Source organism: Zootoca vivipara, chromosome 1 (genome assembly GCF_965207765.1).
Source record: "Zootoca vivipara chromosome 1, rZooViv2.hap1.1, whole genome shotgun sequence".
In the NCBI taxonomy this organism is placed as follows: Eukaryota; Metazoa; Chordata; class Lepidosauria; order Squamata; family Lacertidae; genus Zootoca; species Zootoca vivipara.
The window spans coordinates 6,329,383-6,584,764 of record NC_142582.1 but is presented as its reverse complement, the minus strand read 5'-3'; the positions used below and the strand labels follow the sequence as shown (position 1 = coordinate 6,584,764).

Here is a 255,382-nt window from a genome sequence, read left to right as displayed (position 1 = left end):
TTTAGTAAGGTCAGGCCTAACAGTCATTTCAACTTTAGCAAAGAGAAACATAAAATCGCCTTCTGTGGGCTGGGATTCCTCCTTCCCCTTTCCCTTTTTTTCAAAAAAGAAGAAGAAGGAAACAACAGTAGGTTATTACAAAGCCCATGTGGCCATTTCTTTTCCTGGCAATTCTAGATCCTGTTATCATAAAAGAGGCATTTCATGAATGGCTGGTGGTAGGTAGTTCATGTTTTTCAATCCAATTTGCAATTGTATTTGTTGCTGTATAGTGATTGTTTTGCAAAATAAAATCGCTTGTCATCTAATTGCTTGCACCCCGTCTTCTTTCTTTGCATTTCTCCTCTCAGCCCCAGCCCCCCCCCCCAAAGTAGGGCCTCTTAATATATCGGCATCCTCACCTGATTTGCCTTTGTAAGTTTTCTCCTTTCAATAATGACTCTCATCAGTGGTGCAGGTGGGCAGTTTGGCCCTCTAGACCTAATGGCCTAAGGGGTCAATTCAGGGCCCTGGCCTGCACCTTTTTTTTACTTCAGCACAGCGTTTCCTCAGAAGTAAACCCCCTTGCCTGCAGTGCAGTGCGGCTGGCTCCCAGGTAGGTGGGTTTAGGATTGCGGCCTGTGTGTTCCTGGTCGAAATGGAGGCCTGCTTCTTTCTGAACTAGGAAAGCTGCTGCCCGGCTGTACCAATTCCAACAGAAACTTGACGTTTGCAAGACTGAACAGAAGGAAACAGGTAACTGGGGGGACGGGGACCTTCTAGTTTAGACTTCTCTCTAGTTTTCTATGTGTTGAAGCGAGTATTCCCTTATGCGAGCACTCGGCCTACAGACAGAAGCGGATAGTGATGTTGGCAAGCCTAGTATTTGGGGTAGCATGTGATGTTCGCCTCAAGCATGAGGTGAGCATTAGGAGCTAGCTATTGCTGTCTGGCTCAGGTTTTAATCGGTCAGAGTCGTGCTTTTCTTGCCCTCTTCCCAGCTTCCAATATCTCTCCCTCCCTCCTTTTCCCATCCAACCCAATGAACAGTGCTGCTACTTCACAGAGAGAAAAATTTATTTGCAGCAGCCACTGGCCTTCACAATTGGAGCAGGAGGTAAAAAAGTGTGTACGCAGCTAATATTAACCACCAAACTAAATCAGAGCACCAGCCATTGTGGTTTATACATGGAATATAAACACTAAGCAGGTAGAATTGCCTTTCTTTTTTTCCAGCTGGAACTTTCCGGAACTCCATTCTGAACTACAAGGAGAAAAGTCAAATAATAAGTGTGCAAATGTTCAGATTGAGATGGCAATAATGGGCCGATAAACTCTTTACACTAAGCTGTGTACAAAGAGCAAACCAACAGCACATGAACCACCTCTCTGCAAAGGTGTGCATTGGCAGGACACCATGGAAAGGAGGAAGGGTGGGGAGGCATTTCCCTAACCCTTCTCTGGCCTTGGGGAAATGTAGTTTTCTTTGACGGCTGGGAAATGTCATTTGGGTGGCTGGGAAATGCCTGGCAGCAGACCAAGGGCCCATGATGGGAGCGAGGAGAGACTTCTCTCCCACCTGCCATGGTAAGTCAGGGAAGGAGGCCTAAAGGGTCTGGAAGGGCTGGGCACTTGCTGCCCTGGGCACCGTTGGGAGGAAGAGCGGGATGTAAATTTAATAATAAGCCAAAGTATTTCCTGAATGGGGGGGGGGTGTGTGTGTAAGTTGATTCTAAGGCAGTCTAAGCTACCAGGCACTCGCCCTTAAATCAAATTCCTACTGTACTGACACAAGTTTCTGCCTCAGTACACAAGATACATTTTTTAAAAAATTGATCCTGGGAACTAGTTTACCCTTAACAGCTACAGTTCTCAATACCCTTAACAAACTACACTTCCCATGATGCTTTAGGGGAAGCTGTGTGTGCTCTTTTATATGTATTACCCTTCTATTGTCCCTATCGGCCTAGTCACAAGTTGAATAACCAACAAAGTGCTACCAGGATGAGAGGAGGCTGCTGCTAAGTTGTGCAAGAACTACCTATTTATAGGAAATGACCGCATAGAATCAGGATCCTATACCGTATTTTTCTGTGTTTTCTATGTATAAAACGACGCTTATTTTTTTGAACCCCAAATTAAGAAATCAACATTTTATGATTATGATGAAATGATTGGCAGTTCCGACAGCTTCTTCATGGCAGCCGTGGGAAGGTAAGTAGTGTTTTTGTAAACCCTGTCTGTGTATAAGACAACCCCCAATTTTTGGAAGATTTTTTAAAACAAAAAACATCGACTTATATATGGAAAAATATGGCAATTGTAAAGTTGGTAGGGATCCCAATGTCAGGAATCTCAACACATGGTCCCCTTCCCAATTTGAAACCATACCGGATACTGCTCAGCTTTGCAAATGTGCTAGCAGTTTTACTGCCACACCACTAGGATTGTTTCTAAAGGGAAGTGACAAGGCCCAGTTTTCACTGAGCACCCTCTGGCACACAGCCCTTGTGAATGCAAAATGTTGGAAGGAAAACAGCAGCTGTGGTTAAACACTGCTGCTAAGCAAACCACATTCCACACAGGTTCATAGGACTCGTCTTTATTCATTGTTGTGATGCTGCTTCCTGCGTGAAAGCCCTGATAACAATGTTGTGCATTTTTAAAATACTTGTGCCTGCACAGAAACACACACACACAGATATACAGAGCATACTGTCCGTAATATTTTTTCCTCAAACAACAATTTGGCTGAAGGTTCTATATCCTTGCAGTCTAGACAGAGTGAGGCAGGTTGTTGTTGAAGTAAACAAGCCACCAGGGGGCGCTTTAATAAGCATTTAGAAGGCTACTCTAAAAAGCCAACCCTTCAAAGCTGAGGACAGAACAGTGTGTGACATTACTTAAGCAAATACATGTATTCACAGTAACTAGGTAGTAGGATGGTTGGTTTGATGCTTAGGGGAGAATTAGCAGGGGCAGGTTCCTGCACCTGCCATTCCTGCCCTGTAAAGTTCCCCCCGTCCCCCCCGCGCAGGACTTAATTCCAGTCTTGGAGCCAAATGTGGAAAAATGGGTTAGAAACAACTGATGAGGCATCTACAAGAAACAATAGATAGAAGTGGAGAGGATTAATCATCCCAGCTCTGCCTGCCAGTTTTCCCTTCCAAATACCCGCTGCCCCCACATCAGTGTTAGGAGGCAAACACAGTTAAGTGAAATCCATAAGGGCTGAGTGGGTTTCAGAACTACTTGCGTTGTAATACTCCTTTCAGAGTCCTGTCCCTTGGGCTTCTACTTGAAATTTAGAAATAAAACAGCTGCAAACAAGTAGGGGAAAATGAGACAGGCCTCCCCACAGAGCAGTAAAAGGTACTGTAGAAATATATTTTGGTGCAGTTTTCTCAACATCAAAGACTTTGATCTAGTTCTACTTTGGTTTATATGCCCTAAAACTGATCCACCTCAACAAGACTACTATTTTTGCACAGATATTTTTTATTTGTTTGCTTGTTTGTACCCCACCCATCTGACAGGGATGCCCCAGCCACTCTGGGTGGCTTCCAACATATATAAAAACATAATAAAACTTTAAAAAGCTTCCTTATAGATATACAATATACAGAAGATATTGGTGCTTTTTGGTCTATAGAAAGGAATTGGTTGGCTTAAAAAAATTAGGATGGACATACTGTAATAATAAAAAGAGAAGCCAATTATTGGCAAGGCGTGTGTGCGGAAACTGAAATCTTGGTACAGTCATCTCCCAGTTATTAAGACTTCAGAAAATACTTCTGGGTGGAGCAGGATGGAAGGAATGGGGAGCTTTTGGTTATTGCAACCATAGGTCATGCTGTATCTTGAAAGGAGGCTTTCAGCTTTTCCACGAACTCTTCAGAGCAATAAAGTTGTTGCTTTGTTCAGCATTCATTTTGACTTGGCCCTGTACTAACCTTACAGTAGCAATGGAAAATATTGCCTTAGAATTGTTCAACACATTTTAGCAGAATGATTAAACTTGCCACATTTTCTGCAGTCCTTCCCACATGCTGGGCAGGGATTTCCACTTTGGCTGATGTCACACACACAGCATGCTGTTGTGCCACATCTTTCAGGGGTGTTTGCCAGTGCTCTCTCCTTTATTTGAGGCTGAATAGCCTTGATTTTGTTAGAAGTGCTTTTTCACTGTATGATGTCCTGTGTGTGCGCGTGCTGCCCCTCAGAGCACTCTTAAAGAGTTGTAGCTGCTTACTCTGCCTTGCATATACCCCTGCACACTCCATGGTTAAATGAGTCATTCTCAGTAAACTGATACGGCTTTATGTCATGTAGAGTTATCTAATACATGATACACGCCATGAAAGCTTATGGTTTTAAACAGAAATAAACCAGTCATCCATGTATGGCATCTATGCTCTTCTTCACTCTGAGCTGGTGTAGACTTTGTGCCTTTCAGACTTATTCATTCTGGGTGCTTCACATTCATTTTTCAGAAAATATTTCCTCTACATTGCCATCAAAATGGAAATGGAAAAAATAAAAGAAATAAATGCCATATTACAAAAATATCTAAAGCCAACTATTGGTCCCAGAACCTGCCATGTTCCAGCAAATTTGAAGGGGGAGTGGATTCCAGAAGCAGAAAGTTGGCAAAAGTTCCAAATGAAGGAGCCAAGTCCACAAAACCATTTTGGGGAGCAAAATAGATGGTTCAAATTATCTCTACAAATGAGATACCAGTTGAGTGCAAAAATGTGCAATGAGGTTTTTCAAAAGGTTGTTTAGCTCCTAAACTAATGTCATATTCTCTGCCCAGAAGCATCAGTGTGAGCTGAGTTGTTTTCAGAACCTTCTATAGCAATTGCTCAGTAAGACAAATTTGGCACCAGTCTCTCTTGGAAACACTGCCTTAAGTGTTTGTTAAAATTGGAATGTCTTTGCGGGCACAGCTGCTGCAACAGATAACTGGGAAATTGTAAGCTTTGAATCCATACATGGGTGTGTGGTGTGTGTGTGCGCGCGCGAGAGCACACAATGACCCTATAATCATCACAGTGTATTATGCTTTCCCACCACTTTCATATCTTTATTTGCGTAATCTGGGCCTTCTTTTCTAATTCTTTATCTACTCCATATGTCTGGCTTCATGTTGTGCTAAATGATGGATCCTGATTATTTACTGAGTGGGGGCAAGAAAGCAGTCTCAAAATCCAGCATGACATGAGTATCATAGCAACTGCTTGCCACTCTGTTCTGATTCTGCTGTAACAGAAGCAACAGAGAGGAATATCTGCTGGCATGTAAACAGCTCTGCTGCAATCCCCCTTTCCATCTAAAAGAGAAATATTTCCCCCGATGATCTGTTATGTGAGTATTGGACTGAATCCTTGCTCTGTCTGGTTTTTTTAATGATCTCTGAAGAACAGGCCATGGTGAGCAAGCTGCCGGCATGAGCCTGGACCATTTCTTATAGCCAGCACCATTTTCTTTCTGTTATATTGAGTGTACTCAAATGGTGGCTGCAGCTTCCTTGGAATCCTCTTCTCTTTGCATCGCCAGGGTTCGGTTTAAGAGCCAGTCTGCATGTTGCCATGGGATTAGCATCCCCATAGCAACTCTACCCCACTGCTTGGATAATACATTTAGAACATATCAATGTATGAGTTGAGGCCATCACACTGAGTTTTCCCCAGCCCTGACAGGGGAAAACCACTGATGAAGACACAACTGTCTCCCACACCTTTTTACCTCCCACTGTCACAAACATTTTATGCTTCCCCTTCCTCCTGCAAAGGGAAAGCTCTTCCTCATCAGTGTTCAAATGTATCTCCTTATCTGAATAAAAATGCTAGTCCTAAAAGAAAAGGGAAGCCTAGGACAGTTGTGGCTGATGACGAATGGGACCACTGGCACAGGAGGCAGGGAGACCAACTGTAGAGCCAATATCAAAGGAGTGGTCAGTAATCACACAGTTCAAAGATGGAGCCAACTCTTTATTAGCAGAAACACGACCTCCATAGACTTGGTTGAGTGTCAGGCCTAATGAGCACAACAGCTCATTCCCAGAGGTCTTTCTCCATAAAATTCAATTGCAGAGACTGAAAGACCCTCACCTCCTCACAGTCATCTAAGCCCCCTCCACTCCAGGGCTTTTTCCAAGCAGAGAATGTGTGTCTGTGCAGTCAACCTTCCCTCCACCCTTTTCATGCCTCTTCTGGTTCTGGAGCAGGTGAGGGGGAAGGGAGCTGGTCAAGGGGGGAGACATTAGTAACCTTTTACCAGCCTGTCTCATCTCTACCTCTTGGTCTCCCTCCTCCCTCTCACCGGCTTCAGCTTCAGTTTCTGCCTCTGATTCTTGACTTCTCTTTGCCACAGACTCACCCGACTCACTAAGCCTGTTACCTCTTCAGCTTCTTACGCCTCTTCTTCCCAGCCTTCTCCCTGTGACCAGTCATCATTGTCCCACCACCACTCCCCGGACTCTGAGCCTTCATCCCCTGGGGGTTCTCCAGCTGGTTCCTCCCACCATTCCTCTGCATCCAACCAATCCATAATAGCCAAAGGCAGGTGGAGTCAGCTAATTCTAGTTTTATCCCATCCTGTGTCAGAGAACGGGACTCTCTGACAGGCAGAGACAAGACAGATACAGTAGAAGGAGGGGGGTAATTCCTAAGAGAGGGGGGAGAAGCAGTGAGACACAGAGAGCAGAAATGCAGCTGCAAAGCTCAGATAGCGACACAGACACAGAAATAGTGGGAGTGCAATCTCCCTGATCTCGTAGACACACGAGATTAAACGAGAAGCACAAAACTAACAGGAAGGTGGTGCTTTTCTTGTTGGGGGGAAAGGGGGCGGATCTTAGTTCCGGCAACTGTGCTATCGGAGGAAAGTATGAAATAATTAACTGCCGGAGTCGTCTCGTGTGTGTGTGTGTAGGAGAGACCCAAGCCTGACATCCTGCTCCTTGGTGAATTTAGCAAGGGCAACACTAAGACAAAGGAACAGGAATCTGACATGCAGTTCTATCTCTGGATTGGATATCAGCAAGAAGGCAGGCAGGTGGTGAAGGCTGAGATTAGTGGGGCAGTGCCCCAATTGCCCAAATGGAACAGCCTCCCTGGGACTCAACTCCTTCTTCAAGCCCTGGGAACAGGAGATACCTCTTGATGCAACTATCATAGAATCATAGAATTGTAGAGTTCGAGGGACCCCGAGGGTCATCTAGTCCAACCCCCTGCAATGCAGGAATCTCAACTAGATCATACATGACAGGTAGCCATCCAGCCTATGCTTTAAAGACTCCAAGGAAGGAGAGCCCACCACCCCTCTTGGGAGTCTGTTCCATTGTCAAAAAGCTCTTACCACCAGAAGGTTCTTGATGTTTAGTTAGAATCCCCTTCCTTATAACATGAATCCATTGGGTCAAGTCCTACCATCCAGAGGAGCAGAAAACAAGTTTGCTCCATCTTCCAAGTGAAAGCCCTTTAGAAAGCCCTTTAGAAGTGGGCTATCATATCACCTCTCAGTCTCCTCTTTACAAGGCTAAACATACCCAATTCCCTCAACTGTTCCTCATAAGGGTTGATTTCCAGACCCTCTTCTGCACACTTTCCAACTTGTCAATATCGTTCTTAAATTGTGGTGCCCAGAACTGAACTACAGGGGTGGTCTGATCTAGGGGAGAATAAAGTGGGACCATTACTATAAAGGATAATTCTTCTTTGAGACTTCCGCTTAGATCGCCGTAGAAGATGGCTGAAAATACCATCTCTCCGGCCCCCATGGGGTAATTTACGAGGATGTAAAGGGGAGTATGCAGCCTCTCAAAGTTTTCCCAGGGTACGGGAAAATGCAGTCTCATCCGCAGTTGCCCACTACCAGCTTCGACTTCAGAAGGAGGGAAAGCCTGGGGGTACTGGATGGAAAGCCCCCGAGGAAGTCGATCCCCTGGACGCTGTCTCTATGAGCGAAAACAGGCTCCATGAGAAGAGAAAGATTGGATATAAGTCGTGGACATGCTTCAGACAAGGAAAGAAGATATATATTGCTACTAGCTGGCCCTGCCACACATTGCTGTGGGTTATTTGTGTGATTTCCTCCACCCTGTGCCGGTCCATGACATATCCAAGTGATTCCCCCCACTCCTCCCCTTACCCCCGGCTTATCCTTGTGATTCCCCTCTCATTCCCCGGAGAAAGGGCTGTGACCTCTGCGCACACAATGCCTACATTTTTATATATATAGAAGCTCAGCCACTGAGAAAACAAAAGATAACAGAGGAATGTAACCAAGAAGAAATGGTATGTGACGGAGCTGAAGAGGGGAGCGAGAACTTTATAATTTTGTTTTACTGTGTTTTACAATTACTTAACAAAACTCCTGCCTGAAGAACCGTAAACAACATTTATAAAGCAAGCAAGATTGGAAAGTGGGAAATTTATTGAATTAATATGGTTTTTAAAAAATATGTAAACTGTGTGAATTGAAAATATAAATAATCAAAGTATGTACTCTTGGATTCGCTTGGAATGTGGTTAAAGATTTCTCAAAATATGGGCATCAAAGAGAAGCAATCTCATTAGCAGCCAGAAACCTGTCAAGAAACGTTTGAGTTATGACGCAGCTATAATTTAGATTCCGCCATACTGGAGACAAAGCCGGCTATGATATTAGTCAAAGGGGGAGAGAGCCATAAATAAGACATTAGATGTGTGTTTATAGTTCTGATCTGGCAAATCTCCCCTGAAAAGGCTATATTGAGTTGCAATCTGGAGCGATCTGGAGAAAACATCACAGAGGATTAAAGATTTGATGTATGGGGACTGCTCGAAGATGGCTGCTGCTGGCTGTGAGAAGGATTTCTGGATTTCTGGACAGACTTGGCAAGATACCAGCGTGTGAAGAGATAGTGCTAATTTATAGAGGAATCATAGGCATAAATTCACACAGAAATATATATGGTCTGCTCAAACTTGCTTGCTCAAAAAACTCAGGGGCTTGAAAGAAGATAAAAGGGTTTTAATAGACTATTGGATAAGATCTGGATTTTATTGATTAGAAAGCAGTGACTACGGTATAAGAAGACTAGGCTTTCTGAGTCTGAAGCATGGGAAGTCAAATTTAAATTTGTATAATTTGGCAGAAGATTTGGATTAATTGTTTAATTGATATTTGTATAATTTGTATAATTTGAAAATGGATTAGATATTTAAATTGGAAAATCTAATAAAAATGTTTATTTTTTTAAAAAAAGGATAATTCTTATTTGAAAAACAAAGTCCAAATCATAACTTTTTAGGCAAGAAGATATTATTTATTGTGAAATATACCTTCATCAGATGCCACATAAAAACATTTACCGAAATAAAAAGTTGATTCACAACAAGTGGTTTAAGTGATATAGAATATGCTATGAAGAGTAAGTACCAGATACTCAGTTCTTATAAGCCCTGTTCAGAAGACATAGCTTGTCCAGTGAATGCATTGGATGAGGCAGAGAAGCAGGATTGTGCCTCCTGACCCCTGTATGTTCAACTCAGCCTGTTTATAGAACCTTTGCATAAACAAACTGTATGCAGGTAGGAACTGTTTGCATAAGCAAGACCCTAGATTTTGTAGGACATCCAGGTCACACTGAGAGAGTCTAAGAGCATATAATTTGTGTACACACAGGTTCAGGTTTAGCTGAATTCACATCTTGTTTTAGCACACCTTTAATTCAATTTAATGGGACATGGGTGGCACTGTGGGTTAAACCACAGACCAATCAGAAGGTTGGCGATTTGAATCCCCACGACAGGGTGAGCTCCCGTTGCTCGGTCCCAGCTCCTGCCAACCTAGCAGTTCAAAAGCACGTCAAAGTGCAAGTAGATAAATAGGTACCGCTACAGTGGGAAGGTAAACGGCGTTTGCGTGTGCTGCTCTGGTTCGCCAGAAGTGGCTTTGTCATGCTGGCCACATGATCTGGAAGCTGTACGCCAGCTCCCTCGGCCAATAATGCGAGATGAGTGCCGCAACCCCAGAGTTGGTCACGACTGGACCTAATGGTCAGGGGTCCCTTTACCTTTACCTTTAATTCAATTTTAGGGATGTGGGTGGCACTGTGGTCTAAACCACAGAGCCCCGCAATGGGGTGAGCTTCAGTTGCTCAGTCCCAGCTTCTGCCAACCTAGCAGTTCGAAAGCATGTCCAAGTGTAAGTACAGACTTCCCCAAACTTCGGCCCTCCAGATGTTTTGGCCTACAACTCCCATGATCCCTAGCTAAGAGGACCAGTGGTCAGGGATGATGGGAATTGTAGTCCAAAACATCTGGAGGGCCGAAGTTTGGGGATGCCTGTGTAAGTAGATAAATAGGTACTGCTCCGATGGGAAGCGGCTTAGTCATGCTGGCCACATGACCCGGAAAAACTGTCTGCGGACAAACGTCAGCTTCCTCGGCCTGTAAAGCAAGATGAGCTCCGCAACCCCAGAGTCATCCGCGACTGGACTTAACTGTCAGGGGTCCTTTGCTTTTACCTTTAATTCAATTTCACACGGCGAAGTTTGCCTTCTGAAATGGGTGCTAAATGCAGTGAAGTGCAGCAGCACAGAGGACTGTGGCTGGCTTTGTAGCATTCTGTCTGTTGTTGCTGCCCCACCCCTAGTTACTGACTTGTTCCGTTGCTATGGAGGGAAGAGTTGAGCTATCCCTAAATGCAGGGATGCAGCGTTTTGTGAGAACTTCTTGGTCCCTCGTTGAGGAAAGCAGATGGTTAATCTGGGCTCACAGTCTTGACAGTTTATTCATCCTGATAATTGTGTTGCTTCAATGAAGTCAATAAATTATTTTGCCCTGTCTTTGGAGTAATTCTGTTTCTCTAAAGAAAAAAATGCCCAGCTGTTTAAAAAGAAAACTGTGTTGCTTTTAAGCTGAGACACCCTCTAGTGTGTGTAACTTCACACAGGAAAATAAAGATAAATCACATGTGAGTAAGACCTGCAACAAAATGTTGCAGTGTATGCTTCTTCCCTAATGCTCCTGTTCAGGATTCTAGCCAGCCATGTGCTTCTTCCTATACTTCTTCTTTGGCGATCACTCATAGCTGAGTAAGATTGTCTTCCATAAAAACGGTTTTAACAATGAGTCCGTAAATGACTGTGGAGGCCAATTCTGGATATACACGTCCTTCCACAGTGGGGACATTGGTTTCCAGGCAGGGGGTCACGCAAGGCGGGGCTCAAAAAGACCAATCCTTTCTCTCTGAATCCCCACCCCACCATTCCAGTTTTTCTCTCCAAGTGATGCAACTTCCATGGCCAGTGTGGTGTAGTGGTTAAGAGCATAGACTCGTAATCTGGGGAACTGGGTTCCCGTCTCCGCTCCTCCACATGCAGCTGCTGGGTGACCTTGGGCTAGTCACACTTCTTTGAAGTCTCTCAGCCCCACCCACCTCACAGGGTGTCTGTTGTGCGGGAGGAAGGGAAAGGAGAATGTTAGCCGCTTTGAGACTCCTTCGGGTAGTGATAAAGCCGGATATCAAATCCAAACTCTTCTTACTCTTCTTCTTCTTGTCAGGACTCAACAATTTATTAGCTTTAATCCAGCCTATGATTGCATTCAGGCACCAGTTTATTGACATGTGCAGCTGCTCTTGATTCAGTAATAATATAGTAATAATATTCATTCCATATTACAAATAATTCAACTGTGCTTTTTAGTTGGATGGGAAATTCCTTAAGCAGCCCTATAATGTGATCCAAACAGCGAAATGAGGTGATTGCCCAATGAAGTCATTATAAACATCTTGACCTAGAGAAAGTTGGAATCAATGGGACCTAAGTTAGGGCAAATCCAATTCTGTGTTTGAAGGATCTGAAACAGGATAATGTCCCCACCCTTCATGAACACCCTCTTTCTTTACCCTAGCTAGCTATTAAGTAGACCCATTCTAAAAAAGTAAAAAAGTGACACTGCGACCCTGAAGGTAGTGAAGTCCTCCTTTGGAAACAAACACCTCAGATTACTTGACTTTTCTAGCTTTCTGCATCTGATTTATTTCTCCTCTTTCCAAAAAAATATATGGTCGGATCGGCAGGTAGACGATTACCCTGCGACAGTCTAGCGAAGGCTGGGAAATATTACTCACTGGAAATAAAGCGCGGGGGGTGGGGGCCCCCAACCTTTGGGTCATGACGTGTTGGGTCTCTTTGCGGGATGAACTTAACAGTTTGTGGCTATAAGTAGGTGAGGGGGCGCCCAGACTTTCTGTCCTCGGGGTCAGCTGTGTGCATTGTGGCGTTGGGAGGCTGGCATCCGTGGGGGTCGGCGCCTGGCGCCCCCACCCCCCCACCTCGCCCGCCTGGCAGCTTCGCCTTGTCCCCTTGACACATCAGGCTCACGTCGCTCCGCGCCGGTCGCTGTCCACAGGGGGAGGTGCTGAAAGGCGAGAGACACGCCAGGCGCGCTGCGGGCATCCTCTTGTCCTTGGCTGCCGCCGCCTCCCGGCAAGCTGCGCTGATTTTTCTCCCCCCTTTGCTTGGCTGCTTCGGCAGCTTCTGCCGCTTCTGCAGCCATTTTGCAACCAGCAGAGCCGGAGGCAGGGGCAGGCTGCCGGCGGAGCCGAGCGATGGGCTAGCAGCAGCTGTTACGGGCAGGCGAGCCAGCACCATGGTGAAGAGGAAGAGCTCGGAAGGCCATGACCAGGAGAGCGGCCGAGGGGTCCCGCTGCCCATCCAGACCTTCCTATGGAGGCAAACCAGGTAAGGGAGAGTAGGGGGCGCTACCTGCGAAGTCTCGCTGGGGATGGAACGGCTGAGAACCCCTAAGCAAGTGCCTCCTCCTGCTGCTGCTGCTAGTCCTGCAACAGCAAAAGGGAGCCGTGTGTGCGTCTGGCTGTATGGCGCTTGTTTCCAAGGGATCGCCCTCAGATCAAGACGGTTGAGGCTTTTTCCGTTTCTGATGAGAGTGCTGCGTGCTATAAGGGGTACTTCGCTCTTGTTTTTTAGAATTAAGGTGCTTCCACGTTTTCTCCCCCTCCCTTGGCGCCTGATGCCATCCTCCAGCTGCAGTCAGACCCAAAAACTGCACAGCAGCTCTGCCAGTTCCCTCGGTGAGCCACAGTTGTCTGTAGAACCGGTTACATCAGTCCTCACTGTGAGCAACACAATCCAGGAGAAGAAACCCCTGAAGCAAGCTATCAAACGTCAGAATGCATCTGCCTTTGAGCCGTGCTGCTTACCCACTGCCACCATGGCACAGCAACAAGCTTTTGCTTCAGAGTGTGGTGAATAGGCTTGTGGAATAGGCTGGTTCACCAGCTTTGACTGTTCCTGTATAGAAATAAGCCTGGCTACAGTAAACCCTGCTGTAGCAACCTCCACGTTAGATGCACTGTATGTGGGGCTGCCCTTGAAGACTGTTCAGAAGCTGCAGTTGTTGCAAAGGCAATAGTCAGTGTGTTGACCCCTGCAGCTGCTTGGAACCAGAGAACACTTCTGAAGAGTTTTTCACTGGCTGCCTGCATGCTTCTGAGCCCAATTGAGGTTTTAGTGTTTATGTACAAAGTCCAGAATGACTTAGGACCCAGTTCTATGAAAGAATGCCTCTCAACATTTTCCTGCTCAAGATTTAAAACCTACTAGCAAGGCTCTTCTTGCCATTCCATCACCAAGTGACACCTGTGATGCTTTAGCTCAATGAGGAGCCTTTTTGGTGCTTGTACCCTTGGGGTGGAGTGCTATTCCCCCTGAAGTTCAGCATTATTTAGCTGCTTCTGCCAGATGTGAACCCATTTCTTCCTCCAGGCCTTTAGTGGAGCTGTGTGTTGACATACTGAGCTACCTGGCATTGTTAGAGGAAGCAAATTAAGTTATTCAGGTTGAGGTAGTTTTATTGTTTTATTGTCTGATTTTATTGTTTGTGTTTGTATTGGGTTGTAAAACCAATGGCACTTCTACTCAAAAGAGACCCAATGAAATTAATAAGTATTAATGATTAGACTTAGATTTAATAACTTCAGTGGGCTTACTCTCAGTACAACTAGCATTGGATACAACTCATTGTTTTTATTTGAACGTGACTCATCATGAGTTTTCTTACAGTGAAGGGAGGGGTATAAACATTATAATGAATTATTTCAATTTATAGCATGTTTAAGGCACTTTGCACAATTATCTCAGTAATACTTACAATAGCAACCCTATATGGTTAGTTGTTATCATTACCCCAATACAGCACATTATTGACTAAGGTCACCTAAGAATTCATGGTTAAAGCAAGATATGAACCAGGGACCTCCTGGCTCATACCTGCCCCACTTAGACTGTTTGAAAAGTGGTGGGATACTGCCATACTTCACAGTACTTCACCTTACATTGAAATGGAATCCTGAAGACCTTCTGAGATAAAGCATTGAAATGGAATCCTGAAGACTTTCTGAGATAAAGCATAGAAAATGTCAGTATGATTTACACACAAGCTAAATTATAATTTTTAAAGTACAAATTTTTTTAAAGCCATGCAACATCAGGTGTAAATATATAAATATATAACTACAATTGGTATCACTTATACATCCCATTGCTTCCAATCAGATAAATCTGATTCTGAACACATCATTAAATAATCCATTAAAATCAATAAGATTGAAAAGTTTTTCACTTTGACTGGATAATGTTTAATATATTTATGAATATAGTATAGAATATTTATTAACTTCAAAAAAATATTGTTCATCGTTTCATTTGCTCCACACCTTTAGTGGAGCTGGGAGTTGATATACTGAGCCATCTGGACTATATAATTATAGTCCATCAAAGGCCTTCATAAATGGAATTGTTTGTACCTGGTGCTTAAATAAAATATAGTGAAGGAGACTGGGGAACATCCCTAGAGAGAGTGTTATACAGACAGGGGCACCCCCCCAACTGGCCCCAGGAGAACCCCCTCACCACCTCTGAAAAAGGAGGCACCCATCGCAAGACTTCAGAAAATGAAATTAACCAATAGGCAAGTTCATGTTCAAGACGCTGGTGCTTCAGCTACCTGGGCCCCAGGCATTAAATGAAGCAGGGGACTGTATTGTGTGAGTTTGGAAAGGGGACATTTTTGGTATCATCTGACCCTATAACTCTTGACATTTTTTCAGTTAAGTTTGTTCAAGTGTTGCATTATCTTCTTCTCGCATGAATACAATCATGGCTTTTTTTATTATTGGACTCACCCTACAGAGCAGGCCATGCCTTAGGCATGGAGAGGAGACTTTACAATGGCTTCCACCTCACATTAGATCCCAGAACTAGTCACCTTTCCTTGCACCCACATTGCTACAGCATCCTAAACCAGCCTTCTGCAGACTGGTGCCCTCCATATGCTGGCTGGGGCTGACGGGAGTTGTAGTCCAAAAACTTAAAGAAGATGGCAGCTTGGGGAAGGCTGTCATAAACTTTTTTCAGGCCTCCCAATGATGCTGGATGACTGTTATGAGGGAGTTACTGCTGCTGTCCACTCACCTACACTGCACATATTTACCCTGAGACTCCAAAAATTGAAGCCTCTGATTGAATGGGTGTCCCTTGCTTTTCTTTAGCCCACCCCACCCTGACATATACCATGTACTGTTGGGAAAGGGAAATCCCTCCATCTCTAGTATTTACTGTTGGAAAGGGAAATCCCTCCATCTCTAGTATTTACTGTAGCCCCTGCAGAAATCTCTCAGATGCAGCCACATGGGGCTATTTGCCAGCTTTGTAACATGCAGTTTCCTTGGGACCTTGGCATGTGATTTATTTATATAGCCACAATGTCATAAGTAATTCTACCATTGTAACCTTCATTGTAATTCAGCATGTTTAATTGTGTTACGTACCTATGACCATTCCTTTGACAAGCTTCTTTGTCTCCCCTCAGTGCATTTTTGAGGCCCAAACTGGGAAAACAGTATGAAGCTTCATGTGTGGTATGTGACTTTCAATTTTATATGTATATATATATATATACAGATTTGCATGCATTTCTTTAATTTTAGTAAAGGAAACTGGCAGATGTTTGTTAAGCTCAATGGCCCAAATGTAGCACTTGCCTTACCATGGCAAAAGTAGCTAAGTACAAACCAATATTACTATATACAGTAAATTTATTATCATGATTTACACTGTTAGTTGTTTTATACAAAAAAGTTTCAATTATTATGTACTGGCAAAATCAATATAATTCTGACAGATGAGATTCTTTTTTTAATCTACTTTTTATTCATTTTCATATATTTACATCTTCACGTCATACAGACATTACAACGTAATATATTATATTGAGTTCTGTTACATTCAAATTTTCTGATGGGAAAGAGTGCACTTTTAATATATTCAGAAGAAACCATTCACTCAAACTTATTTTACTCTTTCCTTCATAAGATATAAAGAAAAGAAAAGAAAGGAACTTGTTTACATATATTCGTTGACCTCCCTAACCCAACTCTTCCTTGAAGAGAAAACATAAAATAAGAAATATGTTAATAATAATCATAGAATAAATTGAATAATAATAATAATAATAATAATACAATAAAAGCAACCAAAAGCTGTAAAACTAACACTTATTCTGGGATAATTTATCATAATTTTTCCCCTTAAAGGAAAAAGGGGAAAAAAGAAGAAGAAAAAAGTAGAAAGAAAAGTGAGAAAAGAAAATTCTTTCCCACTTATTCTGCAAAAGTTACTCCAATACGTAAACCGTGTTGTGATCGCACCTCATTGTTGATTATCATAGAAAGCTATTCCATTGTTTTGTGTATTTGCTTCTCGTGCTTTTCTTTATTTGTGATGTGAGCTGATTCAGTATTTATCTTTGAATTTATGAAACCATTTTTTAAAATTAATTATTACATTGTTCCCTCCCCCCCAGTTCATTGAGAAATATCTATATATATAATTCTGACATATGAGATTCTCAGTGTGAAGATGCATTGCAGAGGGTGTGTGCTCATATCCATTGCAGAATCCCTGTCAGTAAGGCTGGTAGGCACGTTTTATAACATCAGGAAGAACTTTCTGGCAGTAAAAGCAGTTTGACAGTGGAACAGCCCCCTAGGAATGTGGTGGACTCTCCTTCAGTGGAGGTTTTAAAACAGAGGTTGGATGGCCATCGGTCAGGGATGCTATGGTTGAGATTCCTGCAGTGCAGCAGGTTGCACTAGAAGACCCTTGAGGTCCCTCCTAACTCTACCATTTTATGATTTAATGAACTCAGTCGTTCTTGAAGCCTTTTGGTTCTGGCTTTTGCTAATATAGGATATCAGCACCTCATGTCAATCACATTGGCACTGATGCAGATGGTGATGCCTTGTTGTGTTTGCTGGACCTCATCAGACATAGCTTGATGCACGAGTTTTGACTCCCTATGCTCTTCTATTCAGTTGGCACAGCTACAAATGCTACCTCAAAGAAATATGACCCATTTCTTTTCTTCTAGCATATGACCTTGATTTACTGAATCACTCCTGCAGAGCAAATAAATCATTTACTGCTCATGCTGTATATATCATGCGAAGAAAACACTATTTCCCCCACTTTCTCAAAGTTCTTGAATTCTGACAGGTACAAGCAGAAAATTCACAACTGTTGCTATGCTATACTGTTTCACATGGCTGAAATGTGGGGTTGTGGGAATTAATGTTTCAGTGCCCTCTTCCACATCAAACACTCCTCCCCAAGCATGTCAGCACAAAGCATCCCAGTTAGCTTCCACAGCAGAGGATTTTGTTTCAATCTGCATTTTTGAGCAAACCGACCTGATTCACACACCCTGGACTGATTAGTGAATTGAAATGAAGTTATCCTTTGGTATTCACACTTCTCCACATATAAAAACAAAATCAGACAGACACTCCTACAGGAGGCAGTCAATCTGCTGATCATGTTTCAGAGTTCTGGGGAGAACCATTGCAACTCAAGGTGCTTCACTTTCAAACAACCCAGACTCTTACTCTCTGAATTTTTCTCTCTTCCTGTCCATTCAAGTTGCAGACTGGCTCCCAAACATCCTGCTTCCAGTCACCACCTGGATGACATAATCTTCTCAAACACATTGTACTGTACTCCAAATGTTGGAGAGAGGGTCCCAGCTATCAGGAGAACAACTCCTGTGATTTGCTCTCATAATTTGCTCCCATTATGTTCTTATTAGTAAGCCATTAGCTTAACTAAATATGGTCTCCCCTCGTTCATAATGCCACTGAAACACAATCATAATTTCCTTTTAGGGAGTTCATTTGCTGGCTTGCTTTTTACAGTCACAATCCATTACCCTACTCCAAGTATACAGATGAGGAGAGGGAGCAGTGGGAGTATTATTCATGCAGTCCTCCATTATGCTAATATTGCTTTGATACTACACAGTATGTAGGAGATGGGGTGGGAAGGTGAGGACTCTGGCACAGACCACTTGGACCTAGACTTTTAACTTTCTACAAAATGTGTCAAAGCGTTTCTAGAGCACAGATAGTCGATGTTGTGTCCTCTTCTCTCGTGCTTTTGACTTACCAGTGTATTGCAGAAGCAAGCCCTCTACTAACAAGCCTTGCTGTAGCCTTTTCTTTTAATCAATCAGAACATAACTAAATCCAAAACATGCTTCCCAAGCTAGATATTGGAGCTCTTTGCTGTATATCATCATGTGGAAATGTTCTTCCTGGCTCTGTCAGTGCTTTCTGCCCTGCTCTCCAGTCTTTTGTTCTTTTGACACTGTAATTTCCTAAATGTCAAGGAAACAAAGTCCATTTCTTTTACCATTTAAGATTGTAACAGTCTTATAAAATTCAATAGTGTCCCGTGTATTTTTAGAATCTGAGTTGCCAAGTTGAAGCCATTGAAGTGTGTAATGGTGCACTATTTTTAGACACATCCCTTTTGTATTTGCTGAATTTGTTGATGTATTGTGCTGTATTTGAAGGTCACTTTTAATGCTGTACTGTCCAACCCAACCCAATGCAAAAATATATAGATATTTTTTCTCACTTTGTCTCATTGGCCACCATATAACTCAATATCTTCCTGTTTTCCTATAATAGTTAAACTTTCAGTAGCTGTGGATGAATGTGGGACAAAACCAACCACAGTAATCTGTTTAAAACAATACATTACAACTTTATTGACGCTTACTTGCAATATTAATACTGTGAAGTTTATTTAAAGGATTACTTATAATGCTTGTGGTTTCACTTAGTTACTCTTTCATTAAATAGTGCCCACATACACAATAGGGTTACTGTCCCTTTAAGAAGCTGCCTATGTAAGGTTGCTTTTTCACCCCCAATCAAACCGTTGGCAATTACCCTATAGTGCTCCCTTGCCAGTTAATGCACAACTCACTGTACCCAGAGGACTTCACAAACAGTCTGTCCAGGCCCCCATAAGCATTTACTTGTAAACTATGCTTTCAATGGACATACAGTTAAGTGTTGTTGCTACGTTGAAGATGAGTGAAAGTGAGCAACATGATCTCCACCCCTAAACCCCAGATTAAGCACATTGAAATCAGCTGGAGTGATAAACACCTAACTAATTTAGTCCCCTTGGAATCAACTGGAAAACCACTTTCAATTTGGGCTTGATTGTTTCCATTGACTGGGTGAGGCACTCTCGGGCTATACCAGTGAGCTGCAGGCAAACATTTAGAACAGGCATCCCCAAACTCGGCCCTCCAGATGTTTTGAGTCTACAGTTCCCACCATCCCTGACCACTGGTCCTGTTAGCTAGGGATGATGGGAGTTACAGTCCCAAAACATCTAGAGGGCCAAGTTTGGGGATGCCTGATTTAGGACCAGGGCACTTCATTGTTACCTTAAAAAGTGGCACAGGTGGTTTGAAAGGACAAAATAAGTCTTTCATAGAATGATAGAGGATCATCTAGTCCAACCCCCTGTAATAGGGAGCTGTCCTTTATGAGGATCAAACCTGCAACCTTGGCATTATCAACAACATGCTCCAACCAACTGAGCTATCCATGGTGACATTGCACAGTTTTAAAATGTCCTGCAAATTTCTTAACCAAGTACTGTTTCTTTTCCCTGCTGATTATTATATGAGAGCCTTGCATGAATGAAAGGCCTTGTTCAAACACGCTATCATGTGTTTAAAAAGCAAACAAAGGGCTTGTCCACACTTACTTTCCCCCACTCTTTCCAGGCACAATCCATGATTTAAAGCTCTGAGTCCGAGCACCCTGATTATTTTTACCCCAGAGTTTTTCCTGCAAAAACCTGCTCTTTAAGGCTCAATCAGAGCAAACAACAAACCCTGGAAAACGAAAATTGATGTTTGCTCCAAATCAGCTTTCAAGAGCAGGGTTTTATGGGGAAAGGTCTGGGACAAAAAAAATGTTAGGTCATGAAGTGTTAAAAGAAATTGCTGAACAAAAGGTAAGTGTGGGTAAGCTCAAAATGTTCTTTTCTATTACACCTTACGAATTTGTTCCTAAAGGAAATAAGGCGAGGCTCAGGGGTGCCAACTTGAATAAAAGATTGGAGGGGCAGGTAAGTCCCACTCCACATAATTGATCACATGACACGGTGCGCACACACAATTTGAATGGCAATGCCCATCAATCTTGGGGGGGTAGCCCCCTCAAATATTGGTGGGGCAAAGCCCCCTCAGCCCCTAGGAGTTGGTGCCTGTGGAGACCGTTGATTTATGTTAATTTATTCATTTATGCTGGGACACAGGTCCAGCTCTTGCGTTGGTGTAAAGCTGCACATCGCCAAGCCTGAAAGCTCTGTTCCTATCCCGCAGCAGGCACTGGACCTCTCTGTTCATCCAGGGTTTCTGATTGGGATAAAGCCGGGTGTATTTATTTACTGCGACAGTATCTGTGCAGTGATTGATATAGCCCAGAACTGCCACCGTATGCTCCTCTAGGTCTGGATGATAAAAAATAAGCTGCCTTTTGTGAAGTTGCCCACACAAGACAGCTTTACATATCAATGAACACAATACCATTGAAAATGAAACTAGGCAGTTTTAATGGCGGCAGTACAAAATAATTTAAAAACATAGCCTGGTTAAAAATAAATAAAACAGCAGGCAGAACAGATTCAGCACTTTAGAATGCTACACATTCTAAAACAGCTCTCACACATTAAATAAAGGCATAGATTAGGAAAAAGCTACCCCCCAAAAAAAGGTTTAAAACACCCGCTTTAAAATTTGCAGAGTTGAGGGGGGGGCCCTCCACAGTTATGTAATCTGGGACCTCTACAGAAAAGCCTGTTTCTTGTGCCAGTCAACAAAACTGGCCTTATAGACAGGCCTTGAAGAAGGGTATACGTGGTTCTTCAAAATCACTGAGGGGAGGGGGTTATTGGTTAGTTTTTGTCTTTTTAGGTATTTTGTATTCTCATTTTGTATTTTTATGTTGTGAACTGCCCTGTGATTTTTGGATGAAGGGTGGTATGCAATTTTAATAAATAAGTAAACATAAGTTGGAACTTTAAAGGTCAAAACCAGCACTTTGAATGGTTGGGCATTTGTTGTTGTTGTTTAGTCGTTTAGTCGTGTCCGACTCTTCGTGACCCCATGGACCATAGCACGCCAGGCACTCCTGTCTTGCACTGCCTCCCGCAGTTTGGTCAAACTCATGTTCGTAGCTTCGAGAACACTGTCCAACCATCTTGTCCTCTGTCGTCCCCTTCTCCTAGTGCCCTCAATCTTTCCCAACATCAGGGTCTTTTCCAAGGATTCTTCTCTTCTCATGAGGTGGCCAAAGTATTGGAGCCTCAGCTTCACGATCTGTCCTTCCAGGGAGCACTCAGGGCTGATTTCCTTAAGAATGCATAGGTTTGATCTTCTTGCAGTCCATGGGACTCTCAAGAGTCTCCTCCAGCACCATAATTCAAAAGCATCAATTCTTCGGCGATCAGCCTCCTTTATGGTCCAGCTCTCACTTCCATACATCGCTACTGGGAAAACCATAGCTTTAACTATACGGACCTTTGTCGGCAAGGTGATGTCTCTGCTTTTTAAGATGCTGTCTAGGTTTGTCATTGCTTTTCTCCCAAGAAGCAGGCGTCTTTTAATTTCGTGACTGCTGTCACCATCTGCAGTGATCAAGGAGCCCAAGAAAGTAAAATCTCTCACTGCCTCCATTTCTTCCCCTTCTATTTGCCAGGAGGTGATGGGACCAGTGGCCATGATCTTGTTTTTTTTGATGTTGAGCTTCAGACCATATTTTGCGCTCTCCTCTTTCACCCTCATTAAAAGGTTCTTTAATTCCTCTTCGCTTTCTGCCATCAAGGTTGTGTCATCTGCATATCTGAGGTTGTTGATATTTCTTCCGGCAATCTTAATTCCGGCTTGGGATTCATCTAGTCCAGCCTTCCGCATGATGAATTCTGCATATAAGTTAAATAAGCAGGGAGACAATATACAACCTTGTCGTACTCCTTTCCCAATTTTGAACCACTCAGTTGTTCCATATCCAGTTCTAACTGTAGCTTCTTGTCCCACATAGAGATTTCTCAGGAGACAGATGAGGTGATCAGGCACTCCCATTTCTTTAAGAACTTGCCATAGTTTGCTGTGGTCGACACAGTCAAAGGCTTTTGCATAGTCAATGAAGCAGAAGTAGACGTTTCTCTGGAACTCTCTAGCTTTCTCCATTATCCAGCGCATGTTTGCTATTTGGTCTCTGGTTCCTCTGCCCTTTTGAAATCCAGCTTGCACTTCTGGGAGTTCTCGGTCCATATACTGCCTAAGCCTGCCTTGTAGAATTTTAAGCATAACCTTGCTAGCATGCGAAATGAGCGCAATTGTGCGGTAGTTGGAGTTTAAGCTGGAATTTTGCTATAAGAAGCTGATGATCTGAGTTACAGTCAGCTCCAGGTCTTGTTTTTGCTGACTGTATAGAGCTTCTCCATCTTTGGCTGCAGAGAATATAATCAATCTGATTTCGATGGTGCCCATTTGGTGATATCCATGTGTAGAGTCGTCTCTTGTGTTGTTGGAAGAGAGTGTTTGTGAGACCAGCTTGTTCTCTTGACAGAACTCTATTAGCCTTTGCCCTGCTTCATTTTGAACTCCAAGGCCAAACTTGCCAGTTGTTCCTTTTATCTCTTGATTCCCTACTTTAGCATTCCAATCCCCTGTAATGAGAAGAACATCCTTCTTTGGTGTCATTTCTAGAAGGTGTTGTAGGTCTTCATAGAATTGGTCAATTTCACTTTCTTCAGCACCGGTAGTTGGTGCATAAACTTGGGCATTATCCTTTCACAAAAACATGTGAAGCAAATGAAAATGTTTTGACAGCTTTCCTGAAGCAAGCACTTCTGCTACTGCTGTTGATGTTAATTAAATTTATATACCACCCTTCACCCAAGAATCATAGGGTGGTTTACAGTATGAAAACACAAAATGCATGAAATAATAAAAAACAAAAGTACACCCCCTTACAACTTTCATCAGCTATGACCATTAGCCATGACCTGGCTGCTCATGGGAGTCCAACAAGGGCCCAGAGGTTCCTAAAATATTGATAGGTGTGTGCCTTTAAAGCCCTCTGTACTTTACATCTAGGAGCAATGGGCCAAATAGGGTTTCCATGCATGTGCACATGGTTTCCAGAGATAATGTGCCTGCTGTCCACCATTGCAACGTGGGCCAATCAGACTTCCTGTGTGAAGAATGGAACTGTACTCATTAAATTTACCTATGGTACTATTTTCATATGAAGCAGAAATGTGCAATCTTCAAGAACGTGTACTAGGATTGTTGTTGTTTTTTTCTCCTCCATTTTAGTCCTTTGAAAGAGTTTTGGTTGAGAATAAGTTGCACGGTCTTTCACCGGCCCTTTCTGAAGCCATCCAGAGCATTTCTCGCTGGGAACTGGTCCAAGCTGCCTTACCACATGTTCTTCACTGCACGGCGACACTGCTTTCCAATCGGAACAAGTTAGGTCAGTGTGCATGTTAGAATGCTATTATGCTAAAAACCTAATTATGTTCCGTCTGGCTTAAACTGATGGTTCTCAAAGCAGGATAAGCTGTGGCTAAGGGATGCATGATACTTCCCCTTCCCCTTTTGGTTTCAGTTGGTTGTGATTGAGCTAGATGGCAGAATGACTTCTGGTACACCCTGTTCATTTCTCAGCTACGTGCGTTTGGGAGATCTATCCTGAGAAGGGCCCATGAAATCCTGTTTTCTTTCTCTGGCACCACTAGGTAAACAAATTGTCTTAGGGCAATCTGGACATTACATTAAGGTCCCCGGATTCATTAAAAAAAAATCTGGTAACCTTACATTACATGCCTAGGTCCCTTTGCTGCTTCTGGGTGGATGACTGTGAGTGAAGAATCAAGGGTGGAAGAAAAGAATGTGTCACTCTGCCTTTATCTGCTATTCAAAAGCCTAGGCTATTTCCAGTAGGAAACACACACACACACACACACACACACACACACACCCCATCAAATTATGAAAGAAAAAAAAGCTAGAGAGAACTACGGTACTAGATAAAGACTGAACATTGTAACAGCCCATGGCCTTGGTCTGGAGAAGAACATTTAAATTTTCAATTAATTATATTGCAGTAGTAGTTTTAGTAGCGTAGCAGTAAAATAAGTGTTGCTCGGCCATAGGCCATAACAAAACTAATATATCAACAGAAGACAAAATCCAACAACAGTGCATAGGAAGACCCAGAACGTCTTGCTGTATTTTCTCATCTAGGACATCAGGATAAACTTGGTGTTGCAGAAACGAAGCTCCTTCATACTCTGCACTGGATGTTGCTAGAAGCTCCTCAAGACTGCAGCAATGACCGTTTTGGAGGAGGAGGAGGAGGAGGAGGAGGAGGAGGAGGAGGAGGAGGAGGAGGAGACAGGGCATCGAGCTGGAGAGGGAGCAGCAGCGCTTTCATCCACCAGATTGAAAACCAGGGATCTCCAGGGCATCCAAGGCATGACAGCACCAATGAAGAGGAGGAGAACAACAGAAGGAAGTTCTTTCAGAATTCAATGGCCACAGTGGAGCTCTTTGTGTTCTTGTTTGCTCCGTTAGTTCATAGGATCAAAGTAAGTGCTTAAAGTAAAGGCTCATCAACATTTCTGCTTGTCCCATGCCTAGAAAGTGGCTACTGTTTCTCCTTCCTTATCTCTAGTGTTGTGGGACACTCTGATTCCACCACCACTTCCAGAGTCCCCCTCCCCGCTTGTCCCTGCTTTATTTCCCTTAGGTTCACTCATACTTATACATACAGAAGCATGAAAGCTCAAGTCAGACAACCCTCCAAATCTTGCTCTGGAGGATTCTGGACTCACAAGGGGCAACCATTCTGTCTTTCATGTCTGACATTCCTATGGTATCTCACAGAAACTTTTCTTTTAGGATATCAAATGGAGGGTGTTGCAGAGTCCTTGTAAGCAACCCATTTTCTTATGCTTTTTGCTGTATAAAACGTTTATTCGGTGCATGTGATGATTCTTAAAATTTCTACCACCTTCATCACAGGTAGAATTGCATTACATTTTTGGAGAGTGAAATTGGAACCACCAATAAGAACTTCAGATACTCTTCCCCAACTACAGCAACACAGAGCCAATGACTGCTCCCACTGCCTGCATCCCAAACCCAGTCACAAGACACTTTGTGCACAGCATACCACCCCCATGATTGTCCACACACTTTTGTGGATAAACCATGTGTAAAATGGAATAAGAGAGTGGTTTATAGGACAGAAGGACTCTACCTATGAGATTTTGGAACAAGGAATCTCTCGGTTTAAATAAAAAATGCCAATGCTCTTCTCCATTAGATCAGTCCAACAGATCCACAGGTGCCCCCATGTTCTTGTGTCCTTTTAGGAATCTGATCTGACTTTTCGTCTGGCCAGTGGCCTTGTTATTTGGCAGCCGATGTGGGAGCACAGGCAACCTGAAGTTTCCGCCTTTACTGCACTGGTTAAACCCATCAGGAATATAATCACAGGTGTGTGGTTGTGTTAATGCATGCAAAAGTACTTAGAAACTGAAAGTCATAGAGAAGTAGCTGGTAAGTGTCTGTTATAGAGTTTCAGAGGCTTCCTCAAACTTCCACCAAAGAACAGATGGCAGATTCTTTTGAAGAGAACCACCTTTTAATAGTAGGTGTAGTATCTAACAGGGTTCCAAGTCCCTAACACAGAGCTGGGGAACCTTTTCCAGACCAAGGGCCACAATGTCATATGGGCAACATTCCAGGGGCCACATGACAGTGGTGGGTGGCCACTGGCCATATGTCCAGAATTTCCTGGACATACCTGGAACACTGTGGTTGAAAGCAGTGTCCGGGCAGAAATCAGCAAGACTTCCCAGAAATCCCAGAAAATCCAGATGTATGGCATGCTATGTCAATTTGGGCCCTCCCAAAAACTTTTGTGTCTGGATTTTTACTTTTTGAAATATGGCAACTCTAGCGGCCAGAGGCAAAGTAGGGGCAGCAGTGCATGTGAATGTAATCTTTGTTCAGTAGGCTACTATCTACAGACACTCAAACACCCCTCTCTGTCCATCAAGAGGCATTGGGTGGTATTCATCGCTGCACTATTACAAAAGTGCCATCTATGCAAGCATATCAGCTTGCCAAATGGAATGACACTCCCCCCCCCCCATATACAGTTTTGGGGGTTCACACACCCACACCCACCCAGCTATTTTCAGAGGTGCAAGGAGGAGAGGGGAGAAGCCCCATTGCACAAGCAGAAGCCCTTCCACGGGGCTTTCACTTACAGAGTTAATCAGGTGAATCCTGTCTATTATCAGATTTCAATGACACCTCCCACCCAGGTGAAAGCACTCAAAGAGGGTGTGAAGTAAGGTTGGTGAGAGTTTGAGCCTGGGGAAAGCCTTAAGGGATTGATAGAGAAGCCTGGAAGGCTGCATTTGCATGATTCAAGAGGTTTTTGTTTGTTTTATTTAAATATGCATGCACTTCTTAGCCAATTCCAGTGTTTCTGTGCTTTGAGCCACGCAGCTTGCCTACTAACAAGTTCTTCATTTGCCAGCAAAGAGGAGTTCCCCAATGAAAAACCAGACTCTGACATGTGAATCTCCTAATGTGGATGCTGGACGTACAGAGGTAATATCTGAGGCTGTACAATCTTTATTGGAATCACAGGGAGAGGAGGGGCAGAGGGGTGAGCCAAGGAACTGGGCTGAGGAAAGCATTTTTCTGCAGGGAGGAAGCCATAGCTGCCAAGTTATCCCTTTTTACAGGAATTTTCCCTTATGCTGAATAGGCTTCCTCGCGAGAAAAGAGAAAACTTGGCAGCTATGGAGGAAGCGATCCTGGAAAGGAATGGGTTGTCCTTCTCACTTGCTCCTCTAGGCAGGTGAATGTGCAAATAGCAACCACAGTCCCTTTGGGAATTCAAGAGAAGTGGAATAACTTTAAACAAACATTTGCTGTATAATGCAAAATAAATCCTAGCAGAACCTGATATAACAAAAGCTAAAAGCACCCATATCCACTTAACCTCAGCCATCAAAGGTTGGCTTTAAATGATTGCCCTCTGTAAGAGGTTCAGGCCTTTATTTGGGATTTCAGGGAAAGAAAGTTGCATAAGCGGCCACTGTGAGAACAGAATGATGAACTAGATAGGAGCCTTCTTGGATCAGATCTATGCTAGGTGTGGGAGAGCTGCCAACCATCCCTTTTGATTTTGACAGTTCCCATCTGCAGTATCATTCCACTTTAAACAGCCATGGCTTCCCCCACAAAAACCTGGGGACAACAGTTTGTTAAGGGTGCTGTGAGTTGTTAGGAGGCCGCTATATACCTCACAATTCCCAAAGTTCCATGGGAAGAGGGATTGATTGTTTAACCATTCTAAGAATTGTTGCTCTGCACCTAGAAAGTTAACACATCAGAGAGCTAGAACAAGTTTTACATGAACACTGTTGTTTCAAAGAACAGGATGTGATGAACTAGGTTTGAACTGTGTTGACATGGGCTGTGTTTCTTATAAAGCCAATTCCTTTCCCTTTAATTGCACTCTAGAGTTACACCACCACACATTTTGCAAATAGTGTAGCAGAGTGAAGGAGAAAACATGGGAGTAGATCCTTACAGTGCAGTCTTTTATATGTGTGCTTCATTCAAAGCAAGTGCAGTTTCCTTCAGTGGGTTTTACCCTCAAGAAACTATGCAAAGGATTGCAGTTTCAGTGTGTTGCCTAATTATGCAAACTTCAACCATTATTCCTGCGGTGAAGCTTTCAAGGAGGACATCTGAATTTTCACTTCCTACAATTAACAGCAAGGGTAATTTGGGTTACATGTTAGGCAGAACAGCAAACTGCACATTTTAATTGCATTTCTCTCTGTGAAATATTTTTGCACCCACAGGGGCTCCAGGTAGTGTGTGAAACACCCCAGCCAGATGCAGTGCCCCCCAGGCCTGCTTTCTCAGGCTGCCACCGCGGGAATTCTATTGATGGAAGTGTGTCATCCCAAGCCTCCCAGGAGAAAGGACCCCCGTTTCCTAGGTAAAAGCTGAATCTTCTAGAAGGCTGATGTTCTTCAGGGGTCCTCTCTGTCTCTCTTTTCTCCCCATCCCTGTCCCCTTCTTCTATGATCATAGGATACTTCCCACAGTTAGAAAAGATGGAGAAAGATTATTTCTGTTCTAAATGTTAAAGTGGGAGTCTTCCAGTTGTGTGATTCTGTTTGAAATGTACCGGTATTTGGACTATAAAATGTGTGTTGAATAGCATATAACACTGATTAACACCCACTGTCCTCATTGGTGGTCTTGATATCTTCCAGGACTTCACTTCACATACAGCTCTGGAGGAGACTGTGGGATGCCTTCTATATGCCATAGCAGTGTTGTGGGATCTGCTTTTCCTTCCTCACACAGTACTGCTGCGAACGGGACAAGCACCTTTCTCTCAGTTTGTCCCCTTCAAAGCTTCCTGAGGTGTTACATTGTGGCCACTAAGGGGCATTATTTATTTGCCCGTTTAAGTTTTGACCCTGGGTTGTTGGTCTCTTGTAGGATACCGTGTTTTAAGCTGAAGCCATTACCAAGCAGATTGAAACACAAATTGTTGTTTAGACATTCAAAGACACTTTCTCTTGCAAGAATCTCTGGCAAGCATTTTAATTTTTCAGAAAAATGTTTGAAGCATAGTGTCTGAAACAAGGTGTTCATGTTTACTGGCCTGGTCCTGACCTCTTGCCAAGTATATTGAAAGGGCACAGCTGACTGCCCCCACCCAGGGACCTTATTTTCTGTGAGAAAAGCATTGAAAAGCAACTTCTGTGATGTAGGAAAGTTACCAGTGCCATGCTCACGGAGAGTGGGAATGAAGACTTTCCCCAAATATATACACAGAAAGGGGGGGGCACAAACACACTCTCTTAAAAATATATCAAATATTCCTTTTCCTGCTGAGCTACAGTTATTGGGCAGCTCTCTTTTCTTGATTGTTTTTAGGCTAGTTCAGAGTGCCCAAAGGAGGAAGTAACTGGTTTTTAGACAGCAAAAATGAGGCAGTCGGTGTCTGAAACTGAGCTGGGCGGTTGCTATGGCAATGAAGCTGCAGGCAGGCTCTCTATTCTGCGTCATTAATTTCTCCTCATTTGCTGAACTCATTGATCACTACAAAGTCAACTGGATGGGGGGGGTAGTTGTTGCCTAGCAACATGCAGTGAAGAAATAAATGTTGTTTGCTCCAGTTACTAACACAGCATCCATGGAATTATTTTGTCCTTGAGGACCAAATTCAACCAAATTGCTACACCCAGTGCCCCACAGCCTTTGGGGGTCGTGGTAACTGAGTTGAGTCAGCACAGAGTTGAAATTAAAATTCAGAAGACATGAAAATGTCTAGATTTTTTTAAAAGCAGGTTTATTCAACAGAACTCAGATTGGCTTTTGGGTAAATATCCTGAGTTTGTTTGTTTGTTTTTAACTTCGGCATTCTGTTTCTGAATATATTATATGCAGTCTACTGTTTGTCCCTAATGTAGTCCCCAGTCCAAAAGAAGGAGTCACCCTCAGAGTTCATAGCCACAGTCTGAGTGACATGTACAAAACTGGGAGGCGGGTCTTTGATGACACTAGGGTTCAAGTAGATTGGGAATTTCAGCAAGGGCACTTCTGCCCCAGCAAAAATTAAAAAGTTCCATCCTAGTGTTCTTTAATAGGGAAGAATCAGCTGTAAGATGCACAATCTGTTTCTCAGCAAGGATTTAACACTCTTAGGTTTTGGGATTCGCACCAACTCCAGTGTTTATTGTTTCTCTACTGATGCAGCTTTATCGGCACAAATTCTCAAAGCAATTCACAAAGCCATAAAATAACCGAGCATTAAAAAACAATTTACAAACAAGATTAAAGAGCAACTAAAAATAGATCACAGTATACTAGCGGATTAATCACTGGAGGCGGAACATAACAAAACACACATCAATTCCTTTTTTAAAAAAACCAAAAACTGTATGAAAGTATCACCCTTACATTGATTTCAGACCCTCCAAGTGTCCCTATTTTCCAGGGACACCCCTGATTTAGAGAAGCTGTCCCAGTTTCTGATTTGATCCCAGAATATCCCACTTTTCTTTACAATGTCCCTACTTTCATTGGAGAAATGTTGGAGGATATGGAGTTATTCAACCCCTGAGCCATCTGAAGGCATAAGGAAGTGTTCTTAATGTTTAATGTCTTATTACAGTCATACCTTGGGTTACAGACGCTTCAGGTTGCATCTTTTCAGCTTGCATCCCGCACCAAACCGGAATGGGTTACTTCCAGGTTTCGGTGCTCACGCATGCGCAGAAGCACCAAATCATGACCTGCGTGTGTGCAGACGCGGGTTGCAAACGCTGCAGGTTGCGAACGTGACTCCTGCACGGATCACGTTCACAACCCAAGCGTCCACTGTATGTTGGAAGCTGGTCAGAGTGCCTGGGGCAACCCAGTAAGATGTGTGGGGTATAAATAGTAAATAGTAAAATTATTATCATGGAATGAGACGTCCCTATTTTCATCAGAGAAATATTGGAGGGTATGCAATTTTGGTGTTTTCCTTATGAGCCAACATGACTACCATCCATATTTTTTTAAAAGGACAGCAGTTTATCCTCTTCCATAACATTCCCAGACAACAGAAGGTGTAGCTACTTCTGCTATGGGGCAAGGTGAGGCAGCCACCTCAGGTGTCAGGATCCACAGTAGCAGCAGATCTGGCCTCTAAGGAATGCATCGCCTACTGCTGCCACCGCTGCACTGCCCTTAACCCTAACCCTTCCCCAAAGTAGATATTCACGCACACACACCCTTGTTCCTGATGTAGGTCTTCACTCGCCCCTTTTCCCCTAATTGGTGGGGCGGCACCATTTTGTGGTTCACCTCAGGTGCCAAAATGTCAGGCCTCACGTTGCATTATTCTCCAGCAGCCTTTGGCATTGGTGTACAACCTCGACTGCAACAGACCCTGGGGAAAAGGGAGGTGATTCTGGCAGCAATCTGGGGCCCCGCTTTAGAACAGGCAGACGAGTGCTCTTGAAAGGGCTCAGCACTTGGGGGAAATTCATTGAAAGCGTAACATCTAGGGTTCACCTAAGCTGGGCTAGAAGCACTAATCAATTAACTGGTGTGACTTGTTCATTAGGAGAGGGTGCTTTGGGTTGATTGGCACTGATGCAAATGCACGTAGTTCATTGTTGTTCATTGTTGTTGTTGTTTAGTCGTTTAGTCATGTCTGACTCTTTGTGACCCCATGGACCAGAGCACGCCAGACACTCCTGTCTTCCACCGCAGTTTGGTCAAACTCATGTTCGTAGCTTCGAGAACACTGTCCAACCATCTCGTCCTCTGTCATCCCCTTCTCCTAGTACCCTCCATCTTTCCCAACATCAGGGTCTTTTCCAGGGAGTCTTCTCTTCTCATGAGGTGGCCAAAGTATTGGAGCCTCAGCTTCACGATCTGTCCTTCCAGGGAGCACTCAGGGCTGATTTCCTTAAGAATGGATAGGTTTGATCTTCTTGCAGTCCATGGGACTCTCAAGAGTCTCCTCCAGCACCATAATTCAAAAGCATCAATTCTTTGGTAATCATCCTTCTTTATGGTCCAGCTCTCACTTCCATACATCACTACTGGGAAAACCATAACTTTAACTATACGGACCTTTGTCGGCAAGGTGATGTCTCTGCTTTTTAAGATGCTGTATAGGTTTGTCATTGCTTTTCTCCCAAGAAGCAGGAGTCTTTTAATTTCATGACTGCTGTCACCATCTGCAGTGATCATGGAACCCAAGAAAGTAAAATCTCTCACTGCCTCCATTTCTTCCCCTTCTATTTGCCAGGAGGTGATGTTCATAGTTCATAGTAGTAGTTTTTAACCTGTAAGCTGCCTTGAGTCCTATCAGGGTATACAGAAAATAATAATAATAATAATAATAATAATAATAATAATAATAATAATAAATAATAAACAACCTTCCTTGGAATCACAATTAGTCACATTCTTTATTCTTCTCCTTGAGGCTTAAGCTTTGATAGAAAAGCTATATTTCAAGAGAGCTTGAATACTGAATAGTTTGTGCCATTTTCCTTATATGAATTATATGTTTAGATTGCAGAGTTAAGCTTTTCTGGTCAGAATTTGATATCTTCTGCTAATAAGGTCACTATTAACTTGAGCAGCTTTCTCCAGACTGAAGTAAGCCGCTTGTCCTTTGACTGGCCCTGTGATAAGATGTACTTGGGAGCCCTTGGGGGTCTGGTTGCTTCTATAGTTCAAAGCATTTGTTTCTTTATCCCTTGTGACAGGGTGTCTTTGGTGATCCCACCATGCCAAAAGTCTCGGTATGCTACCTATTTTGACGTGGCCGTATTACGCTGCCTACTTCAGCCACATTGGTCCGAGGAAGGCACTCAGTGGTCCCTGATGTATTACCTCCAGAGGCTGCGGCATATGCTGGAGGAAAGGCCTGAGAAATCTCCTGAGCCAGAGGTCCCACCATTGCCCAGGCCTCGCAGCAGTTCCATGGTAGCAGCAGCTCCATCACTGGTGAACACTCACAAAACACAGGTGAGGACAACGTGGCAGCCCACAAAGGTTTGGGGACGGTGTGGCTAACATGTCTAGAGTTTTAGGTCTTATGGCCTGGTTAGAAACCGGGCTTTTCAGGTTTTTTCAGACCAACCAGGGAAGAAGTACACATATAATTTAGCTGTCTTTCTAGGTTGCTGCTCTTTTGTTCGTTTGGAAATAAACAAAATATCCCTTTGATTTTTAGGATTTATTTATTTAAAATATTTTTACACTGTTCTATTGACAATTTCAGTGCAGTGCACAATAAAATACAACAGTAACAACAGTAAATAAAACAAAAACCACCATTAAGAACCACTCAATTTTTGAAGCATACACAGTCTTCCTATACATGGTTGTATGTTTCTTGTCTCTCTGGGGACATATAGGATCTCACAATGAAATGCAACGAGGAGGAAAAATCGTTAAGCACTGAAGCTTTTGCCAAAGTGTCGCTAACCAACCTGCGAAGGGCAGCTGTTCCAGACCTCTCCTCTGATTTGGGAATGAATATTTTTAAGAAGGTAAATGAATCACACCTTAAACTAACATACTGGATCTCTTCCCTTAATGTACTTAATGCTGTTATTTGCTAAAGGTGTGGACTGCATAAACTACATGAAGGCCAACTCTCACTGAACTAAAGCAATCTAACTAGGAAAATTCAGGCAGAATGATGAATATAAATGTTACCTTTGTGCAGTAGGCTAATAACTACACACTCCTTCATACCCCTGTAATGATGCTGGTTGCTTCTTCATGAGTAAGCGGCTCCAAACTCTGTGGCTGGTTTTTACAGAGTTTTATTATATACATATGTACAAGACAGAGCATCAAAATCCATGACTGTCCTATTCCGAATCAGAATCCGGAAGCACCGACCGTCGGGAATTTTGCCAACAGAACGCCCTTGGCACCTTGAATCTCCTCCTCTGCTCCCACCTCTTCCCCACCCCCACCCCCGCTGTTGCTCAGTTGAGCTGCTCAGTTGAGGAGCCGGTGCTGTCTTCTCTGGAGCTTCCCGTATCTGAGTGCTCTGGTCCGCCCCTTCAAACCTTCCCTCTGGGAATCTTGCCCTCTCGTCATCCCCAAAGGTCTGCACTGCCTCCTGAGCCTCAGCACCATCTTCCGAAGGATGCTGCGAAACGCTAGCATCCCAGGCTCCGTCTTATCAGAGAGCCCTGGTCCCAACTTCCTGGACTCTCCGCTGGTGGTCCCCTGACAACCCCTCTATCTGCCAGCCAGGCAGGCAAGAGGTTCAAGGACACATTCCAAACGCACAAAGAAACTCAAGGAGGGTTGCAGATGGGAAGTCTAGAAAGACAGAGTGGCCTCAGAGGGAGACACATTCATCACCTGGGATAGCTCAGTTGGTAGAGCATGAGACTCTTAATCTTGGGATTGTGGGTTCCAACCTCATATTGGCCAAAAGATTCCTGCATTGCCGGGGGTTGGACTAAATGACCCGTGTGGTCCCAGCCAACTCTACCGTTCTTTGATTCTATGATTCAGGCCCTGGAACCTGAGGTTCCCCACCTGAGTCTTATGAGTGTCTTATGAGTTCTGCTGCTAAGATTTCTTCCTGTCTTCTTCCTGCAGTTCAAGAGCCGCAAAGAAGATCGTGAGCGCAAGGGCTCCATTCCTTACCACCACACAGGGAAAAAGCGGCAGCGAAGGATGGGGGTGCCCTTCTTGCTCCACGAAGACCATTTGGACGTGTCACCTACTCGGAGCACCTTCTCTTTTGGCAGCTTCTCGGGGATTGGAGAAGACAGGCGTGGCATTGAGAGAGGAGGGTGGCAAACGACCATCCTAGGTGAATGAAAACATGGCCTTCAGAATAGATAGCTCTCCTGACCCTGAATGCACTAGAATGTCCCGTTGCTTTTATGGACTACAGGATATTGTTTGATTATGTCTTAACAATCTAATCTGATAGAACATTATAGAAATTGCAGTGAAATTTGTGCCAGCTTTATAGTTGAACCACGCATTTCTCTTGTTTGTCTGGGCTTAATAACTATAGTAATATGAATAACTATGTTTTAATATTTAATGATTTCAACAAACTGGGGGCAGAACATTTCCAGACATGCTCATTGATCCTGTCTTCACAGTCCAAATCCTACAGCTTTTATAGCACCCATTTACTGTGCCCAGTCCCCAGAAAATGTTTCCTTGGTGCATTTCTATCCCATCTATTTTCAGCCAGCAAACCCAAATGTGGCTTGATCGCTGCAGCTTGCAAACATGATCATTTTGCAAAGCATCCTCATTAATGACATTGCACTTTGAGCATAACTGTGTGCTTCTTTCCCACGCTCTAGGGAGGTTTACCAGGCGAGGTAGTTCCGATACAGCTACAGAGATGGAGAGCTTGAGTGCTAGGCATTCCCATTCCCATCATACCCTGGTTACTGACCTGCCAGACCACTCCAACAGCCATGGTGAGATTCTATTCCAATAATATAATTGAATATTATACCTGTTGTTGGCATGCGTCTGTCTCAAGAGACAATGGAGTGCAGCACCTCATGGGTGAAGTCAAACACCTGTGTTCGCAGCACTGAAGTGACCTCCTCGGGGTGCAAGTTGATCCGGAAGCTGCAGTTAGTGCAGAATTCTGCAGCATGATTGCTGACAGAAGTGATGCCTTATCAGCATATAACACCTGTGGCCAGAGATCTGCATTGGTTGCCAATTTGTTCGTGGGCCAAGTTCGAGGTATTGCTATGAGTAAATATTACTATTAAAGCCCTTAAGAACTTTGGACCAGTTTACCTACGAGATCGCCTTACCCTGCATGCACTCACTAGACTGCTTTGATTGGAGGGACTGACACTACTACAAGTGCCACATGATACCTATTCCACATTTGTTGGAACTCGATTGTTTAGTGTGGCAGTGCCTGCATTTTGAAACTCCCTGCCTATTGAGAGCAAGCAAGAGCCTTCAGTGTACCCTTTTCGGAGCCTGCTAAAAACATTCCTGTTTAGACAAGCCCACCCAGATGCTTAGAAAGCTGAGGTAATTCTGTTTTGGTATTTAAACTTTTCTATGTTTTAAAGTAGGGTTGTAAAATTTTCTTGATTTTCTTGTTTTATCTTTTGTAAACCACTTTGAGGGTTTTTGAGTTTTTTTTCAAGCAAGCGATGAATAAATTTTATGAAAAAAACAAAAGACATAATATAAATAAATTCTTCCCCTTGTGAAGCTAACAGTATCTGTTGTACTTCTGCCTAGTACGTTCCCAAATTTCCACCATCACAGTGGCAACATTCAACACCACTCTGGCCTCTTTCAATGTGGGGTATGCAGACTTCTTCAGTGAGCACATGCGCAAGCTCTGTAACCAGGTGCCCATTCCAGAGATGCCTCATGAGCCCCTGGCATGCGCCAATCTCCCTCGGAGTTTGACAGATTCCTGCATCAACTATAGCTGCCTGGAGGATACAGACCACATCGATGGGACCAGCAACTTTGTCCACAAGAACGGCATGCTAGATCTTTCGGTAAATATTTATGGCAATACTCATTGTGACATTAGCTATTCCATTTTTAATTTTCTAAATATATGTAACCCACTTGGATGAATATTTATTTCATGAGGAATAAAAATAAGAAATAAGAATAAACAAATAAATAGCAATTTGAAGGACTGTCCAGTTTTGTGCATTGACTTCCACTGCAATCTCATTATGAATCAGGTTCCTCTCACCTGCAATTTGCACTTGATAGAAACTCCCTCTAAATTGAACCTGTGAGGTGAAAACTAATGACTGTCCGATTGCGAAACACTCTCAGTTTCTTATCCCAAATAACTTTTTCAATGACTGCTGTGGCTGATGCATTTCTCTCTCACCTCTTATGACAAGTTCATTATGGTTTCGCTAAAAGGCAACTCTGTTAGAAATGTGACCTAGATCAATTCTGGCCGAAGAGTAAAGACAGCGACTTGTTTTGGTAAGCTTCTATAAATGGCATACACCTCAGTGCAAAGCATATCACGCCACAACCAAGCTCACCTTGAAGTGGCGTACCAACCATGCTTTGTAAATGACCACATAAAAGTTTGGCAAAATCTGTCTTTGCTGCCAGCTCAGCCGGGATTTTGAATGCTGTCTTTAAGAACAAAACTGTTTGTAACATCTTGCTTTTCATCCTCCAAGGTGGTTCTCAAGGCTGTTTTCCTGGTCCTGAATCATGACATCAGCTCCCGAATCTGTGATGTGGCCCTCAATATTGTGGAATGCCTGCTTCAGCTTGGTGTGGTGCCCTGTGTGGAGAAGATCAGAAGGAAAAGTGACAACAAAGAGAATGAACCCAGCGAGAAGAGACAAAGCGAGACCTCCTTCCATCTCAAGGGGGCTCTGAGTAGTTCAGCCTCTGGATTTGGGGCTGCCCCAGCCAGCGCAGCTGGAGATGGCGGTGGAGAAGAAGGAGGAGGAGGAAGTGGTGGAGGAGATGGAGGAGGAGGTGACGGAGGAGGAGAAGGTGGAGGAAGGCCTTATGAGAAGAATGATAAAAAGGAAGAGAAGGTACATGTTGGTTATATGAGGCTGATTAACCCACCATTCATTGTCTGTTAGATTGGATTGTCTGGGAGCACAAAAACAACCTGGAATGTTACATACATCTGCTTCGTGCAATAAAATGGGCTATTGTTGTCTCTTTCCCCCTGTTGCTAAGGAGGAAAGCACTCCAGCAAGCACACACAGGCTGGCTCTGACAATGCTGATAAAAATTGTGAAGTCTCTGGGCTGTGCATATGGCTGTGGAGAAGGTCACCGTGGGCTCTCTGGAGACCGCCTGAGACATCAGGTATGCCATGGCAGAACAAGGGATGGAGGCAGAATTCTTAAACCATTTTGTAGAGTTCCTGGTCTGAGCAGTTCACAGCATTCATCTTGGTCTGGAATTGTATGCGGAAGGCAAGACCTTCGTTTCTTAACTGTGAAGCCCGTGATGTAGCACCAGAGGACAGGAGTGAGTAAGGGCATTGTGCTGTATGTGAGTGCTCCAGCTAGAAATAGATGAATCCCTCCTAATCGGCCCCATCTTGCTTTCACATGTAGACCTTTAAAAACACACCCCAGCCCATTTCTGTATAGATCTTTTAGGATAATTCCAGGGAAATTCTAAAAAGTCCACACACAAACTTTTACACACACACACACACACACTTTAATATTTGTGAGTACCAATGGCATCCTGTCATTTTTCTTGCTTATTTGCAATCTGGTCAGTGACCGAATTAAATCAATTCATTCTTGCTTATAACAGTATAAAGCTGGTTGGAACAGCTTCAAAACATGGCACCTCTGCCACACCAGGTAAATATGCTTTTAAAAATGATGCAGGAAGTGACCACACACTACTTCCTGTGTAATTCTGTGCACAAAAGACCACCGTCCAGTCAAAAGAACGGCTGCCCCCATGTTGTACTGTTGGGCAACCTTTTCTTTTTTTAAAAAAACAGTTACATCAATGCCCACTTGATGGGGCTGCATCATGGTCAGCTTTGGTTGAGCTGCTCTGATTTTTCAGTCTGTGTGTATGTGTGCATGCATTTGCGTGTCTGGAGAACTGAAAGAGTTGGCCAAATGGAATCCAAGATTAACCAGCCATTCCTAAGACATAGGGGAAGACTTGCCAAGACTGTACCCCTTGCTGGCACTGCATGGGAACCAAAGTTTGGTGTAGGAGTTCAACGAAGGGCAGAAATGCATGTTCTGGGTGACGCACGGCTCCCCTATGAAAATAGCAACCCTGTGTCTCCATTCATCTCTCCTATCATGTGTTGTAATAGATAACCCATGACCAAATGTTATCAACTACTTTTTTGTCCCTTCACATAGAAGCTCTGTCAATGGGAGCATTTTGTACGGCTTCTCGTTTAGTACACATGGCCAATGAAGAGGAGACGCAGAGCTGCAGGGCTGTCCCATGCTTAATTTCTTTCTTTGTTCTCCAAATAATACATGGTTGCTATCACCAGAACCTAAGTGCCTGATATTCTCTCCATAGGCTCAGAATTGCCTCACAAAGTTGTACAAGCTGGATAAGATGCAATTCCGGCAAACCATGAGGGATTATGTAAACAAGGATTCACTCAACAATGTGGTGGATTTTTTACATGCTTTGCTAGGTTTCTGCATGGAGCCAGTCACTGACAGTAAGTATAAGCTGTTGTTAGAAAGCCTCCCCCCAGCTTCATCCCCCCCCCATTTCCTTGGTTTTTTTAAATCTCCCTCCCCTCCCCACCCCTCTCTTTCTTTCTGTTTTTCCTTTGGTGTCCTCTGCTCTGGGCTGTTGTTGGGGCCCAAGGATTGCACATGCATGAAACTGGTAGGTGGTTGGTGGAAGGACCCTGAGTGAGATGCAGGGAGGGGAAGATCTCCCAAGGTGAGAGACTGGGAGAAGAAAGGAAAGCTCTCAGGTGAGAGCTGGGAGGGTCCACCACTTTCTGAGTGCAATAAGGGTAAAGAGCTACTGTTGAGAGAGGAATCTGTGTTTTCTTTTCTCTTTCTTTCTCTGTTTTCGTTTTTTATTTAGATTAGCTTCTTTTATCTTATTGGGTGGTGATGTGGTCTAAACCACAGAGCCTAGGGCTTCCGATCAGAAGGTTGTTGTCATTTCGAATCCCCGCAACAGGGTGAGCTCCCGTTGCTCGGTCCCAGCTCCTGCCAACCTAGCAGTTCGAAAGCACGTTGAAGTGCAAGTAGATAAATAGGTACTGCTCTGGCAGGAAGGTAAACGACATTTCCGTGCGCTGCTCTTGCTTCACCAGAAGCGGCTTAGTCATGCTGGCCACATGACCTGTAAAAACTGTCTGCAGACAAACGTCGGCTCCCTCGGCCAGTAAAGCGAGATGAGTGACGCAACCGCAGAGTCATTCGCGACCAGACTTAACTGTCAGGGGTCCTTTACCTTTTTTATTATGGAAAAGCTTTAATAAAATCTTACGTTATCATAAGATTCCTTAAGAGAAATGACACTGCTGCGAAACATAGGAGTTGAGGATGTCAAGAGTATTATTGATTCAGGTTTTGCCATTTTTTGTGAAAACCGAACAGTTCAACTTGACTATTTAATGCTTGCGTTTTGCAGACAAGGCTGGTTTTGGAAATAATTTCACAACAGTGGACAACAAGTCTACTGCCCAAAGTGTGGAAGGTATTATTGTCAGTGCCATGTTCAAATCACTTATCACCCGCTGTGCCTCTACTACACATGAGCTTCATAGCCCCGAGAACCTGGTAAGGAACACTTGCATCCTTTAATAGCAGTTATGCCCTGAAATCCTAGCATGATTAATTTCAGTCAATACTATTTTAGCAGCCTAAGCATTGATACTATTGTTAACCTGAGAGAGCACCAGACAGAGTTTATCCATAAGGAAAAGGTTGACTGTGTGCACTTCTTTTGCCTCCAGTTTTGACAAAGATTTCCAATTAACACAAATTTAAATCCTCTGCATACTAGAGCTGTGCCACTTCTCTCAGTGGAAAATCATGTTGGGAAATGCCTTCCAGAATCTGCTCTGCAGTTTTCAAAATCTTCATGTAAAATGTCCACATTTGTTTCCAATCCAATCACCGTTAATTTACCTGAATGAGTTTTTCCCATGTTGGGTGAGATGATGGTAACTCTTGAAAAACCCAAACATTGGTTAAATTTACTTCATATTTTTGAGACACTTAGTCACGGCTCCTTGAAAATGAAAGGACCGAAGCTTGGGCCAATATTGCTTCAAAGCCACGACTCAGGGGAAATGATTCTGATGTTTGCTTTAATTGGCTTCCAAACACATCAAATCTTTCATTCTTTTTCCTTTTCACTTATCCTGCACTCCATAGGGATTGTATTGTGACATCCGACAACTGGTTCAGTTTATCAAGGAAGCTCATGGGAATGTCTTTAGAAGAGTAGCCCTTAGTGCCCTTTTGGATAGTGCTGAGAAGTTGATACCAGGAAGAAGAGCAGAGGAAACAGCTGAACAGGAGCCCAAACCATCAGGCAGTAAAAGGTTTGTAACTGAAGTGCAAAATGCACAGAGATGTTTGAGTGATGCCCCGCCCTACCTTTCCCCTAATGCAAATGTGCAGAACCAAGCACCCCAGCATAAGGAGTATCCTGGAGTAAGGAGATAAATGATATTCACACAATTTTGCTAAGGCTTAAAAACATTTATAACACAATCCTTGCTCCTTCAAACCTTGTTGATATTGATGCAACAGAGAGCACAGTTTAATGTGCTTGAAGTCCAATGAAATCCATGGCCCTGAAGCACACTTAAGGGCTGCACACAGTTTATTCATCATCTCAAAGACTGCCCCATTAGATATCCACAAAGCAGGATTGAAGGACTCTTGACTTAAGCAGACACCTCAAGTTTGATCATAATTTGTACCTGTGAGATCCAGACTTAAAGCTCACTTTGCAGGCATGTTTCTTTCTAGAGAGTGTTTGAAAAGTGGAGTGTGGTCCTATCCACGTTTATGTTGCAATTCGATGCATATTTACTAGGGAGTTAGTCTTCTTGAGCACAGCGGGACTTACACCTGAGTATGTATCGAGCTGTGAGTCTTAAAAAGTGAATAGTCAATGATTTATTGCACATTTTGTGCACCTCGATGCTTGTTGCCTGTCATGACAGATTTGTGATGGCAGTGCATACAGATGAGGCATGGGAACATGGACCTCCAACTTCTTATTACAGGAATACAAGGTAGGGGTTTGAAAAAAAAATATTACTATACTTGTGGCTGTTTTGTCTGCATAGATCTGAAGTGGGAAGTGTTGTCATTGACAAAGGACAACCGCCTTCAGCTCCCGATGAATGCCGCAGTTACATCTCAAGCCGCCCAATGCAGACTCCAGAGCAGTAAGTAAATATTTTGGAGCTCAAAGGTATATTCAGGCTTCCCAAGAAATCTGGTAAGCATTCTAGTCACTACCTTTAGATATTCTAGCCTTAATTTATGTAAGCCACAAATGTTCGCCCTTCTGAGCGTGAATTGTGCTGACGCTTTAAATTTAAGTGTAAGAACAGCAACAGACAGGCTACCATCATGAATTGTTCAAACCATGGATAAGTATGGAATGTGGGACTGGGTCATCTGTGAATCCATTTGTGAAATAATATAATAATATTTTGTTCCTGGCCCCTGCATGTGTTGGCAAATCGTGTATAAGCGACCCTCCCACCCCATAATGCCCTGCCCCACCGTGTTACACCCTTTTTGTGACACATTTAGTAATGTTTCCAGTCACTTCTGGGTTCGGTGCTGTGCGTGTGTGCATTATTACACGTTTTTCAGAGACACATTAATCCAGGGATTGGCAAATTAAGGCCCGTGGGCCGGATCAGGCCCAATTGCCTTCAGGATCTGGCCCGCGGACTGTCCGTGGATTGGCATGGGGATTCTATTCATTTGGGCTGCACCATTCCCCCCCTCCCTCACACACACCGTAGCAGTGCCTCCTCCCTCCCTCCTCCGGGCTTCTCCCCACCCTGCCTAGAGGAGGAAGGGAGCTGGCTGAGTGCCATTTTAAGCAGCCCCTCTCCAGAGCCAGCCCTTTCGCGCCACTCATCTTCCCTCCACCTGGTGCTCCTGTGGGCCAGAGAGTGGAACGGATGAACTCGCTCTGCCTACCCATGCGAAGCAGCAGCAGTAGCAGCAGCAGCGGTGGCAGCCCCTGGGAAGGTAAGTGCAGGGGCTGGGGGGTGGGGAGGAGGACTACTTGCCCCCCTAGCCTCTTCTTCCAGCCCCCCCCCCCGTGCTGCTTCTCTGGCCCGCCACAAGGTCTGAGTGACAGTGGACCAGCCCGCGGCTAAAAAATGTTGCCGACCCCTGCATGAATCAGTCATTGCCTGTAGTTCAAGTAACGAAAGATGAGGCTATCAATGTCTAATAGACACAAGGGGCGGAATTGAACTAAGTTGTTGCATGCATGGACTGAGGTCTACTTATGCAATGGAGTTTCCCCCTCTCCTCCCCCTGTACCCCATCCCCCTAAATCTGCCCTGGAGGATTAGGTGAACCCCCAGAACATGTTTAGGATGTGTGCAAGGGGTCCTCTTTCTCCCATCCGCACACCCCATCTAGTGCTACACTCAGTTCCACCCACTGGCTATGATGTTTCCTCCAGAATCAGATGCAGCCTTTACTCACTAAAAGCTGCAGCAGTAACTGGGCAAGGCACGGCAAGTAAGGTAGACCTGGGCCACATTATTTCCCAATGTTTCTATAAAAGGTGTGAGGATCTTGAGTCCCTGTCAGGGGAAAATGGTGCAGTATGTATGCACAAACAAACAAACAGTTTCCAATAAGCACCTGTCCACCTCCCATTATATCTTGAGTGCCTGGGAATGGAGGAAACTGCTGTCACTACTTTTTCTATGTTGCTCTTTTGTGAGTTTGTCAGTGAATTTCTAAAATGCCTGTCAGGGTGCGACTCCACATTTTCCCCCAAACATGGAAGATATTCTTTAAAAAACTCAGACATAACAGAGGTTGATAATTATTAATCTGGTGTGATGAGCAGAAATTGTTATTTCACATTTTCAGGACTGAACCATGCATTGCAAACATGTTCTGGCCCAAATGAAACAACATTTTTTGGTCTGTTGGTTGGAATACCTTGTTTAGAGAAAATAGTGTTTTGGATAATGGATAAATGTTTTTTTAGGGGGGAACTGCATGCAATGGAAATCAAATTTCCCTCCCACTTTTTGTGTGTTTAGGGTTTTTTTGCAACAGAAGTGTATGTGTAAATAATACATGAAGTCAAAAACTTACATCTTGTGGTATGTCTTAATTTGTAAATAAGAGGTATGAAGTCAATCTCATCTGAAAATTAATTTAAATGGAAGCTCTTTCTCTGTCCATAAATGTGCAGAGAAATTTATTATTATTATTATTATTATTATTATTATTATTATTATTATTATTATTATTGAGAGAGGAGACAGTGGCTCTCTGCACCTGTGTAACACCACACTTTCCTAAGTGCTATATAATACCTATTGCAATGAAAACAGCAAAGTTAAAAATTGCAGCCTACCAAATCAAAACATTGCCATCTGCTGCTGCCTCCACTTCATTCTTCCAGCCTTCTCTCTGCCTTTCCCCTCCCTCTAATGACTTCTTTGTGCATAGTATTCAGTGCTGCAGTAGAAAATATCTAAGACTGTAGAAATAATTGCATTGGATTGAACTGAAGAGTGATTGTACAATTAGCAAAGGCACAAAAGATAATTACTCAGAACAATCTTGATTTATGTATGGTGTGTTTATTTGGACATTTTGTTTCATAAAGCTCAATCTTTAATTTAATATTGCCTGAACAGTTAATGGCCAGCTTGGAGACTTAACTCAAGTTCTCATGCAGTCTGTGGTTGAAACATGGCCCCACAGAGGATTTCCTGTTTACCTATAGCTTCATTGCTATGATTATCCCATCTGCTAGGGAGATGAAATGAATCACGTTTTTAAAGATATGGATATGATTACATTATTGTACATCTAATCCTTACATTAAAAGTGTGGGCTGAGAACAATGGTATGAAAATGACACATCCCTACATCAAGTGCTTTTTTGTTGAAGAATGTGTGTGAAATAATTATCATGAGCATTAGAGAGGATTCTTTCCAAAAGGTGATCAATTGGTCCGTGGGCTGCTACTTCTAGTGCCTCACTGTTTTGGCATAGCTCTTTATACCAGAGGTGGGCAGACGTTGGGTTAGGTTCCACTGGGAGATCTTGAAGTGATTTACAGTAGATTGATAAGGATTTCTGACTTCCAATAGCCTGACAGTTGCTCGGTCCCAGCTCCTGCCAACCAAGCAGTTCAAAAGCACGTCAAAGTGCAAGTAGATAAATAGATACCGCTACAGCGGGAAGGTAAACAGCGTTTCCATGTGCTGCTCTGGTTCGCCAGAAGCAGCTTTGTCATGCTGGCCAGATTACCCGGAAGCTGTACGCCGACTCCCTCGGCCAATAATGCGAGATGAGCGTCGCAACCCCAGAGTCGGTCACGGCTGGACCTAATGGTCAGGGGTCCTGTTACCTTTACCTTAACCATAAGCCTTGGGCTGTGTACATACCATACATTTAAAGTGCACCCCACCCCTAAAGAATCCTGATGCTGGGAATTGTAGTTCTGGGAGGAAAACATCTACAGCATGCTGTGTATGCAGCCTCTTACTATATCAAGGTGGCTTTGGAAAACCTCTCTCTCAGACTTGGCGTTGCCCGCCATTTGCAGTACAGGGATAGTAACACTGGCCTACCTTACAGGGTTGTTGTAATGATCACAGGACCATGTACTGAGTGTTTATGAGAATCCAGAACACTAAGCAAATGTTAAGTAGCCTATTCTTGACAAAGTTGAGCACCAAAGAAAGCTAACAAAATGTCACGCAATCTCTGACCACTAGAGCAGAGTAGAAAAGGTAAGGTGCTCCCATTCTTTGTGCATTCCTGGGTACATTTGGCTAAGCTTTACGAACCATGCAATTTGATCCCTTGCAGTGATGAGCAGATGCAAGGAGCAGCCCTAGGCCGCAAAGATTTCTGGCGAAAGATGTTCAAATCTCAGAGTGCAGCGAGTGATACTAGTAGCCAGTCGGAGCAGGATACCTCAGAATGCACAACTGCACACTCTGGGGCAACCACCGAGAGACGATCCCGCTCTCGCTCAAGGAGGATTTCACTCCGAAAGAAACTCAAACTCCCCTTAGGTAAATGTATGCCTCTTCACATGATATTATCTTATAACTTTTAATATGTTTTCTATTTTTCCATGTATCAGTGCACAGACATTTTCAGAGAAATGTTCTGTTCACATTTTAGCAGCACCTGGAGAATATATATATTATTCAGTCTTCCTCCATATTTATTACCATCCATTTCTATACAAAACCTCTTTCATATAAAACATGTGTGCCAACCTTTTGTCATGTGATGTTGCTTCCTTGGTACCCACATTTACTGCTGGTAGATGCAAACACATGCTCACATTTTTCTATGTTCTCTGTAAAACAGGGAATTGGCTGAAACGCTCATCCCTTTCTGGTCTGGCAGATGGTGTGGAAGACCTTCTGGACATCAGCTCTGTAGACCGGCTCTCTTTCATCCGGCAGAGTTCCAGGGTAAATAAGTTTCCTTGAACTCATAGAGATATGCATAGTGCACTTGTTTTTTGTCATGTCTCACTCCTTATAGATGACTAGTAACAGTTGAAGACGGGACGCAGGTGGCGCTGTGGGTTAAACCACAGAGACTAGGGCTTGCCGATCAGAAGGTCGGCGATTCGAATCCCTGCAACGGGGTAAGCTCCCGTTGCTTAGTCCCAGTTCCTGCCAACCTAGCAGTTCGAAAGCATGTCCAGGGCCGGCTCTAGGTAGAGCCCCGGTGGCGCGGTGCGCCGGGCGGGTAGGCAGGGCACCGTGCAGAAACCATGCTGCGCCCTGCGAGGGCGGGGGCGCCGGAGTGATCTCCGCCCCTCAGCGCCAGGGCGCCCAACCTGCTCGAGACTGCCCTGAGCACGTCAAAGTGCAAGTAGTGGGAAGGTAAACGGCATTTCCGTGTGCTGCTCTGGTTCACCAGAAGTGACTTTGTCATGCTGGCCACATGACCTGGAAGCTGAACACCAGCTCTCTCGGCCAATAATGCGAGATGAGTGCCGCAACCCCAGAGTCGGTCACGACTGGACCTAATGGTCAGGGGTCCCTTTACCTTTTAATAGTTGAATAAGACTGAGGATGGAAAATGTGCACTTCGCATTACAGATGACAGTCTCTTAATTTGTTCTGCAACACAAAGCCTAGGAGCAACCCTACTGGAAGCTCATATTTGATTGTTCTTAAAACCACCTTTTTTCTGGGAAGGAGCCATGTTCTATGTGTTCTAAGTTAGCATAGTGAAGATGACTGCATCATTTACACTTGTTAATGCTTGTGGGTGGTTTTAAGTATCTAAATGTTATTCATTTCTTTTATCCACAGATGTGTTAGGTAGGTTGCTATTTCCCATTACGCACAGTCATAATCCATTATGGCTTTTCTGTGTGCATATTGGGACACTGACAAGAAGAAAGCACAAAATCAATTCCCTTAGGCCATGAAGCAGAGGTGCTCAAAGAGCAAGTCTTTCCTCGTAGGATTCCAGCTGCCCACATTTAGCAGCAAGACAAGGCCAAGGCACATGAATTTTTGTCTTGCAGTAGACCCTAGTGGTGTTTCATTCTTCAACTTATGCCACAGCACTTAGCAGTAAGTCTTGTGGGAGCATCCCTCAAGGTATTATGCCTTCAAAATGTTGCATGTAGAAGAATGGGAATGAGGGACTATTACATCAGAAGAAGTTGAAAGAAGGGGCATTAACGATGAACGGCACACCTTCTCTTTTTTTAGGTGAAATTCACTAGTGCCGTGAAGCTGTCTGAAGGAGGGCCAGGAAGTGGCTTAGAGAATGGACGAGATGAAGAGGAGAATTTCTTCAAGCGTCTTGGTAAATGGCGCACCTGCCGAAGACATCCATCCAAGCTTCATCACACAGAAGAAAAAGATGGTTAGAAATCAGGGTTCTGTTTCTTCAGTCCTTTTTTGCTCCCCCTCCCCCGCTCCATTCTTTGGTTACTTTTCTTCTTCAATTTATCCTTTATCTTTTTTTAAACATGGTTTTTGCACTCATTCTGCTTTTCTCTCTGGCTCTACATACTTTGTAGCCATTTTTGTTCTCTTTTTCTTCTTACGCCATTTTGATTTCAATGTAACTCTAGCCAAGAAGGAAAAGCAAATATGGGCCAATAAATTAAACTAAAGTAACATTTGGACTGCCAAAAAATCAAGCCCTCTAACTTTAGGGGGGAAATTTGGAAATCATTTGAAAGCAGGGGTCTGATTTCAAACATATTATGCTAAAATTTAATTTCACTCTTTGATGTGAAATTATGAATGCGCCCATCAGCTTTTATCTCCCATTATTGATCATCTACCATTTTCTGTAAAGCTCAGCACTGATGAAATGGAAAACCCTGTACAAAATGTGTTTTAATTATCTCTTTTCTTCTGTGTTTGCATGTCCTGTGTCTTCATACCATTTCTTAGAGAGATGCTGTCCTGCATTCTCAACAAAATTACTATTCTTTGAGACAAGCAATTAATTGCTTTGTTATTTTTAAGCAGTGGCATCTGAAAAAAGCACTTTCTTTCCTATTTTGAAAAAAAAACGATAGGAATTGTATGCTTCCAAGTACTTCACTGCCATCCAGTTGCAAATGTGAGCTTGTTACCAAGGAAACAACCTTGCATCTTGACATTCTTCTATTTTTGTATTGGAAAAAGAACACACACAGCATCCCATCTCAATGAGTTTTGTTCTCTGTATTTTTCATAGTACTCAACATAACCTGACGTTACATATTGCATTGTCAAACATGAAAGTTACATTACTACATCAGTGTATGTATCCTTTGGCCATTGCTCCATCACACAATGCATTTCTATACAAAGAGGGGTACTGTACCAAATAAAGTGGCTATTGCTATTAGATGCTGTCCAAATGGAAGAAGTGTTTGGGCTCTTCCTGACTGTACTTAAGCCAGGAGGACTTTGGCCCAGAAGACTCTTTGAATCCTCCCCTTTGAACAGACCCCAGTGCCATGTCATCAACTGGTTTGAAAGTCCCCTCAGTTTCAAAAGATGCATTTTCCAATATGCTAAGGGGGGGGGGGTTGTTTGAGAAGTACAAGCTCTGTGGCTGCAAATAGGTTTATTGTCTTAAATTATCTGAACTGAGAGTATAGTGCCTGGACCCAGGTCATTGTATAACAGATTTCAGTGCCAAAGCTGAAATGTTTGTGTTTAACTGTGAGCTGGAGACAAGTAGCATGGATTTCAAAATCCAGGTGCTAGCATTCCTCTTTGGAAATTCAGCTTTTAAAACTGAATGGGAAGTTCATTTTTAATTTTGAGACATTCATGCAAACAGAATTGTAATTTAAGCCCTTACGGCAGGCATCCCCAAACTGTGGCCCTCCAGATGTTTTGGCCTACAACTCCCATGATCCCTAGCTAACAGGACCAGTGGTCGGAGAAGATGGGGATTGTAGTCCAAAACATCTGGAGGGCCGAAGTTTGGGGATGCCTGCCTTACGGCTATTACTGTATATTAAAGTAGGGATAATGGGTGGTTCTACCGTCTCCAGTTCAAGTCTACTGAGCCTCATCAGTCTGGCAGTACCTGGCCCTGCTTTGTGAAGTAGTGTTGCTGTTTTTAGTAAGTCCTTGTATTCAGTGACCACCCATCAATATACATTATGTAAACCTTGAAATTTTCCTCCCTCTACTACCCCATTGTAGTGAATGGAAGTGGGCACTCAGGAACTCACCTTGCCCAATATAGGAGGGGAGAGCAAGCTAAACAAAGGATTTACAACCCAGTTCCACCTTTACATGTGCCAGTAATACAGTCACATTATTATTCAGAGTGTGACAGGATGGTGGGAGAGGAGGATATAATATAGGCTTTGGTAGATAGAATCATAGAATTGGAAGGGGATTTGAACATCATTTTCCACCAGGCTACCTGGAAAGACTAGCTCATTGAAGAGAGAGGAATATCTTTAGCCCTCTAGCAGTAAGTATGTTCCTAAAAGGGAATCAATTGGTTAATAGATACTATGCTTTAATCTAGGCTAGTTCCACCCCATTCTTCATCTCTTTGCTGCCCCTTGGGAAAATTCCAAACACCCATTGTTTGCAGCAGTTTGCCACCTAACACTGAGTCAGGCCCCAAAGGCCCAATATAGTTGACATTGACTGGCAGCAACACTCAGATGCAGGTCTCTGTTAGCCCTATTGAACCTGAGACATATTTTATGCAGAGCACATGCTCCACCAGTGATTTACAGCCCTTCCCAATTAATATAATCACTACTTCAGCATTGCTTCTCCTCTCCCTGGTTTTGAGAGGAATTTGGTTGGTGTTATTCAGCCCCCACCCTGGTATATTGCAGCCAGCCATTCACACTATATGACCTTCCAGCTTCTGCAATTCACTTACAATGAAATTCTGGGACTGAAAGCTTTGCATGCCATATCTGAGTGGAGGAGGTCTGACTAAAAAGAGACTCAAGGAAGAATAAGTGAGGGAGATATGTGGTGTTGTGGAGAACAAAGAGATAGCATTTTGAGGTGCAGAGAAAGCTGTAATGGGATGCAGAGAGACCTGTGTGGCAAAGAAAGCATGAAAAGGGGGAGAGGGAAACAGAAGTGCCCAGATGACGGTGGAGAGACAGAGAAAAAGGGTGAAGGAAATAGAGATGGTTCCATGTTACAGAGACCCGTAGTGATGCAGAGAGAAGAGTGCTATGGATTGCAAAGAAAAAGAGGTTGAGAAGAAGCGGTTGCAAAGATGGGGGAACAGATAAAAAGAGAGGAATAATAACAAAGGTGGAAACCCCAACCTGTGGTGGTGGTGCAGAGAAAGAAAGTAGAGCATGTGCTAGGGAAAGCACTAAAGGATAGATAACAAATTGGAGAAAGAAAAGGAGTTAGCAAAAGGGTGATGTGGTTCTTAGAATGACATTTGTGCATTTCTGCTCTGAAGTGCTGCCACATTACTGTGCATTACAGCAACTGCAGGCATTGTTCTACCACAGCAGTCATTTTCTACTACGGTAGTATTGGCTTAGTATGTGGACAGTTACATGCATTTTGCCCCACGTTTTACTAGAGCTTAAATATGAATTACTCCTGTACTGCAACCTTAACTGTGTGGCCAGGCACTGTGCCCCCCCCCCAACTTTATAATTAAGATCCAGACAAGACACAATACTTTTGGGCCAAATAAGGCCATAGCTTTATTGATTCCAGATGTAAGAAGTTTAGCATAGGCATTAGGTATTACCAATAACTACTAGCCCATGTGCTGGCAGTTTTACCGAAGCAGGGAGGACCTATGACTTATATCAAATAGGATTCTCTCAGCAGAATTGCTGTCTTGACGGGTGCTATGGCCCCCGACCCCACTTGGGCATCCAGACAAAAGCTCATCCTGCCAGATCCCTTTACTGGGATACACCCTTTTATTGGAGGAGCAGGCAGAGTTCCAACCAAGACTGAGGCCAATCTACAACCAAAGTTGTGATGATTGTTATGAGGTAGGCAAAAACCCCTGACTGAGCCAATCTGCCTGAAGGAAAATTCCTGCCCAGCCCCGAATCAGTGAGCAACAATGTCCATAGCAAGGTAAAGTAGATAGCCAACAGTAGGCTAAAATAAGGGATGGGGGGAGGGGGATCTGATGAGGAACTGTGTGTGGAGTGGGGAGGTGGGTCTCTTTAAATAGTTGAGGATCAGACCAAGATGAAACCTGCTGGTTCAGTTGGGCCTCCCCCCGCCCCCAATCAAGAGCCTGCCTCTTAGCCTGCCGGCTATTGCAATTCAGCCAGTAGGCTTGAAACTGCTTCCAGGCCATCAAGGTGAATGGTTTTGACTCCCCACCAGCTGGAAAACCTCCATTAAAAGCAGTTATGTATTGAATAGCATGGGGGAGAAGCAGGGCTGGCCTGCAATGCTGCCACAACTAGAAGTAAGGTAAGCAGACTTCTCTCTGTGTGATTACTTTCTATTTATTTTATTTTTAAAGTAGGTGGGCCAATGCTTTAAAGTTAGTGCACCCTTTTGAGAGAAGTGTTCTGTGAAACCCAGAATCTTGCATCACCTTCAAAAACCACCCATTGACAACAATACATGTGTCTTTGAGAGAGATCTATATGTCCATTCTTACTTCTATGAAAGGGGGGGACTTGGTGTTGTTTAATAATAATAATTATAATTAATAATACAACCCAAATTACAACAACATGAGGACCTGAGGTCAGACAATGCACCCATGCCCTTTACTTTAGTTCTTTGCTTTCATCCTTCAGTGGTGCTTCAGGGACAACTTTCCCAACCTTTTACTTCTCTTGCACTGTTTCATGGCACCTACCACCTGATCAGTGGGGCCGGCATTCCTTTTTTGGCTTGATTTTGCCTTGGTTGTAGAGGGCAGCTACACTTAAGAGCTCCACCTTCTCATTCAGGTAGCCCAGATAATAGCCCCAGATGACTTAAAGTAATAGGATTTAACTTAGTCATGTCTTATCCCTTTGATTCAGTCTGACTTGGTCATAGCTAACTTTAGGAGGCAAAATTTCTACAGGTGTTTAGTAATCTGCACGCTGAAAGTAGGCTCTGAAAGCCTCTTCTTGGTTTTGAAAATTGTGTTCCCATATTGCCTTACGACTGCCGCATTTAAGCAGCAGCCACTGCAGATAATGTGCTTTCAAGTTGTGGATCAATGGGTCTCAAACTCCAATGGAACCGAGAACGCTTGTGATAAATCAGTATGTATTTTCCCATTTTCCACATTGCTAGCTAAGATGAATTTTTTTTCTGAGAGACTTCAAATATATCACTGCAGTGATGGATAATCCTCATGCACATCTCAATCCTTATGTTAGGGTCTGATGGTCATCCATAGGGGCAAATAGATAAGACTCACGTGTTCCAATATCATTTGCAAGACCATTTTATGTTTAAACTTCTGTGGGGCCTTCCTTTCCCCCTCTCTCCCACAACCCCCTTTTGTACTCTCTTTGAAGGTTGTCAGACCTATGAAGACCACTTGGCTTCCAACCAAGAGGGAAGCAAATCCAAGAACGTGGTGAACTTAGGCGCAATAAGACAAGGCATGAAGCGCTTTCAGTTTCTCTTAAACTGCTGTGAGCCAGGAACAATCCCTGATGCCTCTATCCTGGCAGCTGCCCTCGATCTTGTAAGTAACTGCATGATTTTTCTTGAACACTCTTCACAACCAATAATTCAATAATGCGTAAGCTGCGATGTGAGGTGGGAAGATATTTTTAAAAACACACAAGGAAAGTAAATGCTAAGTACAAACAAGGAATGTGTGTGTGTGTGTGTGTGTGTGTGTGTGTGTGTGTGTATCTGTGAATATATACCTGCATAGGATATTTGATTTACTAGATTTGTGCTGTACCTAAAGAAAACAGCTCTTTTAATATTCAGATTTCTTTAAGGGCCCACATTTCACAACTATTACTGAGCCTCTACAAATGTCTTATAAACAGAAGTGGTATATAGGGCTCCAACTACTTTAACTCCACAGAGATGTTAAGCTGATGCTATAAATAATTGAAGTAAGCCATAGATGTGAGTCTCAAGTAATTCGCTGTGGGGAGGCAGAAGGGTAGGGGAGTCTTCAAAGCTTTCTGGTATATGACTTATTCATCGAATGGTGATTTGTGGATCCAAGGCCTAGATGATCCAAGCCCAGCATAGATGATGATTTTCCAATCTTGCAGTTGCTTCAGCTACTTTGTTCTTGCTTTCCTTGCAACTCATTCACCCTCTGTGCCTTTGGTTGGTTTTACAGCGATTGTGATTCAAAGTACTGCTTTTGTATTTTAAATCCCTTGTGTTGCATGGCATGTATTTCTGCACATGCACACATGTTTACAATTCACTAGCATTATCATGTCAGTTCAGCTCCTTCTGGGCAGCTTTCTACATGCATCAGTTATTAGACAGCAGCTAGATTCAGGGCTCATCCACACTTACCTTTGCAGACAAATGTATGGGCATTTTTTATTTATATTTTTGCCCGGCGCTTCTTTTCTCACTTCAACCAATATTATTTCTCACCATACAGTATTTTTTAAAAATCAATTAAACCATTTAAAGGGGGGCTCTGTTCCTGGAATCCTTTTTTAAGTCTTTGCTGAGCCTCATTTTTAAGGGCCTACATACCATCGCAACTTCAAAGCTACAAATCTTCTTCCATATATAAAGTGGGGAGTGAGGTGAGAGGGGCTGCAGAATCAGTAAAATGACTTTCATCCATCCAAATAGCCTCACTGCCCCAGAGCCCAAGCACTATTTGTTTGGACCTGGTACAAATAGGTCACATATCACCCCCGCTCCCCTTGCCAAATAAAAGATATTGTCTGTTTTGAAAATTGATTAGTGCCCTTCTTATTCTTTGTTTAAGCTCCATAGTTATTATTGTGGCTTGGTTTACAGCCAGATATGGCAGTATATTGCATGCATACACAAATGACAACTAGCATTTATGCACCCATTCCCATTTTGTCTGGAGCCTGGCTCATGCCTGTTTAGGAAACTTGTGAACTGTACAGGCTCCCACTATCCCGTCTATCCGATGGATTCTGTGTCATGTGATTTTCCTTGCCCGGGGATAGACAATGCCAGCACGGGACTAAGGGATGATGAGATTTGTAGTTCTCATGCAAGCATGTTGCATGGGTAGGCAAACATCCCTGTTTCTCAAATTGCAAGTACTGTATTAAGAGTTTCAAATTACAAGCACCCTCTCTGGGCCTGGGCGAGTGGCAGGTAACTGTTCAGAACATTGCTTCTTCTCCGGCAATTGCCACAAATCGCACATGGGCACCCCAAAAAGATACAGGGAAATAAGTTTGTATAGACACCTTCAAGCACATTCTTCAAATTCAACCTCAGTTTTCACCTTATGGGCTGCTTCCCTCTCCCTAACCTCTAGGGCTGAGTAAACTGCTGTCCCCCCCCCTCCCTCCCACCACCAGTGCTTAGGCCTGCCCTGCACCTAGACTCATAGAATGGTAGAGTTGGAAGGGACCACTAGGGTCATCTAGTCCAACCCCTTGCAGTACAGGAATCTTTTGCCCAATGTGGTGCTCGAACCCATGATTCTGAGATTAAAGAGTCTCGTGCTCTACTGGATGATCTGTGTCAAAGGTGTTTAACTGGGAGTTTGGTTTTGTCTTTGTTTTATCTTGCCATATTTAAAAGCAGCGAAAGAACTGTAATGGAGGAAGTGGGGAGGCCATTTTGTAAGCAGAATTCCAAAGAAAGTGCCCATCTTGTTAGAACTTTGTGGCGATGTTTTGCTTTCTTCTGTTGACCATGAGTGGAGTGGTAACCTGTGGTTCTTTTCAGCTATGCATCTCCTGGCTGATTCATTTCTCCTCATTTGTGGTGTGTTTCTCTGTGGTGTGAATCCATCCTTACCCATTCTGTCACACATCTTCATCTTTCTCTCGCTGCTTCTTCAGATTGCTCTGGGTGTAAGGTAAGCTATTGCAGGGTATTTTCATAATACCTTGACATTCAGCATGCTAAATTTCTCTGAGGACAATGCTTATAACACTTGCTTTACGTGTAGGATGGGTCAACAGGAATTTGCATCAGACGTCCTTTTGGCTGAGAGACATCTTTAGGCATAAGATCCTGCAAGAATTAATTATGCAATCAGTAACTGAGGGCCTTGTTGCCAGGCAATGAACCCCTTTTGAGCAGACCAGGGACAAACCATAGCTTACAGTTTAAAGCATGTTCAACTTGGCATGCTTAGAACTGCACATACCTCTTTCTTTAGGAAAATGAACCATAGGAATTCGGATCAGGGGCAGGACATGGGAGTAGATGCCCCCCCTGCATTATGTCACCCCAAAACACCCCTCAAATGTGCTATTTGCTAGGCCAGTTCCAAGCACATTTATTAAAACACTTTGTCCAGTGGCTGGGAAAACCTGATCTAGAACCTGGGGAACCCGTGGCCATCCATATGTTGTTGGACTTCTCCTCCCATCAGCCCAAGCTTGCATGACCATGCCCAGGGATGATGGGTTTTGTAGTCCAACAACATTTGGAAGACCACAGGTTCCCTCGTCCCTCATGCTCTACAGTAGTTTTTCTCGGTTTTGAACTCAAGATTGCCTTCTAAGTATATTCTTCTGTTCCATGCCCCTCTCCCCCACTCAGCAACAGCAAACTGCTTGGCACATGAACACTCAGAATCTGACCAGGCGAGCCTGATGGCTCTCTGCAGTCTTATTGTTGCTGTTGCTGTTGCTATTTACTTAGTAAATTTGTATACTATCCTTCATCTGTAGATCTCAGGCTGTTTCACAGCATAAAAATACTATATATATATATATATATATATATATATATATATATATATATATATATATATATATATATAACAGAATAGAATATGGACTTGCTTCAGGACCTGTTTGCATTTGAGGCTGGTTTGGTGGGAATGTCTCTTAAGGCACCTTTTGCCATGAAGGAATGCCCTGCCCTGGAATATTCATTTGGCTTCTTCTATAGACTTTCCATTCCCAGCTGAAAACATTTTGGTCTGTTAGATACTTAAAGTTTGTTCTCTTGCCCTCCTCCACCCCCCTGCTCTTGTTCTCTCTTATTATTTGATTGGTGTTATATGCTGGTTTTTGTTTTTCATTATTATTAACATTTCTTATGTCTTATTGAATTCTGTTGGGTTGTTTTTTGTGGGTTGTTGTTGTTGTTTTGCATTTTGCATTGGATCTCATTGTGAACTGCCTTGAGTGTCGCATATTGGGACAGAAAGACAGGATAATTTCAAAAAAGGAATATATGCATTTTTACCCACAGCTGCTAGGTAAGGTTCTGTGGGCTGGGGGAAGTAATCCTACATAGGTGCTAGAAGACAATCAGAATCCTATTCATGTGCTACTTACATGTGTATGAATCTGGAGTGAGTGGGGCTGCACTTTTAGCCCCACCCTTGATGTTGATGGTCATGGTTGTCTGTAGAGAGACCCCCAGCATGCAAGTTCCTGCCTGCAATGGAGGAAGAAGATGTAACCCCAGGGTCATCAGAATCAAGACAGTAACATTTTAATAGAACTAGGCTCCCTCCCAGATACACACACACTCGTTTTATAATCAGACCGACAAGTGTGTGTTTAAAAAACACACAAGAAGATCTTGTTGCACCTTAAGAACTAATAAATACACCATAACATAATCTCTTCTGGGCCATAGCTGTTTCATCAAATATGGATTTGCAGCAGAATTAAGGGCGGATGGAGCCAATATCTGTGGAATGGTCTCTCTACTTTAAATTTTTAATTAATGGACTTTGGGGGTGTATCACATTAAGAAATTAAATATGTAGTCTTTGCAAGTGAGAGGTTCAGCTGGAGAGATTCTGGAGAGGTTATTATTACTCGTGTTGTGGACTTGCCACAAACCATAGGGCAGTAGTCAAGTAAGTTTCAAGTAGAACCACTGAAATTAATGGGTATGGCTATGTTAGTAACATTAATTTCACTGGGTCTACTCTGAGTAAAACTTAGTTTAGTACAACCCATAGATCTTACTGCAAAGTGTCCTGTCATATTTGAAGAACACAATCCAGCAGTTAGCACAAAATTGAATTAAAATGTGCATCAGATAAGAGGAACGATAAACAAGGTGAGTATTATTTCAAAATGGGCTTGCGATTGTGACACCAGTAACTATGGTTTGCCATAAATCAGGAAGTTGCTAATTGAATGGAGACGGGGAACATGAAAAGAAGGGGGGAATGTGAGCACATGGTTTGTTCTTATAGTGCCAAACCAAGGTTTTTGTAACAGGTGAACTGGCCTAATGTTTTATGAACTAGGAACTGCTCCAGTTATGAGTCTGAATCGCTTACTATATTGGATCCAAATGTCTGCAGCATTCGGGTCAACCTAGATGAAAAAGTCTTTGAACCTTTTATTACTGAAGGCTCTAGACCAGGGATTTTCAATCTGATGCCTTTGGGTGCCATGACACCCATCAAGGCTTCCAGTGGTAGCCCTAGACAGGTATCATGGAGTCTGACTTTCATTGTTGTTGTTGTATAAGTACTGTAAGTGTGTAGCCCTTCTAGAAAGTAAGGTATGGGGCAAAATGTGCAGGTACCTTCTAAGTGATTTCTGTGCAATGAGAGTGGTGTGGCTACCTTGTATATTTTTCCTACTACTGAGGAATGCTACCTGTTTTTTATCAGAAGCAACAGCATCTCTCTCTGTGTGTGTGTGATCTCCACAATTAGGACCAGCAGCAAATAACTGGCTTCCCATAGCAAGCATAAAGTTGTCAGGGGTGGTTGTCTCTCTTATATTGTGTTATGCCATGCTTCCCATTGCAGCCACTTTGTTTTGTGGCACCCACCTTCTACTGCAGCCATAGGAACCAATTCCTAGGGGCTGATGTCCCTTCGCTCCCCCCCAATAAAGTATTTGAGGGGGCTGCATCTCAAAAGTTGATGGGCATTGCCATTCAAATGGTGTGTGTGCACCACATCATGTGATTGATTATGTGGAGTAGTACTTTCTATCCCCATCCCCAATATTTTATTCACGTTGGCACACCTGATGGCAGCCATTTTGTGACTAGCACCCCCAGCACTGGTCAAAAAAGAGTAATGACTGCTCTAGAATCATGGAAACTGCATTGCCTGAAGATGAGGGGCATGCCGTTTAAAGGTTTTATATAAAAAAGCAGTCTTGTCTTCAGAACTTTCATTGGGAATATCAGCACCTGGCTGTGGGTGTTGCAATTTAATTCAGTGGATACTTGCTCCAAAGAAAGCAAAATCATTATATTTAATAATAGCACTTAACATTTCTTCTCTAAATAAATGAATAGAAACTGTAACTATTGCATTGCTTGTTTGGTTGAAGCCATCACCAATTTGATATTATAGACTACTTCTATCCTTTTCATCTGATGAATTGGCATGACCACACGAGCGATCTATCATATTTGACTCAATAAACTACCTTGTAGCTGAATTATGAAATCTAAATCCTGTCTGATTGAGTATATAAAATGGCACTGCACTCTTTTAGAAATGTTTGGGTTTTTAAAAACTGTTAATGATATTTTCATAATACATTCTAGGAGGCACCAGTGGTGGCGAGAGCAGCCCTTTTCCTGGAATGTGCTCGCTTCGTTCACCGCTGCAACCGTGGCAACTGGCCAGAGTGGATGAAGGGACACCATGTGAACATCACTAAAAAGGGTCTTTCCCGTGGACGCTCCCCAATAGTGGGGAACAAACGTAACCAGAAGTTACAGTGGAATGCGGCCAAGCTCTTCTATCAATGGGGAGATGTAAGTTCAACCTCTCTCTCTCTCTCTCTCTCTCTCTCTCTCTCTCTCTCTCTCTCTCTCTCTCTCTCTCTCTCTCTCTCTCTCTCAACATTATTCAGAAACATTTGTGTTTACTTCTGAACATTCCATATTGCTTTCTAGACCAGTCTGTAGCTTAATCAGGAAACAGGTACATGCTAGAAACCTGGAAGTCAGAATAGCCACCTTGAGAAGTTATCCTCCACCAGCCTGCATCACATGAGCAGAGCAGTACCATGTGCAATGCCTTCTGGTGCATATGACCTGGATGGCTGCCACTTTGCCTCTCGAGGGCCTTTCTCAGTGGTGTTGTATGAGATGCTTTGGGAGAAGGCAAGTAAGTGAGAGAGCCAGCCAGTCCAGCCCAGCAAGTGTCTGGTTTCAGCTGGTGAGGATGGTAACGGTGAGCTGAGAGCTGTCATTGGGAATGACTGGGTGGGGGAGCTGTCACCACTTCTTTCTTCATCTACAGCCTGAGACAGTCTCCTGATTCTGCCTGATTCTGATAGAAATGGCCAATGAAGGAAGGGGAGGGGGAAGCTGAGATAAGGATGCAGGGTAGGGAGAGAATATTCATTCAGTTCAGTTACATGTACTTTTAAGTTTATGTTGGGTGAGAAAGGACTAAAGGGATTGCACAGTTGAACTCCATCTTCCTTATTAATTTCTTTTTTTAAAATCCCCTGCACATATAAAGCTTTTCTGGAGAGGAGGATTCCAGCTTTCTCTTCTTGGTACAGTTTCATTTGACTCTATTCAGTTCTTTTCATTTTAGCTTCTAATTTTTCATTTTACTTTCTCATTTTTCAGCTTGCAGTATTTCTGCATCAGTTTGCAGTTTTTTTAAATGTCCTCATGAAAATTTGTGTAAGACTTTGTTTTCTGTGATATAATGATTACATAGAATATGATTTGAATTTGTTATATGATCCATTCCGGGATTTCTGTGTGCTGCAGAGGGAGGTAGAAATCTAATAAATAAAAAAAGAGTTCCTTGTTTGACTGTTGTTTCACTTAAGGCAAATCACTCTCTATTTCTTTTCAAATTTTGAAACATGTTAAAAAAATGGAAGCTATTGGAGGTCGAACCATTTGGAGTGCTTAAATTAGAGGTGTGCCCTGGCCACCAGATTTGGTTCAGACCAAATATTTTAGAAGCTACATCTTTCTCTTTTGACAGAACCGGATGGAATTTGGAGTCCTACCAGCCCTTCCAGAGTGGATAAAGCTTGCCAATTTATGGGCAAATCAGCCCAGATGCTAGGCACTGTTTGAAGCTTAATTTTGTTTAAAAAGCAGGGGGGATCCCTGAATTTCCCTAAGAGTTTTGTGGGCAAATTGGTCTGAAAATTGCAGGCATGAGAGAGATGCCCCTGGGTAAGAAACCTGCCAAATTGTAGATAAATAAGTAAAGGAGATTTGGAGCCAAACTTGACTTTAGTTTGAGAAGAACTAAAATAGTTTTGCTTTCTGTGTAAAATATTCTCTTATTGCAAGCTTAACCTGAGGCATAACAGAGCTCCCCTCTCTGCCCTCTCACCTCTTGTTATCTTCCTTAAGCTTAGAGACATATGCTCAGCTCTGAAAAACTCCTCCTTCCCCCATAGCACTGGAATTAAAGAGCATTGTCATAACTACTCCATCTGATACAAGTCACAAAGGAGCTCCCACTACCATCTTCTGAACCTGCTGTTTGCTGGTGGCAAGGAAAAAATAGGTATAAAAAGGAGAATTCCCTGGGTGCCAAGATCCAGGTTTGGAGCAAGTACTCAAAATATGCAGCAAAGTATGGCATGGAAATATAGGCTGTCAGACCTTTAAAATATGCCCTTCCAAGCTGCTTTCAAAGTTTCCAACTTCCACTAGCACAGAAAAAGACCATTTGGTAAGTTAAAAAAGGTTTACTTGCAAACTCTCCAAAGGTCAGATTGATGTGCTTTTCCATACAGCATTCAGAAAAGTTGCACAGGCAGTAAAAGGCAATGAGAGCCATGTTGAGTTTTTCTGGTAGACGAGAAGGTATTGATTACCTTCTTCCCAAGGTGAGAGTGAATGACCTAGCTAAGCCTGGTGTTTTCCCTATGTAGTAAGCTTAGAGACATAGTTTTTCTTTTAGTAGATGGTTGTCTGCAATGTTTTAATGCCAGGGTCACTGAGGCACCTCTAAGTGGTTTACAGTTCCCTGTTTCAATTTATGCAGCCTCTCACAGATCCCTTCTTTACATTGGACAAGCCGCAGAACAATCAAGGCATCCTACCTGATAAATTTGCAAACACCCCTAATCTCAGTTTTTAACTCTTTCAAGCACACTGGCCATGTTCTTTATTTGAGACCGCCAGCTCTCTGGTGAAGCTTTGCTACCCTAAGTTACCTTTGTAACACTTTGTTGTTTTCCTTCTTTTGTTTCTCTTGGCAGGCAATTGGCATCCGTCTCAATGAACTCTGCCATAGTGAGAGTGAGAGCCCAGCCAATCTGCTGGGCCTCATTTATGATGAGGAGACCAAGCGAAGACTGAGAAAGGAGGATGAGGAAGAAGACTTTTTAGATGACAGTAAGGAGACTCCCTTTACTACAAGAACCCCCGCTTGTAAGAATCTCTGCTTTAGGAACACTTAATTCTTTTTTATTTTCCTCTTTCATTCCCTTTCCACGCAATTGTATTCCACACTTACCTTCCTTTCCCTCTCTTATCTGTGCCAAGATGTAACATGTCATGTAGTGGTAGCAGCAGCAAAAAGGAATTGGATCCACAGAACAAGGAGAATAAAACTTTAGTTCAGTGCAGCTAGTCATGTTCAACAGATAGTGGGACTCACCTTTCCATCTGCACTCAAATATTACTTCCAGCAGGTTCAGAGGGGTCTGGATGAGCATTACAATGCAGATACAGGCATGCACCTGAACCCTCATTGGCTCTATGTGCCACAGACCATATATCCTGGGTAGTTAGAGATGAAAGACAAATTCGGTTCTTTTTGCATGTAAAGGTAAAGGGACCCCTGACCGTTAAGTTCAGTCGTGAACGACTCTGGGATTGTGGCGCTCATCTCGTTTCATTGGCCGGGGGAGCTGGCATTTGTCCGCAGACAGCTTCCGGGTCATGTGGCCAGCATGACTAAGCCGCTTCTGGCGAACCAGAGCAGCGCACGGAAACACCATTTACCTACTTGCACTTGACGTGCTTTTGAACTGCTAGGTCGGCAGGAGCAGGGACCAAGCAACGGGAGCTCGCCCATTGCAGGGATTCGAACCGCTGACCTTCTGATCAGCAAGCCCTAGGCTCTGTGGTTTAGACCACATTTAAAGGTTATTTTCCTTAATTTGTAGTTCCCAAAATAATATGTGAACCAAAACACAGGCAACTTCCAAGATTCGCACTTCTCTTAATTTCGCAATAAAAAGCCAAGTTGTCAGTACAGAAATACATATGCCAGGGTAAAGTGTGCCTAAAAATGCATATAACATAAAAAGTATTATTTATGGGGAAGTTGCATAGAAATATGTGTGTGCTTGGAGAAATTTGCACTAATGTGCTGGTGCAGTTTCATGAGGACTTTGGGGGGAGGATCCACAAACTGCAGTGGAATTAAGATGAACCGAGCTTGTTACTGGAAAAGTGAGAAAAAGAGAGACAGATTTTCCCATCTCTGATGGTGCTACACATTAGTTGCATGAAGAAGGTCTGATGTTCCTTTCTGGCATCAACATTTACAATAATTTCATATGGCAATGCTTGGAAATGCATTTTTTATGCCTGAGAACTTGGAGAGCTGCTGCCAATCAGAGTACATCAGGGATGGGAGACCAGCTTCCATCAGCCCCATTTTGCATGGCAATGGCCAGGGATGGTGGGAGATGCAGTTCAACAATATCTGGAGGATCTTAGATTCCCGACCCCTCAGGGGACCAGTTGGACAGTAGTGGTCTAGATAGACCAATGACCTTACTCAATAGGAGGCAGCTTCATATGTCCAACTCTGCTTCTGGATGTGGTTCTCCTTGAACTGAATTGACCAACCATGAATAAAATTGTTTGAACTCTGTTAGCTTTTGGGTGACTGTTTGCCAGGTTGTTTTAATGGTCCTCCATTCAAAAACACTGGTCATGTTTTATGTATGTAGTCCAGGCATCCCCAAACTTTGGCCCTCCAGATGTTTTGGATTACAATTCCCATCTTCCCTGACCACTGATCCTGTTAGCTAGGGTTCATGGGAGTTGTAGGCCAAAACATCTGAAGGGCCGCAGTTTGGGGATGCCTGATGAAGTCCATAGATAGTGAAAGTGGGCAAATAAGTATTTATTTAATTAATTACATACAAAGATCCTGATCCTGAAGGGAACCTGCTGAGATTTTTAGTCAGTTTCTTCTGTTGTGTCCAAATCATTACAAGTGCTCCCTTAGAAGCCACGACTATCACAAACTTATGACAGATCTGCAGAAACTATTAGTTCTTAACTGAGACAATAAGTCATTTTAATAACTATAAGTGGAGCCTTAATGCTATAAATTATGTGGATGAGATAGCCTTCCAGATATAAGATAGTATTCATCTCCATTCCCGTAATATTTACACACCAGAACCAAAGCTAACTGGAAATTAGGTTAGTGTAATCTAATCAAATGTTCATGTGTCCGTTGCATTAAAAACTGGGAATCAGTATACTAGGACATTGTACAATGCAGTGTTACAATAGTACATATTCTTTATGAAGGCAGGAAGTTTTTAAAAGCAAAATGGATATGCAGAACATGACAAGACCTCATGCCAATATAGAGTGCAGTTTACACTGATGCTCAGTACAATATCCTCTCCAAACATCCTGTGTGTGTGTGTGTGCGCGCTACTGTTTTCCAAAAAGCATGTAATCCGTTAGAGCTTTTTGTAAGTTTGTTGGCTTTGTTCTACAATTGCAATGTTCTAAGAACAGATTAGTAAAAAGCTATGGAGGAACGCTAGTATAAATATTTGGGTTAGAATCCTAGTTAAAATATGTAATTAATGGAGCCAGGTGCTGTCTTCACTCTTTACATAGACATAGTTTGAAGCTTAGAGCAGGAGGATATGTAGAGGGGTCTTTATCTTCACCCTCACATTGCAAACATTGTTCAGGTTGCTGTCTACATGGAGTAAAATTGGAGGTATTTAATGGGAATAGGTACGTTTAGCTGCATGACCGCTTCTTTATGAGTGAACATAGAGAACAAAGTGGGATATCTAAGTCAGAGAGGTGTGGGCCTCCAGAATTTGACATCCCTTCCTCAATACTTCTAATTCTTTCCTCCCCAAGTGCCGCAATGCATGACATAATTTGATTATGATAGCTGTGTGTAGAGAATTGCCCCTCCCTCTCTCTGCAAATGCCTGTTGTGTCTTCATGTTCTATTAGACTTTCTAGAGAGACAATGGGATTATTAGTTTCACAGTGACAGTTTGAGAAAAAAATATTTATAGACATACTTTCATGTTTATAAATTGTCCCTCGGAAGAACTACTGTTTAGAGAAGGCAGCAACAATGGAGGGGTGTAGAAGGACTGTAGCTCTATGGTGTCTCTCTTGTGTGTGAGCATGCATTCCTGCATATTTCAAGCTTCATGAAAAAGGGCTGAAGAAGTTAGTGGCTCTGTAGTTGCATATGCTAAGGAAGGGAAAGGTTTCCTTTTGGTGGAAAGATCGTTTGAGCAGTAGCTGCTTTTCCATGCATCCTCCAGCTGGCCCCAGAATTTCAATTATAGTAGAAGAGAGTTGTGTGGCAAGAGAGCTGGAAAGCAGGGGGGAAATTGGCATTTAGAGGCATTTTAGAGGGTGCTCCCCACATGCGATTTTCGCTTATGTGTGCAGGGGCCCAGAACGCAACCCCTGCATAAGTAGAGGGACACCTGTATATAAATCTGAAGGCAGGCAGGTGGAGAAGCCAGAGCAGAAGAAGCCAGTGTTAGATACAAAACTGGAAGAATAGGTCAGCCTAAACTGGGAGGAAGCTCACAAAATGCCCATGGATAATATCAGCTGTGTGCAAAGTGGTCCTCTCAGGACCTGGACCTAGAAACCCTAAAAGGCACTGAGATCTAATTTGGGGGTTGGAGCTTAATTTCATCGATTGAGTTGAACTAACTGGCTAAATCTGTCATGGACAGAGGTGAGACAAACCTGAAGCTTGACTTGAAGGTCCTATGGTGACGTGCTAGAGCCCACTCTCATGTATGGCCCATGGTGTGACAGTTGTGACAGTCCTCTGCTCAAACTGTGAGTCTCCAAATGATATTTTTGGTTAAAATAAGCAAAAGAACAGCTCTGAGAAAAATGTGCAACAAGTGTAACATTTCTAGGCCTGACCTGAAAGTAGAGGTGAGCAGGGTCTAAGACTAAGTGTATGCATTTCAACATCAGTATTCATAAAACAGTTTGATTTTGAGACCACTGAAATCCTGTTGTTGAATGGCCAATGCTACCTGGCAATAACTGCAAATGAGATTGTTAGTAAAAATAGAAAAATAGTGCAAGGAGGCCATAGGGTTCCATATGCAGCTTGTATTGTGTACCATGTGTGGTGATGTCCATCTGTTTTTAGATCTGTATTTTTCCTAGTGCTATTTTTTAATAAAAATCAATCTATATATAAATGTCACTTCTTAGGTACTGTGAACCCCACCAAATGTTGCTGTCCTTTTGCACTGAAGATGGCAGCATGTCAACTCCTCCTGGAGATCACCACATTCCTTCGAGAGACCTTTCCCTACATGCCCAGGCCGCGGCCGGAGCCTCTTGTGGTGAGCAAAAGGCAGGAATTTAATTTGGAGACAATCTGGGAAGAAGCCCCGCCCCCTCAGACCATGTGCTCAGGGAGAGCATACTTCCAAGGTCACCTGCAAGGTCACCGGCCAGAAACAAACATACACACAAGCCTGGACAGTCACAGAAATCCAAGAGGCAGAAGCCCTTGTGCTCCCTCCTCAGTCGCTGAACTCCAGGCACAAGGAGTTAGCACCCAGCACTTCCATCAGATAAACAGATCAGTTGCAGAAGCTAAAGTTCCTGCCCCTTCCGTCCCCTATTCATCCTCCCTCCATGCATTTTTCCTTGTGACTCAGCTTTTCTTAACTGTTTCAGCTTTTTCTGGACTCTTCATTCTTGTGCTGAGAGTGGGGGAGGGGAATGAGGTGAGTCAGTACAGTACATACTGTACTGCAGAGCAAGAGACACAGCTCCTTCTCCTTTTCTATCAGTGCCTGTGGCTACCTACCTCAAGACTCTCCCCTTCACCATCACACACTGCTGATGATTCCTCTCTGTCACCAGTCTGAACCTAGCTCAAAGTCCCCTTACCCCACAGGTGCCTCTTGGACCACTGGCTGCCCCCACTTTTCCTCATCCAGCCAATCCCTGACAATTCATGACATGGGAACGGACTCTCTCACCCACATGGCGGGTGGGTGGTTCAGCGGAAGCGGAGGAAGCAGAGGACTGGAGGGGCAGCATTTTCTTCTTTGCCTCTAGCAGCAAAATGTCCTGGGCCAGCCCTGATTAGTGTGGTGTAGGAGACCTGTATGTACTTGGAGCTAGGGAAACCTGGATTCAAATCTCTGCCACGATGTAAAACTCACTGGCTAACACTGGCCAGCCATCATCACCATCATTATTATCATCATTTTGTTAGTTTCTACTCTGACTTGCGGGGCAAGTGATCACAACAGCGACTTACAATAAACATGTGAAAAGCAATGCAACGTTGCATAAGCAACATTTAATAAAAACAGTATCAAGTAAAATTATATGTAGGTGGCAATAGAATACATTGTCAACTTAACCTATTTTTTGTGGTTACTACCAGGGTAAAATTGAGATGTCCCTATGTGCACTGCTCTAAGCTCCTTGATGAAACAAGTGAGGGGTTAGAGGACACAAATGGAGAAAACAACCTTTCTGATTGAGTTTAATGGTCTTTTCCTTAATGTTAAAATAAAACTTGGTACCCATGATATTCACGTGCTTCTGTGGTTCATGTGATGTTTTAGGACCTGGAGAGTTGCAGGTTGCGTTTGGACCCTGAGATGGATCGGCACAGGTATGAGAGGAAGATCAGCTTTGCTGGGGTTCTGGATGAAAATGAAGATTCAAAAGATTCCTTGCACAGCAGCAGTCATACCCTGAAATCTGACACAGGTTGTGAAGAGAAGAAAGGTTTGTTGCTTACTAAAGCTTCAAAATTTTCTTCAGGCCTATTGTTTAGCGCTGGATTTCTATGTCCTAACTTTCGAAATTGTTTTAAGAAGCAGGAAGCTATGGCGCCACAAGGCTGAACCATCACTAGCCCCAAAATATGTGTGATGTGTGAAGGCATAACTCACTGTGGTTGCTAAAGGCAGCAGAGTGTTTATCATTGTAATGCCATTTCATGCACATGTGCGCGCACACACAAAAACAGCCTCTTGGTTCAAGTGTTGCAATACAAAATACAATTAACAGTTACTTATACAACACTATTTTGGACAATAGGTAATAGTTCAGGGTATGAGATGTAGCATAGAATATTGAGACAGCAAGCTGTTTTCTTTTTTGAAGTTCCACAATGTAGAAATTAGGGATTTCAAAGGAGCAGCAGGCTTTGCTGTATGATGCCATGAAGAACTCGTAAGTCTTTGGAGACTCTGACTATATTATTTGGCTGCTTTCTTGAGCCTCCAGCAAGTACCTGGCAAATCACCCTTCCTAGCTAAAATCTGTTTGAAAACCTGGTTTCCAAACATCCTGTCTCTTCCATAAACTTCTGTATATGACAGATGTCTGGTGCACAAGATAACGAGGCAGCTATAATTTGTTCCTACCTATTGCTTCCAGTCATCCCTGCCATGATTTCTGTCCTTCCAAGATAGCAGAACCCCACTTAGAAGTATATAACTCAGTCCTAAACCCCTCAGCACAGGACTTCACAATGCATGAAACCAGATGCAGCCCTTGAACTATATATGGTGACACTGCCCCTGCCCCTACCCAAGGGCTTGATAAACCTGCCTTGGGAATTGCAGAAACAGGAGTTTATCAAACCCCTGTGGACCTCCACATAAGGTGTGTAGGGTTTGCTCAGCTTATTAACTCACAAGTTGTACAATCCCACCCTACAGTTCTCAACGTATTTAGGTGGAAGTAAGTACTTAAGTGGGACGCGGGTGGCGCTGTGGGTTAAACCACTGAGCCTAGGGCTTGCCGATCAGAAGGTTGGCAGTTCAAATCCCCGTGACGGGGTGAACTCCCGTTGCTCGGTCCCAGCTCCTGCCCACCTAGCAGTTCGAAAGCACGTCAAAGTGCAAGTAAATAAATAGGTACCACTCCAAGCAGGAAGGTAAACAGCGTTTCCATGTTCTGCTCTGGTTCGCCAGAAGCGGCTTAGTCATGCTGGCCACATGACCCGGAAACTGTACGCCGGCTGCCTCGGCCAATAATGCAAGACGAGCGCCGCAACCCCAGAGTCGGTCACGACTGGACCTAATGGTCAGGGGTCCCTTTACCTAAGTACTTAAGTAGTGTACACTTTCAAGTTAATGCTTAATACCATCACTAGGGCAGGTTCAAATATTCTAAAACTCTCCACGAGTGTGGTTGCCTGGAGTAGTAACACCAGACTCAGCACTACCATGCTGATGAAGCACCATTGCCTAATAGTGGTTTGTGTAAACACGGAAACCCATTTAATACCTGTTGCATTTGGGCAGATCACCAGGAAGCAGTGCTTGACGAGCATGGTCATCCTGGTCCAGACATTACTTCCTCCATACAACTGTGGCCATGGAGATGTGTCTCTGGTCTCTTTGCCTCTGAACTGGCACAGTTAAGCTGTTGGCTTTGCCAGAATAGCTTTTTTTAAACCAACAGAGAGATCCTGTTTTATGGCAGTGAGCAATGAATTTCTCTTATTTATTTGTTTTTTTGTCACAAGTCTGTTCATTGTAAATTGATTGAAAGCATCAATTTTCCTGTGATTCGCTTCTGATTTACATAGGAAATTGGATTCTAATCTCCGTGAAGTCATCTTCTCTCGGCAGAATTACATACTATATGTTTTATCTATCTTTCATGTTAGTAGATACTGTTGATATCCTATCATCATTACAGATCCCCAATCAAATCAAGTAAAAGAACCCCAGGTGCTTCTTGCATTATGGTATTTGCATACATTACAGGTTTTTCAGAATCTGCATAACACCAATTTATTTAAAGATATAATTAAATATTCTAAATATAGCTACATTGAGCTGCATCAGTGGTATAGTATCTCTGTGCTTTTTACATTATTATTTGCAAATTCCTATGAGTCTCTTTCATGTTTTCAGATGTACTTGAAGATGACTTGCATGGATGAGTAGCATACACACCTATCTTTCTAATAGTCTCTTTGAACAATAGGTGTGCTATGGAACCTTTTTGGTGTATTTATTATCCGTATCAGTGGTTCTCACGCGGCTCTCTATGAAGATACCATGTGTAAAGCCATATGGAGCAACAGTGCAAATTCAGTATGCAAATTATATGTGGCATGGCATAGCATTGCAGGTGTTTGGACATAGTCACATCATGTGAGTTCATATCGCAAAAGCAACACAGTTCAGTCCAAGATTATTTCTTTTACTAGCCTGAGAGAGGGGTGGGGAGATTTGTACCTAGTCAAATCATTTTTCCAGCCCAGACTTGTAATGGTTTTCTGAGGAGCCAGCCAGTTGTCTTTCATAATCAAGCTACTTGTGATTTTCTCCCACCCCCTTTCTTCTTCTTTTTTGTTAGAGAAGCCCATGCTTGAATTTGGGACCAGAGCATAGGCTAATTTGATGTCTTAGAGACTGTATCAGTAGTAGTGACTTGTATGAGTTTCTGGAGGTTTGCAATACTCTACTTTGAGATGAGTTTCATAGCCTCTGAATTTTTTTCCAGCTCAGGTTTTAATCTGAGCTGGAGAAAAAAATACATGGAAGGGAAGGAGCAGGATTTGGATTTCCTCAGAAATAAGTGGAACTTCTTCATGATTCTGGGGGAGTAGCTGATGTGAGCTAGGAGAAACTCATTCAGTTCAGTACTAGCCACTAATTCCCTTGAAGGCATCACAACACTTTCTGTGTATGTGATTCTGGAAATGCAGCCAGATTTTTAGAATCTACCTTTCCCATCATTTTAGTATTGAATTTTTCTCTTTCTAGCACAGCTGTTCACATTGTTTAGTTATGAATTTATTATTGATTGCCTTTTTTTTTTACTAAAATTACCCAACAAGGCAACATAAGAATAGACAGTAACAATAAAAATGTATATACAGTAATGTAAATTCAGTGAAATAGATCAGTTCAGTAAATACACATCAGAATGTAATACAATCATGCTCTCAATAAAAGGAGCTTTAATGTGTTGCTTAACAATTGCTAAAATGCAGCCCCGTATAAAAAACCTGTTCAGAATTGATTTTCTTGTGGCACAAGGGATTTCTGTCTGTAAGACTAGATTGCAGATGGTAGATTGTTACGTAGTAAGATGCTTTATGACACTTTGGAATGGACTATGATGAACATATTCAATTGTTAAATTATTCTTTTCTGAAACTTAAAGGTAACAACATTTGCAGATCTTGACAAAGGCATCTCTTGTTATTGTTCAGCTAAAATCTGTTATCTGATTTTTCTCATCTGCAGTGACAAGGACAGGCTTCAAATCACTTTGAAAACCATTAACCTGTTTCTTCCTTTCACACAACATTCACCCCACTTGTGTGATAATAACTTTTCATTGATTGGGCAACCAAGGTGTGTTTTTAAAACTATGTAAAAGCTATGTTTATACAGTCACTGAAAGGTGGGTCTTGATGTAGATATACTAGTTTTGGCGAATTAGTAGTATTGAAAATATATATTTTTATTGTGAACTAAGCCGTGTACTTTACTACCACTGTGTTGTCTATTGTAGATTATTTGGGGGAAGTCATGACCATTAAGCTAGTATAAATCTTGCACAGCTTCGCAGGACTGAGTCAATAGATGACATTGCATGTCATACTCTCGCTCCCATTTTTTAAATTGTTATTGTTTTGGTCTGGATAAATAGGAGTAACAGTGACATATTTTGTAAGGTTGTTAGTGAGTGCAATGCAAATTATAAAGCCATTGGAGCATTTTACATTCCAATCAGGATACAGAGGAATATAAGTTTTACTCAGTTTGTTTTGCATTCCTCATATTAGTGTCTGCAGGATGCTGCTGTTGTTCTTGTTGTTAACATGTGTCCTAGAAATAGTTTTTCATTACAGGAGATCTTAACCAGCACTAACCATCAAGCAAACTGGATTTTAGCCTCCAGTCCGTCACAAAACAATAAAGACTTCTGCCTTATAGTTTCTTAAAGCCTAACAAAGTCATTGGTACAAAAACCTTATCAACCAGACATGACATTTTTAGGAGTATCAAGTCCTCTTTACTTCATGCATCAGATGAGGACTATGGTCCATAATAAATATTTTAGTTTTTTAAGGCACTGCTCAAAATTCTTTGTTGTTTTGACTGCAGCAGACAAATGTGATTATCTCTTTGGCAGTGTATCACATGACCTGTTTCCAAGTCATTCAAAAATACTCCCCTAATTGTGGTAGCTCTAAAATGTAAACACAGTTAAGTGCAAAACATAACTAAGACCAATAATGCTAGAGTCTGGAACGCCTCTGAACAGAACTGTGCATTCAACATGGCAAAGTGTCAGTGTGTCTAGAAATCAGAAGGTTACTCCCAAACCCAATTTTGGTTGAATTTAGACATATCTCTTCTCACCACTGCACATTTCTATGGCCTGCCCCTGCTCAAAAAGTGACAGCTATCATTTATCTGCATTGCACCTGTGCAGTATGTTCATCTTAAGTAGATGTTCAGTTAAGTGTTGCAACATTTGGACTTGCGTAATGTCATGTACTGCCTTAAAGCTGAGTGGAAAACAATGTGTAAATGACTGGTGCTTCAAACCATTCCATATCTTCGTGCTCATTTAAAAAACAAAACCTCAGCATCCACAGATGTATTTAATGCCTGAAAGCTGCTGAAAGGAGCTGGACTACATGTTATTGCTTTTTCTGTAGAATTCTGATGAAGTTTATGGTGAAGTTTAATATACAAAAACAGCGATCTGTTTAAAGGTAATACCCAAACTGGGCAAGCAAAGTAGGCTTTTAGCTTCAGAAAGCAGGCTGCCTATTTACAATCATGAATGCTGCATGATTGAACACTGATTCTATAACAAGGTTTAAACAACCTTCTGCTAGCAGGAGGATAGGTTTGCCCCTGGCACCTTGCCTACAACTCAGTCATTGGTAGCCAGCAATGGATGTAGATGCAATGGTGTAGATCAGGCATCCCCAAACTGTGGCCCTCCAGATGTTTTGGCCTACAACTCCCATGATCCCTAGCTAACAGGACTAGTGGTTGGGGAAGATGGGAATTGTTGTCCAAAACATCTGGAGGGCCAAAGTTTGGGGATGCCTGGTGTAGATCAGGCATGGCCAAACTTGGCCCTCCAGCTGTTTTGGGACTACAATTCCCATCACCCCTGACCACTGGTCCAGTTAGCTAGGGATGAAGGGAGTTGTAGTCCCAAAACAGCTGGAGGGCCAAGTTTGGCCATGCCCGGTGTAGATCCTGGCAAACACAGGAGGATAGAAGTTGTGTCTCGTCATATTATTCTGGAATAAAACTTGGCTTTTTTGAGGGAGGGGGGGGCAGAGCACAAATTGTACCTTTGGTTGTTTGGCTATGGCATTTCCAAGTGCCTCTTACACAGCATTTGCATGATACTAATGGCTGAATTGATGGATAATAATTAATAACAGGCAAGAAATATGTCACATCTTTGCCAAGGTATCCCTTACTGGATGATTAATAGAGCTGCATTGGCCTTGGCTTTGGAGGGAGCCTCTTGCCGGTCTTCCTTGAGAGAAGGAAAGGCTCTGCAATGCAGGATGGGGAGGGATGGAGGGGTAGGAATATAACTATCTCTCTCTATATATATTTAAAATACAATTATAATTTTTAAATGGGGAAACCTAAGGGGGAAAAAGTCCTTTCTTATTCTTTTAATACAGTTCCCAGCAGGAAGATCAGGATAGGAGGCTCCCGCTTGCTCCAGATTAAAGGAACCCGCAGTTTCCGGGTGAAGAAAGGGGGTTCCCTGTCCAGCATTCGCCGGGCCGGCAGCCTAAAGAGCACCAAGTTATCACGTCAGGACTCAGAGTCTGAGAATGAGGAGCTGCAGCTGTCCCACAGCAGGGACACTGTCACTGACATAGGTAACATAGATGAGCTGGGCTAAAAAGGGAGCGGGATGATGAGGCAGCGTCTTGAGCCTGGAAGCAACTCAAGCAGGTCTAGGGAAGTAGGGAAAGGGCTTGTAGGCTAGGCAGACCCTCCAGTTATCTCAGCTGAAGTAAGGAGAAGTTCACACTTTTTGCATGATTTAAATACATGGCATGAGTTCTGCCATTGGTACACTAGGTAGTCAGATCTGTTCCACTCAAAGGATGCTAAGTTTTAAAAATCTAAATGTTTGGTGCATGGGCTCACTATACAGGCATTTTCCTGACTGCCAACCCAATGCATGCCATGCTTAGAAAGGTATATATATAAATACCATATATTATATATCTATATGGCATATATAATAGCTGTGGTATTTTATATATATATATACATATATATACATATCTCAATATTATGTACTGTGCATATAGCTATATATACAATATGTATATATTATGCTGCGTATGAGATATAAATATATGTGTGGTCGTGAATCTCCAAAATATTAGTTCCCAAAGATTTCACATACAGAAAAGTCAGGAACAGATAAATCCTGCACCTGAACCTCCTTTACCCTTCTGGTCTCAGTGGCATTGCCCATGCTCTTTTCTTCCACGGGGAAATTTGAGTTCAGCCAGCTACATATTCATTTAAAGAAAGGGCAGGGAAGAGTCAATCCTAATGTTACAATCTCCAATACTCAGATTTTGTGCTAAAGGTCTGGCAAATTGGAAGGCCCATTTGGCAATAAATACATCCAGGAAACTCTGGGGTCAGAGAGAGCCCTCCCCCTGCCTTTGTCCTCTAGCTTTTGTCAGGATTTTTCCCCCTTTCATTCCCAGGCATTTTAGAGTCCTTTGATGGGACCTCACAGGGCTTCTAGCCTGTATGCGGCAGCAGTAGCTATAGCAAAAGTGCTGCCGCTACAGGACTGTACATTTGGTGTTGTTTTTTTAACCACAGAGCCCAGTCAATGCAGATCACTGAAACCAACGATTTTGCAGCATCTTGACGATGCAAGAATTCTCCTTCTCTTTACTTAACCCTCCCCTCTTCCAGAAAAGTTGTTCTTTTAATGGCTGTTATGAATTATGCTTGTAATTTCCAGCCCAGGGGATAATCGGGGCCATAGGAGAAGGTTGGGTTGGGAGTGAGAGTAAGGGGAAATGTCTGCCATTTCTTGAGAATAGCCAATGTTACTTCCTCAGTGTTCAGCTCATTAGGCTGGTATGCTAATGGCATGTCATTTCGGGGACCCTTTAGGACATGTAACATTAAGAAACTGGCCTGGATTACAAGCATATACCGTAGATTTAAAAAACAACAACACGGGAAGTATGGAAAAAACCAAACTACTTGTGTGTGTCTTTTTTCTTTTGAAGAAGGAAGCCCTTGGAGTGCAAGCGAACCCAGTATAGAACCTGAAGTGCTAAGCAGCACAGGCACCGAAGAGAACTATCACCGGAATATGTCTTGGCTGCATGTAAGTAGGGATCACTGGCGAAGTTCTAGAATCTCAGCTTGTTGCACACAGAACTCACAGCTGATCATCAGGGCAGAGTTCTATGTTTTTAATCTGAATGGTGTCTTAGAATTTTGAAGTGTCAGGCATAGCTCTAGTGGCTTTAGCCCAAACGTAGCAGAGTTTTCCTGTACAGCACAGAAGCTAGTTGAGGTGGAAATGACTAGTCGGCTAGACGCAGAATAACTATTTACAGGATTTATTAAAAGAAAATAAAAGCAGCAGAGTTTCTGCATACAAAGCAAAGCAAAATAAATCCTTTCTGTCTCTCTCTCTCCAACCATATACACAGCACTTCTACTCCTAACACCTAACAAGAATCAACTGTGCTAGCATTCCTAGATAACAGAGTTCAGTGCTGGTCGTTAACCAATCAGAGCGTAGTTTCCAGGTCAGGCAGACCTTGTCTTTCTGCCAAGAGTAAATTGATACTGCTTTGAATTAATTGTGTGAAGCAAGAATCTGTAAGTTTCCCATGAGAACCAATTAACCAATTAACAGAAACTGAACATGGTGACCCCCTCCCCCAGCTACTCCAGTGTTTGCTCCCCACTCCGCTGCCCAAATTCCCATTAAGACAAGTTAAGGCATCACTTTAGGAAAGTGTAAACCAGGCTTCCTCAACCTCGGCTCTCCAGATGTTTTGAGTCTACAGTTCCCAGCATCCCTTACCACTGGCCTGCTAGCTAGGGATCATGGGAGTTGTAGTGTAGGCCAAAAACATCTGGAGGGCCGAGGTTGAGGAAGCCCAAAGTGAAAAAAGGTAAAATTAAGTCATTCCAGACCTCATGACCAGATGTAAGTCCGCAACAAATCAAAGTCCCATAAGTTTTTCATTCATTAAATAATAGTGTTTTACCCACACATTGAATTCTAAGCTGAGCTTATTTTGCTTTTCACTGATAAATTAATTTATAGCTAGAGATATTCAGTATTTTCTTTGTGGTCTTTTCTTGATACAAACATAGCCCTGTATCTCTACTGAAATCTCTGGGCATACTTTTTGTTCCAGGTGATGATACTGCTATGCAACCAGCAGAGTTTCATTTGCACCCACATTGACTACTGCCACCCTCACTGTTACCTCCATCATAGTCGCTCTTGTGCACGCCTTGTCCGAGCCATCAAACTCCTGTATGGAGACACTGTGGATTCACTCAAAGAGAATAACTTACTAAACAATGTGGCTAGGAGCAAAAAACAGAAAGAGGTAAGCAAGCTGACAAAATACTTCTTGGTTACACAAACATTTATTTCAGTTAACTCAGCTACCTAATGCATATTGAACTATTGCATGGGCATTTCTCAGCTTTTCTTAACATGCTGGCCTATTTGTAGTAGCATGATATTTGGATGTGAGATCAGGTTGCAGAAAAGGGAGGGTATTTCAGCTTATCTCATTCTCAGAAGTCATGTCACTCATGTTCTGAGAACCAAAGGGAAAGCTTCATAATATGTGTGTGTGTTAGTAATAGGCACCTTGTGAGATCAATTTTCCCCCACAAGTAAGGTGGCCTCTAAAAACATTTTTAGAGCATTTTCCCCCTCCAATTCTCTTTCAGTGTTCAGACAAGTCATGCCTGAGAACACCCTCCTTGAAGAAGAGAGTGACAGATTCCAACCTTGAAGGAAAAAAGGACTCTGTAATGCTGAAATACATCAGGCATCAGGTAATGAGTGTGTCACCTACAGGACTGACAGACTAGCTAATGGAACATCATTATTTTTTGTCTTTAATACTGTATGTGCCCCCTTGATTTGGGTGGCCCACGTCATGTCTGTGAGGAACCCTTCAGAAATTAAATTTTATGGAATTAAATTTGTGATGCAATGAAATACAATATAAGAAATGAAAGAAGCAATTAAAATACAATTTAAAACACACAGTGCATTATAATTTTTACAACAGACAGGCTGGGGGCAGAATCATTAAATGGTCCACCAAGATCTTCAGCAGTTTTCAAGTGGTCCATGGTTGGTAAAATTTGGGAACTGCTAGCTTAGGTCATTCTTGCAAGACTAAAAAATGCAAGTATTTTCTTCCTGTGCTGGTGTACTGGAACCAGGTAGATTTAGCTGGGCGGGGTATAAATAATAAATTATTATAATATAGGTATGCACATGTTTCTTTGTTCTTTATAAACTACTGTATATTCCTGCGTATAAGACTACTTATTAACTCAGGAAAATCTTCTCAAAAGTCGGGGGTCGTCTTATACGCCGGGTCGTATTTCTTATACAGCGAGTATATCCCAAACTCTATATATTAACTGGAAAAGTTGGGGGTCGTCTTATACGCCCAGTCGTCTTATAAAGAACAAAGAAACATGTGCATACCTCTATCCCTGGTCCTCTGGACAAGAAATACACTCAAAATTGTTTAATGTAATATTCTTGAATTAGGCAATGGATTTTATATATTTATTACCCACCCTTTGCCATGAGGCCCAAGGGCAGCTTATAATGATAAAATGTTATTGGTATCCATCTCACGAGAGACAATGGAGTGTGCTCAAGTGTGTATTGAGATCCTGGGCTGCTCAGACAACAAGACCCTTCCTCTCTGGCTCGCTGATGTGGTCCATAGGAAAGCAGAGCAAAATCTTTGGCATCAGCTTGGCTACAGGAGTTCCTGGAAGGAGGTGTACAAAGCGCCATCCAACCGGCTTAGGGACTCCACTCCAGATTTGTGTAGGGTTTACTCCTTAGCCTTTTCTTCCCCAAAGATGTCCCGCAAGGCAGTGGAGGTTTAGGATCAGAGTTTCACTTTTCCTAGATGGAATAACTTCCCAGGTTGGCAAGCCCCATCTACCCCTCACTTCCCTCTATAGAAACCACCTTCTTGACCGTTGGACCCACTCTTGGTCACTTCCGCTCAATCTGCCAGAGCTTGTCTTCACATGCAGCAGAAGCCCCTAACTTACCAAGGGCTTGAAACCCATCAGCTACCTTCACCTGGTTTAGCCAACCAGTTGAAGCCATTCCCAGGGTGTGGCCGCTGTCACATGATGACAGCTTCTAGGAGCTACAGGTGAGAGCTGAGTGTAGGGTGGGACCCCAGGGGGAGGCATGACACGTTCTCCGCTAGAGATACTACCCTAACATCCCATACCCTCAACAATAAAATGCACAGTTATAGAACAGATAAAGCTGTTAACAACCACAGAGAAGGAAAATGTAAAACACCATCACATGATTTCATCTATAAAAACAATTAAAAATAGTTCCAGTACAAATGCAGATGGGATAAAAATCTCCACTCATAAGTCTTGTTGAACAAGGTTGATGAGGTGCAAGCAGGGCTTTTGGAGAATGCTGTATTCTTAAACACTAGTACATAGTCAACGCAGAACTCAGCAGAATTTTCTTCGGATCAAGCAAGTTTGGGGGCTATAAATGTCCTACTACTTTTAATTGCTCTTTGGCCCTGCTGTACAACATGATCTCCTTTTCTGTAGGTGATGAGTTTGTCTCCAGCACCTTTGTCACTGTTAATTAAGGCAGCGCCCATCCTCACAGAAGAGATGTATGGGGACATCCAGCCTGCAGCATGGGAACTGCTGCTCAGTATGGATGAGCACATGGCTGGGGCAGCAGGTAAGAGTGTCCTCTTCCTCTGGCACTCAAGCCATTTTAAGTGGGCAGAACATAATTTTTGTAAAATTCTTCAGTGACAAGTCTTAAAAAATATGTTTTTGGATGTGAGGAATTCTGCTATAATGTTTGTGACTGGACAACATAGTAAGTCTACATTTGATCAAGAAGCAACATAAACTGCTTTTGGAAAACCAAACAATTTTATTTTATATTCTGAAAATGCCAGGTAATGCTAAATAATAATTATATAGTATATCTCTTATCTGTTATATAACTGCAAGTACTTGCCAAACATTTTGAATGATTTCTTTGCAGTTTTACACACTTTTTACTTGCCAAGCAAATTGTATTAATTTATTCAAAATATCTTTTGAATTCTCAAGTAATGTTAAAACCTTTTAGCATCCCTCATTTTTGGAATTTGCAAGATGAAAAATTCAACTTGCCTTACCAAGTATGCAATATTTGTGATCCGGGTTTGGCAGTGGTACAGAGTCCCATAGTAGTTATCCCCCCCCCATAACAGTTGTGTTATTCTGATATTCTGCTACTACATGTACTAAGACAGCACACACACACACACACACACACTTTCTCTTCTTGCTGCAATGAAAGGCATAGATCCTATTCACATCCTCCAGCGCTGCTTTTTAAAATTAAGGTGTTTCCCAGGTTTGCTTGTTTCTTTTTGAGTATGTCATTTACCGGTAAAAACAAATAATTTTACACCAATACACACACACACACACACACACACACACACACACACACACGAAGTTAAAAACAGATACGCACCATTCATGAAATATTTGCTTCCTGCAGCTGCCATGTTCCTTCTATGTGCTGTGAAAGTGCCAGAGGCAGTATCGGATATGCTGATGTCTGAATTTCATCACCCTGAGGCAGTGCAAAGGTTGAATGCCATTCTTAAATTCCACACCCTCTGGAGATTTAGGTATCAGGTCTGGCCCCGGATGGAGGAAGGAGCTCAGCAAATCTTTAAGGTAAATTGTGACACTGTCTGGTATAATTAAGTGTTCGAGTTGTGGCACCAGAGTACACCTTCAAAATCCTGTTATTTGTTGTTGTTGGTTTTGTTTAAACTTTCCATACAACATACAGTAAAATAAAATAGAAATTAAAATGTATGAAGATGCCATGGGGAGAATATGAGACTCCTTTTATAATATAACTATAATTAACACTGCTGACGTCTTTAAGGAGTCTGAAACATTCTGCAGCAATAAATTGACCATGGATTAAGGTCATGTGACAGCACAAGTTATCCCATTCCTTGTACCACATCTGATTTATTGGGAGTAGCAGACAAATGTAAGAAGATATGAAACATACTCACATCTTATATCCAGCTTTCTGGGAGCTAGGAGGTTATTAAGCCATGTTAACTTCTGTGAAAACAGAATGCTAGACTAGATAGGCCTTTGGTGTGATACTAGAGTGGATCTTCCCCCCTAAAGCTTTCCCCCCTATTGTTGTAGGTATAGGTGGCTTTGACACTGCGCTGGCCCCACAGAGTGACAGAATATGCTTTGTAACCCTTCCTCCCAAGGTGAGGGAGTGTGACCTAGCTAAACCTGGCAGGACGGCTAGCTCTATGGGTCTTAATCCATTCATGCATTAATTCGAGTTAAACATGTTGCTTATGTGAGGCTGACATCCTACGCAGGGAAAAATATGGGATTATTTTCTTCTAAAAATTAATAAATCAAATACCTTTCATAACAATAGGTTACTTTAAAGAATCATTAGTTTTCGCTTCTTGTTTTCATAATGAAACTTATAATTCCATCTTTATCCCATGGATGGAATTAAATGGCCTATCATATTTGGACTCTGGAACATTTCCTCATTCCTGAAACAGGAAATATTTAGTATAGATAGAAGGGATTTGTTTCTAAGGAAGCACAGCTTTTGGTTATGTGAGTCTCTTTCTCCCCCATTTTGATGTCTTAATCTGTTTTTCTAGATTCCTCCACCTAGCATTAACTTCACACTCCCATCCCCAGTTCTGGGAATGCCATCCGTCCCCATGTTCGACCCTCCATGGGTTCCACAGTGTAGTGGGAGCGTACAAGACCCAATTAACGAAGATCAATCCGTAAGTAAAAAATCTTCTTGAAGTCGGCCTTATTTTTTGAATGAGATGCTGCTTGTGGGAAGAGTGAGACGGTCGCAAAACAAGAGATAAAAGGCACCCAAATAACTCCTTAGGAAGTGTCTTTGATATATATTTTTGGTACATTTCATAACACATGAAAAATAATATGGTGGGATGTGGGTTTTTAAAATCATTTTAATGATGCTCTCAAGACATGAATTATTATTATTAATAATATTATTGTATCAACAATATTAATAGTGTTGGAGAAAAGCAAACAAATAGCTCTAGGGATCTTATATTAGTAACACAGCCATAAATACATATTATAGCAGCTTTTTTATCCTGGATAAAAAGACCAAGTCAAGGACAAAATACAAATACATTGAATTCAAGAAATGCTTTTACTAAAAAGGGATGGAGCTCATCAATAAAAATTTGTCTAAATAAAAATATTTTACGTTTACAGCAGTCTCCAGATGTCCAATTCCATACAATTCTCTCTCCATGAGAAAGTTCCACTCCAAGCGGGGTGTCTATATATGTAAAGTATTGCACAAGCAGCATTGAAAAAGCAGAGGCCACATCTGCATCAGAATGCACATCTTTGTGGGTGTCTGTTAACCCAGATAGACCCATGTAATATACCCATGTACATGGTAAACCACTTGAGGTAGCCTGCTGCTATAATGTTCATTAGTTTGCAAAACTACTTTTTCATGAGGATAAACACCCAAAATCTTCTGATGTTGTTCAGAAAAGCAAAGGTATTTGAGAAAATCTGTGGTCTTCCCATGAATATCCGAGAGTGAGGGGAGACAAAGCAATTATCATATTTTTCCGTGTATTAGATGTCCCCATGTATAAGACAACCCCTATTTTTTGAGCCCAAAATTAAGAAATAAATAATTGCAACATTCCATGTATAAGATGACCCTCAATTTTAAACATAAAATATTGTGGGGAAATATAGTCTTATACACAGAAAAATACAGTACTCAGTGAGGGAAAGTGGACGGGTTTGACATGTTCTCATTTTTTTTATTAAAAAAAACATATTTTAGGCTTAGTCTGTATCAGACCTCACTTCAAACTGAATTCCAAGGGACTAGAACCTTCCTCTGTTTTGACAACCATTTGGGGGGCTTCCCATTTGGGGGGGGGGATTCCTTGGTGATTTCAGTCAGTGTGTGGTCTCATATGGAGATAAAATGCTCTAGAGGGCTTTATAGGAGGAAGTACCTTCACCTTGAATTGAGCCTGGAACCTCTCTTTGACAGCAAGCGCCATTCACAAGTACTAGTTGAACCACCCCATAACAAACAATCACTGAAGACAATACAGTGGTACCTCTACTTATGAATAACTCTACTTACGAATGTTTCTACTTACGAATGGAGCTCCGTCCGCCATCTTGGATGCGGTTTAGATAGGATTTTTTCTACTTACGAATTTTTAGATAGGGTTGCTTCTACTTACAAATTTTTTCTCTCAATGCATTCCTATGGGATTCGACTTCCAATTTTTTTTAACTTACGAATGTACGTTCGGAACGCATTAAATTCGTAAGTAGAGGTACCACTGTACAGAGTTTCTGCGTGCAATGCAGGCACCAGTGTTGTGATTTATAAACCAACTAGTTGACCCTCCCACGCGTTTCTGTGGGTTATCCCTGTGGCTGCCCCCACCCTGTGACGATCCATGACGCGCTGCTGTGCCTGACTCAGGGTCATAGCTGTCAAGTTCTCCCTTTTTAAAAAAGGTAAATTCCCTTATGCTGAATAGGCTTCCTCACAAGAAAATGGAAAACTTGACAGCTATGCTCAGGGTTAATGTTTCCCAGGAAAGGGGGAGGATGTGTCTGTTTCCCCCTGGACTATGTGTTCCCCCGCCCCCGTGGTTGTGTCTCAACCCTGTGTTTACTCCCATCCTGTAGCGACCCATGAGGTAGCTCGCCCCCCCACCTTGTGGCTCCCCCCACCCTACATCAGCCCATGACCTATTTGGGCCCCTCCTCCCCCAACCCGCCCACCCAGGGCTCCATTTGGGATAGTATTTAAAGGGTTGTAGAGCTGAGGCCTAGTCTGTAAAGTGGAGCCGAGGCCTAGTCTGTAGGCTGTAAAGTAGAAGCGAGGCCTACTCTGTGAAGTAGAGTCGAGGCCTAGTCTGTAGGCTGTAAATTAGAGCCAAGGCCTAGTCTGTGGGCTGTAAAGTAGAGCCAAGGCCTAGTTTGTAAAGTAGAGCAGAGGCTTAGTTTGTAGGCTTTAAAGTAGAGGCAAGGCCTAGTCTGTCGGCCTTGGCTTGGGCTAGTATTTAAATGCGAGCCGAGGCCTCCACCCGGTATCTCAATTCCTTGGCCCCGGCCTGACTCTGTGGGTTGTCTGGTAATGGCCGCCTTGGTGGTTTCAGTTGCTCGGTTGATGACATCATTATTTGGCACCACCCTTAAGAGCTTTTGCTGGTGACAGCGCGTGATCTGCCTTTCTATTGGATGCTGCTGGAGTCTTCAGAGCTTCTGCTGGTGGTGTGTAATTTGGGTGCCACTTTTGTGTGTGTGTAATCATTATTTTAGGTATGAAAGGTGTGCTTTTTTGGAAAAAAAATTATGCCAGATCCCTCCCTGATGGGCAAGGTACGCTTTGTCCTAATTTGATGCAATTTGGTTCAGCAGTTACAGTGGAAGGGTGTTACATCCATGCACGCAGTGGGAACATTTTTATATATGTAGATACAGTGGTACCTCGGGTTACAAATGCTTCAGGCTACAAACGCTTCAGGTTTCAAACTCTGCTAACCCAGAAATAGTACCTCAGGTTACGAACTTTGCTTCAGGATGAGAACAGAAATTGTGCTCCGGCAGCGCGGCAGCAGCAGGAGGCCCCATTAGCTAAAGTGGTGCTTCAGGTTAAGAAAAAGTTTCAGGTTAAGAACGGACCTCCGGAACGAATTAAGTTCTTAACCAGAGGTACCACTGTACCATGGTGCCTACTTCCATGTAAAGTTGCATTAGATTGTAGTAATACACCACATGTAGTGGACATAGTGTGAACTGGCTACATTTCTGATTTACGCAGTCTCTATTAATAAATCCCTTAGGATGTTTCCATAGTTTATTTAGGTTGTTAGTAAATTATGTCCATGTTGAATTCTGTTGATTATAAACTTAATCAGAATACTCATAAACTGCAGAATGTGGGTGGATGGATGGATGATAGATAGATAGAAAATGTGCTGAATAAAACCCAAGCAAACTAATTCACATATCCTGCCCCCTGCCCAATTGTTTGCTTACAGAAGTCATTTTCAGCCCGGGCAGTGTCACGTTCTCATCAGCGAGCAGAACATATTCTCAAGAATCTGCAGCAGGAAGAAGAGAAAAAACGTCTGGGCCGAGAAGCTAGTCTGATCACGGCCATCCCCATCACCCAGGAAGCTTGCTATGAGCCCAGCTGTTCCTCAAACGTGGAGCAGGAAGAGGAAGGTGCGCTCTAGACAAAGGAGTGATAAGTCTGATGAGACTTGGAGCCTGATAAGGCAGATGTACTGGGGATGTAATATAATCTTCATAAATTGCTCATGATTTTATTGCAGTAGAGATAACTCGAGGTTACAAGGGAGCGAGTGTTGATTTAGTTGGTGATTAACAGCAGCAGCACTTAGTTGCTTTGAGCACAATTTATTAACATTGTCACCTGTTGAAGTAACCACAAAAGACTGAGGGCTTTTTCAAGGTTTGTTGTGAAATGAGCACAAGAAGACTTGAACAGTCCTCATTTCCTTATATTAATTTAAACAGGATTGATGTAGCTATTCTTGGTATTTCTCTCTCTCTTAATTTAGTCAATAACAGCCCTTGCTGATTAAAAATGGGGCGGGGAAAGTGTTTGTCAGTAACTAGCATATGACAATAGTCTTTAAATATTCAGGGTTGGCAGCAAGGTCCTCTGGCAGCCTTGGCAGGATTTACACTCCAACAAACTGCATAACCCCAAAAGATGAAAGGAGAAGCTCAGATTTAGTTGTTTGGGGACTGAGGGGGTGTTATATGGAAGATTGTGACAATGGGAGTTTCCTCCTGAAGCAGATAGAAGCCACGCCCAACCCCCAATCTGGATCAGAACTGTCCTCCACAGCACAATCTTCATCTGGATTGGGAACCACCTGGCTGTTGTTGCCAGCTGGCATCCATTTATCTCCGGGGTTGAAGTCAAACCTTTGGAGAGTTACAGTGCCTGCTTTGGAGACTGATACGAAATGAAGATGAAGGCAGATGAATGCATCTGGTTTTGCTGCTATAGGTGGACCATGGTGTTTCTTCTCTCTGTGCTCCTCCCAGCAGTCTGGTTGTTTAAAAAGCATTCAGTTAGCTACCAATTGTTAACAACTTGGAATAAAAATCTGACTTGAGTTTTTCACTGCTGTGATAGCTCATTACAGTAGACCAGCATAGGACTTGAGATTTAGAAACCAAAATTTACATCTTCTATTTGTTTTGTCAGTAGAAGAAGTTTCCAACCTGGCGTCCCGCCGTCTCTCTGTGAGTCCATCCTGCACCTCCAGCACATCTCACAGGAACTACTCCTTCCGCCGTGGATCAGTTTGGTCGGTGCGTTCAGCAGTCAGTGCTGAAGGTAATGCAGTTTAAGACTGGATATTGACCTTCTTGATGGAATGGCTGCTGTCAGGTGACAGTTGATGGGAGAGAAGAGCCTGGTGGAGCTGCTTTGTCTATTTGGCTTTGCTTATAGCTTGAATCAGGGATTTCATTTATTTTTATTTAATTTAAAACCCATTGTGTATTGTGATAACAGTCTCAGGGTGGCTTACATAAAATGTAGTACGGTATGTAATACGGCAGGAGGAATCAATATATTACATTACTCTCAACAGTCGGGGGGAAACTAAAATAATAAAAACAAACAAGCCCAAATATCCTGCAAATGCCAAAGCAAAAGAGTGATTCTTTAACTGGTGCCTAAGCCTCACAGGAGTCAGAACCAGCTGCATTTCAGAGGGAAGGGAATTCCATAATTGATGCACCATCACCGAGAAGGCCCTCCCTCAGTTTACTATGTAGTAGGGTATCTTACCATGAGGGCTTCTCTCATGGATCTTAACACAATGGCAGGTCTGTATAGCAGATCATGCTCCTCCAGGTATCTAAGGTACTGTATATAATTTCAGTTGAAGGAGTGACAAGCTTCAATTATATTTATGTATAACTAGCTGGCCCTGCCACGCGTTGCTGTGGCTTTTTGTGTTAAATGGACCTTTTTCTATTAAATGGACCTTCAGAGTCCTCCTTCAGAGTCCCCTCACCTTCAGAGTCCCCCTTCATTTTGCATATAATCATTCCCCCCAATACGCGTGTTCTGTAAAATTTTGCCCTGTCCCAACCCAGACTCCCCTACCCACGCATGTTATGTGAAACCCCCCTACCCCGCCCCGACACATTTATCTTACCCAAAGGCACAGCCCTGTAAAAGGCCCATATTTAGTTTGTTGTTGCCTGCTGCCCAGTCAGTTTTCCCGGCTGGGCAATGGTGCGGCCTAGTCAGTTTTCCCGGCTAGGCAATGGTGCGGCCTAGTCAGTTCTCCCGGCTGGGCAATGCTGCAGCCTTGTCAGTTTTCCCGGCTGGGCAATGGTGCGGCCTAGTCAGTTCTCTCAGCTGGGCAGTGCTGCAGCCTATTCAGTCTGCGGGGCAATGCTGGGCCTTGTTGCTGCAAAAGGCCTGTTTTCAGATGGTTACTGTGGAATTTTGCGATGTCACCGATTGTCTGCAGTCAATGGAGACGCTGCTTCTCCATTCTTTTCCCCAACATGCACTTTTGGGTGAGTTTTGTGTTCTGGAACACATTGTTTGTTTTACCTGGCGCAGGTGTGACATCTGTCTTAGGTAACTTTCTAAGGTCCTTTGGACATTCGCATGTGATGTTGTGTCCAAATTTCAGTGCTATTGGCCAAGCGGTTTCGGTGAAAAGTGGATTCCCACCCACATGCCCTTTTTACATTTTTTTAAAATATAGATTTATTACATATGTATGTGGGGGTTCTCCATGCTTTCAAACTCCCTTCTCCTTTTTGAATTAACTTGCAGTCAGCACTGGATTAGATTGCAGTTTAGGAATGTGTTTCTATTTCCATATTTGCAATGTTTTCTTATGGTAAGCAGACTCATTATTAAGGTGGACTCCATTTACACTACTGTGTATCTGTTTGGTTTTTTCCTAGATGAGGAACACACGACAGAGCACACACCAAATCATCATGTGCCCCAACCCCCACAGGCAGTCTTCCCGGCATGTATTTGTGCAGCTGTGCTCCCTATTGTCCACTTAATGGAAGACGGAGAAGTCCGGGAGGATGGAGTAGCAGGTGTTTTAAGGATTTTTCGAATAATTAAAATGAATGTGACAGTGCAGTAATTTGGGCTGTGCGATAAATTGCCATATGGTTGAATACCGGTATTGAAACAACATTGTGATAAGTGTTTCAACAAGGCAACATACTGGTGAACAAAAGGTGGAGACTTAACAGCTTCCCAGGGGGCACTTTGCAGATAATTTTCAGGCACCTTGTCTCCTGCTTTGTTTGCTCTCTCCCTCCTAACCAATAAGAAATGAAGACAAGCCCTCACACAAACCAGCAAACTCTTTTCAGCTTCACTGGTATCTTTACACTTAAAGGTAAAGGGACCCCTAACCATTAGGTCCAGTCGTGACCGACTCTGGGGTTGCGCGCTCATCTCGCATTATTGGCTGAGGGAGCCAGCGTATAGCTTCCAGGTCATGTGGCCAGCATGACTAAGCCGCTTCTGGTGAACCAGAGCAGCACACGGAAACGCTGTTTACCTTCCCGCTTGGAGCGGTACCTATTTATCTACTTGCACTTTGACGTGCTTTCGAACTGCTAGGTTGGCAAGAGCAGGGACCAAGCAATGGGAGCTGACCCCGTCACAGGGATTCGAACCGCCGACCTTCTGATCAGCAAGCCCTAGGCTCAGTGGTTTAACCACAGTGCCACCTGGGTCTTTACACTTAGAGCTCAGCTATTTTTTCAGAGCCTGCTAACAATCCAGGAGGAACCCCCCACAAAAAAACAAACAATTGAAAAGCTCTTCTTTCTTCCCTCACACTCACCCCCACCAGTGAAAAAAAAGAGGGGGAAGGGTTTTTTTTTAAAAAAAATATCTGGTTGTTGTTGTTGTTGTTGTTTAGTCGTGTCCGACTCTTCGTGACCCCATGGATCACAGCACAAATGTTGTTTTCCTCTAAGTAGCTTTCCTCTATATAAAAAAAGAAGGGGTGTTTTTTTAAGGAGACTATGCTCCTGCCCACCTAGCAGTTCAAAAGCACATCAAAGTGCAAGTAGATAAATAGGGACCGCTCCGGTGGGAAGGTAAACGGCGTTTCCGTGCGCTGCTCTGGTTCGCCAGAAGCAGCTTTGTCATGCTGGCCACATGACCCAGAAGCTGTCTGCGGACAAACGCTGGCTCCCTCGGCCTATAGAGCGAGATGAGCGCTGCAACCCCAGATTCGGACACGACTGGACCTGATGGTCAGGGGCCCCTTTACCTTTACCTTTATCTGAAAAGTAGGATTGCAGCCTAAAACTCTTAAAGCATTCACACTACTTTTCACACACTTAAAATCAGTATCTAGCTGGTAGAGAAATCCTTACCTTTCTGTTATAGGCAGAGGGGTTTGTTTTATTGCCTGAATTAGGTCAATTGATTTGTTGCATTCTACAAAATAATTGAAGCAATTTACAGAAATAAATTTTATATAATCCCATGGTTGGTTCCATAATGGATTGTTAGGACATAACATCCATTTAAGGTATCATTTTCTCATGTTGGAACTGGAACATGCATTTGCCTCCTTGATTCCTAGCACTTAGTGTGCTTTTGAAGTTTTTAGGACTACTGTTCCTGTATTCAAAAGTTTCCTATTTCCAGGTTCCATATTTCACTAAATAAGCAGCAATTAAGTAAAAGTAAAATATTGTAGAAGGATCATTGCCAAGACATCACTCTATAATGTATATAGTATTAGGCTGCAGTCCTCAGCACACTTACCTGGAAGTAAATTAAGTTATATTTAGTGGGACTTATTTCCAAGTAGACCTGTATAGAATTGCACTGTGAATGTGAAACTTCCACTTCAGGCTAGTTGTAGAATAGCAATGCCTCAGCTGTTCTAAAGAGCTCTATTGGGAAGCAACTTAAGTTTTGCATGGAAAGGTGAAAACGCAGTTGCCATCAGATGGCTCATAATTTAAAATAAACACAAAGAATTGGTTATGTGCAGAAGAGAGAAGTAAACTCAAAAATCAAGTTGATTTTAGACTCACGAGGCTAGGTGGGACCTGGCCTAGCTAAAAGAAATGTGAACCATTAGTTATTGCCCTGTGACATTTACGGTACTTTTTCCTGAAATGGGGCCCAAACTAGCCCTCTCCTTTTATCTTGTGCAGTGAGTGCCGTGGCTCAGCAAGTCCTGTGGAACTGTCTCATTGAAGATCCTTCTACAGTTCTTCGACATTTTCTGGAGAAACTTACGATCAGCAATCGACAGGTATAGGCTCTGTTTTCTAGTATATGATTAAAATTAATGTACCAGTGGAACTTCTTGTATGTCTTTATAATGTTATATTGTCTTTGGGTACATACGAAGATACCTTTGAAGCAAGGATGGCTGGGGAACTTCTGGGGAAAAAAATTATTGGTGAAACTCACAACTTTCAGGTTTATTTGAACATGTTAATGAAATATGGAGCTCAGTGGCTGTTTTATTGGCTATATGACCAATTTGAATGGTTAAACCCAGTGCTATTTTTCTAGAAAAAGAGGTGCTGGAACTAACCATGAACACCACCCTTGTTCTCTTAGAATGGCAATGGTGCCCACCTGAGAGGGGCCAGAACTGAGTTCTGGCTGGAAAAAAAGCCCTTGTCAAACCTCATATTCTGCCTTTTGAAAACATGTTTATCTTAGAGAAATGTTACCTTCATATGAAGTTTTTAACTTTTATATGTGTTGATACTAGTATCAAATTTATTTATTTATTTATTTATTTATGCATGCCCTGAACATTTTGAGACGAGAAGGCATCAGTAGATTTCATTCCAGGTTTTAGGGATTTTCAGTTTAGTTAACATGAAAGTGAATGACTGGGAAGCCAGTTCAGCTGGCAGTGGTGGAAGCCGGGTACAATAATTTATCCTAGTAGAAGCTGTGAAGTTAACCAATGCATTTGTGGACTGGATCCTTTTGATGAAAAGAGTAAAAGTGAGTTAAATTTTGAGAAGAAAGTATTATAGCTGAAAAGCAAATTCTGCTCTTATTCTAGGATGAGTTGATGTATATGCTAAGGAAACTTCTGCTCAACATTGGAGACTTCCCAGCCCAGACATCCCATATTCTGTTTAATTACTTGGTAAGCTGTTCTGAGTCCCATACAGAACCAAAACTGTAGCCATTATTTACACATTTCTCCAAAATATAAGCACTGGTCTGATTTGCACCTCCCTAAAACCAAGAAAAGACTTGCTGGGTGTTCCCAAAGTGTAATAAAGGCAAAATACAGTTGGCTGATATTGTGGTGTTGGTTCTGATGCCCATAGTCCTGTGACTAAGAAACAGAAATACAGGAATCAAAATAAAGTGGACCTGAAATAGGATTTAACATTACTGAGAGATGATCACTAAAGTTTCAAAAGTTAGTGAAAGAATAGGATCGCTGCCATTGCTAGTCAGACAAAGCCGCCTTCATAGCTACAGGAATCTCATTCATCATGCTAGGGGCAAGTTAGAACTCTTGACAGAATCACAGCATACAGAAAACTGGGATGGGAAAACTCAGTCAAGAGGTTCTTTCAAGCAGCAGCATGTGTTCCCTGAGGGGACTTCACATTTATTATTATTATTATTATTATTATTATTATTATTATTATTATTATTATTATTATGAAAATCCTCAGTTTACGAAAAGATAAAATAATAAAAATGAGAAAAATAATAAAACTGAGAAAACAAGTTAAAATACTAAAAGAGATAAAATTATCTCAGCTTTCTAAGCATCTGGTAGGCCTGCTATAAAATAATAATGTTTTACAGCAGGCACCAAGAAGAGTACAGTGAAGGGCCTGCTTGATCTCAATAGGCAGGGAGTTCCAAAGTGCAGTGCATTACACTTTGGAAGTGAGGATCTCTAGGGCAGGGCTAATATGTGCCTAAGTGATGCTCTTTGCAGAACTAAGCCAAATGCAGTCTGTATCTTTGTGATTCATAGGTGGGACTGATCATGTATTTTGTGCGCACGCCATGTGAATGGGGCATGGATGCCATTTCAGCGACTCTGACTTTCCTGTGGGAAGTTGTAGGATATGTAGAAGGACTATTCTTCAAGGATCTCAAACAGACTATGAAGAAGGAACAATGCGAAGTGAAGCTTCTGGTTACTGCCTCAATGCCTGGTATGGAATTCGCTATGTACAGACAGAATTTGCTTCTTATATTTACTTTTTGCTGCTGCAGCACTGCTGTGTCTGATTATTTTTGATGCTCTCATTTTAATTAAACATTTCAAAGTCAATTCTCTTAAAAAATTTCCAGTTTTAAAATTTAAAGTTGGGTTTTAAAATACAATTATTATTATTATTATTATTATTATTATTATTATTATTATTATTATTTTAAAAGCTAAACTAAACTAAATATGCCCCCACAAAGGACTTGGTAGATCAGTGATGGCCACCCTCTTTGGCTGATCAGGCCAGTTCCCCACACTCTTCCTACTCCACTGGGGGAATTGACCAGAGTCGGTGTATCAGCCATAACATTTGGAGAACTGGTATCCATCTGCAGAAACAACATTTTATTGCAATGTCCTGCATGACACACAGTGAGCCACAAAGACACACCAACCTTCAAAGCTTCAGGAAAGTGCCTTGAGCCCAAAGTAGCAATGTTGTGTGCTGGATTCCTGCCAGAAATAACCATGGGTTGCAATATATGTCCTTGCGAGTTCTGTGTTAGCCGCATCTGCTGCAGTGTGAACAACTGATCTAACAATCATCATTTTTAACAACCCCCCCCCCCCGAGTTCTCAAATATTATTATTTTTCTTAAATAGTTTTCTTCAGAATCCCCTGAGGGTGCATAAAATATTAACCGTAAACACTTCCTAGCTGGTGATGTCTCTGAACAAAAGATTGCTGTCTGCACAATAGAGGCAGCATTGTGTAGTGATTGGATGAAGACTGAGGAGACTCATGTTCAAATTCACAGTTAGCCACGAAGCACACTGTGTGACATGGAGCCAATCACTCTCTCTGAGCCTGACCTACCTATAGAACCATAGAATTGTAGAGTTGGAAGAGACCCTGAGGGTCATCTAGTCGAACTCCCTGCAATGCAAGAATCGCAACTAAAGCATCTATATTTCACAGGGTTCTTGTGAGAATAACATGGGGGCATGTACAGTTCCATGGGTTCTGTGGAGGAAGGGCAGGATATAAATATAAACTGAAATATAGACACTGAACAGTGGCTTTGAAATAGTACTTTATTTTTTTCCCTTTTTCTAATAACCATGTAGGGTTAATATTTCCAGTAGTGTTGGTCTTTTGTAGTCTGGTATAGTATATTAGGACATTAAATTATACTAATTACATTGGACGTTGTATTATACTAATTATATTAAGACAATATTATATTATATTTTTGTAGGCACCAAGACCCTTGTAGTTCATGGGCAAAATGAATGTGATATCCCAACTCAGTTACCAGTCCATGAGGACACTCAGTTTGAAGCTCTGTTAAAGGTCTGAATACTATTTTATTAAAACAATTCAGAACAATGTTTTGATGCCTATATTTTCAAATCCACCAGTATAATGGAAGTAATGAAATATGAAGCTTCATTTTTCTGTGAGTGATTTGTCCCGGTATCTACTTAGATGTATAATCAGCAACTGTACATTGATTAGATCATCTTTATTTAATTTTAAAAGGGTTGGTTCAAACACTTACCAAATGAGACAATATTTATTTCGCATTAAATAAAGCCAGTCTGACCAATGTTGATATTAGACCAAATCACTTCCTCTCACAGAAAAATGAAGATTCATATTATTTTAGTTCTGAAATACTGGTGGGTTTGGTGGGAAACAGGAATTTTCTTGCCATAAATGGGCTATTATGGGGAGGGTAAGGAGGACAGTTCAGTTTATTTGTGATTTCCCCTTCCAATAGAACAAGGCCAGGGTTGGCTTGAGCATCAACACCTCTGCTATGGAAGAGTTCCCAATTACCCAGACCAGACTTGTAAAAGCATGAATTTCCTCCAGTATATGGGGCAAAGAAATACAATAAATAAAAGAAAATTGTATTCAACATTAACATGCCAACATGGCTGAAACCAGGCAGCTCTTATCCTAAGCAGAAGGAATTGTTTAAGGACATGAAGGGATTCCCAGCTACCACCCTACTTGTGCCTTATATCCACAAGGATGACCAATAATACTTGCAGGATTACATCAGTTAATATAACTTTTTTTAAAAGAATCTCCAGTACAGTATTTCAGATCAGAAGCAAATACTTTCATCCTCTTGAAAAACTATGCAGTTTTTAAAATCCCCCCTTTCTACAGGCAGTGGTTTATAGAGATGAGATGTAATCATAGTCCTGCAGGAGGAATTTAGAGTCTAAAATAGATAGATTTCTTGAATGAAAAAGTATTCTGGAACCCAAATAAGATATTTTAAATTATGTCCTATATGATTTGCTCAAAAGATAACAGCTGTTGCTTATTTCTTTCCATTTCAGGAGTGTTTGGAATTTTTTAACATATCTGAATCCCAATCTTCCAACTATTTCTTAATGGATAAACGATGGAATCTTATTCATTATAATAAGGTGAGATAATGTTTTGTGAGTTGATTTCATGTCATCATTGCTATTGACAACTGTGTTTTCCTATGTAGATTGCACCATCTTGGAAAAAGATGTGTTACAAGAAATATTTTGTCTTGCAGTTTTAAAATTTTGGAGTAAAAAGCATTCATCCAGTTTTAGAGTCAGAAGCAAGGATGATTCATCGGTGGTTTTTTTAAAGGCACAGACATCAGATGAAGAACCACAGATAGCACAGCATTTAGCTACTACTAAGGAACATTCATTATTACTGCTGCGATTAAAATTGCATTATTTTATTGGTAAAATATATTTCTTTTCTTTTTTTCATTCCACTTCAGACCTATGTCCGTGATATTTATCCATTTCGAAGATCAGTATCTCCCCAGTTGAATTTGGTACACATGAACCCAGAAAGGGGCCAAGAACTCATTCAGAAACAGGTATTCTGTCCCCCTGCCAATAGCTGTGCATCTATTATTACTGTACTTGCTTTAGTGTGGGTTATCTGTAGGAGGTTTAGTAGCGCGGTCATACCCCATTTATGTATCCCTCTGATGCCTTCAGTTTTATATTTTTTATATTTTATGTATCCCTCTGATGCCTTCAGTTTTATATGTTTATCTTTGTATTGAGAAATGTTTTTGTTTCTGACTATCGGTCGAATAAAGTATATTGTGGTACTTGCTTTAGGTTAGTGGAGCAAAGCATCTGTTAAATAGGTGTCAGATTCAAGACCTAATTGTGGGTGTTTTTTTGGACACTAGTGTTCCTGTGTCAATGTATGCATTTTATGTGTGCATACACAATTTCAGACTCTTTCTTTGGCTGTTTTACCAGGTGTTCACACGCAAGCTTGAAGAAGTGGGTAGGGTTCTGTTCCTCATTTCTCTGACCCAGAAGATCCCCGTTGCTCACAAGCAGTCTCATGTGTCTCTGTTGCAAGAAGACCTCCTCCGCTTGCCCTCTTTTCCTCGCAGCGCCATTGATGCTGAGTTCTCACTCTTCAGTGATCCACAAGGTACTACAAGGAGAAAGCCTTTGGCTGCAACTCCAGTAGCTCTGATTTGCTGACTGAGTAGACTAAAATGCCAATTGATAACATTAATATTTATTATAATATAACAAGGTTATTTTCAGATCAGAAAAATGTAAGATAAAGGTTCTAGTGGTGTGTTTGATTATATAATATGTAAACAAAGCAGCCACTACATTTCCCCACCTGCCGTCAGCATATCTGCAGAGGCGATGGCTCACAGTGGAGATTTTCCTTGGAACGTAAGGTATTTATTCATCTTTAAAGCAAGCTGCTGTGTTTGAAACTCATGTTGCTCACCTTGTTCTTATAGCTGGAAAGGAGCTATTTGGCCTTGACACCCTTCAGAAAAGCCTCTGGATTAAACTGCTGGAGGAGATGTTTCTCGGGATGCCTAGTGAATATCCCTGGGGGGATGAAATCATGCTCTTCCTCAATGTATTCAATGGAGCCCTGATCCTGCACCCTGAGGACAGTGCCCTCTTGAGGCAATATGCTGCCACTGTCATCAACACAGCTGTACATTTCAACCACCTCTTCTCTCTCAGTGGGTACCAGTGGATCCTCCCCACTATGCTCCAGGTGAGTCTCTCACCAGAGAGAAATGAACAGGCCTGAACTAGCCATGAAGTCAATTCTGCTACTGTGAAGGCTGGAAAGTCCTATTATCTTAAACTTGCCTTGGAGCTCCTTGATGTGGAGAGAGGGTGCTGATTTTGCTTCTTGCACTGGCCTTATCTGCTCCTTGCACATGGTCACTTCAGAACATAGCGTTTCAGTTCTTTCCTTCACATGATTTAAGGACACAAGCCACATTGTCGCTTTGTAGAGAAATATTAAATCCAAATTGTCCATCCATCTATCTAATGAACAGGAGGTACAGTGAAATGTGGAACTTTAGATTGTGACTTTGCAATGGGTCATCATGCCTACCAATCAAATAGTACCTTTAGTGTTTTCTCTCTGCCCAGGTATATGCTGACTACGAGAGCAACCCACAACTCCGTCAAGCAATTGAGTTTGCCTGCCGTCAATTTTACATTCTACATCGTAAGCCCTTTGTACTACAATTGTTTGCCAGTGTGGCTCCTCTCTTGGAGTTTCCTGTGAGTACAAATGGATTCCCAACAACTTTCCCCTCCCTCCAAGATTTTAAAGATGACTCATGGTGCACTCCCTTGCAAAACTCATCTCATTTTGTGGGAATGTCAAGCTTGCAAGCGCATGTTTCATTGTGGGGTGGGGTGGGGGGGAGGGGTGCCTGCTCCCCTATACAAATGCAGCACCTAATTCTAGGTGACAGGGCTGCCTCTTCCTGCTCAGTCTCCTGTTCGGTTGCTGCCACCTCCTGTTCAGCACCCCATATTGGCTGATCAAAGCACTCCCCAACTTCCATTGAGGCTCTCTGCAAAGCAGGATCTGGCATCCCTGTGTGGTGTAGTGGTTAAGAGCGGTAGACTCGTAATCTGGGGAACCGGGTTCGCGTCTCCACTCCTCCACATGCAGCTGCTGGGTGACCTTGGGCTAGCCACACTTCTCTGAAGTCTCTCAGCCCCACTCACCTCACAGAGTGTTTGTTGTGGGGGAGGAAGGGAAAGGAGATTGTTAGCCACTTTGAGACTCCTTCGGGTAGTGATAAAGCGGGATATCAAATCCAAACTCTTCTTCCTCTGAAATGGCTGAAGTTGGGGCGGAAAAGGTAATCTGCCCTTCACCAACCCAGGTTCCCACAGTTTAGCCATCTCTGTCTGTTCTTCGTCCTCCTCTGCTTGGGCCTACCAATCCCAGGCTGATCCTGACTGTGCTGTGGGGCTCATGGAACTGATTTCCTGATCATTCACAGGAAAGTGCAGATCAGTATCTCTCTCAGAAATTTAGACTACCTTGGAGGGATTTCCATTTTCCACATGTAACATACAACCACCCTGTAGTACTGGATTCAAGTTAGTAGAAATTATGTAAAACATGTCACTATATACATATGATGCTACTTACATCTGTAAGTGTAACAAAATGTAAATGGAACGTGGAAATCAGAATTACATTTATTTTTTTAAATACAGGATGCAACAAACAATGCGCCCAGCAAAGGTGTATCAGCTCAGTGCCTGTTTGATCTGCTGCAGTCCTTAGAAGGAGACACTCCTGACAATCTGGACATTCTGGAACTAGTGAAAGCAGAAAAGCCTCTAAAATCATTAGGTATTCCAAAGTTACTTTGAATTAGCTTTTTTAATGAAATAAATACGTCTTTTCTGTTAACCTTTGAACATACTTCAGCTTCAACTCTTATTATTTATTTAGGTTTAAAATGTCATTGTGTTCACCCCACTTTATCAGCATGGAGGACATTATTTATATAATTCTTTATAGATGGCCTTTTGGCAGTCCAAGGCAGTACACAAAATTGTTTACAAAACATTAAAAATACAATAGTTATTGTCAGCCATGATTTGTCCATCAATCCAACCTTTGTCTTGGACAGACTCCCAAGACCTGCCCATTGCAATACACACAAACTCTCCCACAATTACAAACACCTGCCTGTCCTCCTGAAGCACAGTGAAGCTTCTTTCAAGCCTCTACATTCTCAGCCGCCTGCCTCCTTAACTCTCTAACAGTAAGCATCATTGCCACAGTGGCACAGGTGATTTCATAGTCACCCCAGGAAAATGTTTTGTTCTGAGGGCCTACTCAGAGCAAGGCAGGAGCTGGATACAAGAGGTCTTGCTGTTATGTGGGCAGCAGCAGCAGGACTTGTTGGCAAGCAGTGGTGTGCCCAAGGGCTCAATATGCCACTGTGCCTGCCCACTTCCTGAGGCAGTTGCTTCAGTTTGCCTAGTGGAAGGGCTGACATTTTCCTTGTGAGAACTGTTGTTCAGCAGCTGAAATGCTTCTGACATGCACGGTTTCAGCTGCCATGACGATTCTGACTGACAAACCTTTTCCAAACTGTTTTGCACAGGGATGGAGAACTCGTGACCCTCCATATGTTGTTGGGCTCCAGCTGCTATCATGCCTGACCATTAGCACTGCTTGCTGGGGCTGATGGGAGAGTCCAACAATGTTTGAACGGGAGCCAGCTAACTTGCACCAAAGTGCAGAAGCCAAAATAGGACAACCCGGGATCCAATCAGAAGTCTGGATAGCTTCTGTAATTATGGGATGTCCTGCTCAAAGTAGGATAGTTGAGAAGTCTGGTGTCTAGGACAGCGTTTCTCAACCACTGTTCCGTGGCACACTTGTGTGCCGCGAGACGCTGGCTGGTGTGCCGCGACGTGCGGCGACTGGAAGGGCGATTTGCATTGTCACGTGCCTGGCGGCCGCCAATATACAGCACTGACCTGCCGGAAAGCAATATTTGGCAAGTGTTTCTTACAGTCATAATTATAATATAGGGCGGCACAGAGTTAAATTTTTTAACTTTTTTAATGGTGGTGTGCCTCGGGATTTTTTTCACGGAACAAGTGTGCCATGGCACAAAAAAGGTTGAGAAACACTGGTCTAGGAGCAGGCACTGTTAGCAGGAAGGAAGTGAGGATTTGTTTGCTCTCATGTCACTGCAGCAGCATCTTGCCTTGGCAGTGCTAAGGAGATTGCTATGGCCAAAAATCTGTTGTGATTGGGTGTATTTAATTTTGCTAAGTTATGTGCTAACTAACTAGCCAATACCAGCTGCAATATATTTAGGTTAATAACCAAACCTATTGCTAAAGTTCAGTGTAGGTCAGATTTACTCTTGTGCCATTATTCTTATCATAAAAAACACCTTCAGGGATAAATCCTATTATACAAATCAGGATCTGCAATAGAAAGAGAATTACTTGCCTAAGAAATCATAGCGAGCGGGTGGCTAAATCCACAGGAATATCGGATTACAGTTAGCTAATCAATTTACTGGGCTGCGGTTATCTGTTGAATAGATTTCTCCTCCTGATTGTGTCACCCCCATTTCCACAGAATTTATAATCTACTTCCTCCCACCCCTTTTCAGATTTCTGCTATGGCAACGAGGACCTGACTTTTTCCATCAGCGAGGCCATAAAGTTATGTGTAACAGTTGTTGCATATGCCCCTGAGTCATTCAGAAGGTAATCTATGTTTTGGAGTTGGAGTTTCTGAGTGCATTTGCAGATAAAACTATGATGGCATGAGCCTAGCAGAAAGAGATAGAGTGGTACCTTGGTTCCCAAACTTAATCCGTTCTGGAAGTCCATTCCAATACCAAAGCATTCCAAAACCAAGGCGTACTTTCCCATAGAAAGTAATGCAAAATGGATTAATCCATTCCAGACTTTCTTTTTTAAAAAAAACAACAACCCCTAAAACAGCAATTTAACATGACTTTTACTATCTAATGAGACCATTGATCCATAAAATGAAAGCAATAAACCAGGCTGCAATTTACTACCCAGTATCAAAAACTGCCAGTAATCTACCCATTGTCATTGGACGGATGAGGAGTGCATGCCAGGTGCATGAAAGGGGGGGAGAGAAAAGGGAGCAAAAGTTTTTTCTCTGAGGAGCCAATCGGGTTCTCTCTCTCTCCCCCCTCCTCAGCCAGCTCTTCTGGATCCCTCACACACACACTCAACTCCCCCTCCTCACCTACAGGGCTGGCACAAGCAGCCCCCGCCACTTGGGCACCTTCTCCTTGCTGCAGAACTCGTACTGCAGCAGCAGTGCCTGCATCCTGCCCATGCCATCTCACAGCCTGTGAGGTGAAGCAGTCACTGCTGGGGCTGAGCCACTCGCCGTTGCTCTGGGGCCTGGAGCGGTGGCCGTGGGTAACACCTGGTACCGAAGGAAGGAGTGGTTGATGCTGCAGTGGTGATGGTGGCGGAGGGACCCAGCGCTGGCGGTGGGGGGGGGGCGGTGGCAATGACATCTTTTGCCCGCTCACTTGCCGCCCAGTGCTGGGTCCCTCTGCCACCTTTGCCGGCACTACAGCATCAACCACTCCCACCTCCGATTCTGGGTGTTCCCTGCGGCCGCCGTGGCCCCAGCACTGAGTCAGGGAAGGCCAGGCCAGGCGGAAAGCGAGCAGGCAACAGAAGTGTGGCACTCAAAAAGGAAGTGCAACTCTCAGAACAGAGCATGTTTGGATCCAAGAAATGTTTGCAAATCAGAACACCTACTACCAGGTTTGCAGCGTACGAATTCCAAGTTGTTTGTAAACTAAGCTGTTCAATAACTGAAGTACCACTGTATGTCTCCCTTTTAAAAAAGTATAATATGGGCAAATTATGGCCCTGTTTATGATTTAAACCTTTTCCAAAGTTGCCTTTTAAAAAGGTTTTTAAATGGTGTGCATATTTCTAGGGAAGAGAAGAGCTGTTCGGGAGCTGGAGTTGTGCTTGCTTCTCAGACTGTCAGTTGCTTTGAAGACCATATGCCTAGGATTGCACATGTGCACTGCTAGCTTCACTTCAGTAAACATGCGCATAGCACCCAAAAATATGCACATGGCTCCTCTTGTTGGATCGTGAAATGTATTTTAGAGCTGTCATTTTACTCTTAGCACCTACCCTGATTGTTTCAAGTAGGCTGCCTGATTTTTAACAGTGCAGTGCATTTTTATTCAATTAAACATTCGTTTAGTAATTATTAATACTATAATAATAATTTCTTTAATTATTAAACTGTTAAACTCAAAATATTTCTCCAAGGAAGCTATCTAAGCCCATCAGTGCTGTGTGAAGAAGCAGGGAGCAAGTTATATGCCTGTTCAAAATATTAGAATTTTGTATGCTTGGGTGCACCTTTGGTTTGATTGATTTCATCCTGACATGACATGACATGACATGGGTTCAGTCTTCAGATGCTGATGGTCCTTGAAGCCCTGGTTCCCTGTTACCTGCAGAGGCTTAAGAGGCAAACTTCCCAATTGGAGACTGTGACTGCGGCTCGAGAGGAGATTGCTGCTACAGCTGCTCTTGCTACATCCTTACAAGCCCTCTTGTACAGCGTGGAAGTTCTTACCAGGTGAGCTGCTCCACTTCTGTGACTGTGACCATGGAGAACGTGGAAGTGAAGAACACAAGAACATTATTTCATGTTAGACCCTGTTGTAAAAGTTGATAGTGTTCTTTCATGAGGACTGATTTGAATTGTCAAATGAGAATTCAGATCAGCACAATCTTCAAATATGATTTTTTATTAGCAAAATCTGTTTAGGTGAGAAACTTGGGGTCAAAAGCAAATACTGGACCTTGATCACAGCATTTGGATGATAAAAAATCACATTTCTGTGGTAAATGCAAAAATTGTCACCAGGATATTAGTTTTTGACCCTGCCTTTTTTTCCATTAAACAGGCCAATGACTGCCCCTCAGATGAGTCGCTGTGATCAAGGCCATAAAGGAACCACTACTGCTAACCATACTATGTCGTCTGGAACTAATACTAGGTAATTAACTGGGGCTGTCCTATGACTTGCTAATCCAAGCTCCAGTTCCTAATGTTCCTGATGATATTGTATGCGTGTGCACATAGTTTCACGGGGAAACATGGAGTTTGGGACGATGGCTTTGGGAGAAGAACGAAAGAATTGCCTTGGTGGATTAAGCCAAAGGTCCATCTTTGCCAATATCTTTTGTTTCCAGCAGTAGCCTGCCCAATACTCACAGGAAACTTGCAAGCACAACATGAAAGAGAAGATAATAATATGTTGTTATCTGTTTACAGCATCTGGAGAGCAGAGCTAGAATGCATGTGGGTGTAGAGGAGGTTCCTTGTTTCCCCATGAAACTGTATACACACACAACATACACAGGGTCCAGTAATCCTACCCACCCCACGTCCCTCCCCATGGCAAGAGGGGATCTAAGTTCTACTGAGCAAGATGAACCTCAGGCTGGAGCTACAGGCAGAGGCAAGCCAATGTGTCTCTCCCCTTCTGCATTGAGCTGAAGACAGGAGGCTGAGTCATGTGGGCTTCCCTCTGTGCCTAAGGCCATTCCAAGCTCAGAGCATCCATTGGGTGCAGATGCAATCTTCCATGCCTCTGCCACCCTCCTCTGCTCTTGGCTGAAGGCTGGCTGCTTTGCCTGAGCATGGTTCAGAAACAACCACTTCAGATGCTCAGAGCACCTGTTGGGCACTGAACCAAAGCAACCCAATACCTCTCCACCTGCCCCATCGCTTCTAAGGTGAAGGTTTGCCTCCGCACCTGATAGGGTATTCTGAGTTTAGAGCTTTAATAGATTGGAGTTCATGCACAGACAACTCCATTGAAGTGTTACACCCATGCATGGATGTCAAGTGGTGTCAGAAGCAGAATAACTGTGTTGGGAGGGAAGGCATGCTCACCACATGACGTGGGAGCACTGTCTGAAGGGGTCCAAAGTGTATTTCAGGTCCTCGGTCTTTTCCCTTATACCATTCTCCCGTATATTTTTCTAGATACCCAGATCAAGGAGCTAAACTGCACTTTATCAGGTACTGTAAGATTGCCACCCGGTCTCCTTAGCATTTCTGATCAACGCCTCTGCGGTTTTCTCTCTCCCTGGGTTCCAATGTCAACAATTTGCTACAAGGGGAAACCGACAATAGACCTTTTTATCTCTTTCTAGTCTTTCTAGCTGCTCACTCTTCATTTTCTGTCAATTGCCAAGCCATGATTTTCATGGGTAGATCCCTACCTGTTCAAAAGGAGGAGTTTGTTACAATCTTTTATTTTATCAGTGCATTTTCTCTGTTTGCACCTTCACATTCTGCATCTTTCCCTTCAGGGAAAACCTTCACTTGCTGGAGGAAGGCCAAGGCATTCAGCGTGAGGAGCTGGATGAACGCATTGCTAGGGAGGAGTTCAGGAGACCCCGTGAGTCCCTGTTGAATATCTGTACTGAGTTCTATAAACACTGTGGCCCCAGACTGAAGATTTTGCAGAACCTAGCTGGAGAGCCCAGAGTGACTTCCTTAGAGCTGCTGGATGTAAAGTCTCATATGAGGTATTATTTTAATAATACATTAAGTATATATCTGAAATATGTATGGTATGTATATGAAATATATAGAAGTATATATTCAAGTATATATATGAAATATGTAAAACATATATCAAACTGTTGAAGCCTATATGGTAATATATTGCAGGAACTTTATTTAATGTTATCACAACACCTTTATGGAGAATCCTAAAGCTTTTGACAATAGACTAACAGCATAACACTAAACCAAACCATGGCTAAGCATAAACGTGTGTGTGTGCGTTGCTCATCCCTTGGTCCTGCCGCTGCTGCACAACCTGGAGCTAGGCCATAGTTTGGCTTTGTGTTACACCCAGACTTGTTAAATTGCAAGCTCCTTGTATTGTTTTAGCTGAAACCTTTAGCCCCACCTAAAGTATGATGTTGAGCTCTGGGTTAGCCTAGAGAAGGGAAGATTAAAGGGAGGCAGTATAGGCATGCAGAAGAAGGAGCAGGCTTGTCCTCTGTTGTTCTGGGGGCAGGATTTGAACCTGTGGGTTGAAATTTACAAGAAACATTTAGCATTAAAAGCTCAGCTAGAGTTGGTAGTTCATAAGGGAAAACCATGTGGAATTAGTAAGATGTATTTATCAAAAATAACAGGTTATCACAGCTCAGTTTATTAAGCCTAAGTATGTACACAAGCCTCCTGCTTGTGCATAGAGCCTATTTGCCCCTTCTGTCATGTGACCCATAATAAAACAAGGAAACTACTAATTAACCTTCGTGTCCGCTGTTGTCTGAAGTAGGAAATTGTATACTATCGTTGCAACAAGCCAGGTGGTTAATACATCAAGTGCAAACTATTTTAATATCCTGGCTTTTACTGACGCTGTTAACCATAGTTTTCCATTTTGGAAACTATGATTATTTAGAGGCTTCCTGTTTTAATTGCAGCTCATGGCAAAGGGCTTACAAGTTCAGGCAAACAGCTGGTGCATATCTTAGCTTATATAGCTATCTTATATAGCTATCTATATCTCCATCAAATCTGGCATCCATGTTTAGCACTTATTTGTTATTTCAGGGGAAGAGAGCCTTTGGCTTTGTTACTTGTAATCCTTGGGTAGTTGATCTGTGCATTTTTGGATCCTACATGTGGTTGCTTTATAGCTGTTTTTACATCTACAGGATGGAGTTGAAGAGGTTTCTCACTTTCTTCATGACCTGCTGATACATTGTTCCTCAATATATGCTATTGATTTATGAGTTTTTAAGTTGTGTCTCCAGTTGAATTAGTGTAATACTGTACTTACCTTGGTTGTGGAAACAAAGAGCTGCTTCTATTGTGGTTGAGGTTCCTCATGTAAACATTTTAAAAGCAAGTTCTCTCAGTGATTGCAGCTTCATGAAAGTTTGGTCTGTGTATTTTAACAGCTTCACTTAGTTTTTTATGAATATAAAGAACTAAAACCGAAGAAAATGGTTTTGAAAAATAATACAAAGACATGCATAAGACATTTTCTTGCTGAGCCACTCAGACAGTGTCTGGAGCAAAGCGAAACTGATGGCACACTCATAGGTTTAAGTCTCTTAAATTTTTCTGTTCCTTTAGTTTTGCCATGGAGTGTTGCAGTGGTGGCCAGCCCATTGCCCAAAGCCATTCTCTGCAGCCCACCAAACGTCAGAGAGTTCTACTCACCTTTCACTACTGCCCATCAACTGGGCTCTGGGGGGTAGGTAGCATGGGGGAAGGTAGTGATCTTCTGTGCATTGGCAAGGATCACTGTCCCGTGCTTTTATCTCCCCACCTCGATTGTGCCCCCCAACCACAAACAGCTAGGCTTGGGAAAAGCACAATTAAATGGGGCGATGTGTCCTCAGGGAGGCATCTCCCTGTGTTTCTATCCATCCATGTGCTGTATGTGCACGCATGTGTAACTGAGTGCTGATGTCTCTGTGTTAATCTGTATTGGCACGGCAGGTTCTGGTCATGCCTATGGGCTTGTGCCCCTCCACTTCCACCCCATCCCCACCTGTAACCCACAGGGCCAAAATGGTGACTCACTTCTGGCTCACTGTGAGCCTCAAGTGTGCTGGAAGTTGAGTTCTTGGATCACTTAACATTCTTTTGAATGGGGTGTATTTTCCCACTGTGCAGTGGTTGTGGCTCTCTACAAAGGGGCTCACTTGGTGGAATCTGAGATTTCCCTCTTAACGAGCAGTAATTTTAGGTTGGCAGAAATTGCACATTCCCTTCTGAAGCTGGCACCTTACGACACCCAGACGATGGAGAGCCGTGGGCTCCGGCGATACATCATGGAGATGCTGCCCATCACTGACTGGACAGCCGAGGCAGTGAGGCCGGCCTTAATCCTCATCTTAAAGCGATTGGATCGTATGTTCAATAAAATTCACAAGATGCCTACTTTGAGGTGAGCATGTGTGACGGAAACCTACTGGGGTCCGTTTCTGTTGTTGCAAGCCTTGAAGGAAGGGTATGTCATTTTATTGACAGTGTTTTGCTGCACTGAACTCTCACAGCAAAAAATAAATAAATGTATTTCTCCTGTTGTTGTATAGGCATGTGGCCACATTTTTGAGACAACAATAGAGGAAATGCATCTTTTATGGCGAACCATAGCAGAACTGGTAAAAATAGGGCATCCGCCACAAAACAGGTGCCCAGGAATAATAATTTTGTTGGTTTTGTCATTTCTAAAATCTCATGAGATTATCCTCAGAGATTTTAAGAATGACGCATGTGTAATATAAATGCTATAGGACTGTGAATGTGTTTTGTTGTAACCCTGTCTGTAACTGTATTAAAATGAACTTAAATGGAGGATTCTAAACTTTCTGGAGCTTAAAAAGCCATACGAAAAGTCTTATTTTGCATAGTCAAAGAAAAATGAGGTCGTTTCAGAAGTCATTGAGACAGGGCCGGTGCACACTTCCTCTAGTCCTACTCCTTTCCCCCGGGAAAAATAACTCTTTAGCACTCAGATGGAGCAAACGGCAATCATGGTTTTCTCCAGATTGATGTTTGCACTGATTTAGCGCTAAAGAGCGGTTTTTCCCTGGGAAAGGAGTGGGGCAAGGCGGAAACTGCTCAGCCCCATGCTTTCTAGGCATGGGACAGGCAGAAGTGTGGATGAGCTCCCTCAGTGCTGTTTTTCCTGCATGGTATTCTAGCATGTTTTAGCTACATCAGCAAACATATGGCTCAGATTAGTCATTTGAGTGTGAGAACATATTGGATCTTGAAACATGTTGCCTGGATATCTATTTAGGTAAAAGACTTGTGTGAGAAAAGGCATGGAAAAGACATGGAAAAGCTATGGGGATGTCCCAAAAAAATATTTAACAAAGTGGGATCCAGTCCACAAAGTTGTATGCCCCAATACATTTGCTAGTCTTTAACGTATCATGCAACGAGTTTCTTCCCAGAAAAAGTAATTTGAAACTAGGCTAAGGTTGTATAAATTTGATTTAATGTTTCTTATCTGCATGGGCAAATATCCATATCAAGACTGTCCAAATTCATCTTCCCAATGAGATGAAATAAACTAAGTTAAACATTATTTTCCTCCATATTCCTGTAACCATTGTGTATCAAAAAGATGTTGTTAATGGAAACTGAATTGTATTTTTATGTGTGCTCCATCCCAAACTATTATTTTGTTTTCCAAATATTACCAGTTTTTTTTATAAAAAAAATATTGTTTCTTCATTTTTTAAGCACTAAGGAGTACCCTAGGGACTTGAATGTTGAATTCCCTTCCTGCTCTCCGAGAGCGACATTGTGTCAGGAAGACAAGCTAATTCTGCTTGTGAAGTTTTTCTGATTGGAACCTTGGAAAGTCCACTTGTTATAATTATACCTTGTCATAGGAAAAGTCAGGATGCAAAGGAGTTTGGCCACTACTTCCCAACTTTATAAACCATGGTTGGGGTTGAGCATTCCTCTCTTACCCGCCTCCCCCTCGGTCATCTGCCATCTTTGATGCTTCATTCTTGTCTTGTGTTAAGCCATAGTTGTCCGCTACATCTGAACTGGAGAACTCTGGTTTAATCACAGAATCAAGTCCTTATCATAGTTCCTGGTCACTACTATTCTCCATGGTTTTCTTCCAGTTGCTTCCGTGATGCACACAATTGCATCTTGGGAGATTCTACTTTTCCAGTTTAGTCCATTGGCAAATATCTCTGTTTTACATTTCCTGAAATCATCTTGATGTGGAAATGGCACCTACGTTATTGAATTCCTAAATAAATATGAAGATTCCAAGTCTGCTGATGTCATTTTCAAGACATGGACATGATAGTGAATCTAGCTACTGGTGAATGAAGATTAGGGTTGCGATATATAACAGCTTAGAAAGGTTGATGGTGCTAATCTTTTAATGTCATTGGAACGTTCATCAGATACAGATTTGTTTTTGAATTTAGAATAGTGCAAATTTTAAATACACCTATAAAATTTAGCCAGTCTTACTAAAATCCACCTTGTTTTCAGGAAGTGTGCTACATTGCTCATCCATGAAGAAACCACAAATACTTCCCAAAATGCTTTTCCATATTGTAATCACTGTGACTATTCATAATTAAATACACATGAGCAACAATTGTTGTTTAGGTATTCATTAAGTAGTGGAAATTCCATGCTGCTCTTTGATCTTATAGAATCATAGAATTGTAGAGTTGGAAGGGACCCTCAGGATCATCTAGTCCTGTGGTTCCCAACGTGGGCACACGTCCCACAGGGGGGCAATTTGATTTTTAAGGGGGGCAATTCAAGAATAAGTTGTTAACAGTGAATGGTCTCTTAGGCTTCCTCTACATGAATAGGAGTTCACTTTTTGAATAATAAGAATTATATGTCAATTGGGGGGATCAGGATTTTAGAGATGCTTAGGTGCCGCATGGCCAGAAAAGGTTGGGAATCACTGATCGAGTCTACCCCCCCCCCCCTTCAATGCAGGATTATGCAGCTGTCCCATATAAGGATGAAACATGAAACCTTGGCATTATCAGCACCATGCTGAAACCAACTGAGCTATCTTACATTCATGTGCAACAGAACATGGATGTTCAGAGCACAGTCGTACCTTGGTTTTTGAACAGCTTAGTTCTCGAACATTCTGGCTCCTGAACGCCGCAAACCCAGAAGTGACTGTTTTGGTTTGTGAACTATTTTTGGAAGCCGAAAGTCTGATGGGGCTTCAGTGGCTTCTGATTGGCTGCAGGAGCTTCCTGCAGCCAATCTGAAGCCACGCTTTGGTCTCCAAACGTTTTGGAAGTCAAACAAACTTCTGGAACAGATTCCGTTTGACTTTCAAGGTATGACTGTACTAGAACTGTTGGATTCTACTTCAGATTTCAAAACACCCATCTGGTGTTTTATTCCTGATGGGCAAATTCAGAATACGCTTCTCCATAGAGATTTGAAGCAGCAATCAGTCTACATTTTGGGAGAATATATATCCTTTGAAATCAGTGGAGGAGAAGCATACTATTGCCATTTGTAGCATGTCTATTTAAAACAAATTCACAGGACACCATGTCGTTAGTTTATTGGATATATTGTTTCACTGCAAACTTGTCTAAGTGGTTTACAGTAAAGGTTTAAAACCAACTTTACTCATCATACACACCAATTCTCACCCCTTTCGTTTGTTGATCTGAATATTTTTCTATCGTTTGTTGAGTCTCATGGCAACACCTCTTTGCTGTAGGTCCAGTTTCTTCTGCAGTACTTTCTGTGCTTCCCTGATTTCTGACTAGTGTAGATAAAATGCACATGTGGTAATGCAAATTTTCGCCATCTGAGATGCCCTTGTCTTAAACATCCCTCAGAGTCCCTTTTTCTCAGTCACCTTGTGCAGGGTTTCTGGGTGGAGCCAGATGCCTAACGCCACCTACTGTTGTGTTCCAGGCGACAGGTTGAGTGGGAGCCTGCCAGCAGTTTGATTGAAGGGGTTTGTTTGACACTTCAGAGGCAGCCAATCATATCGTTCCTGCCTCACCTTAGGTCACTGATCAATGTCTGTGTCAATCTGGTGAGTAACCAACATTCCAATCTCCTGCACATCTGCCAGACTTCCTTCTGTGGTAGAGATTCCCCGTTTCCTGTCCCAGTCCTACTCATGGAAATAAGTTATTTAACTGACACTAGAAATAGTGGAGTTCATTTTTAAAGTGGTGCATGGGGAGCTAATGGGGAGGAAGCCCATAGCCTAAGCCCAGTGACTGGTTTTTGCTGCTTTCCATGCACCATTTTGAAAATCCATTCCTGCATGTTGCGCCGAGAGCTGAGGGCTGCAAGTTGGAGAGTGGTGGATACTGCACACACCTGGTAGAGGAGTTGGAAGGGGATGGGGGAAGCTGGAAACATACTCAGTCTCAAGTTGTTGAAAGACAACATTTTTTATTGCTCTGCAAAAGGGCATAAGCAATTGACTAGATGAATTACTAAACTAAATTTGCTTTGCCATTTGTAATGTCCCTGGTCTAAAGTAACTTCTAGATTTTCTTGTGCAATGTTCAGATCCTTCTGCCCCTTTATCAGGATGAAAGAGAAATTCAGTTTGGTTCACATTTTAATGCAAGCCTACCTAATTTGCACTTCCTGAAATAATCAAAACAAAACACAACTATCCCTCAAAGTATTCCCTACTCCGAATTTTGCATTGCAGTTCTCCAAATAAAATGCATACAAAATACATCTATTGGGGAGAAATGTGCATTAAAATGCATTTAGCGGTGAAAATAACCTACAAAGATGCTTTATATTGGGGAAAATGCTTGCAAAAATGTGCATAATAGCAGAAATGTATACAGAAATGGTGAATAAATATTTGTGATGACGTTTTTAAAAGCCAAGTCAGAAACTGAAGCAGAAATCTGCCAAACTGAATTTAAGAGTAGAAAAATTAGAACCTGGGAGAAACTAAAATGGACATTTTTATCCATTTCTACTTCGGAATATGGTGTTGCTGTGTGTTTTGTATATTTAGATTGCATTAGGGAACACCTAAATAGAAGGATTTGAGATGAGGAAGTTAACGTGCATAGAGCCACTGGAACAAGTCTGTGGACTTTGCAATAACAGACAATTCTATTTCAGATCTTGACAGTTCCTATACTTAGTTCTTTGAACTAAACTGGAATTAAACTATCACAAGGTTTCATTCAAGTTAAGAATTTATGCAAATCCTGGACTTCTGCCATGTTAATGGGGATCATTGCTCCAGACAAGCATTCACAAACAATGCTTGATCCATCAATGATGTAAAGAAAACTATAATTTGAAATATATAACTTGTAACACAGGAAACACTTTAGAGAGTGGAGTATGTTAGCATTTATCTGCCTGTTTATCTGGTACTGCAAAGCATTTTGCACCAAACCTTCCTTCTCCATACAGCACAATAAAAGTAGACTTAGGGAATCATATCCGCAAGATATATGGATAGAGAGTTTCAAAAGGGAAATAGATGCATTGTTGTTGTTTAGTCGTGTCCGACTCTTCGTGACCCCATGGACCATAGCACGCCAGGCACTCCTGTCTTCCACTGCCTCCCGTAGTTTGGTCAAACTCATGTTCGTAGCTTCGAGAACACTGTCCAACCATCTTGTCCTCTGTCGTCCCCTTCTCCTAGTGCCCTCCATCTTTCCCAACATCAGGGTCTTTTCCAAGGATTCTTCTCTTCTCATGAGGTGGCCAAAGTATTGGAGCCTCAGCTTCACGATCTGTCCTTCCAGGGAGCACTCAGGGCTGATTTCCTTAAGAATGGATAGGTTTGATCTTCTAGCAGTCCATGGGACTCTCAAGAGTCTCCTCCAGCACCATAATTCAAAAGCATCAATTCTTCGGCGATCAGCCTTCTTTATGGTCCAGCTCTCACTTCCATACATCACTACTGGGAAAACCATAGCTTTAACTATACGGACCTTTGTCGGCAAGGTGATGTCTCTGCTTTTTAAGATGCTGTCTAGGTTTGTCATTGCTTTTCTCCCAAGAAGCAGGCGTCTTTTAATTTCGTGACTGCTGTCACCATCTGCAGTGATCAAGGAGCCCAAGAAAGTAAAATCTCTCACTGCCTCCATTTCTTCCCCTTCTATTTGCCAGGAGGTGATGGGACCAGTGGCCATGATCTTGGTTTTTTTGATGTTGAGCTTCAGACCATATTTTGCGCTCTCCTCTTTCACCCTCATTAAAAGGTTCTTTAATTCCTCCTCACTTTCTGCCATCAAGGTTGTGTCATCTGCATATCTGAGGTTGTTGATATTTCTTCCGGCAATCTTAATTCCTGCTTGGGATTCATCTAGTCCAGCCTTTCGCATGATGAATTCTGCATATAAGTTAAATAAGCAGGGAGACAATATACAACCTTGTCGTACTCCTTTCCCAATTTTGAACCAATCAGTTGTTCCATATCCAGTTCTAACTGTAGCTTCTTGTCCCACATAGAGATTTCTCAGGAGACAGATGAGGTGATCAGGCACTCCCATTTCTTTAAGAACTTGCCATAGTTTGCTGTGGTCAACACAGTCAAAGGCTTTTGCATAGTCAATGAAGCAGAAGTAGACGTTTTTCTGGAACTCTCTAGCTTTCTCCATAATCCAGCGCATGTTTGCTATTTGGTCTCTGGTTCCTCTGCCCTTTCGAAATCCAGCTTGCACTTCTGGGAGTTCTCGGTCCACATACTGCCTAAGCCTGCCTTGTAGAATTTTAAGCATAACCTTGCTAGCGTGTGAAATGAGGGCAATTGTGCGGTAGTTGGAGCATTCTTTGGCACTGCCCTTCTTTGGAATTGGGATGTAGACTGATCTTCTCCAATCCTCTGGCCATTGCTGAGTTTTCCAAACTTGCTGGCATATTGGGTGTAGCACCTTAACAACATCATCTTTTAAAATTTTAAAATTTTAAATAGTTCAGCTGGAAAATAGATGCATTAATGGAGGACATTTATGGATATTAGTAATAATGGCGAAATTGAACTTCCATGTTCAGAGATAATGATACAGTTGTTGAAGGACACACAGTGGAAAGGACTGTTGCCTTTGTGCACTGTCTGTGAGTTGGCTGGGCAACTGTTGTAAACAGATTACTGGACTAAATGGACCCTTGGTTTGATCCAGCCTTTGACTGGACTTAACCATTCAGGGTTCCTTTACCTAATCCTGAATGGTCCTGTTATGTCCCACATTGCTTGGAAGTTATCAGAGCTTATTTGATCAGCCACTGGAATTTCTACTTTCCCAAGTGGTTGGAAATACCGCTTTTATTTCTGAACAGTGGGTGCTGGAGACATTTGCAATCTTTTCTATAATCTGTTTACTTACAAGTTTACAAGTTGAAGTAGAGCCAAGCAAGGTGACTATTAGTCCTTCAAGCAATATTTATCCAGCATCACAACATATTAGCAAGAATCCTGTGTCAGCCATAAACTTCTTAGGGAACTTCTAGCAAGAACTCAGGACACCTTCAAATTGCTTAGAACAAATGTTTAACTGCATCTAGAGAGATAGCTTGGAGTAGCCACTGGATGCAAGTGTAATAAGTATTGTATTCTTAACTAACAGACGCAAAGCTGAACAAAACCCTCTGAGAGGGGTTCGGTTTTTTTAACCTCAAACCATGCTAGCAACATTATTCATTCTAAATAAAAATATTTTGCAGGCATAGATTTTAAACAGTTCAACCCCCCTCAAGATTTAACCTTTGAAGTAATAGGTTACAGGAGAGTCTGAACATTGTATAAAAACCAGTCTAGGTCAGACTCAGGACATTACCATGACATAATAAGGGAACAGCTCAAGCCAACTAGAAACACTGTGATTTCAGTACCTTTTGCTATTGAGTACGGTTAGCTACATGGCATACCCTCCAACCCCTCCTCCTTCTACCAGTACAGTGCTGGTTTTTCAGGGCTAGTACTGGGTACATTCTTAAATGTACTGGTTTCCCCTGTGCCTTCTGACCAAACCCTCTGGTTAACCCTGTAGCAGTCCCTGTTCCTCCCCACCCACTTCCTGCTAGAACCACTCCTTTTCCTTACTGGCCCCAGCTACCGCAAGACACTGTGGCGGACTCATAATCACAGAGCAACCCCAGTCTTGCGCTACCTGAAGTGTTTACCTCACCAACATTGGAGGGTATGGCATGGATGGAATTGCAATAGTTGGTCATGGTGCTGTGCTGTGTTTGTATTGCAGGTGATGGGAGTAGTAGGACCTTCCAGTGTGGCCGATGGATTGCCCCTTCTTCATCTCAGCCCTTATCTCTCGCCACCTCTACCCTTCAGCACAGCTGTTGTCCGGCTTGTAGCATTGCAGATTCAGGTGTGACTGCCTTGCCTGTTCATCAGGCTTTGCTTATCATGTGGTTGAGACACCAACTCATTGGTGCTCTTGTTTTCTGCGAAAGCTGGGCAAAAACTGTGAAGCAAAACGAGAATTTCCCACCCAACAAATATGTTAAAAGTTTGGAATGCCACGGCATTTAGCAATTGTCCAGATCCTCGGTGGGTACCAGTTTAGCACAGCCCCATTGAAGTCACATTGGGACTATGCAGGTTTAAACCAACCGAAGAGCTGACACAAATGGTAGTTGTACTTCTCATGACGGATAGATAGATAACCATTGTTACTTTTTAGGCTTAGAATAAGAACAAAAGAGGTGAAGAAGTTCAGGACTTGTATAGGTCATGGGTATGTAAGCTTTGAAATTTAAAAAATCTCTCGCACTATCTGAAATGACTAAATCAATGTACGCTGATGATGTCTTTTTTTTTTTTGCAATACGAGGACCAGCTATTTTGCCACTGAAAATTCCTGCGTAATTTCAAACTTTGCATTGACACCTCACAAACTGTTATTAGTTGAATGAAAGATTGGTTATGACTTTTTTGAAGTTCACATAAGGCATTCCTTTCTTTTCCAAAGTGTAGATTCTTAGATTAATTATTTCTGTCCAACTGTATTGCACTATTTTTGTTGTTATAGGACATTTGGGTAAACTGAACCTTAATTCAAATAACAGTGTGATGAGACTACAGAAAGTATAAATGCATAGAGTAATTTTTATACTAATCATCAAATACTATATTTAACTATCCTTAATATTGGAAATGTAATAGTTGTGTGCAGTGTGTTGTCTCACAAAATGCAAGCTGTGTGCTCAGGCTAGATGAGAGTGTCATGATAAAAGGGGTGGGGTGGGAGGAAAAAAGAACCGAAGCACAGACTTAGAGAAATTGAAGCATATGTGTGACTAAAGAAAGATGTCAGTAGTGTATTTTGATTGAGAGTGGGGTCAGCTTTGGAAAAGTCGTGTATAGTGTTTTAAATAAATACATTAACAGACTGGAGGGGGGAGAGCTAATATAATACATTCAGTTTAGCTAGAAGTAGTCATGTCAGTCTGTGGCAGCAGATGTATGCACCTTCAAACATGTTTCTTGTTTTAGCCACGTACTCTTAGGAAATAATTTTGTAGTTCTAAGATTATATAGATATTGAATTTTCAAACACACACACACAGCCATTTCACAGTTAATATGTTTCAGATGGAGTTGGTACCTGTTTATCTATTACTATTAAGTTGCAGCCGTGTTGGAAATCCATCATTTTAAGATTCAAGTTGTTTAGAGAGTCCTTTCATTTCACATTCAAATACTATGTGTGTATAGGCTCCAAGATTTGCCTTGTATCTGTGCATTTTTTTTAAATTCCAAACTCTCTCTGAGTCACTGTGTTCACTCCACTTTGATCTGTGTTTTGGGTTCTGAGCTGCTCTGTGTGCAATAAAGGTCTGTGGTTCCCCTGTTCTCTGTAATGGGAAACCTAACAATGGGCATACCTTTCCCCCCTCTTGGCCAAAGTAGATTAAATTGACAGGCACAGGACCCTCCAGAGTAGATTAAGCCTGACAAATTGCAGGCAAATAAGTCCAGGTGCTTTTTATGAGGAAAATTAAAGGGATTCATTTTCCTCCATAATCCCTTAATTGGGAGTGTGATATTGTTTCTGTCTTAGCTTAAAAGAATTAGGAAGTGTGTATTCTTGCTCACACATATTTAAAAACTTTAAAGTCATACACCAGCTTCTCTTTGGGGTGGTGGTTTTTTGTCTTCTGATAGGCCTTTACAGGTCTCCAATGTCTTACAATTCTGCCTGTGAAGTCCTGAAGAGCTCTGTTGTAGTGCTGAAGCAGAGCAATGGACTTTTTTTAAAAAAGTGTTTAAATAAAAAAAAAATCCTCCACTGCTGTGCTTCAACAACATCAAAATTCAGACCTCTATAGTGCGCTGCAGACAACATTCCAGAAGGCCTCACTTATTGCAAAGCCCATGAACCTAGAAAAAAAGAAATACATTATAGGCAATACAGCACAGAAGAGCGCAGAAGCAGAATAACAGAGTGACATGACTTTGTGGGGGCTCCTCTCTGACTCAGGGAGGTGTTGACATCATGCTTTGACTTTGAAGGGGGGAGATCCCTGAAACACCCTAATTCACCTCATCATTCAGCTCTCACACAAAGCCTCTGCACACCCCTAAGTACAATTCACACCTAAGATGTAAGTATTGAAGAACTTAAAGTTTCAAACCTTCCTCAAATTGTGCTCTCAATATGCTTTGGACTGTAACTCCCATCACTGCAGGAAGCACAGACTCCATTCACCACAGCAGCATTCAGCTGTGCTGGCTGGGACGAATGGGAGTTGTAGTCCTCCTAATATTTATTTATTTATTTATTTATTCATTCATTCATTCATTCATTCATTCATACCCCAGATTGGACAAAGCTGCTTCAGCTTCATGTAGTTTTTGTCACTGGCTAAGCCTTCCTGTTTCCAGAGTGTCAGGACACAATTACTGCTGTTCATCTTTGGCATTTGGCAGATCAAGCCTCAGGATCAAGCAAAACAATATGGGGCTAAACTCCAGATTTAAATTCAAGAGATTATGCTGAAACTGGAATTTGAGCCTTTCGTAGATGTCATCCAAGCTGGTGAACTCACCCAGATGTGGACACACAGGGCATTGTGTAAACAAAGTGTTGATGGATCCTTTTTTTTTTTTTACTATACTTCAACCCCTATAATCTACCAGTACGGTATTTTAATTCTTTTTTATTATTACTGCACAGGCTTTGAAAGAAGATTTCCCCCTAAGCCACGTGATCTCTCCATTCACCAATCAGGAGAGAAGGGAAGGAATGCTTTTAAATCTACTGATTCCATTTGTGCTCACAGTAGGATCAGGAAGCAAAGGTCTGATTAACAGAAAGATTCTTCTGTTTCCCCCTCCCTGCTGCCTCTCCGAACCAGCAAATGTCTGTGCATCCGTCCACCTCTCTGTTTCTTCTTCTGCTATGAGTGTCCTTTCAGTGGTGTGTTGTCAGTTGGGCTTGTAGGGGATAAACAAAAGGAAAGGGGTGTTTTGTCCTTTCATTTCAGCTGTGTTTTCTGAATTCACTCTTTGACAGAGGAGCTCCTCTTTTTGAGATCAATGAATGACAGAGTATCCTGGCAGAGCAAAAGCAAAAACCAAACACCCCACTTATGTGTAAGAAAGAAATGGAACCAAACTAGAAAGCCCACACAGCTTCCACTTAAGCTACTCTTCACTGAATTCCATGCCACTTGAGTGGTTCAAACTCTGCTTTTCAGATTATAGTTAATTCAGTATGACTGATTATTTTCCAAAGGACTCATTCACCTGAGCAAATTGTTCTGCCACACAATCTCAGCTTGGGGGCAACAACTGTTCAATCTTGAGCTTATCAAGGGTTGCTGTCCTTGCCTTGGGGCAGTGGTTCTCAAAGGGTGTGGCAGGAAGACAATCAAACAAATATTTAAACATATCAGTGTAGTATAGTACAGTATCAAAATAATATTTTTTATTTGCAGAATATGGCTAGATATATTTTCAGAATGAGAGCAAGAGCAACAAGTGATACTACAAGCTCCCACCTCTCATAGAGTTTGTATGCATACTTAAGGTACATATGTAAGAGGCTCATATTTTGGGAATGATTCATGTTCTTACGTAGCTGCATTGTTTTATACTTTCTGGATGTCCCGTGACTGTATTATAAAGTAGTTGTGCTCTTTGTTATCAATCAAGCCCTGCTAGGAGTCATTTCTTTTTGTTTTCCAATATTCAGTGTGGCATGAGCATATTTTTATCCTGAAAGTGTAGCCCAGAAAAAAAATGTTGAGAACCACTGCCTTGGGGTTAGTAATGAAACAGGGAGAATGTCCCTTCCCCTGGTCATATCAACCCTAGTGGGAACCTGTCCTTAAATGTCAAAGGACAGTGAGAGGGTGGGGAAAGTGCAAGTAAGCATAAACATCATGTTGGTTAAAATTAGGTGCTGTGTTGTAGAATAACTCTGACTTTTGCTTGCAGGAGGAGAAGGTAGAGGGGGACCAGTTGGGTGTGCGGAATGTTCATATTGCATCAATGGTGCTGAACCTGTTTGGTGAGTCAGCTCCTGACCTGCTCTATGTCTTTTCCCTTTGGTGTCATGCAGACAGCCCTTGGCTGGAGCAGCCAGAGGTCCTCCTCCTGCTCCAGACAGTCATTAACATTTTGCTGCCACCTCGCATCATCAGCACTTCCCGCAGTAAGAACTTTATGCTGGAGAGCTCTCCTGCCCACTGCTCCACCCCTGGGGACGCAGGGAAGGACTTGCGCAAGGAAGGGCTAGCCGAATCCACTAGCCAGGCAGCCTACCTGGGTGAGTGAAAGCTTCTGCCTGCCAGAGCCGAAACGAAAAGAAAGAAAGAAAATAAAGGAAACCAAGAGTTGGTGCATGCATGCTTTTCTATCGTGTCATCAATATCTCTATTGATTTTATGTGAGATTTCATCATTTGACATCTTAACACTTGATGACTCACAGCTGAACATGTAAACTGCTTCCACTGAAGAGCATCATGTTTGAGGTGACATTTGAATGATCTAAAACAGGAACGTCCAACTCCCAATAGACTGCGATCTACTAACAGTATTAAAAAACTAGCAGTGATCTACCCAAAGTTTTTGAGCTTTTTTTTGGAAAGCCCAAGTTGTGGAGCTTTTTGGAGAAAGCCAATGTTGTTGTTTTTGGTTTTTTTGCTTTTGTCTAAGGAGATCACTAGGAGGGGCAGAGATCAACCAGGATCTATCAGGAACACCCTGTGATCTACCAGTAGATCACGATCTACCTGTTGGACATGCCTGATCTAAAAGCTCTGGCTTGGATCCTAAGTAAAGTCAAACTAAGGAGGTTCATGGGAGAAAAGTTTACTTTCTCTGGTTGGCTTGCAGGAGGTCTGCAGAACACAGTAGGTAACCCCACTCCCTAACAGCTAAGGGGAGCCAGGGGCATGTGGCCTAAACTGCAGTTACTTACAGGCAGCTCCCAAGTTTGGGTGCCTGGTAAGCTGCTCATTCTCCTTGTTTCTAGCACACATTACTTTCTGCAGTTTATTTTGTACTCGTCTCTTCACCACACCCTTTCCCTTAATTTATATTGTTTCTTTTCTGATATTTTGGGAGAACAGGAAGGGCTCTACCTCATTTGTCTTCTCTGCTTCTCTCTTTTCTATCCCATTCTGTTGTTATAATTTTTCAAACAGTGCAGATGTAAGCATGTAAATCTTCAGAGCCTGGAAACAGGAGACATTTGGAGACTCCTGCAGGTTGTGCTGGCATGGGCGGGTTCAAACCAAACACCCTAAAAAGGGAAACCACAGCCTTTTTCATCTCCCCTGGGAGAGGGACCACTGGACCAAAGGTTCATGTAGCCTGTGTGTGGTGCTGCAAGCACCAATGTAATCTCCATTTGAGTCTCTTAGGACTATTTCATTAAGACTGTCCTCACTTGAGGTACTCTCTCTTGTGGTTATTAATGCCAGTCTGAAGAGATTTCCAGATTGGAGGCCCTGTCTATCAAGTCCAACATGGTGCCTTTGAGGAAGACAGAGTAGTACTAGGGCCTAAACCTTCCTAATACCAATCCTCTTTTTCACAAATCTCAAGAGCTTGCCCTACCTTCTTTCTGTCCTAATTCTTCTCCCAACCCTCTCAGTGGGCCTGACACAAGCTGGACATCAGAGATGTCTTAAAGATTTACATCCAAAGAACCTGCCAATTCAGCAGAGCAGAATGTCTGTTTGCACCTTCTAGCCCCTTGACCTTGACAAGGTGGGTTCAGGCCATGGCTGCTTAATGTTATAGCCCATCCTACCAGGACCAGCTAGCATTTTCCACTAATGCTCTGTTGGACGAGATTTGCAGTGGACTTCTGCTAGACACTGTGAGATTGATAAGCAGAAGTAACTTTTGTCAGTAGGGTGCTCAGCCACCTGAACCTCCTGATTGGCCTTGCAGTCCTGTATGCCAGTCACAGGTAAGAACGCTGGGCCAGTCATGTTCCTTCTGGTGAGGCTCAGAAGGTCTCCAGCCCCTCCCTCTTATTTTGATCAGGAGGATGTTTCTCATAGAGGGGCTTCTGCACATTTACCTCAGTTTGGCTGACATATTGCACCTTCCAGGCCACAGAGGGTGTTTTTTTCTTCTTGGTTTGTCTTCATATTCTCTCCTCCTTCTTCCTTTCTGCTTCCTTCTACCTGCTTCGTCTTAAGCTCAGCCACAGAGGGAAATCTGGAAGAGGATCCTTGGAAGCTGCTATGACTGCAATATAAATCACATGCCATCTTCTGGGTGGTGTGGATGTGTGTTCAACCTGTTATATTCTGGAGGCCTTTTGCATGCCCACCAGAAAGGACAAAAGAAGAGCACTGCTTGATCAGGTCCAGCATCCAGTTCTTAGTGCCCAGCCAGACAACTGTGGGGAGCTCACAAGTGGGGCCTGTTTGCACTCCCCCCCCCTCTCTGGGGGCATCAGGAGCTCTGCTGAACAAAGTAGAAGGCTGCAGCTGGTGGAGGAGGGAAGAGGAAACAAATTATTTTTTCTGAATTTATGACTAGGCTAAAAGTCAGAGTAAGAATTATAATCAATAAACAACATTTTGTCTGCTTTCTGGTGAAGAGCTTGAAGCTGATGAAGAAAAGGCTTTGGGCACACTAACGTTTATGCATGTATTGTCACCACATAGAACTTTAATTCTTCTGACATTTGTTTTGCTTTTAGCTTTGAAGGTGATCCTTGTCTGTTTTGAGCGTCAGCTTGGCAGCCAATGGTATTGGCTAAGCCTGCAGGTCAAAGAGATGGCTTTGCGAAAAGTAGGAGGGCTTGCCCTGTGGGATTTCATAGATTTTATTGTTCGAACCCGAATTCCCATCTTTGTGCTTCTTCGACCCTTCATTCAGTGCAAGGTAAAGCTATTTCTAATGTTAATCACCATTTCCTTGTGAAATGACATTGATAAACCAGATCTTTTGGGGGGGGGCGGGGAGAGGAGAGAGGAATGCTTTGTTGTAGTAGCACTCTCAAAAGTGAGAGTGTATTCTTTGGAAACAAAACAGCCTTGAGTACACCTGTTGTTTGCCTCAAAGGAAGAACAGGAAACATTTCAAAGGTGTTAGAATCATAGAATCATAGAGTTGGAAGAGACCACAAGGGCCATCCAGTCCAACCCCCTGCCAAGCAGGAAACACCATCAAAGCATTCTTGACATATGCCTGTCAAGCCTCTGCTTAAAGACCTCCAAAGAAGGAGACTCCACCACACTCCTTGGTAGCAAATTCCACTGCCGAACAGCTCTTACTGTCAGGAAGTTCTTCCTAATGTTTAGGTGGAATCTTCTTTCTTGAAGTTTGAATCCATTGCTCCGTGTCCGCTTCTCTGGAGCATTGCTCTGTGTCCGCTTCTCTGGAGCAGCAGAAAACAATCTTTCTCCCTCCTCCATATGACATCCTTTCATATATTTGAACATGGCTATCATATCACCCCTTAACCTTCTCTTCTCCAGGTGTTGATTCTCTAGACCAGGCATCCCCAAACTTTGGCCCTCCAGATGTTTTGGACTACAATTCCCATCATCCCTGACCACTAGTCCTGTTAGCTAGGGATCATGGGAGTTATAGGCCAAAACATTTGGAGGGCCACAGTTTGGGGATGCCTGCTCTAGACCAAGGGCAGTCAACCTTTTTATACCTACTACCCACTAATGCATCTTTCTTGATGGTAAAATTTCCTTACCGCCCACCAGTGCTAGATGGAAGGAGGATTCAGCTTGTGCCGTAGAACCCCCTACTGCCCACCTAGAATCCTGAAACGCCCACTAGTTGGCGATAGGGACCAGGTTGACAACCCCTGCTCTAGACCAAGGGTTTTCAACCAGTGTGCCATGGCACCCTAGGGTGCCTTGAATGATGGTCAGAGATGCAGCAGGCAACACTGGCCTCTGTCCCTCTTTCCTTCCCTCCGTCTTCTGATGCCCTCTTGCATCTCTGCCTCCCCAAGGCTTGCACAGCTGTTTGTTGTAGCAGCCCTGGCTACAAGCTTTCCAGGCAAATGGTGCCTCTGGGGCTGGCCAGATGGTGCCTCTGGGGCTGGTTGTTAGGAGCTGAGGCGGTGTTAGAGTAAGCAAGCAAGTGAGGGAGCCCAGTCAGCCAGTCCACCAGACCTTGCTGCTGGGAATGGATGGACAAGTGGGAGGCCAGGCAGTGACCCCTGTATGGTCTCAAGCAGAGGGCTAATAAGCCCTGTTACCTAAGATCCTTTCAAGTGACAAGCTTAGAATTGAAACTGAGGCTTATGCAGGCAAAGTGGGCATTCTGCCCTTGAGCTATGGCTCCTCTAAATTTTGAAACAGTATTTTGATGGTGTTTCTTATTTTTATAAATATAAACTTTATAAACTTATAAATATAAACAAAACCAAAAGGTATTACAAAAAACAGAACTGGCGTTACAAAACCGAACCGATATCTTTGTTTAGTGTTATGAGGGTCACTTGCAGAATCACTGAGAGTGTTGACTTAAAACTAACTGGTTTGGTTTTTGTTCTTCCTGACCACCCTCACCCCCAGTTGCTAGCCCAGCCAGCTGAGAATCATGAAGAAATGACTGCTCGACAGCACATTGCTGACCAGTTGGAGCGGCGCTTCATCCCACGCCCTCTCTGCAAGAGCTCTCTCATTGCGGAATTCAACAATGAGCTAAAGATCCTCAAGGAGGCTGTGCATAGTGGGTCAGGTGAGGAGATTGATGAATAAAAGCCAGTTGAGGAAAGATGCACCTCAGATAAGAACATAGTACACTAATCATCACTTAACCAACAGCACAATGCTTTAAACCACCTATCACTTCTAAAACTGAAATTGGAAAGGATCAATAATTTAACTTTTTAAAGCTTTTGTAAAATGTTACATTGGCATCCCTTAAGGTTGAAGTCCTGCAAAGAAATACCGGTAATTGCCACCTGAATGGTGGTGAGACAATATCTTCTAAATATATAAGGTAAAGGTAAAGGGACCCCTGACCATTAGGTCCAGTCGTGACCGACTCTGGGGTTGCGCGCTCATCTCGCATTATTGGCCGAGGGAGCCGGCGTATAGCTTCCAGGTCATGTGACCAGCATGACAAAGCCGCTTCTGGCAAACCAGAGCAGCGCACGGAAACGCCGTTTACCTTCCCGCTGTAGCGGTTCCTATTTATCTACTTGCATTTTGACGTGCTTTCGAACTGCTAGGTTGGCAGGAGCTGGGACCAAGCAACGGGAGCTCACCCCGTCACAGGGATTCAAACCGCCAACCTTCTGATCAGCAAGCCCTAGGCTCAGTGGTTTAACCACAGCGCCACCTGGGTATATACTGTAGTGTAATTGAAAACCAGTGACTACCACTGGTGCCCATCAAATATGGTGAGATAAATGTCTTACATGACGTTTATTCAATCAGTCTCAGGGAAGTGCTTCTTGTAACTTAATAGTATCATGGAATTAAAGTAAGTACTTTAGGAAAGCTTCTCTTTACATTGCCTGAACTTCCAATGGCTCAGAATCTGCAGATCACTGACCCTCCTCCTTTCGTTCCTGCTGTGGAAAAGAATTAAGTCTTGCCAACTTTCATTTTAATGAACATAAGCTTCATTTCCCTGCCTCTTTTCCCCCACCTTAATTTGTTCAGCCTACCAAGGTAAGACTTCTATCAGCACTGCAGGCACCTCTACCTCTGCATACCGACTGAGTCTCGCCACGATGTCGCGCTCCAACACTGGCACTGGAACTGTCTGGGAACAGGATAGTGAGCCTTCCCAACAAGCTTCCCAGGATACTTTAAGCCGGACAGATGAGGAAGATGAAGAAAGTAAGTACCCACCGTTGTAGAGGTGATGTGGCAGCAGGTCTGTTTCTTTAAATCCGGATCCACTGCAGTCATCTAAAAAGCCAGGGGCAGAGGGAGATACACTGGGAGGTGTGCACAATCCTTCCCCTGAGTTGAAGCATTTTTACTCCCAGAGCAGTTTATATAAGATCAAGAAAAAGAAGTCATTACAGTGGTACCTCGGTTTACAAACAGTCCCGTTTACGAATGCCTCCGTTTACATCCGGGTTCCGCGGCTTCGGATGCGCAGACATGATCTGCGCAGCGCATGCGCAGAAGCGCTCTATTGGTGCTTCGCGCACACGCAGAAGCATGCCTTTGGGGAGCGAATGCCTCCATTTACGAACGCCTCCGTGGAACGGATTACGTTTGTAAACCGAGGTTCCACTGTATCTGCCCATAGGTTTATAATCTAAGATACGTCTTATATAGGGCTTTTTTTCAGCCAGAACTTGCCAGAACTGTTCCAGCCCTTCTCAGGTGGGCGCCATTGCCATTCTAAGAGAACAAGGGAGGTGCTCGTGGTGAGTTCCAGCACCTCTTTTTCTAGAAAAATAGCACTGATCTCATAAAAGCGGGGCGGGGGGGGGGGGAAGGAGAAGAGGGAAACAAGCAAAAGCAGGCAGGCAGGCAGCTGTTCTTAAAGTTACATAGTACTTATAATAGCCAACTGGAATGGAAACAGTTCAGGGAAAGGAGAGGGATGGAGCTGATATCTCAGCAGAGCAAGTGGAAATACCCTGCTCCCCTTGCCTTCCTCAGATGCAATGGCTGTGGCCAGGTGACAGTGGAGGGAAGAAAGAGCCTGGGGGGCCTTTCAGCAGAGCAGATGGGGTGGCCGTATCCCATCTCTTGCTCTGCTGCAACCTCCCCGCTTCATACCTGCCAAGTTCCGACCTGAGAAATAAGGGACTGGACCGGAAGTAGCAGACCGGAAGTAGCGCTGCCGCCATTTTGGAACTGGGCAGAGCATGCTCAGAAGCGACTTTTGATTCTGCTCTGCCCTGTTCCAAAATGGCTGCTGCACCAGAAGTCGCGCTACAGCCATTTTGGAACTGGGCAAAGCAGCATCAAAAGTCGCTTCTGAACCCAGTTCCAAAACGGCCGCCACGCCAGAATAAACCGGGGGAAAACAAAAAAATCCGTTTTTTCGGCTGGGGACAGCTGGAAAAACGGGGGTTTCCCGGGGAATACGGGAGACTTGGCAGCTAAGCCCCGCTTACCTGTCTACAGTCTTCTTCTGGCATGGCTTTTTCCCCTTGCTGTGCTCTAATACTAGAAATAATATTAGGAAGACTCGCCTGGCACCTTCATATACACCTTTAGGTACCAGGTGAAAACGTTCCTCTTCAACCAGGCCTTGTTCTTTTAAATGTGTTTGTGGGAGGGGGTTATGGGTTTTGTTCTGTTCTTGTTTTCATTGTGTATTTTGTGATTTATGCTGTGAACCACCCTGTGATCTTTTGGTGAAAGGTGGTATACAGATTTATTAAATAAATTTATTTATTCATTCATCTCTAGGAGAAAAGCACTAGGCAGAGGGGCTACAGGGAGGTAAACTGCCATCCTGACCCCTCCCTTTATTGCTGAAAGTGAAATTTGTCCCTCTATTTTCTGTATGGCTGCTACAGATACAAACACAGATTTAAACACATGGCTGTTGCGCTGAGTTTTGCCCATATAGACAATTAAATGGTGGTCACACATTAATTTAAATTATACAGACTAAAAAAGCAATTAAAAAAGCAGAGTAATCTTTTTCTTAACAAATATTGCCTTTATGTAGATTATTTTGAACTTAGATTTTTATATTTACACTTATTATATTTGAAAGGGTTTACAAAAACATTTTGATTATTTTTATCATGGGGCTGACACTTCTGTATATTTGTAGGATTTTGCTGCCATTTTTACAGTTATATTAGGAAGGGAAGACTCATCCTGTTACAACTGCTACAAACCCTCTGCTGAAGTTCGAACTAAGGTGGCATGCTTTAATTTATTTCATTTTTAGCTGATTATTATCAAAAGTAGATTTAAATTACTCAATCTGAGGCTGAAAAGCAAAGCAAACCAAACAACCAAACTGGTTTTTACTTCTTGAAGCCGTTTTCATTCTGGTATTTAACTAAGCTCTGCAATCCAGTACACACATAACCTGGGACTCAGTCCCATTGAAGCCAGTAGGGCTTTCTCCCAGAGGGCTTCATTATATGGGGTAAAGCTTTTCCCTGGTTTTTTTTTTTTACATTATTAATTTGTATGTGTTAAATTTCTTTTTTTTTTTAAAAAAAAAAAGAGTCTTTATTGGTTTTTACAAATCGTTTCACAAAATCTACAAATATACAAAAAAAAGCAAAACAGAAGAAACAAACAGAAAAAACAATACGGTAAAAAAAACAAAAAACAAGAAAAAAACCTAAAACAACAACCACAACAACCAAAAAAAACCAAAATGCACACATATATCCATTCAGTTAATCAGTGTTTAAAATACATCAACTCCTTTTATTAATTTCATTACTTTCCCCCCTCCCCCCACCCCTTCCCCTTCTTCTCAACCTTCGCTAAACTGTCTTATCAGTTTTCCTTCTTAACTATATCTGCACCTTTTCTAACAACGTACCATTTGTTTTATTATTCTTTTAACATCTTCTTGTACATTCTTTCTATCCTATTTTCCTATTTCTTTCCTTTTATGTCCTGTTCCTTTCACTTCTCTTTTCTCTCTTCCTCTTACCATGTTATCATTTGAGCGTTTAACAATCCTGTAATAGATTTGGTTTTTCTGCCTGGCACTTAATATAATCCGTGAATAATTTCCAATTTTTCGCACTATCCTCTTTCTTTATTCCCTTTACTTCCTCATATTTCTTAGCCAAATTGCAATAACTCATTACCTTGATTTGCCATTCTTCTTTTGTTGGTACCTTTTGAGACTTCCAATCTTTTGCGATCAATAATCTTGCTGCTGCCGTGGCGTAGCTTATCAGGCATCTATCCTGTGGCCTAATATCTTCCCCTAACATACCTAGCTTTTCCCTGTTTTGACAGCTTGAATTTTGACAGCCATGAAACTATTAACCCCAAAAGCTATATGTGAAACAATCCACCGTCTCTTCTTCTTCTTCTTCTTCTTCTTCTTCTTCTTCTTCTTCTTCTTCTTCTTCTTCTTCTTCTTCTTCTTCTTCTCCTTCTCCTTCTCCTTCTCCTTCTCCTTCTCCTTCTCCTCCTCCTCCTCCTCCTCCTCCTCCTCCTCCTCCTTGTACCGCAGCCACTCTGCGTGGCTTACAGCAGGTATTAAAACATAATGTGAGAGATTCTTCATCCTATTCCCTCTAGATGATTCCGTGAGCATGCCCAGTGTGGTAAGTGAACAAGAAGCATACCTCATGGGTGCCATTGGGAGGAGGAGATTCTCCAGCCATCTCTCCAGCATGTCTGCACCTCAGGCTGAGGTGGGCATGTTACCCAGCCAAAGGTAACAAAACAGGCTATTTCACATTTCCTGACATCTCTCACAAGAGCAGAAATTATGAAGGTATAACATAGTGTTCAACACATGGGTGTTTGGAGAAGAAGAGTTGTCACAAGGTCAAATAAAATAAGAAATGAGGCAATGCAACGTTGTCTTTATGTTAAAATTTGTATGGTGTAGGAACTACTGTTTTAATCCTACATATTAGAAACTTTTTCATGTTTTTCTTGACACTTATTAGTGAGTAATAGGTAATTTGAAGAAAGATTGTTGTTCTTGTTAACTTTCCATTCCATGACCTACCGTAGTCTAAGTTACAAATATATTCTGCTAGATCAGAGCCTCAACTGAAGGTGCTTGTGAATGCAACATTTTTTAAAAATAAAAGCATACGGATCACTATCTTGGACAGATCTTTCCATCTAGCTGGGAAGTAGCTGAGCTACTTCTATGGTCCTACAGCTAAGTGGTCCTACTTTTTGAACTCATTGTTCTTCTGTTGCATTTGCACAGAACTTTAGGCACTATAGTGTGTGGCATATTGAGAACATTAGGGTGACTTTAAAATGTAAAGTGAGATTTTCCTCTGATTTAGACAGTAAGAATGTGCATGAAATGTCCCATACCTGCTGACATACAAAAAGCTAACTGTGCTCATGGTGCATGTGTGTGTGTGTGTGTGTGTGTGTGTGTGTGTGTGTGTGTTGAAGAGAGAGAATTTGGGGTTTTTAAATCTAGCAATAGCCCAACTTTTATATTCACTTGGCAAGCATTGGAAAATAAATTGACATTGATCCCCAGTATTCCCCCTCCACAGCCCAGTCTTGTTTTCTTACAGTGGATTTAGAGAACCAGTTGACATGGTGATAAATTGACACAGTAATTAGCCAGGTTTTTTCTCTCTCTCAACTGCTTATGCATAGTGAAAAAGTAAGGCAGAAAGATGCAACATGAAATGGAAACTTTTTGCAACCATGCTGCCATCACGTGAAATTCATACCAATTTGCAGTCACTCTTGGGCCACTTAATCCACGTGTTGAGCATTGTTGCCTATATGTTTTCCCTTAAGAGAGAGGAAAAACCCCAGCTTTGTGAAGTTTATTTTCATTGGGAAAACATCACCGGGGAAAGGAGTTAGGGCTTTCCCGGACTTACCTTTCTTCTGCGCTTTCTGGGCATGATCCATGCTCCGGAGCTTTCCCCATGAAAACTCGCTCTTTCAAGGTGAATCGGAGCACATGGCATTCTGCAGAAAAGCTGATTTGCTGTTTGTTGTACTTCAGCATGAAAGAGTGGGTTTTCATGGTGAAAGCCCCAATGCAGAGCTTTAAAGTGCTGGCCTGTTTGGTGTGAGCGGGGCAAAAGGTCAGGGTGGATAAACTCTTAGAGAAACCTCCCCCTAGTGCCATGGACCTGATTCAGTTCATGTTCTCCCCCTGGTGGTTGCACAAGAAATGCTTATCACAGTTCTCCTGTGTCTCATCTAGTTTGATCATCAGAAACAATCCTTGATGGCTGACAACTGCGAAAGAAAGAGCATTTATTGTCTATTGACAGGGCTATAAGCTTCCCCCCCTAAGAACTTGCCTAAATTAAGTTCAGCTGTAAAGCTATTTGTAACATTTCTACTAATGTTTTGCTGTAAATCATAGTTGTATGCTATGACATCATTAGCCTGGTAGTGTTTGAAAATATTTACTAAAACTGCAAAGTTTAATTGGTGGATTGCTCAAAAAATAATTGATTGACTGGTGAGAAAGTAAAAGCACACTAATATTTGCGACTGTTTTGGTCATGGTGCATTACTGTAATGCAAAGTGAACAGGAGAGTCCTCGTCCCCTGGAGAGTGTTCAGGGTTCCAAAGGAGGAGGAGATTCTGAAGCAGGCTGAGCCTTCCTCCTGGGGGAAAAAAATCAGGTTTGATATTGCAGACAGCACTCCCTCTAGTTAAGAGATAACACATCCCTTGGGGCAGAGACACTTGGCAGAAGGTGGCAGGTGAGGCATAAAGTTTCATGGAAGCAGTCATGGGCGTAGCCAGGGGGCAGCTGCGCCACCTAAATCAAGTAAAATAAATAAAAACACTTAACTAACTGAGCAACTGCATTGCAGATAGCTTGCTTCTGCCCCGCCCCGCCCCCCCCCAAAAAAATCCTGACCTCCCTAACATAAATCCTGGCTATGCCCATTGTTATGTACTGAGCTGAATCATAGAACAATAGGATCCAGAATCAGCAGTTTGATTGGTCCACAGGAGCCACCCAATCCAACTCCAGGTGGAAGTGAACCCACAACCTGATTGGCCTGCAGGAGCAGCCAATCAGGCGGCTGGCAGAAGTGAATCCGCAACCTGATTGGCCTGCAGGAGCAGCCCTGAAGTAGCCAATCACGCAAAGCCCATTGTGTAAATAATGTATATAAGCAGATGGTTTTGGGAAAAGGGCATTATTCTCTTCTTCTCCTTGATGACTACGAGCTGAATAAAGAGCATGAAATTCACTCTCGACTCCGAGTATATTTCACCCATGGAAGCAGAGGATTTTGCAGCAGTGAAGCCTTGGTAGGAGAACTGTATGGGATGAACAGGCTCTGTGACAGAAGGTCTCACTGATCCACATTATATTTGTGCAGGTGGCTGCCCCATTGCCACATCCTGAGCTACAGAAAAAGGAGCTTAGTTGCTACCGGTGTTTAACTATCTTTTCCTATGCATGTTTTGGGAGGAGGCGGTGGGGGGCGGGGAAGCAAGGTTCTTTAGGTTCCAATATTACATCTCCCATTCCAAATACCCTTACCTACAGGAGCAGGTCAGCTGTGTGTGAGGCTCTTAGGGTTACTTCCTTGTGGGGGAAATAACGTTGCAATGAGTGGGCCTCATGGGTAAGTTTCAAATGAGAAGGGGATTGAGCCCAAAACATTTGAGAAGCTCTGGTGCCTATCTGGTCATGGCTGTCCAGAGGAATGATATTGAGGAGAAAGCGGTCTGAAAAGAAAGACAGTAAATAGAATAAAAACAGGGCACAAGGGTTTGAAGATCACTCCATCCTCCTCTCTTTTATTACAATGCCACCTAATTGTGATGTATTGTATAAATCAGGAGATTTCTTTGCATCATAATTTCTGTCTATAGGACACCTGTTAGAGTAAACAGCAAGTCTTCTGTCTAGGTTTTGGTTCTTGGGGTCAAACTGCACATTATGTTTAATGGATAGTCGGCAACTATATCTGGGTTTTAAAAAATAACGTAATGTAAAGCGTGGTGGGATCCCAATTTTCATCTGAACTATAGGGAATGGGGAGGTTTAACCCTTCTCTTTCCACTTATGATCCACATGAAAATTGCACCCTCCTTCTGCAGTTAGCAGTGGGGGAGGAGAAGATGCTGCTGGTGCCAATGGGAGCTTTTCCCAATGCTGATTTTAGCAGTTAAAAACAAACAAATAGCTAAGTAGGTAATGGATAACACTGTCCCAATGCACATATACAACATGTGTTGTATTACATTGTTAACCGCCATGATATAGTTGCTGTCTACAACATTAACCAAAACATCTAGTTTGACCCTAACTTCAGTGAGTCAGCTTTGAGACCAACTTTACTGTTATTTTTTCCCTTTACTATCCTTCTGATACTTCTTTTCTTTGAACACAGAGACGGTTGCATGCTTTAAAAACATATTTTCTTCCCTAAATGCTTTACCTCCCCGCCCCTCCTGCAGTGAACCTAATGTCCTCGATGACTCCCAAGGCCTGGCAGCTGAGGGCAGCCTCTCTAGGTACAGTGTTTACCCTACCTGTATGTCAGTGTCTGTGCTGGGAACAACCTGCTCCCTATATTCACTGTCTTTCCTTACTCATCCTCAGTTCTCTCTCCCTCCATTCCTGTTCCTTGTTCTTCATTGATTATCAGGCCTGCAAGTCAAAGGTGCAGCAACCCTAGTTCAGTTGAGACTTTTGATTGCTAGTAACCTTTATTGACACACAAAAAAAGGCGAAGGGGGGAGGGGTTCAGTGTGGAACTTGTCACACCAAACTCTGTCCTAGATTATCTGTTGCAGGACTTTGCCCATGTCTTTGTAGCTTTTACAAGATATCAGAGAGTCTTCTCTTCTCTTTTCTTCTCTTAACAAAGGGATCTGTTTCTATTTATACATAACACATCAGTGGAAATAGGAGACACTGATTTTTAAGAATTTTTGTTGCTATATATTAAACACCATGTACTGTAATGGTGGGGCGCAGGTGGCGCTGTGGGTTAAGCCACGGAGCCTAGGGCTTGCCGATTAGAAGGTCGGCGGTTTGAATCCCCGCGATGGGGTGAGCTCCCGTTGCTCGGTAGCACGTCAAAGTGCAAGTAGATAAATAGGCGGGAAGGTAAACAGCATTTCCGTGCGCTGCTCTGGTTCATCAGAAGCAGCTTAGTCATGCTGACCACATGACCTGGAAGCTGTACGCCGGCTCCCTCGGCCAGTAAAGCAAGATGAGCGCCACAACCCCAGAGTCGTCCACAACTGGACCTAACACTAACCATTCATCGTGCTGTGGAATTCAGATCATAATGCAGCTCATAATGACTGCTGCCACTATACCATAACTGTTGTAGGATCTCTTAAGATGAGTGACTGTTAGGACAAGAGAAGGACTATAATGAGTAAAGGACCATTTTAACTAAATGGAACTACAGAATTACTCATTGAATAGATTATAACAGTATTTTTTAAATGCTTTGAAGACTGTGTCAACAGTTCTCTCATCTTCTTTGATGCCAGGTAAGACAAAAGGAAAGGTTTTAAGCTGCAAGAAGATAGGTTTAGGGAAGATACTCAAAAACTTTTCACTAACCCCTTTAAATAAGCTATTGAATTTTATCCTTTGGAGCTTTTCATGTGGAAACTGAGGAAGAAATTCAGCATTGTGCTATTGCAAGCATTCCTTCTGTGCAAACACCTTCACTCCTGTGCCCTGTTCTGGGGGTTCCCCTAGCACACACACCCCAAGCTTATTTCAGAGGCACAGGAGTAGGAGAGAAGGGAAAGCCCCAATGTGCAAGCAGAAAGCCCTGCACAGGGCACTGCTTTGCCTTTCAGGGTTCATTAGGTGAATCCTGACCTGAATAACTATTTGTCAGGAACTGTTTAGCTATATTCATAGGAGCCAACTCCTAGGGGCCAAAGGGTCTTCAGCTCCCCAATAAAATATTTGACGGGGCCAGCCCCAAAAGTTAGTGGGCATTGCCTTTCAAATTGTGTTCATGCACCACGTCATGTGATGCATGACACACACACACCCGCCCCATATTTTACTCAAGTGGCATCCCTGGCTATAGTTATTACATAGTGAGTTCAAAATTTTAGTTTTTAGTTACACTTCCAGCAAACAAGTTGCTGCAATGCATTAATTAAACCTGTGCAGCATCTGTCGGGTTCCTATTAATCATTTTAGTCACATGTACTAATTTCAATAATATGGGAGGCCTTTTTTTAGCAGGCTACTACTAGATGGTTTCAAAATCTTTGGAAGTTCACTGAAGTGTTACTTAAAATTACTTACTTGCAACTTCTGAGGCAGGTCTTCCCTACCAAAGTAATCTGCTTGCAGCTTTGTACAGTAGCCATATCTGAGTGTTAAAGCCGTCGCATAATTAGAGTTGTATGTAGAAACTGTAGGGATCTGCTCGCTTATTCCACCACCCTTTGTGGGTTGGGGGGATCTGCTTCAGGGAGTCTGCTGCCCTGGTGCAATATAGATAGAACTCTGCATAATCAGGGAACACAACAGAGGGGTGGGACCTTCTCTTCTCTCAATATGCGAGCCCATAGGACAAATGCTCTGTAAGATAGTCTCCACACTTGGCTGGGAATTTCCTTAGTGATGCTCTTTACCTCTAGCAGGATCCATTGGGAGAGATGGGTTGTTGTTTTTTCATGCTGTCATACTAGACCCAGGGCCACACTCTATGTTGCTCATTTTGGCTACCTGCCTGAGCTACCTAAATTGGTTTGAAGTGCCTATATGCAGTGTGTGTGTGTGTGTGGCTGTTCTCTTTATGGGCCCTGTGTTTCTTTCCTTTATTTTGGCTTGCTTCCAGGGGCAAGCTGCAAAAAGGTTCCTGAGAAGGGATGACATTCCTTCCTTCACTAGGAGGAGCTGAGCCAACCTGGGTCCAGTATGACAGTACAGAGAGTCCAACGGATCTTTTCCTTGCCATCTTATTTACAACCCTTACATTTCAACTTGGCAAAAGAGATTCCCTGTTGGAAGGGTCAGCCACTCCATATTTAAGATTCTGCTCTGAAAATTCCAAACCCTCCCCCAAGATTAATTAATTTTCAAAGAGCATCTCCCCACCCCCAGCTTGCAAAAATAATTGGGCTGAATACTTCTGCCCAGCACTAGGTGAGGGATAGACCAAAGAACATACGTAGTACATAAATACGAAGCATTAATTCTCCCTCTGGCGTAAGATCAATAGCATTATTGATCTTATGCCAGAGGTAAGATGTGCTCCAAGACCATTAGAATTTTGATAACTTATAAACATTGCTTTATTTGGCTCAATTTCTTAAGCTGCAATAAACAAGAACCATAAGTATCCATCAAAGTTAGGGAAGATGGGAGGGGAGCCTTTTTCAGTCCAAATATCAGCAAAATCTATTGTAAAATCAAATACTGAATAATGCATGCCAACGTTTATTAAGGAGATGTACAAGGGACAGAATTAAAATGCACTGTGATTTTGAAAAGCGCCTCACCTATCAGACAATGGCAAAGTACTATCTACTACTGAAATTGTCTTCATATTGCTGTTCTTTCAACTAGAATACTGGCAGGCATTCCCTGTTATACGAACAGTTCTTATTGGATGGTATAAACTTTATACTATAAAGTAATGGAAACAGACTGGGGAACATTATTCTAGTTTGCAGATGAGTGCTGCAGTAGGGTGTTTGTGCCTGCTTAGTTATGGAACTATGTTTGTTCTCAATTCAGAAAATTTGCTTTCTGTGGAGTCTGTTAAATTCATTTTTTGAAGACCATGATCATGCTTTTTCTAGGACTAGTGCTTATGTTAATCACTATCCACAAAGAAACTTGAGCCTGCAAGTATGTGTTCAATGTGATAACCTTTTCCATTAAGTCTTGTGCCCATGACATGAATTAATACTTTGTCAACTGTGTTCATCATTCACCTTCTGAGCTAAAATTATAAATGATGAAGGGGTAAATTTAAAATCTAACAGGAAGGAAAATGTGTGTTTCCAACTGTTGCCTAGTGCCTGCAATTTTTTTAAAAAAAGACATTAGGACAATAAAATGAAATCCTTTTATTGACTTGCCTTCATCCTTCATGGCATGGGGAGCAGAATGGCCATTGTATAATGGAATGTATTATTGCATGATTAAGAGTTCAGTTTGTGAGACAATACTTTCCAGTATATGGCCTACTCTTGAATGTCATTACTCTTTCAATCCTAGTACTCTTAATACCCTAATTTCAAACCTAACAGATACTCTCCCGTTACCTTCAAAGGTGATGTGATCTTGGAAGCGATTTTATCAATATGTTTAGCAACATCTGCAATAAAACAAGTCTCTTGTATATGTCTTTCTACAGTAGTGAATGCTTTTAACACTTAACAGGGTAGCAAGCGTGCAGAGTGAACCTGGACACCACAATCTTCTTCTACAGCAACCATTAGGGAGAAAAAGAGGCTTGAGGCAGGTAAGTTCATAATACGTTGGCAGCCTATTGGATGAAATAATTGATTACATTTTGTTTTGTAGAATTTGCTTGAAAATTAAGTAGACCGTATCAATGTTAAGCATTGGATTTATGAAACTGATTGCGATGTATGCCTCTTTCTGTGTAGAGATTGCATTGTTCCAACAAGACGACAAGGAGGAGTGTACAGCCTTTAGGAGCACATGTTTGATCACTGCATTTTGTTTTCATTATCTGCATTAAAAATCTCAGACACTTTTTTTAAAATGCAGGACATGGTGAGAGATTATCTAATCTGTCTCACCAATAACAAGACCATATTAAATAGTGTCTCCCTTGTTCTCATATTATCAAGTAAAATTCTAAAAGGTACAATTTTGTTCACATGCCTTGTTAGATCAAATAGTGAAAACAAAATAAATGTACTTTTTAACCCAGGAAAATCATGTCTAGAGTCAGGGGCCGTCTTTTACGCCGGGTATAAGAATCTGCATGTGAAAGACAGAAGTTGCCAGACGCGTAAAAAGGGCCGTGCGCCCAGCAGCGCTCACTATCTACTGGAAAAAAAGGGCTAGACAGTAAGCCCGCATCTTATACACGTTTAACTTGTGAGCATTCAGCTTCATGTGCATGGCAAAAAATAAATAATAAATAAAAGGGGGAATGACTTTGGCAATCACAATTGCCATTGAACCTAAAAGGTTTTGACGATATGTGATTTAGGCTCTTTAGGCGCATTCCGCAGAACATAACTCCCATGTATGTTGTAGGCTTACTGTCAAGTGAGATGTATTGCAGAACCACATGGCCACAGTGATCCATACGATGGTCACCTCTAGGCTTGATTATTGTAACTCGCTCTACGCGGGGCTGCTCTTGAAACTGACCCAGAAACTCCAGCGGGTGCAGAATGTCGCGGTGAGACTTCTTATGGGGTCCTCGCCGCGGGATCACATTCATCCAGTGCTTTACCAGCTGCACTGGCTCCCGGTGGAGTACAGGGTCAGGTTTAAGGTGCTGGTTTTGACCTTTAAAGTCTTATGCGGCTTAGGACCCTCGTACCTGCGGGACCGCCTCGCAGAGGACATTAAGGTCCACAAATAATAACATACTGGAGATCCCGAGTCACAAGGTGCTTAGACTGGCCTCGACCAGGACCTTCTCAGTACTAGCCCCGACCTGGTGGAACGCTCTCTCTCAGGAGACTAGGGCCCAGCGGGAGTTGTCATCTTTTCGTAGGGCCTGCAAGACAGAGCTGTTCCTCTTAGCCTTTGGACTGAATCAGTCTGACCCTGGTGTTACCCTCCCCTAAGGTTTTATCCTACAGATATTTAAATGAGGTTCCACTTGTAGATTCTCATTTTAAAATTGAATTTTAACATTGTATTTAATCTGTATTTTAATTGAATTGTTTCTCTTATGCTTGTTTTGATATTTTTGTTGTTAGCCGCCCTGAGCCCGGTCTTGACTGGGAAGGGCAGGGTATAAAATTATTATTATTATTATTATTATTATTATTATTATTTATTATTATTATTATATTTCTAACTTTGTTCCTTCAATGCTTTCCAGCTAAGAAGGCCTCTTTTATCACGTCAGAAAACACAGACGGAACCTCGCAGCCGTCACGGTGCACGACTTTCTACCACACGTAGAAGCATACAGCCCAAAGCAAAACCAACTGGTAAGGAAACATTTTTCCAGTGCTGTGGTTTCATTTTTTAAAGCTCCTGGTGAGGAAAGCAGTGTTGAGCTAGTGAACTTCTGCACATGTAACAGGGTGCTACCTTCCTCACTGCCCGCTGCGCACCCGTAAAATCTGCTGAAGAGTCCTCCAACCCTCAAGAGCAAATTTTTAGCCTCTCCCACGTGCAATGCTATGTGCTCACCCCAAACTACTACCTACTTCCTCTCAGAAATAAAATGGTCTTTCCACCTGTATCAGAAAGTGATCCAGGTACACAACCACTTGTGTGCCTGTGTGGAGTAAATGTGGAGCTTAAGAATATGATTCAACACAAGATCATGTCTTATAAAAGATGGGATATTGTTTGCTGTGCTCATTGCGGAGATGGAATGTCATTGCTGCTGTAGGTCCAGAAATCCAAACTGCTATCTAGAATCATAGAATCATAGAGTTGGAAGAGACCACAAGGGCCATCCAGTCCAACCCCCTGCCAAGCAGGAAACACCATCAAAGCATTCTTGACATATGCCTGTCAAGCCTCTGCTTAAAGACCTCCAAAGAGGGAGACTCCACCACACCCATCTAAAGGTGGACTCCACCCATCTAAAGGTGGGCAGCGTGGGCCAACTATTTCTCTCCATTCATGTTGCGGTTTGGTGATACGCTTTGAAGGAAAGGCAGGGAAATTCTCTGCAATTTATCTGGGGTCAGTTGTAACGCAAGTTCCTCCTCCTATCGTGAAAGTTATCTCCATTAACATTGATTCTATAATTACTTGCAATAAACTTGTTTAGGATACGGATGCTAATTTATTGTTTCCTTCGGTATTTATTGTTTTTTTAATCTATATTGGGGATTTTCATTCTGGAGCAGGAACAAAGCATGATGATGTTTTCCTGTGTGCTACTGTACTAATTATCAAATTATGTATTATTTTATTTTGATTTGTTGTGAGCCACCTTGGCCTGTTCCATGAAAAGATGACATAAAAATAAATTGATTGATTTACTGATTGAAAATAAGGGGCTGGAAATAGGCATGTCAGAGGATTTCAATTCAGGCTAAATTTGGGTGTGAACACCACCTCATTCATTCCATAGGACAAGTCTCAGAATTGTGGTTTAGTCTGCAGATCGATGAACTTTTCCAATGGCCAGTTTAACCATTGCATTGAGGTGAAATGAGGGATTGCTCTCTCTCTTTTCTTAACACTAAAGTTGCGTTGACCAGCTTCAAAGTGCAGCACCTCTGCTGTACCAAGTCAAAACACTTTTTTAATGGTGCAAGAAGCAACTGCACATCGTTTCCTTAAAGGCACTGTACAGATAGATAGATAGATAGATAGATAGATAGATAGATAGATAGATAGATAGATAGCCAGAGATAGAGATATATAAATATATAGATATCTCTATATCTATCTATCTATCTATCTATCTATCTATCTATCTCCTGTTGCACCACCTGGAGAATAAGCCTTCAGTTCACCTTGTAAGCACTCCTCATTTTCATGTGTCTTTTCGTGAGTGTGTTTATTCAGGGTTTTTTAAAAGGATTTCCCTGGAAATATCCTTTAAAAAATCTGATCTGGAACAGGTGGGATATATTTTAAGACATCCATTTATGGAGCCAGGACAGGTCAGACTGGTATAGATTCATCCATCCCTAGGCAGAAGGTAGGCATTCAGGCCATAAAATGGTTCCAGAATTTAGTTTCAAATGCATGTGGTGGTACACCCACTGCTGCTTATGGTCTAATTCTGCAGTTGATCAAAAACGATCTGTAACCTTCACTGAAGCTAAATCCGAGGCATCGACATCAAAGCCGGATCCAGCACCAATTGCAGCCCAGCAGCAAAGCAGCAAAAAGAGCAGCCCTTCAGATGGTAGCAAGCAGGAAGCTACAAATAGATCCACTCTGCCTTCCTCACCTGCTGTTATTGTGGCAGATCTCCATAGTCAAGTCTCCTCTAGCCAGGTAAACTACTGGAAAAAGTGTGTTTGCTTGCTTGTCACAGTTTATTCTTCTGTTCCTCTTAGGGATGGTGGAAAATTTGATTCAATTTGCATTTAAAGGCTTACTTACCAAATTTACATTTTCTGAAATGCTATGCAAACTGAAACACAGCTATCCTTTGAAATCCACACTTGCAATTCAATTCTCCAGCCAAATAATGTATATTTGTACAAAAATGCATTTACAATGGCAAAGTGTGCATATAAATGCATATATGTGAGTGGACATTACACAAATGCATTAGGTTAGGGGAAACTGCTTTGCAAAAATGTTTATATTAGGCAAAATTGCATATAGGAGGAGAAATTGGCACAAAGATGCTGGCAAATTTTCATGAGGACTTTAAAAAAATGCAAACTGATATAGAAATGTGGGGAATTGAACATCATACTGGAAAAATTATAAACAGGGAGAAACTGAGATTGACATATTTGCCCACCCCTACTCTGCATACATGTTTGCCATTTATTTTCTCCTTGTATCTTAAGATAGTCCTATATTCCTTCTGTTGCTTTATGGCTTTCCTCTCTTTGTGCACATATTTGAATATATTTCCATAAATATACATATTATTATTATTCTAGTTACAGTAATGCATGGGAACCTATCAATTGTTAATTCCCCAGTTTCCTGTATTTCTAAAACATGTGCATGTGCAGCCTTGCCACCCACAAGGGCAGCTGGGTGTTGCAGCTATTGTCTCTTAGAATTTGACTGTTTTAAGGATAGTTGCAGGGTAATGTTTATCTGCAATAACCTTTCTTCATTTCAGAATGTGACAGCTTCTGCTGAGGATAAAAAAAAGGAAGAGAATGTGGAGCAAAAGCCAGCACAAGCTCACAGTACCCCTCCACCCACAGAACTTTCTGACACTGAGGATTTTGCAGGCCTTGAAACCACCAGCTTACTGCAGCATGAAGACACTGTCCTTCACATTAGTGAGGACAATGGGACAGAGAATCCCCTACTTTCCAGCCAGTTCAGCTACACGCAGGTTGAGGTGGGACAGACTGATATTGACCTGGATGAGTCTCATGTTTGACTTGGGAAGCAGATGGTAGTACACTAGAGGAATGAAGGATCTTCCTCTGGTCTTCCTATTCCTCTATAAGTATGTAAAGGAGCACTTTATCAACATGTGGAACACATCTAGTATCCTATTGGTAAAGTTGGGTCGATATATTTTAGATAATAAGCTGCAGCTTTGGACAGATCTAGTTGGAATAGATTAACACTGGAATCTTCCTAGGCACAGAACTGATTCACAACATCTTTTGCACTCTTTAGCTTCTCTTAAGTTACATTAAAAAATGCCAGGCAGAAATAGAAAACTATCTTTTTGAAGGTTATCCACCTTAATATAGTAATCTAAATCTAAAGTTTATTTTTATAATTTCAGAAGATAGAGAAAAATATATATACATATATATAGACACACAGTATACTCATCAGAGACATTACTAGCGATAGAACTGCAGAATGCTTTATTATGGTATTATTAATACCAGTTAGCATCAGAATATTAACCACCAAACAAAGTTCAGAGGAATATTTTGGGTGAACTCTGTTCCTTGTTTACACTTACAGTATCTGAAATATAAACTGTTTTCCCTCTCTTGAAAACTAAATGTGGACAATAAGGAATGGAAAAAAAATAATACTGCTGTACAGAGTTGTGAAACACTGTAGCAAGTGTTCTGTAAATTATACTAAATATCCTGCTTTGAATGTTTAAACAACCTGAATATAAAAACAACAGGAAAGTGTGTGGATATTTCTGCTATATTTATAGTTGCATCTATATTTCCATTAATATAATCTACATAAAAACCCAGGAGTTGATGTGTATGTAACAAGTATTTTTGCACACTGGGAGTGTGTGATATGAAGATTTATTTTCACATACACTTATATGAATCTGCAGGTATCTGTGATTCTCAGTGTGAAATGTATTGAATTATACCTCTCTTTGAAGCTTATTCACCTACAATCATGGATGATTTGCAATCTAGACTCAATGAATGAATGAATGTAAGCATTAATTTTAAAGTATAGGGGAATAACACTTTCTGATGTCATTAAGTTGATGTAAATTAATTTGTTTACAGGTTTCTAACATGGATTTATTGTGCCAGCCATATGTATGGTTACCAAAATACCTTGCTCCAGAAGGCTTAAGCTTAAACTATATATATTTCATAAATAGCTGGGAATGGTTTCTGAAACTATGCAGGAAAAAAGCGTTGCATCACTCCTGTCACTTTAAACCAAATCAATCCTCTGTACCAAGCCTTTTTTCACAGAGAATTTATGTGTCACTTTTTACATGTTATTAATTAAAGTGATAATTTGATTTACCGGTATTCATAGGGTGGCTTCCTCATTGGATTCAATGAGATTTGAATGGGAAAGTTCAGGAAGCAGCCCAGCTCGTATCCCTTCTAGTCAGGGAACATGTTTTTAAGAGCACGATCGTGGTCAACAGAGTTGTTTTATTCTACATGCATTATAAGAACTATAATGTAAAAACATATAGCAAAGTGTATGGACCTTTTAGCAGGCTGAGGCTGCAATCCTACCCCAACTTATTTGGGAGTAAGCAGCACTCAATTCAATAGGACTTCATTCTGAATAGAGATAGCCCTGCCCTGTGAAATAGGTTCTGCTACTTTTTCTTGTTGCAGCATCAGAGCAGCGGTACCGTCTGCCCTGCAGTAGAAGTACTGTATGCTGGATTTGCTTTTCCTTTGGAAATCATGTGTGGCTTTGCACAAATGACTCCTGCTTATGTGTTGGGACTCCTCATTCCTCTCCTTCCCCATGAATCAATCTACTCTGGATTTTTGGTGAACAAGGGTCTGCAGAGGGGAGGGGAGGAAAGTCCCTCACACTTTGTTAGATTCCATCCCATGTGTGGAAAACATTTTCTGAACTAAAAATGAAATATTTTAATTTAAATTTTTTTAATTGATACAGCAAACCTATAATTTCTGGTCCACTGAGGATTTCTTTATGGTTAAATTTATTCATTTAGATTTATTAGTGCACATTGTGTGACTACAGTATGGAAATGACAATGCAGGCAACAAGCATATACCTGTATTTTACAAAGATTTTTAGGGAAATGTTTTCAGTAATCACATATTAATTTAGGTAAAGAGACTATTTATCTGTATGTGTGATAAGTATTTCACCTGATCATAGTTTTAAGAATAGAAAATACTGTGATTCACTATATGAAAGCCAGTTCTCATAAAACTTAGTATCTTCATCATTACCAGTTGTACGGTATTGAATACATTTTAGCAAGCCATAATGAAAACTCATAAATATCCCTATTGTGGTGTTCTTGTTTTCATTTCTTTCTTTTTTAAGTTGCAATTTTAAAATTACATTAGTTACTTTAAAATAACATCAATCTTGTGGTTCAGCAAGGTTGCTGCTTAAGCAATTTATTGAAATCCTGAGCACGCCTGTTTTTCTAGTGTATTTCTATTTCATATTAGGCACACTGTACTGACTACAGGTGCATACAGATGTGCTCTTAACAGAAGTTGTGCTTTTTCCAGTATATTGATAAGTGACAAGTATATTCTGCTGTGAAGAAAAACTATGCTGCTTACTTAGTGTTAGAGGCCTTATGTGTACGTAATGTTCAAAAAATTATCTGTGTTGTAAAAAAACAACTGTTTGTCAGTGTTCAGTAAGGTTTGGTTGTTTCAAATTTTTACATTAACTTGCTGTCATTGATATTGTTACAAATCACAAAGTCCCCCCTTTCTAAAAGACTGTGATACCAAGTTATGAGATTACAGCCATGAAGTTTACTGTAAATTTCCTCTTCAACATGTGCCTCCTCATAGCTTTTCAAGCAGTGCCCAGTCCCAGTCCAGTTTAATAGAAAGGGAGCATTACTGTATTGGAAATATTCAGTATGATTATTGTTTTACAATTGTCTTTTCTACATGTGATTGTAGCTGTGCTGAATGTCAAAAATATTTGTATGTGTGTTTATGTGTACATCTAAATGTATAAAAATGTCAAGGGATGTATTTTTTAAGAATGCTGCTGCAAGATTTTAAAGAAAAAGCTGTTGAGACTTGAAATGGTTTTAATTTCTAGAGAATTTTGCCAGTATATTTTAGCAAAGAAAGAATTGGCATAAAAAAAATCAGAATTCCACTAGTGTTATAAGAACAAGTAAGCCGTTTCCCTCCAAATTTTTAAAACAGGGCATTCCCTGTAAATATTAATTAAAAATAGTTAAGCTTTAATACAATGTATTTTGACACTTGCATTGCCAAAGAGATACCCAGTACAGTGGAACCTCGGTTTATGAACACCTCGGTTTATGAATTTTCAGTTTATGAACGCCGCTGACCCATCTGGAACGGATTAATTCATTTTCCATTACTTTCAATGGAAAAGTTCGCTTCAGTTTATGAACGCTTCAGTTTATGAACAGACTTCCGGAACCAATTACACCCATGCTTCAGTTTATGAACGCTTCAGTTTAAGTTCTCCGCGGACCCGTCTGGAACGGATTAATCCACTTTCCATTACTTTCAATGGGAAAGTTCGCTTCAGTTTATGAACGCTTCAGTTTAAGTACTCCACGGACTGTCTGGAACGGATTAATCCACTTTCCATTACTTTCAATGGGAAAGTTTGCTTCAGTTTATGAACGCTTCAGTTTATGAACAGACTTCCGGAACCAATTGTGTTCATAAACCGAGGTACCACTGTATGTAAAAATATAAAGGGAAAGGAAAGTCGACTCCTATTAATAACACCAGATTATACTGTTAGTAAATGATCTCAGGGCAGTCAGGAGAATGTTACCTTATTGACAAATGTTACATATGGGAAGTGAAGGAAGGGCTATCTTGCCTTGTTAGATATTGGGGGAGAATATTTGAAATTCAGATACTTTTATTAAAATATTTGTTTGTACACACCATGAAGCCAACCATGAAATTAGGAATTTGTACCCAGTTAATATGAATTTTCAATGTTAACCAGAAAAATGAAGCCCACTGAGAAGATAGAATCATTTAAAACTATGGGATGTAAGGATACAGAGCTGAAATGTTCTAGATCTGCAATGTGTGCCAAATGACCAAAGATGAAGGATAAAATATAAAGATGTCTGAATTATGTTTATGAAAGATTACAGTAGTCTAATGTTTGAATATGAATAAATAATAAAAGTTCTCTACAAATATTTTTGTTTGAAGAAATTTCTGTTCATAATGGTATTTTTTTTCAGAGTTGATGTTTGCAATATTCATACCATTTGTTGACGGAGCCGATGTGGTGTAACAATTACAGAGTGTTGGACTATGACCTGGGTGACCAGGGTGCCAATCCCCATTCACCCATGAAGTTCACTGGGTGACCTTGGGCCAGTCACCATCTTAGCCTAACCCTACATCACAAGGTTGTTGTGTGGATGAAATGGGGAGGAAGAGAACCATGACCTTGAGCTCTTTAGAAGAAAAAGGTGGTCTATAAAAGTAAGTATAATAATTCCATTAGCAACTATGGCAACTAATTGGTTTCATTAGCAACTATGGCAGGTCTATACAACTTATGATCTAGCAAGTGAAATGTTGCCATGGTTATGAAATTATTTTGTGAATAATTTTTGGAGGGAGTTATTGCCTGTATTCTATTTCAGTATAAATGACTATGCAGACCTTCACAATTTATGATGCATTACACCAAACATACTGTGATCTGCTATATGCTTGATACGCCTTTCCCCTGCACTCTCCATTTTTATGATCCCAGGAAGGCACAAAGCCAAGTTTGTTGACCCTACAGTGAACAAGCACACCTGGCTGACAGGCTGCATTTGACTTTGTGCAGTTGTACATCTTCCAGTTCAGATATATGAAATTAGACTTTAACAAACAGATGGGGAAATAATCCAGGAAAAAATATATGCCGCTGGCCATGTGTCAACAACTTCGTGTGCCCAGTTAGTGTGCTGTGGCCTGTGCCAGTGTGCTACTAGTAAGATAAATGGGTGAGTGGAGTAACTCGCACAGCACTTGTAACATTGCTCAATTGAACAAGCTTGGAATTTACAGGATTTACCTGTAACAATAATCTAGTCTCATTTACTGGGAGGTCAGACAGGGATTGAGTCTTTATATTAGGGATAAACAAGCCAATTCCGAGTCTTTCCCCCTCCCCCAATGTCTGCTGCTTGGGGTGCTACAGTCGGTAAGAAGCATATATATCTGGCAAAGCAAACAAGGATAATCTGTAAAAATTATTCCCCCCCCCCTTAGGCCAGAAACGAGGACCCAAACTAATGGCTTCAAAGGACAAGAAAGATTCCAACTAAACATCAGGAATTTTTGACAGCAAGAGCTGTTCAACAGTGGAACAGACTCACTCGCCTTCCTTGGAAGTTTTTAAGCGGAGGTTGGATGGCCATCCGTCATGGATACTTTAGTTGCGATTCTTGCCTTGCAGGGAGTTGGACTAGATGATCCTTGGGGTCCATCTCAACTCTACGATTCTATGAAAACATCAGATTGAAGCCACTTGGGTGGCATGACATGGAGCAGACATTGGTGTTTACAAGGCAGGCAGGGGCAGAAATATGTCTCCCTTGCAACCCCCGACCCCTGTGTTCTCTCCACCACTTCTGCCACTGCTGGAAGCCCCCATGTTGCAGGAGCATGAGGCAGGAGGTCATTCCAGTAGAAACAGTGGGGTGCTGCCACTTGCTGCTTCACCCCATCTCATTGGCTGTGCCCAGGGGGCAGTGATCCCCATTTCAGATTAAGGCCCTTCTTCCTGTGCTCCTTCCATGAGGTCCAGAGATTGGCGACACGAGAAAGGGCCTTTTCTCCGGTGGCTTTCCATTTGGGGAATGCTCTCCTCAGAGAGGTTCACCTTCCACCTCCATGAAGGCAAAAATATTTCTCCAAAAGCAGGCCTTTGATTAACATTCCATGGCCTTTTAAATGTGCGGGTTGGGGGCATATGAGCTTTTATTCTTTTGTTTTATTGTGTAGTTTGTGTTTCACCCACTGATCTTGAGGTGGTGGGCGGCATTACAAAATTAACAAATAGTATGTAGTGACAGTAAACCCCACTGAGCGCAGCTAAGCTGTTCCCTACACTTTGAAGGAGAAAGCCATTGCCCAAACGCCGCACTTCAGGTAGCGCTATCTTCCACGACAGCGAATTAGGACCCAACCTACCAAACTGAGGTTATTCGATTGGAAGGGGACGATTGCGCGCTCGCATGCGGTTGGCTGGTCGCCCTCCCCCTCCAAGCCAGCCAATAGAATTCCGCCCACCATGAGGTGACTGAAAGGCGGGCGCTGAGTGGTTGGTTGGTTGGCTTCGACGCTCGCAGTTCTTCAGAGGCCAACCAAGAGCACCGGCAGCCAGCCCCGCCGAGTTTTACTGATCTCCTGGAATGATTTTTTTTATTTTGATTCATTGATTGTCTTGTCCTTAATAAACATTTCGTCCTTTATCGGTTATCTATTAGCAGGACTCCCTCTTCTGCCTCGCTCCACTTAGCGCGCGCGGGGCCTTTTTGGATGCGTATTTCCAACCCGTCTGCAGAGCTGAGGGAAAGATGAGCGGAGGAAAGAATAGTAGACGTGATTTGATGGGAGGTTTCCGGAGCTGATGAGGCGCAAGCGACGCTAACCCAAAAGCAGATGCGGGGCTTGCGGACTACATTTCCCATCAGGCGCGCGCTTCACGTGATGCAGGCCTCGCTTCCGCCCGACGCAGCCGTTTCCGGCCAGGCAAGGAGAGAGGGCGGAAGCGGGCGGCCGCCTCGCGACGAGGCTCTCCTGTCCAAGTCAGTCATGGCGTCCGGCTGCCGGGTAGGCCCGTCCATCCTCAACAGCGACCTGGCGGCCCTGGGCTCCGAGTGCAGCCGGATGGTGGACTGTGGAGCGGACTACCTGCACCTGGATGTAATGGACGGGTAACTCCACCGCGCTGGGCAGGGCAGGGAGAAAGGGAGGCCGCCGGTGGGGGGGGGGCGGAGGCACCGTGGTCGCCCTTCGTCGCGTTAGTCACGTCCGAAAGAGGTCTCAAAAACCATAGAGATGAAATACGGCCGTCGCGCGCAGCCCGCGCTTCCGGTTAAAATACGGAGCGCCCCTTGGGTCTCTGGTGACACTTCACACTCCCCTCCCCCGCGACAGTAATGTATATCTAATTTTTTTATTGGTTGGTTAAGACATACAGTATCTATTAAGAGAGTATGCGCATTCCAGTCTATCAAATCTAATGTAGTCAATCTGCCTCATAATCTTCTACTCCATTCAATCTAATCCAGATTCAGGTAGGTAGCTGTGTTGGTCTGACGCAGTCGAAATAAGCTTTCGTGTGTATAAGCTTTCGTGGGTATGTATAAGCTTTCGTGTGTATGCACACTTCTTCAGATATGAAAGTTTATATGTACCCAGAACAATTTAGTTGGTCTCTAAGGTGCTACTGGACTTTGTATTAAATTGAGTAGAGTAGATGAACAGGTGGATTGATTGACATTAGATAGATAGGCTAGATAGCTAGATTAGATATCAAATCGGTTGATTCTATTAAATACCAGATAGATAAACAGAATCAGATTAGATGGATAGGTAGAAAGATTAGATGGATTGGATTAGATTGAAACAAATAAAAATCTAATAATCTGTCATATTTATCTATGAATCCATTCCAATCTATTAATCTGATTTTATCAACCTAATCTATTAATGTTGTGAAACTATCAAATCTGTCTCCCCCAGTGGGCGCTTGTTGGGTTTGGTGAAATGGAGCAAGTCTTGTCTGAAATCTTGTGGCAGGTTAGACACAAGCAAGATTTATTGTGGCATAGGTTATCGTGGACCCTGTGACCTGAAAACGTCCCCCATGAAGAAACACACCTAAATGCAAATAGGCTACTTTCTTGCACAACTGCAGGATATTGTACCAAATAGACTCCAGTTCACGATTATGCCACAAAAGCTCATGCTGCAATACCTATGTTTAGTCTTTGATGCTGTAAGAGTTTTGTTTGCTGTAGGCAGTGTGTGTGGTGGTGGGGAGGGGGGACATTCAGCTGAGTTAACTTGCTGTTTAAAGGCAGCCCCACAGGAAAAAAAACTTATTTCCAGCACGTAACAGCAGGTGTCACAGTGGCTGTTTCCAGAAAACCACTTTTGTCTTTGGGTGCTTCTACAGTTTATTGTGGACTTGGTGCTGGTCATGCATGTAAGTTGTGTCCAGTGTTCAAACAATCCCAAAATGTAATTTTACATTAATTCCTGATTAATTTGGATTTGCCGTTTCCATAGGGCTTCAAATAAAGTTCTTTGATTTTTTGCGGAAATAGTTAATCCACATTAAATGAAAAATTCGTATAGGATAGCATTTTGATGAAACTGTTGTGTTAATGCTGCATAAAATCTGCATGCATGTACCAAATAAATAAACTGTTGTGTGGAAGCACCATATACATATTTGCTCCTTCCCTTCTTCCTTGCAGGACTGGGAACATTCTTGGTTATGTTAGTTGTGTCAAAAAAAGTGGTGACTTGTGTAGCTTTTTCCTTTAAAATTATAGAATCATAGAGTTGGAAGACACCACAAGGGCCATCCAGTCCAACCCCCTGCCAAGCACGAAACACCATCAAAGCATTCTTGACATATGCCTGTCAAGCCTCTGCTTAAAGACCTCCAAAGAAGGAGACTCCACCACACTCCTTGGTAGCAAATTCCACTGCCGAACAGCTCTTACTGTCAGGGAATTCTTCCTAATGTTTAGGTGGAATCTTCTTTCTTGTAGTTTGAATCCATTGCTGTGTGTCCGCTTCTCTGGAGCAGCAGAAAACAACCTTTCTCTCTCCTCTATATGACATCCTTTTATATATTTGAACATGGCTATCATATCACCCCTTAACCTTCTCTTCTCCAGGCTAAACATACCCAGCTCCCTAAGCCGTTCCTCATAAGGCATCGTTTCCAGGCCTTTGACCATTTTGGTTGCCCTCTTCTGGACACGTTCCAGCTTGTCAGTATCCTTCTAGAACTGTGGTGCTCATGACTGGACACAGTACTCCAGGTGAGGTAGGACCAGAGCAGAATACAGTGGTACTATTACTTCCCTTGATCTAGATCAGGCATCCCCAAACTTCGGCCCTCCAGGCATCCCCAAACTTCGGCCCTGTTTAGGGAAGCTTTTAATGTTTGATGGATTTCTGTATTTTAATATTTTGTTGGAAGCCGCCCAGAGTGGCTGGGGGAACCTGGCCAGATGGGCGGGGTATAAATAATAAATTATTATATTATTATTATTATATTTGGACTACAATTCCCATCTTCCCCAAACACTGGTCCTGTTAGCTAGGGATCATGGGAGTTGTAGGCCAAAACATCTGGAGGGCTGCAGTTTGGGGATGCCTGATCTAGATGCTATTTTCCTATTGATGCAGCCCAGAATTGCATTGGCTTTTTTAGCTGCTGCATCACACTGTTGACTCATGTCAAGTTTGTGGTCTACCAAGACTCCTAGATCCTTTTCACATGTACTGCTCTCAAGCCAGGTGTCTCCCATCCTGTATTTCTGCCTTTCATTTTTTTTGCCCAAGTGTAGTACTATACTAGCTGTATTAGGGACCCAGGTGGCGCTGTGGGTTAAACCACAGAATCTAGGGCTTGCTGATCAGAAGGTCGGCGGTTTGAATCCCTGCGACGGGGTGAGCTCCCGTTGCTCGGTCCCAGCTCCTGCCCACCTAGCAGTTCGAAAGCACATCAAAGTGCAAGTAGATAAATAGGGACCTCTCCGGCGGGAAGGTAAACGGCGTTTCCGTGCGCTGCTCTGGTTCGCCAGAAGCAGCTTTGTCATGCTGGCCACATGACCCGGAAGCTCTCTGCGGACAAACGCCGGCTCCCTCGGCCTATAGAGCGAGATGAGTGGCGCAACCCCATAGTTGGACACGGGGGACCTGATGGTCAGGGGCGCCTTTACCTTTATATGCTAGCTGTAGAACTAAAATTGAATACAGCATGTGAGCATAATACATTTTCTTACTATCCAATACACTTTATTGGAATGGCATAACTGGGCATCTCATAGGTAGAGTGGCATCTTGTGACTAGAAATATTTTCTTGTACTCTGCTTAATGCTACTTCTCGGCAAATATATATACATTGGCACATCAGTTGTCTTTTGCACTTCAGCAATGTTTTGAATTGCCATTCCAGTAAAAGGCAAATTTAATTACCCATCATACAGTCCACAATACAGTACTTTACTGAGTAAAGTTTGGTGTACCTATATTGGAGTGAAGGAAGAGATTGTATTTTCCGTTACAGCTTGGTTGACAATTTGCAGGCACTGTGCATGTTCTCCTCTGTTGCTTTTAAAGAAACTATTTCAGAATGTACAAGTACATTGTGGTTTCCTCTAGCAGCAACATCTAAATTTGTGCAAGTTTTATTGGCAAGGAACCTGTTTCAGCAGATGCATTTCTTCATGCGTGTATCTGGAGCAAAGCAACAAGTTTTGTTCTTTGTACATGGCTAGGTGTACAGTATTCTAAAACATAATTTTGTCTGAAAATGCAGTGCAAGAGTCATGCATTCTGTTTTCGCTTTTATCTGTCCCTTCAGTGCACGGTTGAGCAGGATCATGCTCCTAGTCTCCTCTAATATCTGTAGGTCCAGTGGAAAATGAGAGAGGGACTACATATGACTGGGTTGTGTAGGGTTCCCAGTATATAGAATAACCTATGTTCATAAAACGGTATATATGTAGAACACTTTTTCACTTGCTGAATGGCTAGCCCAAAGCATGTTGGCACCCAAGGTAGATCCCAAAATGGCACTCCACACCAAGGAAGAAGGGGCCAAGGAAGATCTGCATCAGAAACAAGGGTGTGGGGAGAAATATCAACACGGGGACCTTGAGGCCATTGACTCACTTTTCCTCATGGGTGGGGCATCCCTGTGGGGTTGTCTGCGGGAGGTAGACCAGGGCTATAGTGTAACCCTCTTCAAATAACCAGCAACAGGGTGGTGTGTGCGCACGCTAAAAGAAACAATACTGTCCTGGTTCTGTTCTTTTATTGTATAAACATGCTTCAGGGTGCAGACAAATATGCAAGCCCTATTGAAGTTTGAGAGGTGTGTTTGTTTGTGTGTATGTAGTCTGCAATTCTCTAGATGGGCTGTATAAATCCCTCAAGTGGGATATGAGGCAGCCTTATAGTGTGTTAAACTGCAGCCATAGGCCTGAATCCTAACATATATCAGCTTAAGGAAGTTCACAGAAGCAAAGTCACATTTTCCTCCCTCCTGCAGTAACCTGCAACTTGAAAGGCCTTTCTGGGATGCCAGTGAGATCTACCTGTACAATGTGAGGTGGGATTTAGGCTGTCAGCTGAAGAGGTGACAAGGAACATTTTTTTCTGTAAACTTCCTCAGGTTAACTTATCTCAGCAGCACCCACACCTCATCCTCCATTGTTCAGGGGACACAACAACCCTCCAAAGATGCTTTGCAGGAGTACAGGTGTCTGCAGTGGGAGGAAAGGGCAGAAACCTTTACCTGTGCAAACCTCCTTAAGTTGACTTATCTTAGGATCTCAGTAACAGCATTAAAAAGAGACATTATAAACAAGTGCATATAAGGGCAGATTCATTGCATCTGATGAGCTCCTTGCAACTGTCACATCAGGCATTTTGCTAATCATATTACAGACGCTCAATTTACAGAGGTTATGTTCCAGGGATCATGTGTGAAGCAAATATTGCAATACAGTCAAAATATATTGCAATATAGTCAAAATATTCTGGGTTGTGTGACAGGTGCGATTGCCAAAGTCATTTTTGCTGAAATCCAGCCCCCTTTCTATTTATCTACCCCCCCCCAGCATGTAAAGCTGAATGCGCACAAGTTAAATGTATCTAGATTCAGATAGATAGCTGTGGTGGTCTGACACAGTCAAAATAAATTAAAAATTGTCCAGTAGCACCTAAAGACCAACTAAGTTTGTTCTGGGTATAAGCTTTCATGTGCATGCATGGTATCTGAATAAGTGTGCATGCACATGAAAATCTATATCCAGAACAAACTTAGTTGGTCTCTAAGGTGCTACTGGACAATTTTTTAAGTTAAATGTATGTGAGCTGCAAGTCACCTGTACTGAATTGTGGGGCTTTTAAGATTTCTCGATAGCACTATAAAATCAAAGCCAAAAGCAATTTCCATTCTAAAATTGACTGACACTTATAGTAGTATAGAACTAAATAGAACTATTTTTTCAAAATCTTAAAATAAATTATCTATCTTATTCTCTCCCCCCCCCCCACACCCAATTGGGTAGGCATTTTGTACCAAACATCACTTTTGGCCACCCTGTTGTAGAGAGCCTTCGGAAGCAGCTGGGTCAACAGCCCTTCTTCGGTAAGCTTATTTTTTAAAAAAGTTTGAATGTAAATGGAGGTCATCTGCCTCAAGATTCTCAGAAGCAAAACTGGAATTTCATTTTACCTTCTTAGCAGCCAGCATTGGCAAGCTTTATCATGTACTAGAAGGCTTCAGCTAACATGTCTCCCACGAATTACATTTTTTTTTGTAATTTGATAATAATTTTCCTGCTAATGATTCTGTGATATTTTGAAATGAAAACAGCCAGCAAATATGATGAGATTTGTAGAATCAGTGCATTTAGCAATTGCTTTGAGACAGAACATTAAACACTGGCATCAACTATCATATTCTGCAACACACATTTTAAAAAGTACTCTTGGCCTATATATACAGGTAGCAACCATTTTAGGCACGTCCAATTGATGTGCTATCACAGTGTTTTGGATCTGGTGGGGCATGCTTATATTCACTTCACAGATATGCCAGGAATGGAACCCTGCACAAAATGCTCTCTGCCTATAATGATCTAAAGAATGCTTGTTCTTTGCCCCTGCATTGTTGGGCTTTTGAACAAATCTGAGAGCTGGCCATTGAAAAGCCTAAATTTTGAGAGGAGGGACCATGTGTGATTTCTGCTGCTTCCAACTCCCAAGAGGTTATATAGGGCGAGTCCTTTAAAAGAGGCCCTGTGGATACAGAGTACACATGTTCCACTTTTAAAAGATTCATCCTGTAGAAAGTAAGGCATCTCTCTTAATACCTAGCCATACACTGCAGCTTCCAACAAGATTTGGGTAGTTTAAGTGCAAGTGTTTTGCTGTATAAATTATGAGAGCATGCTTGAGGTAGCAATTCAGTAAATGTGCTGTTTTCATGTTTTTGATCTACTTGGTTCTTTCTAGATATGCATATGATGGTTGCTAAGCCAGAACAGTGGGTGAAGCCTATGGCTGTAGCAGGTGCCAATCAATATACCTTTCACATAGAAGCTACCAACAATCCAGGGGCACTCATTAAGGACATAAGAGAAAATGGGATGAAGGTGAGAAGTTTGGTGTACTAAACAGTTTAACAGCTTCTAGGGCTACTTTAAGTGTTTCCTTAAACCACTGAAAGATGAAGCACTTTGTCTGAATTACAGCTGTAAGCATACTTTACTCTTAAACAAAAAACACCCAACCCCTTTTAGTGTGTTTGGTTGGGTTTTTTTTGCAGCACCTTTAAAAAAAGGCTCTCAAGAGAGCATGTATATGAGGCACTGTTTGGGGGCATTTCTTCTAATTTGGAAGGAGACAAAGCTGAGATCATTCATTCATGTAGATACGTTGCAGGCAACCACCAGAAGATAGCCAGTTCCAGTTTTTTATATAGAGAGTGCTTGATGCAGAACTAGCTGATCCCAGCCAAATCTGCTTGGAAGGAGGCTTGGCAGAGCAGTGAGCTATACACTTCCATGGCTATACACTTTGGCTAGTGAGGACATTTAATTATCTGTTTTTCTTGTAGCAGGCTCAGTTCTTGCAACACGCAATTTAGGAACTCCTGCCTTAGATAGTAGACTGCAGCTAATTTCTTGAGGCCATGTGCAATTGGGCAACTGCCTGTCTACACCTGGAAAACAGCAAGCACATTTCTCCTAAAATGTCCATACAGTTCAAGAATTTTATAATGCTCTCATCATCTTTGTGTGGTAATGGTGGTACAGTTTTAACTGAATTGTATACAGTGGTACCTTGCAAGACGAATGCCTCGTGCAACGAAAAACTCTCAAGACGAAAGAGTTTTGCATTGCGCGAGGGACTTGCAAGACAAGGTTTTCTATGGCGCCACTTCGTCTTGCGAAATGCAGCCATAGAATGTAGCGCAGGAAGGCGGCAAAGGAAGATCAGCTTTCAGCGCGGGAAGCTTCTTTTGCCTTCTTCCCGCGCTACAGCTGATTTCCCGGGGCTTGCCAGGGGGAACAGAGCCGAAGTGTGGCGGTGCAGGGGCTGCCCCCGCCTGTCTTCCCTGAGCCAAGGGGAAGACAGGAGGCGGCAGCTCCAGCAAGCAGCGCCGCACTCGCCCTCAGGCCGACCCGGGATCGGCTGCCTTAGCGCCGCCGAGGCAGCGGGAGAAAGCATGCGGCGCTCGCCCTCAGGCTGGCCCGGATTGGCCCTCTCAGCGCTGCCGCCGCCTGGTTTCCCAGAGCCAAGCAAGCGCCACCGCCAGTCCCCCGGAGCCCATAGGAACACATTAATTAAATTTTAATGCATTCCTTTGGGAAACGGTGCTTCACAAGACGAATTTTTCGTAAAACGAATTGACCGGTGGAACGAATTAAATTCGTCTTGCGAGGCACCACTGTATCTGGAAAGAGGCATCTGATATTTTAGTAAGAGCTTGCCAGATACTATTTAATCACTGGAAATGTAAAATCAATGCTTACATTAGGTTTTGAAGAGCTTAGACAACTTTTATTAATATGCAGATATGGCAGAAAAATAAATTAATGACGACAACACTGGGTACTGATCTCCTTTGCCCCTTTTCTTTGCCCAGTAGGAAATGTTCACTGTTGAGTTAGTGGGAATCATGTCATAGCTTTCTTTTGTAAAAGTGATTTACTGCTAATCCAAGATGTAGGTTCGGTTAATATATAATAATCTATTGTGTTTCCATAGGTTGGTTTGGCTATCAAGCCAGGAACTACAGTAGAATATTTAGCACCATGGGCCAATCAGATAGACATGGCCTTAGTTATGACTGTGGAACCTGGATTTGGTGGACAGAAGTTCATGGAAGATATGATGCCAAAGGTACATCATTTGGACATTTATTATTTTGAGTACAGCAGCTGTGAATATACCGGTAGTAGGATTGTGGAAAATGTTTTGAATGTTTTCATAGTAGAGTGCTGTTATACTAAGGATTGATGCCTAGTTTTTGCACACATGGAGAGAGACCAGAGATTACAGCTCCTGTGACTTGGTAATAATATTATTTCTGTGCTGTTAACTAGGTTCATTGGCTGAGAACACAGTTTCCTTCCTTGGATATTGAAGTGGATGGTGGTGTAGGGCCAGATACCATTCATAAATGTGCAGAGGTAAGACAATAAAAGCAGTCTCTCTTAAGATTTAGGGTAGAGGTTATGCAGAACAGTTCCAGAAAGTAAATGTTATCAATTCTCATACTGTGCAAACAAAGTGCAGTAACTGGATTTTATTTTTTAAAAAACAATTTTGTCTAGCAGCTTTCAGAAACAGAATAGTTGAATATTCTTGCACGTTTGAGAAACTGAAGGCCCTTTCTCTACTGATGAGCAGCAAGGAGAATTTAAAGTTAGAATGGCAGATCTGACAAGTTATACGCCGGCTCCCTCGGCCAATAATGCGGAATGAGCGCGCAACCCCAGAGTCGGTCACGACTGGACCTAATGGTCAGGGGTCCCTTTACCTTTACCTTTAGGGCTCTACAGTTGTGATGGGGGTCCTTCAGCCAGGCAGGAAGGTTTTCCCACCCTGCCTGCTTCCTGCTTGGTGTCCCACAACCATGGCTCACTCTGAACCATCCAGTCCAAGTTGTTGCAATTCAAGGGTACCTGAACCTGACATGTCTGATGTCAAAGTCCCTCCAAATAGGCCGAAATTGTCATGAGTGTCAGTGCACAGCCCTAGAATGTATTTCCTTTACATCATCTCATGTTATATAAACATACAGTAAGTTCTTCTCTTAAAATATAACAGGCCTTTTCCTCTTTGCAGGCTGGAGCAAATATGATTGTGTCTGGGAGTGCTATAATGAAGAGTGATGATCCCAGAGCGGTGATTAATCTCCTGAGGAACGTATGTTGTGAAGCTGCTCAAAAGCGCTCCCTTGACCGATGAAATCAGGTTGCGACTTGGGAGGGCTGCTTTCTTGTATATTTGTGGGTGGGATGTTGTGGAATTATGGTGCTGCTAAAGGAAAACTGCAGGACTGTGCTGCAGAGAATATCATATTGACAGCTTGGAAGTATATTGGTCCAGTGCTATCCTTTGATTTCAGAAAACACCTTTGTAATGTGCATTACAAGATCAGGGTGCCTCTTGCTTGAAGGTTGTATGTATCAGCTTGCAATCTAAGACAAATGTATTTTGTTCTACATACAACACAGATTTTTAATTCCTTAACATCTTAAATGTTTTGAAAATAAACACTTGAGATGGAAAAGTTTAAAGAGTGATATTGATAACTAGTTTTTGGTACAGTTCACTTCAAGCTCTGTAAATTTAAGGATACAAAATGAAGGGAAGGGGATTTGCAGAAGCAGGAAGTCTGCTTGAAAAAATCTATATAGAAAACAAGAACTTGCAAATACAGGGATTTCTGAATATAAGCATATGAAAAAGTAATCAGTATTGCTCTAAAATCTTGATCTACAACCTGTTAAACTGAAGGTGCTTTTGTGAAAAAATATTACAATATAAGAATCTCTAAGAAAGTGATAGGGTTGTGAATTACTGACTCCCAAGTTAATCCTCTACAAATTTGAAACACTGAAGGGAGGTATAAAATACTTTAGGGGACAGGTACAGTAGCTGTATGCAGAGGTAAAGCAGGTGAATTATGATATGGCATACATTATTTTACAATAAATATAGAATGCGCTAGATATACAGCCATTTTTGTTGTGACCAATTGGATAAATGGAAGTTGCACACAACATAGACACACTAATTTGTAAGAAGAGTTCTTAGAGAGCTGTAGTCTTTCAAATTATTATAGCCAGAGGAACTTGACCAGTACAGTGAAGAGTTAAGAGTGGTTGCAGATCAGCTCTCCATTTATTATAGGGAGAAAATAAAGTTGGAATTAAGAGAGAACCAAATAAATGTATTTCATTTAAATACACACATAATACCCCTTTGCTACTCATGCTATTTTGGTCACATTTAAGAACAGAGTTCTGGCCAGCACCTAAGTGCACTATTTTCATGACAGTGTTGCAATTAAAACATTAGAAAAGATTTGGGAAACATACTATGCCCAGGAAGTGTCAGCTCTGCTGTTGGCTAGCAGGAGGACAGGTTCAAACACATGGTATACAGATTCTAAGGATACTCTTATCAGGCTGGGACACACACTGTGTGTGTGTGGGGGGGGTAAGAGTAAAGACAAGCTTGCTAATTTATTCTCCAGGGGGTTGTCTAAATACATTAATTCGATTATCTTGCAGTAATCATATTGCTTAAATAGTTTTGAAGGGCAAACCAAGTAGGAACTGCCACTCTTTAGTCATGGAGCTGCAAACTGCTACCCAGGCCTGGAAGAAATTCAGAAGAGATAGAAGAGGGAAAGACTGGCCAGCTCATTGTCTATTATACAAATATCTGGTGACAAGCCAACAATGTCATGCCGTAATCATGATTTGTGATATTACATACAAAATCTGAGATCCTAAAGGGGTACCCATTCACATAGTTCATCTTTCTGTTCAGCATCTCAATCCATCAACATCACACTGTAGTGTACAGAAATAATTTTTTAATTTTAAAAACTTGCATTGAAAATAGTTGTGTCAGAGACAAGATTAAAAATTTAATTAATTGGACAAAAAGTATTTTTAAAAGTTAAAAACCAAATTTGCAGTAAACTACAATCTTAACAGTCTGTACTGTAGAAATGCAACTGAACATTTTTACAATATCCAGCGTACTTCCAGTCTGGGGTGGGGTGGGGGAACTACAATTGGACATGGCATTGAAGAAAAGCTTGCTTAACAATTGGGCTTTTCTTAAAACCTTCAACAGTTCCTCACAGAAGAGCTATTTGGTTTCACAGCAGTATAGAGTCTTATTGCATTAGCATCATGAATGTATATGGCAAGCCTCTACTGCTTTTCAACACTTAGCATCACGGGAGCATGCAGGTAACATTCCACAAACTGCATTTTGGAATTTGAGTATGAAAATAATTTGGTTTTCCCTCAGTATCTAAAACATTGCTATTGCCTAGTTTTTGTAGGCTAGACAAAGTGTTTAAAATAAGTTGTAATAAAAAAGCTAAGTAGCTAAATTATAGTATTTCTAATTCTTAGTCTTTCCCTGGCACTCAAAAATGAAACAGATCCATTGTGAAATTAAGAAAATCAATTATTTCAACTGATTTTTCTTCATATAAAACTTTTTGTCTTTCTCCAGTAACCATTCATCACATTTACAATGCTTGATGTATCACTGGGCAAACCAGTTTCCTTACAAGGACAGAGGACGATTGTGCTCCTGCCACTTACAAAAACAACTTCTTGGGTAGCTTTTTCTGTGTTCAGTTAAAATTGTTGCATTGCTATGGAGAAAAAAACCTTATTCTGCTGCACAGCAACCATACGTACATTTAAAATAGGTCATCCTTTCAGATATGCAGGCAAAGGTGGTTGCAGTTTAAGAGCATTCAGTCTTTACATCTCTTGGGCACTTATCCTGCCTGTCAAAACTATATAAAAAAAGACAAAATCTGTGTTTTAATTTAAAATACTGTGAGTCAAAAGCTGTTAACACTTTTAGGAGCATTAAAATATTTTCACCTTACGCATTCTTTCACTTTGGTTAGCTTTCTTGATGAACCGCATTACTTTCTGTCACCTCTGTTTTTTCATGCAGCCAATTCCCAAGTCAACTTGGTTGTACTCTTCCAGCTCATTGGGAGAGCTTTTCTTTTGTGGCTGGTTATTTGGTAAACTGAAGGCAGCATGTGAGGTACAGTCAAAGTCACTGGGGATGGCCACCTCTGAATTCTCGTGCTGATCAGTTATCTGATCTTGGCATAGTAAAGCACCTGCTTCTTCAGCCTTTAGTGGAAAAGATCGACGTTCCCAAAGAACAGACTGAAAGGAATGAAAGAAAGAGGAAGAGGTGAATGCAACTGAAAATAAGCAGTGTTTTCTTAACATTGTTTATCTTCCACTTTATGAACAGTCTTTGAATTAACAAAAAAATAATGTTGATGTTCTTCACATATTCTCTCTGTAGTACAAACAACCTTTCTGCCTGCTCCAGACCTCCCAGACTAACATTATCTTGACGAAGGTTATGAAACGAAGAACTAGTGCCTCTCTCGAGGCCTTTTGCAATCCAATCCATGTCTTCTCAGAACAAAATTTACTATGTTTAATGGGACTTACTTAAAGGAAAGTGCATTTGATTTTAGTCATGCAGGGTAATTCTATACATGTCTACTCAGAAGCAAGCCCCACTGGGCTAGATGTGTAGTATTGCACCCCATAAGTGAGTTCAGGACTGAGGTAAGGGATGACCAGAGATTTTCTAGCTCACATTATTAGTGACTGCTACATAGCATAATTAAAAACAGTATATAATTCAACAAAAAAATATTAGCTTAAATTTGTTAATAATATTTCTTTTTTTAAAAAAAACCCATCACCACAATGTGGACCTTTAAAGTAATTTTACACTTTTAATGCATATAATGTTAAATAATTTAAAAACAAAAATGTTTATCGATAGCAGGTTTTTGTCCCTTCTGTCAGTGGGACTCAAATCAACACACCCAGCTATTACTAAATATATATATTTTACCTTTGTTTTTTGGTTTCTTTCTGAAGACTCTGACTCCCTCAAGCAGAGAGAACTGTGGATTTCTGAAGTAGTGTCAGCAATGCTTTCAGAAAAATCAGATATAAAATCAGAGTTGCCTTGTTTTTCTTTCAATGCTGGATCTTGTCCCTCAGAACTTCTGCTATATGTTCTATAATGAGACAAAATAAAGCTCCAGTTTTTTTTCCAAACAGAAACCATCTAATGGAAAATAAGATGCTGTCATATTAATATTCTGAAAAGAAACCCCAAATATTGAATGCAGACATCTGTATACAGACAATTCCCTATTTATGTGGGCTTTACATTCCAAGGCATCATACATTTTAAGTGAAATCACATCTATTGGGAATACCATTGAAAAAGCCTGCAAACCACCTCTAAACCTCTGGAAACCCTTGAAAATCCCTTTAAAAAGCCCAACTCCACTACAATCGCTCCCTCTAAACCTCCTTGCTAAAACTCCAACTTTCCACAGGCCTGAGGTTGGTGCAAAGGCTCGTGGAATTGCACTTGAAAAGGCTTGTAGGATTGCCAGGCATTATTTTCATTTTTGCACTCTTTTAGGGCAATTTTTGCCCTTTTTCATGCTACTTCTAGGTTTGCAGCAATGTGTGCAATCCTGCATGCCTTGAATGTGCATAAATGGGAAGTTGCCTGTATAAGAAATCTTGCTTATAAGAGTAGCAAAGTGTAGGACTCTCCTGTGGTGCTGTCTTACCACATCCTTTTCTTTAATCTTTACTGGGACAGGGCATTAAACAGCATTTAATAAACACTTTACTTAGTTATTCAAAGTTGTGTGTGAATCATGCAATATATTTTAGTGAAATTTTAATATTGCTATTTGAGCAATAATAGTTCCAGAAAAATATCATGTTGTGTACACTGATTGGTTTGGTTTGGTTACGTCCAGTCAAAGGTGACTATGGACCACAGCACTTATTTTGCTTCAGGCAGAGGGAGCCGGCATTTGTCCAAAGACAGCTTTCCAGATGATTTGGCCAACATGACTAAACCATTTCTCTTATATAGGTATCAACCTGCCTGTTCCTTCTTGGCCATCGGCACTGTTGCCACAGCGACCAGCGTGCTCTCTCTTTGTCTTCGTAGTTTGCATGACGCGAAGCATAGGCATCATCTGACAGATCTTCTGCCTAAATATTAAAGTGCCCAGATTATAAACATTGTTTATAAGGGGAAGAGGGGAAATGATGTATCAACTGTCGTGATGCTGGATCTTGCCCAGAGTCTTGTGGCACCTTAAAGCCTAGCAAAATTTATTGTAGCATAAACGTTTGTGGGGAAAAACAAAAGGAAATCAAACCCATCAACATAAACTGCAAAAAAGCAACAACCTAGATGTATGTCTATAAAACACATTTTATAGCAATACAAATTTAAACGGCACATCTCTAGAACATACGTTATTTTTTTTTGGTAAGAATAAAACACCAATGTTTCTTTCACAGGTTGTTTTACTATCTTGGGCACAGTAGAGCAGAAGGCAAGGCATTACTTTAAAATGTTTATATGTGAAACTGATACTGGTCAATTTCTGGTCAGAACATGTGTATTTTAGTGATACATGAAGCTGTTTGTACAGGCAACTCCCGGTTTAGGTGTGTTAGATGCACGATTGCACCAAACCTGAAGTAGCCCCAATACATCATAAAGACGTCATGAAATGGGGCAGAGCTGGGTGGAGTGGGCTTATTTCATCAGAGGCATGAAATACACTCACAGGCTGACATACACATAGCTCGGGTGCTGTTGGGAGAGGGGAGAAATCATGTCGGGGGGAAACCAAAAGCATAAAGAGCAGTGATAACTATAAAACCAAACTTAAAAGTAAATGATTTAGGTAAACCATTGTATCAGAGTTCTTGCCTGTGCCTACTGTAGGGTTGTTCAATGGACTGTATTTAGGACTTGCAGGACCTGCACCTTCCTGGCGTCCGTGAATATTTAAATCTAGGTTTGTTTCCCTGTGTGGCTTTATTATTATTTATTAAATGTGCATGCTGTACTCTACTTTTTGCATTGCCTAATTGTGAAATATGGCAGTGCATGTGATACAGCAGCCCTGTCTAAATAGATGTCAATCATTAAATTACTATTTTCAGCTGAAGGAGGAACATGATAACTCTGCAATACAGGCAAGCAAATTTTAAGAAATGGGTGACTGCTTACTTGATTCTGACTGGGTTTCCCACCTGAAAGACTGAAGCAGGAACATATGCTGTTCTCCAATAACCCATAAAAAAAACTTGTTCAGCAAAGATATTTCAGCCAGATTTTAACAGCAGATGTTACAAGTGAAATTGGCTTTGGGGTCATTCAAGGTGTACTTCTGCACAAGGTTGATGTAACTGATTTTTGTGAAGTTTCAAGCACTAGTTCGCCAATGCCTTAAGAAAACATTCATACAAAACATTCTGATCTTATTGTTTTCTTTCCTTGCTTGTACCATAAACATGCAAGTGTGTGTCGAGGATACTGTTTATTATTATTATTATTATTATTATTATTATTATTATTATTATTATTATTTTGGGGGGTAGTTTCCAGCTCTAAGAGATCTACAAAACTACTGGCTATAAAACAAAAGCAATATTATAAATTATCAGATTGATGGAAACACAACCGACCTTGTCTTCATCTTCATGCAGGCTTCCCAAAGGCTCAAGATTAACAATTCTCCAGCTGTTGATGAAAGAGATTCCTCAATGCACAATTCATCTCTTTCACATTGTGAAAAATAATTTTGCATAGTAAACAGTACAAATACACTAATTCAACAAATGAAATAATTGAATTTCTGTGTCTGGTTAGTGCTTGTCTAGTTTAAATCCATTGACTATAAGCTGATAGGAACTTCTCATTGGACCCTCTCTAGCTACTATTTTGCTCATCTGCCTCCTCTAAGTACTATAAAGTTGGTTGCTTTATGGGCAAAGTGAGCTACAATTGGTTAACTAAATGTGACAGTCAAAACTTACTGGTGTATACTTGAAAAGCAGAGAAATGCACATATTTAATCTAGTATTGACATGTACCTATGAATGATGATGATTTTCAACAAATTCTGGACATGGACCAAAGCAACTTCATCTAAACACATTTGAAGAAGCCTCATATGCAAAAATCAAGACTCTTTGCTTTCACTACTTAAAGAGCTTTTGATATCAGTGACACAATTACGTAATTTATCTGGCTCCAGCACGAGACTTTAAAATGTTTGTTCTAATCTAATGGCAAATAATATGCTTTCATGGCCTTTTGAACCCTACCTTCCAGTTTTTTAATACTGCTTTTCACTCTTGTTTGCAGGCGTAATTTCCTGATCTACTGATGCTTTGGCATCATTTTTAATGTAACAGAATAAAACAAAAACAGGTCAGCTCCTCATTGACTACAGTCCTGTCCAGTCAGGAATCATGACGATGTTATGGAACTAATCAAGATTTGGCTCTCTGGTGATGCCAGTTAAGGGCAAGCAAAGCCAGACTGCTTTCACAGAGAAATCCTGTAACAGCTACAGTTCTATCAGAATGTTTTGATGCATTCTTGAATGTGTATTCCAGAACATATCCCACTGGGAGGAATATAGTGCATGTACACTCAGACATGTATGCCAGCGTACACCTGGCCTGTTCTGATGCATTGTGGCAGTTTCATTGCTGCAGAAGAAAGTGGCAAAAGAAAGCTGTCCTCCTGAATACCACTTTGCCCTTTTGAGTTACCTCCTCTCCACATCATCAAAATATGTGTTTTTCTAGAAATAAGAAACATTTGCAATTTGGCCTCCTAGTCTGGCTCAAATGTACTTTCAACGTTGAGTATGGCCCTAGCAAAAAATAGCTTCACACTGTCTTATGAATGGACAAAAATTAATTGTACCTTGGAGTGAGAATTTCCTTATATTGTAGTTTCTCCAGCTTGGACGGTGCCACGAGTGACATAGGTATAACAATATTATCTATATCATAGGAGCTCTCACTTCTCAGTCTACGTCTTGAATTGAGCTGTGCAAAAATCATTTCATTATACATTGGATGGCATTAGACACACAAAGTCAAAAATAAACTTCAGTGCACAGAACTAGCTAGAAAACCATCTTTAATACTCAAGGAGAGCTTGAATATTTGAGTTTTTAAAAGCTGATCAGAAATTTTTGAAACTATATCCCAACAGATAAATGTCAGTATTGTAAACAAGCTCTGGTTTAAAACTAATATATAACCATCAATTCATGAAAATACAAACTGATGTAATAAATTATCAAAGCCAGAGGTAAAATGTTTTTTTATTGGCTTTGTTGTAAATCCATCGAGTGCCCTCCTGTGAGGAGTCTTAAAGCTAAAGGGACCCCTGACCATTAGGTCCAGTCGTGACCGACTCTGGGGTTGCGGCGCTCATTTCGCGTTACTGGCCGAGGGAGCCGCCGTACAGCTTCTGGGTCATGTGGTCAGCATGACAAAGCCGCTTCTGGCAAACCAGAGCAGCGCACGGAAACGCCGTTTACCTTCCCAATGGAGCGGTGCCTATTTATCTACTTGCACTTTGGCGTGCTTTCGAACTGCTAGGTGGGCAGGAGCTGGGACCGAGCAACGGGAGCTCACCCCGTCGCGGGGATTCAAACCGCCGACCTTCTGATCGGCAAGCCCTAGGCATAACTGCCATCAAGTCTGCTTTTCAAGAGAAGAACTGTGTGCCAGAGCTGCCATTTCCTCCTTACCTAGACATCACCAGCTTTGCTCCTAACATCTGGTCTAGTGGGAAGAGTGATTCACGGGAAGGATAGACAAGGACAAGACAGCCTGAAATGTCACTGATGTCAGCTATAACTAAGAATTAGTGCTGGAACTTGCTTCTTCCTCCTAGTCCTTTTCCTCTTCTATCAAGTCTTTTTAGCCTGTGAGCCTGAGGGCAATGACTGTCTTGGAGCTTGTTTTGGTAAGCCGCTCTGAGAGTTTTTGTTTTTTGTTTTACTAAAGGGTGAGGTATAAGTGCTGTACACAAATGAACAAGGGTCCTAACTTCTTTTTAGAACACAACTTTTATCCCTTATATTGTCCCTAATATCTCGAGTTATGGTAAAGAGAGACACTGAAGCCACCAAGGAAAGGATGGTGCTGAGACAGCAACAATCCTCAACTTGGCACCCTTGTTATCCATCGGACTTAGCCAACATGGCCTTATCAACTATGTATCATGGCTTTCATGCAAACAGGGACCATGCTGGAGCTGCAGCTGCCAGAGGGCACAGCTGTATTGTTCTCCAACTGTCAGGATTTGCATACTGATTTAGCTGTTGAAAGAGTAATTTATACTTTGCAACACATTATCTGAAGCAGATCAGCCCCTCTAGACTCACCCTACCTGACTCTCCTGAGACCCAGCCAGTATGGTCAATGGCCAGGATGATGGGAGCTTCAATAAAAAATATATATGAAGGGCACCAGGTGGGAGAAGGTTGGTTTAGACTGCTAATCTTCCAGTACAATAATTTTAGCATACCTGTGTTGATATACTATGACTTGATCTAGACATCATGTCTCCATTGGCTGCTCCTGTAAAAGGACTCTGGGATTCTGGCTCTGCACATTGAAAGGAAAATGCTTCACATCTCTTATTACTTTCTCCTGCCACACAAAAGAAAGAAAAGGAGAAGAGTCTGTTATCTTTTAGAAAATGAAGTTGTATGTAACGAATAAAATTTCTGAACAACTATTACAATTACGACTTAGCTGCTCCACATGCTGTTATAATAAAAGTATATGGAACATAACAAGGGGTGACAGTGAAGCTGTTAGTGAGTTCATCACCAGAATCTTATCTGTATAAATGCAAACATATGCCCACCTATTGCTGTATTAAAAGGAAGCTGATAAAAGTTATTCTCCACGGTACCACATGGTTTCTACAGCTGGAATGCAATCCTCAAGAATTTAACAAAACATTCATTTGAGGCTGTACAGTGGTACCTCTACGAATTTAATGCGTTCCAAACGCACATTCGTAAGTCGAAAAAATCGTAAGTCGAATCCCATAGGAATGCATTGGGCGAAAAAAATCGTAAGTCGAAGCAGCTCTATCTAAAAATTCGTAAGTAGAAAAAATCCTATCTAATCCGCATCCAAGATGGCGGACGGAGCTCCATTCGTAAGTAGAAACATTCGTAAGTAGAGGTACCACTGTAATCCTATACACTCTTCCCTCTGAGCAAGTCCGAGAGAACTTAATGGGACTTACTTCTGAATAGAGATGTACAGGATTGCACTGCAGACAGTTACTTTCTTCTTGTGGACAGAAGTGGACAGTATGGTGGGGACTTGTTGTTTACCTGACCTCCTGGCAGCTGAGGCAACTTACCAATCAATGTCTCACTTAAATGTCTTTTCTTTCTTCCCTCTAGCAGCTGTTCAGATATTTCTGACACAGTCTGATGTTTGGAACTGGATTCAAATCCACAGATCCACTGTTGAGGAGGACCTTTATAATGAAAATATTCTACAACAAAATAAGCACTATCTTACTATTGTTTCTTCTCAGTTTAAAGGAAGGCCATACATTCTGATAATACACCATTCATGTAAACTTCAAAATACAATGGATTTCGTCCATTCTTCCATGACTTACAGAGCAACCCAAACTATTGTTGGGAAGCGGTGCTGCTTAGCCAAGTACCACACTGTGCATGCCTTAAAGGGCAAAGGTTGGAGGGGAGGCAGAAAAACCCCTTTCTCATTTTCCTTTATCATTTCATGCTACACTAGCTCTAGGGTGGTTCAACAGAGAGCCCCAGATCATTGCCAGCAGCTGGCTCATACAGTATTAGGATCCAGTGGATCCACAACTAGCGCAGCTATGTTTGCTCCCCAGCCCATTTTGGGGTCATTCTCCAGTAGGTATACTGCCAACAGAAGGTTCTACCTGCCCATGGTCTACGCAGATGCCGCTGGAAAGTCCACAGCAGTGAAAAGCTCCCACCTCTACCTCAAAAAACCTGTTCTAGCATGATCAATTGAGGACTTGGATAGCTCTGCCTCATTGTGTGTCTACATTCCCAACATTTAGTCAGAAACATGTTCAATACACTATGAGCCAGAAATGCATTATGGGCTTGTTTTAGATGCCTACAATTAACATAAAATCAGCATGATTACTAGAAACACATCTTACAATGAAATTGGTTAACTGTAACTTTCATGAATGTTCAGGGGGCAGCAGCAGCAACTAACCCAGCCAGATTGGTGGGATATAAATAATAAAATTATTAATTATTATTATACAGTAATTAGAGCTTTAGGTGCTTCCCTGGTCACCATGGAACCAAAACTCACCAACCACCCCACTGAGGTATTTTTTTCCTTTTTATTTCTAATTCAGTTTTTGCATTCCTATTCCCATTTAGAAAATCTGGAACCCCTCTTTCGAAAAACATGTATTTTTTCTATTCGCACATTAAATTACAACGTGAAAATTCTTCACCATCAGTAAAAAAAGAAAAAGTACAGTGGAGAAAAATCAACAAAACCATGTCAAATAGTAAATTCTGAAACAAATACAGTCAAAATTATGTACTGCATACCATTTGATGGAGACATTTTAAACTCTAAACCATGGGCAGATTCACCTTTGACCTCATAATTCTTGAGCAGTGTTTTAAAGTGTACATGAAGAGAAGTATCTGAAAAATAGAGATTCAATCTATGTAAAGAAATATAAATCATCTAATTGCAATCTACTGGCAACCCACTCCAGTATTTTGCCATGAAAACTCCATGGAAATAAAAAAAAGGAGAAGCTTTGAGAAGGAAGTGAGAGTTTCCAAGGCATGCTCTGGTTCATGGGGTCACGGAGAGCCGAACACGACTAAGATGACTAAACAACAACAACCCCCAAAATCTATTCACTTACGTGTGCACTGCATGCCTATTTTCAAAGGCTAATTTATGAAGTCTGGCCTATTCTCCACTATGTAGGTACAGTGGTACCTCGGGTTAAGAACTTAATTCGTTCTGGGGTCCGTTCTTAACCTGAAACTGTTCTTAACCTGAGGTACCACTTTAGCTAATGGGGCCTCCCACTGCCGCCATGTGATTTCTGTTCTCATCCTGAAGTAAAGTTCTCAACCCAAGGTACAATTTGGGGTTAGCGGAGTGTCTGTAACCCGAGGTACCACTGTATTGCTAGTTTTGTGGAGAAAATGCCAAGTGGAGTGTACAAAGCCATGAAGCTCCCCTAGTAACAGTTACTATTTCTCTTAACTGCCTCAGAGAGTACTTACAATAACAAAATGGGGGCAGGGGGAGACTGACACTGCCTTGAAGGAATACAGAAAATACAGTATAATAAAAAATAGTCAAGAAAAGAGATATTCTGCTGTACATATGATAGGAAGCAACCACTTACCAGAAGGAAATGATAAGACAGGATGGAATGAGGTGTCCAATTCTAACATGAGTTGTTTTTGTGTCCTGGGCTTGGTGCTCAATTCATATGTACTCCACGTGGAGGCTGGGACCACCTCTTCTGTATTAAACAAGGTATCTCTCAGTTGCATAGCCTGCAAGGTGGCACACAGATTTAAAACTTTTTAAAGCTTGTTCACATTCTATAGCAAACCGTGTCAACAGATTGAAGTTCAAGCTGGACAAGACAGCGGGACTACTGGTCCAGAGATGGGTATTCTTCAGCCAGTTTTGGATAGGGTTTACAGCCAGTTTTGGATAGGCTGTGCACTAGCTATGCCTGTTCTACATATCCTACTTACATCTAGATCAGATAAACGTAACACAAATCATATGTGGCTGCCCTTAAAGAATATTTGGAAACAGGAGAAGGATGTGGGGAAATAGTAATAACAATTAGGCTGATGTTACAATCATGAGGTCATCTTGTAGACACAGTTTCATGATGTAGGTGACAGGCTGAGTAAGTCCCTCCCAGGTGTTAAGATACCACAGCACATACCTAGGATACTGGGGAAAAGAGGCAATTGCTGCTTCCCATCTCTCAGAAAAGGTAAAAGATGTGCCAAGTGCTCTATCCAAAATAACTTCCATTCTATTTACCCCAAAAATCCAATGAAAGCAATTGTCCCCTCCTGCTATTGCTCCCCCATCATGACTAATAATGACTGGTAGTTTTATCCTCCATGAATTTCTTAACTCCTTTAAAAGTCACCTAAGATCAACCTGCAGGCGAATATATTGGGCAGGCTCCAATTTATTCTACTTGTCATATGGAATGTCAAGTAGTGTCAAATTTTGAAGTTACATTTCACAAAGCCACAACCCACATCCTTAAATACTACGGTATGTGTGAGCTTGCACACTCACCAAAGAGCAGCACAATACCAAATTTATTAGGATCAGCATGACTGCTCAAGAAACTTTTGAAAGGAGAGTAGAACAAACAATATGTAAAGCTAGACAAAACATTGGGAATTGGCTGAATATGCATCAAATTACACACTTTTTGGCAAGTCCAACAGTTATCGCATATCCTTCTAGACCTCTGACTCCATTTGAAATTCTAATTATGAATACTAATGCAGAATCTGAACATGTATTATCAATAATCGACAAAATAGTACATGACATACAATTGGACCAAACAAATTTAATAAAACATACTTGGGAATCAGATTTAGAAACCGTAATTTGAAGAGGCAGACTGGCAAAGCTTGTGGGCTAAAAAAAATCAGTATCCACATGTGTAAAAGTAAACATTCTCAACTCTTACACAGACCCGTGCAACTACATCAATAAAACCATTTCTCCTCTCTGTTGGAGAAAGTGTAAGGAAAGGAGAACAACTATTCATAAGTGGTAGGCATATGATAAACTGCAACTATTTTGGAACAATTCTGTTAATGAAATAGGCCAGATTACAAACCAAAATGTTATTTGCACCACAACCTTGGTTCTGCTACCGTATCAATTTTTAAAGATGATACTGTTATCATCTTTAAATAAAGAACTAATCACCTTCCTTTTGATATACAGTGGAACCTCGGTTTATGAACACCTCGGTTTATGAATTTTCGGTTTATGAACGCCACGGACCCATCTGGAACAGATTAATTCACTTTCCATTACTTTTAATGGGAAAGTTCGCTTCAGTTTATGAACGCTTCAGTTTATGAACAGACTTCCGGAACCAATTACACCCATGCTTCAGTTTATGAACGCTTCAGTTTAAGTACTCCGTGGACCCGTCTGGAACGGATTAATCCACTTTCCATTACTTTCAATGGGAAAGTTCGCTTCAGTTTATGAACGGTTACTCCGCGGACCGTCTGGAACGGATTAATCCACTTTCCATTACTTTCAATGGGAAAGTTCGCTTCAGTTTATGAACGCTTCAGTTTATGAACAGACTTCCGGAACCAATTGTGTTCATAAACCGAGGTACCACTGTAGCTACTAGACATCCTATCGCTCAAAATTGAAAGTCCCTAGAACATTTGGAATTATCACAGTGGAAACAGAAAGCATGGACATTGGCAATCTCTAAAAAATTAACAAAGGAAGTCAAGGCATTAGCCAGAAAAGGAGCAGATACTAACTTTATAGTGATATGGCACCCTTTTACACAGATTATCACTCAAATTATTTTGAAAAAAATCAATAAAACAATTTTAAAAGAGGATCAACATGACTGCAAACTATATATAGTTTCCTGGATGCAAGGTTCGCTGAACTCAGTGGTGCTTGCTTCTGACTGCAATGAGAGATCTTCAGTCAGCTGCAATTGCAACCTTTAGCTTTTAATTAGAAATGCAAACAATATTGAAAAGGGATCCTTTGGAGTGCAAGGGAGATGGAACATGCAAAATTGCCTCTCTCTCCTGTCCTGCTAGTAAACAGCCAGCATTGGACACCATCCTGCTTGATTGTAAACAGGTGAAAATTACCCCCCCCTACTTTTAGGTGAAGACAAATGTTAAGTATAGGTCTGACCTTTTTTTCCCTTTCCTTTTTACTGAGAAAGCTATTCATTTATTTAAGATTATTTGCACCAAGAGCAGCAAAGCAGAATTTTCCAAATTAAATATTTATTTCAGTTATTTGCAGCTGTTTATGTTAGGTCGAATCTTAATTTAACACAGATCAGCTTAAGGCACTTCTGAGCCTATGAAGAAGAAAACTAAGCTGGAACAGCAAAAATCTTTTTTAAAAAAAGTAAAAAAGAAGATATAGCTTTTTAATTTCCTTTAAACTTGAGCACTGCCAGCTGTGTAAGCTTTTGTGAGTAAATAAATAGTCCAAAAAGAAACAGCATATTTAGATGGCAACATACTTCCTCAGAGGTAAGTGTTCTATTGGGGGGGGGAACCTTATGCTCTCATCACCTTTAAGAAACTCAAATATGAAATGTTTTGTTTTATTGTACAAACAAAATGCATTTTGTATGAAAATTATGCCATGTTTCTAAGAGCTTGGATGGCTTAAACAGTTACATTTACATACATACAAATACATCTATTAATGTCTACATATACGTAAATGTGTGTTTAACACACACAAACACATAACTCAATCTTCAATAAACTCCCAAATTACTAAAACCTTTGGCTATGACTCAGAAAATAGCTAGCAATTACAAGTTTTTGATGGCAGCAAGAGTAACTGTAGCTTATGGTCCCGACTTAGATCATGTGCTCCCACATTTCTGAAGCCCAAATGCAACTGAGAGTTGTCTTGGAATTTGCCTCTCTGTGTCCTCCAACAGCTCTTGTCATTGCTTCTGTAGCAAACAATATAGGATTCAATAGGGTTTACTTGCATGCCAAGTTCTGCTTTTCAAAGCATGCATTATATACAGCACTTTGATTTAGCAAAGTATGATAGTTTTCAGTTGCCGTTTTTGTCCAGACCTATATATTAGGTGGAAAGTGTGGACTACAATACTGCTGCTTCATGTACAAATTCTCAAGTTTGATGTCAAAAGTAACAAGGCAGTATAGTATTGTACAAATGATGCTGACAGTGTAGTAAAATCAGATTGCATTTCCTTGTTGGTGGGGGGGGGGCTATAATTTCATGTTAGCCTCACTTTCTTGGCTTCAGTAGAAGCTAAGTGAAGACACTGTTTTTATCTGCAGAGACGTATCATTTCCGCTAGCAAAAACCTTTCTTGATTAGTATCTTCAGCCTAGCTAACCTCTTAAACCCATTTCAGTGCTCAGACATGTTGTTTGAATGCAGCAAATAACACAGCTCAGTTACACTGCTTTCCTTCCTTGTACACTTCCACATTAACTCTCAAGTGTTAAACCATTTGTAAAAAATCTTTACCTAAATAACTAATATGAAGCAGAATGCGGCCTGCTAGCAGAGCCCAGCCCACTGGGCAAGTCAAAGTGACCTCACTGCCATACAGGGTGGGCTGTCACTGGGTAAGAATATGACCCAACAAGTGGAAAGATGCTTTCAGTTGTGGACTCATATAAACGGTCACATGAAAGAAACTCATTGTAATAATTTAATAATTAATCCATAATATATCTTGCTTCTCTCTCCTATTCTTTTGTCCCCCAAAGGGAAAACGCCGCTGACAATACAGGGTACCCTCTATGTGTGAGGCATAGGGTAACAAAGAAAAATAATTTAGAATCATCAAATTTGGCATTTGTTTCATTTTTAAGGATGAATATGTACAATGCTTCATCCAACATCACACCTAGTTAGAAAAAGGAAGTCGCAGTGGTCAACAAAGCCAACTTAGGAAATCCAGTTTAGCCTTATGTGTGGTCAACCTTGCATCTGACCTGCTTCTTGAAAATTTCCTCCCCTAATTTAGGATCTCACAGAACAAGAGCTGGAACATGTAGTAGATACACACCCATACTAATATGGCATACAAGGCTGGAACCTTAACATACTTTCTAAAAGAGATAGAAAAATGCATTTGTACCTGCTGGTTTGAACTGAAAGCAGTGCTCATTTTATACAGCTTTCTCCTCTGAAAACTCTGAAGTGGTCTAGTGCGAGCAGATGTGCATATCATGGCAACAGACGATGTTCTCAACTTCGCCTTTTCTTTCCTCCTCCTCTTCAGGTGTTGTTGATCAACCAACCAACTACTGGTGCATGATATCTCCTCATTGTTCTCTGAATCTCTGAAAAGCACAAAATAATTATCCTAGGTTGTCAGAAATAAGCTCTGCATATTATATAATATTTGAGTTCCATACACCAACTTCAAGATCAGAATGTGTACTCAGGATTAAGTGATATACTCTAGGCCAGCCCTTCTCAACTTTGGAGCCCCATATGCTATTGGACTACAACTCCCATCATCCCTAGCTGGCCAGACCAGTGGTCAGGGATGATGGGGGTTGTAGTTCAACGTCTGGGGACAACAAGGTTGAGAAAGGCTGCTCTAGGCAATGTACGTATATTGATTTGCTTGTCCATACATTCTTCTTCATATTGGTTTAATTAGATCTAGAATTCTAAAGCTGGGAGCCCAATTTCTAAACCTTCCAACATTGCTCCATAACTCCTCTATACTTTCACACAGGTACTTTCTGCAAGCAATAAACTGTGAATATGAATATTCACAAGAAAAACAGCATGGAGAAGTATCACTGGCAAAGAAATGAGACCTGACCCTTAGCGAAGTTGAACCTAAAGAGACAGTTACAGGTAGGTAGCCGTGTTGGTCTAAGTCGAAGCAAAATAAAAAAATTCCTTCAGTAGCACCTTAAAGACCAACTAAGTTTATATTTTGGTATGAGCTTTCGTGTGCATGCACACTTCTTCAGATACACAGCCTCAGTTTATTATTAAAGACAGACCATAATAGCTTTTTAAAACATGGGAAATCATCTTCTTAGTTGAGATTTCTTAATCTCATTAGAAAACTACCTAATCTCATTACTCCACTATCTAAATCCAATCATCTTTAATCAACAAAAAATAATTTATGTCTTATTTAAAACATTTTTATCCTACTTTTCAGCCAAAAAAGTTTCCAAAGCAGCTCATAAATATTAGGAAGAAAACATTCCTAAGGCTTACATTCCAGAAGACATGGCACAGAAGAAAAAGGACTTCATAGCAAGAAAACAAGCTCAAACATTAGTTCTTCCTTATGGTGTTCTGGTAATGATCAGCTGGAATGGAACAATTTGGAGAGGAGCCCAAACTTGCTGATCCTTCAGAACCAATGGAGAAGCACTGAAATCTCATCTCTCACCCTCTCCTATTGCATGATAGAATGGCTATTTGAATTTTAGAAGAATGAACAACCTTATTTTCTAAGTCTATTGTTTTAATTCATGCATATTTTGTTTTACTAACTTTATAAATATGCTTTATATTGTTGTATTAATGTGCTTTATATTATCATAAAGGTAAAGGTAAAGGACCCCTTATATCACCATTATTACAATAGAAGGAAACTATTAAGTTAAAATAATACATTTATTATCTTTACTCTTGGTAATTGCTCTTTGCAATTCATATATTTCAAAGCACATTCTGAACAGCAGCCTCATTATTATCAAACAGGGAGTTTTTAAAAACACACTGCAATCCTATACATATCTCCTCACAAGCAAACCCTACTGAGTTTAAAAGTATTTTAGCATGCAATTCTATGTCTACTCAGAATTAAGTTCCAGTGGGCTTACTCTCAGGTACCCGGTGTGTGTGTGTGTGCTAGGGTTGCAGCAATACTCCTAAGTGTGTATAGGATTGCAGCCTTGTAATACTAAACTGCTGCAAGTTTGTTTAAATTATAATATTGTGACAAAGTTGTAGTCATTTTATATTACATTCCCCCAAATGCTAAATGTCCAGTTATTATGAAATACATGAAAGTGTCACGTACCTTATAGAGATGCCATTGGCCAACTCTTTCTGCTTAGAGGGCTTTGAGGAAAGAGGAGATGATGTGGGAGACAGATTGAGAGGAGTAATCAGACTGCTGATTATTTCACTCAGTTGAGCACTCTGAAAGAAGAATCAAAGAGAAAACCTTGAATTGAATGCACAGCAAATAACAGTCTAAAGAACTCAGGGTTATATTCAAGGCACAGTGCTTCCAAAGCACCCGGCAATCAACTGGTGCTCAGGAAAGCACTGTGCAAGGGACTTTGCAGACACTCCCAATCAGCAACACTTGCAGACCCTCTTTTGACCCCACCCTTTCTTCCGCCCTGCCACCTGACATTATCATTTCAGATGATTTGACAGGTAGGTGGTCCCACTCGCCTGTCAAAGTTGGCCCATGGGGATAGAAGGAAGATAAAGTTCAGAACCACTGCACCAAATAAATTCCCCACCCCTGCACTAGAGAAACACAAAACACATTCATGCAATGGTCACATTAAACAATCTCTTTTGCAAATCACACAATATTTTAATATCACACTGTATTTTAATTGCTTTTTATGTTTTATTGTAATTTTATTGGTATTGGCCACCCTGAGCCCAGTGTTGACTGGGGAGGGCGGGGTATAAATAAAATTTATTATTATTATTATTAATAATAATAATAATACTAAGCTCAAGAGAAAGGGGGAGAGTCAGGAAGGGAAATGAAAGACCAAGACTTTTTTCCACAGCCCTCCTGCCTGAAACTGAAATGTTTGACTTTATCCTGCTGATGGATGAATTATATCTATGACATAAAAGGCGCTCAGGTAGCATACATAAAATATATCACATTTTATCCTCACAACAGATAGATGAAATGGGGACACTGTTACTGGACAATGTGAATTTCAAAAGTAAATTTCTGAATTCAGATCTGCCAAACCAAGTCTAACAAGATGCCTTCTCAGTGTACAAAAACCACTACACCATCTCCCACTTCCTGCAACTTATGCTGATCATGCTTACAGAAATATGGAACTTTGTTTTATTAATAAGCTATTACAGTGTACCTGTGTTTTGCTACAAATTATCTAATTCTATCTGATGCTCACTCTCACTTGAATACCTGTTTTTCTATGTTACGGAGAAGCAGAGTTGGACTGCTGGGTGACATTTCGAAATCATGTTCCGGCCAAGCATCCTGCCTCTCAAGGGAAGCATGTGAATTCCCTGTGGTGTTTAATAAAGCTTCATGGTCCATCAATTGTGTTCGTTTCTTCAAGAAGTCTTTTGGATTTGGAAATTCTTCTAGGATCACCATTCCCTAGACAACAGCAAATGAACACAATTGTGTAACAAATGTAATCTCTCAAACACACTGCTGCAGCTCCCTGAAACACTTTAATGATTTAGAGCTCAGAGTGTGATCTGTATACAGACAAGGTGAATAATCTCACATGACAAAAAAGCTGCAACTCCAGTTTTTGCAAGCAGCTAACATAGCGATTATCTGCTCCAGTTCAAAAATTCAGTTTACAAATCTATGTACTGATTGTTGTATCATTTTCTAGCTTCATCTACTAAATGAAACATCCTGAGGGCCAGTGTAGATGTGATACAAACACTAACTATAATTCAGCAATCAGACCTGCAAGTTGCTGTAAATCTCCCCACTCACTCAGACATTAAGCTCACAGGGTGTAACCTTGCAAGGCAGTCCCCTCCTCTCAGCCTAACCTACCTCACAGAGTAGTTGTGAGAATTAAATGAGGAGAACCATGGACACCGCCTTGAGCTCCTTGAAGAGGAGGATATAAATGCAATAAATCAGGCATCCCCATACTGTGGCCCTCCAGATGTTTTGGCCTACAACTCCCATGATCCCTAGCTAACAGGACCAGTGGTCAGGGATGATGGGAGTTGTAGTCAGTGACCCATCTTCTTTTTACAACTGAGACTGGATTACTGTCGTTTGCTCCACATGAAAATGCCTTTGAAGACAATTGGTACAAAAGGTGCAGCTAGAACGCTTATATGGTCAACAATTTGGAACACATTAAACTAATTCTATACTAGTCATATTGGCAACTTGTTTGTTTCTGGGACAGTGTTAGTTTGCAAAACAGATTATCTGCAGGCCTGCCTGCATACATATGAGCCTCCCCAGGTTTTACAATGTGCTGAGGTCTTGGATTTCCAGCTCTTTGATAAGAGACGCTGGATTGATGAGTACAGTCACTTGCCCAAGCCCCCCCCCCCCCCCGTAAACCACAAATCTTTCAAACAAAAACACTCAAACTCTCAGCCTACTATTTCATTCACCTTTGTAGATTTTACATAATGGCTTTTGCTTAGATACCAGAAATCACAGAACACAGAGAAAAAACATTTATCAATCTTTTATTTCAACCCATTTTTCTTCCTTACTGACAATACCTTGGTGGCACGAATCTGCCTGTGAAGGTCAGTGAGTTGCTGGATTTTGTATTCTAGCTCTGAAATCTGGGCTTGAAGCCATGTCCAGCGACAGCCAACATTAGCTCTGTCTACCAGCCATTTCGTGTCAGATCTATAGTTACTAGGAAGAACACAGAACATTGTTTAGAAGAGATAATCACTATTTTAGAAAGGTAACTGAAAAGAGTCCTTAGGATACCACAAATCTGATACTTTCCCCCCAGAAGCCTTTGGGGCTACAATAATTAGCAGGTAACAGGTTAAAACGGCATTTCTGTGCGCTGCTCTGGTTCGCCAGAAGCGGCTTAGTCATGCTGGCCACATGACCCGGAAGCTCCCTCGGCCAGTAAAGCAAGATGAGCGCCATAACCCCAGAGTCATTCATGACTAGACCTAATGGTCAGGAGTCCCTTTACCTTTACCAGGTTAAAACAGCAGTGAATATATCATAAAATACCTTTTAGAAGCATCTGCTAAAAACAGAAAGAGCAGAAGTGAGTCAGATTTCTGCACGGAGTTGAAAACATAGCATATAATAAGAGCCTGCTGAATCAATGGCCCACCTAGTCCAGCATCCTGTTAGCCAACAAGATGTGGATCAAATGCCTGAAAGCAGAACATGAGTGCAACAGCACTCTCCATAATTTTGGTACCACCAAGGAGAAGGCCTTGTTCCTGGTTCCCATAAATCAAATGCCTAGAGAACATAGGCCACTGATACCGATCCATTTACATGAACTTGGATGACCAGGCCCAAGTGGCATTTGTGGCATGAAGTGTGGCATAATTTGGCCAATAAAATCATAAAGAGAGAACCATCCATGCAACACTGGCAATCCAGACATATACACATGAAATATATATAAGGTAAAGCAGGCTTCCTCAACCTTGGCCCTCCAGATGTTTTTGGCCTACAACTCCCATGATCCCTAGCTAGCAGGACCAGTGGTCAGTGATGGTGGGGATTGTAGTATCAAAACATCTGGAGGGCCAAGGTTGAGGAAGCCTGAGGTAAAGGACCCCTGCAGGATTAAGTCCAGTTGAATTTGACTATGAGGTGTGGCACTCATCTCCACTTTCAGGCCGAGGGAGCCAGTGTTTGTCTGCAGACAGCTTTTCCAGGTCATGTGGCCAGCATAACTAAACTGCTTCTGGCGCAACAGGATACCGTAATGGAAGCCAGAGCACACAGAAATGTCGTTTACCTTCTCACTGCAGCAGTACCTATTTATCTACTCGCACTGGTATGTTTTCGAACTGCTAGGTTGCCAGGAGCTTGGACAGAGCAACGGGAGTTCACCCCATTACGCGGATTCAAACTGCCAACCTTGCCATTGGCAAGCCCAAGAGGCTCAGTGTTTTAAACCACAGCACCACCGTGTCCCATAAAACACATAAAAGACGCAGTAGCTGCATGAAGTGCCTTTCACCAGGTTAGCTTGGTGAGCCAACTATAGGCCCTCAAGCACAGAGATAGGCTGGCACCTTTGTCCACACTCCCAGATGATTTGCATTTAGACTACTGTAATGAGCTGCGTTTGGGAACACCTTGGAAAACTACTTCAATGGATGTAAAATATGACACAGCTGGTTGATTCCAGCCACAGGAAACACATCTCAATGGTGCTGAGATAGTGTCACTGATTTGCTGCTTGTACAGGCAACTCCCGACAGTGCCAAACCCAAAAGTGACCTGATCACTAAAAGGGCGGAATAGGGGCAGGGCAGAACACTTTACTCTGGCCCTGCCAACGCACATGGGGGTCTGGAACAGAACCCAGACACAAAGCAAGGATTGCCTGCACTGTAAAATTAGACTCGTATAACAAGCTATGATCAAAGAGCAGTTCCATTTACATCAGTAAACTTTATCAACATAGTGAAATTGACTCCAAAAATAAAGTATTTGGAGAACCTGTCATTAACATATTACATCTTCTGTCTTGTAGGTACACAGATATCAGAGATTTACATGGAACTTGAGTATGCAGGACTGTAGCACAGAAGTTCAGCAATTCTTTTAATACTTACATAGCTTTTCTGGAAATCTGCTCCTCATCATCTTCACTTGAGCTGCTACAAGTGGCATCAGAATCCAAACTCTCTTCCGCATGAAATAGGAGTCCAGCTGTTGAGCGAGCAAACACCTTGATTTCATCAGATGAAACATCAAAATCACGCTGTATATCTTTACTTGTATTAGCCTCTATGTTTTCCATTTTAATGTTGGTGCATCTATGATAGCTGCCACCCAAAACACCGGATGGATCATGAAAGGCTTTCATTCTCTGTAGTTGGCGTCTCACAAAGCATTTCATCTGCTGGTCACAGTGTTTGACAACATGCTTCGCCAAGAGTATTTGCAAACGTTTCTGAGTTCTTTTGGCCCGGCTGAGCAAAGCCTGTTGCTTGCTTACACACTGAAATAAATGAAAATTCAACTCCTGTTCTTTAGTATTGGGATTGTAGTTCATTTTTGGTTCCAGGGCATCATCACACACTTGATGGAGCAGGTCTCCTTTTTTTGTCTCAGGATTATTAAATAATGCCTTGCTCAAAAAGCCATTCTTCTGATACCCTTTACAGTTAGAAAGCTGCCTTTCTTCTACATTGTGGGATTCAGTTAAACATGAATCAAATAGTTTTCCTATTTCAGGTAAGTTCTTTGTTGATCCTAATAAAGTTTCCCCTCTGACCTGCTCCCCAGATTCTGAATTAATAATTTGACTGAAGTGTGTATTAGTGCTGTTACATAATGGATTTCTCACCTTGGAACAGCTATGCTCTTCTGAGTTCCTCTGCACACAATTTTTATTGCTTACATGGAAAGTAGAACTGGGGCTCATTAATACTGGATAGTGTTTAGAAGACTGAGAACCAAAGTACTTTAAGTTAAAGCAATCAGTGCTATGGTTGGCTTGAGGAATGGGGAACCCCAGCACAGAGCAAGTAATTTTTGTGACAGAACCATCTTTCATCTTCTCTTTTACTGGTCTGGTACTTCCCATGCCTAATGCATCATTGGACTCCATGACTCTTGAAGACAAGGAAGATGATAAGCAGATACTGTGCCCTTTCATTGCTTTCTCTTGAAGAGCAGGTGTCATAGCTGTTGTAAGCAGTTTACACCCAACCTGTAAGAAAAGCAAATACTGAATAAGACTATTGTTTTGATATCTACTGTTTATGGCACTGCAGAAGTGGAAATTAATTCCAGATATAATTTGCAGTTGCTTTTTAAGAAAATAAAATAATCTTATCAACTGTTCCATGATTATCTGCCTGGATAGCTCAGTTGGGAAAGCTGTGTTCGTGCATTGCAGGGGGTTGGACTAGATGATTCTCAGGGTCCCTTCCAATTCTATAGTTCTATGAATCTATGGAAACATCTAATTCAGAACATCTGCCACAACAACAAAGGCTGTAGTAATATTTTTAGGTGCACCAAAATACTGGCCATGTTGAAACCATCACTACCATATGTATGCTTTTGCTTGTTACTGTTTTAAATATATAAATCAGTTCTGTTTGCAGGTATTTTTCCCATCCCCCCCCATATTTGCATGATCAATTAGCAAGGACATACATGAGCCGCATGCCCATGCAATCCTTTTGCTGCCGATTCACTACTTACTTCATTTCATGAATGGCAAATTATGAATTACATTTAATGGCTTTCTAACAATTCGAGATTAGGAAGACAACTTTAAAGCATGATGAATGTGCACAAAGCTCATGCATACCCAGGCTTAATCAATCAGGATTGGATCATATGAACCAGATCAGTCTCAAAGCCAGGAGGATATCTATAATTTTTAATGTAAGCCTGGTTCCCATTATTCTCAATTTTATACAAAATAATTATTTGCAGTTTTCATATCCTAATTTCCCTCTCTTTAAAAAGTCATCCAATTAAAAATAGAAGTCCTATAAAAACACCCATTATATTTCTCTCTCCAATGTTTTTATTTTTAATGTTCCAGATTGAACAGGTTCCTATCCTCGTGTATAGGATATCACGTTTATCACTTTTTGTCTGTCTCTCCACAATTTCTTAATTCCTAAAATATAAACAGCATATGAAATTTCTTGCAATAGCAATTTGTTTACTTTCTGGCTGCTGTACTTCAAAGGCTGGGGGGGAGGGGAGAGCATTTTGCTTTGCTTTACAGTAAGAAAAAAAATTAAGGGAAAGTCTGGCATCTGTTAACTATCCACAGTGCACAATGCCTTTACTAGGACCAACCAGAAAGTCACAAAATACTGAGCAAAGTTTTCCTGATCTCCAGAATTCTTCATCAGGCTAGATGCTGAGCAGGGGGAAGGGGAAAGAGAGAGAAAAGGTGGTTTGATTTTGAAGTCACTAAATTCAGGCTTGTTAGTTTCAACATAAGCCTGCCTTTGTCTCCTCACTCCTACCATCCAAACTGATGTTTACGACATATTCATTTGTCCAAATAAAGGTGTTGCTCAAGTGTATTTTTGTTATGAACCAACACAGTTTCTTTTCCTTTTTGTATATTTTAATAAGCTGCATCACAGAACAATGTGTACAAAAAGGGAACAGAAGATAAACTATAGAGAAAACATTAAATAAAATGTGTTTTAATTGCTACTAAAATTTTACTATGGAAACCACTTTGAGAATTTTTGTTGAAAGACAGTATATAGTTTAAGTAAAAATTAAACTATTAAACATTTGAAAAGCAATCAATTAAATACAAGTCTATAATTAAAAGACTCAAAACCAGTTGTCAGCATCCCTAAAAATATATGTATTTTATGAATTAAGGGAAGATCTAAAAGTTTAAAATTAAAATGTGATGTCTGAAACGCTCTCTAGGAAGCTACCGAGACACTAATTCAGTTAAAGGTAATAGCTTCAGTGTCTGAAACGTAACTTCAGGTACAATAAAATATTATTTGCAAACTATTCTCTCTTCAGAATTAACTTTTTTTTACTATTTGATCCTGAAAAATCATTTAATTAGCAACTAATGGTGCAATCTTGTCTCCTTAGATCACAAGTCCTTTGAGCACAATGGGACTTATTCCCAGGTATGCACATACAGCAGGGGTTGGGAATAATTTACAGCTGGTTAAGACCTTAGGTCCTCAGTTTTCCACAAATCATTTTGACATGTGGGCGGAGGCCTATCCAACTTTATCATCTGACATAATTGTGATGTCAGATGAAACATCTTCCCATGTTTTTACGACACAGTAATTTGTAAGTGCCACCAATCAACTGGTTGTCAGTGTCTGCCAAACCCTCTGGCTTTACAAGTGCTGAAGACAGCACAATCTTCACTTTAGCAGGAAGCTACCAGTATGTCTTTGCGTGTCTCACACTGGACATAGGGCAGGTGGGTGTGGCTTGACCAAAGAGCTTCACAGGTCACATGGGGCGGGCGGGCTGCTGCACCTATTTAGGTCTGCAGGCTGGAGATTCTCCACTACTTATGTCCGGGATTCCTGAAAACAACTGCAGGGTTTCAAAACTAGGAAATACCTGCAAAACTCCAAGATGACTACTTTTGTTCATACCCAAAACATTTGCCAGCTGCAATGTATAAATATTTCACTATGTTGATCTGTTAACAATAAAGAGAAACAGAATAATGAAAATTTAACTTTGAACTCCTATCATTTTACACTAATAATCACAGTGAGTAAAACAAGAGACTACCAAAATACAGTACTGTAGTATCTCCGCTTACGTAGCCCTCTGGTTACGTAAACTTCGGCATACATAAGCAGCAAACCCGGAAGTATTTTACCGGGTTTTGCCGCATGCGAATGTGCAGAAGCGGTCCTCTGGTTGTGAAAACCTCGGGATCCAGCCAGACCTCCGGAATGGATCCTGTCCGCAACTGGAGATTAAAATGCATAAGGCAGACTATACTAGTTCAAATTCAAATCTAAATAAGTTTGTGACAATAGCATTCAAAAGAAATAAATGTACAGCTTCACACTAGAGCTCCACTAAGAGATATGAACACTTCAGATTTATCACACAGTTATTGACACAGCTCAGAGCCATCTTTATTTCAGTACTGTAACTAACATTTCATAGATACACTCAACAGATTAAAAACACTACTATAAATGCTTTGTAGAAAATGACTCCCTCAAGACTAGCAGTTTCTATGTGTTTCCATAAAAACGTTATTTTGTCCAATTAGCAGATACTGAAACAGCAAATATACCAGAACATCCCATCTGCATGCCTTCATAGACTTGTCTCTTACTAAAGAGAATATCTATATTCAAATACGACAATATTCAAATAGGACAAAAGTCCTACAACTCAACAATCAAAGAAAAAAATGCAATGTTGCAAAGAAATAGTTTATGCAATTTGTTAGTACAGTACAGAGCAAAGGGGATGGGGGTCTTCTCACTAGGCTACATTGTAAAGGTAAATGTGTGTGGAAATCCTGCAAGCAGCATCTGAGCACAAGACCACTCTTCCCTTCCTTGGCTTCCAGCAACGTGTATTCGGAAGCATTATTACCTCCGACCATGGAGACAGATCACTGCCATCAGAGCTACTAGTCATTGACAGCTCCCCTCTTCCACAATTTTGTCTAATCCTCTTTTTAAGCCATCCAAGTTGGTCTCCATCACTGCCTCATGGGGGAGCAAATGCTATACTTCAACTATGTGCTGCATGAACAAGTCCTGCCTTTTGTCTTACAATATTCAGCTTCACAAGTTCTAGTGTTATAAGCGAAGGAGAAAAACAAGTCTGAGTGGTTTTCTGTTTGCCCCACCACTTTCCCCGGGAAAACCCACCATTTACCGCTGAATCAGAATAAATGTCAATCCGCAGAAAACCTGATTGACATTTGTTACAATTCAGTGGTAAACAAGGGGGAAGAGGCAGGACAAGTGGAAGTGTGGACAAGACCTAATCTAAGCTAAGAAGTCTCAAACATTGCAACCTTTCAACAGTTCAAGGCAGCACCTTAAATACAGTTAGCTACCATGTTGGAAGGTATTAATAATTCATCTTATATCAGGAAATCTTGAGTGGCAAGTCCAGCAAGTTACCCACATGACTGTAGGAACTGTGCACGAGATTTCTATTCTGGTCTATTGTACCAATAAAGGTTTGCCAGCAAGCCAAGTTACATATGAAGCAGTAATTTCCATTCACTCAATAGCAGTCCATAAATAGTTACAGGTAGGTAGACGTGTTGGTCTGAGTCGAAGCAAAATAAAAAAAAATTCCTTCAGCAGCACCTTAAAGACCAACTAAGTTTTTATTTTGGTATGAGCTTTCGTGTGCATGCACACTTCTTCAGATACATAAATCCATAAATATTTATCAATAAATATTTATCAATGTGGCTTTCACAGGCATCACTGCGCCCTCATATCTAAAACAGCATTTAAGCGTGAGTAAAAAAGACAGACAAATGCGGTAGTTGCCCCCTCTCCCCCTCTAAATACCAATATTAGGCAAAAGTTCCCATTTCCGGTCTTTCGGGGCTTTGTCTCGCAGAGACACACAGCTGCTCCCCGACCCTCCTTATGGGCTTCATGAGAAACTTGTCCCATCCTTTCCCAATAAACACGGCTCGGGGTGGTGGCTCCGCCTCCACCACTCTCACGTCACCCCTCCCTCCCTCCCTCCCTCAGCCGGGGGCGCGCGAGCATAAACTTTCCTCTCCCCGCCGCGGACCCCACCCCTCCCCTCGCATTCCAACGCCACCGCCACGCCCCACCACCGCGCTCCTCCCCATTGGCCGGCACCCCATCACTCTTTCAAATCCCACCCCTCCTCTCCCCGCCACGCTGCTCCCGCTCCTCCCCATTGGCCTGCACCCTATCCCTCTCCCAAATCCCACCCCCGCTACAACACGACACGCCCCACCCCTTTCGCCGCTTCACTGCCGTTAAGTCGCTGTTGAGAACTCTGCCAGTTCGCCTGAGGGGAGCCGAGTCGCCCGCGCGCCACGAACCGGGGGGGGGGGAGGAGTCCCTGCTTCGGCAAGAAGCCAACCGTCTCTCCTGACGCCCTTCAGGGGAACCGTCGCAACCTCGCCCTCCCCCTCCCCCCCATCAGTCCTGACTTGCCTTCCAACTTCGGTTTGTTCCCTTGCTGGTTAGCTCGCTTGCTCCGTTCCTCCTCCTCCTCCTCCTCCCTCCTCTCCCCCCGCTGCGCAGCCCGGCTAACTTCTCCTCAGAGGTGATCGCGCTTTCCTTTCCCGCCGCCACTTCTCTTTCTCCCCGTCTCTCGCACTCACTGCGCCGTCTTTTCCAACAGCCGCCCCGGCGCTCCCGAGCGAAGCTGCCTCAGCAGCCCGAGCAGCCGGGAGCGGGCGGTAGTTTAGGCAGGGGTGGGCGGGGCCTCCCGCGGGGAGTCGGCCGCCGGGGCCAGCCAATCCAGAGCAGCCGGGGGCGGGGCCCTATGCAAATGAGCCTGTGCTGGCGGCGGGTCTATTTCCAGGAGGGAGGGGGACCACCTCGTTTCCTCCCTCCCCTCTACGTCACCTTCTGAACCTGCAACCCTAAAAGCCCCTGGACTATGTTCCAGCTCCTCTCGGAACCCCAAACACCGGTCGCTTCGTTTCCTGTGATGCGAGCCCACGTGCGGAGATCTGTTTACCCGCCAGAATTATGTGTGTGGGGGGGTCTCATCAGTGTAGGGATCGTTTTTTAAACCTTCCTGGATAAATTCTAGTTATATGTTTGTGTGGTTCAAACTGTTCTTGAAATAAATGATATAAATGTGTGTGTTATCAATAGCATTGTAGACTTGGAAGGGACCACGAATCTCCGGTTGTGGCGCTCATCTCACTTTACAGGCCGAGGGAGCTGGCGTTTGTCTGCAGACAGCTTCCAGGTCACGTGGCTAGCATGACTAATCCGCGTCTGGCGAACCAGAGCAGTGCACGGAAACGCTGTTTACCTTCCCACCGGAGGGGAACCTGTTAATCTACTTGCACTTGACGTGCTTTCAAACTGCTAGGTTGGCAGGAGCTGGGACCGAACAACAGGAGCTCACCCCGTCGCGGGGCTTCAAACCATCGACATTCTGATCGGCAAGCCCTAAGGGGAATCGTTCCATGGCACCCACTGAGTCCCTTTCATCCACTGAAATTCGACTTCAAAGAAGCATTCTGTTTTAACCAATCAAATAGGAGGTTTGCAAATGTGCCCAGGGGCCTCAAAAGGTTGGCAACCCCTGATTTAATTGTTAGCTAGGTACCAAGTCTCTTAAGTTATTTAAGCACTATTGCCACATTTAATAGGTGTCATGTTGCACATCCAGTATGTCACATCTTGCAGTGCCGTTTGGAGCACCTCGTGACACTTTGAAGCTGTTGACTCGAAAGATATCAAAGTTATTACTGGACTATGATAGTACTATTATTTAAGTTTTTTCTTTTATTGTTATATACAAAATACAGTTATACGTTGGAAGTCACTTTAGGCTGCATACAAATGTCACTCTTTTTGTGCAATCATCTGTTAACATTAGAATATTAACTGCCCACCTGTTGTCTTCTCTTGATTATAGAGAAGCATACCCATTCAGATCATTAGAAGAGGTATACTTTTTGAAAAAATGTCAGAAATGGGCCTACATTTATTTCCAAAGAGCTTTACAGTTTCTACAGTAGATATTTTTCACATCATCCTCCAACATATGTTCTATTTAGGACAGAAAAGAATTGCATTAGGTTTTAAATAATTCAACTTTAGATGACATCATGAATTTTGTGCTTGTAGCCCAAATACTTGTAACAGTTTTCTGCATTTGGGAAGTTATAAGAGAAACAAATCATTAACAGTTATTCTAAGTTAAACATTGGAGATAAACAAAAACAAACATTTTTATTCTCTAAACAGGCTTTTGCTGCTGTTTCTTCTTCAATTAGACCCATATTGTCACATTTCCTTATTTTTATTTTTGGCACAATGTAATCCCTTGTCAGCAGAAATGGGATCTGGAACTATCCATTAGTATAGATAGATGCCTATTTGTCGATCACGATATCTCTAGCAATGAGCTCTTTCATTATTTCATTAGTACCACCATAGATTGGCTGAACACGAGAATCTACAAAAGATCTAGAGAAAAATGTCAGTGAGCAGATTGCAAAACTTATTAGTACTTCTAAATAGAAACGTGTGTCATCAGGGACAGAAGCTTGGATCCTGGAGAAAACTGCTCTTAATCTTCAAGTGTGCACTGCTTAAATTAGTTTTTTACAGAGCAATTGTTTCATCAGAGTCTGTTACATTCTCCCTCACTATGCGAAGCTTTGGGGAGAAATTTGTTTTTATTCTGTTTATTTATTTATAAAGATAAATATTTAAAAATAACAACAAGGAGAAAGTAAGATCCAAAGCTAATTCTCATATTGATGATTACAACAGCACACTGTCTAACATTTATATTTTTGTTAATAATAACCATTTTTTATTTATTTTAAAGATGCTTCAGTCATTTCAAAATACGTTCTGGTCTGTCCATAAAAGACCATGTGCGTTTAGAAGTTTCCAATAAAATTCCTTGCAAGCAATAAAAGGAATTTTATTGGAAACCTAAATGCACATGGTCTTTTACACACACACACACACTATTTTTCTGTCTATAAGACACCCCCATGTATACGATGCCCCCTAATTTTTGACATTTATTTTTTAGGAAAAAAACCTAGTCTTATACATGGAAAAATACAGTAATTCTTAGGAATAAAATGATGGGACCTTAAATGATTGAAAAGACAACAGGACATAATTTTGACAATAAAAACAAAAAATATGTCTCAAAGGTTGGGTGAAGAGCCACACATTACTTAACTGTGATCTTAAGTACCCTTCCTTGCTGCAGCTTGTGAGGTCCAGATTGGCCCACTGCCATCCTTAAATCATATTAATAATGATGCTGAAGCATCTGCATGGCAGCAGTGTCACAACAGTTTCTCATCTGAAGAGAAACTGGTTAGCGATTCAGCTGAAGCTCCAGTCTCAGTTTCTTGAGACCAATTGAATATAATGTTCTGCAACTCCTCTTCTTCACAACCAATAGACACAATGAAGTTTTACATTTTGGAAGAAACTGCCTTAATCCTGTTTAAAGGCGAGTTTTCAGGTTTCAGCCGGTCACTGGACCCAGAGAGGGCACAGGGGCTTAGTTAAAATTCCTGTGTCAACTTTTTGTACTTAAAAGAATACAAACAACGTTTCACAGCTTTGTAGACTTAACTGGATAAGTAAAAGACCACTGAAACATCTCTCTTTATGGATGATCAGCTTTTCCCAAACAACAGGCATGCCTGTGAGAATAAAAAGTAGTCGTACTTACTTTGCAATTGGATACTCCCACATATATCCCCATCCTCCATGGAGTTGCACGCACTGAGTAGCCACATTGTTTTGGAGATCAGAGGCCCTTAAACAGAGAGAAAAGTTTGTTTCCAAAGCAGTTGAGCTTAGATCTTCTCATAAATAAGTTGCACCACTGTGATCTTTTAATAAATAATAACCACCATTTTGAAATAGTTTGCATGATGCTCAAAATAATGTACTGGCTGTAGAAAAGGTTTCAAATGCAGGTTGGTGCAACATTTAGAGAGGAATTCAATGCAGCACTAAGGAGATCACTCTGCCAGGGAACAATATCTCCTCTCTCTCACACGCACACACCCAAAATCCTGTTCTGGGAGTTCTCCAGACCCTCCCAAGCCAATTTGGAAGGAGAGGTGGGGGGGCACAAAGGGAGAGGACAGGGGAAAGCCATATTGCACTAGCACAAGACCTTGAATTGTGGGAATTCCAGTAGTGGGAAACCCTTAGTTGAATCCAGCCCCCTACAATTCAGCAACAGCTTGGTTTTATGTAATGCTTTCCTTAGTGATAAAAGCACTACCTAGGCATTGGCAACACAGTTTGATTGGTACTTTTCTCCCAGCGCTGAGTTTTCCATTCCAGTTTAGAATGTGCACAAACTCTAGGATCTTTTCCCATGCAGCAGTAAAAAGAGAACAGCTCTATCCGAATACAGCCAGAGTCATACTCAGTAATGATACCAAGAAACTGCTTTATTTAAGGAGACAATAAGAGTTTTATTAGGGGATAAGATATGGGTGCCACGGGCTGCAGCATTCACAATGTGGTTATGACTATAGTTAATCATTCTGCACGGACAAAAAGACAATGGTGATTTCCTTTTCTTAGAGGCTAAGTAAAATTACTTTCCTATCAGGCATTTGTACCCAGATTTCTTTTCCGTTACTGGAAATACCCCATCTGGACTGTGTGCATTTCTCTTTCTATAGTTTCCACAAGAGAAAAATCAGTATAGCCTCACAAAAAATGTTTTCTGTCCTTCTAATCTAGCATCTGATCTCTTTCAACCATGTAGTTAATTCAATCTGGCATCAGTACAAAGTATTACCTTAGATGTTTTTACTTGTCTAACTCTGTCTGGTAAAACATAAGTTAATATGTAACAGCAATAACAACCCAGCGGCTTTTTCTGGCTAATGAAAAATGGAACTCTAAAGAGGCAGCCCAGGTCAGGATTTGTTATAACATGGCAAGTGGGCAACATTTCCACCCTCAAGAGTCAGAGAGATTTGGGGAAATGCTTGGTGTCAAATACCGAGTCTATGTTTATGCAGCATGCTATATGGAACTACTTATTTGATAAACCTTTAGCCATTTTGCAATAAGATCATATTATGGTTTCCAAAAGCCTTTCAGCTCAGCAATTAAGCATTCTTATGGAAGCCAGACTTCTAATACTATGGTCTCTTCAAGCTGTATTTTGCCAAGGGCAATTTAGAAGCTGAGGTCAAGATGACTTGTCTACCTCAAAAGAGGAGGAGGAGGGAGAGAAAAAGGGGAAAAGGAAATACAAGATCGTCCTGAATAAATCAGCTGACAAACTTCATTCAGTTCAAGGACTGCAAGTAGCCAACACTGTTTTAAAACCAACCCAGCATACCCAGTTTCAAAATCGAAGGAACCCAGTAATTTCCAGTAACAGATGCCAGTCTTTTATTAAAGGGGCCTCACCCATTTGTACTGCGTTCTAGTCACGCAGCCAGATTCTTTCCTACTTTCTAATTGCCTTTCCAGACTAGTTCATAGCCAATAAATGCAGTGTTGTTCATTTGGTATATAGACCTCATCTCACTCAGGGTATTATATTATTTTGAGGACAAGGCATTTTTCTCATCTAGAGGCAGCATCTGTGCTACATGGGGTGTGTGACTGTGACTAGTATTCTTAGTGTCGAGCAATCAAGAAACAACCCCCTGTCACATTCTTCTGTTTTCTTACCATTTTAATTCCCTGCCTGCTGCCATTGTGACAACCCCCCACATCCTGAAATAGTCCCCACAGTGCTTCCTGATGCCTGGTATTTGACAACCCACTGTGGTGAATATTGAATAGGCAGATATATTGCGTTTTTAATTTCCCGGTGCACATTTTCACGTTAATCCCTTTTTCGCAATAGCTAACTGGTTTGCAGTGGAAGTCTAGAATTATCAAGGAGGTGGAACCAACCTCTAAATGAATTTCTGGTCTGCTGCCTAGACCCTTTACATGAAAGGCAGAGCCTCTCCTGCCAAAACAATGCACCTCCATTAAGACAGCAGCTTTTGTTGGTCTCCAATTTCCAAGAAAAATGACAGGCTTGATCTAAATCAGGAACCTAAAGATGTTCTCATTCTCTTTCAGAACTTATTTCTCGCAAGGAATACTGTATTGGCCAGGCAAGAAGGTACCGTATAACCAGCAAAGTTAGATTGACCAGTACGTTTCCAAGCACAATTCAAAGTGTTGGTGCTGACCTTTAAATCCCTAAACAGCCTCGATCCAGTATACCTGAAGGAGCGTCTCCACCTCCATTGTTCTGCTGTTCTGATATTTCACAGGGTTTTGTTCTGTGTCCCCTTAGCTGTAGGAAAGTAAATCTCAAGCTCCTTACTGTTTATATTTCTAGAGCTTCGCTTAAGCAGAGAAGTCCTTGTCAGCTGGGCTCAGACACCCTCCCAAAGAGCCTAGAGGAGCCTTTGCTGGAATAAGTCCAAAATGTCTGATAGAGTTGGAAGGTACCCAGAGGGTCATCTAGTCCACCCCCAGGCTGGCAAAGGCTAAGTTAGAGGGGGGATAAGTTAGAGAGGGGATTTCATGTTTCGTTTGTGGTGGCAGCCTATCGGGATGTATTTGTTGTTATTGTTAACTTTCTGGCACTTAAGTGTTGAATGGCACCATGTGAAGCATTCATCCAGACCTAATTAGCTGCACAAGTGCAAGGATTAGCATTGGCACAATGGGCTTCCCCCACCTCTCCTCCCTGGTGGGACTCCCAAATCTGTTCCAGAGGGCTGGAGGGGAACTCAGAACAATTTTACACGGTGCGGATGAGAACGTTCTGTGGTGCAAGGGGAAATCCCTGTGCTGATTATGTGATCTGCTTCATACTATGTCGAAAACAACTCCTGTTCTACTTAAGAAGTAGCAGCTCTACTCTTTCTCCTTGCACTTTCCTAACCATTTCAGGAACTTTTACTTCCATTTTTAAAAAATCAATCCTGCTGTTCAAAATGAGCCCTAGGGTACACAACCTGCTTCTCATATGCACAAGTACCTGGTATTTGCACAGAAGCAGCAAAATTAAACTGAAGGAAGGATCATGGAGACATTTGTCACCCCCAGGAATTTCTTCGCACCCCTGTAAGAAAGGCCTTCCCCAGCCTGTCAACCATGTGAGGTTACGTTCAATGTAACTGTTCAAAAGATAGAGATGTTATATGGAAAGTTAGATAACTTGTTTAACACACATACCAGTACTTGGCCATTGAAGCGGTAGCAGAATCCAGCCGTTTCACAGAGTGGAGCTGGAGACAGCTATCCAGAAACGTACGACCTATACATGTTTGCGTTTTCAGTTCTGCCAGCTTGTGCTGCACAGTCTTCCAATTCAAGAAAGAAAATGCACAGTTTATTTACCTAGGAGTAAGATCCATTAGAACTGAGCATCACTGAAAACTAAGAGGGCTATTTGAAACAAAATATCGGGTCTCCTATACCTCTCCTATATTTTTTGTGGGTTAATGATCCATAGGCAATGCGACAGAGCTGGCAGGTTCAATTCTGCTCTCCCGCTGCATAGAATGCACCACCCACAAAGTTCCAAACTATTCTTAAAATGTACATTACACTGTGTACCCTGGGAAACATTTGCGAAGGTAAGGCACTGTAGCATCAAGACGACCTGTGGAGGTGCTCCAAGGAAGCACAGATATAGATGTGCTACGTGGAAGGTGCCTGGAAAAAGGGAAATGAGACTATACAGCCAAAGCTTCTGGTGAGAAGTGGATACCTATCAGTATTTCTCAAACTTGGGTCTCCAACTGTTTTTGAACTACAACTCCCATCATCCCTTTACTAGCAGGACCAGTGGCCAGGGATGATGGCAGTTGTAGTCCAACAACAGCTGGAGACCCAAGTTTGAGAAACACTGCTTGGTAGAGAGAACAGAACCAGTATAAAGACAGAAGGCAGGGTGAGGTAGGGAAGAAAAGGCAATAAATTATATGAGGTTGAACCCAGATTTTGTTTGAAATTGCTAGAAAGGAAAGTACAGTATTCATTTCACCTGGAAGGGTACTGTTTTCTCAGGGTATATCGGGTTTGTCATGCTGTACTGTATCCAGGACCAATTCTATGGATTTTCCTAAAATTTAAACTTGTAAAAATTAAGTTCTTGAGGGGAAAATGGTGAACTGACTCATGCACATGCTGCTAAACTATGTTTTTAATGTGATGTGCAAATATAGCCATTGGGTGGAATTCAATGTCTCACTGTGGTGAACATTCCACCAGCGCAAGCCTTGCAGTTTGTCAGATGTCACTGTCTCTCCTTACCCTATGTACCATCCAGGAGGTTCCCCCAGCTACCCTAGAGTCAAATCCAGGGCTAAGGGAGGGGGGGAAAGCCTGATTGCACATTAGGTGAATCAAACCAGTATTCTGAAGTGTGGTGTACTGGAAGAGTAATATATGCTTTATGGGATTCAGACATTTATTATGACTTTACAGCACAAAGAAACATGCCCAAATGCTTACCTGCAAATGTGCAACTGTTTTCCCAAAAGCTTTTCTTTGTTTCACATAGTTTCTTGTCTCTTCAAACATGAATTCACAGCTGGCAATTGCCATATCAGCAATCAACAACCTTTCCTTAAGAGATGGAGGGAGAAAACATTCTCACATGTGCTCATTACCACAGAAAAGCTATTCGTACGCACAGTCCTATATTTGATATTCCCTGCCCTTTCATCACAAGCTAAATTAGTCTTCCCAGTCTTTAAAAGTGACGTGGACCAGAAAAAGCTGATAATATATTCAACATTCTTCAAAATCCCCACACGGTGCAACTTGGATATAAATTTTTTAGTCCCATGTGTCTAGAATAGCAACATCAGCCCTATAATGACGGCCAAAGTGTGTAGCGTATAAAAATAGTGTGGGGGGGGGCGGATAGAGATTGCCACTTTGCATCCATGCGCCTGAGATCCAGTCTACACAGGGGACCTACATACATGTACCTCATGTATGTACATTCTGAACACAAAATAGATTGTTAGGAATTTGTGGGGTGCCACACACCCTAAATTCCTCAGGTTGTATGTGTGTGTGTGTGTTCGTAAATAAACCATATATTGTAAAGACAGCACAGTCTTTTCTATGCCTCATTGTCCAAAGGGAAACAGACTCCATGTAAAGCGCAGCTGCAACCCCTGGAATCTCGCACCACTGTTGGAGTTTGGGATGGCGCATAACAACAATGCATCCGGAGGAAAAATTGGCTGTGGAATAAATGCGTGTAGGGCCATATGCAGAAGCTCTGTTCAAATTATGAGAATCAGGGCAATATATGTTAAAGATAAGTAAAGAGGTATCAATTTTACACTAAGAAGTAGCAGTTGCCAAGATATTACCCCATTTGCCTCTACATGGTTACATCCTTTTCTCAGACATTGTGAGATATCGGGATGACGTGAAGTTCAGCGGGTGATATATCACGATATTGAAAACCAGGTATGACCCAACCCTACCCCAGACAGCGAGCGAACACTGACTGCCTCATCTCGTTTTGCTACTTGCGCCAGCCAGACTAGAAGGGGGATAGGACGGGATTTTTTCTCATTTTTCACTGTGCCAGCTCCAGAATGGTACAGCTGAAGATGGAGTCACTAATGTTAAACAACAGTTATCCATTGTGCTGTGGTCAAATGCATCTGCAACACATCTACTCAATATGGTATCTGAATTTGAAATGAAATTATCCATCCACATTCATTTTAATATTAAACTGGCATGGCAAAAACCAGTTACATTATCAAACCATTTCTTAGGAAGCTGTGATCTCTTAAATTAACACACAGGTCTGTAACCCAGTAGAAAGAAGATCACACATCAGTTTCAAATGCAATAATTCCAACACGAAGCAGCAAAAAACCCACGCTGAGATCAGCAGGTGGTGGCTGCTGAAATACTGTGTCGGAGATCAAATGTCACACCATGCAATCTGGAGCTGGCAGTTTGCTGCAATGAACAGTCGTACCTTTGTGTGCCTCAGTGTGGTTTTTATGTCTCCCCTACCTGAGGAAGCTCTGCCATTAGATAATAGAAGCCTTTGTTCTCCTGTCCAAGCAAGGCCCCGGCAGGCAGGCGGACATCTTCAAAAAACAGCTCTGCCGTGTCCTAATTTTTAAAAAAACCACAGAGAAAATTTGCTACCACCATTTTGCAAATCTGCTTCTTGTTCCTTACACAGTCCTTCCCTTCGTACACACAGGCTCAGAAGGCAAACTGCTGGTGAAAGTTATAGCTCACCACATCCATTTTCTAAGGACCAAATGGGATGAAGCAGCAGTAGCCATGTTTGTCTCAAATGTCTGTCCCACTGCTGACACTTGGTGAACCGTAGGGTGTGCCTAATACTTAACATCATGCATGGGGGACAGGCGACAAATCCTACCCCTCCATCAACCCAGGTACTGTACTTTTCTCAGATGGGCTCACTTCCATTACTGGAACAAGGTTGGGGCAGGACATATATACATACACAGAGCAGGAGTTTGGGCAACTCACCTTGGGGAACTGGGGCAGTGGGAGTTAAGCTGTCTTCACCAATGCACCACTTTTGATGCTAAGATCAGGTTCCTGCCCCACAGCTCACTTTGTGTGAAAGGGGCAGACACATGAGATGCCACTGCACAAGTAGCTTCTGGGTAGAGTGATGTGTGGTCCTGCACCCACCTTTCAATTTTGCTGTGTATTTTACAGTCCTAAATAATACACTGCTTAATTGATGTAGAATATTTATGTCATTCCTCAAGCTGCATTCACCACAGGCAATCATCAGAGTGGCTTCTCGGGACTCCCTCGACTCACCTGTGCTTTAAGTCCTATTTTCTCAAGTTTACGCCCTTTGATGAATCCTTTCATTCCTTCTTCTACCAGAAAGAGGCTAATGCCGTGAGCAGGGGAACGGGCCTCACGGTTTGTAACAGCCACGACAATTACTACATCACTCATCCAACCATTAGTAATGAACACCTGCAATACAGTAGAGGGGGATAAAGTAGCTACTGCATACTATTGTTATGACTTCCTTTTGTCTTGGAGACAGGGTCTCTGTTAAGGAACTCCAAAGCTAGCTGCAGCCATTTACAATGGAGCAGTAATTTGCAACGAATATTCACATGGAGGAGAGGGGAACCCATCACAACAATGCTAGTTTTACTGTCTGATTTCTCTCTGAGCAGACCATGGCTTCTTCGTTTTATCTTGCAGCTTTCCTGCCAATTGTCTAGTTTAATCAAGATCACTTTGAATTCTTATTCATAGGACAGTATACAGAAGAGACCCAAAGATAATCAAATCCCACCCTCTGCCTTTAGGCAGGACCCTTCACAGATTATCCCACTGCCAAGTGATCCCCATCACAGGGAGTAAGGCAGGCAGGCAGAAAGAGGCTGACGATTCTTCTAATGCAGCTCGAGCTCTTAAAAAAAGGAGTGAGCAGCAAACCAAACATTGGCATAAGTTAAACTTATAATCCAGTAAGCACACTTAACCAGGGCAGACTTCTCAAACTTAGTGCCTTCCAGATGTTTTAGACTTCAAGCCCCAGCCTGCAAAGCCATATTGCTTGGGGATGATGGAGACGGTGGTTCAAAATATCTAGAGAGCACCAGTTGGGGAAGGCTACACTAAGCAGTAAAGCCCCGTGGAGGACAATGAGACTCAATTCTGACCAAGTAAAGATGCTTGGGATTGTGCTGAAAGTCAGCCATGCCACAGAAGCCAGCAGAACATTTTGCTGTAACTAATTTCAGCATGTCAGAAGAGCTGTGAACAAGTGAAAGCAATGGGGGAAATTGACAATGTTCTCTTCTCTTTTCTCAAACATGGCAATAAATGCTGCCACATCCTAAAAAGCCCTGCAACTTTGTGTGGCATTGTACTGACTGATGAAAATGTTTTGTATCCTGGCCTTCCTCCAATTTGCTCAGGGTCCTGCACGTGGGGTTATCTATCCTATCCTTGCAGCAACCGAGGAGGTAGGCTGAGAGTTGGCATTCCCCCTCCTCCTCCCTGCCCCAAACTTTTATCAGAGAAGAAGAGAAGCAGTTCCAACTAAAGGATCTAATAGCAAAGCAACAGCAACCTGGCTGCATGCAGCTGGCATCCAGCATGGCATTTTCCTTGAACCCTGAACAATACACTCACCGAGAAAGGAAACTCTCTCTTTTTTCTCTTTTGCATTGATGTAGTCAAGTTTTTATTTGCCTCCTTGGTTCCCTCAGGCAGTTTCATACCAGGGAAGCCATTCTACTGCCAACTCTTTTGAACTGTGAAATATTTGCACATTGGTTACCCTGTGCAGGCCAAATATGTTAGAACACGAAAAGGCCAAATTCTTCAGATGGTCTTTATATCTTCCCCAGATAAAAGAAGTACAGAAGAGCACCTGCTAGGCTGACTGAGTTTTGAAGCTGCCAGCAGAAGTAGCCACATTACTCTGGCAGCATGAATTCTCGTAAAAAACATAACGGGAAGTAGCTTGGCACTGCTTCTTTGGCAAAAGGTACAGTGGCAAGACCACCGTGGCCAGTTTAGAAGCCATCTCAAAGGGCTGTAGGATGAAGCCCGTACCAAATCCAGAATAATTGATCCTTCCTGTACATACCTTACTGCCATTTAGAATCCAGTCACTTCCATCCTTTTTTGCGTATGTTCGCACACCCTGCAAATCACTAACAATAAAACAGTTCTTAATAGTACAGAGGAAAAGGCACAATATTTATTTTTAAATAACCCCTGCATAGACAGATCACACACCAGGGAATCTATATCTATATATATAAATGTAGGCATTGCGTGCGCAGAGGTCACAGCCTTTCTCCGTAACCGCTGAAATGTAATGTAACAAATTTGGCCACAACGTTCCATGCCCATCAGTGAGGCAGGAAGAGGTAAGCAGACAGGGGTTCAGACTGCAGCCTAATTAGCCACAATATATTTTAAAAAAGCATTATCTAAAAAGGAAAACAGGGTAACAAGAAAAATTAGAGTCAAGCAAGCATACATTAACACTTAATTTTCATGCGGAGTATTTGCATCGAATGTTACTTCAGTGCTGAGTGCTTTGCTTCTTTTTTCATCCAGTCCTAGAATAACAGCTTCCTATTTATAATTATTCTGCCTCCTGCACTTGGAATCATGTGCATATAATTTCTTGTAACAGTACCAATGCTTTGCATTTATAGTGTTCACAGTTCCTCCTGTCTACACACTCAGAAATACAGTACTTAAGAGCAACCTTGTAAGGCACTTAGCATTGTTTGTATACAAGGAGCAGAGGCCAACAGATGGTGATTTGCCAGTGGACTCTTAGCAAATTTGTGGCAGAGGAGAAATTAAAGCTGGTTCCTTCCTGGTTCACAGCTCCACATTTTGACCACTACTCTAGCTCTCTGAGCTAGTTCAGCAAAGTTAGAGGAATTTGCTCTGACAAACTGGTCCACCAATTTTACCTTATACAGGAAGGCAAAAGTATTTGAAACCTTACTGAGCACAGACATGTACACACATTTAATGGGACTTACTTTTTACAACAATTAATTTTTGTAATTTCTTGGCTCACCTCCCAGCACCAGGCTCTGTCATAGCTATTGCACCAATACATTTGCCGGCTGCCATTTCTGGAATGAACCTCTTAATCTGCTCTTTTGAACCATAATTTGCTATATATGGCATGACAATATCAGAGTGAAGGCTGAATCCTGGGCCTGTGCAGTTAACATACATTCTGGAAAGAAAAAAAAGGAAGTCAAGAGATGTTCAAAAAAGCAGCTTCACATTGATTTCAGGCTGAATTTTAAATACAATATTGAAACATAGAGAAACCTAATTACCAAATTATATTATTTTTATAATTCCATTGTTTTTGGTATCTATAGTTTTTGATACTTTGGGGAAGTAATGAAGCTAGGGACTGGATTTACTTGTTCGAAATTATTCTTTAATGATAAGTTAAATCACACAATAGTTCCGCATACTGGCATTTCATTTTTAAAGGAAAAAGAGAAAGTCCATGATCTAGGACTGAGCTATACTGCTGCAGATAAAACATTTTACCGTGTGTTGTAAGGTGCATTTATACAAATGCGGCACTAGATGGCAATGGTGAGCTATGGCAAATTCAATATATTTTTAAAAACTTTTTTTAAAAAAACAAACACATTTTCACATCTTTTTTAATGTGTCTAGATTCCACCCTAGCCTCTCAACATAACTGAAGGCATGGCATTTTGACACAAAAACAGATAACTGGAATCGAGTGCCATAGGGGTTTCTGAACTGTACCACTGCAGTCCGGGGGGATCATAATCAAATGGAAATGTCAGGGTGTCAGGGTCAAGGATTATAGCCTAGCCTTCTCTGCAATGTGCAAATTTTCTATGGGAAAGGATATACTGACGGGGGGGGGGATTCAAGCAGTCTGGGGAGCAATTCAGCCGAGATGTTGATTTAACATCTCAGCAAGTGCAGACAGTAACATACATAAAATTACCATCAAATAACAACAACAACAACAACAACAACAACAACAACAACAACAGCAACCAGATTCACAGCAGAGTCTACCATTCAGCATCAAATCAATATCCTGCACAATAAGATCAATCAGTCTACAACTCAACATGAGGTCACTTTTTAGTCGTTGTCAAGATATGGACCCAACACTGGCAATGGTATCTCAGGAGGGATGGAATTCCTTATTCCAGGTCACCACCACACAGAGAGCTCTGAGGAACACACAGAAGGACAATGACCATTCCTGCAGATCTTAATACGTGGGTAGGCTGATATACAGAGAAGCTTTCCTTCAGGTATCTAGGCCCCAAGTTGTTCAGGGCTTTATACTGTACATTTTTAGAAATGCTGCCATCGGGGTGCATGTGGGAGGGGAAGCCAACAACAGTGTTTCCAAAAGCTATGGTCATAGGAAATCAAGAGCAAAAAGGTACTTGACATTGAAAGAATTGTTTCACAGTGCATTTGCTACTTACTGCTCTTCCCAAACGATTGCTGCAGAGAAAATATCCCCTCCAATGCCACCATGTTCTTCTGATATATTGACACCCAGCAAGCCCTGCTGTCCAGCTTTTTCCCAGAGCTCTCTGCTCACCTGTCCAGCTTTCTCCCACCTGCAAATAAAACAAGATTTGAGTGGATTCTGTGGGATTCTTTTTTACAGTGTGCTGGGTGTGTGTGTGTGTGTGGCAAAACTGAGGAATTGCTCTATAAAAATGCATTGCCTGAAAACAAAGACCTTTAGAAGCAAACCAATACACAATACCATGAGTTGACGATTGCTTATACATGTCTGTACATGCACATGCTCAATCGTGTGCACACTCACACCTGCTGATTCAGAGATGCAAGATTTAAGCACCGGGGTGTGTGCAGTTGGATTTGTTCCAATCCCCCCAATGGATACTGTAACCAAATTAAAATAAATAAAGGAGGCCCCTGTCTTGGTCCTGCCACCCCCACAGGCACACTTGGTGGGGAAGCGGGAGAGGGCCTTCTCGGTGGCTGCTCCCAGACTGCTCCATGGAGATGCTAGACTGACTCCCTCCTTGTTGTCCTTCCGCCAGCAGGTGAAGACTTCCTTGTTCTCAAAAGCCAGTTCCCAAAAGCCGAAAAAACAGGCTTTTGGGAACTGACTGCAGCTGGTGCCATGCTGCTGTTATTGCAATTATTGGTATAGTTTCAATAGTTATTATATACATATATAGTTTTAATTTTATCCATGCTTAATGGTTTCTTAATTATCGTTTTTTTCTAAATTTTAAGCAGTTCTTGTTTTTATCTGTAGGCCGCCTTGAGTCCCAACAGGGGAAAAAAGGCAAGGTATAATAATAAATAACAACAACAACAACAACAATACTCAGAAGTAAGTCCCATTAAGTTCAGTGGAGCAAACGATGAGGAAAGTATGGTTGCAACCTTTGTTAACCTGCTGCATTACATTATTAAACCAAGGTCCAAACTATACAGTGGTACCTCTCGTTAAGAACTTAATTCATTCCAGAGGTCCGTTCTTAACCTGAAACTGTTCTTAACCTGAAGCACCACTTTAACTAATGGGGCCTCCTGCTGCTGCCGCGCCGCTGGAGCACATTTCTTTTCTTTTTTTTATAATAGTTTTTATTAATTTTTATAACAGCTGGGCGGCTATGTCACCGGGACTCTCTACCCGGTGATTTTTCGGGGAGTCCGCTCGCTCTGCGGACTTCCCCCCCCTCCACGAAGCCAGGGACTTCGGAGCGCGAAGTCCCTGCGTCCTTTTCCACCGGCGCGACGGACCGGAAGCCCCTCATCCTGTTCTCATCCTGAAGCAAAGTTCTTAACCCGAGGTACTATTTCTGGGTTAGCGGAGTCTGTAACCTGAAGCGTTTGTAACCTGAAGTGTTTGCAACCCGAGGTACCACTGTATTTATGTTAAAGGCATGAGTGCACAACAAGGGGAGGGCAGGATTTTTAGCCACAGAGAGACCTGATCAGGACTAGAGTGTGTGTGGTTTTGTTCTGCAATCCTTTTATCCCATGCCACTGTTCCAGCAAAGATACCCCAGTCCTGAAAAGTTGCTAAACACTGTAGGATGGAAACTTCCATTGGCACAAGTATAATCTTTTCTCTTAGAAGAATATTTTCTCCTAGAAGGACAGACATGTAATTTAACATTGCTTCTAACAGGAGGCGGTGGGGGGGGGGGAAGAGAATGGAACGAACTTCGGTTAACAAACACCACCGCAGGCAAGACCACAAGATCTACAATGTTTAACTTACTCTCCATGATATGGCAGCACAGCTTCCTGGAAGAACTTTCTTACACTTTCCCTGAAGATGTCATGATCCGATGAGAAGATCCTCCGAGTTCCTATGTCCATTAAGGTTTTAGCAGAGGAGGTTTCAAGGCGTGCCGATTCATGATTTTCGGTTTGAATATATCTTTTAAAAAAAATTTAAATAAGAGGAAAAAACATCACATTTATACTGATTTTTATTTTTATTATTTTAAGCAAAACACTAGTCACAATCAGCAAAACACTAGTCACAATCAAACTACTTCTGGAAGAATGTGAGCAAAACTGGGAGTTATAAGAACACAGCTCCCACTGAAAATCTATTTTTATTTTTGTTGCATTTATAGCCTACCCTTTTCTCCACGGAGCTCAAGGTGGTTTACATAGTTCTCCCGCTCCTAATTTAATCCCGTGTGGGGTTCAGCTATGATTCAGACTCTTCTGATTCACAGTTTAAACTGATAAAGGTTTGGTATTCCCCACAGAACTATTTCAGTTCCCTGATCTTACGGGAAACTTACTGGTAATATTATTCACATTCATGCTCACTTGCAAAAACAGGACAGGGCAATTTAATGATTCTGATGTGTTGCAAAAGATGTCAGCCACAATCCCTAAATCATACGAAACAAGGATGAAATAATAACTAAAGTATTCAGTGTGACACTGGGACAAAGAGGAAAAAGCTGGCAGCTGGTGCCATCCTCTTGGTTGTCACATTTATTGGTTGGATTTAAATATATTACTCTTCTGCCATTCTGCTCAATGCAATTTACAATTTTAAAAACACCAAATGTAGTCTGGTAAGAGTCCTCTCAGGCCAACTGGGAGCTGACAGCATGTGTGCTCCCTAACCATAGCTAGAAGCAACTTTTCCTTGGCACTACTACTAATAGATCGGCACTGGCTGTCAATCTGCTACTGGGTGAAGTTTAAGCTTTTACTACTCAGTACAAAACTCCTCAACAGCCAAGGGCCTGAGATCACCTTCTGCCTCCTTGAATTCTCAGGTCCAATGAGGCCCTCTAGTGGCCTTTTCAGGGTTGCATTGTTTGCTATTGTTCTCGTTGGTTTTACAAATGTGTTTCAATCTATTTTCCTTGTTTCAACCTCATATTTTGTTTGTACTTCTTTTCTTTTTTTGTGTGCACCGCTACAAAAATTTTTGAATGGTGGGCGGTTGGCAAATTCTAGAAATAAATAAAGCATTGTATTTTCTGCACTTTTGGATATTAGTGGATCCTCCCCTACCTCTTCCACTCGCACTTTCCCCTCTGCCAGGACCTCTCCAAACCACCCATAGCACATGGGTAGGCAAACTAAGGCCTGGGGGTCGGATCCGGCCCAATCGCCTTCTAAATCCAGCCCACGGACGGTCTGGGAGTCAGCATGTTTTTACATGAGTATAACGTGTCCTTGTACCGGTATTTAAAATGCATCTCTGGGTTATTTGTGGGGCCTCCCTGGTTGTTTTTTTTACATGAGTAGAATGTGTGTTTTTATTTAAAATGCATCTCTTGGTTATTTGTGGGGCAAAGGAATTTGTTCTTTTTCTTTTCTTTTCAAAATATAGTCCAGCCCCCCACAAGGTCTGAGGGACCCTTGTTGAAAAAGCTAGCTTGAATCAAACGCTCTCTGGACATGGAATGTGCCACTTGGCACTTTGTACCCCAGCTAACACACACACACACACACACACACACACACACACACACACACACTGTGTGTGTGAGTGAGTGTGTGCTATAAATAGAACTTTAAATATTTTAATGAACACAGATTTTAATAACACAGCCAGGGGGAAGAACAAAGTAATTTTCTATTTTTAAACAACCAAGACGATGACTGTCCCTTGCCATCCCCTTTAAGAAATCATCTCTTGTGCCTTGTAGTTAAATGATAAAGAGAGCAAAGGTATCTTCCAACACCAGCCTTGTCATGTCACAACAACTATCTAAGCAGTGCAACACAGGCAGAAATTGGGTCAGAGTTCACAGCTGGTTTTTCCAGTCTTATAGGAGTTCTGGATTGGAAATCAGGATACATGCCACTTGCCTTTTAATTCCCATGGTAATTTATTCCTCTTCTAATTATGGGGCAATTGACAATTGCAATCAAACTACAATTACTCCTCATCTGCACCAGTTGCACCCCCTCCAGCAATTAACACTTCCTCCTTTTTTTGAGGCTGGGTTTGCACGCTATCAACAGATGTGCAGCAGGCAGAAATTAAACAGGTGAAGCATTCACCATTCTTGCCCCTTCAGTTCTGGCAAAGACTGCGCCGGAGGCATTTATAACCTGTGCCAGGAAGACCCCTCCTTGCAGGGCCGGATTTTGATGAAAAGAGGCCCTAGGCTACTCCACTTGTGAGGCCCTCCCCAATCCCCTGATGAGAAAAAAAAATGGAAGAGTGTTATAAACAAAACTGAATGAAGCCAAGGATGATGATGGGTATTTAAAATTCTGCAATTAACAATTTCTCCTCTAAAGGACACCAGAAAACTTCATCAAACTTTGTTTGTCTAAGTTTGTCACTTTCAATGTAAAGAATGCTCAGAGCAAACAACCTCTCTTGAGACCATAGCTGCCAAGTTTTCCCTTTTCTCGCGAGGAAGCCTATTCAGCATAAGGGAAAATCCCTTAAAATAAGGGATAACTTGGCACCTATGCTTGAGACATTGGGGCCCTTAATTCATTTTTAATTCTTTTGGGTCTTGAAAAACTCTCTCTCAAGCAGTTAGTGACCATAAAACTAAGAAATAGCCACAAAACTGATTCCACATTAGGAAGGCCATCTGAATTTTTTCCTTGTACAGTCGTAACTTGTTTTGCGTTCTGGAGCCCTGGACGCTAGATGAAAAGGACGCACGACAAAGCGCCACTCTGTGCATGCGCACAGAGCAGTTTGCGCTTCTGCGCATGCGCAAGCAGCAAACCCAGAAGTAACCCGTTCCGGTACTTCTGGGTTTGCCGCGGATGTTCGATGAAATGGACGCTCAACAAGGCGGACTCAAAACGAGGTTGTAAACTTGAGCCCCCCAAAAATTTTCAAGTTGTGCACTAGAGTTTCAAATTGGGCCCCACTGGCTGCCCCTGAGTCTCATAGTTGCTTGGCCCAGGTTGCCCTGCCCTCGCGTGAAGTCTTAGGTTTGCAATTTTGGGAGAGGGGAGACTGCCCGCTGGGGGGGGGCAGGCGGGCTGGGAAAGCCCCCTAGATTTAGAGGCCCAAGGCTTCAGCCTACTTAACCTATACATAAATCCGGCACTGCTTGCAATACATTCTGGGGATAGCTACCCACTACTGCCAAGTAATGTTATAAAGAGGCAGCCGCCTTTAATAAGGGCATAAACAGCCACAGATCTCTTTATTTCCAAATAATTTTAAATTTTCAAGGGTTCTTTCTTCTTCTCCGGAAGCACTGAGAGTTGGGGGGGGGGGAGAACTTCAGCAGAAGATCTCCTTAATAGGATGTGTTTCTGTTTTTGTTTTTGAAGAGTCGCTGTCTCAAAACTGACAGGCGCGCACCGAGGATCTGGGGACCGGAGGTCACTTTCTGGGACTGACTTACGTGGGATACTTGCAACCTACTTTTCCTGCCGGTGCAAGACGCTCTCCGTCCCCCGCTAGTCCCTTCTCAGGCCTAAAACTGCAGTGCCCAAGACGCTTCTAGCGCTGCCCGCTTCGCCATCCTTCATGCAGCACCTGCCCAGAAACGAAGCGCTCACCTGGCAGGCGCCCTGCCGCCTTGGAGAGAGGAGAGCAGGCGCGCTGCTCTGCCCACCAGCAGCCTCGACGTGGCCATGTTGCCTCTCAGCTTTCTCTCCAGCGCTTCCTCAAGTCCCAGGAACCGTATCAAGCCAGCTAGCGGAGCCCTCCGGTGGACAGAAAAGCGCGCTGCAGCCCATTATGGGGAGCATAATTTAATTACTGCACAGAGGTCGTGGGGAGTAGAGGAGCATTCCACAAGGAAGTCATGCGAGGAAATTGTCTGGTTTTGCAGTAGAATTGGAGGGGGGATCCCCAGGGTCATCTAGTCCATCCCCCTGCACTGCAGGAATCTCAAATAAAGCATCCATTACAGGTGGCCATCCAACCTCTGGTCAGGAATCTCCACTATTAGCAGTAGTGGTATTTATTAAATTTTGTAGTTCACTGAGCACTTCACAGCAGAAAAATACAAAACGAGAATACAAAGTATATAATAAATCAAATACTGTACAAGCTGACACACGCTCCCACAAATGCGTTTTAAAAGCTGTAGAATGTTAATCAGCTCCGTTGAAGAGAAATGGTTTCACCTGGCTCCTAAATATATGTAATGAAACCACCAAGCAAACCTCCCCAGCGTTGCAGACAGTGTGCATCCCGCAGACGAAAGCATCCGTGGCAAGTGGCTATCCAACCTCTGCTTAGAATCATAGAATTGTACAGTTGGGAGGGGTTCCGAGGGTCATCTAGTCCAACCCCCTGCAATGCAAGAATCTTAAAGCATCCATGGCAGATGTTATTTTTTAAAAGCCTTATTGCAGCATACTAAAATACAGTTCAGTATACATATAGAGACACCCGCACAGAATGCTGGCAAGGAGCCATAAACATTAACTCGAAACATTCCAAAGCATGTCCGTTAGTCATGAAAAAGATTTTGAGTATATCTGGAATCACTTCCTAGTTACATTGAGATAAGCAGGAGGAGGAAGAGGAAGGGGAGGAGGGTGACAGAGATGGAGCAGACAGAGATTCCTGCTGCTTCTTCACATGCCTTCGAGGCCTGGTAGTGATGGTGTCTGCCCTGATGGGTCTGGCGAAGCCAAGTGCTCAATTTCTATCTGATCTATCCAAAGTGTCTCCTTCATAACCAACGTTCTGCACACTTTGTATACTTTTACATTGCAATGTAGCCGAAACAAAATTCCAAGTATGTTAGTACTTGGCCAATAAATTATTATTCTATTCTATTCTATTCTGTGAAAAAGATTATAGTGAAATAGAAGCAGCTGGCAGGCTTCTGTAGCAAAATTTCTATCTGAACTTCTGCCGGGCTGTGGCAAAGCCACGCTGTTCTTTACATGTAACCACAAGATGGCAGTGCAGGAGAACATATTAAATACAAATATTGCTGACAGGCAACTAGTGTGCATGCACACGAAAGCTCATGCCAAGGTCTTTAAGGTGCTACTGAAGGAATTTTTTTATAGTATTTTGATGCTACCGTAGAATGAAAGAGGGATCCTGAGTATACCCTCCTAATAATGCCGCGGAGGTAGATTCCGCTCCCCGGGCTCGCTCACGCCGGCCGGGATTGAGGAGGAGGGAGGCTGGGACCCGTCCTGCTCCGAGACCGTGAGGAAAGCGCGCGCGTGAGGGACGAAAGGAAGGAAAGGGAGGGGAGGAGGGGGAGGGGAGAGGCATCAGCCCTTGGCAAGGAGGCAGGGCAGGGGCAGGTGAATGACGAGCCGAAGGGGAACCCGCATGGCGCCTTTTCTCAGCAGCTGGGCTGGGGAGGAGGAGGGCGAGTGTCGATCATGTAATGAAATAATAAACCAAAATCCTGAAGTCTGGTTTGGGAGGGGGACCCGGAGAAGTGCGCTCTGTGCAATGCAAAAAAAAAAAAAAACCCAAACACGCATGCACACTCAACTTCAAGTTCTTGAACGTCCATATGATGATGGTGGTGCAGGGGCTCTAAGATGCTGCTTCCACTTTCCCTGACCCCAGTGCTGTGAAGGGAGGCTTCGTGCTGCCTATCGGAGCAGCCCTGATCCCAACTCCTACTTGCAGGAGCGGGCAGGGATCTCTCAGGGAGGGAGAAGGAAAGCGAGAGGGAATGAAGGAAGGCAGCCAGAGGGAGGGCGAAGGAAAGTCTCAGTTAAGCTTCCCAGTTAAGTTAAACTTTCAGGTTTCCAAATAAATGGTTGAGAGTGTAAATAACTTTCTGTGGACAGCTAGTGTAGGGGTTAGAGAGTTCAAACCCTGCCTCTCCACATTACTTGGTTAATTATGCATGTGTGTGTGGGGGGGATGCGGGTGGCACTGTGGGTTAAACCACTGAGCCTAGGACTTGCCGATCAGAAGGTTGGCGGGTCCCTGCTCCTGCCAACCTAGCAGTTTCAGAAACATTCCTGCTGCACCGTGGAAGATCTCTCATGAGATCCTCAGCAGTGAACATTCAAAGTGTATTCTGGGTCAGGCCAGTGGCCCGTTCAGTCCAGCATCCTGTTCACCCAGAGGTCAACCCACAAGGAGGATTCGCAAAGACCGCTCTCTCCTCCTGTTGTTTCTATCAACTAGGATGCAGAGGCACCACTGCCTCCAACAATGGAGGCAGAGCCTAGTCATATCTAGAGCCATCAGCAATCCTCTCCTCTAGCCATTCGCCTAGGTTCCTGCTGTTATTTGTCCATTTGACTTTCATTCATTTCAGATGTGCATTCTCTGGCCTTAAACATTTCCATGAGGTGTTTTTGTAAACTTGCTTTAAGATTTTTTGACAATCAAGTGGGGTATAAATGATATCGGGTGAATTAAGTTACATTAAATTAAAACGAACTCTGTTGAAATTGAATCTGAAGTGGTGAAGGCCTAACTATCTGCTTGAATCTGAAGTGGTGAAGGCCTAACTATCTGAAGAAGTGTGCATGCACACGAAAGCTCATACCAAAATATAAACTTAGTTGGTCTTTAAGGTGCTACTGAAGGAATTTTTTTATTTTGCTTCGACTCAGACCAACACGGCTACCTACCTGTAACTATCTGCTTGCTATTCCTTTACAACATCTTTCTTGTGCTTCTGCCTGATTTTGTTGTGTATGGAAACTGAGTGAGATAAAAGCTTCTCATGCTACAGCACTCGCCCACCTGCAGATGTTCAGGACCTCAAGGACGGTAACCCTTTCTCCAAGTTCATTTTTTTAAAAATCAATTTTTATTAAAATATTTCAACGTAATGTACAATACACGTCTCTGCTGTGCTTCATTCTGAAGGAAACGGGAATCCTGGGAAAGTGCCTGGAAGCCCTGGAACCCCGTGGAGCCTGCAGAATGTGTGCATATGTGCTTGTGTGGATGAAATAGAAATTTGGGTCTACTTCTGGGTGTTAAGGAGGAAGAAAATGCAGACAGCTCATTTCCCATGGTCTCTCCAAGTAGAGCTGGGCATTTGATTAAAAAATTGCACCCTCTGCCATGTGGGATGTGAAACACAGAGCAGTCCAATACAACATTCCTAGAGTGGACATAAAAGGGGAGGTCAGGACCAGGTCATTGTTAGAGGATCTGCTTTGCACACAGACCTTCCAGGTTCAGCTACCAGCATCTGCAGCTAGGGCTGGGAAAGATTCCCTCACTGCAGCCCTGGAGAACGGCTGCCTATCAGCCCCAGGAAAGATGAACCAAAGGTCTGGCTCAATTATAAGGCAGCTTCTTAACAGGGCCGTCTTAAGCCCATCCAGCGCCGTGGTGCAAAGGTCCCTCCGCCCCTCCCCCATTTCCCATAGTTGCTGACCTTTTTAAAGGGGGGGGGGACCCCAAAGTAAGTTGTATGCCGCTTTCGCCCCTGCTCCATTTTATCCTCACAACACCCCTGTAAGGTAGGTCAGGCTGAGAGGGAGTGATTGGCCCCAAGTCACCCAATAAGCTTCAGGGCTGAGTGGGGATTTGAACCCTGGTCTCACAGGTCCCACACTCTAACACCACCATGGCCCCTCTCACTAGGATTTGGGGGTGCGGGTGGGAGGCAAGGGGCGGGCCATGGCCCCACCAAGCTCACCTGGCACAAGAGGTTCTGCAGGTGGCTGGTGCAGGCAGCATAGGCAGCCTGGTCTAAGTTCTCGGCCACTCGGTAATAGCGCTCCAGCAGGGCGATGGCGCGCTCCACATCGCAGCAGCCAAAGTCTGAGTACTGCACGCAGAAGTGGAGCGGCTTGAAGGGTACTGCAGGTGGCCCCACAGCAGCCCCGGCAGCGCGTGGAGGAGCAGCGCGAGGAGGAGCGGCCACAGGCAGCGCCCAGGAGGAGCCCGCGCCATGCTTCCCTTCCTTGGCGCTGCTGACCTCAGGTCAGGACAGGCGCAGGCTCCTGGTGGCGAGGAAGAGCTCCGGGCCTTGCAAGGGTCTGGCAAAGCACGCGTGTCGTGGTGCACCTTGGCACTTCGGCAGCTCCCGCTGCCATGCCCTGAGGGCCCCTTCACTGAGGGGGAGACGGGAAAGGTGAGAGGCAGCCCTCTGGGCGGGCAGCAGCTGGAGGGCGGCTCCTCCAGAGGGATGGAGGCTCCGGGCGCAGCGCAGCATGGCAGAGGCAGGCGAGGGCGGCAAGCTGATACAGGAGGCGCCGCATCCAGCCCCCACCTCTTCCGTGGCGCCCTCCAGAACTCTCCTGGGTCTTCGTGAGCGGGGAGGGGCGCATCCACGGCGTAGGGCAGCGGCAGGCGCAGGCTGTAGGTGGCGGGGCGCCTCAACTCGAGCTGGCGTGCAGGGGAAGGGCGTGCCCCTGAGAGCAAATTTTAAAATGATGGGAAAGCTGCATATTCCTGCACTGCAGAGGGTTGGACTAGATCAGGGATGGTCAACCGGTCTACCGCGACTGACAGGTCGATCCCTGGATGATCCCTCTTCTTCTTCTCGATCGTGATATTGAAAAGTAATGTAGTGAAAGTCCCCGCCCCTCTCCTCCTTCGCTGTGTTCCTCCATTGTGTCAAATGGGTGGTCTTTAATTGTATTTTGCCTATGAGTTAGGAAACGAAAGTAGTCAACAACTTTGGCTTCCCACCCCCTTCATGGGTAGGTCACTTCCAGAATTTTTATACTGGGAGTAGATCGCAGTCTCTTGTGAGTTGGACGTGCCTGTACTAGATGATCCTCAACAGGGTCCCTTCCAACTCTACAATACTATAATTCCAGAGGAAAGGAGCCGAAAGGGCAAAATCGCTTCCCAAAACACAGCCCATTACTCAGGAAAAGAAACCCATGAATACCCGCAGGCACAGTGTGAAGACTTTACACAGAGAGGAACCCCACACAGTTTCCCCGCACATAACGTAACAGGCAGGGAGCCAGCTCATATAGAGAGAAAGGCAGCAACTATTTTATTCCCTTTTTAGTGCCGCTTCCCTCACACCCCACCTCTCCTCCTTTGCGTTCCAGGGTTTGGGTCCTGAGTTGAGGGAGCTTTTGCTTCTCTCCTTCCAGGTCCCCAGGCCATCTCCCAGAGGAGGACTTCCTTTATTATTATTATTATTATTATTATTATTATTAAAGATTTTCTTGATTTACAGAAATATGTGCAATGTCTCTCATAACATTTTTTACAAATTGGTTTCATTTCTTGAGTCATTGGAAAGAAAGAGGGATATAGAAGTAGATGGGGGTGAATGGGACTTCCTTTTGAGCTGACAAGTCTAGACTTGCCCAATAAACTGCATTCTTGGGAGTGGTGTGTGTGTGTGGGTGTGTGTGTGCGCGCGCGCGATATAGATAGATAGATAGATAGATAGATATAGATATAATGTTACAATGGTGCAGCCAGCCGTGGTTATGTAGTGCCACAATTTCTTACAAGGGAGTATGAAATTCCAATTTTCAGTACGTGTCCTTTGTGCTTAGGCAATTAATCTGCCTTGAATATAGAAAATATTAACCTTTAGGCGGCTTCAATCAGATACTAAATTATCTGAGTGCTATTAAATCCAGCAGGTCTGCATCCCCATACTGCAAGATCCTTTCTGCGTTTGCAGCGCCGTCCCCAAAGTGACCCTTTAAATCCACTTGGTAGTCCAGCTGTAGGTGATCGTCTTCCACCGATCCCGCTTCCTTCCTCTCCCCTTCCCGCCCCCCCTGTTGTTTCCTCGCCTGCCACCTTCCCGTCCTCTCCCCTGCCTGCCTGCCTGCCTGCCTCCTCCAGCCGGGAGCATGGGGCAATGGCGTACCGAATGTCACCCCCCCAGGGATGACACCTGGGGCGAACCGCCCCCACCGCCCCCTTCCTCCGCCACTGCGGGCAAGGCAACCTGAAAGGCATTGGGAGAAGCGGCACAGCCTGGCACAGCCTAGCGGAAGGCCAACCCAAAAGGAAGACAATGCGGAGAGGGTCTTGTTCCCACCTTTCCTTGCTCGCCTTCTGCAATACCGGTAGGTAGACTCTCCCCAGGGAAGTTTAGAACATCAATTGGAAACACCAGTTATTTGTGCTTATTAGAATTAATTAACCATGCTAAAGATCTGCTTCTTGTATCATTGCTTGTTGCATGCTTTTCTTAAGGTACAGTTGCTGACAGGACATAGAGAAGAATGTAAAGGAACTGAAGGAGACCGAGGTCAGATAAGACTGGTTGGAGAAATGTAACAATATGATGGACCAGTAAAAGCTCTGCAGAGATAACATGGCAGATGCTCTATCCTGCACAGAATGAACTGAACTTGGCAAATGTTTGTTTGCTTGATTGTTTTACCAGTATACCTTTGTATTTATTTCTGTATGCAATGTAGTATTAGGCACGTAGCTAAAATAAGTCACTGGCCATTGTTTAGACTTTAGAGTATCCTTTTGGCTTTTAAATACTGGTCAGGAAAACAAATGATGTAAAAATAGATGAGTAACTTTTGATTAAAAGAAATAAAAATGGATTTGCATCTAAAAGTGGAAGAAATGAAGTACTTTAACCTTTTCACCAGACAATGTGGCAACATGCTCAAGAGCCCATTTTTTATATTTAAAAGATATACCTTTAAAAGACATGAACTGTAATTACATGGGTATTTCATAATATTTAGTTTATTTGTCAAAAGGGTTACAGTGTTTTAAATAAGAAGATTTTTCCAAAAATGTTTAACTTTATAATGCCCTGAATTAAAGTACATCTTGGTGAATCTTGGGTTAAAAAAGGCGAATCACTTGAAATACACAACAAGCCATGTGCACTTCAAAAATATTCTAGTGTTTCAAGCAAACAAGACTTAACAGAATGTATGGCTTTACAGTAACATCAATTTGTCAACTAAATTGTAGCAATAAATACTTAAAATCTCTATCTATAGACTTACATTTTGATCTGGTTTAAACAATACAGAAAACAAATACCAACAGAAAATCTGCTGTAAAATGTTGAACACTCAAAAATCTTTTTTCAAAATCTAAAACCAAAACGTTTAAAGGGCATTATTTGGGAATGGGGGGCAGGAACGAGAGTACATATCCTGAGGGGAAGGAGGAGGGGAGGGGTTCGATTTTGACACTAGTGTCTTCTTTCTTATTCTTTCTTGTTTTTTTCTTTTCATTTTCTTCCTTTGGGAAAAATCTGAAAGGCAAGCATGGACATGATTCAGAATGAATCCACCCGCACTTTAATTAACTCATTATTAATATCCCCATATGTTTTAAACCTAAGCTAAGAAATGCCTGTAGGGTGGATCTGTTTCCACCTACAAAATTTATTAAGGGGAAGGCTAATTTGTTTTCTTAAAGTCAGGAAAAATAAAGAGAAAATGTAACACTATTCAGCTGGTAGCAGTGCATATTAAGGTATCTTGAATAGCTGCAAGCACAGTACAGGATATGCCCTTGCCTAAGCTGGGAGGGGAGCCGCTTTTGCATCACCAAAAAAGAGTGCACAGGTTTGCATATAGTTTGTGCCCACTAATTTATAGGTAGAGCTGCAAATTTAGCTATGACCGTCCCTGAAACATAAATGCATCTACTGTTGTGCAGAGTCTGTGCCTGGTGCCCCTCTGCATGCTCAGTTCGCTATGCAGGTGCTAACCGCTGATGGGCAACTTCAAGGCCCCTCATATCACGTCTTCGCCTAAGCAGCCACTGCGACAGAGCAGCAGCACTCTCCTCCCGACATGGGGGACATCCAAGCTTTTTTTCTATCAGGACTGGATTGTGCTACTGCTGCTACTGCTATTTGTTATTCTTACCTCCGTTTTGGTTTCGACAATCTTTCCCAAATGGAAGAAGGGTCCTCTTTTTTTTCTTCTTTTTTCTTTTGCAGGGGAGCTGTTGGAAACAAAATGGTGGGGGGAGAAGGAAGCATTATTTTGTCTTGCTTCAACACCAGATTGTGGCCCCTTCAGCTAGGCTTCTGAGGTTCCACGGTAGATAAAATGTACAACTTCTTCATACAAGATGGTATCTCACCTGGAGCGGCTTTCCCCCCTTCTTTCATTCTCTTTTGATCCTGTAGAAAAAGAGCATTATTATTATTATTATTATTATTATTATTATTATTATTATTATTGCCTTTAAAAGGATGCCATGATGTATGTGACTCACCAAGAAGGCCATCTCCCAGAGGAGGTCAATTTTTTTTCCCTCCACCTCTAATATTTCCTCCGATGTTACGATCGGTGGTAATATTCGTGCCTGTAAGTAAAGAAGGAAAATGAATGTGGTTATTTCTCCTGCTAAATATCAACAATCTGAGTGCTAAAGAGTGGTTTTACTCATTAATAATAATAATAAAATGATTTATTGCAACATGTTAATTCCCAATACATTTCAGTAATAGTGTGCCTTTATCTATTAAAGCAGTTAGTACAAACATCTATATCAATGACTTGGATGATGGGCTTGAGGGCATCCTGATCAAGTTTGCAGATGACACCAAATTGGGAGGGGTGGCTAATACCCCAGAGGACAGGATCACACTTCAAAATGACCTTAACAGATTAGACAACTGGGCCATGTAAAGTACTACACTTGGGCTTGAGAGCAGTACATGTGAAAAGGATCTAGGAGTCTTGGTAGACCACAAACTTGACATGAGTCAACAGTGTGATGCAGCAGCTAAAAAAGCCAATGCAATTCTGGGCTGCATCAATAGGAGTATAGCATCTAGATCAAGGGAAGTAATAGTACCGCTGTATTCTGCTCTGGTCAGACCTCACCTGGAATACTGTGTCCAGTTCTGGGCACCACAGTTCAAGAGGGATATTGAAAAGCTGGAACATGTCCAGAGGAGGGCAACCAAAACGGTCAAAGGCCTGGAAACAATGCCTTATGAGGAACGGCTTAGGGAGCTGGGTATGTTTAGCCTGGAGAAGAGAAGGTTAAGGGGTGATATGATAGCCATGTTCAAATATATAAAAGGATATCATATAGAGGAGGGAGAAAGGTTGTTTTCTGCTGCTCCAGAGAAGCGGAAACGGAGCAATGGATTCAAGCTACAAGAAAGAAGATTCCACCTAAACATTAGGAAGAACTTCCTGACAGTAAGAGCTGTTTGACTGTGGAATTTGCTGCCAAGGAGTGTGGTGGAGTCTCCTTCTTTGGAGGTCTTTAAGCAGAGGCTTGACAGCCATTTGTCAGGAATGCTTTGATGATGTTTCCTGCTTGGCAGGGGGTTGGACTAGATGGCCCTTGTGGTCTCTTCCAACTCTATGATTCTACAAGGAAAGTAATAGAAGGAACAATCTACATGCAGTTGTTTGTTTTGATTTTCAAAATAGGAGTACTGTATTGTCCATGTGGGAAATGTTTAAACTCCTAGTTGCAAAGGTTTCTAAAGGCAATGGATATCTCTTAATCTTGAACTGAGCCAAAAGAATGGGATTCATTGGGATCAAAGCAGCGGTCCCTCAGTTTTGCTCATTTGAGGAGTACCGTTGTGAAAGTGTTTGGCAGCATATTGAAAAGCTGGAACGTGTGCAGAGGAGGGAGACCAAGGTGATGAAGGGTCTGGACACCAAGCCTTATGAGGAATGGTTTAAGTACGCCTCAGTTTGAGTACTTTCAGTTGAAGTACTCCGCAGACCCATCTGGAACGCATTAATCCACTTTCCTTTACTTTCAATGGGAAAGTTCGCTTCAGGTTAAGTACGCTTCAGGTTAAGTACAGACTTCCGGAACCAATTGTGTACTTAAACCGAGGTACCACTGTACAGACAATCCTTCTTTTGCATGGGGTTCTCTTCCAGACCCCCACATGTTTTGGTGGCGTGTGTGTAAGTCTGTCCCTGCCGTTTTTGTGATGTTCCAATAACATTTGGGCATTACTTCCGGGTTTGGTGTCATCACAAGTGTGCGATCACATGTCATTCGGATGTGCCCAAACTGGGAGTTGCCTTTATCCAAAACAGAGAACCAAACAAAAAAGGATTAGGATATGAAGCTTTAAAGTACAGAAGGAACTTTAAAGGAAGTTTGGACGAGCCCTAGCTGGGAATACTTGAGATGAATGATATAGAAAAAAGAGGGGGCTCAAAAGGGGTGTTGAAGCACAGCTTGCAAGCAGGAGCTGCTGTTGGAGGGTATTTGGACCCCTTCTGGGGAATTGGTACTTTCTAGCCAAAAGTGATGAGCAAACCTGGAGAAGATTCAGTTCTGTGTGAATGCCTACTCCTCTTCTATTCCAGCACCCTGTTCCTTCTCTCTCACACACAAATCTGCTTTTAAAGCTACCCATCTCCACAAAACAGGCCAGGTTTATTAGGCATTCACTTTTTAGCAGTGCTCAAGCATGATTTGAAGAAAGAAAGTGAAAGAAAGAAAGAAAAAAGGATTGGGATGGCCAATGTGGAAAATCAGGTGAAGGTGAGAGGATGGTGAAGCCCTTCTGGCATTCCTCATCTGAAAAAGGTAGCTTAAATGCTTAAAAGTAAAGTAAAAGCAAAGTAAAAAAGTAGCTTAAGCTTAAATGCTTAAAAGTCTGTTACGTATTTCGGAGTCTTTCCATCTTTGCAACAAGAACAGTGCAGACAAGCCACCTTGCTCAGTCATGAATTTTAAAAAGTCAACAATTACAATTGATAGTTCTCTTAAATAAATAGCTGAATTTAATGTTCATCTTGTTCTGAGGCATTTCCAGAACATGCATTCTGCTTGGTGTTAGAAGGTCCAGGCAAAGGTCAAGGAAGCTGCCCAGCCAAAATACTGTTACACACTCTGCACTACCTGTTCCTACGGCCATGGGGTGCTCCCTCTCTGCCGCCACTCGGGACAAGCGCTGGCTCACCCTCCACCCTGAGCTCAGTGGTGGCAGCACTGGCTGGGGAAATAGGGACATTCCGGGATCAAATCGGAACCTGGGGTGGCTCTTGTAATTCCAGGACTGTCCCTGGAATATCAGGACACTTAGAGGGTTATACTATTGCAACTGTCCCAAGAGCATAAACTGGAAGCTCAGTTGGTCAGGGTGTGGTGCTGATAAGGCTGCAGGTTTGATCCCTGCATGGGAAAGCATTGCAGGGGGTGGACCAGCTGATCCTCAGGATCCCTTCCAACTCTACGAGTCTAACATTTGAATTTGTTCTTAACGTACTTACTCGTCTTGGAGCTGGTGGAGGATTAGCTGAAAAGTAAGAAAAGGAAAGAGCACCGTTACCTGTCTGCTTCATTCAACCTTGTCCTCTCTACACATGGAGAATTTGGGGTGTGGGTAGCTAGAAGAGGCCATCCGAGATCTTGTGAAGGACCCATGAGATCTTGGGCAACCTTCCCAGAGGGCTTAAAAAGCTCTTTCCGCACCAGGTGTTCCTCCTGCAGAGGTTTTTTTGGAAGCCCTCCACCTTGCTCACCAAACTCTGGGAAGGTCATGTGAGGCCTCTGGATGACTCTGTGAGGCTCCCACAAGATCTGGCGGGAGCCACCCACAGCTTCCCATTGCCTTGAGTGACCTTCCCAGAGCCCAGAAAAGTAGGGATATCACTGGGAGCATGATTATGCCTTTGCGTGCAACCCCCCCCCCCAATGTAACCCCCGTTTAAGTTGCATGCCCACTGTAGACTACATTTCTGTCACTCCATCCTTAGAATGCCAGACTTGTCTAGAAAGATAGATCCTCTCAAAGCATAACAATAAAATTTGGAGGAAAACAGAGGAAAGTGACCCCCTCCCAGCCACTCAATGCCCCACACTCACAGACCACCCACTTGCAACTATTCCAACCCAAGGAAGTTAATAAAACAGGAATTATACCTACAGGGTTTGGGAGGTGGCTCAGGCCTTCGGAATGGCGTTCTCTGCAAAGGAAAGCAAGACACTTATGTTGGGTTCAATCTGGCCAATGGGGCGCAGTCCAAACGGATCGAGGGACCTATATACTGTATACCAATGCACATGACCCAGAGCTTCCTCTTTCAGCTCGTGCATTTGGAACACCCACCCACCTCTCCCTACTTTTAAGGCATTTTGCGATTGACCTTGCTATGCCGTCGTGTGCCATCTGTCGTTGGGACAGGGGCACAGCAGGAATGTTCCCCACTTGGCTGATTGGCTGTTGCCATTTGGGTTTCGCCTGCTGCGTAGCAAATCGTCACAACTTCTAAGGTTGCGGATAGGCACTGGTTCAGGTGATAGAGATGGGAGAATGGTCTCGCCATCCCTATGTGAAGGGTATTCCGTTAAAGGAATCCAGGGACTCAACTGTTTTGGTCAACACCTGAGAGGGGCCCGTGTCTGAGTCTAGTGGGGCATCTGGGTGGTGAACATAGTCTGTTCCCGGCTTTTCGCCATACAAATACTTACTTCCAGATGTGGCTCGATATTTCTCCCCACTACGTATCTGCAAAAGATCAAGATTATTTGAATATTTCATTGATTTGGGGATAGTGCAACCAATCATTTACATATCCTTTAACCTCTTCATAAGGTTTTATTCTCCAATTGTTACCTTACTCACTAACCTTTCATAGGTGGCCCAATTCTAACTCATATTTATTTTTTTCACACTCATTGCCTCCAAAGGTGACAGCCACCATTGTGTTTTTCATTTTAATAGGTTTTTATACCTATCCCAAACTGCATATAGAGATTTTTGGAATATGTGGTTTCCAAATCCTTTATGAACTTATGTTTTGTCATACCATTAATTGGCGTGCCAACCAATCTATTGTCAAATCCTTCCAAATCTAGAAGATCTGTATTTTCTAACAACATCGATTCCTTCAACCAACAGAGACATGATGCTTCATAATACAATTTCAAATCTTCCAGGGCAAAGTCCCCTCTATCTTTGATATCTGTTAGTAATTTAAATTTAATTTTTGGTTTCTTCCCCTGCCAGATATATCTTGAAATTACTTGAAATTACATCTCACCCCTTGCTTTTTCCTGTAAGACCAATTGCAGCCATTAACAGTTGTCAGCAGGTTTACCACACCTATCAGCCAATCAATCACCCCTGCTCACCACCCTTCAGAGTAATACTCCTCCCCACCCTCTCACTATATATAAGGGTCTGGTGACTTCTGTTTCAGTGTATCTGAAGAAGTGTGCATGCACACGAAAGCTCATACCAATAACAAACTTACTTAGTCTCTAAGGTGCTACTGGAAGGTATTTTTTATTTTGTTTTAAAAGCAGGAAAACTTACATGTGAGGCAGGTGGGGGAATCTGGACGGAGAAATCTCACGCCTGACCTGTCTTTTCATCTGTTAGAGAAAATATGAGGAATTAACAGGTTTTTAATCAACATTGGCGGTGACAGTGGCGGGAGATGTGGGATCAAATAAGTAATTCTACTTACTTCCACAACTGGGTCATAGACCTTCCTCCGTCTTGGCTCCATAGTCTCTACAGTTATAGAAAAAAAATGCTATGAAAAAGCTATTTAAAACATTATAAAAATATAACCTATTTTAATGATTCTGCAGTTATATAAAAAGAGGAAAACATGTGCATGAGAGTTTGGCACCTACTTGAATACAGGCATCCTATACAATAATGTCCATGTTGTCCCTGCGTCCAGATGTCCCGTGTGTCCCTGGGGTACTGCGCATGTCCCCCAGAGACACAGGGATTGGACGGAGGGACAACCAGGGACACAGGGATTGGACCCGTGCTCTCGGGACACAGGGAACAGCCAACTGCCGCTCCGCCAACCGCCGCTCCGAAGCCCAGTCTCATGCTGGAGGTGCGCGGTGAGGCGGCGGGGGAGAGAAGCGCTCCCCCCCCGGCAGCCTTGCCGCACACCTCCGGCATGGGACGGCGCTTCCTCGGGGAACCCGAGGAAGCCGAAGCGGCAGCGGGCGCGGAGGGAGGCCCGCTTTGGCTTGGCAGCGGCGGGAAGAAGGGGAGGAATTCCTCCCCTTTTTCCCGCCGCCGCCAAGCCAGTCCCGGAGCCGAATTGCGGCGCGGCGGGGTTTTTCGCCGTTTGCCTCCCCCTCGAGGGAAGGCAAACGGCGAAAAGCCCCCGCTGCGGACTGGCTTGGCGGTGGCGGGAAGACCCGCCACCGCCAAGCCAGTCCCGGAGCCGAATTGCGGCGCGGCGGGGTTTTTCGCCGTTTGCCTCCCCCAGGGGAAGGCAAACGGCGAAAAGCCCCCGCTGCGGACTGGCTTGGCGGTGGCGGAAACATCCCGCCACCGCCAAGCCAGTCCCGGAGCCGAATTGCGGCGCGGCGGGGTTTTTCGCTGTTTGCCTCCCCCAGAGGAAGGCAAACGGCGAAAACCCCCCGCTGCGGACTGGCTTGGCGGTGGCGGGAAGACCCGCCACCGCCAAGCCAGTCCCGGAGCCGATTTGCGGCGCGGCGGGGTTTTTCGCCGTTTGCCTCCCCCTCAGGGGAAGGCAAACGGCGAAAAGCCCCCGCTGCGAACTGGCTTGGTGGTGGCGGGAAGACCCGCCACCGCCAAGCCAGTCCCGGCAGGCCGCTTCCTCTAGCGCCCGTTTTTAAACGGGCTAAAATCCACTAGTTCTGATATAACAAAGCAGGGCCAAAACAAGGCTTTCTGTCACCTGGGTCAAAGACCCAGTTTGGCACCCCACCCTCTAGATGTGTGTTTGCAAATGTACACACACACACACACACACACACACACACACACACTCTTATTCGGAAAGGGCATAAAAAGTCAGCATTATATCATTTGAATACAAAGGAATGTATGATTTGACTGTTTGTCAAAAGTAGAACATCCATGGGGAAAATACAAAATATGTGCAAATATAAAATTAAAGTGCCAGACTCTCAGGCACATGTTCCCCTCTTTTAAAATGAATACAGAATCATTTCAGAAAAAAAAGGAAATGAGTGCTGGCTAGGGCTCTATTTAAACTCTTAACACCCCAGTGTTAAAATGGGTGCAGTGGTTGCCATTGCTAATTTGTTTGTGAGTCAAATTCAAGGTGCTCACACTAGTGTTCACAGTCTGAAATGACTCAGGTCCCAAATATCTGACAGACGGCCTCCTTCCCTACAGACACTCTCAGGGGTTGAGATCAGCAGAGGGAGCCCTCAGTCTTGGCAGTTCCACTGTCCTCAGAAGCTCGGCAGGGTGGCCCAGCAGAGGACAGTCCCTAGGTTGTGGCACCCCCTCCCCACAGAGGCAGGCCTGCCCCCCTTTCCATCCCAAGCTCAGTACCATGACGTACCTGTACCAGAACTCTGACGGAGTACAGTTGAAGAAAAAGATCCGCCCTTCTTTCTAAACTGATGCCGTCTGATGTTATCACATTGCACAGGTGCCCAGTGGTCCTTTGTGTTCTAGGTGTGGTTCTTGAGCGCTGCGATTTGATCTCGCGAGGACAGGGCTTAGGTGCTCATTCAGGTCAAAACACAAACACACCACAATTCCTGTTCAGCAAAGCACATACCCTCACCCTTTTTGAACTGGGCAGCAACCTTCTCCTGTGCTGATGGGGACTTGAGTTCAGCCCAGGCCAGACCTGTTTTCCTTCCTATATATATATTTGGACAAACTAAGCCAGCCTTCCCCAACTGGGTGCCCTCCTGGTATTGGGGACCACAACTCCCATAAGCCCCAGACTGCACAACAGAAAGGCAGCAGGTGTGTCTGGGGGGGGGGGCTGATCTACAGAATGGTCACCAACCCCAACCCCCCCTTTCTGGGTGATTGTGCCCTGACCCTGGGAATCTGTTTGCCTGGGCCTTTGGAGGAGTTGCTTAGCCTACCCTGGGATTTAACCTGAATCTGTATTGCCATAGTGGATTTTTAATTGTAATTGTTTTTCATTTATATCTTTTTATTACAGTGGAAACTTCGGGACCTTCTATATGGTGAACAGCAATAAACTGATTGAATACAGGAAACTATAAAAGACTATTCAGGACTGCAGAAACATTATCATCAGTGGTCTGGATTAATAAAATCCACATTTAATTGATGAGACCCAAAATTTAGTGAATTTTGACTTGCTGGTTCTAAAATTTGGAAATTAGTCGCATGTTACTAGTCATAAGCTAAATTGGTCCTATAATACTAGCCCCACCAACCCAACCACAACCACATCTGCTCCCTGTCTGCCCCATAGAGAAAGCCAGGGCCCACATGGGCCCACAAGTGTCCCTCTTGCTCTGCTACAGAGGCAGAAAAAGGTTTCACGCTTAAACTATAAATAGTGTTTGTCACTCTGTGTACTGAATATCGATGTATAGATTCAGACTCCTCTTCCAGTCCTTGAATTTAAACGAGCGATTTTTGGTGGGCAATGCTGGAGTTCCTCACAGCCAGCCACTGTTGGTGCCAACAGCCAGCCACAAGGAGCCATGCCAGGCTGCAACCATCGTCCACCCTTAATTCTCCCCACCCCCCGTTATTCAGCAGCCTCCCCACAGCCCAAACATCAGGTTAGAGGGAAGCTGCCCAAGTTCAGACCACTGATCGATCTCAGTATTGACTACACAGGCCGGCAGCATCTCTCCAGAGTTTCAGGAAGGGGACCTTTTCAGTCCCCACCTGGAGATGCTATGGGGCAGGGCCGAAACTAAGCTTTCTGTCACCCGGGTCAAAGACCCAGTTTGGGACCCCACCCCCCAGATGTGTGTTTGTGTATGTACACACACACACACACACACACACACACACACACACACACGTGTCAAAGTCACATGATTGCATCCTCAAAAACAGCTGCCAGCTCAGTAGCTCTCTACAGAAATCAACATCCGATTACCACATAGAAAACCCTGATTGTGGAAAGAGGATAATCAGGACTCTCGGTTGGGGTGGAAAGCTCTCACAATGCAACCCTTCACCCCTCCGCTATGATGTTCTATAAACATTAAATGCTAGCCCTGCCCCCCCCCTTCTCCTATGGAGGGAGCAGTAGGGTGGGTATCCCAAAAGACTCTTTCCCTACCAAGATGCATCACACTGATCTGGGCAGCATCTGACCCAGGTAGCAGCAGCCTTGCATAGAGGAAGGAGCCCTCTGCCATGGCGTAGGGTCCGTTCCTCAGAGTGTGACATTGGGGTGATGGGGCGAAATGGCCTTAGACAGCCACATAGCGCAATAGTGGCCTAGTTCAAGCCTTGATTAAACAAGGGGGGGGGAATCTGTGGGCCTCCAGAGGCTGTTTACTCCAAATCCCAGCACCCCATCTAGCAGGCCCAATGGTCAGGATGATGGGAGTGGCAGTCAAACCAGCAAATCATCACCATCACCTTGGGGCACTTCACAGCATAAGAATACAAGATTTAACACACACAACAAGAACAAGAACAAAACAAAACAAACCATATCCAGCCCCTTGCCTGTGCCCTTTAAACTGGTCCAAAATTTAGCCTAGCAAAAGCAGTATCTGACGCCACAGTGTGTCACTCTGAGGAAGGAGTGTGCATTTTTGAGGAAAGGCATGGGGGCAGCCAGGTTAACTGACCCAGCAGAAGCACAGCCAGCCATTTGCTGCAGTGGCAAAGAAAGAAGCTGGGGTTAGGAGATGTGTGGATGTATTTTAATTACTGGGTGGGGAAAGATTCTCTATCACATCTTAAACTGCACTGCTATTTAAAGGCCGCAGCCCAGCTAAATTTAGCCACGACTTAATTGAGGCATGGCCAAACTCAGCCCTCCCGATGTTTTTGGGACTACAGTTCCCATCATCCCTGACCACTGGTCCTGTTAGCTAGGTATGATGGGGGTTGTAGTCCCAAAACATCAGAAGGGCTGAGTTTGGCCATGCCAGATAATTCAATTGAAAGCAAAGGGATTTAATCATAACTAAATTGTTCGCTTGGGCTAATTTCATGGCTAACTTTAGCTAAATCACAGTCCTTTAATAGAACAAATATGATTTTGGATTAACAGGTGCAGCGATGCCTCTGCACGTTGAACACTGCTTTTCCTTACACAATTATTCAGAATACAACATCACTTTTTGGGCAAGCGGTGTTTGTGTCACATGCTCTGTGTATGGTCTCTGTTGAGGACTAGCGTAGAAGCAACAGAAATATGATATGAGGGGAAGAGGCTAAAGCCCTGCTTTCCTTAATGCAAACTCTGCTTTAGCTGAGATTCCTGCATTGCAGGGGGTTGGACTAGATGACCCTCGGGGTCCCTTCCAACTCTACAGCTCTATGATTCTATTATTCCCCTCAACCTGCCTATGACATTGTATGGCTACCCAGTTTGACAGGTAGGTGTAATAATAGCCAAATTAAAGTTATTAGATGGCAGCCTACTCTTTTTCTTTCATCTTCCTGAAGAACAAATGTCTAGGCAGATGTATCACACAGTGGTTGGAGTGTCTCATTAGGACTGGGGGAAATGGCTTCATATTGCGAACCCTTCATGGCTAAGTGTTTGAAATAGTCACTCTTTCTCAGCCTTACCTGTTCCAGAGATGTGAAGGGAAGAATGGGCAACACATCATAAATGCCCTTCCAAACTCAATGAAAGCAAAGTCTTCTAATACATACATTTTAAATGTTCATTAAAAAAAGTTCATTAAAAGTTTGATTTCTTAATACCCTCACCCTGCATCCCCATTAAATATAGGAACTAACCCCGCAAACATAGATTCCTAGAGAAAATCTAATTGTCAGGAAGCAGGTAGAAGTTGCTTCTTTCCTGTCTTCAAGCATGCACAAAATGGCCTGGTTGTTCTTCCGCTTATGCAGACTCTGTTACGAATGGTTGGCAGCCTATCCATGCACAAACTAGTGCAAAGATTAATTTGGACATTTGCCTGCATGCCAGGGTTTAAAATAGGAACATGGGTGGTGAGGGGGTTTGGGGGAGGAAGACATGGAAACCCGACACTTCCCATTTTTACAGCTGGCTGGCGCATTAAGGATTACATTGCTTCTCAAACCCCACCCTCGCTTATGCACCTGCTGCCACTTGAGTTATGACCATTTCACATGTAGAAATTTAATAAGGTTAAGACAGACTGTTATAGAATAAGGTGACACTTGGCTAGGGGATTAAAGTAGTTTTATATGTGCCCAGGGGAGGGGGAAAGTGTCACAGCTGAGACCCAAGGTATGCTAGTAATGATGTAGCTTTGTTATTTAATTACCTCTACAGCAGCCATCAAAGAGTAAGATTAAACCAAGGTCTCAACTGTGTACTACAAATGAAATAAACCTTGTTTTATCATTGCCGACATACAAATTAACACAAGTGGCTGTGGTGGTTGTACTCCATCTAGGTGGCCCAATAATTTTTTACTCACATTTGAAATGCAGTTAAATTGAAAATATTTGTTGTTGGGTCTCACATTTTTTGTAAAATTCTGATTTGAATCACAGATCTCCCATGTCCAAGCTGATAATAAGTTAGGCACTGGGTTTGATTCAAACTAGAAGTTCTACTTTATGGCTCAGTCTTACGGAATTCCACTATAGAAAATTCTAAATGAGCTATTTTGCATGGTGCAAGTTAGCTTTTAAGTTCAATGTGGCAAATGCATTTTAGTGGCACTCCTAAAATAGTTTATAAACACATTTTTAAAGGGCACTATTTGTCAAAATCTCTAAATTCAGTGGAATCTATTGCTTCTGACTTTTGCTACCTACTTTGGTAGGAAGAGACATCACCATTACCACATGCTCTTTCCTTCCATTCCTTTGAGCCACAAGGAACTGGGAAGATGCTCAAGGGCACACACCTACTGCAGAGATAAGTATATTCCTGCGTATAAGACTACTTTTTAACCCAGGAAAATCTTCTCAAAAGTTGGGGGTCGTCTTATACACCCAGTCGTCTTGTACGCCGGAATATATGGTACTTATTCATCAGCTGCCTGGCACCTGTCCCTTCAATTAATGAGTTGTAAAGAATGTACAGGCCAATTAAAGTAATTAATGGACATTCTGAAGTTTTCTTGGATAAGAATTGAATATGTTCCAATGAAAAATTTGAAACCATTGAAGAACTGTTCAAAAAATTCACTCTATCTCTCAGCCCCAAGGAATTAAAACCGCTCTCGGATCTGCATGAAATCAAATTGAACATCAGATACAGTAATATCTTTTTTTGATAAAACTTTATTGTATGGAATACAACATATAGAGAAAATAAATTAAGACTTCAAATTTGTTTTAATGGGGATCTGAACAGATTATAGAAAGATTTTCCAGCCATTCACTGACCACAGAAATTTATTATCAGATTCGTATTCCCTCGGCCAAGAACATACACTGTTTTCATGGTGGATCAATATGGTAAAAAAGAAAATTGGGCTTAACAGCTGTGGCAATGCAGTCCTTCTCATTTGCCTTGCCAAGTGCTTCTTCTGTGAAGTGTGAAAACTTTGAGATTCAATTGGTGTCTGAAGCTGGTGGCTTTAAAAAAGGGGACGATTGGAAGGCATCTATTACAATCCTTTAAGGCTCTAGGATGGTGTAACTGGATGGAGCAATAGTTTCCTAGATTTGTAGATCTCAAGTGCCCGCTGATCTTGTTCTGTCAAAAAGCAAAACAAATAACATTATATTCTGTATTTTATTATAAGTCAGGAGGGAAAATGCTTATATTTACATTTTCAAGCTGCAATAAATACTTTCTCTCTCAAATAACCCCATGAGTAGGCAGCAATAGCCCCATTTTACAGACATGAAAACTGAGATTGATAACAACTTGTTCTTACCGTAGTCAACCATAGTTGACTTGGTATCTTCTGGATCTACTGATGAGACCACATAAGCTCCTAAGTATTTATGTCAAGTTATTTGGACACCAGAGTGAAATGTATAATATGATTAAAGCCATAGCTGCCAAGTCCGGGTCGTAAAGATCCGGGATCGGCAGCGCACGCATGACCGGAAGTTGCGTGATGCAACTTCCGGTGGCGCTTCGCCCTTCTATGGGCATCAGAAAATGGCGGCGCCAGCTCCGGAAGTCGCTTCCGCGCATGACCGGAAACACGTAAAAGTGACTTCCAGCGCCGCCATTTTCTGATGCCCATAGAAGGGCAAAGCGCCACCGGAAGTCGCGTCACGCAACTTCCAGTCATGCGCGGAAGCGACTTCCGGCGCCGGCGTCGCCATTTTCTGGTGCCCATAGAAGGGCAAAGCGGCACCAGAAAAATGGCCGCCGGGAAGAAGCGAATTTAAGGGAGAATGCCGGGATTTATCACCAAACGGGAGACCGCCGGGAAACAGTAAGAAAAAAGGGGTTTTCCCGGCGGATACGGGATACTTGGCAGCTATGATTAAAGCCCCAATGCTGCCACTACGGTAGTTATTTTTGTGTGCCTATGATCTATGTTTTAGATCATAGAGAAATCAATATCTTAGAGAAAAGTCAGCATTAGACAGGAATTGTGGACACAATCCAGCCCAAGTTAAGCACTTCTAATGGACTTTAATGAGAGACAGAATTGCTTTAAGTGGGACTGAAACACCATTCACTTGAGCTGGGCCATGCCTTATTTACCTATGCACTTGTTACATACACGTACTTGAAAGGATCGCACATGAGGCTCTCGGGTGATTAAATGTCATGGGGTCCTTTTTGTATTATAAACCAATGCAGCTCTTTTCAAATTGTCACCCACAGAAATTCAGCTGATACAGGTAGGGATGCCACCTATGGTAGCTCAGTGCTACTGCTGGCTACATGCAGATAATAAAAGTCACCCACAAAAAGAAATGTGAAAGAAAACAGAGCATGTGTACAGAAGGAACTTACCAAATTACGTGTCTTGAGAAATCCCTTTAGACAGACATGATGTGCCTCACAAATGCTGTGGAATAAAACATAATCAATATGTCATGGAAGCAGGGAACAAGACATTGCAGTATGGAGTGCTCCTGCTCAGAACACTCCACTGCTACTTCCTTCTCATGCAAGGCTGGTGTCATTTTAGCTCCTCAAGAACAAGCACTCGATAAAACTGTGTTCACTGTTAGTGCATTTAATAATAAAACAGACATTTCCAGGTGTGTCAAAATTCTTCTGTACTGAGAGCATATTTCAGCGTAACTGACGAGCCAGTAGTAGAATTGCAACATGAGCTGAACCCCGTGGGTGGTATTTAATTTAAGTTTTGCTCAGAGTAGACCCATTTAAATTAATGAACATGACTAAGTTAGGTCCATTAATTTAAATGGACCTGCTCTGAGTAAAACTATGAGGTTGCCTTACCCAACATGTGCCCATTCAGCTGCTTCGATTGGTGGAATTGGCACTAAGTGCCACGTAATACCCCCGTTCTGCATTTGTAAGAACTCAATTGTTTAGTGTGGTAGCGTCTGTACTTTGAAATTCCCTGCCTATTGAGAGAAAGCAGGTACCTTCACTGTACTCTTTTTGGTACCTGCTAAAAGCATTCCTGTTTAGACAAGCCTACCCAGATGCTTAGAAAGTTGAGATAAGGTTAATCTGTTTTAGTATTTTAACTTTTGTATGTTTTAAGGTACAGTTGTAAATTTTCATTGATTTTACTGTTTTATCTTTTTGTAAACTGCTTTGAGGCTTTTTACAATTGTGGTGTGTAAATTTATGAGAAATATAATAATAATAAAAAACAGTACACTATCCCCTCATTTAATTAGTAGCGCCTGCCACCAGTCGACAAATGGCAGCTCTGATAAATCCATGTGAATGCTCTGATCTCCTGTCTTTCTTGGGATTACTTCTTATACACTCTAGAGCCCTGTTGCTTCAGTCCCAGCTACCTCACAAAGTAATCAGGTTGTCTTTGCAGTTCTTGTAGATAGAGCTGGGTGGAGGACCACATTTTGAGATTCCTGCATTGCAGGGGGTTGGGCTAGATGACCCTCAGGGTCCCTTCCAACACTTTTATGAGGATCTGCTAATGGTTCAGAGTCCTTTTTTTCATGCAGTTCCTGATACCTTTCTATCAAAATCATTGCATTTCTTCAAGCTAGGGTAATTGTCCTCCCTCCCTCTTTCTCTCTTAATAGTCATTCCAGCTTCCACACTACCCCACCCTCTGGAAGCCACACATACGGCATTTCTCTCTGATCCCTGCCTGTTGCTTTTCAACTGAAGCCATGCAGGGATTTCTCCAGCTGTTCTTTGTTTGTTTATATGTTGGACTTATCATGATATACAAAATAAAACCTAAAATTTAAACCGTTTTAAGCATTTAGAACAGCTGCTTCCTTCAAAACGCTATTAAAAGTCAGCATAAGCACAACAACAGCAACAACCCCCAGTGGAGTCAGGCCATAGTAAGAAGCCTGAGGAGTGGAGCCTGCCTGATCTCTCACAGGATTGAATTCTGCAGCCATGTGACAACTGTTGAAAGTGCCCAGCAACCTAACTATCTTTGGAGGCTGGCATATTAACAGGGCCTGCAAGGTAGAGCTTTACATTAGAGCAGGTTGAGACAGGTACAGATGGACCCATCTCCATTTTGGGCACTCTGAATTGGGTGCAGTATTAGTGAAATACATTCCAAATGCCTGGTTTCCAAGTGACCGTGTTTTGTACCAATCAAAGTTACCAGACCATCTTCAAAGGCACCTCTGACATGAAGTAGTCTAGATGTCACTTGCACATGAATAAGTGAGGCAAGCTCTGCTCTCCCCAAATAGGATCACAGCCGGCATACCAACCTAAACTGGCAAAAAGCATCCTTGGCCACTGCTGCCACCTGAGCACCCCCAATTTGCACTGAGTCAAAGGGCACACTCCCAAACTGTAAACACGGTCATTTGAGGGGAACACAGATTCATCTAAGACCAGTGTAAGCCTCTGTCCAAAGTTATGGGTTTCCTTGCCCAATGGATTCAATTTCAGCCTGTTCATTCTCATCCAACCCTGTACAGCTTCCAGTCATTGGTTGAAAAGTTCAACAGCCTGTGGGGAGCTGAGGTAGAGCTGACCAAGTGTCACCTGCAGACTGATGAGACTTCAACCCAAACCTACATGAAATCATTGGGAGAAGTCATTGGGAAATGCTGAAAAGCTCAATATCTAATAAATAAATAGCTCAAAAGCACATGGCTGGTGTGGTAATGATAGGGAGCCTTTCATTCCGTTCATGGAAAGACTGGTGTGTGCCAGGAGTGTTGGATTTCAACCTAGGCGAAAAGAGAAACAGCTGCTATTCATGCACCATTCTCAGTGCTGAAAGTGGGCGAGGGATGCCATACTTTTCATGTGGCCCCATAAACAATCTCCTTTCTTTTCCAGTGGCTATGAGCCTGGGCTAACCATCCCACTTCTTTTCTCTCTCGCTTTCGACACTGGCCACCCCCTTTCCCCTGCAATGAGCTTGTCCGCACTGGGCTGCTGATAAGGGCACACCACAGATTCAACCCCATCATTTGGGAAGGGGACATGGCTCAGTGGTAGAGCATCTGCTTTGCATGCAGAAGGTCCCAAGTTCAACCCCCAGCACCTCTTCAGAGCACAAACAGATGTGACATGAGAAATCCATGATCTGATACGCTAACTTAAAAAGGAAAGGCATCTGTGCTTGGGTGAGGGATGGATTACACTAGTGAAACAGTGCTGGGGAGGGGATATTTCTCCCTTTCCTCCTGAATGTTTTCCCCAGCTGAAATTTCCCCAAAGCTACTGGGGAGGAAAACACAGGTACCACTGTTTTATATTGGGTCTCCAGCAAAGCAAAGCAAAGCAAATAGCAGCTTGGGGTGTGCAATTTATTTGGGAAAACAGCATGGGTGAGGGAAGTGTTAAATTCTCCTTCCTCCAGCACCGCTGCCCTCTTCCGTTTGACCCCACCCCATGGCTGCTTTCCCCTACTGTATAGTGGAACTTACCCTCATAGTTGATGCAGCCGTTGGAGTCTTCCTGACCTTTCATCAGTTCCTCTACTTCTTCTTCCTTCATCTTCTCACCTAAACCACAGAAGGTATTTATGGTGGTGATTATGTTATATACAGTTATACCTTGGTTCTCGAATGCCTTGGTACTCGTACGTTTTGGCTTACGAACGCTGAAAATCAGTAAGTTTTTGAATGTTCGGTTTTTTGGATGACAAACGTCCGACACAGCTTCCGCTTGAGTGCAGGAGGCTCCTGCAGCCAATTAGAAGCTGCAGCTTGGTTTTCGAACGTTTTTGGAAGTCAAACAGACTTCCGGAACGGATTACATTTGAGAACCAAGGTACGGCTATATTGCTTATGTGCCAAAATTTCTTCTAAGCGGTTTACAGATGTAAATATAAGAAAAGCCCTGCTGGATCTGACCAAAGACACATCTAGTTCAGCATCCTGCTCTTACAGAGGCCTATGCTGTGCTGTGGGGTGGGGGGGCAAACAAGAGACTGGCTTTGTGTTATGTGTCAGCTATCACTCATGGTGTGTTTCACTCCAAAGAAACCCCAAGGAGAAGCCAAAGTTTGTTCTTAGCTTACTGGCTCATGGTTTCTTTCAGAGAAACAAACTACGAGTGCTGGTTCACATGTAACACCCAGCTGGCCTCTGGTTTATCTCCTCCCTGGAACGACAACAGCAGGAACAGGGTGGGGGAGAACTGAGGTGGAGACATGTGAGCAGCATGCACCAGCACACTCCTCGTTCCAATTAAACCATATTTTAACTGTAGATGTACAAACTAGGTCAGTGTATCTGTTCTGATAGCTCTTCAGTTCTGACACTAGTGATATCATGGGACTTGCGGTGTTGTAGCAATCTATGTGGACTTTCAGCCAAGGGTGCCATGTGGTTAGGCGGTGACATGCAGAACGCAGGGTGGATCACCTTTGTTTCCTGCTGCTGTGGAAGCAACTTTCTAGGTGCTCACAACAGATCTATGACCACACAGGATATCAAAGGAAATGCACCCCTGCAAAAGGGCATGTTGAATTATTTAACTTTCAAATTCCAAATATGATGGGTGCTAAAAAGTTGTAACATGACTTGGGAATTCAAAATATATTTTGGTTAAATTAATATAAATAAGTTTTGCTTGGTAAATAAAATGTGTGTAAAATGGCACAGAAATCATTACAAACAATTGCCAAGTGCTTGGACCTGTAGTTTATATTCTATCTACCGGTATCTATCTGTCTGTCTGTCTATCTATCTATCTATCTATCTATCTATCTATCTATCTATCTATCTATCATTACATGAGATTTTCAGAAGGTAAAATTAAAATTATCTAGTTTTCTGAAACTTCTTCATCAAATCAAATTACCAAGCTAAATGTTGTCCAACCACAAAATAATAGCAAATATAAATTCCTCAAACTCTAAAACATATTTTTAAGACCCTTTGGAATTTTCAAATTTCACCCCCTAAAATCACATGCTCTGTCCCTTCAGTTGTATGATTCTCAGTGTCTTTGTAATATATTTCTTTTTAACCAACCAGGATTTAATTATGTTTTAGTGATGTCTGTATGTATGTTTGTATTACCTGCTCTCCATGCTAAGATCCCAGGTGGGCTACATCATTAAAACATAATATAAAAACAACTTCCAACCTTAAAAATAAGGTGGGTTCAAAAACATACACCTCAGGTATCAACAAAAGAATTACTTTTAATAATACTTTTTAGTTATTTTATCCCTTGCAGAGAATTCTTGGTACTCTGACCAAAATTCCAGTTCCCGGATTTAATTGAAGAAAACCAAAGGAATGCAACTTTTATATATATAAAAAAAACATATCTGTAGTACTGTACAGTTAACACAGGGTCAGGGCTTCAAGCCCCATGTTGGGCAAAATATTCTTGTATTGCATGGACTTGGGCCAGATGACCTTTGTGGTTCCTTCCAACCCTATAATTCTATGACGACTTTTTGAAGGCTTACCCAGAGTGGCCAGTACGTGACGGAGTTCAGCACCCATGACGGTCCCATTGCCCTCTTTGTCAAAGACACGCAGACCTTCAACGAAGTCTTCAAAGCCACCCTGCTCCTTGTTGTTGGCCGCTGCTTGCATCATGGGCAGGAACTCTTCAAACCCAATTTTCTTAGCATTCATCTCTGCAATAAAACAACTTTATCAGGAATGTTCTCAGATATATTTGTGATGCTTTAGGAAGTTCTGCTGAAGTGCTGTCCTGTGATTTACATCTGTCTCTCAACCAGAACTATGCTGCCTTTAGAAATTAAATTTCTTCCTTCACAATACGGTACTACTGCCAAAGTAGTCCTAAAACACTGAAGGTAGTCCTAAAACACTGAAGTCTTTGCTTATTGTTGTACAGGACTTAACATCAGGTGATGTTACATACACATAAATCTGTATTCAATGGAGGGGGATAGTTTTTACAGGAATCATAATTTAATGGTTGTCCAGCTCCATTTCTAAGGAAACACAAGCACACAGTGGTTGCTTGTGAAAAGGGATCTGTAGTTTAATTTGAACACACTATTTATTTCATGCATTATCTATTTATTATAGTTTTGTCCCACTCATCAGATCCCACAGCAGCTTACAATAATAAGATAGTACCTGCCCTCAGGCTTAGCAATCTAAAAAAACATCCTGCATGGAAACCAAGATTTGTAGGATAGCAAATAGGGCTTTGTATTTTTAGTAAGCTGGCTTACTAGCTTTTGCACCAGCAGTTTTTTTGTATTTTGGGTTTGTGGCGTTTCTAGTGCTGTGTATTATGGCTTTTCGTACAGCACCTTCACACTGGTAAAGCTTGCTAACAGCTTTAAAGGAAAAGAAAACAAGGAGCTGTGAGTTAGATATTGTTATGAGTTGTGGGGTGAGGAGTGCCAGACCCATGGGGGCAACCAAGGGGGGATGGGGAAAGCTGCCCCCCCCAATCAATAAAAAGCAATAAAAATACTTAACTGAGGTTCTTGCCTCCCCCAACAAAAGCCTGCCCGCCTAACAAAAATCATGGCTAGACCCCTCTAATCCTTGGATTCAGCAAGTGTTAAAAGCTAATCAGGCCTTCCGATTCCTGGAAATAGCTAAACTAGCTACTGGTGAGGTGATGGGTGCTTAAGGGGCTCAGAACAGATGGCAATTTCAATTCAGTTTATAAGGTCCCACCAGGCACTAGTCAGATCTTGAACTATTTAATTTCACGAAGTAGCTGTATCCTATGTCTTCAGATATGCCCTTGGCACACGCCTGACTCTTTCTCATCAAAGACATCAGGAATTTAATTTGGGTGGGTAGCTGGAATAAAACTGTTTAGCTGAAAAAATTTCTTTGCACATTCACACATTCTACAAACCCGTGTCCATAATAACAAAATATTAAAGGCTCTATTCTTTTTAAAAATAAAAAACCCACCCCCACAAATGCTTGTGTGGTCAAGGCTTGTGTAGGAGGAAAGCACACTCCATCTTCACTAAAATTAAGGCAGTGGGAAAGGAGAATTTGACTGAACATTAAGAGGACATAATATGGACCATTTCATCTCAGAGTCGTTACCCTCATTGCTGGGGTTGCCCATGATCTTCTTGACCTCAGCATTAGTGGGGTTCTGCCCCAAAGCACGGATGACATCTCCAACCTGGCTTAGGGTGATCTTGCTTTCACCAGTCCTGTCGAAAAGGAGGAAGGCCTCCTTAAAGTCTGCAAGAGGAAAATGTCAGTGTCACCATAGCCAAACCACTTGCCCATACACCAGTTTGTATCAACTATGGTATAAATATTCATAGGGACACTTTCTCTGCAAGCAAAATTCCAGTGGTGTGACATTTGCATAATTTTACTGGTAGTATCAAATTTATTTTTACAACCCCCCCCCATTTTTCTGCCTCTAATAGCCATTACAAGCTGAGATTCGCCCCCACCTCCTTGTTCCTTTTTTTTAATGTGTGGTTTCATGGAAGCAGTGAGCCCCAATGGTTCGCAAGCCTGCTCCCAGGGTTTACCATATCTTATGATGGCTAATAGAGCCCTGATGAGGTTGATACATTTTAAAATCCTCCATGTGAAACAGCCACATTGCTATAGCCTCATGGAGGAGGAGGTAAGATATGAGCTGGGGCATCTGCTCTGACACCTGATCCCCAGGAAAACTCTACATATCTGATTTCACCCCACTTTCGAGAGAGAAATTGGATGAGTGGAGTCTCCACAGAAGGAAGCACTGGTGTGGATGTCGGGGGGCTGAAGCAACAGGGCTGTTTCACATGTAGGAGTTTTTATCGTAACTATCTGCATGCATATAGATGTTATATATGTATATAGTTTTAATTCTATCCATGTTTAATTCTCGTTGCGAGAAGCCAAGTTGCGGGGAACTAGGCAGAGGGCCTTCTTGGTGGTGGCACCTGCCCTGTGGAACGCCCTCCCAACAGATGTCAAAGAGGAAAACAACTACCAGACTTTTAGAAGACATCTGAAGGCAGCTCTGTTCAGGGAGGCTTTTAATGTTTAATAGATTACTGTTCTGTTGGAAGCGGCCCAGAGTGGCTGGGGAAACCCAGCCAGATGGGCGGGGTATAAATTTATTATTATTATTATTATTATTATTATTATTATTATTATTATTATTATTATTATTGTCTGTAAGAGGCCTTGAGTCCCGTCACAAGAAAAAGGTGGGGTATAAATCAATATATCACCATCATCGTTATCATCATCATATAAAGCAAGACAGAACCTTGCAATTATGGTTACAGGGGGCCATTTCAGACAGCCAAAAAGTTCAGCAAATGGAAAAAGGATTTGACACAACTGGCAGCTGAAAATAGCAAGCATTGTGTCTTGACAGTAAAAGTACTTTGAGAGGCATGGAAGCGAAGCTGTATGAATAATGTGGGAAAGCAAGCAGGTCCTACAGAATGGCAAGAGAGCATTAATAGGTGTGTCTTTGGGGGGGGGTTTAAAGTTTTCCCCTTCTACACTGCATTTACAGTATAAGGCTGTTAAGAACCCAGAGTGTCACCTAACTGCAGTCGCCACAGAACAGATTTGAAATTTCTTCTAGACCAATTTGGACTTTGTTCTGAAGCCACATCATGCCTGGCAAAGCGTAAATTTCTGCTTTATATAGAACTCTGCTCCTTCTGTCTTTTGGTCGACGCAGGCTCAGTAAACCCACGTGGCAAATTATGCAGCCTCCATTCATTTTCTCCTGGATGCTTGTGAAGCTGTACTATTTTGGTGCTCCCTCTTGCCCTCCTTATACTGCCTCAATAAGTTTCCTAGCCCTCTCCTAAATTGCTGAGGCAGGACATGCGGTTGCTAGCCTGTAACCCAATATATCTGATATTAATCCCCTCACTGTCTGATGCGTTGAGACCTGCAAGGCACTTCGATTGCTAGCCCTCTCCCATTACAGCTCATAAAGTTCTGGCCTTTTAGAATTGAAGAGAAGAGACTGCTACATGCTCCCAGGCTCACATTTGATATTTCCTCAGTGGCTACAAACAACAGAACTTCACTCATTTACACCAATGGAAGATCTCATCACCAACTCCTCGCCATTTTTATTCTTTTTTTTTATTAAAAAAAAGACTACACACTTTCGGGGACGTAAAATGCCAATTCCTTGTTTTCAGCTGCTGCAAACAGCAGTCAGTTTTCCATGTATACTGGTGGGAAACAGGTTACAGTGTGATTCCGAACAATATTGGCTCAGCTTTTAAGTCTGCTTTAACATTTCTAACGGTAATAATAGGCTCAGTAGAGTATGCTTCAAGCATGTTCTTCTGTCCCTCAGATTGTTTTTGCTCTGTCTTTTGGATCAGTGTATTTGCAACCCAAGAACAGATGGGCATTGCTGAAACAATTGGAAGGCCAGAGATGTTTCCTTTCTTTATAGGCACACATTGTGACTGAAATTCTTTCCTCTCCACTCCATGCAAGATCTCAATAGGTTTAAAAATATGTTTTTACAGTAGGCAGAATGTGAAGCTAAGTCCACAGATGTGTGTGGGTGCTTATAGACACAGCTGGGATTTTGATTTTACACCCCGCCCCCCTGTTCATGTTGGGCAGTGCAATAATTTATTTCTTAACCCAGAGTAAAAATTCTATTTTAGGGTTCTTCCATGTCTTCTTTAATTGGCTAGGTGTTTGTCAACTTTTTAATAAGCCAAAAAATGATATTAACTGGGGGCAACTTTTCTTTTATAGCAGTTTAATATGACTAAATAAAGTGTTTCAACTGTTAAAAGTGTTCTTACTAAATGCTGACCAACTCTATTGTTTTGAAATACGTTGGTTTTGACTGATTTAAAATTAATCAAGCAAATTAATCAATCTGTGGTCACCTTAACAAGCAGCTCCAAGAATACCATTTAATCTGGAATGTATTGCTTGTGAAAGCTTGTTAATGCAGAATGTGACACTGGAGAGAGAGCTTTTTAAATCAAAGGTACATTCTAGGCAAGGTGGGTTTTTCATTCAATTTATAGGTCTAAGAAATGTAAAAAATAATAGGTACTCACTACAGCAAGGGCGTATCAAATCAAGTTAATGAAATCTTGCCATTTGATGGTTTATTTAGACTCCCCATGTTACAGTGAACATCCAGATTTTGCTGAATGTTGTCATTTAAATGTGAATGTTGGCAATCCAGAGGAATTTTGTGAATGCCTGAAAACAGATATATATCCCCTACGCCCACCAAGCTTTTGTAGATATACCAGTGAATGCTGACATTCACCATATCTGGGACATTCTGCATCATATACTCCTATCTTAAATCACATAATGCAAGCCATTTATTTGATAAATAAAATCCAAAGTGCTGTAGCATATTGATCCTACCTATGTGTGGTTGTAGCATATCAACATGCCACTCAACTGCTGTGACATTGCATTAAAATGGATGATAAGCAAGAAGCCTTATAATGCTACTACTATAAGGCTGTAATCCTAACCTCATTTACTTGGGAGTAACCACTATTGAATTCAATATGATTTACTTCTGAGTAGACAAGGTTAGAGCTGTGATGTTAGTGATAAAGGTGTCTTGCTTTTAATTGAATAATAAAAGACATAAATCGGGATCAAATAAAACTATCTTTACAGAAGTAATATTTTAGAATATTTAATTGATAAAGTTGGGGTATTTGTTTCTTTTGTCATACAAAGACACACAGATTGATTTTTTGTGGGGCTAGGGACATTAATTTACCAGAATTATGAAATGTATACAACAGGCTGATTACAATAAATAAATAAATCAGCTCCAAATTCCCTTTAATTCATGACACTCATGTTACATACTATATTCTTAGTTAAATTTATTTAGCTCTGCCCCACCGCAGCAATACAGCTTGATATTCCCTTACCAATTCCTAGGAGTCATAATCATACATGCATTGGCTGGATAGTCATGAATCCTTCATTTATTTATCAATATGCAACATTTATAGATTTTTGTTTCTCTGCTTTCTTCCTTACTAATGGCTTTAAACCTCATTCTGTCATTACTGCCTTACCAGCTCTCTAAAGAGCTATGTGCCAGTAGGAGAAGGCAGCACTCTCTTGTGATCTGTGCTTCAAGGCAGTCAAATGCAAAACATAAAACATCTAAAGAAGTGTTTTGGAATCTGTGGCCTGATCTTTAAGTGGTGGAAGTCTACACGATGAAGTCAATTAAGCTTCACTGTTTATACCAGCGGGCATATTCCAATAGTATTAAAATACCTCTCTATATGTTTACTGGCTCTCCCAAAAAACTTACCATCCTGTTGTTCCTTGGAGAACTCGATCTGTTAGAAAAAAAATCAATCAAAAAAAGCCCCCTTAAAAAAAAAGACCTGTTGGACTTGACAGCATCCAGCTTGCTCCTTGAAACATCTTCCCAAGATGCAAAGAAAATGATTTTGTCCGATTTTTCAAGTGTAGCTGAGATGCCACCAAGTTGCTAATGGAACGATGGCTACTTAAGCTAATGAGTATCCAGTATTTGATGTTCCGTGCAATGAATCACATCAACACGCAGGGAATTGAATTTATGTTCCACTTACCAGCAATTTGATCAGCGCTGAAGGACTGCATTTGGCAAAAGAGAGAGGAAAGTAAAAAGCTAGTACTCTTGGAGGGAAAATTGCATTGACAGACAAAAGTTATACATATCCTATAGTGTGTTTACATGAACTAATTTGGCCACAAACGTATTTTATGTATTCCATTATTTGAACTCTTTCCAGGCCACCTTTCAGGGCAAAGCCCTCCAAAGGCAGTTTATGTTAGAAAAATAATAATAAAAGCAAATAACAATGTCATGTAAGTACTGTATTTGAAGTCCATTATAATATCTTCCTGCACACAATCAGAGGCACAGACTATATATATATATATATATATATATATATATATATATATATATATATATATATATAATCTGTGCTTACACACACACACAAAATATGATCTACCGTAAATATCCTAATCCTTTTTAGAGAAACATATTATTGCATTACAGTAGAGAACATAATGTAAATCGAAAATATCATTGTGCAATAAATACTACATTCGAAAGAACTAATATAACAGAAGGTTTAAGACCCATATGTCCTTTAAGCCTTTATTTTAAAAACATGCCATTTTGTTACTGTTCATAGGCATGTTGTGCATCTGGATTCTACTGCACATATATTTCAGCAAACATGAATTACAGACCATTGATAACTACAACCTGCTATAAAAGACAGGAAACAGGCGAGCTATTACATAAAACAAGATTTCCCAAATAATCCCAGTAATTTCACATTAACAGTAAGAATAGATGCACACACTCCTGCATGATTTTGGTAGGACGCTATATTGGTTATCTGACTCCCTTATGCTATGCATTAATTACACATTTGGAAATGACAATGTTAGATCAAACCACTGGCTCACTATGCAGAACTAATTTTCTCCTGCACCCACCATGATTGCGAAAGTTGGAAGGGAAGAGGAGGAGGAAGAGGCAAGGCTGGAAGCTGCCTGAATCCCTGAGAGTGGTCCTGACTCCCTGGCCTTATTTCTTCTTATTTAACTTAAGCCAGTGACATCATGGGCAGGATTAAGTGTCAGAGAGTAGTGGCCACTCCCCCTTGGGGAGTTCTTTAACTTTCTTAGGGCAAAGGGAAAGAAGGATCCATTTCTTGATGGACCTCTCGTAGGCACTATTTTTAGGAGGGTGGAGAGCAGACAGGGAGCTGCTACTTGCTTCCCTGAGTTTCAATCTTGTCAGCACTTTTTCATTCTGCAGCGTAAAGATGGAATATTCCTTATGTAGTCTTCCTCAAAAAAAGGCTTATCGTTATGGACGCCTGTTCATCTTGAGCCAGCTACTGAGCCAGCTGCTGGGAGAGTGGACCTCTCAAGGGTTTCTCCAGCTGGCTGCCTTAAGCATTTTCAGCTAGGTTTGATACCTCTGGTATTGAGAATGGCATTTTCTAGCCAGCGGATTTAAGAAGCTTAATCCCAAGTTATTACACACCAGGGAAACCACCCCTCCTGCTTTCAGCCAGCATGGTTCACTTGCCAGTTAAGGCAGAGAGTTAGGCAGGTTTACTTGGGAGTAAGATCCGCTATGATAAGGGAACGTTACTCCCAGGTTAAATTCACAAAGGAAAGGATTAAAGATCCAAGAAAAAGGAGCAGGTTTTATGATAAATTTGGCTTGATTCATGCATTAATTTTGAACATGGCAAAGCCACTGTTAAGACGATTTTACCATATCAGTTTTGAGTGGTGAGTCTATATTGTCTCCTATGTAATGTGGCATTTTACTAAGAACAAACTTTAGCCTTCAATAGTTCAGTCTGGCATAGTGAATTCCACATCAAAGAAACATTCAGAAAACATTCACCTGTGTAGAACTGATGCGATGATTTTTACCATGAGCTCAGTGATTTTACAACATCCATGAGCAATATGTGAATCGGACCTTAGTGGTGTAAAATTAGATTCAAATAGTTTGACTTAGCCAACCAATGGCTTGATAGTCTTAAGAACAAAACCGAACAGCTTGGTGGTTGCTTGAAGTCAAATATGTAATCTTAGTTACTTCTAGCATTTAAAGTATGTATGATTCATAAGATTTTATATTTTTAGATTTTGTGAATTGTGATAAAATGCAGCTCATGTAGTTTTTGGAAAAATGATATGCTGCTGGTTCATGACAGGCAGGAGAGGGTTCCCATCATTATAATAAAAAGCTGGTAGCATATTCAGAGACAGGAGTTTGGAATACAACGATTTCCCTCACTACATTTACAGGTTTATTTACAATCCCTATAACATTGCCCTTGCCATTCTTTGACATTTCCAGTAACTACAAGATACAAAACTTGCATATCTAATATTAAAGTGTGGGTTGGGAGACCACATTTTAAATATATTTTGCTTTTATGCAGTTTTGTTTATGTTCAACAGTTTAAACCTGTGTCTCAGGTTTGATTCTGGTTCAGGTAAAAAAAAGTAGAGTAATTTACCTTGTTTGAAAATTAATCAATAATTACCACAGTTTTAGAGGTAACAGAATGGGACTCAAAATTGCTTCAAGAATGAGCTAAAAAGGGCTCTGAAGTTCCCCTTGGACGTAATGACAAGTAATTGCCATGCTACTATTATTTCTGTTATGTATTAGTGTACAGTGGTGCCTCGCTAGACAAAATTAATTCATTCCACGGGTCTTTTCTTATAGCGAAAAATTCGTCTAGCGAATCCCATAGGAACGCATTGAATTTTTTTTGAATTTTTTTTTGCCCATAGGAACGCATTAATTGAATTTCAATGCATTCCTATGGCAAACCGCGATTCGCTAGACGATTTTTTTTGTAAAACGCATTCGTCTAGCGAGGTAACCTCCGCTCAAAAAATCCTTTCGTTAAGCGGAAATTTCGTTAAGCAGGGCATTTGGTAAGCAAGGCATCATTGTATATAGTTTTCCCTCAGGTCCTCAGGTCCTTGACAGTTGTTTTAGGAGGGAACTTTGAATTATGTTTGATACATTGTTTGAGCCAGCCTCTATAAAAGCAGGCCAGCTCGGCAATGCAGTTCAGTTCTGTTCTGTTCCAGCTTCCAAATAAAGAGCTGCTTTGGAGAGATTGCTGTGTCATCTGCTATGCTTAGCCACAACTTAACAATTTCCAATTACCGTACTTTTTGGTCCATAAGACACACCTGACCATAAAACGCACCTAGTTTTTAGAGGAGGAAAAAATTCTTTTCTAGTGAGCTTTCAACGGCTCAGAAGAAGGAAGGAAGGAAGGGAGGGAGGGAGGGAGGGAGGGAGGGAGGAAGGGGTGAGAGAGAGAAAGAGAGAGAGAAGGCAGGAAGGGGTGAGAGAGAGAGAGGGAGAGGGAAGGAGGGAGGGAAGAGAGAGAAGGAAGGAAGGAGTGGGAGAGAGAGAGAAAGGGAGGAAGGGGTGAAAGAGAGAGAGGGAAGGAAGGAGGGAGGGAAGAGGGAAGGAAGGAAGGGGTGAGAGAAGGAAGGAAGGACGGATGGAAGGGGTGAGAGAGAGTGAAAGGAAGGAGGTAGGTGGGTAGGAAGGAAGGAAGGGAGGAAGGGGGGAGAGAAAGAGAGAGAGGGAAGGAAATAAGGAAGGAAGGAAGGAAGGATGGAAGCTGGGAGGAGGGGCGGAAGGGGCTCCCGTCTGTCCCTCCTCCTGGCTCGCTGTAAAGCAAGCAGGGCAGGCTTGCTAGCAGCAGGTGGGAGAGGCGCTGAGCTGCGCTGCACCTCTGCCAACAGCGGCTACCAAGCCGGGTGTTGCGAGCGGGCCTTTGCTCCATAAGACGCACAGACATTCATAGCTGCCAAGTTATCCCTTTTTTAAAGGGATTTTCCCTTATGCTGGATAGGCTTCCTCGCGAGAAAATGGAAAACTTGGCAGCTATGCAGACATTTCTCCTTCCTTTTTAGGAGGGAAAAGGTGTGTCTTATAGAGTGAAAAATATGGTATATTTAATAATTTGTAATTAATAAAGTTCTACAACTACAGCTCCTAATCAACAGGTGAAGAGCAATATCTGGAGGTAGGGCATTCAGTTCCTTTGCCAAATCTATTACCGGGAAGTATGTTTTACTTGTTGAGCCGCAAGACAAAGATCGTTCATTCTCCAGGGCATGGTAACATTTCCAATAAACTCACCCAATGGAAACTTTCAGAACATGAGATTCTTGAATGAATCCCCTGTAAATTTGGGTTACAGGCAGGAGTGGGGCCACACCAGGGCTATTGATGGCATCCCACGAGCAAGGAGAATGCAAATCCAGACCCACAAACCAGGCCATTTTTGCACTTCTGTCTCTGTAGGAAATGCTAATGGCAAGAAAGGCTTTTTCTCCATGAAAGGGATGCTGAAACCTCATGAGTGAAGTTGTTTCCCAGCTGTGACAGTAGAAATTCTTAGATAACAGCTAAATTGGCATTATGGGATTGGCTTGTTTATAGACTACAGATTGCTGAGTAGATCCACCCAATGGGACTTACCCACCTGTAAACTGGTGCAGAATTACAGCCCAAATCACTTCAAAAATGATCAGGGTTGACCTATCGGTTCTTCAGAGGTAATACTGGTTTAAACAGGATGAGGCCTTGAATGGTGTGTAAGAAGAAAGTTGGGGACTCTTACATGAGTTGTATTCCTCAGCAGTACAGAGTCTGCATGTGTTGTGGCTGAAGCAAAATGGAATCTCCACAGATCCCTTTGCCTTTGGGCCTTCTGGGTTTGGTTTGATTTGGTTTGGTGTTGTGTTGTGCATAGCTGCCAAGTTATCCCTTTTTAAGGGATTTTCCCTTATGCTGAATAGGCTTCCTCACGAGAAAAGGCGAAACTTGGCAGCTATGGTGTTGTGTTTTGGCAATGTACTATTCAGCAGAATGCAGGTGGAGCCCTTTAAGAGGTATTCAGTTTTGCTAGCCTCTCCTCCTCAAGGCAAATCCTGCTTGGGTGCTTTCGAAAGATGCCATGGCGACCTGGGCTGGCACACGAAGCGAGCCACAAAATGCTGGGGAAGAAGAGGGGAGTGAGCCAGGATGAAGTGATATGGGAATTATTATTCACTGTCCAATGAATTTATATTCTGCTTATGGCAAAAAAGCCCCTAGCTGGCTCACAAGTAAAACAAAACATGCAGAATCATAAATTCAGGTTGTTTAAAATACATGGGCCAAATAGCAAATGGAATAAACAACAAAACAAAGCTATTGGAATCAATAAGAAACTGAAAAGTTTTAGTGAAGATACTCAGCAGGCAATATTAACTACAGACTCTGAGCATATATGAGGCTATATACAGGCACCCCCAAACTTCGGTCCTCCAGATGTTTTGGACTACAATTCCCATCTTCCCCGACCACTGGTCCTGTTAGCTAGGGATCATGGGAGTTGTAGGCCAAAACATCTGGAGGGCTGCAGTTCGGAGATGCCTGGGCTATAATATGTCAAAACCATTAATATTCCCTCACTGCTTCTAGTTTGGTGCTAATCAGGAGTGAGAGAATTGCTATCTCCATGTTGAGCCATGCATGGGAATGAGAAATAAGGACCATTTGGGGTGTCAATCCTAAGTAATGGCAGATGAATTATTAGCAAGTGTTCCTGTCTTATAGTGTTACTTCTGACTGAGGAGTGCGAGTGAAAAACAACACCTCAACATTATCCTGCTATACATGGAAATTGGAAACAAATGTGAAAAGAAATAGGGTGTAGTTTTTGTCTTTGGTAGGAGGAAATTGTCATTTCCCAGGACTACTTTCAATTTTACTAGGTGACCCTCAGGGCCCCATCCAACAGTACAGTTTTAAAAATATATGAAGAGAAACGGCTATGCATATGTCTTTGTAATATCTGCAAGTTCATAGCTGGGTTGTCACATTTGTTATGGGCAGTCTTAATAACTACAGAATAATAGGCCAAACTCAAAAGATGAAGCTTTTCTTGAATGGAGCTGTGGCGATACAGGAAAGTTGTACAGTACCACCAGCAGATTGCTGCCTGCCATGCAGCTGCTCAAAGCAGGTGAACTTCTGCCCATAAAAAAGTGAGACGGGTGAGTGGCAAATATGTGAATTGTGAGGAAGGAGAAGCTTTACCAGCATTTGTTATGGGTAAATAACATTCTAGAATTCTGACACTTTTGCAAGTGACGAGTCAGACTTGGATACACACTATACCTTTAAATCACATTCAAAGCACAATCTTTACCTTAGAGAATTCGGGGCACTGTAGTTTGTTAAGGGTTGCTGGGAACTCTGTGGGGGATGCCCAGATTTCTTTGAGGGGCAAAATGTGGCCTAAAGGTGTTTGTAGCCCAATATGCCTTAACTGACATATTGGTCAGATCAGTGGTCTGATCACATTAAATTAAATGGTCAACATTACTACAACCATGGATATCATATAATAATAATAATAATAATACTGGACTGTGGCACTTTAAACAGTGCCTAGTGCACACTGCAGAACATGATGGCGCCTTACTTTTTTATGCATATAGAAAGACAGTTAAATCCTACCATACAATACAGTACTGGGTTTGGTAAGATGTTCTGTCTAGCAAGCATGTTTAGGATTACCGTCTTAATCCTTTTTGTGTAACAGATTTTGTCACTGCCAAATGTAACCATAAATGCTACCTTATTTTCATCCCATCCCAGCTGTGAAAACACACATCTAGGTCTAGTCTCTGCACAAGCGTGCAAAAGAATGCAGTGATACTATGCCACTTCAGGTTGCAGGTGCAGGGGCTGACTTAAAAAAAAAATCCACACAAGTAACAACAACCCTGTGTATGTTTATTTGGGAGCAAGTCTTGTTGATTTTAATGCAATTAAATTAAATTGCAGGCTTGGCCAACTTGAAGCTGTGGTTTATTCACACCACTTTATCTTCAGCATAAGCATATTCACATGTATATACAACACTCATCTAAATACGAGAGGGGTAATATATAGTGGAGCTGATGCTAAGAATCTTGGGCCCTGATCCATAGCTCTCACCTAAAAATGTGGGGTGGGTGGGTGTCACCTGTATGGACACCTCTAAAAAGCCTCCGTCTACATTCATGTGGTAAAATATGGGAATGAAATTCGCCATTAACGTATTTCTTTGGTGTGGACTTTAGAAATGGAAGTAACAAGGGCTAATTGTATATTTAATGTAGCTTCAGGAGAACGATTCTTTAAGAATAGAACCACCACAGCTTAGCACTTCCCTTTTCTTGACAACTAATTTTCTAATCAGCATGGTAGAAGATGAAGAAATGCTATTGACATTTACAGTGAGTTCCAAGGGACCTACAGTATCTCCTTTGAGGTGCTTCCAGTGGCCATGCTGAGGTATTAATATCTTTAGGGTTGGTGCTGTTTGCCAAAACATGTAACTTCTTCGTCTGAGTGCCAAATATATATTCAAGGAACATATTTAAAGCCCACTCTTTAATATCTCCAGTGGCGGAGCTTCATGCTCCGGCACCGGGGGGGGGCGGGGCGTGGAGAGTAGGTGGGGCGGGGGGCGCCACCCGCAGCAGCAGGGCGCCCAGTGCGGGGGGGGGAGCCGCGATGGCACCTTGCCGGGATCGTGCTACTGGGGGCAGTGTGCTTCCCCCGCACTCCTCTTCCTCCGCCAGTGAATAGTCCGCCCTTTGATAGTCATTATCCAAATGTACAGTCTTGTTTCTTCAACGTCTTGATTTTTCAATATCAGAAAATTAAATTTGTATTCTTGGCCAGATTAATTCAACTCTAAAGTAAGAAGAGTTCTTGACCTTTTAGATGCTAAGGCACAATTAATTATTTTGCCTATGGCACCTCAAGTAGCATCCTATATTTGGGACAAAGTGGGATGTTTTCTCACCGTTGCCATAAAAAGGCATGTCCTCCTCTGTAGGAACAACATAAAGGTTCACACTGTTGCTCCCAGATACTGGGCTGTTCAGCGGTGGGGAAGGTTGTGGGTATGGATTAAAAGAAAACCCCTCTCTTTGCTGAACGAAGACACACATGACTAACTTAAAAGTAAACACCACGGCTCAGTTGCTACTGTACAAGGATTTAGGATTACCTGGCCATCTCACATGGAATAGCTTATCCAAAAGGTACCACAGGTACATAGAGTCCTGTCTATGAGGAAGTGATTTTCAGTAGCAACCATTACCTTTGCATTAACATTTAAATATTCTAATAATCATGCCATTTGAGCATCACATAATGCAGATTTGGAATTTAGTATGGATATGGGTGTGAATGCTACTTGTCCCGTGTCTTCTAACACTCATCACTTTGGTGATTCAGCCCATCAGCTGATTTTTTAAAATACAGAAATTTCTCCTTATTTCCCCCTCACTGGGAGCAGTAGTTTTGTGTTTAATAATACAAATTTGGGCATGGCAAGAACAGAGTCAAGAACTTTTAGTACTAAGAAGACTATGAATCGCTATTTAGTCCAGGACACTGAATCAGAACCCTGCATGTATAAAGCGATCCTGGTAAGATCCTTGTCCAGCCTTGTCTTAAATCCTCCTCATTGGAGGGTAATATCATGTCAGCACTTCTTTAAGCTTGTTGCTTCATGCATATTCTGAATAGATATGCAAAACTCTTCTTAATGATGTACTTTTTGACCCTCAAAAACCACAAGTATTCAAGCAGCACTGAAGCAAAAAAAAAGCTTGTACAATCAATTTAGTTAACTGGCATGTATGTTTGACAGGCAGAGGCCATGGAATCATAGAATTGTAGCTACTTCCTATTGCGTCCAACCCTACAGGGATTCATTAAGGTAGGGAAATCCTCTTTGCCAGGGGTAGCCAATGTGGTGCCGTCCAGATGTTGCTGGAATACAACTCCAGTCATCCCTAACCATTGCCCATGTTGGCTGGGTCTGATGGGAATTTCCATCGCAAAACATCTGGAGGGCACCACATAGCCGACTTTTGTCCAGCACAACCACCTGCCACTTAAGCATAGATTTATAGGAAATTCCATTATTTAACCCATCAGGATAGTAAGTTTAGGCAATGGTTATGCTCTTTTACAACCAGGCAGACTTAATGGTCTAATGAATCCCTTCCAACTTTATACTTCTGTCTAACAGGAGAGAAATGGCTTTCAACCCTCAGAGACCACTTGGACCAGCCTTGGGTATAATTACAGGTCAATACATCTTACCCAGGTAGGACTTCCTTTTCTTATCATTAACACTCATCCTCTTTGTGTCTCACAGATGCCAAGTAGAGAGAAATTGTGTCTGTCATTTGTCCTTGTGCAAAGCAATGCAGCAGTATGTATGGTACTGAGGCTGTTATCAATTGTAAATTTAACACTATATAAGACTTTAATTGCAGATTCTTTGGTTGTGTGAGCAAAGCTATCAGGCCTTAGCATAATGGGGGTTTGAGGGTTGAAGATACATGGTTTATTTTAATCGACTTTTTCTTTTTCCTCTTTTTTTTAAAAAAAATACAAATAGGAGTTTCCCGCTACTATGAGTTGTCTGTCAATGCAATTTATCTGTTTACCTTCTCTCCTTATACCACTTGTAGTGTTCATTCAGCGACGACCTGGTTAAGTAGTGATTGTGAAAGCCATTGAAGAAAATGGTCAAAATATGCAAAAATTCATATATACAATGGCATGCACATGCACAGTCACACATCAACACTAAGCACATTGTTTAACTCTGTGCAAGACAATGCTAATTTATCTTCAACTTTCTCCTCTTATATTTCCCTGTTCAAGTATTGTTGGATCCAACCGATCAAAAGTTAGTTGCAGTTACACTTCTATGGGAACAAGACCCACTGTATTGTCTACACAAAGTTAAGATTGACTGAAGTATGGGTATTTATTCACTCAGAAGTAATTGTGCATAGGATTGTGGTCTTAGTCAGGACTAACTTAACAGTGCAATCCGATACATGTGCGTTCAAACCGTTTCTGCCATACTTTCAATGTCTGCTTGTCTGAATATCCTGAAATGCTAGAGAGCTTTTTACAGGATTTGTGTCCATTGCTCTTACTGTGCTGTATATGCTACTTATTATTCACAGTCCACTCTGCACTACTCTGCAGTCCCCCTCGTTCCAGACATTTTATTTCATGCACTGCAATCTGTGGCCCTACTCAAAGTCGGCCACTGGATGGCAGAGCTCAGCCAGGAGTCGAGATGGGCATGCACGCAGGCAGCCCTCTGGGCTTCAACCTAAGACCTGGAGGGAGGAGGAACTATTCTTCGTAAACTTTGCACTGCCAAAGTAAGAGTCCTTAAAGTGTCAGGGGTTTGATGGTGTGTGTGCGTGTGCTAATCTGCCGCACTACCCGTTAATTACCAAGATTTCAGTTTCTAATTGCACAAACCATATCTACTCAGAAGTAAGTCCTATTGAATTCAGTGGAGCTTATTTCAAGGAACTTGGGTTAGGAGTCAGCATTCAAAGAATGACTTTTCAATGCGCAAAGCACTTCAAATTTTTCATCTCACCCATCCTCAGAATAATCCTGCAAAGCAGCACACTCATTTCTACTCTAGAGGTGGTAAAGAATGGAGAAGCGACTTGTTCAAAGCTGAATTTTGAAATCCAGTCTTTCAGCCCCGAAGTCCCTCTTGTCCAAGAGACCGTTCATATGTAAGCAAACTCCAAAGACAAACTTCAAGAAAGGGGTGTAGGAAAGGGGGTGCCTGGAATCAGCTCTCCTTCCCATCAGTTGATTGAGTTGCAAATGTGAATCCTTCCCTCTGTGGCATAATTTTGCTAGTGTGGATCACATCCAGAAAGGCAACTTGCACATGGAAAAGTTCCTCCATGCAAATTGCCATTTCTAGATCAGTGGAACTGCATTTCAGGGGATATCAACAGATACTGTGAGATGTTTAGGATATCCTGGCTTTTTCACACATGCAATTCATCACTATCATTGCAGTCATGGATATGTATCTTTAAACTTTAATAATAATAATAATAATAATAATAATAGATACCCTGCCCGTCTGGCTGGGTTTCCCCAGCCACTCTGGGCGGCTTCTAACAGACATTAAAATATAATAATCTATTAAACATTAAAAGCTTCCCTAAATGTATTATCTACATTTTGAAGGCTTAATAGGTCTTATGCTTATGGGATGTGAATCAGCGTTTAATCACCCCTAAATTATTGCAGTGTTTGCTATGTTTCTGGTACTTTAAGAATTTGTGCCATTAGAAGAGACCATTTGTACAGAAGAGGGAATTTCACCAGGTGTAGCTTGCATGACTAACTATTCTGTGAATACTGGGTTGCATGCGCAAGATCTCATTTCCTCACCCCACCGCAGGTAGACTATACACATCAAGACCATGTCTGAACCAATCCTCTAGGTGCCTGCTTTGACTTTCTAAATAAAAAGTGTAACTGCTGAAAATTGAATAAGTTATTAGAAGGTAGGGTGGGGGAGCAAGTCCACTGTCATTCTTTTATTTTGTGAATTTTATAGTGAAGAACGAGCTCAACTCATTTTACCCCTTTTATCAAAATTTACACCCTTGCAATATTATTTGGAATTTCCCCCCCAAACTCCTACAAAAATTCCTTTTGGAAGATTCCTCAAGCCCAGTGTCATATGACGTGGCTAAATTCTGCACTTTAGCTATCAAGAAACGCAAATCCCTTTTGTGTAATTGTTTTATTTCTGGTGTTGTTATAGCTGATTTTCTTTCGTTTGGAATTATGTTATTCTGTATTGCTGGCTTTTGCTATAATAAAAACTCAACTGAACTACACTTGGCCTAATTTCATGTGAGGGGTAGGCAGAAGCGTACACAGGGGTTGACCAGGTTGGGCCCCACCAAGGGCACAGGACTGGTGTGTGTGTGTGTGTGTGTGTGTACAAAAATTGTGCCTCTCCGCTCTGGCTCGGAGTGGCTGCCTGTCTGTGTGCTTCCTGAGCTGCTCTGGGTGGCCAGGCAAGGCATGCAAGCTCCTCTGGGTGCGTCGTCTAAGGAATCTGGTCGCTGGTGTGGGGCCATCACAGCAGCCCTACGGGGCTCCCTCCCCAGTTGGCAGGCAGCAGGCAGGCAGACTAGAGGAGGAGAGGCGGAGCCAAGCCAATGGTGATGGAGGAAATCACTGGTGGAATGCAAAAGGCAACAAAAAGCAAACCTTTTGAGTTTCTGGTCTACAGTCTCTTTGGAGATGCCAATATTGCTCCTTGCCAAGGGAGCAAGGGACTGGGGTGGGGTTGGGGGCTGATCTTCTTGTCAAGGGTGCAAGGGAGCCAAGGTATGCCTCTGGTGGTAGGGAGAGGAATGGAGGTGACCCCATCCTTATTTGAATCTGGCCCCACCCACCCATGTAGCCCTCAAGAGCCCTTCCCCCTGCTTTAGGAGATATGGAGAGGACTAGGGATGGCCAGAGCAAAGGAGGATGCTTTACTCACTGACCTGCCTTGGAAACATATGGGGGAAGAAAGCACCACAGTGAAGGGAGCAGCAGAGCAGTTTAAGAAGTCTCCTTCTGTGCTCTCTGTCCTTCCCTCCACCATAAAAGGCACCTGCTGTATCTTTCCTAATAATGAGGGAAAACCCAAAGCTCTAGCAATGTTCCTTCTGCCCTTTTCTATTAATGATCATATTCTCACTGGGTGACAAATGAAGGTACTTTGACCTGGGATTTGTAGAGGAGGCTGAACCTGCAGGCAGGTGGGATTTTCACCTGCTATACATGGTAAACACAGAGAAAATATTAATCGCACTCCAGGAACTCCTCGGGTGTGTTTTTATATCAAGTCATTTTAATGGAAGCCTTTTATTCCAAGTCAGGTCAGTGGCAATTAAATAGATATGTATTGTAGTGAGCTGCATCACAGAGTGGTTTGATTTGAGATGTAACTGACACGACAGGGTATTAGAAATTAGTGGAGTTTTTGGTCAGGCGAATGTGTCACGTTAAATCAGTCAAAGTTTTATTGTCCAACAGGTGGTGCTAGAAAGCAAGCCATCTAGCAACCGCCCTTCAGAAAAAAAACCTGAATTTAAAGGCTATGGATAAGCAAATATTAGCCACCAGAGGAATGTCTACTAATGTCCAAAATTTTAAAGAGAAGCTGGAAAGAGTTTATGCGGTGCTTTAATTAAAAAGAATCAACAAAGTGTGCTAAGTCAAGGCTGTTTTCAAATGGTTACTTGGGATTTTCTATTGTAGGGAAAGGCTGCATATTTCTTCGTTGGTTGCTTGAAAACTCTTGTTTCCATTGAGAAAGGAAATATCCGTTCATATGAGGGTTCCTTGACTAAACAGCATGAGGGTGCCTGAAGGGAAGCTGCCAAATTGAAAAAGAATCCAGCTAAATCAGCTCTATCATCTGTTTGCCTGCTGGGTCTCAGACAAAGCCTTGGAAACTTAAATCCCTGAAGTTGAAGCAATAAACTATAGCTTTTGATCAATTTATTCAGTGGCAAATGCCACTAATGCAACTCCTTCAGGTACCCATGGAAAGGACTCTGGAACATAGCACCCAGGGAGAGGGGAGGTGGATTGAGAGTCTCTAGGCTGAATGTCCAAAAAAAAAAAATGTTCTCAGAAATGTAAATGGCTACGATGCCAGGCATTTTATTCATCAAGATGATTCTTAGGCTTGGAGACTAGATTCCCAGCACTAATCCTTGGAACGGCAGCTATCTCAGGAGGTGACCTTATCCCGTGAAGCTGTCTGAGCCTCAGTTATGGGGATAAGAATATTCAGCTACCTCACTGGGGTACTGTCAGGATAAGGAGTCTCAAATGTGGTAAAGAACAGGGCCATATAAGTAAGAAGACATATGAGCAGAGCACAGGGCTAGAACACAGGATCCAACCATTATTGTTTTAGGACTGGGCACATCTAAGGAAAGGGAGTGCAATTCCCACCCAGCCCTGTTATTCTGGGAGGGTAGCTTTCTCTCTCACATCTAGTTTTGTTGGAGAATGATTATTTAGACCTTTGTCCAAATGTATTTAGACATTTGATACAAGTGTTCAGAGATCACATGGATCGTACGTTTCAGCAGTGATTGAGTGATAAAGAGCATGGGCTATGAATTGGTAAGTTGCCCATGAGCTCACTAGGTGGTCTCGCATCCTCGGTCCCCACACATCAGGGTAAAACTACTCACTTTTGTTACAAGGTTGTCCTAAGAATTCCTGAGATAGTGTATCTGGAGTACTTTCAACTGTAAAAGCCTACGTCTTATGAGGCAATAATGCAAAATGTTTGTTTAGTAATTCAAGAGGTTTCTCCTCTCATACTGTATTCCAGTTAAATTGGAATATTCATTTTTGTGCTCAGGCTAATTAGGTATAAAAGCAGGGAGCTCTGCTGCCTGTCACAGAAGGTCCACCTGTGCCCCTAGAGTGACACTCTTGAGTTAGAAAAGTGCTTTCAAGTCTGAAGAAGAGGGTCATGCAGGGCTGTTGTGATGGCTGAAATTACAGTACTCCATCTTTCAGATGATAAATACACCATTAAGCATATTTATGTAAAGGTAAATTAACCAGAGCCACTAGAGTTGAAAATTCTATTTTCTCCTAATGAATTGGATAGATGCAGCTATGAAACTAATCTAAATTACTTCAGCGGAAAATACAGCCCACATTCTTCTTCATAGCTCAGCATACATGAAATCCACAATCTATTTTAATTGAATAAAATGCCACAGATGGTCTAGTTGGAGCCCTGTCTCCTCTCGGCTCAATTTTGAGACTTTTTGTTTTTCAAATGTCTTATCCATTCTAGTATCACTGTTTAGGTGATGCAGATCTGATGCTATCTTAGATTTTACTCTGGCACCCCTGTGACTTGCTTTTTAGGTGTCAAAGAATCAGACCTAACAACATTTTGGTACCGACTGGTGTGCTATTTCAGGTTTAGTCATGAGGACTCTGTAAGGCTGAAATCCTAAACACAGTTACTAGCTGGAAGTGGGCCCCACTGAAAGCAATGGCAGTTACTTGCAAGGAAACATGCAGAGATAGTATTGCAAAGTAAGCCACATCACCAGCTTAAACCTATTAAGAGTTCACTAGAGGGACCTTGCAGTTCAAATAGAGAGCTATCAATTTTCTTGCCCACCCTTGCAGCATTTTTCACTGTTTAACTTGCCATATTAGGCTTCATTTCTTAAGCAGAGTTTCCTAAATTGGTACTGTGATCAATCAAAAGGCTTGTAGGTGGTGAGATGACGCTCTACTTAGGGAATCTATCCAGCTGGGTCTGTCCCTCTGGCTTCATTCCACAGGCAGACGGCTTCCTTGTGGATCACACTTTGAGGTAAAATAGTAACTGCATTGCATAACATTTAATGCCAGCATGCAACAACTAAAAGGTGGCATGCATCAACTTTGAAAAGGTAAAAACACTCAAAAGGATTTTCATGTCACTGCAATTTGCAAACCATGAACCACAGAGATGAAAGATGTAGTCACTGAAACATGTCAGCTTCTCTTAATCTCACATCAAAGTTTAAGTCTGACCCAATTTTAAAGCTTAAAGCTGAAACTGGGTTGCTATTTTTCTTTCACATCAACAATAAGCAAAGCAATATATCCAGAATGAATGGCTAGTCAGCTGATAACTATATATAATAATAATAATATTATTATTAATAATAATAATAATTTCAGAATAAAAATTGTATGCTAATTAACCCTTATTAAAAAGGAGGGAAATGTGCTTAATTTAATTAATTGCAAATCTGCTGTGAATTTTGTTTATAAGACTTTTGATTTATCTGACAAGGTAAGCACAGACAAATTTAACTGAGAAAGCACTGATTCAGGCCAAATTGAAAAAAGATTAGACACCAGAATAAAAAAAACAAAAACACCACCATAGGTGACGGAGTCTAATTTTCTAACATGCCAAGTTCAGCTACTGAAATAAATATTTGCTGTGCCTTAAAAAGAAATAGACATAAGCTGTAAGTATTTCAGAAAAAAATGCCCAGTTTCTTTTCCAGCTCAGCTTCATTAAAGTATTCAAGCCATAAGTAAGACCAGCCAAAAGTACTCTTCCATATTTGAATAAGATAATGCACCTGTTTTTTCTAGCTTCAGTGACCACACAAGTCCATCCATTTACCTTGATGCTGGAGAGATCAATTGGTACTTCTTTGGGTTTTGTTGGTTCTGGTGCTGGTGCTGGTGCTGGGGCAGGTGCTGCTGCAGCTGGTTTCTTGGCGTCTTTCTTTGGTGCCATTTTCTTTTCTTTCTTTTTTAAGTTAAAAGGTGCCCCCCAAAACCCTTAAAAGTGATTCCTGGATGAGGAGCAGCAGATGGTGAGGATGATCTACAGCCCGGTGCCTTGGAGTCAGACCCAGTGTGTTAAACACCATAAGGGCATATATATATTTCACTTAGTGCCTAATAGAATCTTGACACTTGCAGCTGGATTGGACAGTTTGCTAGTCAAGGGGGATGTCATCCGAGTCAGGCTATAAATGGAATCTAAGGGGGTCAGACCTTCATCAGATTCAAGGGGACTTCTGTGCCCTTTTTTTTAAGCCTCCCATACATTTTTGCAATAGATGAAAAGGAGGGAAGAATATGACAAAGCCAGTTTCAGGTCTCTCGTTGACATTCGTTCAAGCATAACATTGACTGACACGTTTTTTTCTTGGTAGAATTACAGTTCTGCTAAAGTTGTAAATCTTATTTTCCATCACTGTATGTCATTATGGGGAGGATTGAATTTCCATCTGGAATTTTGACTTTAAGGGTTGGGAAATGATCACCAGTTTCCATCTCCCCCTCCCCCTCCCAGCTCTTTCCTCCAGATCATGTCCCCTCCTCTCTCCTTTACTCCTCCTCCATTTCCTTCCTTTGCAAGATGAAAATGTTGATCCAGCAAAGAGTATGGGGATGTGTGTTTAAAAATAAAGGCAGGCGTATATGGAAAACCCATCCTGCTTTAGTCTCTCTCTCCCCTCCCTCATTCTCTCCAGTCCAAGATTCTTCCATCTGTTCTTATTACTCTTTTAATAAAGCTCAGAATCTACAATAAAGCTACTCTGAAAAGCCAGAAGCTCTCCGCTTAATCCAATTTCATGTATTGTTGGCTGACATAACCAAGCCCGATTTATAAAGGAGACAGACATGCCACCTAATGCATTTTCCCAGAAAGGCAGGAGACTCCCTTCCCTCACAGCATTTATAAAACCAAATTAGCTATCAATCAAGGATGGCAGTTGTGTTTATTGTTTCTAATTTAATTGCCAGTCTTCTGTCACATACTTAGCTCTCTTCCCTTCCAGCCTCACAGAGACCTTTCCCCTTCTCATGCTCTCCCGTTCCTTTCCTGAGCAGACAAGTGTTCAAGCTCTTATTAATCACTTCTGTGTTACTCAGAAGGGCTCTGCTCTCATTGTTAATTAAACCCATATTCGGTTACTATACTGCTAGATCCGAAGGATTTCTGACCTCTGCAGCCATCTCAACTGTTGCTTTGTTCAGCTTACTATGTTGAAAATCATTTAGATAGACTTCAAGATCCTGGTATCTTTCCAATCATAAGCACGGAGCTACCAATGAATATCATTTATATCCTTGCAGATTACAAGTTTTGTTGTTGTTTAGTCGTTTAGTCATGTCCGACTCTTCGTGACCCCATGGACCAGAGCACGCCAGGCACTCCTGTCTTCCACTGCCTCCCACAGTTTGGTCAGACTCATGTTGGTAGCTTCAAGAACACTGTCCAACCATCTCGTTCTCTGTCGTCCCCTTCTCCTTGTGCCCTCCATCTTTCCCAACATCAGGGTCTTTTCCAGGGAGTCTTCTCTTCTCATGAGGTGGCCAAAGTATTGGAGCCTCAGCTTCAGGATCTGTCCTTCCAGTGAGCACTCAGGGCTGGTTTCCTTCAGAATGGATAGGTTTGAACTTCTTGCAGTCCATGGGACTCTCAAGAGTCTCCTCCAGCACCATAATTCAAAAGCATCAATTCTTCGGTGATCAGCCTTCTTTATAGTCCAGCTCTCACTTCCACACATCACTACTGGGAAAATCATAGCTTTAACTATATGGACCTTTGTCGGCAAGGTGATGTCTCTGCTTTTTCAGATGGTGT

At 42.3% G+C, this 255,382-nt stretch overlaps 5 protein-coding genes and 1 long non-coding RNA gene across 17 annotated transcripts; 3 read left to right on the top strand and 3 right to left on the bottom strand.

Moving 5' to 3' along the window:
* Window positions 1-12,350: 12,350 nt before the first annotated feature.
* Window positions 12,351-143,960, top strand: UNC80 (unc-80 subunit of NALCN channel complex). Its single transcript, XM_088668750.1, has 64 exons — window positions 12,351-12,718; window positions 15,867-15,915; window positions 23,745-23,901; window positions 24,675-25,018; window positions 25,808-25,931; window positions 26,986-27,059; window positions 28,328-28,467; window positions 32,759-33,020; window positions 33,413-33,547; window positions 34,623-34,839; window positions 35,351-35,470; window positions 36,267-36,535; window positions 37,193-37,561; window positions 37,713-37,844; window positions 39,051-39,198; window positions 40,134-40,282; window positions 40,883-41,052; window positions 41,809-41,910; window positions 45,564-45,772; window positions 46,077-46,183; window positions 47,447-47,603; window positions 52,687-52,859; window positions 58,814-59,026; window positions 61,462-61,633; window positions 65,684-65,817; window positions 67,063-67,228; window positions 73,146-73,349; window positions 74,742-74,842; window positions 75,894-76,091; window positions 76,444-76,551; window positions 78,340-78,478; window positions 79,301-79,482; window positions 80,466-80,597; window positions 83,892-84,078; window positions 85,097-85,228; window positions 86,830-86,973; window positions 89,074-89,174; window positions 89,949-90,035; window positions 90,891-91,074; window positions 92,330-92,424; window positions 93,429-93,518; window positions 93,857-93,958; window positions 94,356-94,536; window positions 94,865-95,133; window positions 95,523-95,657; window positions 96,615-96,753; window positions 98,546-98,642; window positions 100,366-100,536; window positions 100,868-100,960; window positions 101,956-101,991; window positions 102,285-102,503; window positions 104,696-104,896; window positions 108,400-108,523; window positions 112,686-112,811; window positions 115,623-115,746; window positions 117,012-117,218; window positions 119,618-119,802; window positions 121,461-121,626; window positions 122,559-122,738; window positions 126,099-126,237; window positions 133,877-133,958; window positions 135,531-135,642; window positions 137,412-137,623; window positions 138,435-143,960. The coding sequence occupies exons 1-64, from the start codon at window positions 12,627-12,629 to the stop codon at window positions 138,702-138,704; spliced, it is 10,038 nt and encodes a 3,345-aa protein (XP_088524876.1). The 5' UTR covers window positions 12,351-12,626; the 3' UTR covers window positions 138,705-143,960.
* A 1,484-nt stretch (window positions 143,961-145,444) lies between these two features.
* Window positions 145,445-155,268, top strand: RPE (ribulose-5-phosphate-3-epimerase). 4 transcript variants are annotated; one of them, XM_035138680.3, is made up of 6 exons: window positions 145,445-145,620; window positions 151,024-151,103; window positions 151,973-152,112; window positions 153,731-153,865; window positions 154,069-154,155; window positions 154,814-155,268. In XM_035138680.3, coding segments are annotated over exons 1-6 (567 nt in total). In that variant the 5' UTR covers window positions 145,445-145,618; the 3' UTR covers window positions 154,937-155,268. The 4 variants fall into 4 exon arrangements, with proteins under 4 accessions (XP_034994571.2, XP_034994564.3, XP_034994590.2 ...); XM_035138673.3 differs by having other exon boundaries at window positions 145,445-145,631; XM_035138699.3 differs by lacking the exon at window positions 151,024-151,103.
* Window positions 155,269-156,560: 1,292 nt separating this feature from the next.
* KANSL1L (KAT8 regulatory NSL complex subunit 1 like) lies at window positions 156,561-184,294 on the bottom strand. 7 transcript variants are annotated; one of them, XR_009558501.2, is made up of 17 exons: window positions 184,030-184,253; window positions 181,457-181,538; window positions 177,976-179,078; window positions 175,924-176,065; window positions 174,614-174,811; window positions 173,501-173,622; window positions 171,578-171,782; window positions 167,066-167,219; window positions 166,242-166,340; window positions 165,023-165,160; window positions 164,168-164,292; window positions 162,548-162,672; window positions 161,296-161,350; window positions 159,692-159,801; window positions 158,627-158,795; window positions 157,615-157,914; window positions 156,561-157,523 (listed from the first exon to the last, which is right to left on the bottom strand). XR_009558501.2 is itself a non-coding variant. In XM_060282249.2 (16 exons), the coding sequence occupies exons 2-16, from the start codon at window positions 181,487-181,489 to the stop codon at window positions 157,669-157,671; spliced, it is 3,024 nt and encodes a 1,007-aa protein (XP_060138232.1). In that variant the 5' UTR covers window positions 181,490-181,538; window positions 184,030-184,253; the 3' UTR covers window positions 156,561-157,668. The 7 variants fall into 7 exon arrangements, 2 of the variants coding, with proteins under 2 accessions (XP_060138232.1, XP_088524430.1); XR_015949677.1 differs by having other exon boundaries at window positions 184,200-184,252; XR_009558506.2 differs by lacking the exon at window positions 181,457-181,538 and having other exon boundaries at window positions 184,200-184,294.
* Window positions 184,295-185,320: 1,026 nt separating this feature from the next.
* Window positions 185,321-204,212, bottom strand: ACADL (acyl-CoA dehydrogenase long chain). Of its 3 annotated transcripts, none has more exons than XM_035138719.3 (11): window positions 203,946-204,212; window positions 200,357-200,518; window positions 198,570-198,707; window positions 197,141-197,305; window positions 196,184-196,250; window positions 194,383-194,547; window positions 193,588-193,689; window positions 192,049-192,162; window positions 190,765-190,892; window positions 187,271-187,357; window positions 185,321-186,030 (listed from the first exon to the last, which is right to left on the bottom strand). In XM_035138719.3, the coding sequence occupies exons 2-11, from the start codon at window positions 200,455-200,457 to the stop codon at window positions 185,937-185,939; spliced, it is 1,161 nt and encodes a 386-aa protein (XP_034994610.1). In that variant the 5' UTR covers window positions 200,458-200,518; window positions 203,946-204,212; the 3' UTR covers window positions 185,321-185,936. The 3 variants fall into 3 exon arrangements, with proteins under 3 accessions (XP_034994610.1, XP_034994619.1, XP_034994603.1); XM_035138728.3 differs by having other exon boundaries at window positions 203,966-204,212; XM_035138712.3 differs by having other exon boundaries at window positions 204,103-204,212.
* Window positions 204,213-208,361: 4,149 nt separating this feature from the next.
* LOC148687463 (uncharacterized) lies at window positions 208,362-211,400 on the top strand. The gene is made up of 2 exons (XR_015949661.1): window positions 208,362-208,583; window positions 210,632-211,400. It is a non-coding gene; the product is annotated as an uncharacterized LOC148687463 (long non-coding RNA).
* Window positions 211,401-224,517: 13,117 nt separating this feature from the next.
* MYL1 (myosin light chain 1) lies at window positions 224,518-253,638 on the bottom strand. Its single transcript, XM_035138740.3, has 7 exons — window positions 253,403-253,638; window positions 237,055-237,082; window positions 232,839-232,982; window positions 231,251-231,424; window positions 229,251-229,328; window positions 226,183-226,237; window positions 224,518-224,955 (listed from the first exon to the last, which is right to left on the bottom strand). Exons 1-6 carry the CDS (start codon window positions 253,517-253,519, stop codon window positions 226,209-226,211), a joined length of 570 nt encoding a protein of 189 aa, XP_034994631.1. The 5' UTR covers window positions 253,520-253,638; the 3' UTR covers window positions 224,518-224,955; window positions 226,183-226,208.
* Between the last annotated feature and the right edge of the window lie 1,744 nt (window positions 253,639-255,382).

Excerpts from the sequence above, each read along its gene's own strand:
- UNC80 (XM_088668750.1), top strand. The coding sequence starts at position 12,627 with ATGGTGAAGAGGAAGAGCTCGGAAGGCCATGACCAGGAGAGCGGCCGA. Across the intron at positions 89,175-89,948 it reads TTACGATCAGCAATCGACAG|GATGAGTTGATGTATATGCT; the intron begins GTATAGGCTCTG and ends CTCTTATTCTAG. Across the intron at positions 90,036-90,890 it reads ATATTCTGTTTAATTACTTG|GTGGGACTGATCATGTATTT; the intron begins GTAAGCTGTTCT and ends TGTGATTCATAG.
- RPE (XM_035138673.3), top strand. The coding sequence starts at position 145,510 with ATGGCGTCCGGCTGCCGGGTAGGCCCGTCCATCCTCAACAGCGACCTG. Across the intron at positions 152,113-153,730 it reads TAAGAGAAAATGGGATGAAG|GTTGGTTTGGCTATCAAGCC; the intron begins GTGAGAAGTTTG and ends GTGTTTCCATAG. Across the intron at positions 153,866-154,068 it reads TGGAAGATATGATGCCAAAG|GTTCATTGGCTGAGAACACA; the intron begins GTACATCATTTG and ends GCTGTTAACTAG.
- KANSL1L (XM_060282249.2), bottom strand. The coding sequence starts at position 181,489 with ATGAACAAAAGTAGTCATCTTGGAGTTTTGCAG. Across the intron at positions 174,812-175,923 it reads GGCAGATTCGTGCCACCAAG|GGAATGGTGATCCTAGAAGA; the intron begins GTATTGTCAGTA and ends GCTGTTGTCTAG. Across the intron at positions 162,673-164,167 it reads GTCATAGTATATCAACACAG|CTCAATTCAAGACGTAGACT; the intron begins GTATGCTAAAAT and ends ATTTTTGCACAG.
- ACADL (XM_035138712.3), bottom strand. The coding sequence starts at position 204,179 with ATGGCCACGTCGAGGCTGCTGGTGGGCAGAGCAGCGCGCCTGCTCTCC. Across the intron at positions 200,519-204,102 it reads GGCGGCAGGGCGCCTGCCAG|ATATATTCAAACCGAAAATC; the intron begins GTGAGCGCTTCG and ends TTTTTTTAAAAG. Across the intron at positions 197,306-198,569 it reads GCAATCGTTTGGGAAGAGCA|AATGTATGTTAACTGCACAG; the intron begins GTAAGTAGCAAA and ends TTTTCTTTCCAG.
- MYL1 (XM_035138740.3), bottom strand. The coding sequence starts at position 253,519 with ATGGCACCAAAGAAAGACGCCAAGAAACCAGCTGCAGCAGCACCTGCC. Across the intron at positions 232,983-237,054 it reads CTCCAAGGAACAACAGGATG|ACTTTAAGGAGGCCTTCCTC; the intron begins GTAAGTTTTTTG and ends TTCCTCTTGCAG. Across the intron at positions 231,425-232,838 it reads GGGCAACCCCAGCAATGAGG|AGATGAATGCTAAGAAAATT; the intron begins GTAACGACTCTG and ends GTTTTATTGCAG.